The sequence below is a fragment of the Phalacrocorax carbo genome, chromosome 25 (assembly GCF_963921805.1).
Source record: "Phalacrocorax carbo chromosome 25, bPhaCar2.1, whole genome shotgun sequence".
NCBI lineage: Eukaryota > Metazoa > Chordata > Aves > Suliformes > Phalacrocoracidae > Phalacrocorax > Phalacrocorax carbo.
Window position 1 is genome coordinate 3,000,327 of NC_087537.1, and position 276,838 is coordinate 3,277,164.

General features: G+C 51.4%; 12 protein-coding genes, 1 long non-coding RNA gene and 1 other non-coding gene across 20 annotated transcripts; 7 read left to right on the top strand and 7 right to left on the bottom strand.

Annotated features, from left to right (window-relative positions):
• Nucleotides 1-24,312: 24,312 nt before the first annotated feature.
• On the bottom strand, nucleotides 24,313-43,393 carry CALCOCO2 (calcium binding and coiled-coil domain 2). Its single transcript, XM_064473593.1, has 14 exons — nucleotides 43,290-43,393; nucleotides 40,210-40,398; nucleotides 39,759-39,861; nucleotides 39,263-39,396; nucleotides 38,423-38,548; nucleotides 37,810-37,937; nucleotides 37,608-37,698; nucleotides 35,443-35,565; nucleotides 28,777-28,904; nucleotides 28,575-28,665; nucleotides 27,679-27,801; nucleotides 26,821-26,962; nucleotides 26,380-26,417; nucleotides 24,313-25,858 (listed from the first exon to the last, which is right to left on the bottom strand). The coding sequence occupies exons 2-14, from the start codon at nucleotides 40,387-40,389 to the stop codon at nucleotides 25,682-25,684; spliced, it is 1,584 nt and encodes a 527-aa protein (XP_064329663.1). The 5' UTR covers nucleotides 40,390-40,398; nucleotides 43,290-43,393; the 3' UTR covers nucleotides 24,313-25,681.
• A 1,360-nt stretch (nucleotides 43,394-44,753) lies between these two features.
• On the top strand, nucleotides 44,754-47,312 carry ATP5MC1 (ATP synthase membrane subunit c locus 1). 3 transcript variants are annotated; one of them, XM_064473594.1, is made up of 5 exons: nucleotides 44,754-44,857; nucleotides 45,323-45,371; nucleotides 45,983-46,060; nucleotides 46,334-46,509; nucleotides 47,088-47,312. In XM_064473594.1, the coding sequence occupies exons 1-5, from the start codon at nucleotides 44,769-44,771 to the stop codon at nucleotides 47,200-47,202; spliced, it is 507 nt and encodes a 168-aa protein (XP_064329664.1). In that variant the 5' UTR covers nucleotides 44,754-44,768; the 3' UTR covers nucleotides 47,203-47,312. The 3 variants fall into 3 exon arrangements, with proteins under 3 accessions (XP_064329664.1, XP_064329665.1, XP_064329666.1); XM_064473595.1 differs by having other exon boundaries at nucleotides 44,837-44,919; XM_064473596.1 differs by lacking the exon at nucleotides 44,754-44,857 and adding an exon at nucleotides 45,020-45,158.
• Nucleotides 47,313-49,459: 2,147 nt separating this feature from the next.
• On the top strand, nucleotides 49,460-61,978 carry UBE2Z (ubiquitin conjugating enzyme E2 Z). Its single transcript, XM_064472980.1, has 7 exons — nucleotides 49,460-49,909; nucleotides 52,301-52,373; nucleotides 54,165-54,352; nucleotides 56,124-56,235; nucleotides 56,850-56,962; nucleotides 57,496-57,586; nucleotides 59,412-61,978. Exons 1-7 carry the CDS (start codon nucleotides 49,569-49,571, stop codon nucleotides 59,580-59,582), a joined length of 1,089 nt encoding a protein of 362 aa, XP_064329050.1. The 5' UTR covers nucleotides 49,460-49,568; the 3' UTR covers nucleotides 59,583-61,978.
• Nucleotides 61,979-62,258: 280 nt separating this feature from the next.
• On the bottom strand, nucleotides 62,259-66,834 carry SNF8 (SNF8 subunit of ESCRT-II). Its single transcript, XM_064472982.1, has 8 exons — nucleotides 66,742-66,834; nucleotides 66,315-66,365; nucleotides 65,121-65,259; nucleotides 64,703-64,807; nucleotides 63,961-64,033; nucleotides 63,168-63,309; nucleotides 62,927-63,001; nucleotides 62,259-62,490 (listed from the first exon to the last, which is right to left on the bottom strand). The coding sequence occupies exons 1-8, from the start codon at nucleotides 66,793-66,795 to the stop codon at nucleotides 62,353-62,355; spliced, it is 777 nt and encodes a 258-aa protein (XP_064329052.1). The 5' UTR covers nucleotides 66,796-66,834; the 3' UTR covers nucleotides 62,259-62,352.
• A 1,411-nt stretch (nucleotides 66,835-68,245) lies between these two features.
• GIP (gastric inhibitory polypeptide) lies at nucleotides 68,246-75,569 on the bottom strand. The gene is made up of 6 exons (XM_009505557.2): nucleotides 75,492-75,569; nucleotides 73,300-73,427; nucleotides 72,084-72,230; nucleotides 71,611-71,742; nucleotides 69,359-69,451; nucleotides 68,246-68,389 (listed from the first exon to the last, which is right to left on the bottom strand). Exons 2-6 carry the CDS (start codon nucleotides 73,371-73,373, stop codon nucleotides 68,380-68,382), a joined length of 456 nt encoding a protein of 151 aa, XP_009503852.2. The 5' UTR covers nucleotides 73,374-73,427; nucleotides 75,492-75,569; the 3' UTR covers nucleotides 68,246-68,379.
• Nucleotides 75,570-85,678: 10,109 nt separating this feature from the next.
• Nucleotides 85,679-119,914, top strand: IGF2BP1 (insulin like growth factor 2 mRNA binding protein 1). The gene is made up of 15 exons (XM_064473146.1): nucleotides 85,679-86,328; nucleotides 87,402-87,462; nucleotides 108,140-108,188; nucleotides 108,681-108,732; nucleotides 109,516-109,579; nucleotides 111,310-111,591; nucleotides 112,278-112,412; nucleotides 112,660-112,782; nucleotides 113,291-113,426; nucleotides 113,527-113,649; nucleotides 113,971-114,087; nucleotides 114,278-114,352; nucleotides 114,656-114,787; nucleotides 114,981-115,094; nucleotides 115,511-119,914. Exons 1-15 carry the CDS (start codon nucleotides 86,154-86,156, stop codon nucleotides 115,601-115,603), a joined length of 1,731 nt encoding a protein of 576 aa, XP_064329216.1. The 5' UTR covers nucleotides 85,679-86,153; the 3' UTR covers nucleotides 115,604-119,914.
• A 5,307-nt stretch (nucleotides 119,915-125,221) lies between these two features.
• Nucleotides 125,222-125,293, top strand: TRNAQ-UUG (transfer RNA glutamine (anticodon UUG)). Its single transcript has one exon. It is a non-coding gene; the product is annotated as a tRNA-Gln (tRNA).
• Nucleotides 125,294-127,571: 2,278 nt separating this feature from the next.
• GNGT2 (G protein subunit gamma transducin 2) lies at nucleotides 127,572-129,898 on the bottom strand. The gene is made up of 3 exons (XM_064473324.1): nucleotides 129,439-129,898; nucleotides 128,239-128,328; nucleotides 127,572-127,865 (listed from the first exon to the last, which is right to left on the bottom strand). The coding sequence occupies exons 2-3, from the start codon at nucleotides 128,320-128,322 to the stop codon at nucleotides 127,740-127,742; spliced, it is 210 nt and encodes a 69-aa protein (XP_064329394.1). The 5' UTR covers nucleotides 128,323-128,328; nucleotides 129,439-129,898; the 3' UTR covers nucleotides 127,572-127,739.
• Nucleotides 129,899-130,734: 836 nt separating this feature from the next.
• On the top strand, nucleotides 130,735-141,361 carry ABI3 (ABI family member 3). Its single transcript, XM_064472986.1, has 8 exons — nucleotides 130,735-131,013; nucleotides 132,095-132,262; nucleotides 133,119-133,295; nucleotides 133,959-134,041; nucleotides 134,228-134,323; nucleotides 134,719-134,873; nucleotides 134,973-135,095; nucleotides 135,316-141,361. The coding sequence occupies exons 1-8, from the start codon at nucleotides 130,897-130,899 to the stop codon at nucleotides 135,474-135,476; spliced, it is 1,080 nt and encodes a 359-aa protein (XP_064329056.1). The 5' UTR covers nucleotides 130,735-130,896; the 3' UTR covers nucleotides 135,477-141,361.
• PHOSPHO1 (phosphoethanolamine/phosphocholine phosphatase 1) lies at nucleotides 136,138-139,287 on the bottom strand. Its single transcript, XM_064472989.1, has 2 exons — nucleotides 139,171-139,287; nucleotides 136,138-138,328 (listed from the first exon to the last, which is right to left on the bottom strand). The coding sequence occupies exons 1-2, from the start codon at nucleotides 139,213-139,215 to the stop codon at nucleotides 137,567-137,569; spliced, it is 807 nt and encodes a 268-aa protein (XP_064329059.1). The 5' UTR covers nucleotides 139,216-139,287; the 3' UTR covers nucleotides 136,138-137,566.
• Nucleotides 141,362-154,728: 13,367 nt separating the features above from the next.
• ZNF652 (zinc finger protein 652) lies at nucleotides 154,729-181,484 on the bottom strand. Of its 2 annotated transcripts, XM_064472985.1 has the most exons (7): nucleotides 181,216-181,484; nucleotides 180,532-180,708; nucleotides 163,550-164,697; nucleotides 159,988-160,135; nucleotides 159,566-159,681; nucleotides 158,166-158,310; nucleotides 154,729-157,704 (listed from the first exon to the last, which is right to left on the bottom strand). In XM_064472985.1, the coding sequence occupies exons 3-7, from the start codon at nucleotides 164,456-164,458 to the stop codon at nucleotides 157,196-157,198; spliced, it is 1,827 nt and encodes a 608-aa protein (XP_064329055.1). In that variant the 5' UTR covers nucleotides 164,459-164,697; nucleotides 180,532-180,708; nucleotides 181,216-181,484; the 3' UTR covers nucleotides 154,729-157,195. The 2 variants fall into 2 exon arrangements, with proteins under 2 accessions (XP_064329055.1, XP_064329054.1); XM_064472984.1 differs by lacking the exon at nucleotides 180,532-180,708.
• Nucleotides 181,485-181,539: 55 nt separating this feature from the next.
• On the top strand, nucleotides 181,540-196,955 carry LOC135317171 (uncharacterized). 4 transcript variants are annotated; one of them, XR_010376261.1, is made up of 4 exons: nucleotides 181,540-181,837; nucleotides 182,213-182,335; nucleotides 190,547-196,462; nucleotides 196,725-196,955. It is a non-coding gene; the product is annotated as an uncharacterized LOC135317171 (long non-coding RNA). The 4 variants fall into 4 exon arrangements; XR_010376259.1 differs by lacking the exon at nucleotides 182,213-182,335; XR_010376260.1 differs by lacking the exon at nucleotides 181,540-181,837 and having other exon boundaries at nucleotides 181,872-182,335.
• Nucleotides 192,823-198,223, bottom strand: PHB1 (prohibitin 1). Its single transcript, XM_064472987.1, has 6 exons — nucleotides 198,098-198,223; nucleotides 197,514-197,675; nucleotides 196,954-197,096; nucleotides 196,203-196,319; nucleotides 194,966-195,061; nucleotides 192,823-194,002 (listed from the first exon to the last, which is right to left on the bottom strand). Exons 1-6 carry the CDS (start codon nucleotides 198,183-198,185, stop codon nucleotides 193,790-193,792), a joined length of 819 nt encoding a protein of 272 aa, XP_064329057.1. The 5' UTR covers nucleotides 198,186-198,223; the 3' UTR covers nucleotides 192,823-193,789.
• A 26,284-nt stretch (nucleotides 198,224-224,507) lies between these two features.
• NGFR (nerve growth factor receptor) lies at nucleotides 224,508-239,441 on the top strand. Its single transcript, XM_064473204.1, has 6 exons — nucleotides 224,508-224,641; nucleotides 228,430-228,571; nucleotides 233,051-233,410; nucleotides 235,193-235,436; nucleotides 236,140-236,300; nucleotides 236,376-239,441. The coding sequence occupies exons 1-6, from the start codon at nucleotides 224,600-224,602 to the stop codon at nucleotides 236,675-236,677; spliced, it is 1,251 nt and encodes a 416-aa protein (XP_064329274.1). The 5' UTR covers nucleotides 224,508-224,599; the 3' UTR covers nucleotides 236,678-239,441.
• The last annotated feature ends 37,397 nt before the right edge of the window (nucleotides 239,442-276,838 follow it).

Sequence of the window (276,838 nt, forward strand, 5' to 3'; positions counted from 1 at the left end):
AGCAACTCCTCAGGCGAGCTGTGTTGCAAACCAGCCGGAATGATTACCACAGCGAGAGCTCCGTAGATTTTAATTTTTTTTTTTTGGACCGAATACGGTTTTTGACCCGGTACCGGCTCGACTCACACCGGCCCAGAGACCCCCCGAGCCCGTTCCCCACCCCGACCCCTCTCCCTGCACTTGCTGCTTTGGCCGGTGCTGGGGACACAGCAAAGCCCGGAGCTTCCCACGGCGGGGAAATCACTGCCTTTCACTCTGGCCCGTGGAGATATAGTCATTAAGACCCTTCAATTAGAATCAAGACCCGATATCCGTTCGAGAGCTGCCCTGAGAGGTTTGAGTAACTGAAGCGCATTTATCAATATGTTATCTTAATAAGTATACAAATAAATATTATCTTCAATCATTAAGTTAGTATTGGTAATATTGACACAGTAATAACTAGATTTAGAGATATTATAATATTAATATATTATATGTATTATAATAATAACAATTAACAAAATACCATCCCGACGATCTTTTATTTTATGCCTGTACCCGCACAGGAGCGCATGCAAAGGAGGTGCGGGAAAACGCCGTCAGGGCAGCGCGTTACTGAAGTCACAAATACATATTTTCTCTCTTGCAGTTCAGACAGGGAAGGTTTCTTTCCATTCCTTCCTTTATTTTATCAGCCCGGACCAAAACGCAACCAATTCCCCCCAAAACAACAAAAAACCCCACCCCAAAACCCCAACAAAGTACTGAGGAAGCACTGCAAAAGAGAGAAATAATTATAAAATCAGTTAAGATTTGTTTTCTAACTTTTTTTTCTCCCCCACTCGGTCCCTGTGTCCCCCGAATTCCCGAAGGAAGAGGAGGTTTTCCCTTCCTCCCTCTCTGAACAGTCCAGCGTTACCTGTTTTTTAGCTGCCCTGGGCAAACGGATGATTTTTCCTCTCCCGTTCTGGTCCCCCTGATTTCGAGGATGCCCCGGGCGCCCGGCAACCCCCCGCTGAGCCTTGGGGGGCTGCACTCGCCCCCCCAAACCCTCCCCCGGGAGGAAGGTGCGCTCGGAGGCGGGGAAGGTGCCAGCTCCTCTCCTCCCCCGTGGGCTGACGAAGGGATCGAGTTCCCACCCGCGAAGGCAACTGCTCTGGTTTACGTTAATTATCCAGGTTATTAAAAATGAGCCAAACCTGAAGGTGCCCCAAAAGGCGCCGATATAGCCATTAATTTAAGAAGAGGTTTGTTTGTGAACGACTCAGCTGGGACCAGCTCCGCGGCTAAATTGGGGTTTATTTCGGTTTCATTTTCTTTTCTTCTTCCCAGCGAATTTATCCTATGGGGTCCGGGGGTCCCTGAGACCCCGGGCATAAAGAGGGGACAGACCCTTGGGTTTGCTTGGAAAAATCCGAAACTTTCCCTGTTGAAGCATTCGTGTCCTCATGAAACATTAATGGCAGTGGAATAACACATCTTTAAGCAACCTTTCCCATCCTGATTTATACCTTTTCACATCTTAATTTCCAGGCGATCTCTTGTCCTCCAGGAGAACCGATTTTCTTTCTTAATTATCAAAGGATAGGGATGTAAAAAATTAAACAGATTACCGCACAATTGTAAATAAATTAAAAAAACCCCACACGTGCATGGTGTTAGGAAAGCTATATGCAAACTAGACATTTTTTCTACCATTTATTTCTATGTGCACCTGAGGTATTTCCCCTTGTTCCCACTGACCGGTACAACTCTCTTTCTCAGAAACAGTTCTCCACGTCTCCGTGCCAGGTGTTTATGCACTTAAGACTTAAGACTTGTCCACAGATCACGATTTCCGCTCAAAAATTCCCTCATTTCAGAGTTGTGATTTTTTTTTTTTTTAGCTTGGACGGTATTCTTAAAAATCTAGGTATTGAAACACCCAGCACCAGCACTTCCAAAGGAGCTGTAGGTTTGATATCCTCAGCTCCAGGCACACACCTGATCTGCTCCCCACCTCCCTGCAGTGACACCTCCCTGCAGTGACACCTCCCAGCCTCCCTGGGGAGCCTGCCTTCAACGTTTTGGTGGGCTCAGACTATGTTCCTCCTCGGTTTAGTCCAATGCTTGCTGCTGATCAATGCAGTCGGGGAATAGCTCTCATTTCCAAAGCATAATATTGGGGGAAAAAAAGGTCCACAATACCCGAGTTATTCACTGCCACACCAGAAAGTCCTTCAAAAAACATTTTTGGTCGTTCCCTTTGACAAAAGACCTTCCAACATCATCCAGACCAGTTTCTTTACAGCAGAAGAGGCAGAGCATTTGCATACACTTGCACACCCACGCAGAAAGAGACCGCACCTGGCCGGTCATTCTCTTCTCATTGCTAAGATAATCTAGACTTCTCAATACCTGTGCCCACGTCATTTTATATTCCCCAGAAGGAGAGGCAGATCAGGGCTCTCCCTCCTTGTGTAGCGTGTACACCACATCAGAGCACTTCCAAAGCACCCGTCTGACAGATGGTTCACAATTAATGTTGCCTTTCCACTGTCATTATGTACAACTTCTCCTGCTGACTAGTCACGTACCGCAAGACATCAGGCAGTGCCGGATCATTTTATGAATGCCAGGACCAATAAATGCTGCTTGCTGGTCCTCAGTGGTTGTGAGCAATGTTACCACCCGTGTGACTTAATGTAATCATGTACTTCTGCGCCCAGGCCCCAACTGTTAAAGGCAGGGTGGGTGACATTGCCGTCAGTGGCTTCATATTTTCCATTTGTTACTGAACATGTGTCGGAAACACTATTGGTTGTTGCTTAAGAAAAGAGATTAAGAAGTAAATATTGTTTCCTCATGGCTGGCTTATTGCAATTGTCTCTTCTCTCGAGCTCCCCCTTTTTTTCTGCTTGTACAGAAGACATTTTCCTCAGTCCATAATGGCTGGTATCCTTTCTCAAGGAACAGGGGTTTTATCTTCGGTATTCTAAACAATCTGGACTGGCTCCCCCTGATCCCTATGCTTCTTGGGTATCATAACCCAGGGATCTCAGACACAATGCCTCTTCTGGCTCTGCAGTGGGGAAGGAAATCTAGAACAGTTTCAGCAGAAAGGAGTCAGAGCACTCCACAAGCTGCATCCCTCCCTGTCTCTGCTAGAATATAAATCTTCAGATATATGTTGTAATGAAAGAAGCCGTCCCATATGCACTGGAACTAATTAAATCCCAATCACATGCTCCCAACAGCGGGGATGTGCCTTGGGAGCAGCACAGCTCCTCTGCGCACACACAAGCAGAGATGTGCACTTTCCTACACTGGCTGGTAGCTGGAATTAGAGGCCCCTGAAAGATGCTGAGCAAATGTTTTGGCTCCTGACCTGTGTTAAGCCTCTGTTCTTCTGTTCCTGCTCCTATTGTTACTTGTACTAAAGCTGGGGTGGGTATGTCTGCTTCTGCTACACTCGCATTTCCATTTGTTACGTGGGTTTGTCCTGAGAGCCCTGCCCTAATCCTGCAGCAGGTTATCCACGTTGCTTGTGCCGGCCCGCAACGGCTTCTGGATATGGTAGGACTGTATTAAAAATTAATTAACTGATGGTCATTTTTAGGATGGAGGAGGACTGACCATCAGCAGCTCAGCCTTAACAGACCAGTTGTCTAAGAAGGGGCTCTCTGAACGCAACCCAGAGGGACACCAAAACGCCCCCAATGTACCGTTTCTCCTGGGGAAGCAGGAAAAATGGAAGCCGAGGCTTGTTGCGCCACTAACTCTCAAAATGAAGCTATCAGAAGGCAAATATTATCTACACCAGCTGAAAAGCAATATGAATGGAAACTGATGCAATTTTCACATGCAGATAAACCCTTTAATCTCATTTTGCATAATTGTATTGTTGCAAAGGGATTATGCACTATTGAAACTACAGATATCCTCTAGCCTAGATCATTTCTCAGAGCCTTCAGTTGACAGTATTGCTGTATATAATAATTATAGCTCATGATCATCTTCCTTTGCCCAGCTGTTATTGATATAACTCATCAGCCAGACGTTGTTCTAAAAACATACCACTAATAAATGCCAGCGAAACCTGCGTGCATACAAAATATGATGGAGTGAAAAATAATAAACCTGCTGCAGTGAATGATCAGAACGAAGCAATAGTCACATACAGTGAGACCTGAAAGCCTTCAAGGCAGAGACGTTTACTGGAATTGCTTCCAAAATTCACAATTCAAAGAGGGCAGAACAAAGGAGGTTTGGTTTATCTCAGCAAGGAGCCAATTTATACCAGAGGAATCAAGGAGGTGGTGTTTGATATTTGTACGCAATGGCATATCTGAGCTGTATCAGCTGTTCACACCTCCTCAGCTCCTGAGCTCAAGCGGCAGCGAAGGAAGGGTGGGAATGTCTCTGGGCTTTATCACAGATTAAGCTGCCAGTCTGTTCTTGTGAGGACTTTCCCCACAGAAATACCCTCTTCCCTAACTTTCTTGTAACTCCTCTTTGCCAGCTCCCATTTAACTCCCATAGGAGTTCAAATGAAAAACCGGCGTCAGCTTCCTTCTTCTGCCAGTTTGACTTTTAAGTGGGAAGCGCTGAGAAGTCAGCACCGTCCTGCCTCCCCCTGGGACGAGCAGCAGGGAAGTGGCACATGTGCAATTGCAGAAGTTGTAAAACATTTCTTCCCAGCCAAATGAAGTGAAGACAACCGAACCTGTACTTGCCCTTAGCTGAAGGGCAGTGTCAAAACTTCATTTTCTTTTTGATTAACCCTCAGATTAAGTAATTTAAAGGGAAGGAAAGTGATTCTGCTGAGTGACACTAATTTCAGTCTGATTCATTTTACAGTGTTGTAAAAACAATTATGTGCCTGGCACCCTCCAGAACATTGAACACTGTTCAATAACCATCAGATCTACTGAGATGAAACTGATACAGCTTGTTAGAGCATAAACTTATTGAAAATGTGCTTTGTGGCCAGACCAAGCGGACAGTGGCGCTTTTTTTTCCCCTTTGTAATATGAGCTTGGCTGGTTTTCCTCAACTTAAATAAAAAGGTGCAGCTGCTATAGTCTCTTTTGATCAGATTTCTAAAGGATTGTAACTCTCACTTGGGCACTTAATTGCATTAATCTGATTTTTCAGAAGAATTAACAGTCTGTGGGATTATGTGTTAGAGGCTTGCAAAGGGCTAAACTTTTGTCACTGCCTGGGACAGGTTTTAAGTATTTAGCAGCTATGTAGAAGCCAGAAATGGCCAGCTCCCATTCAGGCCAACAATAAAAAGTGCATTCCCAGTGCACTTGCTCTCAAGGACATCCCGTCCTGTCTAACTCACTGGTCAGGGCCGCACACAGCACACTGAAGGACTTTCAAGAATCCAGTTCTTCTGAAACTAGCTGCTTTGGTTTGCTGTCCCCTGACTACATTTACAAATCTGGCCATTTTGATACCTAAACTGATATCACTGTTAAACCAAAAAAGGAAAGAATTAGTTCTGTATCCTTTTTCTTTTCCCACAGTGACATAAGAAAATGAACTGTACAGCTCAGAAACCTCCTTCTGCAGACACAGAAAGTCTTACTGAGATTCTGCTATTGAAATAGATGACTTAGAAAAAGAATAGCTCAAGGGAATTCACTTTTCCAGAATTAAGAGGGAAGAGGTGGCCGATGGCCTGAGTGTGTCTGATACCACCATGAAGGTTCACTGTCAGCTCTGAGATGGTCTGAACAAGGCTGTAAAAATGAACGTTACGGGATCTCACGCTTTGTCCAAGAGTCAGTAAGAGCTAAAGCTCCCAAGGGGTATCTTTGCTATCTGGTCCAAGCCTGTGCCATTAACAGCTGGGGCAGGAACCAAAACCAGGTTGAAGCTATCAAAATGATCTACACCACATTGGAGAGAACGAGATTTGATTCTGTTCCTCACTCTGTGGGTCGCAAAGGAAGTTCCAGAGAGATCCAGTGACGCCGGAGATCATCTCTGCCGACTAGCCGCAAGCTCGGTGCCTCAGTTTCCCTATCCGCAATAGCATCATAACCATATTTTCCCAATCCATTAGTGATGCTTTGTACAGACTTTGTGTCTAATACGGCATCCTTCACTTCTGCATGCATGTTTGGTTCCAGAACTGAAGGATAAGTTACTAATTGCCTTGATTGCCATCCCTCAACCTTTAGTTATTACGCTGAACGAGTGCTTCTCCCTTCTCCTTTATGCTCAAATATTCTCCCAGTATTTAGGTCTCTGAAAAATCCTGAAATTTCTCCCTCTGCTTGCAAGCAGATCTCCTTTCAACTCAGAAATCCCTCTACCTTCTACTGTGTGGGTACCCACACGGCAGTGAATCACTGTGGTGAGATTCCAGCTACTAGAAAAAGAGCAAGGAGGCAACTCACGACGCCTTTCCAGGCTCACATAATCCTTCCCGCAGTGAGCTGATTAACTGTGTGTCAAACGTGGCAGTTTCCAGCGACTTCTATCATACTGTATTTTTACATAGGAACAGTCTTGGAGTGAGTAGCTTAATTTCTACCGAACCTTCCATTAAAATATATGAAAAGATTAATATTTTATTGATGCCTTGCACTGGAATTATCTTCCTTAACGCAGACACATCTGTCTCACAAGGCTAAATCGCTTGTATCAGGAGCCGATTCAAAATCAGATTGATGGTATGGACTAAATTCATTCTTGGTGCAACATTGCTGAGGTCAGTGAAACGCGGAGCATCAGCTCAGACTATGTTACAAAATTGGCTACTGTTAAAAAATGAGCTAAAAAAAGTGAGAATGAGTCACTGGTTACCTTTTAATTTTGTTTCATGTTGCTGTTCTGCGGGGGCAGAGGTTTTCGTCCCTTGCTCAGTCAGCTGCTCCTTCCCCACCTTCCCTTGCCTGCTTTGAACCAAAATAATTGAACAGAAAACAATTGAGCAGCCTCTGTAGCTGCCTCTGCAGCAGATCTGGAAAGTGCTGTAAAGTTGTGAAAAATCACAACAAAACAATACCTTTCCCCCTCTCAGCATTTTTTCTAGCATAATTCCGTGGGTGAAGTTCAAAGTATGAGTGCTGAAGACCGAGCTGGCACAATTAACAGCAGTAGGCTCCGGACACAAGGATGAAAATTGGGCAGGATGAAGACACCGGGTTGTATTTGTTCTGTTGCTGGTAGAGGAAACAAGAAACAATAGCCTTAAATCCTTCTTTTACCAAGGCAGATATTGTGCTTTGGACAGGGACAGTGCCTCCTTAGCTATAGTTTTGTTAATAGGTAGTAAATAAACGTACATTTTCTGAAACTGAGCTTGAAAAAGAAAGCGCTGTATCCAGTGAAGCAATTTGTCAAATACATGAGGTCTTCTTGCCTCCAATCAGACAAAAACTAGGCCAAGGAAGGGCATATCTGTGAGTAGTTGAGTGCTCTCTTAACAGGGTTAAGTGCAAAATGAATGACTCTCAATGGAGCAATATAAACAACGAGCCCTGCCAAACCCCCAGACTTACAAGATCACAGTTGGTGTTCCTCATTTCGGCCTCTTCCACCCTTTACTCTTCATCAGCCTGAGAAGTGAGACTCTGCTATACCACATGAATGTATTTATTTTTGTGCTCTTTACAGTCTTATGAAGAGCCATAAACGTACAGGTTTGTTTTAAAGATATCTTGCCCTGTAAAGAGAAAATTTTCAAGGTGCAGTGCAAGCACTCAGCTGTTCAGCCGAAGTTCAGTACAGAGAACTTTTTTTCCTCGCTAACTGTATTCTACTAAGTAGGTCAGACACACACTGGCATTCTTAGCAAAGGATTTTTCACTGAGTAAAACAAGAGCTGGCAGCACTCAGATACCATCATAGCAAGCATATATACATCACGTTCCAGCACAACAGTTTCACGCCAGGACACTCACAAGCTCCTGACATTCCTTTTCTAAAGGCAAATTTCACCGGTCATCCGTTGATGGATGTTACATGCTAGCAAAGCTGTAAAAATGGAAGCAATCGCCAGAGAATATATTAAAAAAAGAGAAAGAAACAACAAAATGGTCCTGTCAGTTCCTGGTGATCAACGTTGTCTACAGAAGAGAGGATCTCTCTGATTTGGGAAGACAAAAATTTTGGGAGCAGAGGTTTGCTGAAGCCCCATAAGGAAGGAAATACAATAATTAGCAGATTTATGGTATGGCCACACTATAGGCTGAAGCTTTAAACAACCTAGCTCAGATTCTGGAAGTGGTACAGCTACGGCAGCGACGTACGTGCATTGTCAGTTCTCAGTGAAGCGAATGAACGATAGCTCAGACATTGCTTCACGAGGGGGTTCCCAAATCCGCTTGCTCCTCCGTGCTACAAACCTGCATGCTGAGAAGCGTTCCATTATTTTGGTGGTACTCGCGTATCATTTTAAGCAACCTGCGTGCCATTGCTCACAAAGACATCACGGTCTGAGAGCAGCTACTCCATACTATCACTGTAAGACTGCAGAACAGACACATGCTCTGGAAACAGACTGAAATCACACAGTGAAAGAAAGCACACCCTTCTCCTCCAGCCTGTGCTGCTCCTCCCACAGATTCTATTAAACTGGGACTGCTGAAGAACTTGCAAGGCAGATCCCCAAAATCTTCTTCCTGGAAGTATATTTGTCCTGTATCATCTCCAGCAACGACAATGACATGATGGTCAAAGTGAAGGCAGTAGAAGCTAGTACCTTCAAGGTTTTCCGTTCTAACTATAGCTTCGACCAAGTCAATACATCATTTCCAAGACAGTTATCATACGCTGAATATTGCTGATTAATCATCTAGCACACAAAGCAAATTGGTTCCCCTCTTAGCAGTGTTCAATCCTTCATTCCTAAATCACTTTAAAATGAAAATCAGGGATCTTCTGCTCTTTTGAGGCTTTGCCTTAACATCTATAAATAGTGTACTGAGGATACAATGCTGAGTCAGAGGAAGAAAGATCACTTGCTGAATAACTCACATCTCTCCTTCCTCCAGTGTGAAGTCAAACCCAGCAAGGGATGGGGCCCACGGAAATGCACCATTTTCCACCGAACACAGTCCTCTCCTGTCTGGCTGGCACCCACTGTTTGCAGAATTCTTCTGGAAGGTGATAGTTCTTGGCCAGATAGATATTACCTCCTAGTTTTTCCTCTTCCTCTTCCTTTGACCTTAAATTTATTTATAGCTTCCACTGTTTGTGACTTAAGACACACTATGCTATTCCTTGCATCAAACAGCACGTTTGCTGCTGCCACAAGCCGTTTAGTATTTTCAGAAGGAGATTAAGGTTTTAGAGGGCTGGAATTAGAAAACAGAAAAATACTGTGAATATAGTCCTCTGAGTGTTTTTACTTGCTAATCTGACTCTCTGATATTTTTCAGGGTGATGACCATGTACTGCACGATCTCTTGGGTCTGGATTGGAGTTGCAGCCATCCAGCGGCTCCAAATCTTACTTGACATTTGCTAAAAATCATACCCCGTCTGGAGCAACAGAGACAATATCGTTTAGCACAGCTGAGCTCACAGATGGGCTGAAGGAATGGGTCTGTACCACATCCTAGGTGTAATCTCAACCACCCACGCTTGCCTAGAGTTGAACTGCATTTGTATTGTGTGACTCCAGGAAATCCTAAAGGAGAAATTGTGAGCCCACTCTATCCCTTTGCATGGAATTTTTTTCTTGCAGGAAGTAGAGCCCACAAACTGGGCTGTGTCTGGTCCCACTGCCTTTATTACCAGGACTGATAAGATACAATAGCTGATGTGAAAGCCTTTCTGGAAAGATCCCTCACCTACTTGCCTCAGAGTGCATATAAACCAAATTCCTATGCAGTCTGATGGCTGCCTAGAACACAGTATGTATGGTGTATTCAGAAGTCACACATATCTTACAGGTGACAGAGGTGTGTGGAGCCAGGTCAGGGGGTGCACTATGCTTAATCCCAGCGGCTAAAACCAGAGGTGACATAGGAAATCTGGAGTTTTGCTGCTGGTTTCAACAAGGATTTGTGAACCAGTCACTTAAGCTGAAAAAACCCCACCTTTTTATCCAGCGTGCGCTTGGTAGAGTGACACCAGCTGTTTTTTATATACATTGCAAAGAGGGAAACAAGTAACACACTCAGTTTGAAATTATAGCCTCAGGTTGAATGCAGACTTGATACCAACCTAGTGTGTGCTGGGAGTAGAAGAGGAGGAACTGGCATTAACTTGCTGTGCTCTGAGAACGGCCGTCTGCCCCTTCCATGCCCAGGGAACTTCCACCGAGGACAACGGATAACTCTGAAACCTTTCTGTATGCAAAGAGCTGAAGCGAAGCTGGCCACAAAGGCGAGGGCTCCTGCAGGCAGGCAGCGCTCCCCGCACCGCTGTTCTCCCACCCATTCGGTGTAGTCTATCCCCCTCTGCCGGCCACCCACCAGCCAGCCGGCTCCGGGAGCCCTGCGAAGAGCCAAACCAACCCCGAACCGGTGCTAGGGAGGAGGCTGATGCTAGCAACCAACAGGCTGAAACCAAAAAGACCAGTTAATACGTGATCACGTTGCAGGATCAAGGAGAGCCTTTTATCGGGGTCAAGCAACTGGGGCTTGGGTTTGCGATTCCAGGTAACATCAAACCCGCGTATTTCGAAGTGAGCGCTACGTGGTGTAACAGGGCAGCAGATCTGATAGTTACGTTGCATAATAGCATGTGCCGTTATCTGTATTTTAATATCATCTTCTGTACGCAGCCACATCTGGCTGGTATCACAGCCGTATTTCTGCGTGCAGTTATCAAAAGTGGACAGTTTCCTAGAAAGTGTGGAATTTTTGAAACTTTGGTGACAAACGCAAAGGTAACTGGTGAATTTCTACCCTAATATTGCAATATCTCAATCACTGTACTGCTTCTTTATATCATTCTTTATATCATTATAACTGCCTAGAAACTTCCATTGCCCAAACTATTACTGAGTTAGAGCAACCCCATTTCCTGGTATAGGAAAGGATTTAGGAAAAGAAACGTGTACTCCTGGATCACCTTATGTGAGTTGTGGAGTTATGCCTTGCACAATCACAGCACTGCAGCTGATTTATTTACAAAGAAAGAATGCAGAAGGCACATTGCAAGAGAAATTCTTGCAACAGGAAAAAATATTATGTCCAGGTAAAATAATATAAAACTGCCTATCACAGCTGACAACGGTAAATACAGTGAAGATGTAGAATTGTTATAGCATGAAGAACTAAGATTACAAGAAAGGTTTGAAAGGGGAGGTAACATTTTACTAGGCAAACCAGTGTACCTAGGAAAAGCAAGCAAGCATTTAATCTCGAGACAAAAATTGAAACAACTCCAACATACGCTGTCAGTCTGGAGTACAAATTCTCCTCTGTGGAGTTTTCTTCCCAGTTTTGGTGTCCAATTCTGTTACTCACCTGGGTTTCTTCACTTGATCTATTCAACAGCAAAAAATGCAATGCGTTGGGGAAACACAAAGAGGTGCTTTGAAGTCTTAAGTCAAGCACATGAGGATGTACAAGAAAAGGTAAACACTACCCCCTCTGGGAGTAGCTCAGAAGTGTTCTCTCCTCTTTACCTCTTACTACCAGTGTCTTTTTCTCTGGCAGAATTAACTCTGTTCTTGTTAATGGAATAATTTGTCAGATGCATGCATACATTATCCTGTAAATGAATGAACAAGATGCAGGGTTAGAAAGGTATTAGCCTCCTCCCTTCTTCTCTACATGATCCTGGTCACACTGCCTAATGTACAAAGCATCTTAATTAAGCACAGAAGATTTAATGGCACTAAATATGATCAGCCCTATACTGATCCCATTACTCTAAAGAACCCAATAAATGAGGCTCAACAGTTTCAATTTCACTTCACCGCAATCTCATCAGCATTCCAATTCCATCACTTCTGAGAAATCAGCAGTTTCAATGGAAGATAACCCTCTTTCTCAGTCAGGCCCCATTCTACAACCACTTATTAGTAGAGCTAATTCTGTGTTGGAATGATCCAGAACTGCACACCAGAACCTTTTCCAGCCATCAGCTAAGCCTTGACTTCTTTTCATAAAGAAGTAAAACAAAATATCTTCGCATTTAGGACCTTTTTTCCTTCCAAGATTTCTTTTTCTTGTATATTTTTTTCTTACAATAATGCTTAATGAAAACAAGCACCGTAATAATACAGAAAGTTAATTAGGTGTGTATTTACAGAAGTACTAACTGTGCCAAAACTTGTACGCAGCACTGATCTGGATAATATAACACATGCTGTATTCTACTATGGAATCTGCTCAAACATTTCATGCGTAATTTTATTTATGGCACTCAGATACGACAAAGATGAATTACTAGTATTTATGAAGTGCTTAGAGATTCTCAAGAGAAAGATGCTTCGGACAGTGGAACCATTATGATTTCTCTGTATCTCTGGTTGCTACGTAGTGAACTGTCATTAACTTCCGCTAATAGGCTTGTTTACTTACCAAGCTATTATACAAAAGGTCAGAGGATGTGAAGTACCAAAGTGTGTAAGGCCCTCATTACAGACAAACATCCTTGGAGGGTCACGGGATGTCACCAGTACATAAATCCTCAGATCAAACCGAAATCTACTAATAATAAAAGGCTGGGAGGGAGAACATGAAGCCGATTTCCTTCTAAACTTGCTTGAAACACATGAACAACACTGGTAACTCATTAATCGCTATACCAAAGGTGACAAGCCTGGCTGACGTCCCTGCTGGACTCTCTTCTATGCTAGATATGCTCCTACCATAGTCTAGCCTGGTGCTGAGCTGGGAGAGATAATCTAAATGTCTTTTCCTGGGGTGTAGGACCCAGCACTGATTAAACTAGAGCTTGGGTCTGCAATACAGCAAGTGTTTGTGGGTTCTCCACTTTACAGCCGTAGCTGGTCTTCGTACCACTCAGCAAGTGTTTGAAGTTCACTTCAAGCATGAATGTTTGAGGGAATGAGACATTAACAACAGAAAAGGAGTCACCCTATCTCTTGCTCAAGAATATCTGATTTCCTACTTTCTTTTTCTCCAAGCCAGAGCCTCCATGTGTCCTCCGTTCCATCTCTTATTATTTTTTTCCAGATGTTCATAGACTTTCATTCTTTCCTTGGAACATTCCCTAAAAAATAACAGTGAGGTCAATGCAAAGTCAAACAATTAGCCCATAAAATCAAGTGTGTCCAAAGGTCAACAATAAACCAAAGTAAATTAAGGTTTTGCTCCTCAAATTATTGGAAGTCCAAATAATTAGAAGCTTACTGAAGTTTTTATATTAGACTTCATTAGGGACATGACTTAAGAGTGTCAATCATAAACACTTTGGCAAGACGCTTGATTGGAATAGGACGATAGGGCTTAATGGGACTAATGAAAAATGAGTGTCTTTTAAGTGCTCATCCACTGATGAGAGAGAAAGTTTTCCCTGTTCAATTCATCCATCCTGAATGCCCTGAATTCTTGTCAAGGTGGTTCTGTCTCAAAATATTAGAAGCAATTTCTGAAAGAGAGTTTACAGAATAACATGTAAAGTAGGCATTTTCCTTTTGACAGCGATGAATTCTTTTGACAGTGATGAATCTGAAGAAAATGACCAGTGAAAGCTATTTATGGCTGACTGACCACATCGAGGCAAGGCTAAACTGGATATTAAAACACCAGCACAGTGACAAAGCAGCAATGTTGAAACACAGAATGGAGGGATTACCCTTGAGACGTAGAGCTGGCACATCATATCCTGTCCAGGTTTCGTGCCCTTCTCAGATCTGGTGACGAAGATGCCTCTGCCCTGACTGCCAGAGCCCAGCTTACAGATACAAGCCTTGTGTTTCCTTGATCAGCTCTTGGGCTACAAATTGTCATAACTGTGAGGAGGGAAATGGAACAGAGGGGCACTACAAAAGTTATGAAATAATTGCATTAAAGCTGCTTTCTAATGTCAATTTTCTAGGCCTAGGTTTTCAAACTGTTGCAAGAATTTTGCAAAAGTGTAACTTTAACTGTAACAGCAAATAGGATTGTCAGTATATTGTAAGATTGAAGAATCAGGACTACTTTCCTTTAGTCCTCTGCACTTAAAAAAGTTTTAAGTGAAAATTGCTTATTTTTCCTGATTTCTTTTCCAGCATTAATTTCAAAAAGAGAAAATTATTTGCTTTCCTCTAGCCCAGCATATTAACCTTTGCCTAGTACTCAGGAAAGGCTCCTAAAATGCTGGAAGTTAGCTCCTCCTGACATGCAAATAACAGAATTTAAATCTGATAGCCAAAAAATAATTGTGCCAAGGAGAAAGTGAGGCTTTAAGAAGGGCTTAGTCTGCAGGAAGACACTGAGAAAGAAGTTGAATTCTTTTGGGAAGAGCTTTACCACCCTGCTCATGTTCCTAGCCAGCAAATACTTCCGACAGATCTCACTCCTTCCAGGCAAGTGGCTAATTTTCTGAGGAAAGAAGTCTGCGAGGGAAAGAGAAAAGCCATAAACAAATATTTTGGACTTCACCTTTTTGATTGCAAAACCAAGCAAAGGGATCATCATATGCATATAGCCTCACCAACTCACACTCATAAACACTTGATTATTTTTCACTTCATTAACCGACCTGTTGAGATGGTATGGTCTGCCCAGCATGCTGTTCAGTCCTTGTTACCTCTTGCTCCCCAAAAGCCATACTCACTGGCAGCTCCACGCACTGCAGAGCAGAGCACAAGCAGTTTCAAGAGAACGAAGATTTGAAATTTCAAACTCTCTGTTTGGACTCAGAGGGAGATGTAGAATCGCTGTTCAATTAGATCCTCGGCAATCAAGGTGGCTTGCTTTTGCTCGCTATGGATTTATTATTTACAAACTGTCTGCTTTGGACGGTAATCTGGGCAATTAGTCATAAACGAGTACCAAATAAACTGACAGTTTCTTACAGTTTCAGAAGCTTCATATTAGCTAGCAATAACTGCTCGAACAAACAGCCCCATTGATATTTCTGATGAGTGGTGAAAAACAAAGATTCCTGAAATACAAGCCTGAATAACGCTTTATTTGAATTGGGAATGGAGCCATGTACAGTGCTTCTTCGTGTTCTTCTCTCAAGGCACAAATCCAGAAAATACTGGCAAGAGCTCAGAGACTTATTAAGTTTTGACTTCTTGCCTAACTTCAGTCATTATGAGAGAAATATGTATAATGATCACAAGCTAGTACTTCAGAAAGATTAAACATTAGGGATAGTACGTACTCGCAAAGACCAAGTGTTAGAACAACAGGGGACACTGGGGCTTATAAAGAAATACTGAATAAAGAATAAATAATGAATAAAGAAGACTGATGACTGGTAGCATGCCTGAAGTCAACTGCATCAACAGGGGAATTCTGAGACAGGCTGCCAAACTTTGTGCAAAACGAGAAGCACAGACGCTAAAGCTTTTCATTTCTAACAATTCAAGTGATACGTTAAAATCATCACAGGCTGGTGGGGGTTGGCAGGGCCCTCGGGAGCTCATCCCGTCCCACCCCTGCTTGAGCAGGCACACCCAGAGCAGGGGCACAGGGCCGCGTCCAGGCGGGGGGTGAATGTCTCCAGGGAAGGGACCCCACAGCCTCCCTGAGCAGCCTGTGCCCCTGCTCTGGCACCCGCACAGGGAAGGGGTTTGTCCTCATGTTCAGGTGGAACTTCCCGTCTTCCAACTTGTGCCCGTGGCCCCTTGGGATGTCATTGGGCACTATTGAAAAGAGTCCAGTCCCATCCTCCTGACACCTGCCCTTCAGATATTTATAAGCATTGATGAGATCCCCCCTCAGTCTCTCTTCTCCAGGCTGAACAGACCCAGGTCTCTCAGCCTTTCCTCACAAGGGAGATGCTCCAGGCCCCTCATTGTCTTGGCAGCTCTAATTCTGTTGTGTCCCCTGTGCAAATGCAAATTTACTACAGGAGAAACCTTACAAGGAGCAGCTAAAGGCACTTGGTTTGTTCAGCCTGGAGGAGGCCGAGGGCAGCCCTCATGGTGCTCTGCAGCCCCCTCCCAAGGGCAGGAGGAGGGGCAGGGCTGGTCTCTGCTCTCTGGTGACCAACGCCAGGGCCCGAGGGAACGGCAGGGAGATGTGCCAGGGGAGGGTTAGGCTGGGTATCAGGGAAAGGTCCTTCCCCCAGCGGGTGGTGGAGCCCTGGCACAGGCTCCCCAGGGAGGCATCACGGCACCAGCCTGGCGATATTCCAGAAGCACTTGGACAAGGCCCTCAGAGACACGGTGTGAATTTGGGGTGTCCTGTGCAGGGACAGGAGCTGGAGTCGATGGTCCTTGTGGGTCCCTTCACACTTGGAACATTCTGTGATTCTATTGGGGCTTTAGGAATGGACACCACCACCACCTGGCTTCCCCATCCAAGAGACGCCAGGAACGCTTTCCCAGCGCTCCACCCTGGTGCCAGGAGCAGACTCTACAACCAAATTGACCCATCTATTTCCCGCCTTCTGATTGGGCAAAACGACCTGCATAACTCCCCCGTTCTCCCCGCCCCCTTATTAACATATTGCCGCTCCATTGGGCCAAGCGCCCAGAAGGGTCTCTGATTGGATAAAAACGGTAAGGGGCGGGAGAGGCGTTGTTACGGCAACAGGGGGACGCGCTGACGTCACAGGCGTGCACCCATGCGCATTCCGGCGTTCCCGCCCTCCTTTCCCGCCCCCGAGCAAACGGCTGGTAACGGCTCCTCCTCGTCGGGGAGGCGTGGCTTCGTTTGAACGGGTACAGCCAATCACAGCTGTAAGGACGGGGGTGATTTGAATATTCAGGAGGGGCTCGAAGGGCGCGCGGGGGGAGTTGGGAGGTGTTGTCTGAGGGAGGGAGGGAGGGGGAGGGCTTGGGCTTTCCTGATAGGGTTTGTCCCCTCTCCTCATGGCCGGGCGGGGTTCTGTGCCACGAAACCGGTCCCCAATGATATCCCGGATAAAACGGAATTTTCCCCTAAGCAATAAAAATGAAACATGTGAGCCTGGGAAAACAGGATTTGGCGGCCAGAGAGGGGAGTTGAGAGGTAGGGAAGTGTTTGTTTTATGACTATATATTGACAAAGAGCTGAGAGACTGATAAAAGTGAACATCCTGCCTCAGAAGGCACCGAAAGCTGTGTGCTGAGGTACATAGTCAAGGAGGACAACTAGCTGGGATGTTGATAAGAACTAAAACTAAGTGTCCTTTAGGTGAACTATCTGCTTTATAATACTAAAATCACGCCCATAGGCCAGAAACCCCCTACTCAAATAAGCCCCTCACTCCGAGCATGGGTGGTAAATTGAAAGGGAGCTGTACCTTTAGGGTGAAATGAGAAAGAAACTGCCCCATTATTAGCTGGGGGGTGTGAATATTAGCTGTGACTGACACACTGAACTGTATAAATACCTGCAGTTTCTCGGAGCGGGGGGGCTGGCTGTGTGGAGTTACCGCCCGGCCCTCGTGGAAATGAAAATTTTTCATGCAAAATGCAATGAGTAAAACACCCCCGCTCTGTGCGTGCTTTGGCGTTTCGCTCACCGGGCGAACGAGCCCGCTTTTCGGGAACACACCACGGCAGAGCCCAGCTCCCCGTCAGTCCGAGGGCTTTGCATGGAGGGCCGGCACCGGCAGGCTCTGCCTTTGGGACGCTGTGGTGTGATTTTGGGGGGCTGAGGGGAGGGAGGCGAGTGGGTGCGAGGCCCCCAGAAGCTTCAGGCGACACAACACAGTCCTTGACGGAGCCAAATCTTGATCCCTAAGTGGCAACGAGCATACACGGTCTTCCCATCAAGAATTTATTTGTGAGGCAGCAAACCTCCCGATGAGACCCTACGCAGCTGGTTGTCTGGGCTCGGTTTTAAACAGCCCAAAATTTGGAGATTGGATTTCATTGTCTCTGTCCGTGCTACCCTAATGCTGGGCTAATGGTAGCGCACAGATCCTAGCGCAATCTTGTCTAAAATCTTTAAAATGGCACAAAAATAATCCTAAATAAATAAGAACGAAACAAAATTACCAGCTTTGGGAAGGTGAAATTAGACTCCGAGGCCTGTTGGTGCTGCTGACACAATGGGCAGCACCATTTACATCCCAGAATTTGCAACAGTTGTATGAATTCAGTTCCTGCTGCCATGGAAACAGACCGAGATGGCTAAAAATGGAGCAGGTTGTTCTAAGCTAATTGTTCGACACACACAAAAAAGCTTGGATTCCATTTTCTTTTTCTTGTGATACTGATTCCTTTAAACTAACCTGTTCCATTTCCATGGCAGCCAGCAGCAGATTTACTAGAATGTCATAAGGTTAAGAGTTTTCCAACATTTTCTATAGAATTAAAGATCCAGTGAGGTCCTCAGATTTATTTGAGTAATCTGTAGCATACTCAATACGATGAAGCCAAGTGATATATAGGTATATATAGCTTCCACATTAAAGCAGGGTATTTTTCTCTTCTGCTGCTTGTAAACACAAGGATTGGAGCCTTTACTGGGACTAAAGAAATTTTCATTCAGGACCCCGCAGTGATGCATCTAGTCTGCCTTCTGTCTCTCACTGGGCTACATGTTTTAGGATGAAGTGCAAGAATTTCACATTTAGGGGCTGTCTTAGAAAAGTTCCCTGAGAAATGTGATTTAATATAGCTTTCAAAGTTAATGTCTCTTCCAAAATATGTGTTAGGGTTGTAGCTCTGAGTATTCTTGTAAGATTTCTTCCTTTAAGAGCAGAGGGGCTTTCTAGTAGGTAGCTTGCAAGAAAGCTTGGGTGTCCCCATTTTGCCTGATTTGTTAAAAATCCCACCAAAGTAAAGCAACAGTAACACCTCGGGCCACGCTTTCTAGGTATAGTTCTGAAAGGACAGAATACAGGTTGTTAAGATTCTCTTATACTAACAGAGAAGGAACTTCCTGAATATGTAAAAACCACTGAACTGCCTAAAAAAAAAATACTGTCGTTCTGTGTTTCGTGTGATGAAGAGCTCCTTTTCCAGACCTCTCCTAGGTTTTGGATGAGATCTAGCCTAACAATAGCCCTCTTTAAGGAAGGATTGTCAAGTCTAATGACTCCATTAACGCAAGCGTGGGTTCATGTATACTGCTAGAACCAAGTAATAACTCTCAGGAATTAAAAATCCATATGGCTCTCTCAGCTGTACTACACAACATGTGCAGCAGCTGCTCTCAAAAATATTATAACTGTTATTAAAAAAGGAATTAACGACACTGTATGGCTTATGAAACTGCAACTTATTATTAAATAGAAACAAATTTAGTGTAAAACATGTTCGAAATCTTCAGGCTGACCGTCTTTTTTGTCTTTTTCATTGTCACTATTTGTTTCTGGTTGCATTTAGATGCCGTAATCATGACCCAGGCCCCACAGGAATACACATTATACAAGCGCATGCAATATTCTAGTCTCATCCTGTTACTGGGGAAGGGAAGCAGGCAGGGGACGAGACATACAGATGTAAGTGCCTCAGGGCTCGAGTTATCAACTCACTCTCGAAGCAGCTGCTCCCACTGGCAAATCTCTTATGGATCAGTAGAGGAGAAGTACAGCCTGATGAACCCCACCAGGTTTTTCAGGCTGGGAAAACCATTGGGAAGGGTTAAAAACTCCCTGGAGTCTGAAAGGCATCAATCCCTTTTGGCAGCCATCCATTTTTTCTCCATCCCGGCTCACTTCTTGTGCTGTTCAGCCTTTCTCAAAATGGATGTTAAATCTGGCGAGGGAGAAAGGGGATTATGCCACAAATTTTCTGAGTGACTTTGGCCAAATTCCTTCATGTCTGCATAACCATTTCCCTGTCTGTAACACGGGGGTGAGATTTAATTATGTTATGTAGAGCATAAGTCTCGTAAGGCCTGCTTCTTCCGTGCTTGTCATGTGAGGTTGCAATGAGAAAGCAGCTATATTTAAAGTAATTAATTTAAGATCTGCGTGGCTGATGGCTTTGCTGTATTTTAGACTCTCAGTGCCAGACTAGTAATTATATAAGACCATAAGCCCTGGGCACTCTGAAGCTAGCAGAAGCTTTGTCACCAATGTCATTTTTTATTTATATTACATGGTAAGCCAGGGTGCAAGCCTCCATTTAAGCCTAAACTGACCTTGCATACAAATTTTAATGAGCACTGGCGCCTCGGAGGACAGAGAGTCCACACGATCTCTTAAATAGGGCCCCGTGCAGTCTCGTCTCCTTTGGGAGTGGGGTGGGCACAAGCGTGGCTGTGCTGATCGTAATATATACCATAATATCGTATAGCCAATGGAGAATGGACGAGTGAGCTCACGTTCCTTCCTAGAAGGCTTTAGCGTTGTATAACAGCAGGGTGCTGTGATCTGAGCAGGCAGGAGAGCTACAGATACTTGGGGGATGACTAAGTGCAGGTCAAAGGGCTTGTAGTAACCCAGTTTCTGGCCAGATCCAGTGAACTACAGAAACGTTGCTATTTGGATCAGGACGTGGTGTCAGATTTTCCCCGGAGGTAGGTTAGACTGGCTTGGAAGGTTAAAATATATTCATCTTGGAAAGGAAAGTCCTCTTTGACTAACAGTAAGAGACAGTCTATGCAGTGCCGCTGCACTAGCTCTACCACTTAAATCGTGATCAAAACCTAACAAAACCCTCTACTTGCTGAGATTTACTGCTTCACAGACCAACGGAGCGAAATGTAAACTGCAATACATCCGTCTTTATTCCACAAGCATCCCTGGTTCTGTTATTCCCCTCTCCAGTCCCCCTGGATGAATAGCCCCTTTCCCCTTGCCGCCCTGAATAGGCCAGGTGACTCCAAAACCGGCCACCCAGCAGATGCTTCCGCAGTACCAACTGTTCTGAGTCCCCCACCCCATCTCCAGCTTTTTTCCCCCCTTCCTTCCCCCCGTGTCCTACCAATCTAGGCTGCCTGGCACATGCTGCAAGCTGCAGTCCCACTGGAGTGATATTGTGATGGAAATGAGGGAGGGGATGCAGGCAGAACTGCACAGATTTACAGCACTCTAAGGGTTTCCATTAAAATCCTTGACAACTTGTTATTTATGAGTAGACCAACAGCTCTTCTAATATCCAGGGCCTAGACCCCATTCACTTCAATAATGCTGGTTTGGAATAAATGAGCCAGAGGATGGAAACCAGTTCTGTTAGTATAATGGAGGAGGCTAATAGCTGTTTAGAGAAAAACAACTGATGTAATTCTGGGACCCAATCCTTTCACCAACAAAACAATAAAGGTTCGATTCTTCAGTGCATTTCACGTAGTGATTTAATTCAGTACAAAGAGGGTGATAAATGGCAGCGTTTGGATTTCGTGCCGTTATATACCCACTAAACACTCTCTATTTGTACTAGTGCACTAGAGAGAAAGGGACTCATTGACTCCTGGGCGAGCAGGAATAGGTCAGTCTGGATCTCCACAGCAGAACAAAGATGACCAATGTGTCCTCAGAAAATAATACAAGCGTAAGCGTAATATCTTCGTTTTCAGTCTCACAGGGGCCTGTGAGCATTTCTTTCCCCAGATTTTTCTGAGCTGCCCCACCTCAACCAGGGCAGCAGCCTGTGCCATTTTAGAACGTTTTTTTCCACCATTCCCTTCCCTGCTCTCTTCCCCTACCATCCTTGACGTGCCAAACACAGAAGCACCTCCGCTTACGAAGTAAGCACAGGACTGATCCCTGAAATAGGGACTTTGACGATCAAAGCACTTCAAACCCTAGATGTGCATTACGCTGCTGTAAAGAATTATCGATCTCTTCTGCTGTGTCTTAAAATCAAACTGTCAAGTTGATTACGGAGTAGAACCACTCAATCTCCAGCTTGTACACAGCTTTCCTTTTCCTCCTTTGTTCACCTGCCTCTTGTCTATTTACATTCCTTTTGTCAGAAACCTTTTTATTTCCTTTCAGCTTCCTCTGCTCTCCGTGGGAGCCTCATTAAGGTGAAGTGAAGAGAAGCAGCAGCAGCGCTCCAGGACTTGCCAGATGGGCCATGCACCGTGCCTCTGCCTCCCCCTCGTCCACACCCTGAACCACAGCACTGTGTTTTTGGAGGAGACTGACAACGCTGAAGATCCAAACTGTTCTGCGGGAGGAAGAAAGAAGACATGGGTAGATGAAGACGAACCAGGAGGAGATCGGGTGGAGGAAAGAGGCTGTTCAAGTGAGGAAGGGGACTGTTATCTGTTATCTCAGCAGCCTTCCAGATACTCTGACTTTCAGGGCTGAAGTAGTTTGGGAATCTGGAATCTGTAACCATCTCCCTTGTGGCCAGTCTCTTTTTTTTCTGCACCAAAAAGAACTTTTCCCAGGCAAACCCATGTTCTTTCCTATGAAACGACCTCACATCAGTGAGCACGTGATGCCCTCTGTGACCACAGTTAGCAGTGTGTCTTTGCAGCAGAGAGATGTTATCGTCTGGTTTGCTTTTTACATGTACACAAACCTGTTAATTGGAAAATGATGTGCCGTGGACAGGGACAGATATATTCAAAATATACTCAGTGGGAATGGGAGAGAAAGCCTAAGGGAAGAGCCAGCTTCTTGGAAAAGGAAGGTAAAGGCTCTGACAAAAATGAGGGAGAAGCAAAACAACCAAGGAAAGGGAGGAGCTCTGTGAGGCTGAGCGGTGTTTCTCGGATGAGGGAACAGAAAATGCTATGCCAGACAGAGCAGTGACTGCTCACGGAAATCAAGCTGGGCCAGTTCCTAAGGGGGACCAAGATGATGAGCCCTGTAAAGGTTTGAAAAGAGCTATATTCACAGAGATTTGGCCCACAAAGTAGGACTTCTTCCTTTTAGATGCATTTCTAATAAATGTCCATTCAGATGCTACATGGGTTCGGGTACAAAGCGTGCCAAACCCTTACAGTCCCTTTTGAAAATTTATTTCAAGGTCCGTATCCAATACATATCAATGTAATATTGGATCTCGTCCAAAGTATAACTATATCTAATTATCAGCCATTTGAGCTACTTCTGTATTAAACCATAAAATTGAGATAGGATTGAAACCTCTTACGATTCCAAAGGCTAAATGCAGCGGTAACATAAATAATGCTGTAAATTACAAGCAAAATGAAAACTTGGTCAGAAAATATATGATGTAATTTGTGCTTCAGGGTAAGTTGGTCCCTGGCTGCCCAGGATAGGGAAGGTATGACCTGCGTCAGGCCGAAGTATGTGGCTGGGAATCTGAATCTGTGTCATTATTACAGGAAAAAAACAATGACATACCTTAAAATACTTCAAAAAGCCAGCATCCTCATGAGATTTATTGCAGTCTGACCCCCTCTGCCGGTCACCCGCTTGCTGCCTGTGTCCCAGGGCCGGCACCTCGGCATGGCCACCGAGGTTTGGAGAAATGATAGGAGCAGGCAAGTGGAAAATGATAGGTACCAGCGTGAAAGGGATGGAGGGGCAATTTAGGGGCACTGACACTCAGCACCAGCAGCTCAAGGACATAGGTATGTTGTGACATAAGTCTAGCCCCAGGTGTCCGGGTTTGGGTTTAGGATACGAGCTGCTAAAGCCAGTACTAGAACCAGTGGAGAAAGGAAAGAGGTCTGATAACCGGCATTTGGGGGAACTAGCAGGGTTTTACTAAAAATTGCTTTTGTCCCTCTCCACGCAGTAGAAGAAGAAAAATGTTATTTAGAATGAGGATGTATGGGAAAAGGTCGGGAGGAGAAAAGCATTTTCTTGAAAAGCAATGGACTTTTCCTGAGGAAACAAGTATTCAGTTAAAAATGAGCCTCATTTTGATGCAACGTTTGATTGTCAAAATTGGGATAAAGCTTTGCCAGGCATGTAGAGATATACTACAGTAATCAATAATGTCAAAGCATGGACAATACCAAGAACTTATTAAGTAATATTTTATCATCCTGAGTGAGGAGGTTTTCAGCTTTTTCTCCTAGCCTAGGGAAAAAAGGTGTTGATACGCTGGATGTTCCTATGACACAGAAGGAATTCAGCCAGCTCTAGATTTTTAGACCAGCACTACTGCCAACAGATATAAACAAATAGATCCCACACAGCTCATTTTACTTTCCTGCTTCGTTATCCCATGCTACCCTTTGGCCTTCCTGACATATTCCCGTGCTGTGAGGAGCCACTGAGGATCAACCAGTTAAATATGTGCTCTTTGTTAAACAGAAACAGTCTCACTACCCGTAGGGACACCACGGTGCGTGCTAAAAGTTATTCAGAGATGTGCTTAAGTACTTTGTTAGACAGAAGCTTCAGCAAGTAATTGAGAGCCTGCAAATAGCTCCCTTAAGACCCCGTCAGTTCCTCCCAGTTACTTCTTTAAGAATGAACAGACATAGAGACATTTTTCAAAGATTTTCTCCGTATAGCTTTTATTTTTGTTTGCCATTAGTTTCTTTTACAGGTTTTTAAATAACGCTTACCAGTATAGTACATCTCAAGACAGAAATATTCTGTTTAAACCTAGATTGATAAAAGGTTTGTGTAGAATCAAAACAGTAAAACATTTTGAAGTCCTTGTTACTCTAAATATTCTTAAAACTCTATGTAAATGTCTTAGGATTTGCTATTGCTTCAGATATTCAGTAGGAAACACAGTCTAAGACAGCCGGATAATAAACCTTTCCCCATTTCTGTTTGCATGGAAAAAAGAGCTGTTAATTGTAAACTGAAAATCCGGAAGCAGAAATAATAGTAGTAACTGGATAATCTGCACACAAAGCATTGTAATATCCCAAGGCACTTAGTTTTGAATCACAATGTTTTGGTTTGAGATCAGGCTCTTCTTGTTAAATCAAGAAGTTTTAGAAACATAAAAGGGAAATAATCTAAATTAATAATTTCCTTTAAATGAGGATGCCCAGTTTCTGTCTGAAAGACTGTTTATCCTCTGTGCTGCCAAGACAACTCAGCTACCGCTCCCCTGTGGGCTCCACGCCACGCCAACCTTCCCTGTTTCAGAAATGTCAGGTTTTCCCCATCACGAGAGGGTTGGAGAAACGGTGCATGTGCCTCACCCTAGAATAAACCATGCTGCCTGCTCTGCTGGAAGGAGGCCTTCAGATCTGCAAGCAGATATTCGGTCTCTTTATATACAGGTCTCTCTCACTTGCTTTATGACTGACGGTGACAGAAGAGATATATTTTTATTTAGACTTTTTTACTATTAATAATTAATTCTGCATTCCAGAAGCTGAGCAGGACTGAAGGTGCGATCCTAAAAGATTACAACATGTTTCCGGTCTTTGGTTAGCAATCACAGTGCTATATTAAAGAAAAAAGCCATTATAATAGAGATGTGTCAGCCAAGTGCAGAAAACTGCTGTACAACATCCCATCCCCTGGATCCCTACCTGGATGAGCAGTTCTGTGGCTAACCCTCTTCTAAAGAGCTGGTACCACATTCAACTAAATTACTAATGACAGGATTTGTCATTACAAATGACAGGATTTTAACAAGCATTTATACTTGATCCAAGACAGAGGACTTAAGTTTGATGACGGTGATTCAGTTTCGGGATGTGGACGTCTGACCGAGTTCTGTGTTGGTTGTGTACTGCATGGAACAGAAAGCTCCAAAAGATGCTACTAGTGGCATGGTCAGTCTTGTCTGGGCAATCTTCTTAGCGTGAATCAAGCCTATACAGTGATTTTGGTCTATTCTAAACTGCGGCCTCTGCCACCTATTCTACAGAGCAGATATGAATTCAGAACTATTCCAGGCCATGACAAAGAATATGGTCATCAAACACCTGCTTTTTGGACTTTTCAAAGGCCTCACTGCAGAGTGGGCACTCCAGAAGATGGCTACGCACATGGGCCTCATACTGACTTGTTTCAATATCTTCGGGAAATACTTCATCGCACATGGGGCATTTCCTTATAGAAGCCTGAAGTACAAAGCAAAGGCAAATAAAGTCAGTTTAAAAATTACATTCAAAGAGAAGAAACAGAAAAGCTTAGTAGTCAGATATTATCACTTTTGGATGAGTCTTTCTGACTTCTAATACTCTCAAGTGTTCAGAAGACTCCAGGCTTCTCTAAATAGCATTTAGAAGTCAAGAGCTTCTGAGAGGTACTCTAACTTGCCATCCTATGTAGTATATGTCCACATCTCCAATCTGAAATAAGGTATTTGGCAGCTGCATGCTGCTCATTCTGACCTTAGGTGCAGCCAAGAGCTGGTCCTTAAAGATTAAGGTCAACAGAGTTTCCTTTCCCCTCCTTAACACCAACAACTGTTATTAATTCTACACATTAAGCATATGTGGCTCCATGTTGTTGTCCGCTATCTTACCAGGACTAAAACAGACAAGTGGCTACAGAGCTGAACTTGGAGCTTTTTATTTCAAACCACTAACTTGTGCCCATAAACCACCAATTCATGTCCAGTCGTGTCCGCTTTACTTACTACGTCTGCAGCTCCTGCCCCCAGGTTTGCTCCTGCAACTGGAAAAAGAAGTCATTTTAGCCGCAACAAAATGATTAACAATGTAATGTGCTGATAACTAGTAATTCCTGAAACATGAGGATGTGGCTCTGGATCTAAACCTCTATATTTAGGACTATGGAAACTGGACATAAGCCACAGAACTAGCTGTCTCACAGCTGAATAAACTAGCTAATAGTTGTCTCTCTTGGCAGAAAATGAACAGACAGCTGATCACTAAGTCAACTCTTAACACCTGGCAGCACTTTGCAGCTGCCAAGTCGCCTGCACACATGCAAAACTGCACAGAGGTGCTGCTAATAATGTCTTTTCTACAGCATTCGATTCGAGGGGGAGGATAATTTGCTGAGACTCTAACTGCCATGTATTTGCGGTTTCAGACAGAATGCCAAGTAATCTCACCACAATATGGATTTCCAAACAGAAGGCCTTCTACTTCAGGAGCTGGAATTGGAGCTTGAGCTTCTGAAGCAACAGAGAAGGCAGAAACTTCTCTAGTCTGCGAGAGGTGCCTCAGGAGTTCGTCGTTCTCTTCCCTTAGTTTCTGCGAAAGGACAGAAGGGCAGAATGAATTTCCAGAAGCTCAGGAAACCATTTCAGAGAAAAGTCACGCTTTGCACTAACACAGATCCTCTTATATCGGAACCAAAATAGCTCAGCGTTAGTCCCACTTGACCGAATGGGAAAGTGAGATAAGGAAGGGCAAGGATTTATTCTGTGGCCTGCTCAGAAAGGCAGATGAGATGATCACAACAGAGTAATACACTTTAAAAGACAGAAGACTATCCTGAAGTCATGCAGAGTAAGGAACAAAACTGAGCAGTCATTGCTTAGACTGGACAAAAAGGCTGTGCCCCTTTAAACAAGTAAGTCCATTCATTTCAGTGGTGTCAGAATTAAGCTAACATTAGGAGTTTTTGAAAATCCCTTGGGCTGACTCATAAGAGATCAAGACAGCGACAGCAGAATTTCCCTACTACAGAGAATCGGAACGACAATGCCTAGTTATACAGGCGTTTCTTCCAAAACTAGAACATATGGGTATATGATAAGAATAAGCATATGCTGTAAGAATCTGTCAGGTGGTGTGTTCACAGAACTGCCTATGTGGGCACCCACGCCACCACGGACATTTTCTGTCATGGAATCCCCTCGATTCTCGTAAGACTGAGCAATATTTGTACCTGCTCGCTGCCGAGGCTGCCTCATCCTCTCCGCCCCGGCTCCCCCAAGCACCGTGATACCCAGGGAAGGCTTTACCTGTTGAGTTCTACTCATGCGTAACTGGCGGTTCTCTTCCTTTAAATTTTCAAGCTGCTCTGTCTTTTCACAGTCCGTACGAGACAGGCTTTCCACTTCCTTCTGATAAATCAACACTTGAACCTAGGAAGAAAGAAGGGTGCACAGAAAGTGAAACTCAAACAGCTCTGAGTGAGGAGCGCCGGCACCTTTTGCTGCAGAAGGCAAAGCTCCAGATCCTCTGGCTGCTTAATTTTTTTCTTCCGCAAACATTTTTCTATTAAAACCTTTGTAGAAACTGAGAATAGTTACATGGGGATATACAGGAGCTGATGTCTTCATCAGAACAGAGTATTTATTACTATGTTCTCTGAGATGCTTTCTAAGTTTCAACATGATGCTCCTAGTCTGGGAAGTCAGAGAACAGAGAAGAGCAGAGGCGCTGTAGCCGGATGGTTAGCCCATCGCCCTGGATCTCCCTGTCCCAGACCTAACAACCAAGCTATTTTCAGTCCATCCTCTCCCCTCACAGACCTCCCAGACAGAAGTCCTGTTTTCACCCAAGTACTGAACATAATTTTAGAATGTTTTTCACAACAGAAGTGTTTTCTGCCGGGACCCTTAGCTAGCGGGACGTAAGCAAGTCTGACTTTGGTCAACTTAATGAGCACGCAAAAGGCATGCTTTCAGGGAATTAAGCGTTTGCAGTTTCTGTTAGCACACCCCCCTCTACCCTTCCTTCCAGAACACCGGCTTCTTGACGTTTCCTGGAGGTCAAAGCATATCCAAGGTGGGCATTTTCCCAAAGAACCCACGTAATCCAAAAAGAAAGTCACACCCCGCGTATTTGCTCAAGGTGGCTCAGTTCTCTGTCAGAGGCAAAGCACAGCAAAAGAGGGCAGCTGTATGTTAGTTACCTGCAGCTGATCCAAGTGATCCAGGGCTGTTTTCAGTCTGGTTTCCAGGCTCTCCTTGTCAACGGTCACATTCTTAATTTGCTCTTTGAGTCTACTCAGAACAGACCAAAACACACCACACTTTCATGGACGGAAATCTAATCCATAAAGGCAAGGTGCTTGCATGAAATCCTGTGTTGAGATATACTCTAAATGCACTTACCGTTGCAGTTCTGCCCCTCTGCAGTCATCCAGCTCCTTGAGACGTTTGTTCTCCTTTTTGAGGGAATTCAGCTCCAGCTCCAGCTTCTCTGTGTTGCTCCTCAGAGTCTCTAAGCTGTTCTGCAGCTCCTGAAAATCAGAGTCAGGTCGACAGGAGGTAAGTGGGACCCAAGCACAGTCCTGCTCTCCACTGGAACTGCAAAATCCCTCAAAGCAGCATTTGCAGGCAGCCCACCTGAAGGAGGGAAATCTCTCCTTTGCATCCTGACTCTTCCTTCAGGCCCCGTTTAACTGATATTAAGCCCTGAGCAAAACTGAAGGAGGAAAAGGTAACGATAATACCGTTTTGGGACAGCCTACAAACATTTGTGAGCACTCCCCTTCCCTTCCCATACCTTCCTGACTTCTGGGGCTGCTGATGTCTCTTGGGGGGCAGCTATTGATTAGTTATTGTGAAGAAGAGACAATCGTGGTTGTTAAGGAATTTAAAGGAATGTGTTGTTTTAATCTCTCAGATAATTCACAGCTACTAGAAAGTAAAAGACAACAATTGAGAAAATTAGCCCTGGAGATTATGAAAGGGATGGATTGGATCTGTCTTGGTTAACCACGTGGCTTCCCAATTTAGGACGGCTAAAGCAACTGTTTGTAATTATCTTATTAATTATACTTATAATCATAACCACTTGTTGTCTTATTCAGTACACCCTGAGGAGATAGAAAGGAATGGTTTGAGACTTGGAGGTGATAAGACACCTCAAGCCTCAAAAAGGGGGGAGATGATTGTAAGAGAACAACCCCCTTCCTTGGAAAGAAGGGGTATCGTATATGTTTAGTTAATGCGAATCTAGAGTCCTTCCTTTTTGATCGAGCATTGTTTCATGTTTTAATACTTAACCTAAGCTTAGGGATGGGATGTCTTGGCCATCAGCTCACCCATTTAATCAATGACATACATTCCTTTTAGAAGAAAGATTAAGGAGAGTTGGCAAGAAAAATAGCTCTAAGTTGTTCTTGTGTAACATGCGAACATATATATGGATAATAAGGGTTAGGGTACTTCATCTGTAAAGACCATCAAAGACCCCCAGAGAGAGGAAGGCATGTGTGGAAGAACCTGAAGTGGAGCCAAGAATAATGACTTAATGCCATTACACAGCCTATGTAGAATAGAATTAATATGTATTATCTAGGTGGAATATGTATGGACTTACTGTATAAATATAATGAGGTAGCCAGCTTTGGTGTGCTTGATTTGTGGAAAACCACGGAGCACCCAGGCTTGCACAACCCTAAAATAAATTAGCAGTGTCCCTCCTGAGTGTGTGATTACTGACTCATGGCACACCGGGTGACGGATCTGCTTTTTGGTCAAGTTTTTGGTGACCCAGGTGAGACCGCCGTGAAGCCTTGCCCAGATCATCTTGCCAGCGCCCGGTGGGGAGAAGTTGCTCTTCAGACTCCAAGCACGCACCGACTTGTTGTTCAGAGGGCTCCGTGAGTGATCTCCCCATCTGGAGCAGGCAGGTGACTCAAAGGTGCAACGCATGATAAAGAGACATTGCGTGGGGCAAGAATTGGTAAAGGCAAAGGTTCTAAAGGTGTTTTGTAAGTCTTGTGCACAATTGGACAGTGATGACTGGAGTGCATGAAAGCGTGGTTGGTAAAAATGTTCTCTGGATAACATTACGGGAGCAGGACGATCTGCAGAGGTTTCCCCTTGCTCCCATTAGGGTGCATCTTGAAACATCGGAATAAGTTTGGTGGGGATCCTCTAACAAAAAGGACATGAAAAGAATATTGTACTCAGTGGTGGCCAAAGTATAAATTGGAAGATGAGGAAAAATGGCCAGAAATGGGGTCTCTGAATTATAATACAATCCTGCAACTTATGTTGTTTTGTAAAAGGCAAGATAAACGGGATGAGATTCCATATGTAGATTTGTTCTTTAAGAAATGATCATGAAACGAGGAAGAAATGTAAGTTGTTGATATCTGATTTGAATGTATTAATGATGATGAATGACATGAAAAAGCCTTTGCGTTGTTGTTCTGCTTGTAGCTTAGGAAAAATATGTTTAAAACTGGAAGATGAGGCAAATGAAATGACTTCTACCACCTTATTTGTAGGACAGTCGGCACCTGATATTAGGAGGGAATTGCAGAAAGTAGATGGAATGACCCTATCTCAGTTAACTGAAATTGCGTATGAAGTCTACAGTAATAGGGAGGAAGTTGCAAAGAAAGAAAGTGAAAAAGAAGAATTAAAAGCTAGGAGGCAGAATGCAGCAATATTAGCAGCTGCCTTTGCTGAGGCACAGGCTCTGTACTGAATAGTTGCAAGGGACCCAGGAGTAAATATTCTGTGGCTGGGGTTGGTGCCAGAGGAAAGCAGGAGGTTAGACCCTTTTTCCAACCGATTAAATGTAAAATTGGCAACAAGATGTTTGAACATGAATTTTAATACGTGCCAGAATGCCCGATACCTCTAACGGGAAGGGACTTGTTAAATGAATTAGGGGCACAGATAACCTTTAAAAATGAAAATCAAAGTCCGTATCCTGCAAAATAATGCCTGGGAAGCACAAATACATGTATTATAGGAATTGCTTGAGACAGCAGCAGACAAGGAGAAGGAGGGACCAAGTAACACCTTTTCAGAGATAGAAGACGCTGCAATCGCTTTGTCTGGGCAACCAAGAGTCCTAGAAGAGCAAAATCAGCCGAACTGGTAAAAATAGAATTAAAGCAGGAAGCAAAACCGCTAAGAGGAAAACAATAACCCATAAAAATGGAGGCCTGTATTGGATCAGAGCCTATAATTAATAACTTTCTAAAATATGGACTGTTACGACAATGTCAGTTGGAATATAATACCCTGATTTTGCCTGTTAAACAGCCACATTCACAGGACTACTGTTTAGTACAAGATCTAAATGCTGTTAATCAAACAGTGAGTGATGATCACCCGGTGGTAGCTGATCCTTATACTCTGTTAACAGCGATAGTTGATTCAAATGTTTATTTTACAGTACTGGGCTTAAAGGATGCCTTTTTTTGCGTTCCGTTGGAAGAACAAAGAAGCTGTTTGCCTTTGAATGGGAAAGCCCTAGAGACATTGAGGGGCTGGAGCGTGTCCAGAGAAGGGCAGCGGGGCTGGGGCAGGGTCTGGAGCACAAGTGTGCTGGGGGGCGGCTGAGGGGGCTGGGGGGGTTTAGCCTGGAGAAGGGGGGGCTGAGGGGAGCCCTTCTCGCTCTCTGCAGCTGCCTGAGAGGGGCTGGAGTGAGGGGGGGGTTGGCCTCTGCTCCCAAGTCACTAGAGATAGAATGAGAGGAAATGGCCTCAAGCTGCATCAGGAGAGGTTTAGATTGGATATTAGGAAGAATTTCTTTACTGCAAGAGTGGTCAGGCCCTGGCACAGGCTGCTCAGAGCGGTGGGGGAGTCACCATCCCTGGGGGGGTTCAAAAACATGTAGACGTGGCCCTTGGGGACATGATTTAGGAGGCCGTTGGGTTGACAGTTGGACTTGATGATCCAGAGGTCTTTTCCAACCTTAATGATTCTGTGATTCTATGATTCTAAGATGCAGCTGTGCTGGACAATGCTCCCCAAGGATTCAAGAGCAGCCCCACAATTTTCGGTAGCATACTTGCAAAAGAGCTGGAAGAATGACAAGGTAAAGGAACTAACGTTACCTTGTTACAGCGCGTGGATTTACTGCTGGGGCGGACAGAGCTGACAGGCTACTGGGCAGGTGCGATCCAGCCATGCCGACCCGAGAGACATCCCCTTACGTGACCCTGGTTGGGAATCGTTCACTGATGGGAGCAGCTTTGTCACCAAAAGGGAATGGAAAGCTGGGTATGCTGTTGTCACTTTGGAAAAGGACATAGAGGCAGCACCACTGCCAGGGAACGCTTCTGCACAAAAAGCTGAATTAATGCATTGACTCGAGCCTTGGAAATATTGGAAGGAAAGCGAGCTAACATCTACACGGACTCAAAATACGCGTTTGGGGTAATACATGCATATTTACAAGGAGAGTGGCCTTTTCCCCTGAAAGAACTTTTGATATTAATGTTCCTGAATGATCTTAAGGGTCTTTTCCAACCTTAACGATTCTATGATTCTATGAATCTACAGAGAAGGAAAATAAATTGGCTGAGTTTCTAAGTTGTATTAAGACCTCTGATGGATGGTGGAAAACTCCAGATGGACAATGTGTAGTTACTCCTCAAATAATGAGAGAAATTATGAAAAAACCACACATGATGCCACTCATATGGGAGATGAGCATTAGTTGAAACGACAAAAAACATATGCAGTAGGCATTAATAGGCTAAAAATTGCCAAAGGTATTGCAAAAGGATGTGAGATGTGTTTAAGAAATAATCCAAAACTTCAAAAGAGACCCTTACCAGGAGAGGGGAGAAGAGGCTCTGCACCTGGGAGTTATCGGCAAATTGATTGTTCAGAATTACCAAAGTGTAAAGGACGTAAGTCCTTTTTGGTAACTGTCAGTACCTTTTCAGGCTGGCCAGAGGCTTTCCTGTGTTGCACCAACAAAGTCAGAGAGGTAGTAAAAGTGCTTTTAAAATAAATAATACATAGATTTGGAGTCCCTGAGGGATTTTCATCAGACAGAGGACCCCACTTTGTAGCAGAAATTATCCGAGAAGTTTCAAAATATTTTGCAGATTAAATGGGATTTACACACTCCGTGGAGACCACAATCTAGTGGGAATGTGGCAAGGATGAATCAAACAATTAAACAACAAATTAGAAAATTACATCAAGAAACCCAGATGAAACGGACCAAGGTTTTGTCCTTGGCATTACTTAGAATCAGAAGGGCACCGCGAATGCAAGAAGTTAGCCCAATGGAGCACCTCCGCAGACTTCCACTCCAAAGGGACCCTTGAAATTAAAGCTAAATTGTATCCAGTATTGAATTATTTAAGATTGTATCCAGGGAAACAGGTTTATATGATATTGGATAATTATTTGTGAAACTAATAATGAAATGGTTCATTGTTGTAGGTTTTCCCATCCAGATTATCAGAACAAGTGCTTCACAGATTATGCTACCATGATGGGACAGGAATCAAAATCTGTGGGAATTACTGGCCCGAGAGGTAACCAACAGATCCTCCATCTGTATTGGATCTGGGAATTCGGTAGGAGAGATGTATAGTTCATGCGTGATAGGAGTTCCCACTCCACTAGAACTATTAAAGAATTATACCATGCTCAAAGCATTTGAAATAAATGTAACCTACAGCAGCCTCTACAGCCTGGCAAGAACTATTAGAAGTAAAGAAAGAGGAATGCTAAAAGTTAGGGTACAAGGGATGCTCCCTGCTAAGAACTGTGTTACTTTTGTAAATTACACTGCAAAATGTGACAATCTGGCATGATTACGACCCCCGCTGACTTGTAAAAGAAGAGGGACCACAAGTTACGCCTGGGCCCATACTCGATTACCTTTGGGATGGTTCTTACTTAGTGGAAGATTGGCTTATACTTATGTTCCAGGGAATATAACTGGAGGCCCTTGTTCTATCGGAAGATTGGCTCCCTTGCTTGTAAATAAAAAAGATTTGCAACATGAATTGCGAAAAAGAAGAATTATTCATCAGCTACCTAATAACTGGGATTCACAAAGCATTTTATATAGCCCAAGTGAAATCACAGCAGCTGCCATTCTCACCCCTGGAGCCGGGGTAACTATGAATTACTACATTCTAAAACTAATTATTTGTGCACTGGTAAAAGATATGCATTTTACTTCACAGGCCTTGGCAGCCATTGTTACTGAAATGACCCAAATCCAAGAAGCCACCTTAGAAAACCGCGCAGCTATTGACCAATTATTGTTAAGACACAATCATGGTTGTGAGGAATTTAAAGGAATGTGTTGTTTCACCAGGTTTCCTGGTGCTGTGAGACCTGCATTGACCGCGGAGAGCCAGCACATCCTTAGGAATTAATCTTGCAGCTGACTCTTAAATTAAACCAGTAAATCAGATAAGCTAGAGTACTATGGGATTCTGCAGCCATTCTCAAAGTATCACACTCTCAGAATCTGGAACATTTGGCATCACAGTGGAGGTGATCACATCACCTATTTTAGGCATCTCATTTTCAATGCTGAAGTCCGAGCAGAGCCTCCAAAAGCTTCCTGAGTAGCACACACAGAGAGAGAAGCACCTTTAGAAGGTCACGCAGTGCAAAGGGCTAGAGGTGATGTGACGGCCTCAGGCACTGCCAGTGATGGTTTCTTCAGCAGAGAGAAATGCCACAGCATGCTGCGCTTTTCTTTCATATCCTTTACTTTATCCCTTGAGCTGACTCATAAGAGATCAAGACAGCGACAGCAGAATTTCCCTACTACAGAGAATCGGAACGACAATGCCTAGTTATACAGGCGTTTCTTCCAAAACTAGAACATACGACAAGAATAAGCATATGCTGTAAGAATCTGTCAGGTGGTGTGTTCACAGAACCGCCTATGTGGGCACCCACGCCACCACGGACATTTTCTGTCATGGAATCCCCTCGATTCTCGTAAGACTGAGCAATATTTGTACCTGCTCGCTGCCGAGGCTGCCTCATCCTCTCCGCCCCGGCTCCCCCAAGCACCGTGATACCCAGGGAAGGCTTTACCTGTTGAGTTCTACTCATGCGTAACTGGCGGTTCTCTTCCTTTAAATTTTCAAGCTGCTCTGTCTTTTCACAGTCCGTACGAGACAGGCTTTCCACTTCCTTCTGATGAATCAACACTTGAACCTAGGAAGAAAGAAGGGTGCACAGAAAGTGAAACTCAAACAGCTCTGAGTGAGGAGCGCCGGCGCCTTTTGCTGCAGAAGGCAAAGCTCCAGATCCTCTGGCTGCTTAATTTTTTTCTTCCGCAAACATTCTTCTATTAAAACCTTTGTAGAAACTGAGAATAGTTACATGGGGATATGCAGGAGCTGATGTCTTCATCAGAACAGAGTATTCATTACTATGTTCTCTGAGGAGCTTTCTAAGTTTCTAAGGCACATGGAGGACAGGGGGGTGATCCAAGACAGCCAGCACAGCTTCACCAAGGGCAAGTCCTACCTGACCAACCTAGTGGCCTTCTATGATGGAGTGACTGCATCAATGGACAAGGGAAGAGCTGCAGATGTCATCTGTCTGGACTTCTGTAAGGCCTTTGACATGGTCCCCCACAGCATCCTTCTACTAAACTGGCGATATACAGATTTGATGGGTGGACGGTTTGGTGGATGAGGAATTGGTTGGATGGTGGCATCCAGACAGTCGTGGTCAATGGCTCAATGCCCAGATGGAGACTGGTGATGAGTGGTGTCCCTCAGGGATCCGTACTGGGACCAGTACTATTTAATATCTTTATCAATGACACAGACAGTGGGATCGAGCACACCCTCAGCAAGTTTGCAGAGGACACCAAGCTGAGTGGTGCAGTTGACACACCAGAAGGACGGGATGTCATCCAGAGAGACCTGGGCAAGCTGGAGAGGAGGGCCTGGGAGAACCTCATGAGGTTCAACAAGTACAAGGTCCTGCACCTGGGTCAGGACCCGGTATCAACACAGGCTGGGGGATGAAGAGACTGAGAGCAGCCCTGTGGAGAAGGACTCGTTGGTACTGGTGAATGAAGAGGTGGACATGAGCCAACAATGTGCACTCACAGCCCGGAAGCCATCCATCCCCTGGGCTGCATCCCCAGCAGCGCGGGCAGCAGGGCGAGGGAGGGGGTCCTGCCCCTCTGCTCCGCTCTGTGAGACCCCCCTGCAGCGCTGCCTCCAGCTCCGGGCTCCTCAGCACAAGGACATGGACCTGTTGGAGTGGGTCCAGAGGGGGCCACAAAAATGACCTGAGGGCTGGAGCCCCTCAGCTGTGAGGCCAGGCTGGGAGGGTTGGGGTTGTTCAGCACAGAGAAGAAGAGGCTGCAGGTAGACCTTATTGTGGCCTTCCAGTACTTAAGGAAGGATAGGGGCAACCTCTTTAGCAAGGCCTGTTGTGACAGGACAAGGGGTGATAGTTTTAAACTAAAGGAGGTTAGATTTAGACTGGATATAAGGAAAAAAATTTTTACTATGACAGTGGTGAAACACTGGAATGGGTTGCCCAGAGAGGCGGTCGATGCCCGGTCCCTAGAGACATCCAAGGTCAGATTGACCAGGCTCTGAGCAACCTGGTCTCGTTGAAGATGTCCCTGCTCACTGCAGGGGGTTGGACTAGATGGCCTTTAGAGGTCCCTTCCAACCAAAACCATTCTGTGATTCTATGAAGTTTCAACATGATGCTCCTAGTCTGGGAAGTCAGAGAACAGAGAAGAGCAGAGGCGCTGTAGCCGGATGGTTAGCCCATCGCCCTGGGTCTCCCTGTCCCAGACCTAACAACCAAGCTATTTTCAGTCCATCCTCTCCCCTCACAGACCTCCCAGACAGAAGTCCTGTTTTCACCCAAGTACTGAACATAATTTTAGAATGTTTTTCACAACAGAAGTGTTTTCTGCCGGGACCCTTAGCTAGCGGGACGTAAGCAAGTCTGACTTTGGTCAACTTAATGAGCACGCAAAAGGCATGCTTTCAGGGAATTAAGCGTTTGCAGTTTCTGTTAGCACACCCCCCTCTACCCTTCCTTCCAGAACACCGGCTTCTTGACGTTTCCTGGAGGTCAAAGCATATCCAAGGTGGGCATTTTCCCAAAGAACCCACGTAATCCAAAAAGAAAGTCACACCCCACGTATTTGCTCAAGGTGGCTCAGTTCTCTGTCAGAGGCAAAGCACAGCAAAAGAGGGCAGCTGTATGTTAGTTACCTGCAGCTGATCCAAGTGATCCAGGGCTGTTTTCAGTCTGGTTTCCAGGCTCTCCTTGTCAACGGTCACATTCTTAATTTGCTCTTTGAGTCTACTCAGAACAGACCAAAACACACCACACTTTCACGGACGGAAATCTAATCCATAAAGGCAAGGTGCTTGCATGAAATCCTGTGTTGAGATATACTCTAAATACACTTACCGTTGCAGTTCTGCCCCTCTGCAGTCATCCAGCTCCTTGAGACGTTTGTTCTCCTTTTTGAGGGAATTCAGCTCCAGCTCCAGCTTCTCTGTGTTGCTCCTCAGAGTCTCTAAGCTGTTCTGCAGCTCCTGAAAATCAGAGTCAGGTCGACAGGAGGTAAGTGGGACCCAAGCACAGTCCTGCTCTCCACTGGAACTGCAAAATCCCTCAAAGCAGCATTTGCAGGCAGCCCACCTGAAGGAGGGAAATCTCTCCTTTGCATCCTGACTCTTCCTTCAGGCCCCGTTTAACTGATATTAAGCCCTGAGCAAAACTGAAGGAGGAAAAGGTAACGATAATACCGTTTTGGGACAGCCTACAAACATTTGTGAGCACTCCCCTTCCCTTCCCATACCTTCCTGACTTCTGGGGCTGCTGATGCCTCTTGTTCATTGTTATTGTTCTTCTTACAGTAGAAGCATTGTATGATTTGTAAAGAATTAAACAGATAATATGGGGAGAAACCTCTTTAATTTTCTCCTGGAAGCATACAGTGGAACAAGACCTGACTCAGTCCCTCTTCACCTTGCAGACTTAAAGCTTCTGACTTAGTAGATGAACTTTTTTTGTTTACCTGTGTCTTGCTGAGCTCTTCCTGCAGATCGGTGTTTTGTTTCTGGAGACTCGCACAGCTTGCTTTCAGCTCCTCGTTTTCTTTACACAAATTTTTGTTTCGTAGTTCAATCTCCTCCACTTCTCCCTGGCAGGCAACAAAGTTGTTCTGTCGTAACAGCAGCACTGAAAAGCTACTCTCCAAATAGCACAGTGCAAAGAGCCAAGAAAGAGGAGCTCTGCAGAGGGGCACACTTTGTCCCTCCCCGTGCCTTCACTACTAGCACAGCCCAGGCTGCTGCTTCCCTGTCCCGTCTGTCCAAAGCCCACCATCAGCCCAATTCTTGAATACTGAGCACATACTGCCCCTGGTCCCTAGAGATGCTCAATGCCTTCTGTGCCCACAGAAGTCAGCAGAGGCAGAGGTTTGGGGCTTCTTGCATTTTGTTAGATTAGGACCATGTGTGCAGCGTAGTCATTACTGAAAGACACTGCAAAGTAAGAGCACTTGGCACCTCAATTATTGTCCATGTGCACGCTCTTACTCCCATCTAACGCGAGACTGTTTCCATGAAAACGAGAGTTTCATTTAAAAATATTCAAAAGGCCCTGAAAATTTAAGTTGCGCCCCACCCCCCGTACAAAGAGCTCACAATCTAAGTAAACTGGTCTGATAAATGGCAGGTAGAGAAACAAAGGCTGCCCAAATTTGTGTGACAGACCAGCAGCAAAGCCAAGAATAGAAACCAAGTCCACCAAGTTCTAGCTTGGCATCCGATTTACCAGGTCCCTCCACGTCAGCAATGAGCACATGCCACTAAAGGCAGAGGCAGGAAAAAGCAGGGGAAGAGAGGACACCTACCTCTGTGGTAACCACCAGGATATCATCCTCAGTGTCTGCTCTGAACTGGAAAGGCACACTGGCTCCCCGGATCATGCCATCCTGGTCGATGTAGCAGAACTGGTAGTATTCATCATCTTTCGGTAGGTAGTAAGCTTCAGACAGACACAACAACCCCGTCATACGCAGCTTCTAATTATTCAAGTCTCTTAACTACATAGCACAGAAAGTGAGAACCTCAGAAAACTGAGACATCCTAGGCCAATATTGAACCTGCACCATCTTGGCGCCAGTGGTAAGAACACAAACAATATCACTCAGTCAGGATGGTGGAATTTAGCAGATTGGAAATTTTGTGATTTATTACAGGTTTTGAAATAACTCTCCCAAAACGTGGTCCTACAGATATTCCGCAATTCCTAATTCGGTGTTTATTGGTGGCAGGAAAGCGGGAGCCTGCGTGCCCGTGTGGGCACGTGCACACACAGTCCCTGAGTGCCCCAAGCTCTCGACTCACCTTTGAACTGGATCTGTTGCTGCACGGCTGTATTGCTGGGAGTGCCGCTGGGCAGAGGAGCCCACATGAATGTGTAATAATCCCGGGTTGTTTTCCATCCCACCTGCAACAGCACAATTGTTACATGGCATCACAGAGTTCATGGTTATCCTATGGTGAAGGGACAATATTTCCTCAGTTACTGGGAGGACTTTTGCATTGATATCCTGACTTCTAAGAGTTGTGGTCTATATGCACGAATGGATAATCAGAGTGTTTGATTAGCCTTGAAGCTGTTCTGGTCACAACAGGTCTGGCACTTTGTCCCTAGGCACAATAACGATGTTCCATTACACAAGGTTATGACTGAAAAAAATTCCCCAAGCCTGTTCTATCAAAGCCCAAGCTATTTGTTTGTGCCGGCTGCCGCCTTCTCATACTCGACACATCTGGTTTCAGGGTATTCACTTACCCGGAAGATGCCCACCCAGTCCTTCCCACGAGGAACGATGTTCTGGGTAAGGGTATAATGACAGTTTACATCTCCTCCGGGAACATAAAACTTCTCCACATTGTTAAAGATGACCTGGGAGAAGTGGCAGTTGTCTAAGATGACAGCGGAAGTGGGAGGCTCGTCTGGGGTCTCATCCATCGTGGAAGTCTACAAGAGAAAAGAATAAGGGGATTATCTCATCTGCAGATGCTGCCGACGTAGTTGTGTCCATGAAGGGTATGAAGAGGCACAGCTTGAGAATGACACAGCTGTGAGGTTCAAAACCCCCTACACACCCCCCGAGGTTTCTCAGCAAGGCACACGAGCTCACTGCAGTCCCTGCCGCTGCAGCCAGGCTGCTCCTGACATCCACAGCAGCTTGCAGATCCTCTTGAGCAGTCGCATGTAAGACACTCATCTGCCTGCTGCTTTGTGCCTGGTGCTCTGAGGCTGCCAGTGTGGCACAGCAGCCTCTCTCCTGCATGGGACCCCAAGAACCAGACCCGCCGACTATCCTACAGATCTGCCACATGGGAGAGGCAGCGGTGTCTTGCGGCAGCAGGAGCGCGTACGCCTGCTGGTGGGATCCCATGCCTGAAGACCCTCCTGGAACGCTGGCTGTCCCCACATGCAGCCTCGCATCGTGTTTTTCATGTGATTTGACACCCCAGGGACAACCCCACCATATGTAGTTAACATGGGGGTTCATCAGCTCTTCTGAAATCTGGAGACTTGAACATTGCTTGAGAAGAATAGAGGTTTTGCTGCATCAGTGAAACGCTCCGACAGTAGTACTAGACAAAAATAGCAGCTTACAACGCTAGGAGCTCCAAGCCTTGTGCAGTCCCAGCCCTAACACACTCCACCTTCACTGGCTGACCGCGGTGAGACACACCAGACACACTCATGCAGGTGATAAGCAAATCAACAGCCTTCCTGGCTTCCGCATTCAAATCCAACGCAACAACTTGACCTCCAAACACAGTATCCTCCACCTTCAGCTTCCCGGCTCTGAGGGAAGAGAGGTACCTTGCTAAGGTCAGCTCCCATGAAGAGCACCAACGGAGCAGATCCTGGTTAGGCAGGCTGTCAGAGTTCTGTCTCACAAGCCCGTGTCATGAGGCTGTTATAGCCTTGCTACTCGTGACTGTTACGCTGGAACTGCAAGATGATTCTCAGTATCGAAATTAATACGTTGCATGACAGCAGGGTCAACACACAGCATTAAAGCTTTTGCATGACTTATCTACACAGAAAACTTTGCGGCACGTTGTGCCGCTACAAATCACACCACATAAATCTGTAGTGGGTGTATCGATCAAAAGAGTATCCAAACTGCCAGGAGCCTAGGCGGGACTGGAAACAGAACACTAAATCACCCTCTTTGTCACTAGGTCTTGCAGGCAGCCGGGCTTTAGCCCTGGCAATCTGTCAAGGGGCAGATCGCTGCTGACAAAACCCTGCTGCCAATCCTGGACAATTCAATTCCAGGAATCCAAAGCAGAACCTTCTCAGCTGATCTTAGCGGTGGCAGCAAGCAAGGATTGACCTCGGAATGGAGGGAAAGTTCATCGTGAACAACCGTCCCACTGGAGCATTTCAGGTCATCACCAATCCAGCAGTTTCACATGGAAATGAACTCCCTGGAACCCTGCTTTTTTAATTCGGCATCACCCAGGACACCGTCTGTATTCTGTGCCAAAGAACAGCCTGAAAATGAGGCACAAGTTTAGATGAGGATTGCAGGGCTGTGATCGGAAAGGAAGAGGTACCCACAGCTGGAAGGAGCAACAATAACTGCACCGACATAGCCTGCCTCGGGAGGATGGAGAATTCCTCCTGCTGGGAGCGGGAGGCAGGGCAGACCCTAGACAAGGATGAGGCGCAGCCCTCCAGGACATCCAGGGCTGCAGTTTCAGGTTTAGTTATCGCAGTAAAGCATAGAAAATGGTATACGAGCCACCTAAGCCTCAGAATTTATCTGGCTGATGTTGATCTTTCCTGCCCTGATGAATGACTTGCAGTTCTTGAATACCAGGGCCCTCTTGACAGCCACCAGACAGAAGAAATAAGGAAAATAAATCTAAGGACAGCACCTGAATCATGTTATTGCATCGCTTCAGGGCAGGACACGAGCCCTTGCTGCCACAGAGGTTAAAAGTAACTTGCAAAGCCAGTGCCTGGACGCAGCAAACTGACGCTTTCCGTTGCAAAGAAAAGATGTTGGTTTTGGTGAAAGTAATTGTGATCTTAAAAGGAAACAAACCCAGAGGAAGTGCAGAGTGCGCTGACGGCAGAGTCCGCGGTTCACTTCCAGTAAAAGCTGACAGGAAGTGTGTGTGTGTGTGTGTGTGGGGAGGACATTTTATTACCGTTCACATTTTAGTTATGCGACCTGCTGGTAAGTCCCCGGCGAAGGGAGCGGCGGAGGGAGGCCCCGCTGCCTCCCGGGGGGACGGGGACGGCCGCACCTCCGGGTGTTCGTGAGTAACGGGCAGCCCCGGCCCGGGGACGAGGCCGTTACGGCTCCCACAGAGCAGAGCGGAATAAATAACATTAAATAACGCTTCCTCCGGTGTTCACGGCCCAGCCTCTCTCTGGGGACTTTCTGGGATTTTCCCCTTTTCTTTCGTTGTTGCTGTTTTCTCCTTTCATTAACCTGCAGCGCCCCGAAGATGGAGAAAAACACCGGTTCTACCGTCCCAAGTGAAAGCAACTTCCAGCCGCGGTCGGACAGCGGGACACCGCGGTCCGGATGCACCGGGCAGCTCCCCTCCACCCCCCGCCCCCCGCCGCCGGCAGCGCGTGCCCCGGGGGCCCCCGTTAAGCTCCCGGTAGGTGCCGGTGGATGGCGGGGAGCGGGCCGGGCTGTTCGCACCCCCCCCCACCCCACCCTGGGCGGGACCGGACACCCCCGGCTCCACCACCGGGAAACGAAAGTGTCGCCGCCGCTTCGCAGCGGGGCAGCCTCCGCCTCCCACCCCCGTAGGACCCCCGGGATGGAGGGCACAGGCTCCGGGATGGGTGTGCGGGACCCCGCCGCCCCCCACCGCACTCACCGAAAGGCACGGCTGGAAACCTGCGGGGAGCCGGCGGAGGACCGGGAAAAGGCGGAGTCCCGTCCCGTCCGTCCGTCCCCCGCCCCGGGACACCTCCCCATGGGCGGCCCCGGCCGCGCTGCTGGGACTTGTAGTTCGGTGGGGGCAGCCCCCAGCCCCGGTCCAGCCCTCCGGTTGAGGGGTCAGACCGGGGACACCGATGCCGGTTTGTTATCCCGAAAAGCGGGCTCGTTCGCCCGGTGAGCGAAACGCCAAAGCACGCACAGAGCGGGGGTGTTTTATTCGTTGCATTTTGCATGAAAAATTTTCATTTCCACGAGGGCCGGGCGGTATCTCCACACAGCCAGCCCCCCCGCTCCGAGAAACTGCAGGTATTTATACAGTTCAGTGTGTCAGTCACAGCTAATATTCACACCCCCCAGCTAATAATGGGGCAGTTTCTTTCTCATTTCACCCTAAAGGTACAGCTCCCTTTCAATTTACCACCCATGCTCGGAGTCAGGGGCTTATTTGAGTAGGGGGTTTCTGGCCTATGGGCGTGATTTTAGGATTATAAAGAGGATAATTCACCTAAAGGACACTTAGTTTTAGTTCTTATCAACATCCCAACTACATATATATATATAACTAACTATATATATTCTCCTTGATTATACACTTTATCACCCAGTTCTCAGCATCTCCTGAGGCAGGATGTTCCCTTCTGTCAGTCTCTCAGTTCTCCTCAAGGATATAGCCGGAAAACAAATGCTCCCCTATCTCTCAGCTCCCTTCCCCGGCCGCCAAATCCTGTTTCCCCAGCCTCGCACGGTTCACTGTTATTACTTAGAAAATAATTCTATTTTCTTCGGGATCTCAGGTTGTCCTGGGCTGCCCTGCTCGGCGGGGGGGGGGCGGGGGCGGCGAAGGAGAGCTCAGAGTTCGGCACAGCGTGAACTTCGGAGTCCCGGTAAGGAGTTACGGCGCTGGGAGGCAGCTCCACCCCCGGGGCACCCCGCCGAGCGGGACACCGGCGGCCTCAGGGGGGCCCGCCGCCCCCCGGCTCACCCCAACGGCGGGCCGCAGCGCGGAGGGGCTGCCGGTAACGGCGCACGGGGCCCCTCCGCGGGGCAGCGGCGACGCTAAACCTCGGCTCCAGCGACGGGGTTCGACCACGGCTGAACCGGGCGCTTTAATAAACCAAAGAAAAACGTTTAAACGTTCAAAGCGGTTTTTTAGGAGAGACTGGGAAGCGGGGGGAAGAGAAGTGCGGGTGACCGCTCCCTCTCCCGCCCGCCCCCCATCACCACACCGTCTCTATGGTACAAGGAACAGCCCAGCGCGCCTCCTGGTCCGCTTAAAGTCCTCCAGTCCGCCAGCCAGTCAGCAACCACGCAGCGGAATTAACCAACCAATGGAGACCAGCTTGGCGACACCACCCCCCGCCCCCGTTACGCTTGTCCCGGATGCTGGTGGGAGGTACCCGGTCGGTCGTATCCAATGGGAGGCGCGGATGTTTTCCCAGGATGCCGCGCGTCGTGGGCGGTGGTAGCCAATGAGCGCGGAGGACGTGGGGGGGACACGGCAAGGTGAGCGGGGCGGGGGTGCCGCCATCCTCTACCAGCCGCAGCCCCGAGCGGACCCCGGGCAGGTGGGCCCCGCTCTTGGCCCAGCCGCGCCGCTCCGCCCCGGCCCCGCCGCGGGGCTGAGCTGGGCCCGGGGCGGCCGGTCGCGCCGTGCCCTTCGTTGGGAGGCGGCGGCCGTGGAGGACGCGAGAAGCGTCGGTCCCTCCGTCGTCTCCGTCCGCCCGAACGGGGCTCGGACGGGCTCTGTGGGCCCGTGGTGGGGGGCTGCGGCCGGGTCCGGCGAGGGAGAAACGTGCAGCTCCGGGTCTGCTCCCGGGAAGGCCTCAAACGGGGGTTAACGGGGGGCGGTGGGGAAGAGCCTCGGGCACAGCTCGGGATGGACGCGTGTCAGTCCCGAGGGGCGGGGGGGTTGGCTGGTGGCAGTAGCGTTGGGATTCCCATTTCCTTTTTTTCCTTTATTTGCCTTAGGTTAAGCAAAATGCAGGCTCCTTTGGCTCTCCTCAGCTCTCCAGCTCTGGTAAGTCACCTTTTTTTCCAGCAAATTTGTATTATACTAACGGGGGTATATGATTGTGGAGGATTTCTCTGTGGTGCTTGGTTCAAAACGCTGTCCTGGACGCCCTCGGCTAGGGTGGGATCGTGTGGGTTTGTTTTACCGTGGGTTTAACAAGGAAGGGAAACAAGGTGACCTCTGGTGCCTGGAGGGTGATACTTACCATCTTAGGTGTTCATTGAACTGCAGGCCCAAGGGCTTCTCTAAAGACAAGTTAACCGATTGTCACAGAGGTACTTGGTTACCCCTTTCTTTCAAGGTATGAATTAGGAAGGAAATTCTGGGGCTGTAATAATGCCTGAGCTGACGTAGCAGATCGGACTCTCGCTGTGTTGCAGTGTGTGGTCTGTGGCACTGTTGCTCATGGGTTTAATCCAGTTGGTTAAAATAGAAGTATCCTATGTTTGTATATGCCTTTTGCTTTTTAGTCTTGTTCATTCTTGAGATGTTTTAAAGCATTCTAAGACTGTTTTCCATAAAACAACTGCTCTTTTCTGAGTTATAATATAGTTATTAGCAGATATTAGCATGGGTGTCTCTAACTACAGGAGTTAATTGTCTGTGTTTCACTTCAGTTCCGGTGCTGTTCCAGGGCTCTGGCCAGACCAGTTTCAGTGTCTGTTTTCAGCAGGCCTGAGGTTCAAACTGTACAGGTGAGACTTCTGTGTGGTAAACTGGGTCCTGTATTTCTGTGCTCGCTGCCTGTGACATGTGATGGCTTCTCCTGAGATGGAGAAATAAGTTTGTGTATCCAGAGGACAGCTAGTATGGAGGCAGAGCTTCTAGCCCAGGTTGGTGATGGCTTAGCAAGCTTGGCTGATCTTGCTCTGCCTCGAGTAGAGGATGAACGGTGATTGTATTTTATTCAACTTTTCTCTTTACGATTAAAAGCGTCATTAGCACGTTTCTTCTCTTGTATCCTGCAGCCAGCTGGCGTTTCCCATCCACAGCTGACAAGCCGCGAGTTCCAAACCAGTGCTGTTTCCAGGGATATCGACACTGCTGCTAAGTTCATTGGTGCCGGTGCTGCCACGGTCGGGGTGGCTGGTTCAGGAGCGGGCATTGGGACGGTGTTTGGCAGCTTGATCATTGGCTATGCCAGGTAAGGAATGTGCCAGGCTGGCTTGAATGTATTCCCCTCTCCCAGCACTAAATTGAACAGATAGTAGAGCTTTCATGGGAATACATGTCCAGCTCTACATGTGTAGTGTATATAAGCACATACTGTGTTTAACTGAAGCAGCCCTCCTTGGAATATAAAACGGTTGATATAATCCATTATTCTAGTAAAATAAATGAGAAAGCACCTGGATTGTTTGAATCCACCCTAAACTTAATTCCGAATGATGCAGCCGCTCTGTGGAGCTCTGCCTGCCTCCAGAAGAAATGAAACGCTGGTTGTAAGCAGGAACTGTTGCTTGGCACCACCAGGGCAGGTGAAACTAGCTGTCAGGGTTCAACAGGTCTGCGTCACTGAAAACAGGGAAAAATCATGGCTTGCTTCTTGCAGCCTGTGGCTGCCTGCCGTAAAACTGGTTTGTGCTCCAAAATCCGCTGCCTATGTGACATAATCCTGGTTTTCTGTGATACAGACTCTGGTTTGGGTGTTTTTTCTCACTGTGGATCCATTTATCACACCCACACACCCCTCGGTTTGTTGTTTCCCTCCCCCCTGTACAGGAATCCATCTCTCAAGCAGCAGCTTTTCTCCTATGCCATCCTGGGCTTCGCCTTGTCCGAGGCCATGGGTCTCTTCTGTTTGATGGTGGCATTCCTTATCCTCTTTGCGATGTGACAACTTCAGGTCCTGGCTGCGGCTTCCATCACTCTGTCCTCTGCGGTTTGAGTCTGCTTCCATCAAAGCGTACCAGACTGACAATTAAAGAAAAGATTTCTCTAAATAAACTGGTGGCTTTATTTTTTTCTTTATTTTTTTGTTCTGGCCCAGTGGTGGGGAAATCTTTGGATGAGTTGATATATTGATTGAAAAGGGTAATATCCCAGGTATGGGGGTAGCTGCTGGTAAAGCAGAAGGGGAATATGAAATGGTGGTGGGAGAGGCGGAAAAGTAACGTGAAGTCAGCTAGGTAAGAGAGGTTGTCCTTGAACAGCTCAAATCTATGCAAAAATTCCAACAAACATTGCCCTAGTAAAGCAAATTCTTCTAGATGAGCTGGCAAAGTGTTGATTTTTTTCCAAACGCTCTTGTTGAAAATGCTACGAGTCTTGTTTTCATCTGAAAGTGCGTTAATGGTGTTTGCATAACTAAATTATCAGTAAGTACACAAGGGTACACAGGGCCATATCGTCTGAATTCTCTTCTTTCACAAAGAAGAGCTGGTTTCAAGGTCGCACTATTCATGTGTCTCCTCAAAACATGGGTTTAAACAAAGGCCCACAGCTGAGTTCTATTTCTTCCCTCTCCCACAACAGTTACATGCTTGAGATGTTTTTAGAGATTGGCGTGTACTAGAGAGGAGCGATTCTAAAGTCTAATCTGCATCTTGGACCTTGTAAGACAGCTCTGCCTTTAAGGGAGGTGAGCTCTAGGGGAGCCTGCCTGGTTATCTGCTTTAGGTAATTAATTAATGCAGCTACTCTCGGGCTTAAAGCCTCTGAAGTGTGGTGTGACCTCCCTGGGGCTACGAATGTGGTGCAGGAACCGCTCTGTCTCTTCATTGGTACAGACTTCGTACACCCTGTGAGGGGAAGGGGTGCTGGGAAGGATTTGACTCTTAGAAAACTGTTCTTGAGACTTTGTGGAGAAATGTGAGTTCTTTTTGGTTTCAGAGCCAAAGGAGACTCACTGGCTGAACTAGAGAGGAAAAAGTGCTGCTCCTGCAGCCAGGCTGGCTCCTGGGGACAAACGTAACCCTGCAACAGTAATGCTGCGCTTTGGGGATCTTCTCTGGGTGTTGACTGCAGGTTGTAGCTGCCGGCGTGTCAGGCACTCAGCACTTGCTGCCTCAGGAAAACACTGCTGCTTGTGTCTAAGCTTGTCACATTTATTCTCCCTTACACATCTGAAACTGTGCATAAATAACTCATCAAATTGTATCCGTGGTAAAACAAAAGTAACCTTGGAACTAAAACCACTCGCTCAGGGTTGCACACTGCTACCGTAATAACCGAGTGTTCTGGGCAGCTCTGGCAGGTGCAGTAGGGGTGAGCTGGTCCCTGGGGGGCAGGAGCGGAGCTGCTGGTTTCCTGCAAGCCGGAGTAACAGCTTCCCCCCTCACACCGCTCTGGGCAGGCTATTTTGCTTCCTGACCATTCCCTGAGGCTGGTGGGGTGAGGGTGTGCACCCCGTAAGGGCTTTGGGTGCTGCCTCGGTCCAGGCTGGGGGGCTGCCCTGCCGAGTCTCTGCAGGCGGAGGCGTGCTGGTAGCGAGTGTGCTGCAGCAGCTGCTTCCCAACGGAGCTTTTTCATAGACTCATTAAGGTTGGAAAAGACCTCTTGGATCATCCACCAACCCCCAACCCAACCCCCCCAGGCCTCCTAAACCATGTCCCCAAGTGCCACAGCTACACATTTTCTGAACCCCCCCAGGGACGGTGACTCCCCCACCTCTCTGGGCAGCCTGTGCCAGGGCCTGACCGCTCTGGCAGGGAAGGCATTTTCCCTCATCTCCAACCTAAACCTCCCCTGGCCCAGAGTGGGGCTGTTTCCCTCGTCCCGTCACTGGTGACTTGGGAGCAGAGACCAGCCCCCCCCTCACTCCAGCCCCTCTCAGGCAGCTGCAGAGAGCGAGAAGGTCTCCCCTCAGCCTCCTCTTCTCCAGGCTAAACCCCCCCAGCTCCCTCAGCCGCTCCCAATCAGACTTGTTCTCTCTTCTCTTGTTTTCCACCCAAAAAGCCCCAAACTGGTTATTTCGGCTGCCTCCAGCCCGGGAGACCCTCGCCGCAGCAGGGGGCGCGCTGCTCCCAGCGTTACGCTCTAGCCTACGACGAGGCATCTCTGTGGAAGGGACGCTCTGCCGCCGGGGGCGGGGGGAGACTCTATGGTGGCTGAGGGGAGTTTGCGCCGGTAGTGGGAGGGAGCGGGGGAGGTGTCGCTCTGGCCGGTGGATCGGTGGTGGAGGCGAGGGGCGGGGGCCGCTCTGGCCGGCGGACTCGCTGGTGCGGAGTCCCGGAAGCGGCGTTCCCCGAGGCCGGGCGCGGAATGGCGGAGAGTCCGGCCGCCGAGGAGGCGGCCCCGGCCGCGGTGCTGGCGGCGGCGGCGGCGGCGGCGGCGGGCGGCGGAGCGGCGGCCGGCCCAGGCGGAGCCGCAGGGAGCCCTGGCGTCTTCATCCCCGCCGAGTTATGGGCGGCGGCGGGTTTCGGTGCTGCGCCTCCGGGCACCGGCGTCGCCCCGGGGAGCGGCGGCGGGGCCCCTATCGCGGCGGCGGCAGCGGCGGCGGCGGGGGCCGCGCTCCTCACGCACTCCGCCTTCTGGGACCCCACGGTTAGCGGCGACTGGGACAGCGAGCGGCCCAGCCCGGCCTGCCTCCTGCGGATCAAACGGTGAGAGAAGGCTCCCCGCCCCGGGCCCGGTGGGTGAGCGGCGCTGCCGGGGTCCGGCTACCGGGCCGACCTGGCCGGGGCGTGGGGGTGGGGGTGGCTCCGGTAGTCGCCTCCGCGGAGCTCCTGCGGGCCGGGGAACCCCCGCCGCCCTGCCCCGGCCTCTGCTGCGGGGGCTGACCGGGGGAGAGCGGGCACGGAGCTGGGGCGGAGGCGCTTGGTCCCGGCGCCCTCGGGGCGGTGACTGTCCCCTGGGCCTCGCCGTCTCATGAGCCGCCGCCGTGCCCTTGTGGCCAAGGCTGCCAGCCGTGTCCTGGGGTGCATGGAAAGGAGTGTGGCCAGCAGTGCGAGGGAGGTTCTCCTCCCCCTCTGCTCTGCCCTAGCGAGGCCACATCTGCAGGGCTGCGTCCAGTTCTGGGCCCCCCAGTTCAGGAAGGACAGGGAACTGCTGGAGAGAGTCCAGCGCAGAGCTGCCGAGATGATGAGGGGCCTGGAGCATCTCCCTTGTGAGGAAAGGCTGAGAGACCTGCGTTTGTTCAGCCTGGAGAGAGAGACTGAGGGGGGATCTCACCAATGCTTATAAATATCTGAAGGGCGGGTGTCAGGGGGATGGGGCCGGGCTCTTTTCAGCAGTGCCCAACGCCAGGCCAAGGGGCCACGGGCACAAGCTGGAACACGGGAAGCTCCCCCTGAACATGAGGCAAACCCCCTTCCCTGTGCGGGTGCCAGAGCAGGGGCACAGGCTGCCCAGAGAGGCTGTGGGGTCCCTTCCCTGGAGACATTCACCCCCCGCCTGGACGCGGCCCTGTGCCCCTGCTCTGGGGGTGCCTGCTCCAGCAGGGGTGGGACGGGGTGAGCTCCAGGGGTCCCTCCCAACCCCTGCCAGCCTGTGATCCCCTCACCAGCCGACCTGGGGACAAGGCCCGGTCCCTCCCTGCCCCCAGGGCTTTCCTGGGGACAGACCCCGGCCCCCACCACATCCCAGTACTCTCCTTGCCCAGGTGCTTTGGCAAGGATGGAGTCTCACACCTCGCCTGCCCTGGAGCCCTGGACTCCCGTACTGCCGCCTGGGGTTTCCTTCTCCGTGTGCTGTTGCTGGGTCATTTGGCAGCAGATCTCCTTGGTGCGTAGCTCTAATCCTGTCCTCGGGATTGTGGGCTGCTCCTCGGAGGCACTGTCAAACGGGGAGGGGAGCAGGCTTCTCCGTGCCATCAATGGTCGAGCTGAGATGTTTATCCTAAACCTACCCGTAGCGATCTTCCTTCCTGCTGGTGCCCACCCGTTTGACTGCTCTGACTCTTAAAAGGATCATCTGGTTAAACCCGGCCTGTCAATGGCCTTTGATATAATGAGCAATATGGTCTTGTATTGTTAGATGTGCTGGCACTGTTTCAACAAGTTCTTCCTCTTCCTTCGGAGCAAGTATCGCTGCTTGCCAGGCTCTTGCTCATCCTTGTTCTAGAGGTTGTATAATGCCTTCCAAAGATGGCACCAGATATCTGGGCACTTTCCAATCCAAATGCCAAAAGCACTGACTTCTTAATGGTAGGCAGGAAGGCGAGGCTCTCCTGTTGCTTTCGTGCTTGTTCTCACCCTGAAACCTCTCTGAACTTCGGTTGCTTCCCAAATGGGAAGGTCGAGTGGAAGCTTGTCCCAGAGCTCAACACAGCTCCGATTATGGGAGGGAGGTTTTTTGGCCATGAAAAGTAATGGGTGCAGTTCGGTTTATTTATAAACTGCAGGGAGTTGTAGGTGATTTGTTACTTTTCAGTTTGTTTAGTCCATGTTCCTAAGGAAACAAGGCCATTGTGATCAAACCGTGTATGTGCATCCTAACTATTCTTGAACCCGCTGTCTGATTAAACCCAAATTTGTCAGAGCAGTGACGTCCTCAAAGGCGGTTGAGTCACAGTGTATTTGGGGAAAACAAATGACTGGGTGTATGAGAGGGATCCTGTAAACAGTCTGAGTGTGAAGAAGGAAAACATGGGGTGGGAAAATCATCCTTTAAACAACAAAGTTCACCTAAGAGAACTTTTAAATGACTACCTTAGGGGAAGTTTATTATTGAAGTTTTAAGCATTGGAGCTGATCTATGGTAAAATACAAGGCAGCGGGTAGTCAAGGTACACTTGGTCTGATGTCTTGCCTATTGATTCATTGAATGCTGCTTGTGCTCTTGAAATGCCTCAACTATTTTGGGGGATAAGTTGAAACAGCTCAGCCAGAAGACAATCAGAAGCAAAAGAAAAAAAGTCTTGCTCTTTAGGAGTTGCAAGGTTGCATCTTAGAGGTCTCTCCCTTTGCACAGATTTGTCGTCTAGAACGTTCTGTGCCTCAAGGGCTGATGAACGCCAAGGGAGACCTTGACTAATTCCTGTTTCCTTTGTTCAGGGATATCATGTCCATTTACAAGGAACCGCCCCCGGGAATGTTTGTTGTGCCTGATCCCCACGACATGACCAAGGTAAGAGATGATTTGGAGCTGGTTCAGCTTTCAGCTTTTCTGTGTGTTGCTGTTGGTGGCTGCTCTGAGGGTTTGCCCAGATGGAGTGTTCCCTTAATGTTTTGAGAGAAGCCAGGGTGAGTCCTGCAAGAGCATGATGAGGCTCCAGTTTTCCTGGTGATGTTGAGATGGGCCACATTTAAAAAATGAGGGGGCTGTCAAGGAAACTGGCTCTGTGGAGAGGTACCATCACAGGGGTCTGAGGAGCTTCCCCAGATAAAGCCAGCTCTGCCTTAGTGTCCCTGTGAACCAGCAGGGTGCTGATCCGGCTTGTTTCATCCTACTGATGCTTGAAAACAATCAATAGAGCAGCTCAAAGAAGAGAGGGCTCCCTGGAAAGCTGTTGGCCATGGGAGGTCCCTCAGAGAGGCTGGAAATGAGAAACATTCATTAGCCACCGGCACTGCTGGAGTATCTGTAATCCACCTGTGGGACTTGGAGATGTTTAACTGTTGCGAGGTGGTTAGAGAGATGTGTCCCTGCACCCAGGCCCTGTCCTGCTGCGGAGCTGCCCGCCAGGTTCTCGCAGGTACCAGGGTCGCGTCCGGGTCTGACCCACGCTCCCACCACATCGCCTCCAGCAGACCTACTCTCTAGGCACACAGGCATGGCTACGGCCTCCCTCTCCTGCCCCGGTTCTTCCCCTCCTGGCTCTCGGGGTTTTCCAGGACTGGGAATTTCCGATTATGTCAGAGAGAATGCAGTGGGCTGGGAGGCAGAGGTTGCTCAAACGGTGTTCTTGATCCAGTGTGTTTTTTGGCCGGTGCTGCCCTTTCTCCAGCCAGCGTCACCTGGTCCAGCTGCGCTGGTTTCTGAGAGTGTGTGTGTGAGGTGGCTTTGGTTTCTCCTCTGCTGCACACTTCTCCCACCCCCTGGCAAATGTGGCATCCCCCAGACTCCCCCAAATTCCCCCCATGTAAGCGCCTGCCTGACTTAGGGCCCCTGGGTTTTTGGAGGTGGCGCAAAGGGAGTGTCTCTGCACAGCAGTTCCCACCTGAGGCGCTTGGCTGCAGCTCTGGCTTCCCTCAGCGTCGGTAGCTGAAAGTGCCAAAATGCCCTTCAACGGAAATGCGGGTTTGTGGAACGCCAGCCTTGGGGCTTTTAACTGAAATCCTGGGGAGGTAAGAGGATCATAAAGGAGGCTGCTTGGATCACTTGGGGAGTAAGCTTCCTTAATAGCCCAAAGGGAGTAGATTTCCTGGTAGACAATTGGGATCTTTGAGGGTAATTAGCATGGAGAGAATAGGGTCTTAATTCCAGAGCCTGGCATAGGAGAGTGAGTGATTGGTTTTAATAAGACCAAATCAGCACGAGACCATAAAATTGAGGAATGCTCTAGTTTTGGCAGAAATTCTGAATTTTTTTCTTTCTAAAATTAGATAATTTTTTTTCATATTTGAATTTTTTTTTTAATAAAGCAGAACTTACCAGCTGAACTGTGATTCAGTCTGGTTTGGACTGTATAGAGATGTATGGGAGGCAGCTGTTGTGGACTCTGGCCAAACCTTGCATTGGAAACCTGCTTTGCACATTGAGCGTGGCGGAGGGGAGAGAAGTGCGCAGCAGTGGCTCTGGCTAACGAGGGAAGGAGGGAGGGTTAAGTATGGCCTGCACATGGCGTGTACTTGTGGAAGATGCTGCCTCCGTGCTGCTGCCTGGGTGGAGATTTCTTGCCTTTGGTTGGCTTTGTTGAGGATTTGATGGTGCTGCACAATTTTGAAGTGGTGCGCAAGACGGGCTTTTGTTTTCCAGATTCATGCATTGATCACAGGCCCATTTGACACGCCTTATGAAGGGGGTTTCTTCTTGTTCCTGTTTCGCTGTCCTCCAGATTATCCCATCCACCCACCAAGGGTCAAACTGATGACAACGGGAAATAACACAGTGAGGTTTAACCCCAACTTCTACCGCAATGGGAAAGTCTGCCTGAGTATTCTAGGGTAAGAGGAGACTTTGGTTGTTTTGATGGGAAATCAGGAGGTGGCTGCAGGCTGTATCCTGCCTCACGCATCCTTCTCAGTGCGTTGTGCCCTGATCTTGCCCCAGACGTGTGCTTGGATGCACCTTTATGCTTCTGTGAAGTCATGTACAGAATCAGAGTCATAAACCAGCACAAATTCCTCTACTGCAATAAGAGTCTAACTTGTCTATAAAAGCACCTGAGAGCAGAGCAGGGGAAGCATGAAGTTCAGTGGATGCTGCCGCTTTTCTCCTGCTTCCCCTTGCAAAGCCTCGGCCCGGGCACTGTGTTTCTTCTGCTTTTGCGCTTTGCAGCCTGATCCTTAATGTTGTTTGAATGTAGGTTTTTGTGGTTTTAATTTCCTCTCTCTGTGTGGGTTTAAAAATAAATAAATAAAATTAAAAGCCACTAAGAACTTCCTTGAGAGCCATTTGACTGCTCTGGGCTTCCACCTACACATAGTATGTGGGGCTGAGCGGTGGGTGTAATGATTTACAAGCGCTGCTCCCATGCTGCCTGTTCAAACAGGCTCCACCTGCTTGATTTTTCAAACATGTGAAAGTCCTGGTTGATTGAATGGCTCTTAGGGAACCCTGGCCGTGGTGTGATATTCCCAACCGCAGCTGTGACGGTTTCAGTTGCCACTAAAGAAAGGCCTTTGCTGAGACTCTGGACTGGTGCAGCTGGGGTGTTGGTACGCAGTTCCTTCTGCTGCAGAGAGGTAGTAACGGCATCCAGGTGAGGCGGTGACGGCTTGAATTGCTGTTGGGATTTATTTCATCAGCCAACAGGAGCCTGTGGTGTTCCCGTTGGGCTGGGAAACACCTTCCTCAGTACAGGAGTCATCCTGATGCAGTGAGCTGGATGCCAACACCTGCAAAGCACCGAGATGCGTAGGGCTTGTCCGTACCTTGGGGGTCTCAATGCCCCGCAGCTCCCACGCAAGCTGCCATATTGCTCGTGCAATTGTAGCCCTGGCTTGGAAGCTAAATTACTGAAGAGTGAACAAAAAGCCGTAGCAGAAATGGGAAGCGCGGAGGGAGCTGCAAATGAAAGGATTTAGGAAGAGCATATGTGGGTCAGCACATCCTTGTTCGGCTCACAGGGAGACAGGTCTGTGTCTGGAACTGGGATATTAAGGGCAAGTAGCAGAACAGCTTTTTCTGCTTATGCTGTTCTGTGCAAAGGTTTTTGCTACCCTGTGTGTATGAAACAGGCACCTTATTCCTATGGCAGAGCATCTGTTAGTGTTTGTGACGGCAGTTCTCGTGCTGAGCGTCTGCATTGCAGGCTGCCCAAGCGACGGTCTTGTTTGAGTCTTGAAAATCTGACTTCAGTTCTTGAGTTGTGTTTGCCTTACGGTAGGGCTGGTAGCTCGTGTTGCTCCAGGCTGCTGTGCGAGATGATAGCCGTAGCTTTAAAGTGCCCTGTAAAATGCTTGGAAGTGTTACTTTTCCTAAACTCATGTATGATGCCCTGGGTGTGTTAGCAGTGGAGTGAAGTTTACCAGCCTTTCTCATCTTGCTCAAGCTAAAGTACTCATTTGGTTGGGAGGCTAAACTACTTTGACCCTGGAAAGTTCTGCGGTGTTCAGTGCTTTCTATATCTAGCAGCTGTTTCTTTTCCTATCGCATTTCTGTAAGGTATAGATGTGTTTTCCCAAGCCCTCTGACCGTCGGTAGTTGGAGGGATGGTGCTCACTGGGCCACTCCTGCGTTGTTAACTGATGCTTTTCTGTTTTGATGCCTCAGCACTTGGACCGGGCCTGCATGGAGCCCAGCACAGAGTATCTCTTCAGTCCTCATCTCCATCCAGTCTCTGATGACTGAGAACCCCTATCACAATGAACCCGGCTTTGAACAGGTGAGAGTTTGAGGTGGACCATCTCTGGTTCTGCACCTATTTATCTCTTCCCTCCACACCTTGCTCGCGGTGGCAAATCCCGTTGTGGAAACGGGGACAAAAGTAGGTTACGTCACCTGGCTCTTTTCCAGCTTGCTCTGCCTCTGCCACTCAGAGCTTGAGGGGAAGCTGCGAGGCAGCTCTGAACTGAAGGCTGCTTAGCTCACGTATGTGTAAGGTAACAGAAGAACAAGAGGCATTTGAGAAGTTGCCGGGGAGATGGGATGGCTCTTCGTTTCTCTGCTACACGACTCCTGAAATGGCTTCCTTGGGACATATTGTCACCCAGGAACCAAACTGCTCAGGTTTTCATGGTCTTCAGCATCTCAGAGTGGGGCACGTTTCTGTGCTGACTTTATCAGTTCACCTGTCTCCACAGCTGTGTGAGTCCGAGGCTCTGGAGACATGTAAACTCCTGCTAGGTTTTCATTTGCAGTATAAATTAGACCAGCATACGCAGAACAGACAAAGCTGTAGTGGGTTTGTGCACCGGTGAAATTCATCAGGCCCAGGAGGGAGAGAGATGAAGAGCCATTGCAGTCGTGTGGACTCAGTGGCCCAAATTCTATTTCCAGGAGAGGCACCCCGGGGACAGCAAGAACTATAACGAGTGCATTCGGCATGAGACCATCCGGGTAGCAGTGTGCGACATGCTGGAAGGAAAGTGTCCCTGTCCTGAGCCTTTACGGTATGGAAAGGAGGCGTGGAGGGAGCCTACAAAGTGGGTGTGGGGAAGCACAATAAATATCTCTGGCTGCCCTTCCTGGAATCCTGAGAGTTGCTCCAGGGAAGAGCAAGTCTTTAACTCTCCCTGGTCCAGCGAAGAGTTGCTTTGTTTCCCCTGAAGTGAATGGCTGCATCTGTCTGGAGCCCAGGAGCTGTGGGTTGATGGAGGCTGTGTTAATGTGCACAATAGCTGCACCCTCTGACTTGCATTTGAGTATAAACGTGCCTTGTCTTGTGGGGAAAAAAAATATCTCAGAGGGAGGGGAGCACAGCTGTGGTGGAAACACGTGCAGAATCTCTTCAGCTGCAGTGATGCTGCAGTTCGTTTTGCTGTGTCCTGCCTTGCTGTACCCTGTTAGTTGTCTGGGACACCCTGTATGGGTGTCCACACTGATTACATGAACCGGAGCTCAGTGGGATGGGGTGACCCTGGGTGATGGGACCGTTGTAATGCTGCTGTTTTGTGTTGACCATTTGCTCTCTCGTTGCATTCAGGGGCGTAATGGAGAAATCCTTCATGGAATACTACGACTTCTATGAAGGGGTGTGTAAAGAGAGGCTTTATCTCCAAGGACAGACAATGCAGGTGGGTGGCAGACAATTTTCTTGTTCATAACACACTGCCTTAGGTAAGGGGGTGTGGTTAGTGACAAATAACAATGTGCAGCACCTAGAGGTAGGTGCATTTCTATGAAATTTCTATGAAATGTGTGTTCCAACTTTGAATGAACCATGAAACTGAGACCTGAGGTGTTCCTGTGGGGAAAAAACCACTACCTTCCCCAAGTTCAGAGTATGCACACAGTGTTTTCAAGGCTGTTAGGCTTCTCAGAGCGCTGGACCTGAGCCACTCTCCAGGCAAGCAGGTACTTCTTTGAGCAGTGGACCAGTACAGTTTGCTTTCGTGTGGATTTGGTGTTAAGCAGGGAGGGCACATGCAGGCTGTTCAATGCTGGTGGCAACTGCTCCTCATTTTCCTGTTGGGTCGCTGGTAGAGTTTCTCTTTTTCTGAGGTTCCTTTGCTCATACAGCAGGTAGGAACTTTCCTCTGATACTCCTTGCTCTGTCAGATGAGATTGAAAGTGGCTGACTGAGTCAAAAGCTACTGGAGGAGGAGGAAGGGGTGGGGGAAGAGTGATAATATGGCAGACACATCTAGACAGGTTGAATACAGGAGCTTGTTTCTGCAGGAAAGTAGACTTTAAAGAATAGCTTGCCAGGCTATTTGCATATGAACAGATGTGTCTTCCTCCCTCATCAGCCACCTCTTGTCTGACTCATTGAGAAATTCCACTGCAAAGAAAAGATGGAGGTGGCTGATTTAATGATCTTGTGTCTCTGAGCCCTTTTTTCCTGTCAGTGCCTTCACTGGCTGTGTAATTCACAAATCAAAACCACTCCCAAAGCAGGAGAGTTGATGTTTGGAGTGAGAAATTCCCATAAGGAAGGTCTGTGTTTGCAGAGAGTGCTGAACTGAAGGCTGGGCAGTCAAATTTGGTGACATTAGAGGATTGTCCTGTGCGGCCTGCTCATGTTTATTCCACAAGGACCCAGGGCTCAGTTGCTTCTCCATGGGTTTATGGGCTGTGTTATGTTCCGTTCCCAGAGGCAGCGACTGCTGTGGTTTGTTTTCTGCTCACTTGTAAATAAATAGTGCAGGAAGCGTGAACACAGCGTGCTGGAGAGATGGCATTGTTGTCTTCATTACCCTGTATTTAAAATGAAGTCACTCCGGGCTCAGTATCAGTTGAGTGCTTGCCAGATGTGTTGTCTTGCTAACTCTGGGGCCACGTGTTGCCTTGTACCAAAGATTCCCGTCAGACAGGGCAGCGTAAACTCCACCATGACCTTGTATAGCCCTGGCAATGCGTCTTTGACCTGGGATGGAGATAAAAGCAGCAAATGTTAAATAATCTCCAAAGACATTCTGCCTCTGACTGTGCTGCGTCTCAGCTGGGGGCCTTGATTTAAGATGAGAATACTGGTGCTTTCATTTGGAAGGGGTCTGTAGCACTAACACAAAGTGCGGTCGGGTCTTTGGCCTCTGATTTCAGGGGCTTTCATTTGTAATGTTTTCCCTGCCTCCTTGGGGTGGGCTTGAGACCAAATCTTTGAAACAGTTTACTTCCTCAAAGCTGCTGGTAGAAATCCAACCTGTGTCTGCCTGGCCTTTCATCTGTTTAAGTTTGCTTGTGTTTGTAAGGTTTCCCAAGAGAGGCTCCAAACAGAAATTATCTTCAACCTCTGCCATGACAGTGGAAGGTTCAGGGGCCTCTCTGCCATAAGATGGGATTTAACCCTTAAGTCTTTGACCATTTGGTGCCCAATTACTACACAGCATTTTTTCTTTCTGCCTCTTGCCAGAAGGATAACGGTCTGTATTAATAGGCTTATCTGTGGTTTTTTTCCAGGATCCTTTTGGTGAAAAACGAGGCCACTTTGACTATCAGTCCCTATTAGTGCGTTTGCAAGGAATTCGGCAGAAGGTGCAAGAGAAACACCAGCAGGAGAATACAGAAATAGACTCTGAGAGCAGCTCCTCCGAGACAGAGACAGACACTCAAGGTTGCTCTAAAGCTTAGAGCTGCACTAACAGTGGAGAGGCCAAGCCGTGGGGATGTTCCGTCTTCACACTCTAGAGTACCCCTGACAGACTCGACAACCAAACCAGTGCCAGAGCGGAGAAAACTGCAGGATAGCTTCTGTCTCCTTTTACTGCTCTGGTGGATAACGCTGAACGAGAAGACTTCACGCTAGACAAAGCCAAGCTTGTGACAGGCTACTCTTAAAAGGTACTTACTATGCTAGAAAGCTGGAGCATGCGGCATCAGGTTATTTTTTGGAAACACCTACACTGGTTGTTTTTGGTAATTTTTTTTTTTTCTCCATTTGATTAAAGAATGAGATCTAGACTGCAAATCCTCTTTACAGCTGTTCTGTTCCTAGACAGTGAGCCCTTCCCCGGGGCCATGCTGAACGTGGAGCTGTAGCTGTGGGAGCGCTTTGAGGAGTCCAGGGTATGACAGGGCCCACGCGCCCTGTGCCGGGGCGAAACCTTTTTGTGCGGGTTGGGAGAGATGGAGCCTCTCTGCTCTGTGGAGCCCATCTACCTGATGTCTTTCTTCTAGACACTGTTCTAGACAGACCAAAGATAAAGAGCAGTGGTGGAATCTGGGCTCCTTTCTGAAAGCTTTACTCAAGCCCTGGGTGACTTCGTCCGCTGAGACTTCAGGCGCAAAGGGGCGGATGAAAAGTGGAAACGGCAAGAATCCATGAATCAAGTGCAGGTGTGTTCATCCTGGCGTTTTGGGGAAGGGAAGGTGAGAAAACCATTGGTCAGAGATGGGGGGAGCACTTAAAAATAAAGTCTAGTTTGTGTATTTGTTTTTTTTAAGGTGTTGATTTGAATTTAGCATTCTAGAAATATTTTCTTCTGGCTGCTCTGAACGTAGCTGTTCTGTTTCCTTAACTGAAGTACTCTCTGCTTTCCACCTCTCTACCCAGTGTAATATTTTACTTTCCTCCCTCCTTCCTCCTGCCACCTCACTCCCCTCTGCACCCTTGATTGAAATGCTAGAATAAGGGGCAATTCTAGCTAAGGAAGCCACTGTTTCTGGGCGGAGCTCTTCGGAGGTGTACGCCTTGTTACTGACAAACTCCTTTGCCAAACTTGGCCCAGCGCAAGCTAGCCGAGTGTCATAACGTTTAACACTTCAGTGCTTTGAATGTTTTAACGAGCAGCTCTTTTACTGTGAGCGAAGGCTGGCCCCTTGGAGAGGTGTCTGCTGGCTGCCAGTGCCATTCCATCAAAGATGCGTTCAGTGTAACGTGGGTGGAGGTGAAATACCCAGTTTCTCCAGGTAAACAAGCCTGGTGATGGTTGATTGGAGCAGTATGTTTTGTTGATAAAGAGCTTAATCTACCTTTTTTCTTTTTTTTTTTTTTTTTAATATTTACGGGAGCTTTGATGGAAAGCTAAAAGCAAAGTTGCACATTGTCCTGGGCCCTCTCCCACTTTCCTTAAACACCTTCCCACCAGCTCGGCCCTGTTTCAGGCTCCTGGTGGCGGTGGGAGAACGTCCAACGCAGTCATCTTTGTTCTAATTTAAAAAAAAAGTGCAGAATAGAGGGGCCAAGGCCCCCTGCAGTGTGCTGTACAGAAAGGCAATGCCCCATGCGTCACTGCATTACCTTCAGCCTCTGTGATTTACACCAACTGCTGCAGAAGTCGGAAGCCTGGGTGCTGCTGCCCAAGCAGCCCTGAAAAGCTGAAAGGTGGAAACATTTATGAATTTTTAAGGTGCCATTTAACAACTTGGGAACCCTTTTTCCCTTTAGCAAGCAAAGTCCCCTGGGTCTGTCATTGGCTTGATTTAGACTTAAACCCTGTCTTCCCTCGAGGGAAAGCTGAACCTACGTAGGACTCACTCAACACATACACCAGATGAGAGTAAATAAAGCGGCGGTCACCTCGAAATGAGGTCTCAGGGAGGCAGAGGGGTCTCCCGAGAAGTCACAAGCTGCGTGCTACTCTACCGCCTCTTTAATCCCATTGTAAATGTCACGTTGTTTTTCACCGTTCAGTAGCATTGTGGGTAGAGCTGTGACTCTGCTGCCTTCCCAAGGCAGAGCTGGTTCTGAAATCTGTTTGTGATGCATGTGGCGTTACCATCCACCGATACAACGAAACGAGAAAATGCCTTATTGTGGACACTATTCACATAACTAGCATGTGGCTGTAAGAGAGAAGTATTAGTTTTATAGTTCTAATGTTGTCTGTCCTACCATTTCTGAATGTTTCCATTTCAAAGTGACAATCCTCAAATGACTGCTCTAGGCAGAGATGTTTTAGCAACAGATTTTTAGACCTAATTGAGTTGAAAATATATGCACAAGAGTCACTCTAAGATACCTTGTTTATATACTATTGTACATAAGAATTTTTTTTGTGCAATAAAGTTTGTTTTGGCAGAATCTAGACTGTGGTACTCCTTAGTGGAACAACAACTCATTCACAGAGCAGAGAGGACTTCAGAACGCTCCCAGCATCACTGCTGGCTCCAGGATTCTTTAGCCAGGGTCACATTTGCCTGCAGTTGCAATAGCAGCTTAGATAATTTTTCCTCTTGCGGTGACGAGGTCATTAGTTGTCTGTAATGGTAAGCGGCATTTCCACCCACAACAGGGAGAAAATTCAGAGGTAAGCAAGTGGGAGGGAATTAGTCCTATTAAACTTTTCAAGCTAGACACTTTTTATAAAAACTTTTATTTCAAGTCCACTGTCCCTGTGTTTCAGGTGATACGCAAATAACCTCACAAGAAGAATTGTGCACAGGCACAGACACGTAGCAGTCAAGGTATTGCCTCCTTGGCTTCCTCTGGAGTGATTTCCTGAGAGTACAGCTCTGTAAAGAGAGCAGGCAGCCAGTACTGAGGTTCTCCTGCTGCCTGCGTATCCAGCCAGGCCATTCCCTCCTTCAGCAAGTGTTCCTGTACAAACAGAGCAGAAACCGCAAGTGAAACTTAACTAAGTGGCTGAGAAGCCATTCACAACAGAAGCCTGACCCCACATTTATTCGAGGGGAAGGGAGGGTGTAGAACTTGGGCTATAATGCTTCTCCGGGTCAAGTAAAAATTATAGTTCAGACCTCCAGCCATGCCCAGCATGTGTGTTTATGTAGGACCTGAGCTAAGAAGATTCAAGTTTTAATGGAGATTAGTGAAGCCACAGGAATAGCTGCAGCTTCTGAGACTGCTTTCCTCTGCCTATGGCTACACAGAGCGTACTCTGCCTTTGGTTCACCAGCTAGCTTAGGATCCCCCGTGCAGGCTGCAGTAACGCAGCCCCAGCAAAGCTTCAGCTGCGGGAGCCGTCACTCCACCCTGTCACTGAACCCCAGTGCGCACAAGAGACCCTTGTACATACCAGCACTTGCTTTGCACGTTCCATCTCCCACTTCAGGCTGGACCTGAGCTCGCTGACTGTTACATAGCCCTTTTTCTGAAATGAGAGGAAAAATACTGTGTGCTTTTCATCAGCTTAAGTCCATAGCTTAGAAATGCATGGACAGTTCTGCCCATAGGCCTGGTCTAATCACAGTTCCATGTCACGGAAGCAATAAAGTTCTTTCAAGGTGGTTGTATTTTAAAGTCTCCTGGCTCAATACCTCTGCTAGCTGCAAGACGACAGTGTGATCCATGTTGAGTTCAGCTGGTACAGACTGGATCAGATATGTTCCACCAACAGGGATGATCCCAAAGCCATTCCCCAAGACCTTCAGTTTCTTGATTGCACGAAGGAGATCATCCCTGAGAAGCAGAGGTCGATGCAAGGCTTTAAAGCGAGAGCCTCTCTCAAACCGCCCACTACACTTAAATGAGGAAGACTTGACGTGCAGAAGCTATGAGCAATAGCAGCTCCTTGCAGCTTGCTGCAGTTTCAGGTAATCAACAGCTGAAAAAAGTTTTATAAAGCAATTTAAAATGAGTTTGCATACATGTGCCCCCTGCAGAAGGGCAGACTTGCATTAGAGACACACTTGTAGCACCTGAGCTGCAAGTGCTAAACTTTTAAGGTTCAGCCCCAATTAGTGATCGTGGTGAGTTGTGTCCTAAAATCTGCCTCTGCAGCGACCCATATCAGTCCCTTCCTCAAGCTCAGGAGACCACAGCAGCTTCAGCAGACTGTGGCAGCAAGAGGGCTGGATTTGCAGGGGACTAATTGTCTCCAGCTCAAGGCAACAGTCCTTTATGCCTATGGGCTCCCAGAGGAAGCACACTGCTGCTTTCTGAAATGGTGAAGTCATCAGTTGTGGGTCAGGTGTAAGTGGCTCCATTGCTAGAAGTCAAATTTGGAGTCCAATTAACAGCAGCACCTTCAAGTGCTGCTGAGATCAGTCACCCCCTTTTCTTCCCCGAATGCTACTCGATTCCCCTTTCCTGCCGTACGCAGACACTCACTGGCTGACATCCTGAGCAAACTTCCCCCTTCCCTTCAGCACTTGCTGATGAAGTTCCTCCAGTGTTATCAGACCTAGGAGTCAACCAAAGGGGACAGGAAAGCATTACTGCACAGCAACAAAATTACTGCAGCAAGAGTAGCCAAGGGTCCTTTGTGCGTTTGCCACTGGCTCACCCCGGCCTTCCCTTTTACCAGCGGCTGTTCATTGCTCCCAGCATCGAGCCTTGGGTGAGACGGCATCGAGTCACTTCTGTTCCCAGAGCTAACATGCAGCAGTCAGCTGTTGCCTTCTCCCACAAATGTGCTGGACTCAAGTTTTAACTGGCACTGCTGTAGCCCAATTCCTGGTCTCAGGTTGCCCTTTTGGAGTGAAGAATATCTACTCTCTCTTCACCAGGCACTTATCACAGGTATTCTAACTCTTCTGGATATTTAGAAACCATCCTACTGCCAGGCTCAAAGTAGTGACTTACCAGTTTCCTACTCTTTCAATGCTGTCATTGATCCCTGCTCCTTCCCCGTGATATTGTAAGTTATAGTTTTGTTAACTAAACGGGGCAGAGTGGGTTGATGAAGGTGGGTGATAAACAGCAGTGCAGTTGTAACATGTAGAGATAAAACAAAGCTTTTGGGGGACAATAAAGACAAAACTGCGATCTCGGTGAAGAACACTACGCTGAGCCATGCCACTCCTCCTGTTTGCTGTATCTCCTAGAAACCAGACACGTGGGGGATCCTCACCTCCATTCCGGTGTTTCAGAGCCAGGCAAACCTCAATGATCTGCACACCCAGTTCATAGTAAAAGTCTCCAACTCCCAGCATCTCCGACCAGAATCCTTTACCGGCTGTGAAGCAAGAAAGGGGAAAGCGATTGGACCATTGGCAAAAACAGTCTTCCTTAACAGCCACTGGTGCCAAGCAGGCTGCTCGCAAACCTTGCTGTGAGGAGTCTCAGATCTATCAATGAAAAGTCTCCATCTGGGTTATCTCCACCTGTTTTCCCCCACCCTTTAAGTAAATAACACCAGTTCACAAACCCCGAGAATCAAAACAGCATCAGCTTTCCCTCGCAGAAACTTCAGCCTCACTGCGAGCTGTTTACAGTACGAGAACAGTGAGGTGAATCGTTAGTCATTAACCCCGGCGCCCGCTCCTCACATGCCAAAGGATCCACTCCAATTGTAGCACACATATCCTGGAACTGGACCCGGAACTCGGGGTTTTTACGGATCTCTTGCTTGTGTTTGCTGGCAAACTCTTCTAAGTTGGTCTTAAACATGTCCAGCTGCTTAGACATCTGGAAGAGAATTGCAGGGAAGCATTTCTGTCTTAACACTTATTTAATGCAGTTTTTTCATAAGCAAAGACCTCAACAGGCACTGAGAAGAGTCATCGGGAAACACTCAGGTCTGATGTGCTGCCTACCCAGTGCAATGGCCCGGTGGTATTAAATGAAGGAAACAAGATAAAAATCGCTTGATGGAATCAGAATTCTCCACATGTACAGTTTTAACACCGAATACAAACCAATATCAGTGGAGATAAGGCAAGGCAAAGGGCTGTTCTGAACCAGGAGGAAGGCTCAGAAGGGGGCAGCAGTTATTCTGTGATGTACACGGGGGAGAAACAATTCTACAGAATTGAGATGTTGCTGGTATCTCAAGAAGGGAGGCAGAGTGAGATTGTAGCAAACATCACAGCTCTTTGATGGAAAGGCAGCCTAATGTGTACTTGCAGTTCTGGGCCCCCCAGTTTAAGGGCAGGGAACTGCTGGAGCGAGTCCAGCGGAGAGCTACCGAGATGATGAGGGGCCTGGAGCATCTCCCTTCTGAGGAAAGGCTGAGAGACCTGCGTTTGTTCAGCCTGGAGAAGAGAGACTGAGGGGGGATCTCATCAGTGCTTATAAATATCTGAAGGGTGGGTGTCAGGAGGATGGGGCCAGACTCTTTTCAGCAGTGCCCAACGCCAGGCCAAGGGGCCACGGGCACAAGCTGGAACACGGGAAGTTCCCCCTGAACATGAGGACAAACCCCTTCCCTGTGCGGGTGCCAGAGCAGGGGCACAGGCTGCCCAGAGAGGCTGTGGGGTCCCTTCCCTGGAGACATTCACCCCCCGCCTGGACGCGGCCCTGTGCCCCTGCTCTGGGTGTGCCTGCTCCAGCAGGGGGTGGGACGGGGTGAGCTCCAGGGGGCCCTTCCAACCCCCACCAGCCTGTGATGGGTGCCACTATTAGCCACTAGCAGTGCGGGCAACGCTCTGGGCACCGAAGCAGGGGGGAAATGAAGCCCGGGTTTGTGGCTGGGCTCACGACCACCGTTATTCCCGCTGCCGGGGCAGCGCCGGATCTCCCACCTGGGCCAGCTGGTCTTCGGCCAGCACCGTCCCTCGCTCCTTGTACTTCGCCTGCAGGAGGAAAACAGGATGGTGGAGACGGTGCGGGAGGGCGGGCGGAGCAGAAACCAAAACTGGAGGAGGGGGATGCTCCTTAAGGGGGGGATGAGCCCCCGGACAGGCGGCCCTGGGCGAGCAGGGGGGCTCCATGGGCTCGAGCGGGGCTGGGGCGGCCCGACAGCGACCCTGGCCCCCCTCACGCGGGGCCCACGGAGCTTAGCAGCCCCCCCCACCCGAGACTGGTGGGCTCGGGCACCCCTCCGGGGCCTGGCCACCTCCCCCGCGGGGCCGTGGGGCGCTGACACCCCCCGCACGGGCCGGGCCGGGTGGGTCACGGTGTCCCCCAGCCCCCCCACGCCGTCCCCAGCGGCGTCCCCCAGCCCCTCACCTCCGCCAACTTCTTCTTGGCGATGGCGCCCGCGCCCACCCCCCGCCGGTGCATCCCGGCCCCGCCGCGCGCCGCGCGCTGTCTGACGTCATCTCTCCGCGACGGGCGGGGTGACGCAGGGCAGGGGCGGGGTCCCGCCGCCGGGCACCGGCGGGTCCGTGTGTCCCCCCGCCGTCACCCCCTCGAGGGCCGGGGGGGCTGCGTGTGGGGGTCGAGCCCCTGCTGGGGGTCGGGTCTCCCCGGGGGGGGCTTTTGGAGGAGGGGGGCTTTTTCCCCTCCGTGGGAGGGAGAGTGTGTGTGTCCCCTGCTGGGGCGGGGGGTGGCCGTCGCTGAAGGGGGTTCAGTGTCCCCCGGGGTGGGGGGAGCCCCACTTTGGGTAAGGGCGACACCCCACCCCTCCCCCGAAGGACGTAGGTCCCCGTTCGTGGGGTTGGGTCCCCGCTGCGGGAGGGTGCCCTCCGCGGGGCGCAGGGGAGCCCTGGTTTGGGGAAGGGGGGTCAGGAGGGAGGGCGAGTCCTCAGGAGTCAGATTTTGGGGGTTCTGGCCGGCGGCAGGTGGAACACGAGCCACCAGCGAGCCCCGGGGGGCACCGAGCCCTGCATCGCAGCCGGGCGAGGGGGGGGATTGTCCCGCTCTGCCCCGCGCTGGGGCGGCCTCACCCCGAGTGCTGTGGGCAGCGCTGGGCGCCGCAGGACATGGAGGGTATAAAGCTACTGGAGAGTGGCCAGGGGAGGGCACGGAGCTGGGGAAGGGTTTAGAGGGGAAACCGTACGAGGAGCGGCTGGAGTCCCTGGGTGTGTTCAGCTGGAGCAGGGGAGGCCGAGGGCAGCCTCATGGCCTCTGCAGCCCCCTTTCAAGGGCAGGAGGAGGGGCAGGGCTGGTCTCTGCTCTCTGGTGACCAACGCCAGGGCCCGAGGGAACGGCAGGGAGATGTGCCAGGGGAGGGTTAGGCTGGGCATTAGGAGAAGGTCCTTCCCCCAGAGGGTGGTGGAGCCCTGGCACAGGCTCCCCAGGGAGGCATCATGGCACCAGCCTGGCGGTATTCCAGAAGCGCTTGGACAAGGCCCTCAGAGACACGGTGTGAATTTGGGGTGTCCTGGGGGGGGACAGGAGTTGGACTCGATGGTCCTTGTGGGTCCCTTCACACTCGAGACATTCTACGATTCTATGACTCCTTTGGAGGGGCCGGCTGGCTCCTGGCCGGGTTTCAGCAGGGCCAGCCCTCAGCCTCAGAGTTTGTTTCTCTGCAGCCCGAGCTGAACTTCACCCACAGCCAATGCCAACGTCATTTTTTAAGAGTTCGCCCAGTGACACGTTCTAAACTCCTGAAAACCTGCGCTCGGGATCAGTCTGTGTTACAGTTCAGTCAGCCGCAGGCCAATTCATTGAGATGAGGTGTGTTGTGACTCTTATGAGCCTTGTTTGAAAGGACACTTACTTTTTCTAGCAATTAAGTAATATTTCATAGTCCATCCCCAAATCAAGTCTTATCTGAATCTTATTTCAGCTTCAGACTATACTCTTTATTGCATTAACAAAATAGACAATATGCACAGAACAGAGCGAATAGAAGATATCTTCCTCCTTCTTATGTGTCTTGATAGGATGAAGAGGGAGTTCCTCGGGAAGGTCCTGGAGTTACACAGTCCTAACAAAACAGAAGTGGGAGAGAGAAAACACATAAATTCCTGGGGTACTGTACTTCTTCCCATTTTCATTCGGTTCCTATAGGAAATGAGGCATAAGTTATTGCCTTCTCTACCCTCCAGCCCCTTGTGATGCCTTGCAAAGCCATTTTGATCACAAGACATGCAGCCAAGTTAGTATCTAATAGCAAGTACCTACAAGTTTTGAGAAAAATGAGCAACTGGTTAGAGGAGAGAGATGCAAATAAGTGTTTCTGCGCAGGAAAGGCTGCAGTACGAGCTCAAGTCATTTGTTTTCTCTGGCCTGCTGGCTGGCCACTCGGTTCGCATTGTCTGACCAAGCTGCGTGGAATTGTCTGTAGCTCAGAGCTGCCTCTTATTTCCAACCTACATTTATTCACGGCCAGTTCATCCCTTTTTGTTCTTGCGCCAACTTTTTCCATTAGCATAAACAGCTCTTTTCTCGCTCGGTTTTTTTTTCTAGATGGTGACTTTGTCTTTCTCAGCCTTCATTTTCCTCAACTAAGTGTAGGACGGGCTCACCCTGCCCTTGAGCCCTCCCCTGCGCCATTTGCATCCCTGTTTCTCTCTGAATGCCTTTCACAGCAGTGTACAACGCACAGAAAAAGTATTTCCTGTAAGTGGTCTGATGAACACCTTTTCTCATTAAAAAGGGCAAAAGGATTTACTAAACTCCCTTCTCCAGACAGTAATTTTTTGAAATTTGTCTTCCCCTGGATCTTTGTTGTATCAACAGTCTGAAGATACTTTTGCAGAACCAGACTCTGGCCGGAGCTCTTAGTCCTCCAGTCAAATCCAGCTGAGCTGTGCCATGTAAGCACTCGGTGCCTACCTCAAGAAATCCTAAATTCATGGATTGAGCACTGCAGTGAGTACCTCTGGGGACAAGGGCTGGGAAAGGATGTGTAGGGAGGCTTGTAACAACAGGAATAGGCAGAACCACCACTCACGTTGGTTTGCAGAGATCAGTCGACATCAGCCATGTCAGAAACTCCTGGTTCAAAACATCCTTCAAACCTTCGGAACCTTCCGGAGAGGTAAAACTGCAAGAAATATGCCATGCCCTGTGCCACGCCATGCAGACGGAGGAGAAGCAACAATCCGGATGCAGCGTACGGCAACCTCGATTCCCAACCCCCTCAAGTTCACAGGGGTATTTTATTTTCCTCGTCTTCTAGTATCTTTGACTCAGATAAACCCGCAAGAAGCTTTAACCCCTTTCTGACGCGGTGAGCTCTTTGCACACAACGGTGCCTTGGTCTTGGCATGTTTGGGCTGCCCAGCAGCGCACAAGGAACAGCCCGGTGACCCCCCCTTGCACCCCACCTCCTCACAGACCCAGCAGGCATCAAAACAAAGGCAGAGCGTGGGTGAAGCAGCATCTACGCTCCGAACTCACAAAGGAAGGTCTTTGTTTCCAAAAAGGACTTTCCCCTCCAAGTCGCATTTTTTATTTGCAATTAAGGAGATTAAGGGAGACACTAGAAAACAATTTTTGTTTAAAATGAAGCTAGTCGAGCTGATTAATCTCTAGCATCAAAGGTTTCCCTTCCCCCCTCTGCCCCCCCCAACAGGTTAGACAAACATCTGTCAGGAACAGTTTAGGGCGCGTTGATCCTGCCTTGGAGCAGAGGTCAGACTAAATGACCTCCTGAGATCCCTCAAAGCCCTCGTTTCTTTGATTTTGTATTTTCCGTATGACTAGCAATTCTCGGTGTCTGATTTTCTGAGTGCTTGGCCTGAGACACCTCTGTGAACCATAACTCTGCTCGTTTCCCCCACCCTGGGTCATCCCCTGCACCCTGGTTTCTAAAGCAGTTTTCATTCAAAGCCTGTTAAAAGACAACAGATGCCCCCAGATTCTTGTCCTGGGTGACTGTCCCATGACTCCCTGTAGTTAGAAATTCCTTTTTTTTTTCGCCAGAAGACACCAGGATTGTGCCTGAAGGATGTGGGCTGTGTGCGGTAAGTGCCTTTTTTTCCCCGCTTGCCACCATTTTAGGACTAAGCAGCAGCAACCTGTTAAGTTTTATAAAAGCCCCATCATGTTAAAGAAAGGAAATGCATCCCTCATTCATTTGGTGGTGGTTGGTTAGTGGGTTTTTTTAAATATAGAAAGTGCCTGAGAACAGATTGTTTTTTTCCTTTGGATTCGTGTCTAATTTGCTTTTCGAACATTTGTGACATAAGCTAAGGCTGGGGGAGGTGAAACAGGCTATTGACAGGCTGTGGATATGCTGACACAGCACAAAGCCGCGCAGCGCTGATACACACAAGTGTGCTCTCAGCCAGATGGCTTGGGAGAGGAAGGCACGAGCTGCAGCAACAGCGCGCTCCATATGGGCTCGGTTACCTTGCCCGGAGGTACCTGTTCCGAGCGAGCTCGTATTGCCATCGTTACCGTGCTCACGATGATCTCAAGTTGATTACATCTTAAAAAAAAAACACCCCAAAAAATAAGCCTGTCTGAGCGTCCCCGGTAACAGGCACAGATCAGAAACAAACCGGGAAATTCCTCCTGGGTCAGGCAGGCGTCTCCCCTGCATGGTTTCGTGTTTAGATGACAGGCTTTTCAGAAGAAGACCTTGGAGCAGTGACAGGGAGAGAGAACTATTGCATTTCTTATTTTAAAAATCAACTGGTCAACATGCTGAGAGTGTGAACGAGGGGGTGGTTGGGGTTTATTTTTCCTCCCTGTGGGTTGATTTGATCAAATCAAAATGTTTTGCAGAAATGTATCAATTTCATCTGGGGTTTCGCTGGAGAGTTTTCTTTTGAGAGGGCTTTGTTTTGATTAGGTCAAAGCACTTCATTTTGACTTCTCCCTTTCGGTGATGTCGGGATGTTGGAGGAGCGGATGCGCTTCAGCCCTGTCTAAAGTCCGTGCTTTGACCTTATCAAAGCTCTGGGTTTTGACGGGGCTGTGCTGACATTTGCAAAACCACAAAAAGACCCCAATCGTCTGTATTTTTGAAATCGGTGAGAAATTTCAAAATTAGGGCTTTTTTGCCTTTGTTCTTTTCCTCACGCACGAGACAGAATTGCAAAATGTGAAAGTTTGCAACCAAAATCCTCTCATTTTCCTATGTGACACCGTTACCGTCGATACCTGCCCCCAAGCACCCCACAAACTTGTTCAAAAGTTAAACACTTGGGGACCTCATCCCTCCCTGTGACCAGACTTTGTCTTCCCCCATCTCACCTCTGATTTTTCTTGGCTTTCAGCAGCCAGGTGAAGAAGTCTTTGGCTTCCTGAGCGCCCAGGTCCAATCTCTGGCCAGTCGCAGCTGATACTTGGGGCTCAGCTTCCCTCTTGTACGGCTCGATGATATTGCTGGGAAGGGAAAATGGGAAGATACCAGCCCGAGGTGCCACAAGAGGGTGCCAAAATGCTGCTTTTCCACAAAACCCAGCTCCCTCCCACTCCATCTACCAGCAGCCAGAGAAGGCGGCGGTCTTGGGCAGGGAGAGAGATAGTTGTGCTGTCTGCCGACAGACCAGAAACATTTCTAGGACTTAGAAAAATAAAAGAAAAAAAAGAAAACCAACTCCCTAGGGAATCACTGCTGCAGTCCAAGAAAAATATCCTCAGCTCTACATTCTTCTGTAGCCATCAGTTGGCTGACGACAGCTCTAAATTTGGATCGTAGGAGCATCGAAAGTCTACACACTTACTCGCTTTTCTTCTCCCGTCTGGCTAGCAACCATTCCACGAAGTTCTTCTTCAGCATGTTATCCATCGTGCGGCTGTAGTCGCTCGCCAGCGTGGCCTCGGAGTAGCGTCTTTGCACTGGTCTGGCACTGGGAGTCTTTATACTTAGGCTGGGATAAGAGCACAGGGACGGAGTGAGTCGCGCACAGAGCGGGAGCACGTGCTGTGCGGCGTTTCCCTTGGGTTACGTGTGGTGGCCCATGTGGTCCCTACAGTCAGCAAGGATTTGTGATCACTTTTAATCCCTCTTGGTCCAGGTGACTGTTCCTGCGTTGTAACACGAGGGGACGGCCAGAGAAGGGGCCAGCATGCTCCCCATCCGTTTTGCTGGCTGCAGACACAATTGCAGCTCGGATTTGAGAACTCGGGAGGAGATGAGGTCAGGGTATTTGCTGATAGTCTGGAGTCAGTGCAGCTTTCCCTGCCGGAGCCTGATTTGCAAGGACTTTGGTTCCCAGCTAAGGCATCAAGTGCCTTAGCTCCCTCCTCAGGCTCCCTCCTCCAGCGAGCTGCACACCTAGGGCCAAGGAAACCTTGTCCTGTGTCCTCGAGAGCCTCAGGGGTGGATGGCGGGAGGCAAGGGCTGACCTTGAGACCAGTGCTGGTCTGACAGTGTAGGCATAGCTGGTGGCTAAGTTAGCTAAGGATGTCAAGGTCGATCTGTTTTTAGTACTATTAGCTGGGATTTCAGCAGCTCCTACTGCTCTAATAAGGATTCTGTTCAATATTCTCAGGTAGTAGTTGGAAATTTTGTAGCAGGAGTTGGGGAAAGAGAGGGAAAGTCTTTACTATATACCTGCTTTATGTAAGTGGTCATATTTTCAGAAGCTTCCAAGTACTGGATGCCCCCTAGCCTCATTCACGGGAGATGATTACATCTTGTTTCTAATTCTCAGCCAACCTTCTCTTCCAGCTGGTTCCTCCTAATCCAGAGCCATTAAATTTGTAGGGAAAACTTGGGAGTTCCTGGCTCTGGCTCAAAGGCTGAGGGCTTTAGTTTGATCTCTCTCTTATCATTTGCTCATCTCTGTACACTTGGCTGTCTCTATTATCTGAGATCTACCTCAGGACTCATGTTCTCACCTACTTACCAAGATGCCAATGGGAAAAAGTCCATTTGCCTCCAGTGGGGAGCTGGAAAAGGCTCAAAATACACCACGAGCTTTCCAAAACACTTACCCCGAGACATTTTCTTCCATCAAAACAAAACCCAGAGAAGCGAGGAGCAGAGAGAGAACTTTGAGAGACATCATTTTCTTGGCGGGTTTCTCTGTTCAAAAGCAGAGGGCAATGCAGATGTCCGGCCCCTATAACACACGGGACACATAAGTGACAGGACGGTGAACCCAGAGGGATGTGCAGTGCTTGGGCACGTGCCTGCGCTTGTAAAGGTGTTTCTCGGGTCCCTGTGCTTTGAGCAGCCTCCTCCATCCTACAAAGCCCTCTTCTGCCGTTCCCAGTTAAATGACTTTCTCAATGCCAATGCTCTTTCCCACCATGGTGTCTTTTAATGTTGGCTCCCCATACTTTTTATTGTAACCATCAAATTCACTGTGGGTCGCACATTCCTGGAGGGAAGGGCTTTGTCTCCCTCCACGTTTACAAGCCGACCCTGTGGGTACCTCTTTCTGCTTTAAGGGTCGATTCAGTCTTGAGCACGTGACCGGGAAGGTACGTTGGATCGGGCAGTTCAGTAGCAGCGGCACCCTGCTTATCCCACCCCATGGTTTGGCAGGACTTAGGAGCCTTATCTAATTTCTGGGAGATTTTCTGTTGGGATGGCTAATGCCCTATGTAGGGACTGGAGCCAGAGTCAGTGAATATCTGTTATGAAAAATATCCCATGGACAAGTGACAGGATCGGATTCCAAGATTTATTAGTTTCAAGCTGTTCCTAGTCCTCACGTCCACAGTTTGGCTCAATAGTCCTTGGACATTTGAGCTCTTTTAATTACTATTCCAGCTCTGCAAACTCCATACAAAAATGGTTTTGATCACGGCTCACAGATATATTTTGTTGTCCCTCACCTCGCTCTTTGTTACAGCTATTTCTGGAAACGGCATCGCAACGGAGAGCTGCTGTTCACAGGAATAATAGAGCAATGAAAAGAAGAGGTCTAGATCAGGACTCAAGTACCCCACCCTTCAAAAATTTATTCACACTTTGATAGAATTTTACTCCTCTAAGTAATTTGTACTCTTACAACAGCCCAGTTACGGTTTTGGAGAGAACGAGGATTTGCAAGTTTGGATCTTGTTTGTAATTGTGGCATTTTTTTATTTCTGGAAAATTGTGACATCTTTTACAAATGTTTTCAGCCCTTCCTATGAAGTAAGAAAATCACTAAATGCGTTACATGATCTCAGATACATCAAATTCTGAGGAATGCTCTTAAAAACAAAGGTGTAATATTCTGAACGTTGGCAAAATCCCTGAAACACTTAGCGCTAAAGCATAAAAGACAGAGTTACAGAGCGTGTGAACAGCAGAAGTAAGTTCCACTACACAAAAAGCTGAGGAGTATTTTAAATGAAACAGAAAAAGACCCATCATGATTAAATAACTGAGGTTCTCCCTCTTGTTTGCTTTTCACTTCATATATTGGTGATATAGCTGTAGGTGCTATGATGGGTCTGAAAAGAGGTAAGTTGTGCCAGAATATTGTTCTGCTTAGGGTAGTTATTTGTGACGCTAGGAGAGGAAACGCATTGTAGCCTTAACTTTAAGATAGGGCAGTGCTCCTTCACTGCAGAATTTACCCAAGCGGGCAGGAAGAGCAGTGTGCATTTTCAGAGACTGTTGAAAAACCAATTTTTAATTAAACCAACACCCCTTTACCTGTGTGACGCTGAACTGGAGCAGGGGAGCTCTGCTAGCCCTGTCTGGCACGAGTTTGCTGTGGCACCTACACCGTTTTCATCCTACGATTTGACTTTTTCACAAGAGGAGGAGCAACGGCTGGGATCTTTGCAACACGAAAGCCTTCCAGCCCTCTGTGCGATACCACCTGCTTTGGAAGAAGCATCGTCCCTGTTTCATCCCTAGCTGGGAGGTCCCAAAAAACAACTAAGAACCAATTTCTCCTCATTTCCCTGTGTAGGTGCAGATCCCAACCTGATATTTGCCGTGTACTGAACCCTCCCGAGAGCGCGTTCTCTCCCCTTACAGCCCAACGCGTACACCGATTTTCTGCCAAAGCCCCCGAGAGAACGGCCAGTCTTGTACCCCTCTGGGAGGAACTCAGCCAAAGGTACGTAGCTCTGCTGCGGCTGCTGCCTGACACTCAAACACTGATCGCTCCCACTGTTATCTCGGGAAAAAAAAGAGTAAAAAAAGTTAAAGAGAGAGACTGACGTATAGAGCTTCTTACCTTTCTGCTTCTCTGAAGCTGCCCAGAGGATTTCAGCTACTTCTGGTGCTGAGGGGACCCTTCGGGGCTTTTATATACATTAGCTGAGCAGGACCAAACCCACTCCCATGAGGTAAACAGGAAATCAAGCACCTAATCAGAGCAATTCAAACCCACTTAGAGCTGCTTCATTAGGTCCATTGACCTACAAAGCAGGAAAATAACCTTTTAAAATATGTTTACATTAATGGCAATTAAACATTATTATATGACAAAATCAAGAATGAACATGGATTGTGGGCATAATACATACGGTATTGGTCTAAACCTTAATTCCACACAGCACCTCCTTCTATGAAATAAGTTTCCTTCATTTCCATCTTTTCTTTTCCCAAGCGTAAGTGCTGTCTTAGAGAGATCCAACCTGCTCCTCTTCTTTATTACAGGAAGAATAACTTTACTAAAATCAATAGCTCCCATCAGTTCTTATTTTTGTCAGCATCAAGTCTGGGCATCCCAACTGTGGTCGGCAACACCCTGTGCAAACCCTGAACTCTGCAAACAGCATCCGGCCCCCAAAATGTGCCTTCTGAGAGGAGAAAAATCAGGATGGAGAGTGGCAGACAGGGAACTAGTAGAGGATGGTGAGGCAGCATTGGTTAACGAGGTGGAGGGTGGTGGCACAGCAGCCCCTACGTGGGGTGAGGGAGAGCAGCTGGACCTGAGCACCCATTTGGGCTGCTTCTCTTCCGAGTGAGTGATGGAGTGTTTCCCTGTGGCTCTGAGCTGCTGGGGACGTGGGTCAGCAAGGCCACCACCTCACCCCGCCCTTGCGCAGCTGGATCCAGGAGAGCAGATGTTCTGCAGATGTTAACTGTGCTATCAGAGTACAAGAGGTAAATCCACTTCCCACCAGCTCTGCTGTGTCTACGTGCCTGGTAAGATATTCTCCCCGGTGTCTGACCTGCCCTGCTTCCCCTGAGTCTCTCTGGGAGGACCGGACCCATTACATTTTAACACGTGCCGCTACCAGGTGCGTACCCGCGGCTCTAGGACCCCCGTCACACCCAGCTTCAGCCTGGTGAAGGAGCAGAGCAGGGTTAGGTCTGCGCCAGCCTAACCCACAAGCTGAGCTCCGCTCGCACCGTTACTGACGCGAAGCTGTGCCCGTGGCTGACCGTGTGCGCTTGCAGAGCCCGGTCCCGCCCGCAGCTCGGTTTCCTGAGCAGCCTGAGCTTTTGCAGGAGTTTATCCAAGTTACAGCTTTCTCCTCAGGTCTGCCACCCTTTTGTTTTTGGGTTGTTTTTTTTCTTGTGGAGCTCAGCAGAGCTGCTCGGAGCAGTAACCCCGCACACCTGGCTGTAGGAGGGATGCGTGTATATACGCGTGCCCTCCCAGGTTTGTGCTGGCTCAGCTGCGTCAGGGGTTTGTGTGGGAAAGAAGTAGGATTTCTGGTTGACAGGGCTGAGCAAGGAGCAGCCCTTGGTGCAACTGCACTAATAATGGCAAAATTGAAGTGTCGGTGGCTTCGGCGTGGGAGGGGGTTTCCCTGTGCTGGCACGGTGCCCCCGGTGTATCCTGTCCCAAACACATGCAGAAATCCAGCGTGATGAGGTCCGCCTCTCTATGTAAAGGCTATCCATTTTCCAGTTCTTTTCTAAAAAGTGTATTTTAACTCCTTTTCTGAGAAGTGCTGCTGGGAGATGCTGTCAGACACAGGCTGGTTTCAACCACTACCTCTATCCCCGCCCCAGATCACGGAGCGGAGAGTGAACGGCATCCAGCTTACCCTGGTGCTGGCAGAGGCGAGCTCTTGCTGCTCTGCAGTTATACAAGTCCCCGGCACAACCAGCCTCCCCAGCAAAAAGTGTCGCATCTATATGGCGTTAAGATAAAGGCACAGAAGGACATTGTTAGGGTAGATTGAGAGTTCAGTGCTATTAGGCAGTAATTACTGCTTGCACAGGAACTACTTAACATGTGGCTTAGTCCTTTAGCTAGCAGCACACAAGCATGCCAGGGTCTCCGAAAGCTTTCCACCCATGCAGAAGCGTCACCCCTGCTGTAATAAATGATGCGCTATAATAGTTACAAGTAACCAATTTACACTCCTAGCACAGTTGCTAATCAATAAAATGCAATAGTTTATCCTAGTGCCTTTATTATATGTATTCTGGGTACTTCACTCCCAGCCAACTTGGATATCTTGTTTCTCCAAAGTGCAACCTATTTGTTTTCCTCTCATTAAGTGCCTCTGTAGGATATAAAGTTAATAGAGTGAAATAAATATCCAGCAACATTAAATGTTGACCCAGGGTTCACGGTTACGGTGATTTCAGGGCATCTGCTCGTGATGCAGGTGGGACAGCAGCATCGCTCTGAGATTTCTCACAACCTTTCAAATAAAAAACCCCCAGATACGCAGGAGTTACCCGCAGAGATAGGTGGGCGCTGTCTGATTTCATCCTGGCTGTGTGATATCCACTGAGCGATGCCTAAACCGCTGAACCTCCGCGTGCCGGTTCAGGTCTGGGAGGCGCAGAGGCGGCGAGTGAGGTGCTGCCCTAGAGAAGGTCCATGTGCCCACATCTGCTTTTTCCAGGGTAACGGAGGGTCTAATTAACGATGCAAACCTTGCTCTTCTCTAGCCTCAGCCCACCACAGCCACGGCAGCGCTACCCTCGTAGCGTTATCTGGGGTGTGCTGCCTTCGCTGATAACACAAGCCATTTCACAAGCTTCAGCTGGGTCCCGCCTTGGGACAGAGGACTCTCTAGCTTAGGTTTCACCCAGCCGCGGCATTTGTCTCCCTGCAAATTAAACAGGAGAGCCAGGGCTGCCCTGCTTCGCCCTACCCTGCCACACAGAGCTTAGTGAGCCATTCTCCTCTGCTCTGCAGCAGACCTGACTCGAGGAGTTGGTGTTTCAGGAATTCGGGAATGCGTTGGGAAGATCACAGCTGCGTTACTGAAACGGTCCTTGTGCTCTGCTTTGAGACACCGAAACATCTCAAGGGCAACTTTGATTGCAAAGCATTTCAAGTATTAGATGTCCCTGTAATCATGGAAAATAGGGCTTGAAGTGACCTTAAGAGGTCATCCATTCCCTCCCCTGCTCCCAGACAGCCTCAGCTCCACTTTAATCACTTGGAATGGACCAGTCTGATCCATTCCCAAAAGTTTTCAGAAATGAAAATGCTGCAAACTTCCCAGGAAATGTCTTAGTGTTTAGCTCTAACAGCTCCCCTTCAATGGCACAATTTACACCTCCCTCCTGCTCCCGGTGGATGCGGTGAGTAAGATTTTCCCTCTCCCTCTGGAGCAGCACTCTTCGGCTGCGGTTTTGCGTGGCACTGCTCAGGGCACCTCAGCTCTGCCAGAGACAGGTTTCAGGTGTTGCACGTCCCAGGTGAAAATAAGGTTTTCTGCTCCATTTTGTGGGCAAGCGTTAGGCTGATCTGAGGTTCCTAATTGTATCGGGCTATGATCGATCAGTATTAGCATGTGTCCTGCTCCTCAATCACAGGGGGAGAGGAAGGAGGGAGTTTTAAGTTTTTCACACCCATCCTCTCCCTGAAATCACAGGGATTGGAGTATTATTCAAACTCTGGTCCTGATTCAGGACTGATTCCGTTCTCTCAAAGGCACAGAGGTGCAAAGCTTGTCTTGGGAGCTCATTTCTCTCCCTAAAATAGCAGCAACGTCTCGCAGAGGAGGTAACTCTTACGTGCTTTATTCTCACTCATCCTCTTACACCTTTGCAGAGCGCGAGTCCTAAATATGAGCTTCTTTCCCCCAAGCCCTGACCGCACAGCCCGTGCCCAGCTTTTCCCTCCCTTCCTGGGGTTGCTCGGGGTCCCGCTGCCTGCTCGCAGCCGCGGCCACCGTACGGCATCTTCTGTATCTCGGTATCTCGCGCAGCAAAGGCTGGTGCTGTCGGGAGGAGAAACCGCACAGCCGATCGCCGGTGCCAGGACCCTGCCAGGAGGCTCAGACTTACCAAAAAGCGACGAAAGCAGCTTTGCCTCCAGCTGAAGGCAGCGAGGGTTTGCCTGGCTCCTTGTTGCATCCCTTGTGCGTCGCCCTGCCCAGCGTTCACACTGAGCTGCGCTGGGGACACGAGTGCCGGGCTGGATGGATTTACAGGGCATCTTTGGAGCGACGAACACTGCTTCATCCTCTCTCCTGGGTTCAGACCTGCCGCCCGCTCCGGTGCTTGTGGGAACGGAACAGGTTTTTTCACAATGGTGAAATACCAGATATGTTTTTAAATGCCAATCCTCCCATTTAACTGCCAACAAACCCTAGGGCCTTTTAAGGCTCCAGCGGTTGTTCTTGACTAACTCAACTCACTGGGATGGCTGTCTCAGAGCCTTCCTCATTGCCAGTTCTTTTTTTTGGGGGGGAAAAAAACCCCACGACAACTAAAGATGGGAACCATGGAACATGGAGAGTATGGACTTCTTGTTGCGTGCTCTGCTTATTTCTCTTTTCTTAAAAGCTTGTTGTACCCCCTCAGGAGCAGGGACCTACAGGGCAGTAACTGCCGTAACAAAAAGCCCGTGGCAGCACCTGTAACCTCCGTGCGGGGAAGATTTATTTGGACCACCGAGCTACATATTAAAAAATCTCCCAACTGCAGTTTTTACCTCTGGGTAGTGAGCAATGCCACCGCTTCCAGAGGCTGGAGAGATGATCCGGACTTGCTGTAGCATTAAAGCTACCTGTGTTTTACCCTGTTAGCGCTTTACCTTGCGACAGTGATCTTAATGTGAAAACCATCCTTTATTCCCCCTTTGAGCAAAGATAGAGCCAGAACTAACCAGCTGGGGAGATTAGAGTGGTGGAGCTGCAGGAAAGGAGAGGAAATAATCAGTCCTGCTAAATCCCAAGTACGTACCAGCAGGACGAGAAACTAGACAACCCGGTCCACGGCAAGGAGCCTGCCCAAGTGGCCGGTTCAGTAACGTGAAATTATTTCCATCTCGTGCCCTCGCTGCTCTCCTAACATCACCTTTCCAGCAGCCCAGCGGTGCTGGTGCCCCGGCACAGGCGGTGGGGTATGGGTCAAGGTTTCGATTGTGAAATGACCTATATTTTTTAAAGTGACCCACAACAGAAAATGTTGCCGTGCAGCTTCCAACCTCCCGGGTTACACTTGTTTTGGATATAAAGAATTAGGCAAAAATGCAGTGGTATTAGTGGCTGAGCCTTTCGTTGCCTCCTGCTACAAGGAGTTTAAAAAGTGGAGGGATGAAAAGCAGTGAGTACTGGAGAGCCCGCTCTTCTTTGGGGGATTTAAACAGTGACTCGAAATTATGGGGCCCCCAAATTTGTACTCGCGGTGCATAAATCTGATATTAATGCATTTATTTCAGACTGGAGGAAATCTGATACAAACACCTACAGTTACTGAAAGGAAAACATTTAATCTGTGCTTTATAAGTGCTGCAAATGTTTGGAGGGGGGTTCAAAAGAGCAGCTCCTACTTGGAATAAGGTCAGGGGGAGTTCAGCAACGGCAGGATTCATCCCCCACGATGCTTTCTCAACTACGTTAGTTTAGTTTATCATTGTACCAAGACCCAAACTTTCCCCCACCGCTCCACCATCCGCAGGAGAAATGGCTGCTCCCGCTATCTGCCCAGCGGCTCACGGTGATTTTGGAGGACGAAAAATTAAATTGCCAGGTTAGAAAGGTCTGCTGTAAAGAAGCGGTGGCATATTCATTTGGGGGAAAATTGAAAATTAAAGGGACTGCCTGAACCACAGCATTTCAGGGCTCGTTCTGATGAGCGTTTTCCTTTCCTCACATTTAGAGTTTACCGCTTACCCAAAGAAAATGACTGCAAAACCAAAAATTAACCATTTCCATTGGGGGAGGAAAAAAAAAAATCCCTATGCAAAGCAGCTTTGTTTGGTTGCAATTTGAACATTTCTCTGTGTGTTGGCAAACGCCAACGGAGGATTCGGGTTGTTGCTCCAGGAGACCTGGGAAGCGCACCCAGCCCCAGCCCCGCGTGGAGCTCAGCACCCTGCCCTGGTGGGAGCCCAGAAACTGGGAAGCAGCAGATGCAGAGGAGAAGCAAATAGTTGTTTGGTTGTGGTTTTCTGTTGGGTTTTTTTTTGAGAGACTCCAGCTTTTTAGTACCAGAACTAAAGGATTTTTCAGGATGTGAGTTGATTTTGAAGGCAGAGTTTATTGCAGTATTTGCTTTGTTTTTAACTGAAGCACTAAAATGTTTAGGGAATAGGCAGATCTTTGAGCAAGTTGCAGGTTTAACCATTTCCATCTTCAGCCCTGCTGCTGCTGAACCTCCCACCCTTCAGGCAGCAGAGGGGCATTTCCCATCGCTCAGCCCCTTCCTTGGGGCTGGGGATGCTCCTCCGCTCCTCAGCTCAAACAAAACATCATTTAAATGCCAAGAGGCTGTTTCAAATGCAGAGAGAACCAGGGGATTATTAATAATCTACTTCAAGCCTTAATTTTGTTTTAAAGCAAACTGTTAATTTCACAGCAAGTTTGATTCTTAACAAATTTATCAACACGAGCTTTAATCAACTGGATCTTCTTAGATATGAGCTGCTTTTTCCAGTCATGAATATTTTCCACATAATAAAAACTGAACAAAAGGTGGTTTAAACTGGGATTCCACTTAAGTAAAAGGAAATCTTTCCCAACTGTAACCCTCGCTCTCCTTATTCTGTTGAATTCTCACCTGTGTTTTAAGGACAGGCTTGTTCCATGTTCAGATTATTTCTGCTAGTTGAGATTTGATTGAAACAGATTCTATGAAAACAAAATTCTTGGTTTTTTTTTTTTCCCTTTATGACCTCTGCATTTTCCTGAAAACTTTCAGCCCATATTTATTAGCTAGTAATTAATCCAGATTTTCAAACTTTTGAAAAATGTAGGTTTTTTTCAAAGTTTCTGGGGTTTCTAAATGCATCTTTAATATTGTCCAAATGAAAAACTAGTGAGATCACTGGAGATTAAAAAAAACCAACACAAAAAAAAAAAACCCAACAAATTAAAGAAAGTTTCAGATGATACCTGGCAGAAAAATAACAGAATATAATCTGTTCTTGTTTACTGCTAATCTGGTATAAAGTTTATCTCTATTTTAGCTATTTTCTGCCTCAGATCAACACCAACACTTCAGCAGACTGCAGTAATTACACCCTTTCGTATGAAACCCCCATTTCAGTGAAATCTTAGCTGCATTATTTACCACCCAGCTTCAACCTTCTCCCTTCAGAAAGTTCCCCAAACTCCAAAGTGGCAACAATAATTATCTGAATTTGCAGATAAATTGTAAAAACTCATTAAGACCATTTCTGCCTGAGTCAAAGATTTAAATCTTTAAAAAAGCCCAACTTTTGCCCAAATCAGGTTTTAGGTATAAAACTCAGAAGCTGCTTTACATTGGTAGGAGAGTGGGGCAGTAAAATTTGAAAATGTGAAGTTACACAAAGAAATCAACTTCTCAGTGTGATTTTTTTTTTTTTTTAAAAAAAACTCCCACCCAATTTTGAAAATCCTGGGGGGAGGAAAAAGGCCACAGAGGGTTTTACAAGTGACAGTGCCCGGCTACAAACTGTTGCTCAGCCCTTCCCTGGCTCCAGAAATCCCACTGGATTTCTGTTGCAGTTGCTGGTAACATTTAAATCAGCGAGGGGAGAACTGTTTCCCTGGGTGGGGGGGGGATTCTGCAGAGCTGGTTTTGCCCTGGCTCAGCCGGGGCACTTTGGGTTTGGGGGCTGCCCTCTCGCCCCAGCTCCTGCACAGGGGCGAGAGCAGCTCCGTTACCCCCCAGCAGATCAATGATTTAGTCTCTGCTGTTTGCATTCTCTAAATACCTTGCATCTGGAATGCTCCAGCGAGGGGAAGGAGGTTGACTGATAGCCTTTCTTGTTTCAGGTCTAAATTGAAGACTTCCCTCTTTGTTTGGATTTTTTTCTTGTTTTCTTTCTTTATTTTTCCTTTTTTCTTTTTTCCTTTTTTTTTTTTCTTTTTCCTTTTTTTTTTTTTTAGGTTGGTTTCCTTCATTTCATTATTGCAGAGGATTATGTTACATGGGGAAGGTACTGGGTAAACCAAGAAAAGCAACAACAAAAGTATTCTGCTCAAGATTGGCAATAGATCTGAAGCAGATAGTGGATCATTTATTTTAGCTGTGTTTGTGGGGGGGACGTATCGATGGAGGAAGGTGCACGCTCAGGTTTTCAGCCAGGGAAGGCTTGAAATGCACTTTCTGAGCAGCAGGAAATTTATTTCCCAATTTCATTGCTCTCTTCTTTTCACCTGTGAATTCTGAGCTTGGATTACACCCTGGAAACCTCAGAAACACGCACATGGACGCAGCAGTGCTCCTCCAAAGACTCCTCTGGCTAATTTGGTTTGGTGCTTTCAGGAGAGCCAAGTAATGCAGCTGGAAGGATGGGAACCAAACTTTCCCTGGTGAGCAGCATCTACATGTTTTTAAGGCAAAGATCCCGGGATGAAGGAAAGGATTGGATAAAGGAGGGAAAGCTAAAGGGTTTTTGCTTTAAATGACTATTTCCCAGGATTTTTATAATTCAGTTTAATGAGTTTCCTCGGAGGCTGTAGCAAAGAGCACATGCAAATGTCCTCGGGCATGTGCCTCTATTCCTTAAGGTTTATGCAACTTTTGATTCCTGAGAAATATCAGGTTTATTTACCAACAAATTCCCCGCGTGGCTCTTCCTCAGCTGGGAGAAAAATAATAATAAAAAAATATTTAGCTAATTAAAAAAATACTTCGCGATAGAGCCCAGCCCAGCCCGTCCGTGTAGCACCGAGGGAATGACCAAATGTGCCCGCCGTGCCGGGGGTCCCGGCCGCCCCCCCCCCAGCCCCGGGGCTCGGCCCCGCACCGCCGTCACCCCCAAAGGCGGCCGGGGGAGGGGGGCGCGGTGGCGGCTGCGCGCCCGCGCAGGGAGCGCGGAGCTGCCCGGGAGAGCCGCGCCCGGAAAACCCTCAGCAAAAAAACCTCTGTTCGGGATTTTTGAAAAAAATATTTTTTTTTTTAATTTTTTTTACAATTTTTCCCAGGGAAGGGGGGGGTGGGGGGGCAGAGCGGAGCCCCCCACCCGGCGGGCGGGGCGGGCGGGAGCGAGTTTTCCCGGGGAGCAGCGTTACATTTACATTTAATTGCAGGCGCGGAGGGGCCGGACCGTGCCTCTACTTGCAGCGCGGCGGGGGTGGGGGGGGACCCGCGGCCGCCCCCGCCCCTCCCCGCCCGGCAGCATCCCGGGCCGAGCCCCCCGCGCACCGGGGCTCCCCCGCCCGCCCCGTCGGGGAGGCAGGAAGGCGGGGGGTGAATGGAGCCGGGGCGGGGGGGGGGGGAGGGGGGCGGACCGGGGGGGCTCGTTGCTATTTTCAACCCATCTTGAGCCTAAAAATAAAAGTCTCCAGAAAAGGCAGGCGGGGAGGGAAAGGGAAGGGGGGGGAGGATCCGCACACGCTGCTTTGCCGACGGGGCGCTACCCGCCCCCAGCCCCCAGCCGAGATCAGGCCCCGTCGGGGAACGGCCCTCCCCCACCGTGGGGCCCTTTTGTGCGGGGAGGAGCCCCCCAACCCCCCCCCCCACCTTCCCCGAAGGCTTCCGCGGGGCTGCACATGAAGGGCTTAAAACAATGCCGGGGACAATAACCCCCCCCGGGGGGCTCCCCCAGCCGCCCCGCCGGGCCGGGCCAGCCCCGGGGGGGGCCGGGCGGGCCGTTCCCCCCCCCCCCATCCCCTATCCCCTGGCGCCAGGGGACCTCCCGGCCCCTTTGATGCCGAAGTTTTTTACACCCAGAAAAAAATCCCATTGAGGCAGCGGGGGAAAGGGGTGGGGGAGGGGCGCGGTGGGGGGAGGGGCGCGGTGGGGGCGGGGGGCTGCAGCAGATGGGAAAGTGCCTCCGACGGGACGGGGTTGGGCGGAGGAGGGGAGGGGGGTGGTGGTGGTGGTGGACACCCACACACGGACGGACACACGGACACCCACACGGGACAGGGGGTGGACGCGCCCCCCGCTCGGAAAGGGGGGGGGGGGATGTGCGTGGAGGTAAATAACGTAGTATTTAAATTAAAATAAATAAATAAGTGGCGGCCGCCCCCTCCCCCCCGGCCCCTCCCCCCGGGGGCCGGGCCCTCCCGCATCACCACGTGGCTTCCTCCAGCAAACATTTTCACTCATTTTTCCAGGTCGGTTTTATTTAGAGGCGGTGCCCGGCTGCCGAGAGGCGTCCGGTGACACTCCAGTGCCACTCCGCCGACTTGGGGGCCCCCGCAGCCGGCGCCACCGCCCTGCCCGCCGCCGCCACCCGCCGGAGCCGCCCCCTCCCCTAGGACCCCCCCCACCCCCTTCCTCCTCCTCCTCTAACAGCCGCCGCCCCCCTCCCCAAAAGGAAAAAAAAAAAAAAAAAAAAGATTTAAAAAAAGGGGGAAAAATAGGAAAAAGCAAAAAAAAAAAAGAGGGAAAAAAAGGGGGTTAGAAAAGAAAAAAAAAAAAAAAAAAAAGAGAGAAGCCCTCCAGGCGAGCCCCCGGCCCGGCTGCGGGGCGGCAGAGCGCGGCCGGAGCCCGACGGCGCGGGCGCACGGTGGAGCCCCCCCGGGAGCCGCGCTCCGAGCCCCGGCGCGCCGCCGCCCGCCCGCCGCCCCCCGCCGCCGCCGCCACCATGAACAAGCTGTACATCGGGAACCTAAACGAGAACGTGACTCCGGCCGACTTGGAGAAAGTCTTCAACGACCACAAGATCTCCTTCAGCGGGCAGTTCCTGGTCAAGTCCGGCTATGCCTTTGTGGACTGCCCCGACGAGCAGTGGGCCATGAAAGCCATCGAAACTTTTTCGGGTAAGCGGCGTTATCTCGCCTTCCCTCCCCGCCCGCTTCCTCCTCTCCCCCTCCCCGGATCGCTGCGGACCCCCCCTCCCCACCGCTCAGCTCCCCCCCGCCCCCCAAAACCCACAGGGGCCCCCCGCTCCGTCGCGCCCCGTCGGGGCTTGCGTTAGGGCGGCGGGGTGGGGACCCCCTCCCCCCAACTCCCCCCCCCCTTCCCCAAACCAGCGCGTGGGGGGGGGTGGAAGAGCGGGGGGTCCCCCCCCCACGCCGCCCCCCGCCCCGCGTGGCCCCCCTCACCCCCGCCCCCCCCGTCCGTGCAGGCTGCGGGGCGGCGGGGCTCGGCGCGGGGGTCCCGTCGCGGCACGGGCGGGTGGGCTGGGACTTTGGCCATTTTGATTTGAAACTGGGTTTCCTGGGGCATGTGATGTGTGGAGTAGCGCGAAGGTCGCCATGCTGCTCGCAGGGAGAGAAAAAGCTCCCCGGGAAGCAGATAATTTTTAAAATATTTGAATTTTTTTTTTCTTTTTCATTATTTTTCCCACCCCCCTCTCCTCGGCCCGGGCTCCCCCCGCCTCCCGCCGGGCTCTTCCCCTCTTCTCCCCCTCCCAAAAAAAAAAAAAAAAAAATCATCATAATAACCCAGCAGCAAAGAAACCCACTCCATTTTCAAAGAGAAATCCATTTCTGCCATGGAGTTACAATTTTTGAGCCTTTTAATGGGGGGGAAGAAATCTGCCCGGAGGACTTCTTGCAGGGATGAAACGAGGCGGAATTAAATAAAGGCAAAGAATTGGTCTCAAAATATTATTCCTCATTTTCTTTCACTCAGAGCGGGATGAACTAAGGAATTAAATATTCCTAAGGAACATTGTCCAGACACTAACTCACCACTCCCTCCCACCGCTTCCCATTTGAAGCCAGTCTTAGATTTAATAAAATGCACTTGTAAAGGAATCGGAAAATGTATTTGTGCGTAGTTGGTCGTAATTTGAATTAAATTGCGAGGTTTCACGTGATAGTATGTTATCCAAAGCTTTCTGACCACTCCACCCAGATTTTAAAAAACAGACACATTTTGTTTTTAGGGAAAGTGGAGCTTCATGGAAAACAGCTAGAGATTGAACATTCAGTACCTAAAAAGCAAAGGTAATCCAGTGTTTTAATTTCTATTTTTAAAATTTAATTTTTTAAAAAAATTTCTGTTGGGGGAAAAAAAAATGAACGTAAGATAAAGGAGGCAAAAAAAATTATACCCAAATATGTGCATGTGAAATTAGAGATGTTGGTGATTTGGCTGTAGATGCGTCCCCAGCGAGGTGAGAGGCAGTTTTGAGGATCAACGTTTAAATATTTTTTGGGTTTTTTTTTGTTTGTTGGTGTTTGGATTTTTGTTTTTGTTTTTTTTTTGAAGAAAACTTCCTGTGTGAGCAAGTATTGTTTTTGGTTTTGTTGTTTTTTAAAATAAATGGTTAAACAATTATCCAGCAGCTCGCCCAAGGTGATGGATGGCTGAGGCGTTTTGGGTTGGGGTTTTCAAACTTGTGGCACTGGAAGAATTTCCCAGCCTCGCTCGGTTCCTCCGCTGCGAAATGGGCGAAATCTTTTGTTTTCCAAGAGAACTGTAAAATAATAAAAAAAATAATCAAAAAAATGTTTACAAAAAGTGAAATTTGCTGGGATTCGATGGTGAGGACTTAGAGAAAAGGGAAAAAAAAAAAAACCAACATGGGGCTGGTCTCACCGTGCCATGTCGGGGAGGGATTTAAAACCCGGTGAGCACGGGGCGCTGGCCTAGCTCCTGCCCACCGGCAACTTTTATTTTGGGGCAAGAACTACGTTTTTGGCGGTTTCCATCTACCTGCCAAGCGACTTCGCCCGCCGCCGGCCTTGCCCAGCCCGGCCCTCTCCATCTTCTTGGCCCTTTGTTGTTGCGCGCCGGGCTGGCGTGCAGGACGCCGGAGCAAGCCCCGGGCACCGCTCGCCCCAGCCCCGCTGGGGGTTATTTATGAAATCTAAAGAGTATTTTATTTTATTTTATTTTATTTTTTTCTTTTTTTCAGAGAAACCCCCCCCTACCCCCAGCTCAAGGAGAGGCCGCCCGGGCTGAGGGCGAGTTAGTCCCCAACCCCAAATAGTCCACGTTGGATCGCGAAACCCGCGTCGGCCACGTGACGAGGCGGTTACTTCAACGCCCGGGCGCGGAGGGAGGAGGCGAAGCCAACTCTTCCTCCCCAAACTCTCCCAATTTCTTCGTCTCTTGACGAAACCCCCTCCCCTCCTTTTGGCTGGGCGGTGGGAGCTCATTTTGGGGTTCAACCCCTTGACCCCGCTTTGGGAGGTTGGAGGGGGGGGCTGCCAAACTTTGCAGCCTTGGCCGTGGCAGAGCGGGCTCCCCCCAGCAGGGGCTGATCCCAAAGGCCCCCAAAAAAAGAGAGAACAAAAAATATACATCCATTTCATAATTTCCTAGCTGAGATTTTATTATTATTAGTTCTTTTTAGCACCTCGGGGCGGGCTGATCGATAGCGCTCGTTACAGCGCTGGGGGACTCGCTGTGGCTTAATTATCAATGAGCAAAGGGGTGTTATTGGAAAGGCAATTACCCAGTGAAGGGTAACATAATAACACTCCAAAAAAAAAATCCCAACCCCCAAACCCCTCTTTTTTTCCTTACTGCTGCTGGATAATCGATAGGTTGGGGGGGGAGCAGATCTCATCCCCCCCAAGAGAGCGTGGGGGGAAAAATTCACTGAAAATGGGAATATTTCTTTGGCTTCTGTAATTCAAAGAAATGGGGGGGGGGGAAACTTGACAATAGGTGGAAGGAAGGTTGGTCTGCATTTCTCCTGGATCTCTTTAAACCGGGTTATGCCTTGTGTTGAGCTGCGAAACCCCTTTTTTGGGGGCTGGGGGGGGTTTAAAATGAGCCCCCCCCCTTCCCGAGTGCTGCTTTTAAAGCGACAGGAGCCCCTTTTGCTGTCGATCGTTCCGGGGGTCCCGGAGGGTGGGGGGGTTGGGGGGGGGGGGTGTCCCCGCCGCCCTCCGCTGTGGTCGTGGTTACTTTGTCTCACTTTGGGGAAGTAGTTTGTGTTTCTGGGTCGGGAAAAAAAAAAAGCAACTTTTTGGCAGCTGCTTGTAAACTTGGCAGGTTGGTTGCCCCAACCGAGCTTTTGGGGGTAATTGGGTGTATTTTGCTCCCCCGCCCTGGATAAGGGCTGAGATGGGGGGTGGGGGGGGTGGGGTGTTGCCTCAAATGCGCCTTTCCCTCTCCCCCCCCACCCCCCCGCCTTCTTTTTTTCCTTTCTGCTTGTTTTTAAGACTGGATTTTCCAGTTTAAAGGCACAGAGAACAGGAAATGGTTAATTAAGTGTGAGCAGTGAGGACAAAATCAGATGGGTTTGGTGGGATCTAAACCAAACAACCTCCCCCTCCCCCCAAACCTGATATTAATTTTTTTTTTTCCCCTTTAGAAATGTGGGAAAACAAGTCATGAGCATTGGTGCGCTTCCCAGCTAATTCAGAAAATAAAAAGAAGTTGTCTTTTTGGTTGTGTTTTCTTCTCGTTGAAAGCGCAGATAGGAATGCTCAGGAAAAACCGATTTGGGTGTTTTTCGAAATGAACGTGTCCGGTGAAATTGCCTGTTGTAAATAAATCTTTCCTCCTGGTGTTATTTCCTTCTTTAAAATCTCTCCTGTCCCTAAAGCCAATCGTAGAAATGAATTTAAAAAACACTGAATGTGTTACTGTGGCACAAGAAGGAGCGAGGGGGGTGTGTAGCTGCTGCACCAAAACACCCAAGAAGGATAAAATGATTTAGAGTTGTTTAATTACAGTGATTCTTCAACTAACACTTAAAGCTGCAAATTATGTTAATGATCATGGGGAACCATTTTAACGAAATACTTTAGAAGTATTAGACTGTAAAGAAATGTCAGTGCTGATGTCGTTTCATTAAAAAACCTGAGTTTTAAAGTTAGTTTAGATTTGTTTAAAGTATCTCATTGTGGTTTGGGAGTTAATTTTTGTTTAACTTTGCTGATAGAAAAACGTGGAGAAACTTAAGAGGGGTTTTAAAAAAAAAACCCTTAAAAATTATGGTATGCTTTATTCTTTGGAAGGTTAAAAAAGAAAAGGGTCTTTAAGGAAAAAAGAATTCAGTTTTTCCTACTTAAGATTAAGGATTGGGTGGGGGGGGTTGGAACTGGGAAGCTGAAAAGCCCGAAGTCGATGGGGTCGAGAGAATGAATGAATGAAGAGAGGAGGAGGGGTGAGGGGGGAAAAAAGTGAATCCATCAAGCAGACATTCCAAATATGAGGAATGTGGAAGTGAGTCGACCGGAGAGAATGAAACCCAGTAATTGGGGGGGAAGAGGGAGCTGGGTTGATAACAGCCCATGGACTTACAACTAAAAGGGTATTTTTAAGTCGAGGTCATTCACAAGCCAGTTGTAGGTTTAGGGGGTCCCTGTGCTCCCGAGCAGAGGTGGGAATTATTAAATGTTGTTAATGACGTGAGGATTTAGCGTATAGAAATTCCTAGTGCATGGAAATGGACGGAGAAATCTTAAAATTGGCTCTTTTTTTTCAGTCTTTGTTTCGAATCACTGTTTTCACACGGGAGAAACGGTCCCTTCGCGTGTCCATAGTCGTGCAATTAATTGTTCGTAACGAAATATTTTAAAGATTTTGCTAACAGCGAGTGTGATCTCTTTGTTTGTCAGCGTTAATCAAAAAATGCGCCTTTCTCCCTCCTGATGTTCGGATTCTCTGAAAATTGAGCTGAAAAAAGTTTGCTAGTTCTTTTCTGTTAAAATAAAGACACTCTCTTGAATGCTGAGGCAAAATACGCTTTTAATCCAGCCCAGGGATCATTCTCTTCCCCTTAAACCAGGTCTGGATACAAGTTCTAGTATCATTTAAAAAAATTACCACCACCCTTGTTTACAGCAGTGCTTGGAAATGGAAAGGCGGGATGAATGCTCCTTTCTGAGGATGCTGGGTTTAGTGGGATTTGGTTTGTTACTACTTTTTTTTGATTACCAAAAAGGGTAATAATCTGGAGTTCTCCTTCGCTTTACTTTTGTGAGCCCCCAGCTCTGAGCTGAGAGCTCTCTGCTGCTGGTTTTACACCTCTGAGAACTGCAGTAATTTGGAAATTAATAGGTTTTGATGATTTCCAGCTAGAAAAAATTGAAATAATTTGTCACTAAATTAGTTATTAGTAATTTGTCAGGAAATTTCATCCATGTGGTTTAAAACTGAGATAATTTAATCAATTTTAACATACCTGAGAGAAAGAATATATTTACCAATTTACAGCCTGAAGTGAGAGAAATGCCTTTATTTCCCCCTTTCCACGTAGGAGCCATAACTGGCAAATATGTCCAAGAAATTGCAATTTAACCGTAAACTTCATAGCCTCAAGTTTTGAACCTGTAGAAGACGGAGCCTGTCCCATGTAGATGCCCTTTGTTAAGAGTTTGATGATTTTTAAATTCCAAAGAAAGGAATAAATTGAATTCCCTAGAGAACCTCGGTGGCGATCGCTAGGACTCAATCTGCTTCTCCAGTTGAATTCATTTCTATCTTTGCCTTTTAGGTTAAAAAACCCGAGCAAACAGAGATATGGCCAAGGGAGGTTGGGGTTAAAGTACTCGCTTTGAAAATTGAGACCTTTCAGAATTAAAAAAAAAAGAAAGAAAAAAACCCGATTTTTGTGTCCCCCCCAGCCCAAGCCCCCAGCAATGTTAATGTTTTCCAGAGTTACTGGGAGGGTTTGGGAGAGTTCAGGCTGCTCGGGATGGCCCAAGGTTGGCCCAGGGCTTTGCAGCTCCATGCTGGAGCAGGAGGAAACCTCTCCAGCCCCTTTCCCTGCCGGGGTTACTGGCCCCAGTACCCGCCTTTCCGCCCCCTTCCAGATTTGCTGGATTTAGGAATGGAAGGTGCCTCCATCGATGCAGGTGGAAGGTGTGGGGTTTTTTCTGCTTCTTTTAATGATGCCACTGGTTTTCTAGAACAGTTTCGATGGGGAGAAGTGGGAGCCTAAAGCAAATGCATAGGGAAGCCCCCAGGGGATGCTGGTGTCTCCCCCTTCCCAAAAATGAAGGAAGGGAGTAGGAGGAAACTGAAAAACTGAGGGGAAAAAAATGCATTTTAAAGCAATCACAGAGACTTTTCTGGGGGTTTTTCTTGGTTTTTATTTTGTGGGTTTTTTTTCAGCAGAGGAACTTTTCAAAAGTTTTTTGGTGAAAACTCTCATTTTCATTGTGACCGGAGGCATTTAAAAGCTTAAGCAAGGATATGCACCCCTAAATCACCCACTTATGACCAGCACTGCCAGCTGCCTCTTTGGGTCTGTGGGTGAGAGGAGCTCCCAGCCACCGGCCGGCTCCTGATAAACTGGGGCATAGCGGGGAGGATCCAGCAGAAGTAGTTTTGCAAGGTCTGCCCGTCCTCTTCGCTGCCAGGCTCTGTGCTTGGCCGATGGGTTTGAGCCTTTGGGCACCTTTAAATTCTTATTCTGCCCAGTTTGAAGTGTGGAAACGGTCTGGGAGGGCCCTGCGCTGAGTACCTGGGCGGGTAAGAAATGCACTTGCCCAGGAAAGCTTAAAAAATTTAAGAAAACAAGTGGCACAGGAAAAAAATGGGTCAGAGATGGGGCTGATGTCCTACGCCGTCCTGCATCTGCTTGGGATGGCTTTTAGCTGCTGCAGGGAGAGGCACGGGGAGTGTTGCAGAGGCAGTTATGGACTAGTCCACCCACCAGGAAGGTTTTTCTTAACCTATATTTTATGAAACGAGAAGCCCAGCCCCACGGGGCTGTTTGTCCACTCCAGACACGTGTGGTGTTTTATCCCAGTGGCTTTCCCAGGTCGTCTGCCCGTTTCCAGTAAATGTGTGAACGCGGTGGGGAAATTCAGCTCAGAAATCTTTGCTGGAGTTTACCTGACAATTGCAAGTTTATCCTGGAGGTCGTGGAGCCGGGGGGATAGCAGGGGTCTCGGCTGGAAGGTGTTCTGTCTTTCTGCAGGAGGTGCTAGGAGGGTGTCCGTGTATCTCCATCCGTCTGTCTGCCCTTGTCCTTGCGTGTTTTCTGGTGAACCATGAGATGTTCTACCCAGGCAGCGGCGAGACCCGCATCCCTGCGGAGGGGGCGGGCTGGGGGGACGTTGGGGTTGGCCAAGGTGACCTCGGGAGGTCCCTCCCCACCTGAGTCCTGCCTTGAGCCGAGGGCAGGTGTCTTGGACCAAAGCAGGCTGGAGGTTTTGCACCACTCGGGTGTTGGTAGTGCCCCTGGGAAGCTGTGGGAAAGTTAATGTAAGGTGTTGTTTTAAGCTGGTTTTCTTAAAACCAGTGTGTGTTTTCTGCTTCTGATGGGCTAACCCGCTGAAGGGGAGTGGAAACCAGTTCCCTCCTGGTTTTTGTTCAGTGTCCATAGCCTGCTCTTGAAGATGCTGGAGCGGTTTTCATGGTTTTAAGTATATAGATTTAAAAGGGGGGGGGAAAAAATCATGCTTTAATTGAAACCTGCTCAGTTTTCTCCTCTGGACAGAGTTAGCAATGGGTGGGGCTTTCTGGAAAGGGTCTCGCGAGGGTTGGGGTCCTGCAGCCCGTTTCTGGCTCCTGCCAGCCCTTCCCGTAGGGGACACTGCCCGACCCTTGTCCCCTTCCCTGGGGTTCGGCTTCATTTTAAGAGCGTCTGAAGTGAAGCCAGCTGCTTTTTGGTACCGCTGAGGCTTTGGATGTGCCAGTACCTGTTCGGACGGGAGGCTTTGGGGTACCCGGGTGGTCTGTGTGTGCTGGGAAGTGCTTTTGGGAAACCGTTCGTTGTCCCCATGCCGATGCCTCGAGTCGAGCCCGCTCCAGCTGCCGTTACAGCCCCTGCATGGGAGTTTCCCCAAGGAGGCTAATAAAACCCGAAGAGCAGGGGGACAGTTTATTGAGATTCTGGCTGGAGGCGAGGGGCCAGGAGCTGGCAGAGCTCGGTGGGAGGGAGCGGGGACGTCGGTGGGGACGATGCCCAGCATGGGATGGGAGCAGCCAGGAGGGCACCGCCAGGGCAATGGCACAGGGGCAAGAGCATCCCTACCCCGCTCCCAGCTCCTGATGCGAAAGAGCAGGGGAGTGCAGCCTTCCCGTCAGGGGGAAAAAAAAAAAGAAAAGAAAATAAACAAACATAAAAAATCTGTCCGTCTGTCTCAGAAGAGCCCTCACGATCCGTCAGGAAATGGGTCATTTATTTTATTGTAACTGACACTTGGGAGCCCTGACATGGTCAGAGCTGAAATTTCACACTTTTCTGGCTACTGTAATTGTCTGGTCCGCGTGGAGCAAACCGGTTTAAGAAAATAAAACCCTAACCCACGGGCATCTCCGGCAGAACTAGGTCCGCGCTTTAGTTTTAAGAGTAACGCACCAGGTTGAGTTTAAGATGCTACGAACGCGGTCCGCCTATAATAAAAGCAGCAGCAGCCCCGAGCACCAGGAACCGCTGGGAGCTGGCAGGGCTCCATGCAGCGCGCGGCGAGATGCAAATCCCGCACGGTCCGGGGGTATTGCAATGTGTAAACAGCACTTGAGATTACAGGGAAATTGATTTGCACAAAAAGGAGAAAGTTTTGACTCCGATGAAGGTCCCGCTGCAGTTTCCTTTTTTACAAAGTTAAAAGCGGAGATCCTAGGGGAGCAGTCTCCGGGTCTGGAGTGTAAAAGAGACAGGAGAATTGTGATCTAGAGCCAAATAAAAGGGAAGAGAATTTAAAAAAGAAAAAAAAAAGGCTCTCAGGGCCAGATTTTCACCCACAATTGGAGCCAGATTTTTCCAACTTGCATTTAAGCGTCTAAATAAAAGCTCCGTTTTCAGAAGCGATTAGCGCCCGATGTGCTGAGCACTCTTGAAAAAATCTGACTGTCGGGATTCCTTCTTATTTCTTGAGATTTGGATCAGCCAGCTCGCACCCGGGAGGTTTCAGCCGTTACTGGCTCCCCCTGGCTTCTGCCCCTTCGCCCCCCGATGCTGCGGAGGCGGCTGCTGCCCCAAAGCCCCGAGGGGCACAAGGTGGCGGGTCCGGAGGAGTTACTTGTCCCCTACGTTTTAGCTCTTAGTTGCGTGGCGAGCTCTTGCGTTTAGTGCTTGTGGCGAAAGGCTTGTCAAACTATTTGGGAATTTCGGGAGCGCGCCTGGACCAAGGGGTCGGGAGCTGCGGATGAGGTGCAGAATAAGGGGCGCAGAGCTGCTGCGTGGCGAGGTGGGGACGGAGCGATGCCGGAGATGCTCCGTTCTCCCTTCTAGCTCTCCATTTTCTCCAGCGTTTATCACCTGCAAAACACTGGCTTTGCTTAAACGCCTGCGCGAAGGCCGTGGGATCAGCCCTGCTGGTTGCGTTGCGCGCAGAGCGCGACCTGCCATTAAACGGTATCTGTATTAAGGTGTCACGAGCAATGGCAGCGTTTACCTGCGAGGTGTCGGGAAATGCTGCGTCCTCAACGGCGACGCGGCCGGGGTGGGGAGAGCTCTGCGGTTCTGCCTTCTAACCAGGGCTGTCAGCCTCACCCACATTATTCCTCGCTTAATACTGGGCACGTCCAAGCAGACCTGACCACCAGAGTGGGTAGTTGTGTATGTATATGGATACACACACCTGTCTATGTGAGTATATATGTTTTCTTTGCTGTGAAGACGTTCTCGTGTGTTTTGTGATCTCCTGTGGTTCAAGCCTCCGGCATAAAAGCATTTACAAACAAATTGATCAAATGAGCAAAGACTAAAAGAAAATTGTGATCCCTCTAAGGAGGAAGAGCTTGTGGCTGCTGTAGGCTTTATGGAGTTGTTTGTTGGGGTGTAATTTCGTGGGAAGCCAAGACCCTTGTATAAATGTTGTACTTTTAGGCTCGGATTCACAAGGCTCCTAAGGACGTGCTTTTAAACAAGGAAGCCATCCTTTTGAAGTTAATGGGGCTGCTTCGATGGTAAAATGAGGCATGTGCTGAATTTGAGCCTAAACATACAACTTTATATGAACTTTATATAGTCATTGTTTAGCGTTCACTTACAGCTGAACTAATAATGCAACAAATTTCTCTGACATCCGTAGCCTCTTCTTGCTTACAGCAGGGATGCAAAGTGGCTGTGACTTTTACATGCGATACGTATCAGGGGCAGAGAATATTAGTGACTCTTTAAAAGCTATGGCTTGAATGAAGAGCTTTCCCCGGTGAGCCTTTATCCACCCCGTGATATTGTTCCTGTGCCTTACTGGCTGCACACCCCATCATGCCTGGCATGAATATTTGCACAGCGCAAATTTTATATTTAGTTTCCCCAAATACTTGTTCATGCAACTTTGAAAGCTACTTTCTGCCGCTATTTGTGCCAGTAAAACTTGGCGATGGGAATGTTTATGGAAGGCAGACAGGAGAGAGGGCATGAACATGACTGAGGGGAATTCACTTAGGAAAAAGTCCAGATCAGATATTCAGACAGCTTTGTGCTGGATTTCCCTAATGGTGCATTGAATTTACTTGGTGTGTGTTTGTCGGGCTGGCTTTTCATGTTGCCTGTGCCAAAGTAGTGGTGGGCTTTAAATGGCTTTGCTTCGGCACCGCTATTTACTCGGTAACGAGGTGAACGGCAGTGGAGTAGAAAAGCCCTACCCTTGCTGCTTTCCAGCTCCTGCCCTCTCCTACCCCAGCCTCAATCTTTTCCTTTTCTTCTCATATTCATGACCCCCTTGCTAAAAAAAGCCAACCCCAAACTAACAAACATAGGATGTCTTCCCCAATCTGGAAATTTTACATCTCCTCTGCTGCTGGTCCAGCTCGGGTGGGACGAAGGAAGCAGTGTGGGGGGGGGTTTAACCCTCTCCCAAACCCAAGTAGATGCCCAAGGACGAGCACGGCCACATCTGCGTGGGCACCGCTGGCTTCCCTGGCCGGGCCGTCCAAGGTGGATTCGTTGGCATCGTTCTTCCTGCCCCTGAAGAGTGATTTTTGTGGGCTCTGTTTGAGAAGCCTTGATTTCTCATTTTGCAATGAAAATGCTAGGTCGCATTTTCTTAGAAGAGTTTTGCTTTGCCCTCACCTCCTTTCTGAAGAGGAAATGCAAGAGAAAGCGAGTCTGCCTTCAACCAGATTTGGTGAACTCGGTTCTTCGCTTTAAAACTTATGCTGGAAGTGAAGAAGAAGAAAAAAAGCCTCACTTGTGCTTTTTCATCTCTTAGTTTCTTCTCTTCACCTTCACCTCCTTCTCTTCTCTTCACCTTCCTTTAGACAGAAGAAGGAAGCATTTTGATTTCATTTGCAGTTTTCAGTGGAAAAAACCATCGCGCTTTACCCCAGCTGGGCTCAGCCGCAGCCCCGGCTGCGACACCAAACCTGCCGCAGGTCTCTGTGTCATCCTCGCCAGGACCCGCCAGTGCTGGTGCCAGGGCTAGAAGGGGCTTTGGCAGCTCCCGTGTGGCGTCTGGGCTGGGACGTGTGCCCGATGCGGTGGGGACAAGCGTGCTGTTCGCTGCCTGGGCTGCTGGAGGTCCGAGCCCCACCCCCCGCCACCTTCCCACCCGAACTGGGAGGACCGGCAGGTCTGAGTACGTCATCACGGGTTTTAACTTGAGTTTTGGCAAAGGGGTCTCCACCCTTGAATTAAGTTCATAAGATAGTGTAATCCATGTTGTAACTTCTGGATTCTACCTTTACGAGTCCGCTTTGATCTCGGAGGGCTTGTCTGCATGCAATTGCTGCACTGGTTCAACCTGATTTGGCTTAAAACAGGCTTGATGCCACTGGCACGGAGCCCTGCACGGAGATGCTCTTATATTGATTTTTGATCCAGTCTTATCTGACACATCTGTACCTGCCAGGCACGCGGGGCTGTGGCACCGTGCTGCTCTCCGGCGCGGCAGTGTCGTAGCAGAGCAGCCCTTAAAGCCGCCGGTCCCCACGCTGCCGCCGCCTCCTCCTCCCGACAGACCTCAGTCGGAAAAACCCTCAGAAGTCACACACAGTTTTGTTTCCTCTTCCTTTCTCGTGCCGGTGCTGACACGTGCTTGTGCACCTGGAGTTGTCGGGGCCCTGAATCCTTGCAACTCCCCTCGGCTTTAACGAATCCCTCCTTATTTCCCTGGCTCGAAGTACTTCGAGCCTGTGGGGTTGTAAGATCTCCAGTAAGAGGCCAATACCCCACTGTCCTGGGGGGCAGGAAATACAGACTAAAAAGATGGCCCTGGCCGCTTTCTGTAGGCAAAATTATGTGAAACATATCTGACTGACACCTGTCAATCACCCTGGTAATGAAATTAGAGTGCACCCGCGAGCACGTGCTGATGGGGTTTGAGGTGCTGACGCCGACTGTGCGGGAGGTGCCCAAAGCTCCGCTCGGCTGCTTTGCGAAGCCTGAAGTTATCTCAAAGCTTCCCTGAGCCCGTAGCACCATCAGAGCCACTGGAAACCATTTAGAAATACATCCCGGGCACTGGAGGAGGGTAGAGGTGCCCTCTCGTGGCGAGGAGAAGTGGGTGAGAGGTTCATGGGTGGCCCCCAGCTGCCTGCTGAAACCCCATCCCAGCACCCTAGCGAAGGCAGTAACGACGAGCGGGAGTTGGTGGGATGGTGCTGTGTGTTTCACACCATCTGAGCTCTTTATTTTATGCCTTGTTGGATTTGGGGGAGGGTGGCAGGAGACCTGGTGGGCTGAGACATCTCCCGGCTCGGTGGCTGATGTTGTAGCTCGTGGAGGCAGGTGGCTGAGCGAGAATCCACGCTTAGGATGTTTTCTATTCAAAGTCAGCCCTGGTGGGTGAAAGAAGATGCTCTGAAACGTGCAGAATGTGCCAAAATGCAGAATATACTTTACCTTTGTGTGCTTTTATTCAGGTTTTTATATCAGTGTCAGGGGCGGCGGGAAGGTACCAGCCGTGCGGGTTGGCAGCGCTCCCTTCGACGCTTTGAGGACATGCAGAGGACACGGTGTGCTCCCTTGCCCCGCTGCCTCAGAGTTTGTGCTGTGCTCTGAAGCGATGGTCTCGAAGAGCTTCAAGGCCCTTCCACGAGTAAGAGATGGGGCAAAGAACAAGTCCTACTTCTGCCACCCCTCCATGTGTAATGGTCTGCAAGAAAATTTGCCTTTCAACTTCACATTTGTTGGTGTGTTCGTAGTCCAGCCGGTGCCGGGGTCATCTTTGATTACGGTCAGTTTGAGAATTGAAATTTTAGATTGCTCTTAAGGGGTGAAAATGCCTCAGCGTGTCTCGCTGGCTGCTGGGTCGCAGTGGGACCGAGCTGCCCCGCGGCTGGAGGTGGCTGGGAGGGAACTGGTGTCTTGTCTGCCACCCCTTTGTCAGAGGCAGCGTGTCCTGGTGAGGTTTGGGGTTGGGTTGCCGGTTGTGGGAGTCCACCTAGTTTAGCTGGGCTTGGCTTTGGGGCATGTTCAGAGCATCAGAAAGAGCCTTTCAATACGTGGCAACCCGCCAGCAAATTAGAATGGAAAGATAATGCAAAATGGATGCATTGTATAAAACTCATCCATCTTTCCTCTCTATTACTTACTGTTAAACTTGTCCTGTCTGCAGATACTTGATGTATTGACTTTGGCAAGGACTGACTGCAGAAGCCTGGGGAATGATTAGAGTCTTCCTCCGGGCAAGTTGAGGATAAGGGCTTTTGAGATTTCTTTGAGATTTCTTGCATCTTTTGAAGCACCGAGGTATTGACTCCTCTAAGAGGTTGGCACTTCCCTGGGTGGATGTGGCGTGTGCTCCATGCCAGCACCACCTACCTGGGATCAGTGGGGAAAATGAGGAGTGGAAAGGTAGCACGGCAGTTTAATGGAGGGAATATAAGACAAGAGCATTTTTCTCAGCTCTGGGCATCAACCAGCCCCTTCCTTCTGCACCCGAGATCCAGGAGCTCTTCTAAAAACCGGAGTGAGTCCTCCAGGGCTTTCTAAGGGATGCTCATGGACAACTTCTCATTCTCAGCAGCTCCCTGAAAAAATCTCATCAATTATTAGGCGTGATTCTCCATGTACAAAGCGGTTCCAAAAAAGAGCTAATGGGGAGAAACCAATTAGACAGATTTATTAGCCCAGGATCAAATTCTGTTTGCTGAGATGATTGATGGAAAGGATTAATCATGTCATGCTTGCTTGCCGGAGATAACTGCTAACCAAGGCGAGTGGGTCTGTATGAGATCCTTCCGTGGGGCATATGTCCGCTTTTCTCCGAAATCCCATGGCCGGCTCACATCTGGGTCCTTCCAACTGCAAGAAGCCAAATGTCTTTGTTGGCTTGGCCTGATCTTCTCAGGAGGGGCCTCTTGGATTGTTTCTCTTCAAAGGATGAGCCTGGTTTTGTCTCTGCGTTTCTTTTTGCTGCTGCTGCTTTAATCTTGTCATTATACATATTTGCATATTTCTTTCTCAACCTTCTCTTCCTTTCATTCCACCCCCAAATCTCTTTCCCGTCAGCCACCCTGCAGGTCTGGCTTTGCTGTCGCACATGCGCAGCCGGGACTCTCCTCTCTCGCCTTGGCCAGGTCGCCCAGCGAACAGCAACCACTGTGGCCACGGAGGCTTTTCACTGGTGTGTGGTTTATAGAGAGGTTGTTTCTTCATGAAGATTTAGGATATGACAGCGAGCAGGTCACTGGGGTTGGAAGGAAGGAAGAGCGCAGCTCGAAGTAACACAAGAGGCTTTTAGAAGAAAGGGTGTTCGAGATTAAGAGTCAAGTTAGTTTGTTGCTCTGTTGACATTAAGTTAAGGTCTGGTGGGAGAAGGTATTTTGGAGGCGGGGGGATGGTTCTCTGGGAGACCTTTGCTTTTTATTCATGGGAGGTACAGAAAAGCCATTGTTTAAATCAATGTTTCCTGAGCAGGCTGCAAGCTGGGTCGCTCTTCAGGACAAGGGATGCTCTCCTTTCCCATTCCATCCCTCCTCGGTCCTGCTCAGTTGTAGCACATCTGGGGGCTTTTCGATAGGGCTCTATCACTTTTTTTTCTTGCTCTGTGGGACTATTCCTGGCCTGAGCTGCCCCATATCACAGCCCAGGTCATAGTGCAGACCCACCTCAATCAGCAGCTTCAGCAGTGAAGCCAGGCTTTAAAGCAAGGGGTACAGGGGGGCTGGGCAGTGCTGCAGTGGGGGACCAGTGGTGGGGAGTGGCATGGCCAGGAGAGGGCAGTGATGACCTTAGCGCTGGCAGAAAACTTCAGTGCTGTAAAAAATGCCTTTAATACAGGGCTCACCCCCCAACTTTTAGGAAATGCTGGCCCAGATCTGCATTTTTTTTAAACTTTTATGCTCATATTAAATATTAACATGGCAGTGTTAATGCTCAAAACAAGTGCAATGACTCCAAATCTCAGCGCTCTGGTGGTTTTAGGCTCTTTGCAAACTCAGGGGAAAACTTTTCCGTGGTTCCTCCCCATTCCCACACTGAGGTTTTTCCTCCAAGCCACGAAGGCTCTGAAAGCTCAACCTGGACCTGCTGCACCCACGTGAGGAGCTGGGTCAGGAGGTCTGGATTCAGAAAAAGATTCAAATATCTGCATCTGCTTAAGTATGACTCAAACCTTAGCAATGCTGCATTTGAGGGAATAAGGATCGTTGGCCTTGCTCGAGCATCATCTGGTGAATCTGGTATGTGGTTTTTTCCCTGCCTTGCCAGCGTGTGAGTGCTTCCAGCGAGACCCTCGCATGCCTGGCCCTGCTGGGAAAGTCCATGGGACGGTGGGTTTAACAGTACAATGACCAACCGGCACGTGGGGAAGCAAAGAGATGTATTGGCTTGGAGGGCCATGCAAAAGATGGCAAATCACAGGCGAAGTGGCTAAAACCTGGAGGCTGATCCCACCCGAGCGGGTGGGCAGCGCTGGGCTGTGCTCAGCGGTGTGGTGGGGATCTGCTGTGGGCTCCCAGCAGGTGCCTCCTTTTTTGTGCTTTTCCTTGTCAATGAAGGGAGCATAGGGATAATATTCCTGCTTTGCGGAGATGCCGGCAAATGGGAAGCCTATCAATTTATAAGGAAAAAGCAAGTAATTCCAGCTACAACTTTTCTCTGAGTCCCCCTGGCAACGTTTGTGTCTTAGCAACCACATTTTCCTATTTAAAAATGTTTAAAACATTAAAAAACAACAACAACAACACATTAAGCACAGGATTAAGTGCTTTCCTGAATCAAAGCCTAACTAGATAAATGAAATGCTGTTAATTGAATCAGGGATGCACTGTGTTTTCAGCCCCCAAATTTGCATAACATTTGCATTTGATTGAAAAGCCATCATTAATGTTGTTCAGTTCTAGTAGGTCCCCCCATGTCTCTGGTTTTGGCCGTCCTCCTCCTGCCCCGAGGAGCTGCACAAACGGTTTCGGTAGGGGATGGCCAGGACGGGGTCGGTGCTTGGGGTCAAGGAGAGCCCAGAGCTTGGCCATACTCTGCCATCAGCGCTCGGTCCTTCAGTGTCTTGGTGCCGTTAGTCACCTCTGCTTTGAGAAATACATGGTGGGGGACGGAGAAGGTCCAGGGGGTGTTGGATATAAGAGACATGCTGTAGCCAACAGAAAGCGTGTCTGGCATACGTGTGACTGCAGAGCCCCATCCGCTGCTGCTGGCACCCTAACGCAGAGAGGTGGGGGGCAGAGGACCGGCAGCTCCTGCCGGGATGCTCGGGGTTGGCCATTTCTCTAGCAGGTGTTCACTAAATTAGCCCCTTGCTTTGGGGCTAAAGAGAAATCGAGTTGTCAGGACAAAACCTGGACCAGTGGGAGAAAAGGAAGGAAATCCGTGGGGCTGGTTGTGCTGGAAATGGCCACGCTGTGGGGCTGTTTCCTTCGTGGGGTAACCCCTGTGCAGGGGTGGTTGTAGCCACCTAAAGATGAGCCTGGTAGAGCATCGCGCTCCGGTAATGCAGGTGGATGTGCGTGTCCGTTACAGGCAGATCAAAGGGAACATTGTTTGGGGCTAAATGCTCAGAAGACGATAGTTGGGGTGACCAGAGCATCCTGCACCCTCTGGCCTCCTCTCCCTCCCTCACCGATCCCTCCAGCTGCCTCCGTGATGCCGGGGATGCTTAGGGCTGAATCCTGTTGCTAAAATAACCCCAATCCTTCGGCGAGCTCCTGCCGGCACCGCAAGGCTCCGTGTGCTGCGGGACGGGGGAAGGAGGCACATCCGCGGGGTGCGATGGGGAGATGTGGTTTTTTTCCCAGCCTCTGCTGATGACCTCAGTGGCTGAGGGTGCGGCGATGCTCCTCTCCAAAAGCTTTTTCCTGCTGGGAAAGAGCAGCTCCGGTGGGCCCTGTGGCCAAAACTTCATTAGGAGGAGGGGAGAGCAAGCCTTGCTGGAGCTCCTCGCCGGAGGCAGGGATGTGCCTGTGCTGGTGGCGGGGTGAGGAGTGGCTCTGCCCTCCCCCAAAATCAGCTTGGAAACACCAAGCGGGGCTCGTGCAAAAGGGAGGGGAACCCTCGAGCGAGGCCAGGCTGCGCTGGTGCTGCTTTGCCGTCAGCTCCGGCTCGCAGCGGCCAGCGCCAGCCTCCCACTGGCCACTGGCCAGGCTGCCTGCTCCTAACTAGCTAGTGCCCCTTTCTTGGGTCCCTGCCACCACCGCCACCGTGCCAGTCCACTCCGGGGAATTACCAGCAGATTCTTAATTAAGCGGGAGGCTCTGGCCACCCTCTCAAAGGCAATCGCTGGGGACGCATCCAGGGGTGAGAGAAGAGTGAGCCTGATGGCTGAATCTGTGCTTGGATGTTTCTCAATGAGATTTAAAAATTAAAAACCAAAACAACAACAACAACAAAAATACCCCAAACCTAATTTGGGATTCTTAGCGATGATCCTGCCTGCCTGGGTGATCAGGGTTTTCTGCGAAGGTTGCAGCGGGTACCAGTCGATTTGTGCTGCCAATGTGGCGTGGGCACCTGAGGCTGCACGGCTCCGAGGATGCGGCCGCCGATGCAGCACCGAGGACCAGCAATGCCGCGCGGGCTGGGAGGGCTCTGGGTGCATTAGGGACGCAGAGAGGTTTCCAGCTGGTTCCAGGGCTGTTGGAGACCAGCACTGGGTGTTTTCTGAACAAACAGGGCTTTCCTTTGCTGCCACTTTTTCCTTGTTTCATTTGAGTTTCTCCCTTCTGGAGGAAAATTCCCTCCTGGTGCACTTTGGGTTTGACCCACATGGTATCGACGGGCACAGGGCGATAGGGTGAGAAAATTGCATGGTACCTGGAAGTTGCAGGATCCTCCATGGCACTTTGCTCCGTCTCTTTGCTTTTCCCCTCGCAGAGTTTAATCCGTTGGTGTGTTGAGCTCTTTAAAGAGGTGGATGAAGGAAAACCCGAGGAAAGCCTTTGATGGAGCAGATCTTGATGCTCCCACTTGCATGGGGCTAATGAGGGACTGACCCAAGATGCTCATCTGTGGCGTGGCTTCGTGATGCAGGTCCCATCGCAGCCTCCTGTTACAGCCCGGTTGCATCAGGGTGGGTGGGTTTTTTTTCCCAGTGAGCCCAACCCATGGCTGGGGAGGGTTTACTGAGAGCGTCAAGAGATTTCAGAGCTCTCCCTTTGCCTCCCGGTTCGGCAGGAGAGCCAGCAGATCTGTACAGGGCTGCCGGCTACATTGGCAGGTTTTCGAGGGCTGAAGGATGGATGTGGTGGGATGCTAAAATCCCGTTATCACAAGTAGCACCGTCGACGTGGAGCAGGAGGGCGATGCTGGGATCCATCCCTGGGACCTGTGGTTTCTCTTCCCTCGCAGCCCTGCGGCTGTTTGCCCTCCACTCTCCACCCCCACTTTCTTTTCTTTTTGCTTTTTAAATTAAAAAAAGAGCCACCAACACATGGGAAGAAACCATCCAGATCTGCAAATAGATACTTCTTTTTACCAGGTCGATCAGCCCTCTCCGGTTCAGCCCAAGGACCTGGGAGGCTCCTGCCTTCAGCAGAAGGAGAGCAGCGCCCGCCAGAGCTGTTGCCTTCTCCCACAGGCTGGAGGTGCCGGGGCCGGTCCGTGGCTCCTGCTCGCCCAAGGGGCACGAGCACCAGTCCCGGCTGGCAGCCAAGGCTGGGCGAGCGGAGGTTGCGAGAGCCCTTCGGCAGCACGGGAGGGAGGAGCTCCTGCCTTTGGCACATCATGAATAAAAAGCCGGGCAATCGCAGCCTCGCGGAGTTATTTATTTGGAGCGGAGCTCTGCTCGGCACGGAGGTGGGAGCGAGCAGAACCGGGCTGTCGCGTTCGGTGGCGTGAAGAGTGGCATTTCGCGACGAGGATTTAAATACGGCGGGACCTGCTTCTAGCAAAGCAAATAGCGGGGTTTATTTATTCATGACTTCCTCTGTAATTCTAACCACAGCCGCTGCCGAGCGCTCGGACGGAGCCGGAGTCGAGCAGGGGCCGCTTGTTGGAGGGGGAGGTTTCCACCCGCCGTGGGGCAACTCCATGTCGAGCCAGACCTCACTGGAGGGTTGATGGATGCAGCCCCGATTCCACACCCCCCCCGGGGCAGGATGGGCACCGATGGAGATGGGCCAGGAGTCAAGTATTCGGAGTGCTGGGTCATCCCGGGATTTCGTGGGATCCCGCTCCGCTTTGTGCAGCTTACCCCGTTGGGCTGATAAAAGACCCGTCTCTCCCTCCAAGTGTGGCCTCGTGGGGATTTAATATCTGTCAGCGATGGAGGCCGTTAGGAGCGTCAAATAATCCCGGTGGCATGGTCGCGATGGGAGGAATTACCGGTTAATTAACATATTAATAAAAGTGCGGCGGCCCCGGTGAGACACAGAGCAGCCCCCTCGCCTTGCCTGGCTGGCGCGGATGCGGGCGATGCTCTGCCCGGGCAGCCGTTCCAGCAAGCTCGGCAAGGGAGACCCGATTCTTTTTTTGTTATTTCATTTTTTGGTTTTTTTTTTTTTTTTTGGTTAGGGGGAGAAAATTAGATGCCACCAGCAGAATTACGGTGTGAGGACATAAATGGCTCTTTTCTCTCCATAGCACATTTGATTCTGGTCACGTATGTGCAGAACACATGCTCTGCCCGTGCAGATGCTTGTAGCTATCTGGAGAAGTTTCCGTGGCAGGGGTGGGCAGTGGGAGACCTACGGGGTTTCCTCTATCACTTTAAATCCTTTTGACCCTCCCTGGACTGTGACATTCTTTGCATTCTGAATTTCTTAATCTCTCTCTCCCATTCATTTTGGGATGCGGATTAGCATGTAAACAGGAGGTCTGGTTTCAGAGCATACCCCCCCCTCCTTTGCTTCCTGCAGCCCCCCGCAACACGCTGCAGTTTTAAGGGTTGGTCTCTTTTTCCCCGTCTACCCAGTTTGCATCCGTAGTAGCGACAAAATTTAGTGTTTTGGAGCCTTCCCAGTGGCTGAGCTGATGGGAGCACTGAAAACCTTATTTTTTTGTGCTTTATTTTGACTTTTTTCATCTTTTTTTTTTTTCATTTTGTCTGGGGCGGCCCCAAATCTGGCCATCCCATCCCTCTGGTCTGAATCTTTGGGGAATCTTTGGTGACTTTGGGAAACATCAGTTCTCGTTTTGTTTGAAACCCAGCTGACCCAGCCAGCCCTTTCGGGGATTTTGATGTGTGTGGGTCTGCATTGGCAGCACGGATCGGAGGGGACGCTGGGGGCAGCTGCTTTTACCTTGCAAGGATGAAGGGGCTGAGGAGGAATCCTTACCTGTGTGGCTAAAACCTACCGACTGCTTTGGGCTGGTTCATGCTGAGACGATTTCTTCTCACTGACAAATGAGCTGAGCCACCTTCTGAAGTTGTGTAATTAGAAGATAAGGCTCTGGGATCTCATTTTCTCTCCTTTTTTGGATTATTTCACATGTTCATAAATACTTCCAATTCGAAGCCCGGGTCTGTGATGAGCAGGTCTGAGGGTGTTTACTCGATATAGTGCTGTGAGCGCTGAGCTGCCTGCCGTGGTCGTGGCATTTATCTTCCCTTTCTTTAGCCATCTTAAAAAATCGCTGGTTTTGGTTATTCCTGAGAAACAGAGGCCATCAGGGGGGACCAGCCATCCGTGGGGGGTTGGCACTGTTCACATATGGGTCGCACCCGAAAGCCGCATCTTTCGAAGCACTGGGCACCTGAAGGTGTCATTGCCTGTAGGTGGGGGATCTTGGGGTGTCCAGCAGCACATCGGGGTGCCGGCAGCCGTAACGGCGTGGCTGTGCACCAGTGCTGGAGCCGCTGGACGAGCCCGCGGCTGCTCTCAGCTGTCTGCAGCAGCTGCAGGGCGAGGGGTGGGCGGGCGGGGGGGGACACAGCGCCCCCGGGGTAAATTTGGCATCGGAATTAAAAAAAGAGTTTCTATTTTGGGAAAAGTGAGGTTAGGAAGAGCCAAAAATGCGAGCAGAGAAGCAACCTGAGACCCTCTTGGGCAGTGGAGCTGGGATGCCCGCGCCTTGATCTCCCCGGTTAAAATTCAGCCAGGTCCCACCAGCGGTTGGTGGCATCCCGAGGGTCGTCCCTTGGTGCAGGAGGGCAGGTTACGTGAACGCAGAGTTCCCTTTTTGCTTTCTAATCATTCTATTTAACCTGGCAAAGGTCTCTGCCTTTTCAGCCGTGCCCACGTTAGGGCTTCAGCCAGTGCCAAAGGGTTGGGGGGCGGATTTTGGCATCGCATTCTCGGTAAAGCTCTCGGCATAAATCCAGCACCAACTGGGTGTAATTAGCCAAAAGCCGTCAGGAACCCCGGTAGCGTACGAAAAGGCAAAACCTGATTAGATACATCAACATGCAACAGTTCAACGCAAGACGGACACATTTCGGACACCAAATCTGCTTTTTAATTGTTTTCCATTCATTTCAGGAGCCGGAAAATTCAAATCCGAAACATCCCACCCCAGCTGCGATGGGAGGTAAGAGAAGCAAGCTGAGAAGTATAGATCAGATTTAAGGACTAATTCCCCCCCCAGGTTTCTGTACTTGGGATTAAAGTTGATTTATCCTTTTCTTTGTTATTATTTGGGTCTAATTATACTAGATCTTTGTGTCCACGTAGCTTATTCCTCTTCCCTTACAGGAGTAAATTCAACTGGTAGAAGCATCGTAAGCTACACCAACAAAATCCCCATTAATAACAGGGTTATATGATTTATCTATTGTATAAGGAACAAAATGGATCCTTTCTTCCCGCTGTCTGCTGGGACCTTTCCCTGACTCTTCCCCCCCGGCCCCAGCTGGCTCCGAGGCCCCTCGGTCCAGCATCCTGGGGCAGGCAGGAGCTTCCCTCGTCTAATTGCTTGTGAAATCTTAATGACTAGAAAGCTGCCTTTATTGATTGATTGCATTTCCGTGGTCTGTCCTGACATTCCCAGTGTAAAGTACTTTTTTTCCCCTCCCTTTTCCAGGTTCTGGATGGTTTGCTAGCCCAGTATGGCACCGTAGAAAACTGCGAGCAAGGTAGGACTGAAAAAAGAAGCTGTATTTAAGATATTTTCTCCCCCAGCTATTTTTGGGGGGGAGGAGGGCGAGGGCGGACACGTGGTTTTCCTTTGTCAGCAGAAGCCATGGCTAAGGATGTCAAGAGGTCTCGGCCTGGGTGCTGGGGCTATTTTTTGTTCCCTATTGCTACAAGATGAGTCCCGTGCGATGGCTTTGGGGAGTGCACGTGGGCGTCCCCGCATCGGGTGCCGGGTCGGCATCGTTCCCACCGCGCCCGTGGGTACCCACCACCAGCCGCATCGGGGGAAGGTGCAGGATGCTCTCCTGAGGCTGGCCAGGGACTGTCTGTCTCCGCTCGGCAGGTTTTATCTCAGCCTCTAATGGCGATCAGTTGAGACAGGAGGTCTAATATTGCCCCCGGGAGGTTTGATGAGAGTAGAGTTACCATAACCCTCCTAGAAATGGAACGGAGGGCTTGGAGGAGCTCCCGGGACCGTCCCTGGGCTCTGGCAAGGGGTGGCAGGATGGAATTGGCTTTGGTGGCTTTGCTGCAGAGTGCAATGGCATACGGGGATCCTTTAAATAAGGCAGGAGGGTCTGTGCTGCCCAGGTTGAGTCCCAGCATAGCCTGAGCCCTTGGACACTCTTCTCCCTTGCAAGAGAAGAATGTTTGCAAATTCCTGGGGAGCCCCAGCAGAGGACTCGTCCAAGGGGGAACTTGTCTGAGCGGGGACTCTCTGCATTTCAGGGGGGCCTTGGTGTTCACGCTGCCTCTCTAATTTCTGCCTCTTTTGCTCACAGTAAACACGGACAGCGAGACTGCCGTTGTCAACGTCACCTATGCCAACCGGGAGCAGACCAGGCAGTAAGTGCCCCACGTCCCCTGGGAGCTCGGGCTGCCCTCCCTGCTGGGGCTCCGGCCCCAGCCCCTTCCCTGCTTGCAGAAAACAGGATTTCCAGTGCTGGGAGTCCGTTACCCCAGAATTCCTAAATTGTGGCTAAAAATGCGGCAAATCTTTGAGGAAACCCCCCAGAACTCTGATGTCTTTTCCTTCACCTTCAGATGAAAGTCCTTCAGAGGACATCGGCATCTTTAAGCTTTTCTCTGCAGTTCAATGTAAAACCATAACTTTTTGCTCAAGGAAAGGTAGAGGTTTTCTTGTACTTACAAGATTTCAGAAGTTATGTCTCCAGAAAAAGTAATAATGAGACCAAATATCACTAGTAGGCGTCAGGCAACATGTGTCCTCTCTGGCTGGTGGCCGTGTCGCTGAGGGACTTGCAGCTCCGTTCCCCAACCTGCCTGGGGAAGATCAGGCTTTGCACTAAACGCATATGGAAAATTAATTGGGGTTTTCAGTGCTGTTTATTTTGCTTTCCTTTCGCCCAAACGAAGGGCTGTGGGAAGCTGGAAGAGGGACGGGATCAGCACTTTCCTTGGAGGGAAGCCTGGAGGAGTGCGGGGATTGATTGATAGTTTTTTATCCAGGAAGGTTTCTGTCACCGAGGCAGGCAAGTCTCACATGTGGCCACCGTGGCTACACCACCATCCCTGGGGACGTCGCCTGTGGTCACTCCACCAAAGTGCCAGCTTCCAAATGGCCGCCTGGCTGACAATACTTCAGCTGTCAAACCCGCGGCCACCGTGAATTTGCTGTGGTTGCGTGCATGGCCGCGGCAAACCTTCACGGGGGAGCCGTGGTCTTGTTTCACTTTCTGTAAGGAAGGCAGGGTCTGGCCGCGGAGCCCAGAGAGGGGAATGCTCCCTGTTTGTCCTCCTCCTCCTTGTCCATCCACACCAGCCCTGCGCTTTGCACCCCGTAAGGTGAAATATTTTGGGTTTCTTTCACTGGGAAGGAAGCACCCACCAAAAGAGTTTCGTGCAAGTAGGTTTGTTCTCACATCTGCAGCCTTTCTCCCCTGCTTTTTCCTCCTCTGGGGATGCATGTGCTTCATGAAGCATCTTTCTCTGGTCCCTTTGCATCGTGCAGAGACAGGGCTGCTGGCAGTGAAAGTCTTTGTTCAACCAGTTTTAGGGGGTTTTGGTTTTGTTCTTTTTTTCTTTGTTTGTTTTGCGTTTTTTTTTCCCAAGAGGTGAGTCACCGACCACTTTCTGGAGAGCTGCAGTTTTGGTTTTCTCTGTAGAAAGCCAGGAAGGAGCTGTGGAGAGCGGTGGCCAAAGCCGTTGCTTTGCTCTTGCTGCCAGCCCCATCTATCGACAGCTTTCAGCTCTTGCAGTCCCTGAAGTCCCACCAAGAGAGGGATTCGAAATATCAGCCAAAAATTAGAAGGCAGAGGAGACGTGGGAATCGCTCCCTGCACAACCCTGTCCTGCACCCATCGCTCCCATCCCCTCCTCCGGGTGCTTGGATTGCTTCCCTTTAAAATACTTTGGCTCATCCAGGTTGGGTGGAAAGTCCTGCCAGGTCCCCACGGCACCGGTGACATCTCCTTCCCCCCTCCCGGTGCTTCCTCGCTGGGCGTTACGCCAAGGAGGGCTTGGCCTGTTTTGGCTTGAGCTGATGCTGATGCGTTACTGCTCAGCGTGGAAGTGTGCCGGGAGAGACCCCCCCGCAACCCCTTCTTCCCTTCCAGAGCCATCATGAAGCTGAACGGGCACCAGCTGGAGAACCACGCGCTGAAAGTCTCCTACATCCCTGACGAGCAGTCCATGCAAGGGCCGGAGAACGGGCGGCGGGGCGGCTTCGGGGCGCGCGGTGCTCCCAGGCAGGGCTCCCCCGTCACTGCTGGGGCACCAGTCAAGCAGCAGCCGGTGGATATTCCCCTCCGCCTCCTGGTGCCCACCCAATATGTGGGCGCCATCATCGGCAAGGAAGGGGCCACCATCAGGAACATCACCAAGCAGACGCAGTCCAAGTGAGTCCGTTCTCCCATGAGCTGGTTTGCACCTTGTTGAGCCGAGTGGTCTGCAGTGATACACGAGGCTGGAATTAGTTTTGGAGAATCGGCCATCCGAGGCCCCTCCGGCTCTCCCACCGTGCAGGGCAGTGTGTCCAATAGCCACCCTCTCATGCCCTTCCCCAGCCAGGCTTTCTGGCTGCGCTTCCCCACATCTCCCTTTGCTGGGGCCGCCCTGCCGGGGACGGGACCCGGGCAGGCATGCAGAGAGATCACTGCTTCAGCTGGTCTCGTTTAGCACGAGCTTGTTGAGCTTCACCCGCCTGCTCTTGGATTTGGCCCCCGAGCTTATGTTGGCTACAGCTCTTGTCCCCCAAGGAGGGCTTTATCTAAGATGGGAAGTGATGGACAGCCCATCCCGTCCCCCAGGCACGTGCTTGTTCCACCACTTAATCACTCCTGTTGCTTAAAATAAATAGATGCTGATGCCTTATTTGGATTTCTGTGATTTGAGCTTCTAGCCGCTGCGTCCATGTCGAGTCTCAAGCCCAGAATTAACTCCTCTTGCCTTCCCTGGGTGCATATAACCTTACAGTCGAGTGTGAGCTCCAAGCGGTTCATGGGGAGCGGAGCAGCCGGCGCTCATGCCGCTGGGAAGCTGCAGAGCCGCTTTCCCCGTCCCAGCGCCCATCCCGTGCTTGCAGGATCGATGTGCACCGGAAAGAAAACGCGGGAGCCGCAGAAAAAGCCATCAGCATCCATTCCACTCCCGAGGGCTGCTCCGCCGCCTGTAAGATGATTTTGGAGATCATGCAGAAGGAGGCAAAGGACACCAAGACGTAAGGTTTCCCCCTGCCTTTCTGTGTATGCGTATGCGGTCCGTGGCTCTTCGCTGGGCTACGATACCATCCTAATGCCCCGAGCGGTAGGATGGTGATGTTCCCATGCGTGCAGGAGCTTTGGTTTGGGGGACCCAGGGACTCCAAGCAAGGGGACTTGAGCTTCCCCCATCCCTCTGTACCAAATCCTTCCTCTGCTGGCTGCAGTAATCCTTCATGTTGGTTTTTTCCCCATTCCTCTCCCAAGAGCTGATGAAGTGCCTCTGAAAATCTTGGCCCATAACAACTTTGTGGGGCGCCTGATCGGCAAAGAAGGGCGAAACTTGAAGAAAGTGGAGCAGGACACAGAGACAAAAATCACCATCTCGTCGTAAGGCTCCTCGCTCCCTTTGGGGAAACCAGGGCAGACTTTCCTCAGGCTGGGGCGGACGGGGAGGATGAGGAGGAGGCGGGTGATAAGATGAGTGGGCAGAGATGCCTGCCCGTCAGCTGGGAAACCAGCCTGTGGGGTGGGTTCTTTACTCTCCAAAGTTCTCTTGAAAAAACTTGGCTTTATTTTCTGTATTTCCCTCCCCGTCCCTTCGGCGTCCCCTCCCCATCCCTTCGGGGCTGCAGAGCTCAGGACCAGCTGGTTTGATGGCCAAGACTAGGGTTTTACTCTAAAGCCATGTTTTTGGGTGAAAGCAGAGTGGGTTTCCCAGAGCTAGCCGTGATGCTGGTCACTGCTCTGACTGCGACCAGGCAGTCCCAGTACATGGTGGCGGTGGCACCCCGTGTCCCTGGCACCCCAATAGCACCCATCAGAAGGACCGGAGGACCCAGCATAGCCCTGGTCAGGCAGGGCAGGGTCTTGGCGCTGACGCTGGCTTTCCCATCAGCTTGCAGGACCTGACTCTGTACAACCCCGAAAGGACTATCACGGTGAAGGGCTCCATCGAGAACTGCTGCAAAGCGGAGCAGGAGATCATGAAGAAAGTGAGGGAAGCCTATGAGAACGACGTGGCCGCCATGAGCGTGAGTGGGGTTTGGTCCTGCCCTGTGTCTCGGCTGATGGAAGCTCTCTAGGAGGATGCCCCGATAAAAGCAACGAGCATTTCTCTCCTCTCGCCCTCAGTTGCAATCTCACCTCATCCCTGGCCTTAACCTGGCGGCGGTTGGCCTTTTCCCTGCCTCCTCCAACGCAGTACCTCCTCCGCCGAGCAGCGTCTCCGGGGCTGCACCGTACAGCTCCTTCATGGTAAGTGAACACTCAGCAACTCAAACTGCTCCAACTTCCAGCTCGGGGATCTCCTCTGCGTGGAGAAGACCCTTGTGATGATCACGGTTATACCTTCAGCATCCTGTGCTGTCAGCAGCCAGGTCAGGTCCAGCGTGGGTGCAGGATCTGGGGTTTTAAACTATTGCAAATGCGATGGAGAAGGTGCTCAGACTCCACAGGGTCTGGTGCTGGCTCAGCCCTTCACCCTTGGGAGAGGTGTGGGCATCACCTGGGGGGGGAGCTTGGAGCCCTGATCCCCATGGTGACACTGTATCCTGAACGGTGACACCGTACCTGCAGCCTCCGGAGCAGGAGACCGTGCACGTCTTCATCCCCGCGCAGGCGGTCGGTGCCATCATCGGCAAGAAGGGCCAGCACATCAAACAGCTTTCCCGGTTCGCAAGTGCCTCTATCAAGGTAGGGTTGCCCCATGGAGACCCCCCGCCTCTGCCAGCACCTGCTGAATGGGTGCTGTCTGGCTGGGAAAACCACCTGAAAAGCCCAGGGGGGTTGGGCTGAGGGCCCAATCCTGTGGGGAGGGAGGGTACGGCCGCCACCCCGCCTGTGCTGCTCCCCGCCGCAGCCGTGGTCTCTCTCCCCCTTCCAGATTGCCCCTCCGGAGACGCCGGACTCCAAAGTGCGCATGGTCGTCATCACGGGCCCTCCAGAGGCTCAGTTCAAGGTTCCCCCTGCACTGCCGTCACCGTGGGGAATTTGGGGTGTCCCTCCCCGCCGCCTCGTGGAACCGGGAAGGGAGGAGCAGGGCGGTGACCCCAATTTTGAGCCCCCGCAGTCTGTGGCTGGGTAAAACCCAGCATCAGCTCTTCCAGGGGCTGAGCTGGTTTGAAACCCCAAGGAACTGGGATTTCATGGGATGCTGGCCCATCCCAGGTCCCGGGGATGGAGACCCACTGAGCCGGTGGGGACGTGGGCGGGGTAGGGCATCTCGGACGGCGCCCGAGTCCGTGTTCCCTCCTCTCCGCAGGCGCAAGGCAGGATTTACGGGAAGCTGAAGGAGGAAAACTTCTTTGGACCGAAGGAAGAAGTGAAGCTGGAGACGCACATCCGGGTGCCCGCCTCGGCCGCGGGCAGGGTCATCGGCAAAGGGGGCAAAACCGTAAGCAGAAGCGGTGCTTGGATGGGGAGGGGAGCACCCTGGGCGGGCGACGTCCCTGGGAGGGCGGCTGCTTCATGACAGTGCCTGGGGACACCCCGGGGGACAGATTTCCCCGTGGCCTGGCTGGGATCTCCCGGAGGGGCTCGTCCTTCCCGCGTGGCGCGACGGGGTGGTCTGTGCCCCTTCCCTGCAGGTCAACGAGCTGCAGAACCTGACAGCGGCGGAGGTGGTGGTGCCGCGGGATCAGACCCCCGACGAGAACGAACAGGTCATCGTGAAGATCATCGGGCACTTCTATGCCAGCCAGGTACAGCCCCGGCAGCTCCCACAGCAGCACTGGTGGATTCTCTGATGGCTCGTATGGGGTTGTGTCCACACGTGTATCCTCCTGTGGAAGATTTTTCCATGCCTGGCTGGTGGTGTTTGCGGAACTGGGTGATGGCGAGCTGTGCCCTTTGCCACGGGTGATTGTGTGGGACGGTGGGGAAAGGAGGGAGAGCTGTGGGAGCGTGCAAACACACAGAGCGTGACTTCCCAAACCCAACTTCTGGAGGAAACCACGCTAAAAATAGGGCAGGAAGGGATCTCCAGCAGCAACTTCACCCAGCCCTGCTGAACACTGTAGCATCTTTCACAACATGCAAACCCGTTTCCCTCGCCCCTGGGGTCTTGCTGGCTCCGGGGGTCCCCCCCAGCTCCCCCCTTTGCTCTTCTCGTCCGTAGATGGCTCAGCGCAAGATCCGAGACATCCTGGCCCAGGTGAAGCAGCAGCACCAGAAGGGACAGAGCGGCCAAACGCAAGCGCGGAGGAAATAAGAGCAGCACCGACACCAACGTGAAAAGCAGAACAAGCCAATGCCGGGCTTAAGAGTGGCTGGGAATCAGTTACCGTAGACAGATGCTAATTGTTTCATTAACTGATCGAGATTAAAAGGCAGTTTGATTGGCTTCCAAGGTAGATGGCTAGGGTAAAAAAAAAAAAAAAAAAAAAAAAAAAGAAAAGAAAAGAAAAGAAAAGAAAAGAAAAATCAGGTCTGTTTGTAGCTCCACGTGCCAGGACAGCTACTTAAATGAAGCGAGAGGTGCTGCAACGTGCCAGGCCAACCGGCTGCTCGGCCGAGGCCGGCGTGGCGCCGGGTGCCCGGGGACGACGGTGAGGTGAAGCCGTGGCCACCGCGGCACTGGGTCCCCTCTCGCGGGTGCAGCATTTGCCCTCTCATTTAAGTAGCCCTTGGAGGTCCCGTCCCAGCCGGGCCGCCCGGCGGCTGCATCCCCCTGACCCCTCCCTCCCTCCCTCCCTCCCCGCGGCTGGTGGATATTCCCAGAGCGACGTTAAGCCTTTTGGAGCATTTAAATTGGTTTGGGGTTTTTTTTTTTTTCCTATTTTAATTCTTTTATTTTTTTTTTAAGAGAAATTCCAGTGGATTCTTACCAACCCCTGTTGGTAATGAGATCCATTGCAGGGGTGGGGCGGAAAAAAAGGAAAGATAACCCCCCCCCACCTTAGCACCAAATGGATTTGGGTCCCTTGGGAGCTCTGCACCGCTCCAGTCTCAGAACCACCGGCGGGTGGGCAGGAGGGCAGGATTCCTCTTGCCTGTGCTGCCTGCAGTGCAGTGCCTTGTAAAGCCTTAGAAGCCAGGAGAGCACCTCTATTTTCCAGGATAATTTTTGTTTTCTTTCAGTTGTTTGAATGTTTCTTTTCTTTTTAGGCTAGTTTAAAGACAGAAGGGTTTTTTTTTTTTTTGATTTATATTTTTTTTTTTAAGCCTATGAAATAACGGCCGAAGTGGGACACGCGACCGTTTTGCTCAGTGATCTCTGCTGTGGAGGTGACGACCCGTCCTAGAGACGAGGCAAACTGTCCGGGGAAGGGAAGGGGCGAGGGAAGGGCTTTTGCTTTTCCCGCCTCCCTCCAAGCAACAGCAATAAACCACCACCACCAAAAAAAAAAAAAAAAAAAAAAAAAGGCAAAGAACCCCCCTGCTTGGTAGGAATCATTGAATTAATCTTCATCTCTTTAGTAATCAGATTATGGGAACTCAATGCATGCAGACTGGTCTGGGGGGTCGGGAGGGAGCCGGAGGGGTTGAGGGCTGCAGCGGAGCGATGCCCGGCCGCAGAGGACTCGGCTTCGCCCCTCAACCGGGGCCGGTTTTGTTCCCGACTCCTTTGCCGCGTCCTCTGCCAGCTGCCCTCGGCCTGGAGCGGGAGGTTTGTGCCCCGAAATCCCGTCGGAGCCCCCGGGGGCTCGGTCGTGGGGGAACACAGGGCTTTTCTCAGAAAACACCCAGGGAATATTTTTATTAGCGAAGCGGGGAGGTGCCAGCTCACGTGAACTCCCCTGGGGCTATACGTGTCTTATTCTCCCCCCTCCAAATCTCTTTAGGTGGGGGGGAAAAAAAAATCTTCTCAAAATTTGGCACATTTTTATTAGTTTATAAAGGTATGTTTCATTATTTAAAAAAAAGAAACCAACCCACCAACCACCACCCTCCTTTCTGCAGTAAGAATAACTGTTCTCATGAGACGATACCAAATATATACGTCAAACGAATGTAATATGGTTACTGATTCCCGTCACTCTTATGTGGATTTTATATTTTAGATATATTTTAATGATTTGTTTTTAATATTGAGTATTTGGAAGGGACAGTAACTGCTGCCATTGCCCCTTCCAGGCAGGGGAAGGTCTCGTCTCCACGACGGGGCTGGGGCAGTCCCAGGCTGAGCCCCCGCGCCGTCTTTATTTTTTTTTTTTTTTGCTGCAAATTCAGCCAAAATGTGGATTTATGCTGGTTTTCCTGCAAATTGGGGCAGGAGGGTGGAAAAGCAAAAATTGGGATTAATTCTGGGGGAGCGGGATGATGCTGGATGCACCCGCCGGGTGGGAGGAGACCCGGGAGCAACACCCCACCCCCAGCCCCCCCCCCCGGGTGAGCCAATTTGAGGCTAAAAGCAGGGAATTTGGAACAAACCTGACACTGATGCTTTTAACCGTTTATTTTCTGAAGTGGAGACCAGCCCCTCCCGCTCGAGCAGGCCCTGGGCTCATCCTCCAATGCCAAACCCAGCTTGAAATTCAGCTCGTGCAGCTTCGGGAAGGCGGGTGGTTCGTCGATGCGGGAGCACGGCAGCAGTTACTGTCCTTTAGACCGTTGCAACAACAGGGAGATGTGGGGGAAGGCCAGGTATTGCTGTGTGTTTGAGCAATGAGAGAAAAAAAAAAAAGAAAAAAAAGAAAAAAACAAAAAAAAGAAGAGAAAAGAAAAAAAAAAGCTACCTCAAGGTATGAAGTTACCTCAGCAATTGATTTTTTTTTTTTTTTGGGCTTGCTGATATTTTATATAAAAGCTGATAGTCTTGAATATTTTATTTTTTTAATGAAAAGAGAAGTTAAGTTTCATAATTTCTTATGAGCCAGGAGTTATGTGCAGGTAACCAAGTGTTATGAGCTCTCTATGGAGAACGACAGGAATTTCAGACATAGTGGAAAAGATGGCAGCAGCTTCTTTTTAGTCTTTTTATTTTTTTTTTTTGGCCTTTTCAAGCCAGTGAATGAATTTCACCACAACACAAGAGCTGTCAGATGCCGCGACTCTTTGAGACCTTGGACAATTTGGAGCCCACCAACTTTTTCAATTGGAAAACCTTAATTTCTTTCTTTTTTTTTCTTTTTTTCTTTTTTTTTTTCTTTAATTAAATTAAAAACCCAACCAAAACCCGCCACTGGCTGAAAGGCCTTTCTCAATCCAACTCCATCGAGAAATCAACTTATTAAAGAGCTTTGGGATCAGAAATCTTCCACTCCCGGGGATGCGAGGACGGACTCCTAGGCAGCGTTGACTATGCAAAGTGGGGTACACGGGGTTTGCTGGTATTTAAACCGCACCAGCTCAGGCGAATTTTTTTGTTTTCAAACACTTGGAAGCCATATATATATATATTTATATATATATATATTTATATATATCCCAGAACCCAAACAAATCGGCCTCCTGTGTTGCCACGGAGGCAGCGTAAAACCATCTTCTCCACTATGATGCTGTTAAATATTTTACAGAGATTTGCCTCCGTTTTACCGAGGATAAGCAATTAAAAAAAAAAAAAAAAAAAGTGAGAAGGAGAGAGAGAGAAATTAATGGGAGCCAATTTTTTTTATATATAAACGCACATTGAGGAGAGAGAGGATGAATCCGACCCTGAGGACCGATGGGCCTGAACCTCTCTGCCTGCTGTAAAAGGTTCACGGGGGTTTGTTGTATTTTTTTTAAAGTCCCGTCTTGCTATTTTTCACCAGACCTGCAGGAAAAAAGACCCTTTTTTGAATGTTAGTTTAAAAAAAGAATTAAAAATTCGGTGGGGGTAAAGTAAATTTGGGAGCGGGGGGGGGGCACTGCTGTCCCCATCCCGCCACCCTGTGCCTCCCCCCCACACACCCCAAAAAATCTTGGGGGGGGGGGGGGAGTGCGGGACCCGGCCCGCCACTGGCGGTAGGGAAGCGCTGACCCTTTTTCTCCCATAAATTTGGGGTTCAAAGGAGCAAAAATGAGGCTGGCAGCACCCGGCCAGCAGTTCCTGCCCCTCGGGGTGGTGGGAGAAGGGCTTCCGCGGGGTTTTCCTCATTTTTTAATTTTTATTTTTTTTTTAAGGAAGACTGGCATTTGTCCTAGGAAAAATGGTTTCTTATTACTTGAAATCTCTGGCTCTCTACTTTTTTTTTTCCCAGCCTTGCACAGAACAGTGTATTCAGACATCGGTGATTATAATTGTCTCTTCCGACAGCAAGCGTTTTTGATAACTGGTTCAAACTGTATCATTGAGGGATAAAAAAACAAAAAACAAAAAAAAAAACACTTAAAAAAAAAAAAAAACAAAAACAAAAACAAGAACAAAACCCCAAATCCCACCCCAAGCACCCCCAGTCCTGTTGATCTGGTTGTTGCAGTGAGAAGATCTTGACCTAAAATCTGATGATTCAGGGAAACCTTTGACGCTTCCCCCCCTCCAGCTGGTCCCGCTGCTGTAACGTAGGAGCAGTCGGTGCTTTTTTTTGGGGGGGAAGGGGGCGAATCTCTTTGTTTTCCCAAGGGAAATGATTTATATAAAGTGATTTGCAGTAAGGAAGACGCCTCCAAGCATCTCCCATCTTTCTCCGGAGCCAAGCTGAGCTGGAAAGAGTGAAAGCGGGATAAAGTGGGACCCCCGGCGCGGCTGGCCTGGGTGGCAGGAGACGCGAGCGAGCCCTAGATCAGGCCTGGAACGAATAAGCAGGAAAAAAAAGCTCTAGTGAACCCCGAAAGCAAGCGGGAAGGATCCCCGGCCCCGCGGTAGCTCCTCTAGCTGCTCTCTTTGCACCAGAATAAAAGGTAATTTAGGGGAAACCTCCGCACGGAGGGGTGAGCGGTGCCATCGGCTCTACTCTGCCTTATTTTTATCCTAGCAGAAATAATTTGGGTTTTTTTTTTTTCATTTTAATTTCTTTATTTTTCCCCTCCATAAGCAAGGAGCAGCCCCAGCCTTTGCCCCGTCCTGGGGCGTGCGGGGGGGGGTCGGCTGCTGGCCGGAGACGTCCGTGGGGTGAGGAGGGACGGGGAGTTTTTGGGGCAGGGGGACACAGGGAGCCTCCGGGCAGGAGAGGGGAATGGGGTATAACGGGTTTCTGCTCAGCGGGTCGTGCCGGGGAGGAGCTGCAGGCAGGCGGGCAGCGAGCAGGCAGGGCTTGTGCCTCCTGCCAGGGGGCAAAAAGGAGAGCGAGTGAGCAAAGCGCTGCTCCGTGCCTCAGTTTCCCCCTCCCCCGGCGGGGTGATGCTGCTCTCCTACCCCACAGGGCTGCCGTGAGGACGAACGGGTTGGCGTCGCGGCAGCACTCGGTGCTCCTCGGTGCCGCATCCCCTGCAAAGCATCGCTGGAACGAGCTGCCGCTGCGCTACGGAGAGACTTGGATTTGGGGGTTCGCCTCATTTTAATGCTATCAGAGTCTTCTTTTGCCATTCAGCTGGAGAAAAAGAGGGGCAAAGGAAAGAAAATAATCCACAAATCCCAGCTAACGTTTCTTCTCTTCCAAGCTCTGAACGCTTTTTTGGCTGCCAAGAGCATCCGTGGGCTCGGCAGCGATGCTGGGGCCGCGCTCCCTCCCTGCAGCCTGACCCGGCTGACGAGCGTGGCAGGGTTTTACGGAGTCAAACTAGAGGAAAAACCATTGTAAATATTGAAAAGAAACTGCCTCTAAGCTACATTTTATGTTTCCTGGGCATTAGGTTTTGGGTTTGTTTTTATTTTTTTAGTACATTTAAAAAAAAAAAACAGTAAAAGTTAGTCATTAGTTAATCAGTGCCAGAAGAAAAAAAATCTCTTTAAATTTCTAGCTCCAACTATTCTGAGTGTTTTCTAGACTCTGGAAAAAAAAAAAGATCAGAAACGCCGACTTGCTATAAGACAGTTGAAGACATTTCTTTAATTTAATTTCTTTTTATTGTATAGGTCTTCCCTCCCTGTCCCCTGCTGGTCCGCACAACATAGGCTTTTGATATTTTTGGAACTTTTCTTGTTTTCGGAGAATTTAGTAACAGAGTTGGGGGTTTTCTGGGTTTTTTTGGGGGAGGGTGTGTCTGATTTTTTTTCCCCCAGTCATTTTTAATTTCTTTATTCCGTTGTAGCTTTTGTTTTGTTTGGATGAAATCGGTGCGATCCTGTGAAACGCCCATTCTCCTGAGAGGGCACGGGCATGTTTCCGCATCCTCGTAGCGCGCGGCCGCTTGGGTTGTGCCGTGCCGAGGCCGGCCGTGGGCTTTCCCGGCCCGAGGGTGAAGGATTTGGCTTCGGGTTTGCTTTGGGAGCCGGGAGCGGCGACGGGAGAGAGCGGTGCTCGAGCTCGGGAGGCTTCGGGGTGCCGGTCGGGGGTGGGTGGCCACGCGCCGCGTAGCCGGTGCTCGGGGAGCAGCCTCGGAGCGGGTGCGCGGCAATAACTGTTCAAGGCTAGAATTAATTTGGGGTGTCGGGCAGCGGCTCCGCATCAGCGGCGCGCAGGGAGGAGAGAGATGCGTCCCCGTTCGGTTAAAACAGCTTTTTTTTTTTTTTTTTACTGAATTTTACTTCTTTTTTTAACTCATTTGTGATTGTGGATGAGATCCAGAGCAGGGCGAAACCAGCCAGCGGCTCTTAAATCATGACTTTATTTTCTTTTTTCGGAGACGGTGCAGGTGCTGCGAGCTGGAAACGTACACGTACAAACTACCTCAGAGGGGACAGGGAGCCCCGAGGGACGGGCGGGGGGGTCCCTCACCGCCCCCTGCAGCAGGATCCGGCCGCCGGCACCCCCGAGCTCAGCAGAGACCCTCCTGGCTGGTGGGGAGGCAGTTTTGGCACCCCGGCTTTCCGCCCTACGGTTAGGGGGAGCTGCGTGGTGGAGGAGGAAGAGGAGAGCCGACGAGGAAGGCTCCCAGGGGTGCCGGGAGGGCGGCGGGATGGGATAGTGGCCAAGTCGGACCCCTTAAAAAGTCAGCCCTGGGCTGACTCGGGTGTGCGTTTGATCCCTGCTGCTTTACTGTACGTTACAGAATTATTTAGGGTTTTTTTGTGTTGTTGAAGCCGAATACCTCTCTGAGCGGCGGCAGGGCGCGGTGGCGGCGGGATGCTCTGCCGGACCGTGGTAGCGGGATGCTCTGCCGGGCCACGGCAGCAGCGCGTCCCCGCCGGCACGGCGGAGCGGTGGGTTATGAACTGTGGAAAGTATTTGGGTGCTGCAGATCAGCACAAACTAACACCGAAAGAGATTTTTTTTTTGTTGTTTTTTTTTTTTTTTTTTCTTAAAAAAGATTTAAATTAATAATTTAAGCCCCAGGAATCGGGATGTAGGACAGAACTGAAGCCATTATTTTGGACCAGTATGGGAAATGGTCTCTGCAAAGCAACACTAAGTCCGGCGGGAGGGCGTTTGCTGATGTTTCGGGGCAGGGAAGGGCTGATCCGGAGCGCGGCCCCGGCAGAGCTGCCCGCGGCAGGGTCGGGAGGCAGGGAACGGTGCTGGGCTCACCGGGTTCTCCCATCGCTGTTGTGAATCATCCCGGGAAATCGATGGGATTGACCGGAATCAGGGCAGAAAGTAATCCTTAAAATGGCCGTAATTGGTGTGAACGTTCATTACCCAGCGGTTAATTGCGTCGGTGCGTTCGAAGCGCATCTGGATTCGTCTCGGGATCAAATTCCTTGACTTCAGGAGGAAATCTGGCCTTAAACTGCGCTCGCCCCCCCCGGCCCCGTGCCACTGCCGCCTCCCTCGGCTCCTGCGGCCGAAGGTGACCCAGCAAATTTTAGGGTGCCTCTGGAGGAGGCGAAACCCACCCCCCCCGTGAAACTCACGATTTTCCTGAGAGCCCCGAGCGGCCGGCGCCCGTGGAGTCCCTCCGCTTCGCCGCACGTCAGACCCGGGGGCGCGACCTTATGTATAACCAATTCATTTTTGTTTATCTACCTCTTAGCGACAATAGATGAAAAACTAGGTAGTGGCAACTCCACATGCTGTAGTTTAGGGGAAAAAATAAAAATTACTCTCTTTTTCCAAAGAAAAATGTTCTTTAAGAATAGATTTTATGGGCTTTCTTTTCACTTTAAAGTGGTCATTAGTTGTAAAAGCTCCAGACCTCAGCAGTCCGAAACGTTTGGTTGTGACTGATTATTTTTTTTTTAATGCTCAAACTTCCATTTTATTTGTTTTCCCTTTAAACTTTGCTATTTACTTCTTCCATCAGCAGTACACCTCCATCCTCCTCGCTTCCCCGGCGGGGCTGAACCCCGTGGGTTTTTGCTGGGGGAATCGCAGTCCATGTTTTTGGTTTTGGTTTTTTTTTCCCCCTCCTTTTTTCCCCCACCCCCAGCGGCTTTTTTTGGGGCAGGACGGTGGCAGCAGGTTGATGGCAGCACGAGGGGGGCGACTGAGCTGAATTTGGGGTGCCGCATCGCTGCACCCCCCGCGCCGGGAGCACCCAGCGCCTCCTCGCCCACAGGACGGGTGCACCCGAGGGTGCTGCTCCTCCCAGCAGCCGCCCCTATAAAATTTCAGGCTATTCAGAAAAAATAAAAATAAAAATTGTACTTTCCTTTAACGATATTGTTTTTCTTCTTTTCAGCTGATTTGTTTCTTTTCGCCTTTTCCCCCTCCCTCTCCTTCTTGCCTCTTCTAATCCGTGTTCTTCCCTTGTCCCCTCGCGTGAGGCAGTTTGTTGGCTTGGATGTGGAGTTGGGATTACGGATGGACGTGGGCTCCATTTCTCTTCCAGCGAGGTTGTTTTTTGTTTTGTTTTGTTTTGGGATTTTTTTTTTTTTTTGCCACAAACCGCTTTACTCCACTGTTTCATTTTTAAAAATAAAGAGAAAAAAAAAACCGAGAAAAAAAAAAAAAAGCGTTTGTGTGTTTTTCTGGAGTTTGGGGGCGAAAGAGAGAAATAAAGGGGGGGAACTGAGGAAAAAAATAGAGAAAGGGGAAAAATTGAGGAAAAATAGAGAAAGGGGAAAAATTGAGAAAAAATAGAGAAAGGGGAAACAGAAAGAATAGAGAAGGGGAAATAGAAAAAATAAAGAAGGGGGAATAGAGGAAAAAATAGATAAAGGGGGGAGTAGAGAAAAAAGATAAAGGGGGGAATAGATAAAAATAGATAAAGGGGGGAGTAGAGAAAAAATAGATAAAGGGGAATAAGGGAAAAAACTGAGAAATAAAGGGCGAAATAAGGAAAAACTGAGAAATAAAGGGGAAAATAAGGAAAAACTGAGAAATAAAGGGGAAAATAAGGAAAAATAGAGAAACAAAGGGGGGGAAATGGGTGTTGAGGGTTGGGGAGGAGGAGCGGGGCTGGCAGCGGTGAAGCTCGGGGACATCCCAGAGGATGCTACGGCCTGTCCTCGGTACCGGTAGCACCCAAACGGGGCCGGTACCGTGATTTAATAGGGTTTGTAGGAATAATTAATACAATTTTCTTGCCCGGGGGCTCTGGGAACGGGGGATGGACCCTCTGCAAAGGCACCCCCCCCCCCGCCTCCTTTCCCGGGGATGCAGCTCTGTCCCGGCCGTGCAGCACCGGGGCTGCTCCCCAACCTCTCCGCAGCCTCCGGACCCCACCGGGGGGGCTCAAGGGCACCGAGAGCGACCGACCGGTCGCTCTCGGTGCCCTTGAGCCCCCCCGGGTGGGGTCCGGAGGCTGCCCGCGGCCCCCCCAAAGGCCGGGTATGGAGCGGAGCGGGTCGCTCCCCGGCGGACGCACCGCACCCGCGGTACCGCGGGGGGGCGGGTGGGGAAGCAGAGCCCCGCTATCACGGGACGGGGTGGGGGATCAACCGGCCCGGGACGCGGGGGGGCGGCGGGGGGCGGCGGGGGCCCGTGTTCACCCGCGGGCGGCGGCGGCGCAGACTGAGGGCGCGGCGGCGGGCTGTGCACCCGGCGGTCCCATGGTGTAATGGTTAGCACTCTGGACTTTGAATCCAGCGATCCGAGTTCAAATCTCGGTGGGACCTCGTGTGCTTTCTTTTTAGTTGTGTTTTGTTTTTTTTTTTTTAATTTCCCCCTTCGCCGTCGCCGCTCCGGTAACGCGCCGGGAGGCGGTTGCGAACCGGGACGGGGCGGGTTGGGGGGGGAACACCGGGTGCGTTCCGCCCCCCGCCGCGGCCCATCCCTGCCCCCCCCGGGCTCCATTTTGTGCGGGGGCGCCTCCTCTTCACTACACATGCGCGGGAGCGACGAGGTGGACCAGAGCTGATTGGGCCCTCGGGCTGACACTCTCGCCTATCCGCACTGCTATTGGCTAGAACCGCGCTCCGCTCCGCCTCCCAGCGCGTTATAGTGTAGCGACGCCGCCTCATACCGGCGTTACATCGTCGCGGAGGCGGCGGCTGAGGCGAGGGGGGGCTTCGCGATCGTAAGTGGGCGGTTTGAGAGGCCTCGGGAAAACGGCCCCGAAGGCCCAGCCCTGGCTTAAGCCTCCGTCGGGCCAAGAAGCGTCCCGAATCCCTTCAGCAGCGGCTTAGCCAGCTTTGACGCAGCTTTCCAGCCGTTTAACGTCGATTAACGGCTCAATCCCCTCCGAGCACATCCGCGTTATCGCGCCGGATTAGGGGCAGCCCGGGCTCCGGTGCTCGGCTTTGGCCCAGGCGGAGGCCACCGGCTGCCGCAAGAAAGACAGAGGCCGCGGTCGAGCTGTTGGGTTTATTTAGCGTCTGCGAGAAAGAACAAAACTACCTTTATTTTCGACTGATTTTGTCTAGGGAGGTATGAGGAGTGGAGGTACTGGCTGCAGGGGGGTGTCAGGGAACCCCTGCCTGAGGAAGAGCCTTTTCCTTGTGTCCATCCTCAGCTGGGGAACCCCCATCTTGGCGTGTCTGGGGACCCCCTCTGCCCCCCAGACTCAGTGCTGAGCAGGGCCGGCCCATCCATAAGACCTGCCTGGAAGGTGGGAAAATGCTGCTCCAAAAGCAATTTCCTACAAACACAGCATTTAAAACTACTCCCAGGCCCTCCTCCGCGCGCTCCCTGAGCAGCAGCCGCCGGCATCGTGGTAGACCCACACCCTTCCTGACATGCAGCCACCTGCTGCGCCATCACCTCTTCCCGAAAGCCCTGTCCCGTGGGGCAGAAGAGGTTTGTTGTGCCCCAAGTTTGAAGCCGTTGGTTTTGCTGTGTCTAAATCTGCCACGGGATGTGTGTAACCTCCGAGCAGAGGCTGTCTGGGCCTTGGGGAGGAGTTTGCTGAAAGTACGGGGATGTAATGGACTTAAACCAATGAAACAAAACCCCCAAACATTGTAAGTCCCCTGTTCCCCCCCCCCCCCAACAAAGCCCACAAATCTTCCCCAAGGTATCACCCTACTGAACTCAGAAACACGCTACGCCCCAGCTGCTCTGCTTTTTCTAACAATCTGGGGATTAAGTTTGTCCCAGAAAAAAAGCTGCCGTTGGGAGCAGGAGGATCATGGCCTGGCATTGGTAGCTTAGGGCTTGGCGAGTCGTGTCTTGCTCCAAGGAGCTGCTGCCCCTAAAACTGCCTGGTCCAAGACATCCCTGTCACTGATGGGCCATGGTGGACCAACACTTTGCAGCCCCTCTGCCCATACGGGGCCCGGCTGCCCCTCCCTGCCTGCAGCAGCAGAGGGGAGCTGACGGTGGAGGCAGCGCTCAGAGCCACCACGGTCATAGGCAGGACCTGGCAGCCCCAGGCTTGCTTTCACACAGCTGCCAGGGGGTTTCCAGGGGAGGAAGCGAGACTGAGAGGCAGAGCGAGGGCTTGAACAAGCTGTCTGGGACCTTGCTACTTCCCATGCTCTACCCCGTGTAGGGTGGAGCCCACCCAGCCCTGCTCCAGCCATCCCCTGGCTCTCGACGCAAGGTGGGTGCGAGCCATGGGCTGTAGGAGTGGTGGGCAGCGGTGCTCACTGCCTGGGGGGGTGCTGAGGAATAGCAAATAAAGCTTCAGAGCCCTGGAAGCCTCAAAGGAGCAGGGTGGGTGTTGCCTTTCTGTGCCAGCTGGGGAAACTGAGGCACCGAGAGGAACTGACTTGAGCGAGGTCTTGCTGGGAAGCTTCTTCTGTAGCAAGCGGGGGCTCGGCTCCGGGTTGGATTGCTTGGAGAAGTTTGAGACTAGACACAGCTCTGCAGTTTCATTGAAGCCCAGTTTGCTGCTGGCTGCTAAAAATACAGAAGTTTTGCTTGCAGGAAACCAAATGTAAATCAGCCATGAGAGCAAAAAAGCGCAGACTACGCTGGCTGCTGAACCTCATCTCCGGTGGCAGTGGAGTAATGTTTTTCTTTTCCTATTTTTTTTTTTTCTTTTGCCGTCCTTTAGATGCGCTACGCTGTGGTTCTGGACTCCCCAGTGCTGAGGTCAGACTACAGGGAAAGCAGGTTTCTGACAGTCTTGGCTTGCACAGGGGGACATCCCTGTGCCCAGCAGTGACAGCAGCGGTGGGGTCAGCTTATTGTACAGCCACCCTTCTCCTTAAAAGGGTTCTTGTCCTCGGGGACTCCTTTCAGCAGCGGGTCCTCGCCCGCCATGGACTCGATGTACTCCTTGATCTCTTTGCCGGTCTTGGAGACCTGCCAAGGAAGGAGATGCTCCGTGTGGGTTATGGGAACGAGCCCTTGCAGCAGAGCTGCGCTCCCGCTTGTCAGAGGGGAACCACGGCCATGAACATCCCACCCAGCGCGGGCTGTCCCCGAGAGCATCCCTGGGGTGCTCTGGGCACCTCGCTGCGTGCGGGGCTGAGGTTCCCAGGCTCTGGGATGTGGGGCTAAGCCCAAGGGGCACGTTCGCCTCGAGGGGAGTGGTGTGAAAGCACATGCTTCTGCCTGTATTTGAGGTTTAATTTCAGAGGTTGTGTTTGTTTGAGTTTTTTTAACTTTGCAACACAATCATTTCAGGAAGGTACCCTGGGGAATGGCCCCTTTGCATTTTGGGTGAAAAACTCACCATTTGCCTCTCGTTCTTCACCTCCTTCTTCAGCTGATCCAGCTCCATCTTCAGCAGCTCTTTCTCTGTCATGTCCTGAGCCATTTTGCCCTGTAAGCACAGGGAAATGGTGCATTATTAATATAAAAATGGGCTTCTCCTAAGGCACAGTAGGACTATTGCTTTGGCCCCAAGGGTATTGCAAGCATTGCTAATGTCTCAGCTACCCCCATGGCGAGACATGGGCTGATGCTAAAAAAAAAAGCCTGAGGCAGGAGGCACCTTTCGGGCCCCTTTCAGAACCCTTCTTGTAACACCTGCTGTAACTAGATTTTCGTTTGCTTGTTTTCCGCAGGCTCATCAAGTGCCCGATGCAGTTTGGGGGCAGCGGAGGTGGATCCAGCCGGGGTTTTAAAGAGGACGTTGCTACCACAGAGGCATGAGGTGGCCTTTCCTCAAGGCACGAGGTGGCCACTTCAGCGGTGCTGGCTGAGCCTGGAGAAAAGCTGCTGCCTCGGGGCTGTCAGAGCCGCAGCCTTGTAGGAGAACCTGGACGCCCAGGTGTACAAACTAGACCTTCCTGATCTGTGTCCTGTGCTTGGGTAAGGGCATCTTTACAGGTTTTCTAAGGAACTACATGTTTTGGTTTTTTTTTCCTTCTTTCCCCTCCTTATGCCCACCCCCCAGGTAAGTGTTAACATGGACTGAGGCCCCTTCAGTGCTGTGAACTCGGCGATTTGCACGCAGAGGCATCGCTTGCTGCGACAGAAGGACTTTGGGACTGTGTGGGTTGGAAAAGCCCAGCTCTTTTTTCATGAAAGCCCATCCTAGGGTTATGTGAGATTCCAGCACAGCTGGCCTGTGCTGCTGAGATCTGTTCCCATGTTTAAATTAGGGTTTGAAAGCCTGACCACAACCTTCTAAATAAAATTTAAAAAAGAAGTAAATATGATTAAGCTGAAACATGCCTTGGCCCTGCTTTGGAAGGCGTCAAGCTTGTGTGCCCGGGACCCCGCTGGTTTTCTGCAGCTCCTCTTGTGGCGTGAGCGCTTCTCTCCCCATCGATGCCCTCAGTGCGTGGCCGGCCCCGGGAGATGCTTGTGGCAGAGCACAAGGAGCTGAAAGCCACAGCACAGCCGTGCTACCGACCCGCAGAGGAGGTGGCTTCCAAACCATACGGACCCGATGCCATTTGTACCTGGAGGGAGTGAAGCCACTTACCTCCGGGGATGAGGGGCTGGCCCTCTCAGCGGTGGAGATGTTCAGAGACCCATCCGGGAGGAGATGCCGTCAGCTGGACCCTTGCTCTTCTGATCCAGGCTTGAAGACTCCTTCAGCTCTCAGGGAGGGTAGCAGGGAGCAGATGTCTTTGGTCCTTAAGCTGATAATAGACTCAAGAGAATAAGCTGGTCAGGTGTTGAGCATTAGCCTCAAAGCCCGGGCGTAATTGGGGGTGGGGCCGTGGGGAGGGTGAGGATGGGGGTGGAAGGGTGGGCTGGAGAAGCTTTCTGGGGTGGGTGACTGGGGCAACTGGGGAGCCCTTGACCCCCTGACTCCCTGGCATGGGTGCCTGGGTCCTGTCTGGCTGGGACAGAGGGCCTGTCCCCTGTGGGAGTCACAGCAGCTTTCACAGAGTTTAGGAGGGGATGGAGAGGAAGGGAGCTGGGGCGAGGGGATCGCTGGGGGCAGCTCAGGTGGCTCTTGGTCCTTCAGGGTGTGGGGAGCTGGGCCGGTGCTGGAGGAAATTCATCATTTCCCTTGTCCTTGTGCTGGTGGGGCTGCGGGCTCAGGAAGGGCCAACCCTTACCGCAGGTTTTGCTCCTGTCTGGCCAGTGCAAAGCTGCTGGGGCTGAGGACAGAGCCTGGGAGGCCCCGAGGAAGCGCCTGCAGGAGGAGAAGGAGAGGGTGGAGGGGAATTTCCAAGCACTGGAGAAGTGGGAATTTCCTGCTCTCGGCACAGCCTCACCCGTGGGCACGTGAAATGTTGTTAGCAAAGCACAGAGAAGGACGCGCTGCCCTGGGCGAGGGAAGGACGGGCACCTCTGTGGGGTCGCTTTCGCACCCCTCTGTGCCCTGAGCTGAGCGAGGTCTGGGTGACCGGGGTGATGCCACGCGGGGTGCACGGGCTTTTCCAGGGAGGAGGACCTGGTAGTCAAAGCACTGCCCTTGGCTGTGTCTTTTGTCTGGCTGATAAAGGCGAGGGGAAGGGAATCGCCCTCCCTGGATGCCGCCAAGCCAGGCTTAGCCCCGTATGTGCTGGGAGGGTGGCAGCAGCTTGTGGAGGATGGGTGCAGGCGGCAGACGTGGGGGTTGGGATCTTTTTTGGTTGTTCACCCAGACCCCACACCACCGGTTCCTCTGTGACTCGCATCCTTCACCACAGTGGCCTCTCTCATCTCCTGCCCCAGTGGGGTGACTTCCAGCTGCAGACGGGGGCTGCCCCCCAACACATCCCCTGTGGGGTTGGGGCCACGCTGGCTTCCTCCCCGCTGGCCCTGCACCTTTTCTTGCTGCCCCCTAGCTCTCCTGAGGGCCACGGGGTGGGCTCCGCGCCTTCGGGGCGTCCCTCAGGGGGATGGGGACGCTGTGGCGCCCACGGGCCCTGCGTCAGCACCGCCGCGAGCTTCAAAACCCGGCGCCGAGGCGGCCGGGGAGGAAGTGGGAGCCGAGCCCGGCACCATGTCAGAGCTGGAGCAGCTGCAGCAGCATGACATCCCGGCGGGCCGGCAGGTCCTGCGCGATCACCACTGCAACCTCCACAGGGTCGCCGACTACTGCGAGAGCAACTACCTGCAGGTGAGGGGCACGGGTACGGCTTGGGGGTGTCGTGGGATGAGCTGTGGCTTTGGGGCTGGGTGTGATGCCGGAGACAGCCGGGAGCCCTGGTGAGACGGTGGTGCTGGTGGGGTGGCTGGTGGGTGACGGCGAAGGCTCTGCCCTTGGAGACAGGAGCCTGAGCATCCCTCTTAGCTTCCTCCCAACCGTTGCATGCTGCTGTTGGTATTTCTTTTCCCATGCCTCTGTTTCCCCACTGCTCCACAGCAGCTTTTCTGCTCAGCTCTCAGGGTGAGGTTTGGGATGAAGGGAAAGTCCTCCAGGGGTTTGGTGCCTCCGCGGAAGCCCTGGGAGGCGACCAGGGACACTAGCCTGGCTTGGGCTGTCCCCGGGCTGTCCCCAGGGTTTCAGAGGTGCCTCCTGGCAGGGCAGAGGTGAGCTGGGTGCCTGCACATGCAGAGCAAGCAGGAAGCTCTGCAGCCATCGGTGTCCCTCCTCCTCCTCCTCTCTGCCTGCCCCCACCCCCACCCGTGACCTGCTGAGGGAAAAAGGGGGCAGGAGTTTTTTGGATGAAATAGGAGAAAAAGAGTTCTGGCCCTGTCTGCTGGGGAGGATGTCTTGGCTGGGGTCCCTGGGTGCTTTGCAGAGCCCATCTCAGTGGCCTCGTCTGCCCGTGCCAGACGCCGAGGCTGCTCCCAAGGGGCTGGCTGTGACCGACCCACTGGAGTGGAGCTGAAGGGAAAACGTGCTAAACTATTCAGAGAACTGAGACGCAATCCCCGGCATGGCTGGTGGCATGGCTGGTGGCATGGCCGGCTGTCCCCAAGGGTGGCAGGAGCCTGAGCCAGGCCCTCAGCTCCGGCACCTGCTGGAACGGCAGCACTCCGAGGAGGAATCATGGTGAATCCCCAGTGCCAGAAAAGCTGAACACTGTTGCCTGATGGGTGTCCGTGTGTCCTGCCGGTGAAGCCAAGGGGAAGTCTGATGCATTTGGAAAGCAGAAGGAAGCATCTTTGCTACCGTGTGACCCCAGTATGAAGATGGAGGGCAGGGGTGGCTGCACGGGGTGGGCTCGTCCCACCGGCTGGGTTTCCCCCTCCAGGCGAGCGACAAGCGGAAGGCGCTGGAGGAGACGATGGCGCTGAGCACGCAGTCCCTGGCCAGTGTGACGTACCAGGTCAGCAGCCTGGCCACCGCCTTCCTCCGGCTGCTGGACCTGCAGGCGGCCGAGCTGCGGAAGGTGGAGGCCAATGTCAGCTGTGTGGCCCAGGTGGGATCGTCCTCCAACGGGTGCTGGTGCATTTTTGGGGTTTGGGTCCTGAGAAGGGGGTAGGCTCTGGGAAAGGGGGTTTGGATAGCTTGAAGGGGCTGAAGACCCTCCTTCCCCACGGCTTGAAGAGCCCATCAGCCCCTGTAGCATCACCTTGCAGTGGAAATGCAAGACCATCTCCCTGGGGGGGGGGTTGGTGGCGTCACCCAACATGTCACGGGGGGATGAGTCCACCTGGGGCTGGGAAACTGGTCTCCAGGATGTTCTGCCAGTCTGGGCACTTGCAAATCCCAGTGGAGGGGCCACAGGAACTGCCCGGGAAATCGCAGAGAAGCCGAAGTGAAGTGATGGGGCTCAGAGTGTTGGCTTGGCTGCAATGTTCTCTCCTTGCTGGTCCTGGCCTCGTCCTCCCAGAGTTTCGGGACACTGATACAGAGTCCCGTGGCCACCTGCCCTCTTGATGGCACTTGGAAGCCACCTGGAGCCTTCCCAGCCATGGGATGAGACGGGACCCTGTGGTCACACTGGAAGCAGCAGAATAACAACTTATGGGCAGCTGAGACTCATGCATCCCCCTCCCACCACCCTGTGCCCTCGGCCCCTGCTTTAGGAAGGGCTATATCTGCTGCGGTGGCACGAAGGGCATCACTCACCATGCTGTGATGGAGCAGAGCAGGACCTGCCCCTGTGACTTTGCCCAGGCTGGGGTTGTTCAGGCTCAACCCTTACCCTTCCCTGCAACCCCTTCCCGTACAGGCAGGGAGACGGGGCTGAGAAGGGTGGTGGGACTTGGAGGTGGCAGCAGGAGGTGAGGAGAACCTGGGATGGGACAGTGGGGACAGTGCTATCTCTGCAGAAGGTTGACATGCACAAGGAGAAGGTGTCTCGCCGGGAGATTGGCTTGTTGACCGTCAGCAAGAGGTTCCCATCCTACCAGAAGATCATGCCCCCCGCCAACCCCCCCTGCCTGGAGCCCTACTACAGGAAACCCCTCAACTTCAGCATCCTGGATGACATTGGCCACGGCATAAAGGTCAGCCCCGGGCTAGGAGGATGTCCCACAGGGGTGAGGGGGCTTGGATGGGTGTTGTCAGGCCTCCAAGGCCCTGGTGTTGCACTGATGGGTGCCCAGGTGGGCCCAAACCCCTCCTTGATGGAGAAGTGGGGTTCGTCTGTGCCCCACAGCCCACTCTGGGACTCATCCCGCTGGGGCTTGGTGGTCCCAGCTTGGGGAGGGGACGCCTGGTCCAAAACAGCAAAAGGGAAACTGAGGCACACAACGCTCAGCAAAGGCCATGAGCGCTGCTGGGGTGGGTGCTGAGCCGTGATGCTCTCATCCCCTTGGTGCCTTTCCCAGCACCAAAACCACCCGCACAGGAAGGCGCCCGCCGGGGGAGGGGTTCGGCGGCCTCACAGGAGCGAGCCCCCAGCGAACCCGCCGCAGGGCTGGAGGGGAAGTGGTGGTGCTGGGGCTGTGGTTCCCACGGTGGCGGGCGCCTCTCGTCCGCCTCCGCACCGCAGCGCCAGTGGCTCCTTCCGCTCGGCTGCTCCTGTCAAGGGGGGGCCAGTGGAGAGCTTGGGGTGCTGCTGCCCACCGGCGGGAGGGGGGGTGTCACAGCCCCTTGGGGTGCAATGAGTTTGAGGGGCAGCTGCAGCTGCCCTTACCCATCGCGTCTCCGTCCCCCTGTGCCCTCAGGACCACAGCACCCAGCTGTCCCGCACGGGCACCCTGGCTCGGAAGGGGATCAAGTCGGTGGCGCAGGCTGGAGGCACCCTGGGGTGAGGCTGCGCGTGGGGATGGGTGCGGGGTCGGGGGCTTTGCCTTTCTGTGTCAGGTGGGTGACGGTGGCAGGGACAGAGCCACGAGGTGCACCATGGGCTCGCCCGATGCTGCTGCCGTTGCGATCCCATCCCCATACTGAGCTGCTGGCCAGGCTGGCGGCTCAGTGGCTACTTTACCTGCAGAAGAAGCACTCGTGTCCCCGAGCCCATTCAGCCGCCCGTGGTTCCCGAGGGAAAGCTCTCCGCGGCCTCCTCCACCTCCTCGCTGATATCCGCCAGGTACCAGTGCTGCCTGGGGCGTTGGGAGGGCCTGGGGGCGTCGGGAGAGCCCGGGGCAGCCACTGCTGCCCCGCTGCTTGGGGGAGGTTCTGCTGCAAAGGGGTTTTGGTGAAAAATACACGTTTTGGGAGTGGGAGATTTGCTGCCCTGGACGTGCTTATTTCTAGAGCAAAACCCTGTTACAGAGAAAGTCCCCTGATGGGGAAACTGAGGCACAGTGCGGGAAAAGGGCTTGTAGGGGTATGCACAGATGCTGGGGTATCCTGCCCATGGTGACTGCAGCAAGTGGCACCCCATCCTGGTGCGGGGAAAGTGTCTGTGTGCAAAGGTGTGGGGGGAGGCAGCGCCATCTCCCCAGCCTGCGCCCCCCAACACCATCACTCCCCCACCCTCAGCTCGAGCGGAGCCCCGGCAGCACCCAGTGAAGGCACCCCTGTGTCGCCACCGCCGCCGCCACCCTCCATCCCACCGCCCCCGCCTCTCCCCGGGGACCTGCCACCGCCACTGCCGGCGGAGCTGGCCGTGCCCCCGCTGGACCTTGTGCCCCCAGGTGAGTGTTCGGTGGCCCAGGGGTGCTCAGGATGGGGGGGGTTAGTGTGGCCTCACGGAGCCCTTCATCACCCATCAATTTTTGTGGGGGGTTTTGCAGTCCCCAGTGACCTCGAGCCACTGCCGCCACCGCCAGCTTTGCCTGACTTTGAGGATTTAGCCCCGCCGCCGCCGCCCGCTGCAGAGGACCCTCCCTGGGCCCCGGAGAGCTACCTGGAAAAGGGTATGGTGGATCCCCAGATCCCCCCCGATCTCTTTGCTGCAGTGCTTTTGGTTGAGCCCCTGCCCACAACCGCAGCACTGAAGGCCCAGCTTTGCCCTGGAATTGGCCAGGGCTGGGATGGTGAGTCTGCTCGCATCCACCCCTCCCGACCTTCCCTGCGGTGGCCTGTCCCCTGCGGTGGCCTTGCTGGGCTCCATAGCTCCTTTCCCTCCTCTTGCAGTGGTGACCATCTACCCCTACACACAGCAGAAGGACAACGAGCTCTCCTTCCAGCCCGGCACCCTCCTCTTCATCACGCGGCGGTACTCGGATGGCTGGTGCGAGGGCGTCATGGGCGAAGAAGCGGGTTTCTTCCCTGGCAATTACGTGGAACCCTTCTGAGCACCCAGGGCGTGCAGCCCCCTGCATCCCCCCCACCCTGGGTCACGCACCTGGATCGGCCGCGTCCTGCTCCTGCTCGGGCAAGGGCGGCGCTTCGCCTGTGAATTTTGGCTTTGCACAGCTTGGCCCTTGCGTGGGCAGACAGGCTGGGTGCTGCTGCCGGCACCGCTGCACCCTGGCAGCACCCAGAGCATCCCCCCGCCTGGCCCTTCTCCCACCTTCCTTTCCTTCGTATTTTTAACGGCAGCAGCACTGGCAGCTGCTGGCGCAGGGAAGGTTTAGCATCTGACACCGCAGCGCGCTCGGCTGATGGAAACACGGTGGGCAGCATGTTGGGCCCGTGGGCTGATCCTGGCGATGCTCCCGGCCCCGTGGGAGGAGCGAGGGCAGCGCCGGCCCAAAGCGCAGGCAAAGGCGATGGGGCCAAACGCCCGTAGGGACAAGGAGGAGAGCAGCACCCGGCTCATGGCCCAGGGAACCTGCCTGCTGTCCCCATCAACTTGAGATGCAGAGGGGGATGAGCCAAGGACCCAATCCTCCACCAAAGGGGTCCCCATAGTGTCCTCTGCAGAGCATCGCTTGTAGCCTGGCCTCGCTCCCCCTCCAACGCTGTCACCCGCTTCTCCAGGCCAAGGAAGAGAAACAACATGTAACACAGAGAGCCATTTCACACCCAGGTTTATGTCCTGGATACAAGCAACTTGTGTACCTGCAATATATAGATATACATCTATATACATCTATATGTCGGGTTTTTTTAATTCCATGGCTTTAAGTTCCACACAGTTGAACAGGCTCCGGAGGAGGAAGAAGGAAGAACAAAGAGAGGGGAAATGAAATAGAGGAGGAACAACTTGGGGCTGCTTTGGTTATTTCCTTACTGCTCAGGTTTGCTGCCAGCGTTCCTACGCTTTGGAGGAGTTACGAGCCACCCTCAGGGGCCGGTAAGGCTGTGGATAAATCCAGGAGAAGCCAACACCAGAGAGCAGCAAATACTGTAGCCCCCCCTGCAGAGTGCAATTAGACGGGGCAATTAATACTGCAGTGGGGCAAGGGGGCTTGGGGGGGTGGTTTGGCCTCCAGGACCCGATGCCAGGAGAAGTGCTGCAGCACCACACCTCCCCGGGGGGAGGTTCAGCACCTCTTGACCACATAGGAGGGAAATTCCCCCCCCCAGGCTAAGAGCGGAGTCAATAACATCCAGCTAACACGAGGAGATGACTGGTAATGGCTTGGGGCAAGGAGGAACCTGTCTGCCCCAGGGACAAGGGACATTTTCTCCTGGAAGCAGAAGCAGAGGATGGACATGGAAGGCAAGGGCAGGTCCTCCTCCCCGCAGCAGGATGCAATCGCCATGCCTGGGGCGAGTGGGTGGGGATGGGCTTGAGGAGGTTTTTTTCCCCGAAGTACCACCTTTCCAAAAAGCGTCCTGTTCCTCATGTCATGTTTTTTCAGAGAAGAAAGTCTCAAGGGCCAAGTAAGTCCGTTGCAAGGCTCCGCAGCTGAGCCAGGGGCTGCCCTGCCCAGGCATGGTGCAGAGGGCAAGCCCGGGAACCTGGGCAGCACAAGTTCCCCCGATTAAATTTCCAGTGGCCTGACGAAGAGGCAAGGAGCCCTCGAGCATCGCGTTCAAGGCAGCAAACACGCGGCTCCCAGCGTGGCCAGCGGCGGTCAGACAGGCGAGGGGGATGAAGGCAGGAGGAAGCATGTGCAGGGCCCAGCCTGCAGGGAGCCGGCTTCTGGTCCTTTAGGAATTGTTCGTGTGAGATCAAAAGGGAAAGGAAAAGAAGGAAAAAAAACAACAACAAAAAAAATCACCGTTAGTGTTGGCAAACACCCACGCTGGGTAGATGTCCGAGCTGCATAGAGAAGGCTTCGTCGCAACATGGCGGGGGAAGGAGAAGGGGGGACGTAGAGAAAGTGCTTTAATCACCGGGGAGAAAGGAGCTCGGAGAGAAAAGGCAGGAAAGCAACCCAGGAGCGGGGGCTGAGCGAGCAGTGCTGATGAGCGTGGGGTACAGAGCATGCCCCCCCCCCCGGCTTCTCCCTTCCCAGCCGCTTAGAGTATGCAAGTCTCTTCTGAGCCATCCTCAACACTTCTTCTTGAGGACGTCCTGGAGATAGCGGGCGACCTCTGTAGCCGACTCCCAGGGGACCACAGTGGCCTGGAAGGCTCCAGGCTGCTGCTTCTCCATCTCTTGGGTCATCCGGTGCATGGGGTAGCCCTTCCGTGGGAAAGCCACATCAGCTGAAGTCAAAGTCACGGAAGGGCAGAAGTCATTGGCACCATCTCCCACGTAGAAGACCCTCTCGAACTCCACCTCCTCCTGGGCTCTCTCCGCCAGGTATTCCGTTAGGATTTTGCGTTTGCACATGTTGGCCGGGCAGTCAAGGCACTTGTGGCTGTGGTAGGGCCCCAAGGTGAAGTACCCCTTCTTGTCAAAGCCGGACGGGTTGCTGAAGATCTTGCGGAAGAGGGAGTAGAAACCGGCTGCCCTCAGATTGCATTCTATGCCGAACATGTTGGCATCGGAAATGAGGATGATCTCGAAGAGCTCGTGGTTCTTGGAGAGGAACTGGAAGAGGTCCGGCATGCCAGGGGACAGGGGGATGTTCTCATAGACAGTCTTGAAGTCCCCCATCTTGACCCCCTGGTCCCCCATGTATGCCAGGACGCGCTGCATGTACTCGTTGTAGAAGCCCTCGCGGAAGGTCTGTCGGATGTGCTCCGGAAGCGTCTGCCCCGGCGCCGCCCGGACGATGGAGTCATCGCTGTTCTCATTGATGATGGTCTCGTCAAAATCGAAGACAAGGAGGTATTTGGGAGGCCGGGGGCTGGCCATACCAACACCCTGCGAGGTGGAAGGATAACACCCAGCTGTTAATTCAAGGCACTTTCCTTGGGGCCTGGCACAGTGTTGGTGGCAACCACAGCAGCCAGAGGCTGCCAGCCCTGCAGGGCAATGCTCCTTGGCTGCCTTACCCCCAGCAGCTTATTAGCCCAGCTGGGCTTGGGGAGGGAGGCTAATCTGCCGCTGACATACCTCAGCCCCGGCCCTAAGGCGTTTACCCTGCCTATAAAGAGATCATTTTGTCACTGCTAATCCTGTTCCTGCAGTCAAGACGGTCACTGTGCCGAGCTACCGCCACACACGTCCTCCCAAGCGACGCGGGGACAGCACGCACCCTGGGGTGTTTCGTGCAGGGAGGGTCATCGGGGTGGGGGGTTTACTCCCCAGCCTGCTCCTGTCCCACCTCTGAGAAGGGGTTTGTGTCCCTGCAGACCCCCCTTGCTGCCAAAACAAGTCTGGCTGTTCCCAACAGAGGAAAACATTTCGCAAGTTGATTTTTGCTCCATCACCTGGATGCAGTTTCCGCCTGGGCCAGGCTCCGCAGGCTCCTGAGAAGCCTGGGATAACTCAGAACTGCCTCCTGCCCTGCTCCAAAACCAATGTAAACCCGCTTGGCCAACAGTGCAAAGCTGGTGAGCCCCAGCCCAGGCTCCCAGTGCCCACCTGCTCCCCTCAGCTAAAGCCACGATGGCCCCAGCAGCACCCACTCACCTCCCTGCTGCTCCTGTGCTGCCAGAGGCCAGAGGGTTGCAGGATGGGGACCTAATTCCTGCTCCCTGACCCTGAGAAGAGAGGGGACAGCCCTGCCCAGAGAGGGTAAGACGGGTGAGAATGGCACTGACCTTAAACAGGCATGGCAGCCTGACGCCCTCACAGCACCTTTTCATTTTAAGACCATCACTCTGCAGGCAGCACGTTGCTGAAGACGGCGCTTAGGGCTTGCCGGGCTGCTCTCCTGGCTGCAAACCACAAAGAAGGGGGAGTTTGGTTAATGGCTTGGGTGTCCCCCGGCTGCCACCTTCGGGCAGGGCACCAAATGTCACTGCACGGCCAGGGGCTACGTCCTGCAGCGAGCTCCCAAGCTTGGGACCTTTTGTACCAGGAACAGGGGAATTAAAGGAGTCTCCGGAGAGCAGGGTGAGTGGGCAGAGCCTATTTAATAATGCTTCTGATCCCTCTTAATTCTCCCGAGCGCCCAGGCTTTGCTGCACATGAAAGCAGCCAGCAGAACATCTCGGCAATAAACCCCAGCAACACATACCCTGTTCCAAAATTGCCCTGATTTTCTTCCAGTATAATTAGTTTGGGGTATTTCTTTTAATGGAGTAATTCTCCTGGAATGAAGCTGGGTGCCCACATGGCTCTGGTGAGGACGTGCGAGTCTGCTGCCCCGGAGCGAAGGCAGAGCCCAGGTTACGTCTCCTGAATTCTGCCAACCTCTTGTGGTCCACAGTGATCAAAGCAGAGCGATGGGAAACCTCAGAAAAACCCACCTTGCAGCCAAACCCCGCTGGAAACTCAGCTGGATGGTTAGCGGGAGGAATAACACGCTGGGCCGGGGTAGATTTTAACTGGGCACCAGTAGCTTGGCTTAGCTGGGGCTAGGAGGATTTCAATGATTTTTTTTTTTTTTTTGTCATCAGCATGACAACAGGAAGGGTTTTTCAGCTGAAGGTGATTTGTGGGAGATTTGTCTGGTTTGAAGCCCAGTATCAAACTATTTTGGGCACAAACGCGATTCATGACTCTGCTAAAATAACAAACCACAACTGCAGCTCAAAGGTGGCCTACTGCAAAAGGAAGCGGGCACTTGAAATTAAACCCTGGGGTTGAAATCTTGTAATATTGACTTTTTGTGAAGCCTTCAAACCAAACACGCGTCATTTCTTTGCAGAAGCATCTGTCAAAAGCTGATGTTTATTTATAGCCACCATTTGAAGCCAAATAATGCTGCAGCCAGCCCAGGAGCGGGATTAACCACTGCGATTTTCAGGTCCAAACCAAAAGAAACAGAAAAAAAAAAGATTAAACATGAAAGAGAAATTGTAATTTTTGTCATTACATTCTAAAGAGCTGCCGGCGGTGAGGAAATAATCTGGGGCTAAGCCTTAAGGAGAAGTTGCAGTACTGATGCAGCGGCACAGGGAAAGAGCCCTTGGCCGGCTGGTTAACCCTGTGGATACCGTTAGGGTAGCTACAGGGGATGACATGGACACAGGGCGCTAACCCGCTCCTCAGAAGGCTCTTCTGGGCCCAATATCTTTGCATTTTGCAGAACAAGAAAGGCTAACAGCGCACGTCTTGCATTTTGGGCAGATTAGGGCAAACACAGACCTGAGTGGCAACCCTCACACAATCTATAGTTCCTTTAGCTGAGGTTCCATCTAGTCACCCCTCCTGAGTTAGCGTTGTTACGCACAGAAAAAACTGACCTATGAGCTAGTGAAAAGCCACTTTGTGCTTTTTTTGGGCTTATTTTAGCTCTGACTCCTTCAAGAGCTGACCAGCATGAGGTCGGAAGCAGCATCAGCCACCCTGATCTCACATTAACTTGTCCTCAGCGGAGCTCCCTGTGAGCTCTTGCCTCCCCTCCCCACCTCCCAGGCATCACTTTGCTCTCCCTGAAGCCCTGCGGACACCGATAGCCCCAGCAGGGGTAAATCCAGCCACTCCCGAGAGCTGGAAAGCAAAACCGGTTGCTCCACCAGGCTTGTCGCCCCGGCACTGCCACCGGGGCTGCACAGAACCGCTCCCAGTCCAGGGCTCCGGGCCAAGCGCCCTGACAGCAGCTTCCCCGTCGTGGGGGAGAAGAGAGCCCACCGGATGGTTTTCTATGGGATTTCTAAGAAAAAAATAATCTGTGAAGTCAGCTCGGACAACTGCTGCCCCCGTCTATCCGCAGGAGATCGGAGCACCCCTGCCACACTTCTGCAAGACCCACCTTCTGCCCTCAGCCGTCCTCAACACCGCTATTAATTTTTATCAAAATGTGCATTGCTTTTATGCAAAGGAGGAATTAAAATCTAAGCCAGCTTTATTTTGTGAATTAAAGGTCTGGGATGGGACTTCTCACCACTAGCCTCTGGGGGCTGTTGGACAAATCACGTCCTTCCCCCCACGTGCTGTTTTTCCCTTACGATACAGAAAAGGGAGATACCAGCATTGGGAGCGACTCTTAATAAACCAGCGCTCATCCTCGCCAGCTAAAGACAAGCAGGCTGAGCTGTGGAGTCTGGCAGCAGCTACCTCAAACCCTCACTCTGCCTGGCGCCGGAAGGGAGCGGAGATGAGAAAAAAAATACTTAGCAAATCTCCCAGCCCTGAATTGCCCTGTTAAATCCAGCCAGGAGCCGGCAGCGCCCGTGGGCACACAGCTAGCGGCGTGGGATGGAGCAGTCGGCTCCATCCGGGGTAGGGAGAAATGAAATCCCTGCAGGACCGTGTCACTGCTCCCAGCAGAGCTATTTCTGCACGGAGATGACTCACCCGGCGGCTGCTTCCCGGGAGCGCGTCCGTCCACCTTCTGCAAAAAAGGGACTCCCTCCAGAATAAAAGGAACGCGGCCGCGCTTCCTAACATTATGCAAAGCCTGAATGATGAAACAGAAAATAAAACAGTTATTTGGTTATTAATCACATCAAACATAAAGGCTTAAACAAATTGAATTTGGGATGAGGGTCAAAAATAAGCCTCGTGAAAGCGATGAGCTGCTGGGCTCATCCCGAGAATCATTTTCCAGGGTTGTTTATCCCCAAAATCTCAATGTTTTTTTCCCCTCTGGCAATACCTCCAGCCATCCTCAGGATCTTTCTGCCCCAAAGAGGCCCACGGAGGAAAAGCTGCAGCCCAGCAATATTTGCTGCGCTCCTTATCTCTGCAGCTCTTGCTGCTCATCCCAGGGGACCTCTGCGCTGACTTTGGGCTTCATCCTGCATTGGGTTCAGCGCGGGACAAGCTGCACGGAGAGGAGCAGCACTGCGCTACGCACCCGCCCTCCGCTGCGGGATCAGGCCCTACATGAGCCCCCAGCACATCCAAGCGAGTGTGGGTGGGGATCAGCACCTGATTTCGGAGCTTGGAACTGCTGAGCCTTGAATGCAAGGGGGCGCGGGGGCATTTCCCAATTGCATGCACAGTCCCTGGGCTGGTTTTAACCCCCTGGCATACTCTGCCCTTGCCTGCTTTTAACGTTTTTAATCTTAAAAAAACATGTGATGTTTCTGGTACATACACTGTGTTAGGGTGTTTTTTTTTTAAATTTAACTCAAAACCCAACCACTCACCTTTGGCAAAGGGGTTTGCCCACCCCTTCGGTTGGCGGTAAGGGCAAAACAAGAGGACAGAGTCCTGCCACCCCAAAAAGGAAGGGAAAACCTTCCTCTCCGGCACAGACATCGGCACCAGCAGCCATGTCATCGGGATCATGAGACAATTTCACCGCTCCTGGAACAAAACCCGACCCACTCCCATCCCTGGCCAGCTACACAGCTCCCGAAGCAGAAGCAAATGAGCAAATTAATAACAAATCACCGGTGAGCAGAGCTCGGGGAGGGGCGTCTCAGCCAGCCCCGACCCCCTCCACGCGCCGAGGTGCCACCTCACCCCCTTCTTCTGCCCCACGGCTCCCGCTGCACCCCAAATCCCTTGGGCAGGGGGGGAATGGGAGCGGGAACACCCTCCCCGGGGCTGGCCCCCTCCACCCGCACGGCTGCGACGCCGTGGCCGGTCACCTCGGGTTATGGGGATGTTCCATTTTTTTTTTTTTTTTTAATGGTGTTTATTTTCCCTGCCGCCTGCCAAGAAGCCGCGGCGTTACCGCAGCCAAGGGCTCCCGCTGCGGCTGTCAGGGCCGGAGCTCTCTGCTCTGCAACAAAATAATAATAATAAAAAAATCCTGAAACAGGTGGTTTTGGCCCCAAAACGCCGCGGCTGGCTGGCAGGCGCTGGGTGCCAGATTGGCGGCTGGTTTGCGGGAGTCCAAACCCGGATCCCAGATCCCGGATCCCCCGCTGCGGTGCCGGACCCGCTGCTGAGCGCAGGCACCCCCGCGGCCTCTCGCCCTCCGGGGCACCGGTGCCAGCCCGGTGTCAGCTCCCTGCGGCCGGTGGTGCCGGGACCCACAGCGGCTGCTCCGGTACTGGTACCGGTACGCTCCAGCCCACCACCCGGGGAGCGGGACCGGTGCCGACTCACGCACGGCCGCTCCTCCGGTCCTCCCGGTACCGGTGACAGCCGCAACGGGGCTGACTCATGCACCGCCGGTGCTTGGTGGCTCCTGCCCGCTCGGCACCTCCCGGTACCGGCCGCACCGGTTCTCCGAGAGTCCAACCGGGCGGAGACCGTCCGGTACCGGCACCAGCCGCCCCGGTCCCCGCAGGGTCCTACCGGATCGGCACCTCCCGGTACCGGCACCGACCGCCCCGGTGCAGACTCAAGCCTGATCAGTCCCCGGAGCCTCCTTACCGGGTCGGAGCCTCCCGGGAGCGCCCGGCTCGCCCCGGTGCCGGCGGGTGGGCAGGCAGCCCGGCGTCTCGGCCCGAGCACCGGCGGCTCGGGAGCGCGGTCCGGTGCGGCGGGGCCGGCGCCGCTGCCGGGGCTGCCCCGAGCGCGGCCCCTTTAAAGCGACGCAAACGAAGCGGCGGGGCGGCTCCGCGCAACAACCGCAGTCCCCCCGCGTCACCGCCCGCGCAGCCAATGGCAGCAGCGCCGGCGTGCACCGAAGGGGCGGGGCCTCGCGGGAGCCCCCCCCTCACGCGGCGGGGAGGGGGGCGCTGGGAGCGCGCGGCTGCCCGCTAACACCGCCGCAGCTGCTGTCCCAAAGTTGCAAAATCGGAGATAAGCAACCAAAAAACCTCCTAGAAACAGCCAATTTAGCAATTCTGTAATTTAGCCATTTTCGGGGGAGGGGGAAGGAAATTTTGCCCCCAAAAAGGGGCGAGCAAACCGCCCCCCCTCCTCCCCAAGACCAAAAATTGCACAAATTCTCCCCAAAACCAAGCTCCGGGAAAGCCGCCTGTTACCGGCGCCCCCCCGGAGGCCCAAAGCCACCGGCCCCGGGCCGAGCTCCTGCCCGCAGGCGGGGGGGAGAAGGGGGAGCCGAGGCTAATTTTAGGTGCTGGCGCTGCCTGGGGACACCCAATTGCAGGGTGCCCGGGTGCAGACACAAGCAGGGCAGCCCCAGCAAATGTATCCACACCCCAAAATACTCTCCTCGGCTGAAGGGTGGTGTTTAAGTGGTTTCTTTGGTTTTGCAGAAAGGCTAATTTGTACTGGAGGTGCCTGTGATAAAAAAAAACCAAAATAAGGCCAGCTTGTTCAAAGGCTGGAGGCAGAGGGTGTGGGCAGGGAGGGGATGCAGCAGCACCGCCTTAAAAACAAGCAGTTAAGAGACCACCAGAGGTTGGGTTTTGTCTTGCCTTTTAATTAAATATGTCTAAGAATGGAAGGATGCAAACAAAATTCTAAAGGTCTGCAAAACCCCACAGTTTTCTGCTCCCTACGTGGGCTGGACACGGGCCGGCCGTCCTGTGCCGGCTACTCTGGGGAAGGCCACGTTGTCCGAGTGCTCAAGCCATAGCCCCGACGCTCTAAAACTTCCCTGTTTTAGGCAAAATTCAGTTCCAGCTCCAGGCAGGAGCAGAGCTCGGCCCATTTCTGCAGCCAAACCGTTGCTATTCTGGGACATTTCTCAACAGCCCATGCTCCCAGTTGCTAAAGGACACTGACGTTTACATACGGATAGCCGCCTGCGGTCACCGCCTTCTCCTGAGAAACCCTGGTTATCAAGGAAAGATTTTATTGTCTATTTAGTCTGAGAGAATCTGGCTTTTTGATGCGGAGCACACCCCGTTTCCTGCGCACAGTGTGGGTTTTGCTGTTTCCCCTTTCGCGGTAACACCCCCCCCCCTTGGAGTTACACCAGCTCCTGTTAGCGCAGGGGACGGCGTTCAAGCGATTTGTCAGTGGGTATAAGGCAAGTGGGAAACTCAAAAGGGCAAATTCTCCGCTGCCTTCTGTCTCCTTCCCACTGAAAGGCAGGGGGGGCAAAGATCATTCCAGAAACATCACAGACGGAGGAGTTTGGCAAGGGTGATCCTGTATCCCAGTGATTTTCCACTGTTAAGAACCCCGGAGAGCAAGTGAGGACAGCGCGCTCTGCATTGGGCTGACCTGGCTCCTGGCAACCTCTGAATAGACAGGCAACCCTCTTATGAACACACGGATTCCCCACAATGGGTGTAACATCCCCGCGCTACGAGAAATACACCGATGCACGCTTCTCTCCAAGTTTGTCTTCCTGTTTTTTCAACAAGCGAATCGCATCAGCCCGTAAGCAATCCTAAACCCACAATGCCTACCTAGCCGTCTGTCTGTCCGTCCTGTCCCCCTCTGCTTTATTTCCATCTTGCAGCGCGCAACAGAAGCTGGGTTAAGACTAGTTCAGTGGCCCCCATGAAATCAATCTGGCTGCCTACGTCAGACCTCCTCGCGCTGGCGCCCATGGTCTGCAGTACATATTCTGGGGAAGCTCAGGGTAAAACCGAAGCTTTCCTTTGCTCACAAGGGGACCTAATCCCTACAGCTCGGTCTTTAAGGCACACGGATGAGGACACTTCAATTACAGCTCGTCCCCTCATGCCATCTCACCACAGTATTCTCTGACAGACAGTGTTTCTTTTATAGGAATACATTTTTGGTGCCTGAATAATATTTATATGGTCAATCTCACGAAAAACCTCCAGCACAAACAAGCAACAAGAGAGCCAACTCCATTCATTTCACCCCGTGGGGTGACCTTCCCGTCCATGTCCGAGTCCTGCTCCGCGCAGCAGTCGGGACACTTGACAAAGAAAGCGGCCAACTTTGCTCGGTGTGGGCTACACCAGTCCGGGCTGAGGTTTCCCTAAGCCTCTCCTGTTGACATGGGCTTTAGTTTTGCATTTAATGCTACAAGTCACCAAGGAAGAAACGAGGACTCGCTAGAGGAGTGGTTAGGTCACCACCCATCAGGAGCCAAAGTGTTTTGTATGTTCTGTTCCATGTAACACGTAGAAATTAGGAAACATAGGCAACAAGAATGGCTTTTTCCCAGGTGGGATAAGCTTCTGCTGAAGCGGCACAAGAGATGCACAGATAATGCCGACGATCTCCACGCGCTGCAGGTCAGCGGTGTCGGCCGCTCCGGCGGCTCTCACACCCCCCCATGCTGGTGAGCAGAGCAAGATGATGCTCCCAGTAACTGCAGCCCACTTTGCAAAACACACTGCACGCGTCCAGCTGGAAATCCTATTCCTTCACACGGAAGCAAGTTCAATCGCTATCTGCTTTGACATAAACCAAGCCTAAAAGTCCTCCTACTCTTTGCCAGTCATCCAGGATAACAACTGACACCAGTCATCACCACGGTTTCTAGAGAGGCTGACAGAGGTGACAAATCTCTCACTGCAGCCTCAAGTTGCTGAGCATATTTAGAAAATACTCGAGAATGCAACTCCGGGCTCTGTCTCAGTGCAATTCATAAACGAGCTCAGACAATTCTGCTGGCAAGAGCTAAAACGAAGAGTCACTGCAACTGCAACGCAGACGTACAGTGTTCAGCGGCTCTAGGGAAATACAACCTAAGCAATGTGAAAATTTGAGAGATCAGGGATGTTAGCGCTTAATTAGAAACAAGCTGCAAATTGGAAACGTTTTCTAATTCAGTAAGTTACTTCGTGCACAGATTCCAACATCGATACCGTCAGAGGAGCAAGCTGCCTTCCTTCATCCACTTCATGTGCTTCTTCGAGAAGCAGGCAGCGATCGGCTCCACTGCCACCTCCTGGCTAATCCTCCACAGTGTGTTCCTCCGGCAGATCTGTCTCCTCCTCAACAGAAAGGACATAGATTAAATCGCAACCCTCTGGAGAATGATTTCCCTGTGGGATGGGAAAAGCCAAGAGCCATGACAACAACATAATGTATCACAAGTTACATTAGTGTAAATTAATTTAAACCACTGAAGTTACCTTCTGTGACAGTCGAACATTATTTCTGTCATTTTTTAAACGGCAGGCAGAGAGGATGGATTGCTGTAGTCAATGGAGATATATGTCTAAAATGAATAAATTAAAATCCACGAGACACTGTATAATAAAATCTAGTTGTTTTCTGGTAGTAACAAAAAGCTTAAATTATCACGGAACACAAGACATTTCAGGCCACTTAGGACTTCTATGAATTAACAACCCTAAATTACTAAATATAGGATTTCTAAAAGAAAGGGCCACAAACTCAAAACTCTAGGTAAAGTAGCATATTCTGACACACTCCCTGGTTTCCTTGGTGACGGCTGATGAATCCTTTTCCATTACAAACCTGCAACTAGATGGGGCAATTAGATAACGCTTCCTTGACGCTCCCGCTTCTCAATGCACTGGTTCTCCTTCTGGGCCCTGGGAACCAGGTCATCGTGCAGCTAACACCAAATTCAACCTCTCTGTTGACATCCGATGCAATTTCTTTTAGCACCCTCCAGAAACTGTTCTGTGAAAGGGAGGTGCAGGATCCCTTCACCTGCTGAAATCACAGGGGTTACCTAAGAACCAGAGCAGAGTTACCAAACCAGAGTTTGAACAGGACACAGGCTTTCATTTTAAGTGTCATAAGACCTTTGGACTATTAAATGATATCTAAGGCTTAGCAGAAAGCCGATACCTTCGTGCCTGGGCTTTCTTGGAAGGAATCATTTTTCAGTCTGAACTAATTTTATATATCATTATTCTGAGACATCTCCAGCTGAAACACTGGCTACGTTCTGCTCCCTGCTTCGCTCAAACCATCAGAAACACACCGTGAGATGAGTAAGATTTCCCAATTGCTACTTTTTACATTCATGGCTTTTTGCCTGTATGTAGTAACTTGAATATAACCCCAGAGTAAGAGGCGACAGATTATCTCCTTTATTATAATGTAAGCTATTCCACTGTCTGAAAAGCCATAGAGAGGAAATTATGTAGAAAATCTAAAAAGAACTGAAAAGGGAAATGGTGATCCTGTGGTCAGGGCAGTAGTCTGGATCAGAAATAACTCCGAGCTCTGACCCCAGCCGGCACTCGCTGACATCACGTCAGACAGGTCTCTCAGTTCCACATCTGCAGAACAGAGATATTTACTCATCTGACAGTAATACACTAAATTTCATCACATGGGCTGCTCAAGTAGACACACAAGTAACCACCGCTGGAAACCCTTAAATAGTAAGTTCTCTTTTACAACAGTTCTTTTCTAATAAACCTCCTAGTTTTATCAAAGCTTATTGAGAAAGTTGTCCTCCTGGCAAAGGTATTAAGTAATTCTCACAGGATGCAGGAGGGAGGCTGAGAGCTTGAAGCATGGAGATGAAAGCATACCAATATTTTATAGGGAAAGTACGCAAACAACACTTCAATTCATTGCCCTCATCGAGTTACCCTGGGAAGAAGGCAGGCTGAAGTCCGCTTTGAAAAGCAAAACTGGAAACTATTTTGTAACACGCCGTCTCAGACTTTCATTTTGCAAGCTCTCAGATGTGCCAATGCACGGTTGCAGAATTACTTTGCAGCTCACAATTCAGAGACGCGAACGCAGCATCCCATAGTTTTTAATTTACACATCCCCCTCGAACGTGCAGCGCACGGTACGAGCACATGTGAATGACCGAGGAGGACAAAGTTATGTTCTGCTATCAGTTGCCCCTTGATTAATATTCTGAGACTGCAGGCAAAACAGAGTTGAGGCAATCTGAAGATGAAATTGCAAAATTAAGACTGTAAACAGAAAGAGCGCTTAGCCATAACACACTCGCTTTCGTTCAGGTCAAATAAGCAAGAAGTCTGAGACAAGCAACAATTACAGATCCTCGCTATTTTTCTCAGTTCATCGTTACTGGTGGCGGGGGGCCGTCAGCCACTTGGCTACTTGAGGTCTGTGCTGCAGCTTTCTCCTGACTTCGCTTTAATTCCTGTTACTTCTGCTAGTATCAGCAATCATTAGAAATCTGAACACGTTCACTCCAACAGGGGTTTGGCAGAAAGTGGAAAGTTTAAAAATCTTCGCTCTCTACATGCCCATCCTTCCTCCCTTCTTTTAACGTGCAGCTTGTCACACAGGGAAGGATCATCACTATGCACGTCTGAGAAACATGCTAGGTTATGACTTCAGAATGGAGCAACGATGCATTTTCGCAACCTTCCCACACCACTCAACAAATTTTACTTATTAGTTATTGTGGCATTAAAAAAAGAGACTAACAAAACCAAAAGACCCCCCAAACAACACACAGAGCAAATTTCCAAAATCTTTCCACAACTGATTTTGGAATTCCAGGTTGAAGAATGAAAGGTGCAACATCAGCAAACCTCTCCTGGCATGAGGGCTGTAACCTCAACATCAGCAGTAAGTCAGCTGGAGTGAAGCTGCGCTCCTTAACTTTCATTTTAACAAATTAAGTTTGTTTTTCAAATTGCAGCTGTGTTAGGGGGAACAACCCTGAGACAGCCTGCATTTGTCCCGAAGTGCCCAAGTGGCTTTCTGAACCCTGCCTGCTAGCCATTTTTTCCAGCTGGAGCGTGGTAAGCAGCAAGGAGAGACAAAATCTCTGCTCTTCGACGGTTTCACTCCTATACCTTCCACTCTAAACCAAGAAGAAAATGTCATTCTCTTGCAGCTCACCTGAAGAACCTCCTGCTTTCTTACAAACATGAATTAACATCACATCTTTATGTTTCTTCTATGTGCCTATAAGTGGTGCAACAACAAAAGAATCCCCCACAAGCAGCAACTTTCTGCATTACTCCATGACACACCATGATTTATTCCTGTACTTCTAAAGAACTCTGTGTACCTGTCCAGCAGGATCAATAACTGGCTTCTCTTCAGGGGTAATCATTTTAACAGCATTAACTCTGAACAGACTATGTGTGTGCGTATCTTTAAACTGCTCATTGGATTTTCATTCTTGCCCTCAATGCTGCTTAACCTAGGAAAGCGCATTACTTCAGCGGCGTATCAGAAAAATCAATCAATCTTACCGTCCTTTTCAGGGTAGGAGTATTTCCCTACTAACCTTTAAGCCAAGCCTCTGTAGCTGGTCAGTTCAGCTTAACAGGCTTCGGTGACCCTTTTTGGAAACAGAGACCTAGTTCAGAAAAAGTTAGATGTGTAGTTTCTTAGAGAGACACCCTCGACTGATCAGTGTCAGCATCACCACAGATTTCTCCGTTGTGCAGAAACAAGATTAAAAATGTCTACGGGAACTATGCTACGGCTCTATAGGTTCATTAAAATAAACAGTAGTGACCCTGTTCAGAGTTCTCCAAGTGAAAGATAATAATTAATAGATCATTTCAACAGGGGACTTTTAGTCTGCTTCCGCACTCTGCTCAGGAGTTTGGCAGGTTTTTCAGGAAAGGAAATTTGCACAAAAGCTGCGTTTCCTTTTTGGTGGAAAATGGTATAAGATTTCTTACTTTCAAAGGTGTTTAAACCATGCATTATAAGGCTCTTATGCTGCAGTACATGGTAAAGAGCCTTAGACCGTGGAAAACAGCCTAGGAATTATAAATGCAAGCACATACCACAGGTACCCATTTTTGTGCTAAATCAGTAAGACATGGGTGGAAGAAATATTTAGCAATATGATGAAATAGAAGACAGACTGCAAACATCTAGACCAACTGCTGTTCTCAGGGAGCCTCCTTTGACTACAGCGCGTGTGTACGTAGGTTCTCGGTACACAGAGGTGATGGCCTACATTGCAAAATACATCCAGCCTGTACATATATGTAGGCCGTGACTCACTACAAAGGCAGCTATTCCCAATATTCAAAGACGTTTCATCAGAAGATATTTGCTAATTCCAATCTGTAAAAGCAGCAACAGATAAAGAAAGCACGAGGATTTATATAAAAAAAACAAAACCCAAAAACAAAACCCAAAACAGGGACAGGCCAATTTTAAAGATGAATAAAAAAATAATACCAAAACCCCAAACCACTAACTCCCTCTCAAATCTTTATCCTCATTTAAAAAGGCACAGCTAACAAGACAGAAGGACATGGCATTGTCCAAAAAACCCCACTATTTCCGAGATCAGAGGGCGCCCCCTGCGATCCACGACAAACTTTCTTAGGCTTTACACTAAATTTCAACAGGTCAACTCAGGCAGAAATTATCTTGGTAGGCTGGAAAGCAGTAATTAAAGGATTCTCATTTCTTATTCCAAATTATATGGGAAGCTTAAAACTTGCAAAATTATATTGTTGATGCCAGGATAAAAATCTTTATTAAGGACATCTGTGAACCCTAAGGTAGACTTTTTTCCTACTGTCTATAGGAAATGCAAATGCTTGCCTTTCTTTTGAACTTCTTTTTAAGGGTGGGTTTTAATTCTTCTGCCATGTCTCCAATATATGTACAATATATTATGCAATTTATTTTTAGCATGATCAATGTGGCTAAAATAAAAATATAAGAATTCATTCATACCTTTCAAGGCCAGCAAGACAATGCCACTTACTAGTGCCGGATTACTTCAAAACCTGCCTTCTGTCTGCTAAAACAGTGAAAGTTGCTAACTGGAGTTTAATTCCTGATTTCATTCCCTTAAATCGCCACAAAAAATTACCAAGTTTCATTCACACGCACAGGAGCCCTGGGAAAACGAGTGTTCCTTCTTCCCCTTGGAAGCTGGCAAGTGTTGTGCTATGAAAGACTGTTTAAATCTTAATGCCCACATCAAAACTTGCACAGTGACACTTCTGCTTTCAAATTTAAACTGTAACAGAGTGAAACCATCTTACAGTCATTAATTTTCAATGTACCTTTCTTCTACTTTTGAAATACTTGAAGATTTACTATATAGTCTAGAGAGGTACGGTACCTCTCAGTTCCAAACTGACAAGGTTGTTGCTAATGACGTTCATTTCTGAAAAGTCAAATGGCAATTCCAAATTGTTAAAGTAGCGCGTGATAAGGTTATCTATAATTACCCAGTAGAATATGTAGTGCCAGTCTCACTGTCTTTAACCTAAAAATATCTTCCTTCAAAGACATGGGGCTACTGGATCTAACAAGTACACATACCTCCACTAACCGGGATGCAGAAGATCACATCTGAGCTCAAGCTCTACAGGAGTCTTCTGCTCAGCAGTACATATTATGACAACCCCCCCCAAAAAAAAACCACAGAAAAAAAAGCCCATTAAAAAATAACATATTCAGACTGTAAGGACTGAGATCTGGAGAAGTTTTATAGTCGCTAAAACAGTAGAGCTCAAAGTTCAGAAGGAGATAAGATGTAAGAATAGAGTAGTAGTTTTCCATTAAGAATCACTTACATCACTGAGAGGGTGGTCGGGCGCTGGGCCAGGCTTCCCAGGGAAGTAAGTGGTCAGGGCACCAAGCCTGTCAGAGCTCCAGGAGCATCCGGACAACGCTCTTAGTCATATGGTTTAGTTTTAGGTAGTCCTGTGAGCAGCAGGGAGTTGGGCTTGATATTCCTTATGGGTCCCTTCCAACTTGAGATATTCTGTGATTCTATAATGTCTTCATCATAGTGTAGTACGTAATAGGCTGGATAAACTGCCAGTTCATTTTGTCATGAAAATGGGCAAACGTTTATGTAATTCACCTCTCATCCCTTGGGTAGCCACATCTCAGGTTTAAAGACCAAAACCAACACTAAAACCAGAACCTTGATCCATCTTCTATTTAGAAGTGAGATGTTCCTTTCTAGCAGGTAGAAAAAGTCTTGTTGAGCTACACGTTGTTTGTTTAAATACTGTTAGTCAATAGAAATATGAAACTATAAACTAAGCATTTAAACATTTTACGGCCCTGAGCTCAAGTTCCAAGAGTAAAAAAAAGTTTGACATTATTAGCAGCAAGTGCCTCTCTGCAAGTAGCATATTGTTTTATCGTATTCTCAAAGGCACTCTACCCATGTACTTTGCAAGTAATAACCAAACCAAAAAGTGCCAACAACATAAGCCCTGCACAAATAGAAGCAGCTCTGCGCAACAGCGTCTCTCTCAAACTCCTAAAAAAATGGTACTTGACCCCACTGACCGTCACACCATTGGTCATTATAATGCAAAGAAATAGGTAGCAAATTAAATATAATACCAAAATGCTAATCTTTTCAGCTCAGAGGTGAACTTGGTCTGTCACCTACATGGCTAAAACTAACTAAAACTGTCAAAGGGAAGCACTATCTTCTAAGCTGGATACCCTGAGCTCCACCTCCTCCTCTCTTCGATAAACTGAAAATAGCTATTACATGCTCAAGAGACAACGGGGCAGACACAAAAACATCCAGAAGGACCGCATTGTTGAGATATGAACTAATTTCACAGTGATAAAAGCCTAAATTCAGTTTAACGGACTCCTTTGGAAGTCCATAATTTAAGATTTGCTTGGGAATACGAGATGGGTGACAGTAACTTTTGATGTGCTCAGCAATACAAATTCGGCCACCTAAGAAGTCTCTGAGTTTTGTAAATAGGCGAGTCAATAATTCAGGCAGGCATGACAATACAAACCCAATAATCACGACACCTTTGTCCAGAAAGATAAATTAGTCTGAGATAATACAGTGAACAAACAAGCTCACACAGCTAATGCCTTTCATAAGGATAAGGCCCTGTCCGGTGGACTAGCAGTTTAAACTCCAGAAGAGATGCTGTCCTTTAAACTGCTGTCTTAGGATGCTGATCTCCTGGGTGTATGTTATTTCTGTTGCATTTTTAAGGGGGGAAATGCAATGTTAAACATTCAGTAAAACCTTGCCTTAGGCCACAGGATATTGGGGAGGTGGGGAAGAAAGGACAATTTAGGCCCACTTTCTAGGAGCTTTCAAATCAAGCCCAAGGCTTGTGTAATTTGTCTTTGCTCTTCTTGAAGGAAGCATTTTAGCAACAGAAACCAACCCCTTATCTACTAAGTACAGTAAAGCTGATACAAAAAATTAGGCTTAGTTTGTCAACAGAAGCAGAAAGTAATAAACACACTTGAATACATTCCTTAGGGTTGCGTAAACTCTGAGGAAGGTGTGCATGCCAACGCAAATTTAAGCAGAAGTCACAGCAAATCTCAACCTTGAATTTCCTGCTTTTTATAACACCCATTTTCCTTTTCTTGCTGAAATATGTACTTTATAAGATATCACACTGCAACACTTTAGACCAGCATGTCAGCTTTCAATATGTTTGTCCCAGGTAATGAGGAGAAACTGTTGACATCGTGTCACATTATGACAGACTGTTAAACTGGTTAGATAGTTTAATCTTCTTCCACAGAAAGGAAGTTCATAAATCTCAGAAGGGAAAAAATACAAGGTGTATCATCGCTATGAACTAAATAATAGAAAAAACTGTCCCAGATTTTAGAATTCTGAATAGCAGCCTAATACTGTAAATTTATTGAGAAGAAAATCATTTTGCAAAACTGGAATACAATTGATTTACCAAGATTTTTTTAGCATTTAAAAATCATTTAATAACAGGCCTGACCATAAAATAGTGGCACAACAGAAACGTAGGTTGCAAATGTGATGTGGAATGCATAGAACCTCCGGGGCGGACCAGCCACAGTAAATACAACAGTCATAATCATGAGTGTAAATTCACTTTCATAACTGGCTTTTTCTTCTAGAAGGTAAGAGGGTGTATATAAATATTATAGAGAAAACATTTTAAAAACATGGTTTTATTTTTCAGAAATGCCGGAAGGGGTTTCAGCTCAGTCAAAAACGAGTAGGTTTGTTGGGCCAAAACTGCCCATCCTGGTTCCTAAAGTTTCCTATGCTTGTTATGAAAAAAAACCCAACATTAATGATTAGGTGGTAGAAAATGGTGAAAAACATCAACTAAGGAGCTAATTCTCAACAGACAGAGGACATGGTGTTTCAAAACACAGTGCTTAACAGCATTAACCTTGAGGAAGTAATGCTAGGACAAATTTCCACCATTTCTACTATCTTGAAAAAAAGAAAAATCAATCCTATTAGCCACAAAACCCCAGTTCATTACCAAGCAGAATAGCAAGTTCGACATCTGCCTATGAGGATCTCTGGATGTATAGTTTGGTGGGATTTAATTTAAAAAGCAGCACAGAAGAGTAGGAATTTTAAGGAAAAGAGGACTTACAGTACATTGCCTTGGGCCTCTGTCCTCACTGAAGGTGGCAACAAGTTCCTAGGTTGCATAATGCTGCTATATTTAGTTTTAGTTGAAGAGAAATACAAACCTGAAAAAATAATAGCTACTCACTGGTTAAAACAGATACATTTGGCATTCCAGCCCACCATCCCTGCACTAACTTGTCATTTCCCCCTCATTGCCTCCCAGGATTATGAAACAGTGACATGCCTACAATTCAAAGTTTCCTATCCTACAGCTGTAAAACTTAGATTTGCCAAAAGCATGACTACGACCCCTAGAAATCATCCCATAATTTTATGCACATTACATTTATGGGATAGAGCTTCACATGGTACATACAGTGCTATCAGCATTTTCTTAACAATGCAACTGAAACACCATTGTCTCATTCAAACTTCTCTTCTCACTCTTACATTAACCAGTCAGAAACACCACATTTATGATCTCACTTAATTCCCCTCTCCTAACAACTCCAGGAATTCCAAAAAGCAATCTGAAGAGCAGCATTTGATACGATCCCCAACTGAAAATCATACCACAAAAAGCCATTAAAACCGGCTCTCCTACATAAAAAGTCGCCTGGCTGACTTGAGATACTTGATTTCCTCTCTGCTGTCACATCTCTCATTCTCTTGTGACTCCCTGTTCCCTAACTAGCGGGTCCCTATGTGTAACAGGCTCCCTTCCTAACCCATCTCATACCTCACTCCAACTGAACTAAAGAAAACCTGTGGAGCAGGAACATGGTATCCCAACGTCTGTGTCCAAAAAGCTTAAGAGAAACTGTGAAAAGGGAAATATAAGGTTAAAAAAAAAAAAAAAAAAAAGGCCCTACTGCAATAAATTACGTAAAGTTCTGAAATCAACATCACTTTTGAGGCAACCTTTCCAGAGACCTCTTGGGTTCCTTTCTTCTCTGAAGCACCTTTTAAGTTGTATGGTTGTAAGAATAACTTTAACTATAGAAGCTATATGCATCTTTTAAGAATCACATTTTGATGATTATAAAAATTTATCTATTATACAACATAGGTCCAGCTACACTGAAAAAATTACACCGCTTATTGAAATACATTTCATTTTAGAAACAGACTACTAAATAGGTCTATACAAAAAACTCTAAAATAATTTCTGTAGTAAAATAAAGAGTGTGTTAGGAGAGCTACACAAACAAGAAATTTTTTTGTCTTTCTTTATAATGCTCAAATATACTGTGATACGTGGCTGGCTCACTCCATAGCCGGCACCAAAAGCTGAAAAGAATCCATTACGATACACAGTGATACAATTAATGCTCTGTATTAATCTCACAGCCTTTCCGATTAGTACAAAGAAAACCAGGCCTATCTCCTCTTTGAGGAGAAGTCCAGGATATAAAAGCAAGCATACCTCATCAGCTGATATGAAATTATAAAATTCCACAAGTCTCAGTATCTGAAATTTATAAAAGTCACCAGTAAAACGCAAGCAAATAGGGTTTAAGTCCTGCTGGTTCCCAGGTTCAAACGAGCACTGCTGATCCAAAACAGGATTTCCTTGTTTGTTAACTGATTCAAGGGAAAATTTAGGACCATCTGCTGGGGCTAAGAGAAAGACAAAGATCCTCACCAACTAACCCTCTGTACTTCCACGAGGGCATGTTTCCATGTGCATAAAATGGGAAAATAGCTGGCAGGAAGCAAAGATGTTAGTGGTGCTGTGCTGAACTGTTTTTTTCTGCCAGGTGTCGCAGAAAGCTGTCCTCACTCTGGCCTCTGTGATTTAAAGGCTCACTCTTAAAAAGAGCTGGAGGAGGGGGTAAATGAGGAACCGGGGAGACCGGGAGGTGATGTGGATGGTGAGGGTGAGGATGTAGGTGAAGATGTGAATAGGGGTGGGGAATGGGACGTGGAGGAAGTGCGCTCACTGGGTTCAGGTTGATAGGTGGAGTTGGGGTGGTGGGTGTGTTCACTACAGCAGGGACCGTGGTGGCAGTCGTGGACAGTGGGATCTGGACTGCAGCTGACACATTGACGGGGCTGGTAACACGGAAGCACTTCTCCTTGTGTGCCTTGAGCATGTTGGAGAAGCGAAATCGCTGGCCACACACGTCACATGGGTAGGGCTTCTCCCCTGTGTGAGTTCTGCGATGTCTCTTCATGTTTGGGCGGCTGGTGAAGCTCTTCCCACAGATTTCACAGATAAAGGGCTTCTCTCCTGCAGAACACAGATACAGCAATCAGTCAGGCACAGAACATCTGCGAGTACTTACTTCAGCATACTTACGCAAACAACTGCATCCTAGAAAAGCTACTGCGGCTGCTACCTTCAGCAAATACAGAGACAGCTGTTTCACAGAACAGCTTTTCAGTCTTTATGAAATCCTCTCTCACCTCTGGATTTTGATGCATAAGACAATCTTTTATAAGGCTTTGGCAAGGGGTTCCTTCAGAACAAAGTAACAGGGAAGTAAGCCTAACCTCCCATTTCCCCCCACAGTGAATCACAGAACTACAGACAGTTAGATTTAACAGTAAGTTAATGTATTAACCTTTCCTGACTGATTTTCTAGGCTGGATAACAGTTTTGATCCCAAATTCCAAGGAAGGGAATACAGCTGGAAGTACAGGCAAGTTTTGTCCCAGAGGTATCCGTGTTTTTCTTTGATAAGTTCTTACCAGTGTGTGTTTTCATGTGCTCATCAAAGTACTGTTTCATATTGAAGTCTTTGCCACACCACTGGCACATGAACTGTTTGTGCCCAATGTGGATGCTCATGTGGGAACGCAGCTGGTACTTGTACTGAAACCTCTCATCACAGTTCTGCAACAGAAAAACAACAACCCATGATATTCAGGCATCACACATCAGGAAGCAAGGCAGTCATGGGACAGCACTTGAATGTTTGATGTGAGAGAGCGAAGAATACCTGAACTGGTACACACACAGACCCTCACACAAATGCAGAATTTAAATTGTTTAGCAAGAGTAGAATTTGTTTTGTACTAAAAGGTCCGCTGGCACGAGAGCCTTGGCAAGGAGCGTGGAACATTCGCAACCTTTAGTTGACACAGCTGTTGGCAAAAACCCGGCAGAGACACGGTTATGCCAACAAAAATGTGCTTCTGTTGGCTTATGGTATCATTTGGAGGTTTTGCAGCTTTGCCAGCGATCTCTGCTGGACTACGGCATGCCTCCACTAGAGGACTCTCCTCACACAGCAAAACCAAAAGCGGCTCTACGGCAGGCTCGTTTTTCAGCAAGACAGGCTGTTTTGCAGCTATTATTTATTGGCATGAGGTAATTTCTTACCCCACGAATCTTACCCCCCAAGACTACTCTGGCTGTATTACCGCCATTACCACTACTTGTCTGACTGGAGTTGTGCCCCACTTCGTGGAGAGGGTGAGCCACCATACCTGCCCTGGAAAACAGGAAGGGCTCTGCACCCCCTCCACCTCCATCATGTGATACCCACAAGAATCCCCATCAGATGACTGAGGCATTATCTGCCCCAGACATACCACCGGTTCAGTCTGTCCCATACCGTCTCCTTCCTGAGGGCAGGCATAAAATTTCAATCATAAATGCACGTGAATGCATCAGGGAGGTACTGCCCCCCAGCAAATTCAGAGCAGTGTCTTAGATGTCAAGGAGGTAATAGTTTGCAGTGAGGACAATCGTTTTTCCCACAAGTGAAAATCAAGCAGTCATTTTTTTATTTTCACTGTCACCACTTCTATCTGTTTCAATTACTAGGCAGGACAGGGAGGATTAATGTAATTTGCATCAGACTATGAACACCGAGGGAAAACTGGGATTAAAATCCTTCTGTAGTGTGTACTCGGAGAAAAAAAAAAAAGACAGTAAAAGCAAGCCAAATACATCTCAGTTTGAACTGCTGCTAGATGCACTCCTGCTGCGCTCACCACAGGGAGCATTTTCCCCAAATTTTGATGAAACTGCACCTCATTTACAAGTCAGTCAATTCGGTTTCCACGTACATGTCCTACCACAGCGTTACTAATCGTACGCCTTATGCTACCGTATCTAAACATGTTAACAGTTGCTGCCTCACCTCACATCTGAAAGGTTTCTCTCCAGAATGCTGAAGGGAATGTACTTTGAGAGACATACTGCGTTTGAATGATTTTCCACAGGTTTCACATGTAAATGGCATGTCCTTTGTGTGTGCTGCAACACAACAGTACATTAGAAAGGGTCATTCAAATGCAAACAGTTCTTGAACCAATTTTTTTCTCCCAACACTGAGCAGGAAAATGGTTAGTACTGAACAGGTTAGAAGTATATACACATATGTACACACATACATATTCTGCTTGCTGCCCAGTACTCCAGACTTGAACTTTTTGCTAAGGATAAAGCTCAGACAGCTGAATTTGCCTTATTATTTTTCTCCTCAAAACAGCGATTACGAGTTAAGAACCACAAAGACACATTATGAGGCAGAACCAACAGAAGCACCGATCAATAACTCACCAACCATATGTTTCCGCACGTGGGCCATGGTGTAGAACTTTTTTTCGCAAATCTCACAAGAGAATTTCTTTTCTGCGTATCCGTGGACAATCTTGATATGTTCATGGAGGGACCAGAGCTTCTTGAATGATTTATTACAGGAAACGCACTGAATGAATGGGATAAATAGAAGGAAGTTTAAATTAGAAAGATTCAGTGATTCAGGTTTGTGGAGTTAAGCCACATATCTTCCTCTTGCATGACAAAAAGAAGCCCAAAACAACTCAAAATGCTGTATATCGTCTCAGACTGTACTTCAGCTTACATTTACTGTTTCACACTTGAAACAATTACACTAAGAAAAGCCAGATCAAGGATTAGAGAGGACGTTAACACACTGCATTTTGGTGCCACCTGAAGAGCCCTTCACTGCACTGATTTATTTCCAAAACACAACAGCATATAGAGCTGGATGCAGCCCTCAAGGAGCTAACACAAAGACAACTTCACAGGCACTGATGCTGCTGGTGTGGGAAGAATCCAAACCCCTGGGGTGGGAAGAAGCCAACAGAGGCGGAGGCCGCCAACACCACCTAATTGCCTTAAACCCATCTGCGTGTCCAGCCCTGTCTTTCACAGGAGCACCGTGACCCCCTCAAACTCCAGATCTAACAGCCCATGAACTAGTCAAAATCTCTCATCCTTTTAGCTTTTTTACACAGAAGACAACTTCCATCTTGCAGCTCTTGACCATGTGGAGAGTCTGGTACACAGTTCATAGAGCAAAGCAAGTTGCCACCTCTGCCTTTCATCTTCTGACTCTTCATTTATATGTATCAGTAGCACTATAGGTCTCCAACGACCATATGGAAACATTGGTTTAATCTCTTCTCACAACTACTGTGAAGTGTCCAGAGAGTCAGTGATGAGCAGGATCCAAAGGCTTTCATGTATCTCTTTTTCCCAACGGAGTTAGCTCTTGCTAAAGACTTGATGAAAAATATCTTTGTACAATTTTGAAAATTCCAGAATAATCTTAGTTGTGAAACTTGAGAGCAGACACATGCGAAGGTATCAAGTAATTTTCATCTTTGAAGTGAAGGAGGAATTGTGGCTTGTTATTTTTTGTTAGTTGTCAGGGTGTTTGGGGTTTTTGGTACGTCTCCATTTTTCTGCCCATCAGTTACCCTCCTTCCCTCAAAGTAAGAAGGGCTGTATGCTGTTCACTGCAGAACTAGCAAATCCTACGCCTTCTGTCAGCTTAAGTTGTTTCTTCTCTGCATAGAAAAGTTGTGCTGCTTCCATAGTGCTTGAATCTCTGCAGGCCTGGACACTGTGGTACACCGCTCCCCATGCTGACTCCAAGGAGAGCCTCTGCCTCTCAGAGCACCTGCTTGGAGGCATGTCAGGAACAGACTGTAGTCTTTGGGAGGAAAAAAACCCTAGAGAATAAAGCAATGCTAAATGATCAAAAATCCTTTGATTTAAGGTTAAGCAAGCCCTTGAAGCAGTCAGTCTACAGTTTAATTGACCATCGGCAGCAAGTAATTGAGATCACTAACACTGAGAGCTACTACACAGAGTGTAAGATGACAACAGAAATTCTGTGAAAGTGCTAATTTTGAAAGGACGAAAACCAGAAATTACCTGGAAAAACAGATATATTCCATCATTTAGATGAAAATTATAGAGAGGAGCCAGCCGTGAGTATCAGTTCAATTACCACTTACATAATCAAACCACTTTTTCTCCTAGACAAAGCTCCATATCCCTCTTGACATATTAAACTCTATGTTAATGTAAAACTTTTGTATCCCTTTACTCCTTTTGCCAAGCGTAATAAAAGCAAAGTAGCAGGCAGCTGTGAAACACATTCCAAATGTCAGGACAGGCAAAAATAATTGTTGGATATACGCTTATACTGCGAACTTGAAGGTGATCAGCAGTGCTTCTGGCGCTAGAAGTATTTGGGAAAGTTTCTGGACCCGATTCTTCTGGTACTGGATATAAAGCACAGTTTCTACAATGTCTTCTTTTCCTATCACTTTTGTACACAGGAATGTAACCCCTCAGAAGCATGCGGGTGTGTGGATTACAGGATGCTTCTCCATTCCATACCACAAACTACTCATGAATTCCTGTTTAAAGTCAAAAGATTTTATGCTGTGAATGAGCCACCTGGATGATAGGGCATTCCTTAAATTTACATTTAAATGTTCTCTGCAACACTAAATTTTTGAAGTACATATTTCAAAAACTGCAAGGACACATTGAAATGTTTATGCATTTTACTAACTATGCTCAAGGCTCATTATATTATATTCCTTCCTTCAGTCTTCCTCCTATGAGCTGCAACATAAGGAAAAACAGCATAGCGTTATATAGAGCTGCATTTGAGTCTTACAGCAAAGAGAAATTGCAATAAATATTTCAACTGTCTCCCACACCGTGGGAATTGAATAGCAATTCAATTTAGCATTTAAGCAAGCAAACAAACAAACAAAAAAATCTTAAGTCTTTCTGGTAAAACTCATCGGACAAAAAACTCGTTGCCCTGTGAACTCTCAGTGTTTCAACTCTGCAGAAATAGAACTCGGGCTGCTTCATGCTGGCAGTGGGATTATTTCAGAAGTAGGTGGCAACACTGTGCCTAGTTCAGCAAGGCAAAAAAAGCATGTTTGAATCGCCACATAAAACAGTGCCCCCAGTTACATGAGAACATAGATGCCTATGAGCAAAGTACACCACAGATGAATCAGAAACCCTGAAACTCTTTCCACAACTTAAACTTTAAAATGGTTCTATTACAACACAGGCTTCTATTGTTGTATAAAATTAAAAGCTGCAAATCTTCTGGTGAGAAAGACCAGAGATCTTTATATTATCAGTGAGACTTACTGAGCTTTTTGCACTGGAAAAAGGGCAGGCTCGTGAACAGATTTACTTGCTGAATTCATGCACTTCCATATGCATATATGAACACTGCTGTAAATTACTTGTATATAGTTATCTCAGTAGGATTTTAAGAAGTTACATTTTAACACAAGTTCAAATCCTGACTTCACTAGTTTCTTTCTCACCTGCTTGCCTCTCCAGTATTTTACAAATTTCTGATTCTAATACCAGCGAAGTGCCATAATTCCATTCTCCCTTGAAACCTTACCTGGACATACTCTGTGACTGCATTTCAGGACACTGAAACACTCTGAACTTTAAAGCTAGCCACAGCTGCAGGTGCTCAGCACCTGAAGAAGGAGGATTTATCCTGTCAAAAGGACTTCACTGCAAATGCACTTGTTCTCAGGCCAGTTACTCTTGAGTCTGACATTTCTTAAAGTAGCTTTGCGTTTTCCCCAACTCGTAGTTAAATACTAGGGTAACTCTGCTAGAGCAGATGTCGGTTGTACACTCTGCTCCCTGCAATTTACTTCTTTTGGAAGACACCAAAGTGTTGATACGTAGAGACAAGGTCTTGGTCAGAACCTGGTCTGCGCAAAAGATTTCCCCCTCTGAAGTGTCCACTAGCTGTATCCAGGGCACGACAGAAGGTATGGAAATCTGGCAAGCAGGTGAGCAAACCTACCTGGATATTTTTTTCACAGTCTGTTTGCTGGTGAAGGGACAGCTCACTTTCTAGAACAAATTTCTTCCCACATTTGTCGCAGATCTGCATGCGCCTGTGAGTGACGTTCATGTGCTTCTCCAGGTACCAGCGTGTGTTAAACACCCTGGGGCACTTCTCACAGGTTAAAGTCTCCTTCTCTTCACACTTTGATTTCTGCACAGGTGCCTTGGGCTCCTTTGCAGCTTTCTTCTTACGCTTGGGGGGCTCCACACTCTTTCTACGACCCCTTGTAGTTCTGGGTGATGGGGAAGTTGTGGCTGCTGCAGCAGATGCAGCTCTCCTTGTTCTCCTTTGTGCAACACTAACTTTTTCCACTCTTTTCTCTTTTTTCTTCTGCCTCTCATTTTCCTCATAATCATTACTGTCTTCAGTGGCCTCTTCCCCACTGTCACCCTCCTCTTCCTCACTGCTGGTCTTAAAAACAGCAATCTCTTTGGACTGGGAGGGGGCACCCTTCTCCCCTTTTGATACATTTAATGTTTGGTTGTTAAGGTTTACCTCTACTATAATCTGCTCCCTTTTGTAAGTCACTTCATCTTCCTCCTCTTCTTCCTCCTCAGAGTCGTCAGAGTTTTCTCTGTCTTCTTTCACAGCCCGGACCTCTCCTACCGATCTGTTCTCCCTGAAATACGGCTGCTCCTCTCTTTCATGAAGATGTGGTTTACTCATTTTGCTGTCCACCAACACAGAGTAGGGACTTCCTGACTCTCTCTTGTATACTTTGGTGGACAGGTCAAGTTCCTGGTTGGCACCATGATAAAACGTGGGTGGCACCTGACCACGGCGACTGTCCTCTTGCGCCATCCCTGCTACATGCGCGGCACAGTTTTCAACCAACTGTTGGCAAGAATTGGCTGTTTGACTCATTTGGGGGGCCCTGATTCATTGAGCACCTTTAATCCCAGAAAACCAAGTAAGCAGCTTTAGCTCAGGATGGACTCTCAAGACCGATGCCCGTTCCATCTACACAGAATGAACAAAATATGATTCTCTGCTGGTGTTTAGCACTGATGTGTAGGTCACAGAATTCTGGTATTATGGCAAGAGCAGAGCAGTAGTAATTATTCTTCTGAAGAAAGTTGCCCATGAACCGTTGAACATTTTATCTATAAAAGACAACAGAGAAAAAGTAAATTAAAAAAAAAAATCACTAAAATCTTCAGCAAATTCCTTTGTTTCGAGTTTGTACAACTGGGGTACAGCACAGGTTATATTACCTATGAGCTGTATCTGCTGGGGGTGGACTGTCCCATAGCACTGTCTCAAGCAAAACCAGCATGTAACCTTTTGTGGGGACCAAAACTGATACTAGACTCCTGAGACATGGAAATCAAGGCATGCTACTCACTTCAGAATTAATATCCTTCACCCAAAGATCACCGCTACCTGGCTCAATGCTGGGCCAAGATGCTGATCTGCATTTTTCCTGTACTCTCAGGAGCACTGATGGCCCCAAGACTCTGCTCTATCACCATACGTCTCTCCATCAAACAAGGTGCATACCTACACAGAAACAGCTCTTCTCCTTCTCTGTCTCCCAAAGGGAGCCCATCCTTACCCAGAAAGAGGACATATTACACCAAACAACATTCCATTAACATAGATATGCATGAAGAATTTCAATGGAGACGTTTTCAACTTGCAGCACTAAATCAGATTAAGAACACCGTGTCCCCTGCTTGTTTCCACCTCAGAGATCCCTCAATACAGCCTCTTGATTTAAGGCACTTATTCTTTTGTCTCATTCTCCCTTCCCCCAGCTACTTATTCCTCAATGCAGTAGCCAAACAATATTAGATTTGCCCATCTAAATTTCACTTGCAGTTATCCAAGTTGGAATTTGACCAGGACACTGTTACTTCCTCTTGCAAAAAATGCCACGTGATCCCCAGTGAATAGAAGTAATCAAGCTCTCGCATCTATTTTTCACCAGGACAATTACATTTTGGTAGCACAGTATTGCAACGTTGAGCCAAGATTTTTGCCTGTGCCGATCAAGTCAGAAATACACTGGAGCTCCTGACCAAACAGCATACTCAGAACTAAACCTGCAACTAGAGGGTGCAGAGGAAGAGAATTAAGGACAGAGACTGAGAGACATCCCATGACTAGTGGATGGAGAAGGGCCCTAACAGAAAATGGACGGATAGAGCAGCTAAGTATGAAGAAAACCGGATCCCCCCTACCAGAGTCTGAAAATTTCCCTGAGGCTATAAGCCTGGGCTAAGTCCAGCAGACAGGTATAAACTACTTGGATCTCACAGAATCATATGGCCATTTTTATTAGTAGTATTCTTGAAGCAATAATAAAAAGCAACCAACCTAAAGCGCTATTACAGACGTGGATTTTATGATCGATTTCCTTCCACAAAGTACCGAGTTAAAATATTCTCCACACTACAAATGCAGTAACTTCCATCCAAACATGTTTTGATATAATTTAAATATCATAATTTCTATTTTACTCTTCCACCAGAAATTTCCCCTTTTGAACAGGAGATGAACCTACCGATGCTCTCGATGGTTTGAATAATAGAAAAGACTGAACCTTTTCCTACAATCTTTGTGAAGTGACACGCTGGGGAAAGTGACTGACCAATAAAGAGTCGCCTGATTACCAGCTTAAAGTTAAACAGATCCTTCAACAGTTCTCCAATATTTCCAAATGCACCCTGAAGATGCCTGGAAGAGTGACCTGCAGACAGACTCACAGCACCACAACAGCGGGGTCTATTCCCGCTGCTGCATACTCGCTCCATCCTCAGCAGGGTCTTGGGTCCCAGCTTCTCAGCTCCAGAGGTGAGGCAGGAAGACAAGAGCCAAAACCCAGCTGAGCCAGGAAATATGTGGAGATGGCTGTTAACATTGGCTTGTGATCACAAGTAATATTCAGATGGAAAAACTAGTAAATAATGAAATAAACTGGTTGTGATTGCATGCCAAAAATTAACCCTGTACCCAGGAAGGCCCTTAGAAAGCAGTGGGCATGATGAAATCCACTGTTCAGCTTTTCCTTTAACAAAATTCAATGAATTATTCAGAAGCTCAGAAAATCACTATTGTCATGTAGAAAATGATACCCAATTATTTCCTCAGCATATTGCGCATCTCTCAAGTTGCATGAGTAAATCAGGAAGGCTATCAGAATGCGGCTGCTAGATAGACAGAAAAAGTAAAAATACTTGTCATGAAAAGGAAGCTTTACCTCCACCCTCCCTCTCTCTACTCAGTGTCGAAATTTTCTCTTTCCGTATCCTGCCATCACTTCACCTCTGCTCATTTAAGGAATATTCTGTATAATAAACCACTTTGTTTGAACACAGTACCACTTCAAATAAAAACAACAAAGGGGCGTATTCTGAGTTATCAAAGCTATTTGGTCTCAAAACCACTTCAACTCTGCAGAATCAGTAACCCACTTTCACTTTGAATACACCGCCTGCTACCCTCAAGGGACCCGCAACTTTCGAACAACATTATCTAACAGTCAAACAGCTGGTAAAGCAAAGCCCTCCTTACACATTTAATACCATCAACGCACTCCTAGACTACTTGACTGTTCGGAGATACAGTAGTTTAAATACTGCCCGAAATATTTTAATAGAAGATTTTTTCCCTTAAGTTTCTAATCCTAATTGTAAGAAAGCAGCATTTGGGTATTTTTATTTTTTTGTGGGTCCTCCCCCCATTTTTTTTTTTTAAAAGGTGAATCCACTTTTTTCAAAGCTGCTAAACAGCTTGGGCTCACAGAATGAATTTCAACCATACCACAAAAGAGAGCGATACAGGTTCTGATGAAAATGTAAAAAAGGATACACAGCTTCAAAGCAATTTTTGAAGCAGCCTATCTGGACATAAAACTGAGGAATAATTGTATTACGAGCATAGACTGAATCCATGAGGTGCACGCAACACTTAGCAGTCAAAGATCATACAAGCAAGGTTTGCGAGCCTACGAACATTAAAGGCTTAAACCCAGGAAAAAAGTACAAGCAACTTGCAGACAAACGTGTAGGTGGAGGAAGCATGTGTATGTGGGAGCAACGCTTCATACAATGCTTTCGCTACTTCTAAAGAAAAACCGCATCTCTTCATATTATCTGTACTAAAAATAGAACAATTTATAGCAAGAGTGCTAGCACAATTACCTGCCCCAACTCTGGCTCAACAGATGCCTTGAAATCAGCACAGACCAAGTGGAATATACGCAGAGGTTAACGACTTTAAATTACACGTCCTTAGTTTGCCCTCAGAGAGGGACCAGCTTGACAGTCTGGCTCTCTCATATTTTCATCTAACCTGTGCCAAGGACATACGGTTTGACTTCTGGCGAGCATCCACCAGAAGCAGGCACTGATGTAAAGAAAAACACTGCTTCTTCCAGCTTTTGTAGTGAGTGAAGTGGTTGCACAGTCATTTCTGCGTATCAAGGCTCCCTGCGAGCTACTGACCCCTGCATGGCCTACAGCTGTTTGCCTGCCATCACGAACAGGCTGCCAGCTCCACAGATGTACACTTAACTGCTCATTCTTTCTGCCTGGATGTTTCTGGTGGCTCCCATAAAAGCACAGAAGAGGCACTTTGGGACACTCCACAACCAGCAATGACCCTGCCAATCCTGGTCAATATGACAGGCCTATTTTCTTTTTTTTATTATTTTTAATCAGTTTAACTGCTGCCCATAGAAAAGTTATCAATATTGGCTCTGAAAATTGACAGACGCTGGTCTAATTCACTTTGCTGTAGGTTGGCAAGTCTAGGAGGACTGCAAACACAAGGGCGATTTGTCTACTGACACAAAGACGGCACTGTATTGATTTATTACTTAGTTAACATCTGGAAGTTCCCCCCAACTCTTCCCAGATAGCCATAAGGACCAGAAAATTCCTTTAAAAAAAGACCCATGCCTCAATTCACAAATCAGTGGCATTTGCCACAGAAGGTTTGCACACACCATACGGAAAAAGAGGAGGAAGGGTAAGAGCTTGGGGCTTTTCTGCAGCTCACCTCCTTCTCGCATGAAAAGTAAATACTATGGAAAAAAAGAGATTGCAATATTCAGTGTCCAACATTAAAAATGCTTTGATTTATTAGCCATCCATTATTTTTTTTCTTTGTTATAACACAGCCTTTCCAAGACAGGCACGGAAAATAATTTTTTTGTTTCTCTTTACAAGCCACTTGTACTAGATTTCACTTCCAGCTTGGTAGAGTAAGCAGTCCCTGCAGCCTTAATATAGCTCACAAGACACCAAGACAAAATGATTTCTCCAAAAGTGTGCAGCACCTAATACATGGGAGAATCTGAGCCACAGCTAACACTGCAGCACCAAAATACCACACACCTCAGACAAGCATCACAAATAATTTGCACGCTTCCTTTACAACGCAAGACTGATAACTTCACAAAACAACCCCCAAAACTTCTTTCTTTTCCCCTCTTCAGTTTAAGACCAGACAGATCTCAGTTTAACAGCAGCTTTTTAATGGATACAATCAGGAGGCATTGCAGGCATGAACAGGTCTTCCACTTTGCCATGTAGGTATATAAACCACTTTATGTAAATCCAAGTTCATTGAGAAAGTTTGAGTATCTTGACATTTGAATTTTTCTTTTCCATAAAACAAGAGTTCTCTCAAACTACAGTTAGATAAACTAAAAGTCAAGAAAAAAATTAACTGTGTTTTAATTAAAGGCAATTCCATTTTGCATGTGCATTAACTATCTGAAGTTGTTAAGGATCTTGAATGTCTTTTGGTTGAAAGTACAATCCAGCTGCTCCATTAAGTCCTGGGGCAACCAGATTCACACACAGTTTACAAGCAGTGAAACAACCCTATGCATAAATAAATAGTTTACATTATTTAAGACACTGTGCCAATTTCAAATTAGTCAAGTAGTTGTTGAAGCACCTACACTCCAAACAGGACTAAGGCAGTGGCTGCAGGTGGGGGGCGTTGATGAAATATAGCTCCAATGTTGTGCCAAACCTGGGACACGTTACAGTCTGGACACCACTCAAATCTCTAACCAGAACTGGAGCACCAGCTCCCCTGCTTCCTGAAGCTGGGTCAGAGCTAACTACCTCATCAGGTGGAAGTTTCTGGTACAGCTGCGTGAATTCAGAACGCAACAGTGTAGCCCAACTCTTTCAAAAGAGCAGCATCACCACAAGTTCACAATTGTTAGTCACATTATTTGGATACAGAAGTAGTAAGAACTATGGTAAACTGACACATATTTATTTTGAAAGGCTGATAATCAAATGCATCATTCTGGCAAGTACCTATAAATGTAGAGGTAAACAAAAGTGTGATTTTTCACTTAGCTTCTGTTAATATTAATCAGTGTTATCCATTAATCAATTTCAAGTCAGCAGACAGGACAGAAATACAAGAAAATTTTCGCTTTTTTTGTAGCTACAAGGAAGATGGAGACTCCCTTTTTACAAGGAATCCCACAGAGAGGACGAGGGGGGACAGACACAAGTTGCTCTTGGGGAGATTCCATCTGGACACAAGGAAAATTCTTCACAGTGAGGGCAGTCACCACTGGAATAATCTCCCCAGGGAAGGGGTTGACTCGGCCACATTGGACACCTTCAAGATTTGGCTGGACAGGGCGCTGGGCCATCTTGTCTAGACTGTGTTCTGCCTAGAAAGGTTGGACTAGATGATCCCTGAGGTCCCTTCCAACCTGGGATTCTGTGAAAATGCATCAGAAAAATATAATTCTCATTGCACAGATACAACTTAGCTTTAATATTCTGCCCAGCACAAAGTTAGGTAGTATATTTCCTAAAAAAACCAAAACATTAATGCTTTCTCATTACAACTCTGCTCTACAAAATCCTTAGGTAATGTGAATTCTGAATAGCATATTAGAAAGAAATGCCTAGAGATTGCAGTGAGAAAATACAAAGCGTTTGACTGAAATGGTCCGGTCACCTACAGTTCAATACATGAGCAATATTTCAGAGCACATGAAAACAACAAAAAAAACCCAGTTTCAATATACTTGCACAGTTTGAAGAACAGGTGCATGAAACAGAATAGTGCACAGGCACAGCAATTCCCAGTTAGTGGGAAAACACATCTGGTACAAGTTACATCATGTCAGCGGATAGTAATCAGGACTATAACACAAGAGGGAATTATTTATATCATCGTACAATCACTCCTTTCTTGTGCATCTCCGCTGCTTTATATGCAAAAAACTGAAAATGTGTTCTTAAGTGGTAAGTTTTATCTCAAGACTGAGCCACAGTCAGCACATCCTCACAATTTTTGCATTTCTATGGGTAAGTACTCAAGCCTGCCTTTGCCCATGTAAATGCAAAATAAAGAGACTCACTGCGACTAGCGATCTATTCTGTCATCTGCCAGGCGTCAGGGCACAGCTTGTAACACCCACCTAAGAGATGGTATCTGCAATACGTTCACACTTAGTAGAGCTACAAAGGAAAGGACAGAAGAGTAATCCTGTCTACTGTATCAGAAGGACGACTTTGTGCAGCTGACACAGACTTTGCATATACGGTGTAACATGGCAAGAGGATACTTGCAAACAGCATCCACGACAATTCCTGGGACTGTTCTGGGAAAAAACAGAAAAAACATAACTCTCTCCTTTTCACTGCGAGCTCAAAATTCACTTGAAACAGATTTTCTCATCAACTCACATAAAAGTTCAGAGATAAAATGGTGTGTGGCTCTGCGGCTTGTATTTTGGTGAAATAAAAGCTATGCCACATATTTGGGCATCTCTGTCTCGAATGGATTAGTCTTGGTACAGCTAAGCAAACTGACACGCACATCATAAAAAAACCAACAACGTTGGCAATAACTGAAAGTATTGCAGGGAGTCTTGGCAGGGAAACAAAAGACTGGAGAGTGAATAAATACTGTCCAATTCTCAAAGTGAAGGTCCAGGCAGAAGTATGTTCGACGGGGTGGCATATGAAAGCCTGACGATGCATTACAGCATCTAGACTGTCCCATCTTCCAGGGTTGGGCTTTTTTTTTTTTACCATTCCTAAAATAATCTATGACACGTATCTTGCTAACTCAGCAGGCAACATATTTTCACTGTATGGAGCTGGCTATTTGCCTGTAAGTATTTAACAGTCTAATGGAAAATGAAGCAGACCATATTTCCAATTCCAGAAAAATGCCTTATATAATATCCTGCAGCTAAAACATTAAAACTGCGATAAAAAAAACCTTCAGGCCTTTTCCATTTCTTAAAATGAATTATTTGGCTGTATCTAGAAATCTGGTTTGAGGGACAAAGGCTTTCAAACCAGTGATTTCCAGAACTGTGAATCTGGAATTTTTTCAAGCATTATCTCCACAGAAAATAGTTTAAGAGGTTGCCATTTCAGAATTCAGCAGCATTATAATCCCTCAGCTTTTGCAGTAAGCTGGAGGCTTTCTATTGGCTATGAACTAGTTTTAGATATGACAGCCACAAACCTCAACATTTTTCTTTCACTATGCAAAACCATCTCAAAAGAAGTTTAGTACACTACGATACACACTCACATTGAAAGTCTAAGCCCTTCCTACTACCTTAAATATATAAAAACCTACCACCTTAAATATATAAAATTAAACACCTGTGAGTGAATTAGGAACTTCCTTGTACTCAAATCTATTGCTGTCTCTCATCTGTATCTTTCAATGCAAAAAAATCAAAAGCAAGATTAAACCAAAACCAGGTAGTTACCACTCGGCAGTAGTCATTCACACTTACACACCTAGCTTTCACAGCTATTACTTTTCTGTAGTTGTTTGATAACTTGAAAACGCATACATGAAACAAAAAAGCTTTATATGACCACATTAACAGCTTATCCATCCCTTCAAATTTGTATACTCTTCAAAATGTGCCAGAAGTTCAAAACTACCCACTGCTATGATACTGAAGGGCAACTGTTTCACCCATCAGCCTCTGTTCCAAACCACTTTTTATTGCATAGTGGTGGTGTTCAGTGCCAAGGTTCCTTTTTGCTTTAAAAGCTCTTACTTTCATCATTATCTGCTCACATATCTTGAAGACTAGTAAAAACTGCACTGAGATTTTAAACTGCCCATTTATAGATGCCATCGATGACACTTGTTACTAACCATCACTAACTTATTCTAAGATTGCAAATGATTGCACTAACAATATAGGCCACAGACAAAGCCATATGAAAACAAAAAGGAAATCTGTCATCAAGATCTGTACTTCTGTTTGCCAAAGTTAGCATTTTTCCTCCCAGAGAGGAGTAGAGAAAGAGGCACTAGATGTATATCTGTGTCTTTGAACATGCAGATGGAGATCAGTTGAGAGCGCTCTCAAAAAATGTAAATGGTCTGTCCACAAAGCTGACAGGTGTAGCTTCCACCTGGACGTTTATTCTGGAGGAAAGGTGTTCTTCTGTGGTTTAAGCTGACAGCACTAACTTGGCAAGAAATAATAAACTTTTACATTCACAATACTCACGTCCTCTCCTAGCAAGCCCTAAAGGAGAACTTTGCAATGTGCAGAATGGAGGTAACAATCAAGATTTGTATGTTTTACAGAAGGTTCAGTGTAAGAAAACTCAGACAGGTTCACTTATTTGCTTACTGCTTTTGGCTGACCAGCCTGTACTACACATCACAGCATGTAATGTGCTCCTCTTTCATTTATCTTTTACTCTGTAATAACAGAACGTTTAAAATAATCCTGTCTGAGCTGAGAGCATGATGTTACACACACACTTTAAAGAGCCCCTCAGCCACAGTTTAACGAATTGTTTAAAAAACATCGATTCATTTCCAGTCTACCATTTTATCTTAAAAAAAATCTGCTAAGTATTTTGGAACTTTGCTGAGAATGGTATGTAGTACAAAAAAGAAGACTTAAATAAAAAATCTTCTTTGGCTTCATAAAGTGTGAATTTTATCTCTCTCAAATAAAGTTTGTTCTTCTCACGTCATTGGAATGTGCTTACGGTTAGGTTTAAAATCCTCTCCATTTTTCATTTAGAGTTCTTTACACACGAGATAATTTTGACTTTGAAACCAGCAACAAGTTTGTGAAACCCTCCATAGCAACAAAACAGCTTGCAGCATGTGCACAACTGTCCTCTGCACAGCAGCAGCAGATGCACTATAGCTAGGAGCATGACTCACCACCACTCTTGGACTGGTAAATGCTGTGCTGATGGAGAATTAGCACTAGGAGCTTTCTCTTCTGTTCCTTACCTGGGGTTTTCTTACTTGCTCCTCCTTTCAAACTTCCCACAAAAACACACCTGCATCTCCCTGCAGAGACTCAGTTTTATAACTCCTAGCAGCATTTCAACTACTGAATCACCAAAGAGTACTCGGATCAAGCCCAGCTAACCTTGTGGTTAATACAAAGATGATGTGTGTTCACGCAACTACAAATCACCAGAAAAACTGCTGATTGTTGAGAAGTTTTAAGTAATCTAGTGTTGACAAAGTTGAAACGTGCCAATTCCAAAACTATACTACTGTAAATGTTCCTCCTTACACAATGTCACAATGCTCCTGTAAACCCTGAACAACCATTCCATATGCTTATCTTCCGCTACCACTGTCTTGTTTTGACCTACTGAATCTTCTGAAGCATTACAAACAGAGTTTTAGATGCACAATGTAAACTTTTAAAAAGACAGACCACCTTGCTTTAATATTTACATAATTTAACAGCACACAAATTTATCAGCTTCCAAGAAATGCTAACCAAGTAACATTACTTCAGCAGAGCTCCTATTAGCACACATTCTACCTTTGCAAGTCACCAGAGTCAGACGTGGAAATACGAAGCTGTTCGGCAAGTCTATGCGTGATCAAAACAGACACTGTACCACGGCGGGAGTTCATTTCAACCTTCACGTGTTTTACAGCTGCAGTTCTCTAGCATAAATACTCTTCCCACTGATACAGTGGATTCTATTCCCAGTTTTTCACTGAATTCATTCTGCGGCTATGGACATCTTATCTCCACTTGGTATTTAAAATTCCTTCTGGGCAAAGTGAGGACAATTATCAGCTAAGGCCAAAGTTACTTGTTCATTTTAATCTGATCTAAGTCTGTGCGGCTGCCAAAGGAGGCAGTTCGCTCTTTCCCTATTTATATGCCAACACTGGCATTCTTATGGTTGCAATGCGAGATGCCTTGGGAAATCAGTCTGCCTGGAAAATAACCATACCTTGGGATAAGTATCCAGCTGAATCAGTTCTCTGAACTAGCTCACTGTGCAACTTCATGAATGCTACCATCCATTAAAAGATTTTGCTTCCTGAAACAATCAATTTTTTCTACAGGTGCAATCTGGCTTTCACCTTCCATGAAATACCAAGGTAAGAAAACCAGATGCACAATAACAAATTTGTGGAAAACATCTGAGGATTATGCTAAAAAACTGAAGTTGAAAAAATAGTCTATTTTCAAGAACCTATAGCAAACAGGAATTTTTCTCAAATGACTTCAGTTTTTGCGTAGCTCATGCTTTCTTTTAAAAATAAGTTCCTAATGATTATGAAAATATTCTTAGATGAGAGTTCTCTCATCTTACTGACATGCTATAATCTAGACCCACAGATTTATCTTTAAGAACAGTAGGATCAGAGCAATAAGCTTCAAGTCAAATCCACACCTTGGCAAAGGTATGAATGAACTGTCGCAGAAACCACCTCAGGACCTATCCAGTGGCCCACGAATTCCAAATCTCAGCAGTGAGATGCTGTCTTCACAGCAGCTAACAAGTTTCAGGGTGAGAGAGAATACTTGAAAGAAACCCCAAAACTTTTCCCTCTTGGCAAAAAGGAACAACAGTTACTTAGCTTCCTGAGCAAGACAGGGAATAGCATCTCAGTAAGAATCTCCATAAGATTGGGGTTATTTGTGGGAAGGGAGGGTGAGAAGGGAAGAAGAGTGTCCACTGACAGCAGGGATAATTAACTTCATCTTATTGTCTGAACCTGAAGTGCTTGGAGTGTGGGATAATAGAAGTCCGTTGTGCACAGGAGAGATTATGTTAAATGATTTTATAGCACCTTAAGTGGGCTAGGTAATTTATCACAGATAACTAGAAGGCAGGATCCTTCATCAAGAAATCTGCAGGTTAGAGGAAAAGCTATGAAGATCTAAAAGAGTGAAAAGAAAACAGACTGTTTTAGGAAAAAAGTTTTTAAAAAGGCAGTGGAAAAGAAAGAGTAAGGTGAGGGGACACCAACAGGAAAACACAAGAATTGGAATGTATTGGGAAAGGTACAAGTGGAAGAAGCACAGTACAACAAGGTATGTGTTGAAACAAAACTGCCTGGAAAATAATTGCAATTAAATTTAGGGCATAATATTTCTCAGACCTTTAAACTGCTGTCAGCATGGCATTTCACTCTGACTAACAGATTTTGTCCTGCAGCTAGTAAGTGTGAATGATTCAAGACATGTACATTACAATAAAGCAAACTAGAGATTCTCAGCAGCCATTTTTACTACTGCATGACATGGGCAAAGAAGATCTATTAGGATATGTTTCTGTCCCTGCTAAAAACTTCTGAAGTCACATCTATACACCACACTTGTATTTTCATCATGTCAAGCCTACTGGTGTCACAGTGCATTAAACACCTATCCCAAAGGTCCCTCATAAAACGACACGCAGTTAGAACAAGGGAAATCCAAGCACAGTGCATGTCACTTAACAGGCAACTTAGAGAATTTACTACAGTGAGAAAGCATACAAATTATACTGAGGAATGGCAATGCATCTGTATCATTTGAGGTGTTTCTCACATAAATTTGCTAGCCTGAAAAAGAAAGGGGAAAAAAAAAACCCAAACCAGGGAAGGTTACTGGAATTAAGGATAGAGCTCCCATCATTGTACAGAACAGTGTAATTTGTTAGGAAGGACAGAACCAGAAAAAGTACAGAAGTATGAGCAGGGAGGATAATTTGTTCTTTAAAACATATACGGCGAAAAATGTCTGCGTCAATCAAAAAAACATAAATACTCCTGTTCAGCAAATGTCCAAAAATATTACAGTGACATAGCTAGGTGACAGCACTTGTGATGTCTTAGGATACTGGACCCTAACAGCAATCAGCATTTTCGTTAGAAATAATCTGCCTTCTACCATTAAAATTCACAGTTGTCACCAAATGTAATTTGTCTCAGACAGCACTATTAAGACACATTCCATAATTCCCTTTTCCTCACATAAGTACTAAAAAGGCTTAAATAAGCATGACCTGCAAGCAACTGGAGTTCAGAACAGATTTTTACTGTCTTCTACAAGACAAGTCAGCCACAGGAAAAGCAAAGTTCTAGTAAGCTTTCTGCACCTGCAAGATTCAACTATGCTCCAACTCAAATATTTGCAACTTTTTGTGTACAACGTTCCCATAAAAGAAGGTATGTGGATCAATGGATGCTTGTCTGTAAATCTGCAACTATAAAACTTTCTGCTTGTAAAAAAGAAAAGCTCTACTACCTTATCCTACCGGCCCATCTGTCTTCGCAGTGGTACCACAAATATTCCTCCAAAATTCCAGCTGAAAAACTTTCTGCTCACTCATATTTAGCACCTGGGACAGAATGAAATTGGCTTAACATGTTTTGTCTCAAATGTTAATATGGTTCCTAATTCCAGTAACCTATCTTCAAGCAGGCCCACTTTCCTTTCGTACTACATTCCTAAAATCACTTTTCCACTGAAAGAATCAAGTTTCAAAACTGAAAAATGCACAAGCAAGAGAGCAATACCCAGCATAAAGTGCTGGTAGTTGCTTAGCATAGCTAAATGTTTCTCTTGAGTGAAAACTACCAGTCTGAAATCTCCTCAGGGAAGGGTGTCTGAAAGTGTCAAGGAAACTAATGCAAGCTGCTTGTGTTAATGAGTTTAAGCTGCTGGCACCACAGCTACCGCCAGAGTTTCGCTCCCAATGCAATTGTTTTTCAGGAGGGAGGAGCAACCTAAAAATCACCAATTTAAGATCACTTGGAAAACGAAGCATTTCCAAAGGTAATTTGGAAATTGTTTACTAGAAGATTAGGTTATAACGAATGTTTCAACTGTCTGTTATGCTCTTACTAGTTGAGAGGTAGATGGATTCTACTTAAGAGCTATAAACAAACCCCACCCATTTCCCAAAATACTGAAAATTAAGATCCTGCAAAGACCCAAGATGGTATATAATTTTACTCACACTTATTCCTTTATAAGGGTATGTGTTTAAACAGAGTTTGCACTTCAAGGACAAATCATATATTTATAAAAATGTTCTTAAAGGCATAAAATTTGTCACTTCTGGACAAAACATCCTTTTATGTTAACAGAGATTATTTAGACTTTTGATATGATGAAGGAGTTATTGCAAAGTTTTAAAAATATGTAATCCTAGTATTTACAGTGGCAACAGTTGGAAGTTAGGCATTTAGATCCACAGAAGAACAGGTTAAGAACTACACATTCTTTTTGGAAAACACTGTCTGAAATAACTCAACCATGCTTCCTCACCTCGAGGAAGCTCAAGACATTATAGGGTGATGTCAACTCTATACAGTATCTGCTCAGACTGCATTAATATTTAAAGCATATAACTTCATGATAATAAAATGACCTCCACATAAGAATTCACATTTTTTTCCTAACTATTGTGGGGGAGAAACCCCCAAACGTTGGCACCATAAGATTCTGAAAAGACAATTACATAAGTTTAGCAAAATGTAAACTAATAAGTTTTCAAAAAACTGAATTATGTTCTTTAAAATTTGCTTCATCTTCCATTTAGAAACCAAGATCTGGATCTTGTAGGGAGAGAGCTGTTTCACAGCAGAATACATTAAGAGATCAGCCGTTCTGTGCTGTAGGAATTCAGCCAAGTAAGAGAATGGTTATAAAATATTTTAATACAATAATAATCCTCCAAATCAGGTTGCTAGAGAACATATCAATCTTCTGAATTGGTTGATACTTGCTTCCAATTATGCCTCTCTTTTTTGTGGGGTTGGAAAGAAATTTATTCTTTGATAGGTATATTACAGTGTGCCACAGAGAAATAGGTCACTGATGACATGTAGTTTTGTAATCACCTTAAATATACCTGCGCCCATCCCAAATACGCTGTTGGTACACCACTCTTCCATTAGGCACTGATAGGGCACATGATACCAAGACTGGAAGATGGGATCTTGTTTACTGAAAATATCTATTTAATGGAGTTGTATGAACTCAGAGGACTCTTCCCAAGCCGTTCTTACATGGATATCTCATGCTCTAGGTGGGACGACACCAGACAAAGTATGTTCAATCTATGAGCAATTTCTTGTACATATAAAGATTTTCCATCTTTAGATGAAATTGCACCTCTCGGTCTGAAATTTACACGTTCTGTGATTCTGGCAATGAGAATAAAACCAGAACATCCCAATATCTTACACTTGCAACAGAACGTGACAAACTGCTTTTATAATTTAGCTCCTATAGATACCTAACCATTCCTATAAAACTGCTCAGAATTCACCCTCCAGAAAACATCAGTTAAAGGCTTCCTCTACTAGTATTAGATGAGAAAACATAATAATATAATCAAGTCCTTTAAAACAAATGAACAATAACCTAGAATGCCGAAGTGTCTTTTGATCATGCAAACATTTGAGAGGTTTTTTTACAAATATTACAAACACTAAGCCACAAAACATTTACTGATCTTCCCAAATACAACCGATCTCAAACACTGCAAATAAATGCTAAAGTAGCTATAAATACTGGTCACCAAATACTAGATAAAATTATAAGTAAAAGCTCAAGTCCCTGATGTCCTATTACATGGAATTGCTTAGCTAGAAAAATAAAAATCCTTCATGATTTTGCACTTCTAAACACATACTCTCTGAAAAAGCTTTCAAAATTTCTTTCCCTCAACTACATGTTTACACTATGAGTTTACTCTATATCTCAACACCTAAATTTAAGTGTTGGCTGCCTGGGGCTCTTCATCCATTCAGCACAACAAGCATATTGCAAGTGTTCGATTAATCTCTAAAAATCAGAAAAAATGCATCTTACATGCAGGTAGAGAGACAGATAAAGGGGTTTCAAATTGGTACCGACGAGAACGCTAGACCCACGTGGAGGATGTAAATTACCCATTACCATAAAATATTAAGTCCTTTTTTAATGAGATTTTCCTACTCCGCAGCCTTCTTAACCACACCAGCATCCACAGTCCTGCATCTCCAATATGCATTTTGTTAATACACGCCAGATACCTCAAGAGAAAGATCGCCCGACTTCCACACGTGAACAATCAAGCTGCAGTCAATCAGCACGGTGGCAAATCAAGGTGCACCAGACCATCCTTCACAAATCAATGCTCACACATTACATCTCCTTTATTCAGCGCGCACACACATACCCCACCATCATTCTCTTGATTCACCGCGCATACACCACTGTCAACAAAGCATGTGCCAGTTGCCATTCCCAGAACAATACAGCTCAGGTCATCCCCTGAAAAGATAAAAATGCACATTCCTCACATCCTTTATGTCTACAGTACTTCCCTCGCTTCCACTTAAATCACTTCTACTACACAAGATGCCACAACTCAGTTGTGATTAAAGGTACTTACATAATACTACTAAGAGCCAAGAGATACATTATCTTGAAGCGTATCTTTTAATTCCAACGACACCAAGATATCCACAGGACCAAAAGTTGCACAGAAGGCAGTTAAAAATCGAAACAAAAACCAAAACCCTAGGACGCACATACCACAACACCTGTCCTGAGAGCAAAGAGAAGGGGAAGATACCTAAGCAAAAAGCTGAGGAAGAGAGAAAAGACCAGATTTTCCCCCCCCCCTCCCTTCACGCACCTAGAGACCCAGAACCAGCTAGTCGAGAAGGTAAAATTTCATTCCCTCACCTACCCAATGACAACTCCGGTCCCAGAAGCGAGTACATTTAAGAACCGCGCTCCCTCCTAACAATCGCGGACCGTGCACCGTCGTGGCCGCACAATTAGCAAGTGACAAGGAGGAAGGAGAAGGGCCACCGGTGGTCCCCGCACCTCCATGCCACCACTGCGGGGGGTGCGGGTGGGGGGGCTGGAAAGCAGAGGCAGAAAGCGAAGAGGGGTGTGGAAAGGCAGTCCGGCTCAGCCAAATACAGCAAGATTATTTCCACACCCCCACACCTCCCCCCCAACATTTGCTTCGTGCAACTCACCTTCCTCCCCTCCCCCCCCGCAGGTGGCTCAGCCCCCTCCCAGCGGGGTGCAGCAGCCGGGGCAGCTCCCCCGGCCCTCCGGCAACGTCCGTCCCCCACCTCCCCCCCGCCCGCTCCCCTCCTCCCGCGGGGGGCTCCCCCGGCTGCACCCCCTCCGCCCGCGGGGTGCCCTGCCCGCACCCTGCTCCCCCGGGGGGGGGGGAGGCTGCGGGCCGGGCACGGCGCCCCCCACCCCCTCCCCGCTCCCTTCCAGGCCGGGAGGCGGCTCTACTCCGCTCCCTCCGTCACCCACCCCCGGGCTGGGCCTAGCGTTGCTCGGCGGCTGCCGCCAGGCCCGAGGAGAAGGGGGAAGGGGATCCCCAGCCGAGCGGGCGGCCCACACTCACCCAGGCCGATCCCCTCAGGGCCGCCCCCGCCGCCTTCCATGCCGGGCGGCGAGGGGAGGGGGGCACAGGCGAGGCGGCGGAGGGCGGGTGGAGGAGGCGAGGCGGGAGGGCGGAGGGCAGGGCGGCCGGGGCCCTCCCTCTCTCCCTCCGCTCGGCCCCCTCAGCAGCCGCCGCCGAGTAGCCGCTGCCTCGGGCCGGGGCTCAGGCCCAGGCCCCGCCGCCGCCGGCGGACGCGGCTCCCGCTCCCCTCAGCCGCCGCCGCCGCCGCAGCGCTACGTGGCCGCCGCAGCCAGTCTCGCGACTCCGCCGCGCGCACGCGCGCGGGCGCGTGCCTGCCGGTGCGGGCGGGCGCGCGCGCCGGGGAGGTGGTTACCGCGTGCGCGCGGCGGGCGGGGGGGGTGCGCGCGCGGGTGCGCGCGGGTGCGCGAGCGGTGGGAGCGCGCGCGGGGCGAGGAGGAGGGGGGTACACGGCATACACGGGACACCCATAGGCTGAGGGGAGCGGGGCCGGCGCGCGGCGCCCAGGGGCGCATGCGCCTTCGGGCCTTGCCTCGCTTCCCCCCCACCCTCCCCGCCGCTCCCGCCCTCCGCCGTTCACCTCAGGCTGCGGCGGGGCGCGCAGGTGAGGCGGGTGGGGCGCATGCGCGGGAAGGGGGGGGGGGGACAGCGCCCCGCGGGGCTCAGGTGAGGTGGCGCGCGCGGCGCGAAGGTGGGGGAGGGCGGCGGCTCCTCTCGGCGGGGCCGACCGTTACTCCGCTGAGGTAATTAGCGAGGCCGCCCTAATTGCAGTCAGCTGAGCCGGGCATGCCGTGGCGAGCGCTCCGCCGCGCTGCGGCTAACCCTGACCCACGCCTTGCCTCGCTCCGCGGGTACCTCCGTCTCTCCGGTGAAGGGCCCCGGTTGCAGCCCGGCAGCCGGGGGAATAACGGCCGTAACGGGAGCCGTTATTCCCCACCGGGAATGGGAGGGCCGGGCCTCAGGACCCCGCTCTTCACAGATGAACGGGGATAGTGCTTCACACGGCGGCTGCTGTGAGGGAGCGGCTGCAGCCTCAGGATGGGAGGCGCTTTGAAAGGGCCGTGTTCCGTGTGGGGTGACAGAGCTGCCCCTCGGGAGCCAGGTAAGACCTTAAAACCGGCCTCGTCAGTGAGACCCTGTCCGATTTTCAGTAGCCAGAGGAGTCAGACGCTTCTGTTATTATGCCAAACCCCAGCTCCCACTTGTTCAAGCCTTCCTCACCCCTTAAAATACAAATAACTACTTAACTCTGGCCTGTGGTTTCTCGATTACACCCACCTGCAGGGCCCAGACCTGATGGGTGAGGGAGATGTGACAAGAAGTGAAAATATACTTTTTGCTGGTAGATCTCCCTGTTAGTGGCAGGTATGGGGCTCATGAAAGGACGTGGGGAGCATTAGGGCTGCTGCTTTCCAGGCTGGCACAGTGGTTTGCAGCAGTACCACCTCTCCCAGGAAGCTGTGAAGCCTATTCCATAGCCCTGAAAACCACTGCTGAGCACTGTGTAGGAGGAAAGAGCACTGCTGTGGTTTAGGTTTGGCGGTGGTAAAAGAATTAGCAAAGGAGCAGAAACAGGAAAAGGGGGAAGGGCAGCAGGCCTTTTGGTAGTGTGAGCTGCTTCCCAGGGACTTCAGGAATCTGTGGTGCCGTGTAGCTTTGGCTCCCTCTTGCCTGCTCTCTCGCTTGTGTTCCTGCTGTAGTCCCCTTTTTAACATCCTTTTGTCTGCGATCCCTTCTCTAACTGTGGTTTGTTTCCTCATCCGCTTTCTTTGCTGCAGATGCCCACCCTGACAGCACAGGGCACTTGATTCGATGTTCTGCAAAAATAAATAGAATCTATACACACTCCTGAAATGTAATGTTACATGCCAGCGTATTTGACCTGCTCTTGATGATTGAACATACACTCCAGATCTGAGCTCCCTGCACAGTGTAGGGATTTGGGCTTTCAGAGTCAAAGTTCAGGGTCGTGGGGGAGCCCAGCGGTGGGATCAGAACAATGTTGCCAGTTTTCTTCCTTGCCCCAGCAACCCCTGCTGTGGGGGGGCATGGGAAAGGAGCGGAACGAGGCGTGCTTTGCTCTGACCAGCCCCGTGGGAGCTGTTACTAGCTGGCCCAGTGCAGAACAGGCTCCAGGCTGTTCTAATCTCTGCCGGGACTGGAGGGCGAAGGGGGATGATAGCCAGGGGGACCCTGGGCTTTGTGAGCATGGGCACTGCTCCATCTCAGCCCAATACCCTTGTGCAATGCAGCTTCTTGAGAAAAAGAGATGTCAGGGGATGTGGTGCTGCTCTTGGTTAACTGTGTGCATGTGAAGGATGCCATGTAGTTAGAATTTCCTATCTTGAAAAGGGCAGGAAGAAAAATGGAGGACCTTTTTCTTGGAAGGTGAATGAACAAGACAGCAGTGACAGAGCCCCACTTCCAAACATGGGCTTTCAGCAGAGGGACAACTGAGGGCTGCTGGAAAACAGTGGGTGCTCTTGTCCAAAGGCGTACAGATGAAGAGTAAAACCATCAACCATTTCAGCATCCACAAAAGTGAAGTCACTGCTGATGTCTATCCATGGGACAAGAGTAGGCCAGGGCCTTGATGGTCTCTCTCTCCAGCATGCAAGGAAAGCATTTGGTCTCCCAGGCTGTTTTCCTGTTCCCTCTTCTGATGCAGTCTGTGGTTTTCTAACCTGGCTTCCGTACCCTGAGCCTGCAGCGTGAGGTTCCCTCATTTTGAAATGGCTACTGGAGGATTGCAAGGGCCCTTCCTGACAAAGGTGCTCTGCATCCTCAACTTATCAGGTGATGTCAGTGAGGGTTATTTCACCCCCCCCAAATAACAGCTATGCAGAGATGAAAAGGAAGTGTTAAGTCCCTCTTTCTCAGTGGACACCATGACTCTGCAGAGGGAGAGTTTAAAAAAAAAATCAGGGACTAAGTGCAAATATCCTTGGACTCTGAAGGGCTTCTGACATGATGGAATCAAAGCACTTGTCCTCATGGCCCTGCTTGTGTCCCATCAGTGTCAGTGGTGGCCTAGGGAAGAGACAGCTGCAGAGGAGAATGACTCTTCCTAGCCTTGCTGCATGGTTTGGCTCCCAAATGCCCAGGACACCCAGTAGTCGCACACTTTCTTCCCTGGGTGTTTAGCTAATGGAGGGTGACAGCTCCTCATGCTGCTTCCAGGGAGGGATCCGGCCAAGAGGCTGGCTGTGGCACTCAGCCCTGTTCCCACAAGGAAGCCTCTTTCAGCTATTTACATCCCTCCCTTTGATCTAGCTTTTGACATGAAAAGACATGTCAGCCAGGTAAAGGGAAACAAACAAAAATGCAGCAACAGCTCCACATCTCTTCTTGCATATGATCTGCTCCCTAGTGCACACCTGCCTCACAGCCACAGATCCTTATCAGCCCACTGATTTCTGTGCTGTCATCTCTGCTTTGCCTTCATGCTGGTGTATAACTTCTAGGGGCAACTTTCTGCCTCTTGTTCCCTGCTCAGTAAGATGCTGTGGGTCCCTTGCCCCCTTTCTGTGGCATTTCCCTTATTTCTAGAGTACAACTGTGTGGGAAATGCCCTCACATGTCCTCCTCTGTGCATGCTGTGCCAGGGACAGGTGATACAGATCTTAATTTCCTCCCTAAACTACTGCAGTGTTTCAGCAAGCAGCTGTCTGCAGCTCACCCCAGAAGTAGCAGCAATACAGCACTAGGTGACATTATCCCTCCCTGGAAACCAGATCTTTTTTCTGCTAAGCAGCTTAGGACCTTTCAGGGTGAAAAGAACAATAGAAGTATAAGAATTTACGGAGCCAGGGGCTGCAGACACAGCAGAACAGTGTTACCCACCTGTGTTTTCTTCTAGAGGACTAGATGTTCTAGACTTGCTGAGAAAGCAAACTTAAGGAGTAAGAGTATTGTTGAGATGCAGCTAGCTCTATGGTGGGGATAACCACTAGCACCAGCTGCAGAATAGTGTGGGAAGGAGAAAATCAAACAGAGGTAAACTACTTTTATCAGTGGATAATTCTCATGTGGTGTGGGCAGGCTTCTTGGGTTTGCAAAGCTGGGTGTTCCTGGGCAATCCCTGAGCCATCTGCTCTGGTTATTTTATATGGCATTCAGGCAGCAAACCAGGGCTGAAATCCTCTAGTAAGGGAGATTTCTGCCCAGTCTGGGGCCTGCAGTCCCACGTGAGCTGTGCTGCTGTGAGATGGGGCCCAGTTTACAAGAGTTATTGGCTTTAACCAGGCAGCAGTGGCTCTCTGCTTCATCTGGACTCCTGCTGTGATGATTTCTTGGGAAACTCTGCAGCCAGTGAACCAGCTCTTCCAGGCCTCTTTCTTCCCATGGCCAACAGGGAGATGGGCTGCCTTCCTGCTGCCCTACCTGCCTCCTTCCACGGCAAGAGGTGACTCTGGGTAGCTTGTTGATGCTGGTAACAGGGCTGGCACTAAGCAGGGCCACGTGGAACAACACTAGCCCTTCTCCACGTGCTTAGTGTTTTGTGGCAGCCTCCACATCACAACAGTTCTGTTTTGGGAACAGCCTGAACTGGGCATGACTTGACACTTGTGAGAGTACAGTTGCAATGGGGGCTCTTTCTCCTTCCCCAAGGGAGAAAGGCCCTTGGAGTTAGGTGCTACTCAAGGACCCTGCAAAGAACAGGCCCTTCCCCACTAGCAAAACAAACAAAGGGCGAGAAGAGAAACTGAGGCATGGACAGGGCACTGACACCCTGCTGACCCGGTCTGCAACCCAACCAGTTGACTCACAGAATAATGCTTTATCTTTTAGGTATCCTGCTATGTCCTGCAGGATCCAGGATCCTCTCAAGCAATGGGAAAGGAAGCAAAAGGAAAACAAAGGGGTTTTCCTGCTAGCTCTTGTCACAGGAAGCCCTGCACTGTCTGAGGGAACCACCACCACTGAGTACAGAGGCGCTGGGCTTTGAGACTATACAGAGCAAAGTAGAAGTTCAAGCAGAGGAAATTCCGGTTCCCGTTCTCCCTTCTTTACTAGTTCAGTGTAAGGCCACGATTAAAGATTAACTGTCTCCAAATAATATAGCAGAGCTAACACCCACCAGCATCTCCTTGTGCTGGAGATTAGACCTTCAGAGCAGCAGGGTACAGGCAAGAGTTGAGACACAATAAACACCTGAGAAGCAGAACTCCAGAGTGAGGTGCCTACTGGTGATACCAGTAGCTTTAACTCTGCCCTTCTGAGAAGGCACACTCAGCCTTCCCTGACAAGTATTTTAATGCTGCAAGCACCTGGGTGCTGAGCAGCAGCTCCCCAGGGACCCAGCACAGCCAGCTGTTTTCAGCATGGTTTTACAGGACCTTGTGCATTAAGGGTTTGAACTCAGCCTGGGCAGGGCAGCAGTAACAGCCTTGTAAAATACAGAAAAGCTTGGCAGATCCATCTGTGGTTTATTAACTTTCTTTGGGGTACTGGGGGCAGGGTGGTATTATCAGAGCCATCAGCCTCTGCATAAGAAACATGCCACCAAAAAAAAAAAAAAAAGTTCTCTTTGGGGAGCCTTGTTTTTGTGCTTTTTTTTTAATACCATAAAATACAAATTCTGGGATATGGCAATTAGACAAGAGCAGGGTGGAATAGGGAAACTCACATAAATGGGCTTTTACTCTTTGTTTGATTAATCAGCTTTGGTGTTGTGCTGTAATCTCAGGTGGTCTCCCCGACAGGTTGCCTGCGTAAGGGAAGTTCTAATGTTTGTGCTGGGGTAAGTTTTAAATGGAAAAGTCACCATAGCACGCTGTTGGAGACATTTCTGTTCGCATGCTAAAGAGCACCTCTGCTTAGATCAGCATCGACCCCTACCAAAGCAGTGCAAGTAGGGTCCATGTACCTTGGCTGGTGGGGAACAAACTGGTTTAGCTAGAGTCCTTTCCATTCACACCCAATCTTCCAGCCTAGCCTTTTGTGTAGAAAGTTCTGAGTTTGAAAAGCATCCATGAAAAGCTGCGCTTGGGAGGAAGATGCTGTAAGTGACAGAGGAAAGAGCTGTATTTACCAGCTTTGCAGAAGGGGCAATGCAAGACTTCTACCCATCAAAGTCATGTTTGAATTAATGTCTCTGGGATAGACTCACCTTGTTCAGGCTTAACCCCTGCTTCCTTCCTGTTCTTGCCTCTTGAATATTTTTAACCTAGTGCTCAGAGGCACCTTGCATGTGCTCTTTCCCAGCCTCCTCCTGCCCTTCCTGCTGTGCTGCCCCTACCAGCATGGGGGATGCGAACACGTCTTGCAACTGGCATCTTCCACTGACTCCCATCTTCTGCACTACCGTCTTGCAGCTCCGTCTGGGACACAATTTCCAAATTCTCAATCTGGGACAAGCTTTGGCTTGTCAGAGATCAAGGATAACTCACTGCAGGTTTCTGACTCTGTCCAGATCAGCATCAGTGCAGGCCCAGCATGGGGAACCCCAAACGCTGTTTTTACAGCAGCAGTCGAGCTCAGCCTCCCATGGGAGCTTCCCAGCCTCTCTAGTTCCTCTCTGTTGTGGGGATGTGTTCAGCAAGAACTAGATGTCTGCTCCACCAGGCTCTTATCCCATAGATATGTTTTTTTATTGCTTTCTATGGGTGGGGAGAATGAACCCAGCATGGCTGTGTATGGTTAAAAGAAGTGTCCACCATGTTTTTCTAAAGGTATCAGGTGCTTCACTTTCTCTGGAAGTTTGTTCTGCATCCCCTAGCTAAAGCACACTATGTCACCCATCACTTACCCTGATACTTCTCTACCTATGACAGTCCTCTCCTGCTTTACCAAGTAGAAAACCAAAGCACAAAGCATCAAGTCATCCTTAAGTAAGCCTGACCTACCTCTGAGAATTACACTAGTGTTAAGTTAGGACTTGCTGGACTGAAGTCAGCTCAGTTCTGCTGATGGAAAACAGGCATATGAGGAACGTCTCAGCCCCTAGCGCTGCCTAGTGCCAGGCAAGGAATAATTAAACCAAATTTGGCCCTAAGAATTGCACCCCATCTCCCAGCCAAGCTGAGCTCCAGCCTGGCTTAGGATGTTATTTCCTACCCACTTCCACAAGTGCTTTCTCCCCCCCATACACACCACCACTTCCTCAGTGTTTCAGGACAGAGGTATTTTCTGCTAGATCCACTTGGATATAAACAGCACAAAGGAAGCAATAAGGAAACTCCTCCCTGTCCCTTGCTCTAACCACTTCAGACATGCTGCCAGCTTGCTGCAGGGTACAAATTATCACAAACTCAGGGAGCTCCCTTACCTGGAGAGGCTTCAGCTCTGGTGCATCAGCAACTGTCAGGGAGCAGATGCCCATTTCAATGCAACAGCCATGCTGCAAATCACAACTGCTTCAGAGTGCCTGTCCGTGTGGTTGCTTTCGGTATCCTCTTCACAAGTCAGGTAGGCTGGTTATCTATTAAATGGGGAGAGAGAGCGCGCAAGAGAGAGAGGGTGAACACGCAGAGGAAATCAGGCAGTTTCCTGTTTGTTTATCATGAACAAAAGCTTGTTTGGCTGGTCTGAATGTTGCTAGCAGGCTGGCCCAGCTGCTGCGGGTGGCACAGAGCTGAGCTTTTCCGCTAGCATGAAAGGAAGGAGAAGTAAGGCAAATTCTCCTAGAAAAAACCCAAACTAAACCTCTCTGGAGGTTTGCAGCCAGGGCAGAGCAGTGGGCAGGGAGATTTCACCTTGGCATGTCAGGCTCTGATGTGTGAAGGTGGCAACCAACTGCTGCTCTATGGTCTCAAGTACAAGATGCATTTTGGCAGCAGAGAGGGCTGCAGTTTCCTCCCATAGAGGGCCCTTCAGTAGCCCCAGCAGGTCTTATGTTGCCCATTACCAGCAGACTTTGCCCAAAATCTGGTACCTGGAGGTTAGTTTTTGGGCTGTATTCAGAGAAATACAAGTTATGAGTCTGTGCTGCCATTACTCTAGGGCCACAAAACTGCAGGGCTTCAGATCAAAAAACTGCCGAGCTTTTACCAACACCAGGCCCTCCAGTTTGAATTCATCATACTGACATTCTAGACCCAAAGACTCAATGCTGTTTTCTTATGTCAAGCCAAAACAACTTGCACCTCTGAAGTCATGCCTAGACTTTTCTGTTGTTCCTGTCCACCCTGAATTAGTAAAAAAAAAAGCTAGGGGCAGCCTTTGGCAGGTGGGAAAGGGGCAGAGGAGGAATGCTCGAAGGGCTGTGAAGAGACAGGCTGCAAAGCCAAGCCACCCTGGCACCAAAGTTAGAAAGGGAGACAGGTGTTTGCACCTTTCAGTGTGCTGCCTTAGGCTAGAGGGGTTAAAACCTGGAGCTGAAGATGCTCAGCAGAGTGAAATGGGTGTCACAGGTTTACCAGGACAGCCTGGCACAGGGACTAAACCTGCCTGCCCGAGAGGTACTGCCCATCAAACAGCTCTTGTGCCAGCTCATGCTTTTCCTTCCTTGCCCGGAGACAGTGCTATTGTGCTTGCCCTTGTCCACGTCGGCTCCTTGCATCCTCTGACCAGGGCAGGGTGACCTCCCCACTCACCTGTCCCCACGGGAGGCTGAGGGACACCCCTTGGTCCCCGCTAGCCTCCCCATGCAGAGAGTAGAAACGCTGCTGCCATCTGGTGGGAGAGCAGCCTGGCTGCCAGCCTCTGCTGCTCCTCGCTTTGTATTCCTCCTGCCTCTGAAAAAGGTGACCTCTTCGCAAGCGTCCTTCCTGGCTAACGTGGTCTGTCACGGTTAGCAGCAAAGCTACAGCCTCCATCACTCACCCACAGAACACTGCCGAGCCCAAGGCTTTGGTGCCAAGTGTAAGAATTTATTGGAAAATGGAGAGATCCAAGAGTACCTGCTGTGAGTCAGCTCTGGGGAGGGAGAGCCTGACAGAAGGGCATCTATTTCTGACTAGCGAGCACTCAGGCAGGGGTCTGGGGCAGAGCCTGTCTCAAAGTAAGTTTTTGCACCTTTCCAGCTGGGTTGCTTAAGGAAGCACATGCTTTCTCCAGCCCAGTAACATCCAACCGTGCTAGGGAAGCACTGGGTTTATGCAGTCATGCTGTCTTTCCTCTGGAAAAAACCAATGTCTAATTTGGTGGGGGATTAAGAGTAGTCAAATATAAATTCAAAATATTTTGTGCAAATAAGTGGCAAAAATGAAGGAAAAATCTGACCACAGAAAGCATTCCCCTCCCCAAAGCAAAAGTTTTGGCATGGTTGCAATCCCTAAGAAGGAGCAGAAAACCCACACAAGAGAGAGCTGGTATAACTGCCCAGTGCAGGAAACTCTTCAATCAATCGGACTTGTGCTATTCATTTCAGACAGCGGGAATCCAGGCGTGACAGCCAGCCCACAGGCCCTCTGGCGTTTCTGTTCACAGAAACAAACCTGAGGCTTCTTCATCTCCCTTCAAGTGTCATCATCCAGCTGCCTCTCGCCCATGATCACACCTCACCTTGGGCTGATGTGTCTTACCCAAAGGCCGTGGCACACGGTGGTTATGGAGCACTATGTCACAGACAGCGGTTGGTCCTCCAGGCACAGTCACAAAAACGTCCCTCTCTTGCTCTCTCTAAGGATGAGGTGAAGGGGGAAGATGTGTTGTTTCTGGAGCATCTCCAGCACCTCGGCGCACACAAGCTGCAGAGCAGGCCGCCCATGCAATAGCTGTGCCCTGCAGCTGGGAGCCAGCCCGCCTCCAGCAGAGCAGCAGGTGACAGTTGCAGGACACCGATCTGATTGAGTGGTTTAGACAGGCTCTGAGAGGGCAGACCAGGACTTGGCCAGCAAAACTCTCTCTCTGCCCCCAGTACATAGCCTCACGCCTTGACCCTCTCTCATTTCCCCACCCCAGCTTGCGCTCCACTTTCATGAGCAAGTTAGAAATGCCAGAGGGTGGGGACACCTTGTTTGTTCAAGCAGCGAGGGCGGCCTGCCTTCATGTTACCCAAACCCAAAGCTCTATTGCCCTGACAAGCAGAGCATTGAAAGTGAGTGCTCACACCCTGCTAACACCTCCCGAACGCTGCGAGGGAAGGGCCAGCATCTTGGGAAGAGGAGTCCAGCCTTCAACTCTCTGCAGTCCAGCCTTGGCCAGGAACGTTGGGCAGGCCAGTCCTTCGCTACACAATCTCAACTTTTTGTTTTGTTTTTACATCAAGGAGTCCACCAGCACCTGAGAAGTTTGGCAGAGGATGCCAGGCAGCGCTCACTGCTGCACAGCTCTCAGAGCAGCATCCATCCAGCATGCAGAAGGCCGTTTCCTCACCCAGTATCCCTGTGTAGTGCACACAAAACCACATGCTCATTTTAGGGTCACCATTTCCATCTGGAGCCAGACCACTTGATGGTCCACATGGTCTACAAGGCTGAAGAGCAGCTATAAACACAATATAAACAAGGGGTTCAGCAAGCACACACCAAGACAGCTACAAGTTCAAGAGCAGCTTTGAAGTCTGATGAGTTCATGGCAGCTTCAGGCATTACATGAGGCAAAGTGAGGGTAAAGGAGCAGTTAACAGCCAGGGAACATTTGTAAAAAGAATTACACCCAAAAGCAAAGGAAATGGTGATTAATCAGACCCAGGGGCCACCATTACAGCCTCAGACACCTCCTCCTGAGCGGCTAACAGCAAAAGCAGCAGGAAACACTCCACACTCCACTGAAAATGCAGAACCGGAGGGAGAGGTAATGCAGAGCCACAGAAGCCGAGAAGGGATTTCAGACACACTGTTTTGAGCCCAACACCTGGTGCATGAAACTAACAGAGAGAACAGAGGAAACGCTACGGAGGCTTTAAAAGGAACCTTGGGAGAAAAGTGGAAGCTTCCTTAGAAATGTCTGAAGCGGTGAACAGAAGAATAAAGAATGAGCTCTGGAGGGGGAACAGGTCTGGAAGTTATTTGGGAGTTATGGACCTGACTGCTCAGCTGCTTAAAATATTTTGCAAGCTCAGGCACCTCATCACTGCAAGAGCGTACCTGGCCCAGCAGAAAAAGCAGGCAAGTCTTTCCATTTTGCCAGAGGCGAGGGCAACAACCCAAAGTGGCTGTGGGAGGACAAAACAAGCCCATCATTCACAGCAGCTTTCCAGAGGGCTCAACACCCCCAGGGCAGCGATGACACCCACCTAAGACTTCACCGCTCAGGGATAACAGACATTGTACATGCATCCTGTTTGCAGGATGGGGGTAATGGTGTGCCAGGCTAGTATCATGCCTTCTGACAGCCACCTACAGGTTTGAAGTTCACCGCAGGCTGTATCTGGTACAATACACCCCCGTTTTCCTTCCAACAGCACAGTGTTGCGTCAAAAGAGCACCCTGGAAAATGTATGTACATTCAGTAAACAACAGCCTGAACTGTGCACAGAAAGCAATTAAAAACCCTCACAATAACCTCAAGATACTCTCAGCCTTACCTTCTTGCAGGAATTCAGCCTAAGAATCATGTTTAAATATTTAAGTTGTCAGGAGCAAGGCCTGTTTGCCTGTGCTAAGTGACTTTTATCCAAATAATCTAGCACAAGCATGAAGTGCCTTGCTTCACTGACCCAACCTTCATTCTTCAGAGATATCAAAAGAAAACCCACACTACTGCACTTGGGACTGTGACATTTATTGAAGGCTGGTTATACAATCTCATCCATCACATCCTCCTCATAATTCAGTTTCCCTAAATAAAAAGAGCATTGATGTAACAGAGAATTCCGCCCACCTCCGACTGCCTGAGCCACGGAGCACTGACTCTTCCCCTCCTCGTCCCAGGTGCCATCAGGAATAGGTCAACTGCCGCTTTTACTGACCTTGGTGAAAGAACCAACGCTGCACAACTGGGCAAGCGGCAGCCAACAGATCAGTGTGCGGCGGTGGGGGAGAAGCGGAGATGTCCCATTTCCAGCATGTACATGAGAAGTATTTCCTGCAGAGGAAGTATCTTCTCCTCCATGCCTGAAATCCACCTACTACACAAAGTGAATCTCTGCTATTCTCACCCCCAGCCACAATCCACTCGATCTGCGCCTCCAGCTATCAGTGCTATGGTTCACACAGGCACAGCAGAGCCACTGTCCTGACAGCTGAGGCGTCCCCTTTCTCTCAGCTGACACCTGAAAAAAAGACTGGCTTGACTGAAGAGCGAGCCCTGCGCATCCCTGTTCCATAGTCCAGGACCTGCAAGTCTGTAACGACCCTGGCTCAGCCAGCCTAAAGGCACTGAAGCATCGCTGTGAAACCGGATTGATGCAGCACTCTTGTGGTCAGGGAGTCACCTGGGCTACCTGTTCGTCCCAGGAGTGAACAGATGAAAACGCTGCTCCTGTTGCTCAAACTGCCTGGAAAGGGGCAATTCTCAAACCTAGCTTAATGGTCAGTGGAGCCACTGCTCTGACCGGACATGGGAGGAATGCAGGTTTGTTGTCAAGAGTGTTCACTTTTATTTGATTAAGAATTCAAAATGGGTTGAATTTTAATTTCCTCTGCTTTTACCAATGAGGAAATTGCAAATATTCTTTTGGAAAGGGATGATCTGGTAGGTAGGGGTGACTATGGCTGCAAAGCCAGGTTCACTGTGGCAGCTGGAGGAGCACAGACTGTCCAGAGGGCAGATAAGTGATGTTGCGGGACCGTGAGAGCTGGTACGCGATGTCTTCGGCTGCCTCCAGCTTGCGAAGCTCAATCAAGCCATCACCTGCAGTGGCCAGCGAGTTGGCAATCAGCTCGGCTGCTTTCGAGTCTCCCTCAGCAGAGATGACAGCTGCTTTCTTCTGCTGTTCAGCCTGAAAGCAAACAGATGAGAAGGGGAATAACCAACAGAGAAAATAAGAGCAAAAGAGGAGGAAGATGCTATTGTCATTTAAAATATAAATTCCCACTTCACCACCCTACTGTTCTTTTCCCCAGTAGGAGAGCCAAGGTAGAAGGTGATTTTATTTTAAAGCTGCGTTCTGTTAGACTGTTTTTCTGCCTACTGTGGAAAAAAGGTTGAAAAGTCATCTTCAAATTGCCTTATCAGTCTTAACCTCATGAAACATTAACCCACCTAAGGGAACTCCTGGTGGAAAACTGTCTGTGAAAGATTAGAGAACTTCAGTGGAGTTAAAACCAGGTCAGATAAACCCTTCTGATCATCCTGGCTGATTACATGCATCTTGTGGCATCCACTGGGTTAATTTTGGGTGTAGCTGCAGGGTCTTGCAATCTCAGCAGGCATGCGTTCTCAGCTGGGCTGGGGTACTTTATCACAAAACTGTTTCTGCAAATGCAGAAACTGACATTCTGGGCTGATCCTAGATTGCACAGCCTTGCACACAGTCAGTAACACTCCTAGGACACAGGCCACCCACGTCCATTACATCAAACACCATGGAAAGCTCCAACGACCCTCTCAAAATTCACAAACAGCAGGATCACCTGGGCTGCAAATCTCAACCCCAAACCCCACCTCTTACTGACACCGAACACTGTTTCCTCCCTCCTCCTCCAAGCAGGCATTTCTGTTCAGTGCTCCAATAAGACTGTGACATGGTATTGAAAGGAAAAGACCCAGAAAACCAACCTTAGGCTTTATCTATCCAACAGTCACATGCCAAAGCCGAGAACCATGTCAGCGTTACGACCCTAAGTAATTTCATCATTCAACCTGCCCAGTCTCCTGGACAGGTGAGTGAGATGCTCACTGCAAGCTAGAGTGGAAAGAAATACTGTCAAGCTTTTCCAAGTTTCTCAGAAGGACGAGATACCTTTTCCACAATGAATCTGGCTCTCTCGGCTTCTTGCTGGGCCACTTGCTTCATTTCGACCGCCTCTGTGAACTCCTTGCCAAAGGTCAGATGGGTCTGCAGGGCAGAAATCAAACAAAGTCCACAACACTGACAGTTTACAGCAGCGCTGCTGTGACCCACGCAGCTCCAGCGGGGAGGCAGCCAGCCTCTATCAGTGAGGCTGGAGCGGAGACAGAAAGCCAGTATCCCTAAAAGAACAGGACTGGGACAAGCAGGCCTCCCCATCTGGTTCTGAAGTCTCAACAGAGACGCCACAAGCACAGCTCCAGTCCAGCAGACCAGTAACACCAGTACCTTCAGAGACACACCACGCTTTCCTGCCACCACCGCTTGCTCAAGCGCCCGGCAGAGGTGGCCCACTCACCCAGCACTCCCCTCCCAAGGCAGGGAAGCCGCTGTCTGCCAAGGCATCCTACACCTTTCACGCTCTGTGTGCACTGGTGAGCTCAGCCCAGGCTGTTTGGACAGCTGCAGGCTCCCAGGAAGGGGCAGGGGCAAGGTGACCTCCCTCCAGCAGCGCGCTTAGTGGAAAGCACCAGAAACAGAGTGTCAAAAATTCACATTTTGCAGAAGGAAAGTCACCTTCCTGCAACGACTTTCTGTGTGTTCAAAGCCAAATGAAAGAGCTTGTTTCCCTTTCCTCTGAGCGGGCTTTTGAGGGAAGTCCCAAGAGAGAGATGGAGAGGTGCATATACAAGCCAGATTATGATTTAATTTACAAAGCTTGTAGGGAGGTAAAAGGGAAGAGCTCCCTCCTTGAGAATAACTAATGCTTCATAGAAAAAAAAGACGCTACAAAAAGCATGCATCTGCAGTACCTCCTGGCACACTCTCCCTGTGTCTCAGGGTGCTTGTGGAACAGCCGCCTTCTCTAAAGCAATGTGCAGCCTGATCCATCACCCGCAGGAGCATTTGCTCTTCATTTTAACTACAAAAGCCCAGCAACAGTGAAGTCTGTTGATACGCTGGCACAGCGGAGCCTCCAAGGGCTTGTCCAAGGTCACTGAAGGCCAGCGACAAAAGCAGAGGTGCTGACTTGAGTGGTAACCACTACGTCTGCAACTGCAGATGGACAAAGAGTCCACATGTCCAAACTTCCAGCCCACCCATCCCTGGCCATCCACTGATTCTCTTCTCCACTGCTCTTATTTGGGCACACTCCAAAGAGAGTAAGTGAAAAAGGGAGAACTCTTACCAAGGACACATCATCCAGAATGAGCCCGAAGGTTGCTGCTCTCTCCGTGAGGTCTTCGCTCACTTGCCTTGAAACCAGCTCTCTCTGAGTGATCAATTCTCCAGCATCAAAGCGAGCCTGAAACGAGGATGGGAACAGTGAGAGGAACACTCCAAGAAGCGATAGGTTCTGCATACCCTGCCCGTCTTTGCACCCATGAGCCCCAGAGTTGATCCCATTCTCCCAAAGCTAACAAACACCGAGCTGCCCAGGCGTCGGAGGTAAGAGAAAGGCTGGGAACTTAAGCGTAAGCTGGAGGGGAGGTTGTCTAGTTGAGCACTTAACATAAAAGCTAGATTAAAGCTGGTTAGTGATTATTTGGCAGTTCCCTGGGAATGCTTTCAAAATCAGAGATCTTGAGTAAGCTGAAATCTAGGAATGCAGGAGAAGTGAAAAAATCCCAGTCTCCTGACTGCGAGTCCCTGCCTGAAGAGCGGGGCCCACAGCTGAGAGCAGGTAACAATGAAACCTCTTTCCCTCCAGAGAGCATCCGACACGAATCGAGTCAGGCCCGGCAGTCACAATGACCAGGACACAAACGATCAGCACAGCTACAATCCACTTTTCTGGATGGCCCGTGAGAGCCTGGGGTGCGGAAAGGGAAGCTGTATCCTGGAGCATGACATATTCCACGCTCCAGCAGGTCCCTCACTGCTATAAAGAAGAAAGTCAGACGACCGGCAGAGCCCAGCAGATCTCACGCCGCCCTTACCACAACAGACTTGAGGATTTCGGTTGTGATCGAGGGCAGGACGCGCTCATCGTAGTCCTCTCCAATACTGGTGAAAATGCGTGGTAACTGGGCGGTCACTGGTCTAAACAGGATACGCAACGTGATGTTCACGTTCTGTAGATCTGTAGGAAGAGTCAGGAGTTTAGTGGCAAACTACAGGGACAGGAAATATCCTGAAGTTGTCCTCTCCAGGGTAATTAGATGAGAAAGAACAAACATTCAGACTTCTTTTTGTCAGCAAAATGGAGTTAATTTCACTACCCCTTTCACCTTGGGATCCAAATCCTCCTCACAGGTAAGATTTAAGCCTCAGTTTGTTTTCGATGCAGGGAGTTACTTGCCCTACCGTAAAGGCAGGGACTTTATGTTTAAACGGACAAGTTACAGGACTGAAGGAAGGATCCCTTAATCTGTTCTGGCTCTCTAAATCTCAAAATAAAAAAGATCTAGAGATTTAAAGTCTCTAAAGAGACAGCATCAGCAAAAGCACAGCATGTCACCACCCAGCTCTCTTATGGCTGCTGGGTCCAAGCACTCACCTTTGCTGCCGGTGATCACAGGAATGTTACGGGGGCGAGAGCGGCAGTCAAAAATTATGGGTTTCTGTACCCAGGGGATGAGGAAGTGGGTACCTTCTCCTACCACCGTGTCCTGGACCCCGCGGAATCGATCAAAGATGACAGCTCTGTGGCCCGCATCAACTAGAGGAGAAAAGAGGACATCAAGGGCGGTTGTCACTTGCTGACGGCTGTACCCACACGCCACCAAAACCTCCACGGAAACGGTCTATCGGGGGCCGTTAAAGCCTTTTGCTACAGGAAACCAGTGAAATTAGATTGTTGGGAACAAGGTGGCAAAGAGAAGATGCAGCCGTGACTCCTGCCCCCCAGTCTGCTCTTGACTGACTGACGGCTTTCTGAAGGACCCTGCAGTCCCCTTGCTTGTGCAACGCAGCGTGATTATATCTTGCATTTTATAAGCTGCATTTATAAGAAAACAGCCCAGCAGGGCTCCATGCCTGTTCTCCCTGATGCCTTTAGCAATAAATGCACAGAGTGGCCAAGATACTGATAAAGGATCAAAACATGAAGTGAACTGGAAGTGCTGAGCTTCTCCCACTCACCGTTGTAAAGAGCAGAATTGACAACTCCACCTGCGACAGCCAACCCCAGGCCCAGCTTCCCCAGGCTTTCAAACACCTTCGCGGCCATTTCACACGTCCAGTTCCAGCCCCTTCAAAAAGCCCCTCCTGCAAAAACCCACCAGCTCGTTAATGCCGTGTGAAGCAAGACAGGCGCGAGGGTCCCATGTGCAGGTGCCTACGGGGCCGAGGATTAACCCCGCCGCCCCCCAAAGCCCACCCTGCAGCGGCGGCATCGCCCCCAGCGCCTCACCCTCAGCCCGCGGGCCGCCCCCACCCACACACCTCCCGCGTCCCCCCAGGCTCAGAGCCTGGGGCCCCGCAGCCCCAGAGGGGCCTTCCCCGACGCGCCCCCGCAGCACGGCTCCCCCGACCCCTCCGAGCTCCCCCGGCTCCCCGCCGCAGGCCCGCCCTACCCCGAACCTGGCCCGGCCGCCTCCCGCACACGGCGTTCCCGCCCGCCGTCAGGCCTCCGGATCCCCGCTCCCTCCTAGGCCTCTCGCCCCCAGGGCAGGCGACCCGGCAGCCAAGGCCCCGCTCCCCCAGGCGAAGGCCCCGGCCCCGGCCCCGGCCCCGGCCCCGGCCCCGGCCCCGGCCCCGGCCCCGGCCCCGGCCCCGGCCCCGGCACGTACCGCGCGCTCCCGCCCCGCTCCCCTCCCGCGGCGTCCCTGACCTCCACATGAATCCGCGGCCACCCTTTCCCAGCGCGCCTGCGCGTCGCGCCAAGACGCCCGCTCCTCATTGGTCCGCTCCTCTTTCCGCGGCATTCTGGGACTTGTAGTTCTACCTAGCACAACCCGCCGGTGCGTGTCTTACATCTCCCGGCGCGCCCAGCGGCGGCCACGCTCGCTGAGCAAGGCCGCTTGCCATTGGCTGCGGCTTCCCGCAAGGCCTCTTGGGAGCTGTAGTTCCGGAGGGGGGAAGCCGGCGGGGGCTGCAGGGGGGCGCGGCAGAAGCCCGCGGGGGGTCGGGGGCGTGCCGGAGCCCCGTCCTCGCCTGCCACGGGAGAAAACGGGCTTGGAACTGGTCTTTCCCAGTACCGCCCGGGGCAGAGGGACGGTGGGTCTTGGGAGGGCGGGGGGGGAAGGGGCGTGGGGACAGCGGCAGGTAAATGGGTTTTGGAGAATCACATAACCGTTAGGGTTGGAAAAGACCTCTCGGGTCATCAAGTCCAACCACCAACTCAACCCCCCAGGGCTCCAACCCATGTCCCCAAGTGCCTCAGCTACACGTTTTCTGAACCCCCCCAGGGACGGTGACTCCCCCACCTCTCTGGGCAGCCTGTGCCAGGGCCTGACCGCTCTGGCAGGGAATGAGGCATTTTCCCTCACACCCAACCTAAACCTCCCCTGGTGCAACTTGAGGCCGTTCCCTCTCATCCCGTCGCTGGTGACTTGGGAGCAGAGACCGACCCCCCCTCACTCCAGCCCCTCTCAGGCAGCTCCCTTCAGCCTCCCCTTCTCCAGGCTAAACCCCCCCAGCCCCCTCAGCCGCCCCCCAGCACACTTGTGCTCCAGACCCTGCCCCAGCCCCGCTGCCCTTCTCTGGACACGCTCCAGCCCCTCCAGGCCCTTCTTGTCCCGAGGGGCCCAAACCTGAGCCCAGCACTCGAGGTGGGGCCTCCCCAGGGCCGAGCACAGGGGCCCCATCCCTGCCCGGCCCCTGCTGGCCACCCCAGTGCTGACACAAGCCCGGGGGCTGGTGGCCTCCTTGGCCACCCGGGCACTGCTGGCTCATGCCCAGCCGGCTGTCAGCCAGCACCCCCAGGGCCTTCTCCGCCGGGCACTTCCCAGCCCCTCTGCCCCAGGCCTGGGGCGCTGCCTGGGGTTGGTGTGACCCAAGGGCAGGACCCGGCACTGGGCCTTGTTAAACCTCACACAACTGACCTCAGCCCACGGATCCAGCCTGTCCAGATCCATCTGCAGAGCCTTCCTGCCCTCCAGCAGATCGACACTCCCGCCAGCTTGGTGTCACCCTCAAACTGACTGAGGGTGCCCTTGATCCCCTTGTCCAGATCATGGATAAAGACATTAAACAAGACCGGCCCCAACACTGAGCCCTGGGGAGCCCCGCTCATGACCGGCCGCCAGCTGGCTTTAGCTCTGTTCCCCACAGCACTCTGGGCTCGGCCAGCCAGCCACTTTTTTACCCAGCAAAGCGTCCACCCATCCAAGCCATGAGCCACCAGCTTCTCTAGGAGGATGCTGTGGGAGATAGTGTCAAAGGCTTTGCTAAAGCTCAGGTAGACACATCCACAGCCTTTCCCTCATCTGCTAGGCAGGTCCCCTGGTCATAGGAGGAGATCAGGCTAGTCAGGCAGGATCTGCCTTTCATGAAGCCATGCTGGCTGGGCCTGATCCCCTGGTTTTCCTGCAAGAAGAAGCAGTGGCAATGCCAAGAGGGGACCCCAGACGTCCGGCTGCATCCCCTGCCTGCCTGCGACACTGTCGCCGGAGCGGGCAGACACCCGCGATGTGCTTTGTCCCCTTCGGCGTGAGAAGCCAGACAGCCCCCCGGGGCAGCCCCAGTCCTGCTGCGGGGCAGGGGAGCTGGCAGGGGACAAAGGCCCCTTATTCCCTCGCCATGAGCATCCCTCTGCCCCAGCAACCCCGCAAGTGGGAGGGCCGATGCCGCTAGAGGGAAGCAGCACTCTCCTGTCAGTTCCAGGAATCCTGATTAAAAGGGAAAAAAGAGAGAGGAGGAAAAAAATGAAACCCCAGGGTTTAATTAAAGCCCAGGGAGACCCCAGAGGAGCTGCCTTCCCCCAGGGCAGCCCCATCCTGTCCCCAACATCCAGCCTCCGCGGTGGGTTTTCCCTCTGATGTGACACTGCTGGGCACCGACCACTTTGTAACCTGCAGGCCATGCCCTCCCCGACGGCATCTCAGGATGACAATGGTGCTGAACCCCCTCTTTTGGGGTCCAACAGATCCCAGGAGCAATCAGGGACCATCGCATCCCCTCCGCAAGCTCGGAGGGTCCCCTTCTGCTCTGTCCCAGATGGGGAAACTGAGGCACAGAGCTGCTCAGCAGCCCAGCGATGGAGGCTCCTGTGCTGCAACCTCACAACTGCCTGTGCTGCCCTTTGAGTGGGGTGATGGACGGGGACCCTAAAAGTGAGGGCAGGTCCCAGCCTGCGTGCACCTCCATCCCCAGGGCCCCACAGCCCGGGGGAGCCCCGCTGGAGCAGCTCCTGCCTGGGAAGGTCACCCCCTCCCAGGTCCCCTGTAGCATCCCGGGGTCCCCTGGGTCCCTGGCACAGCTGTGTGTGAACAGATGTGCTGTGGAAGCTCCATCTTGTGTCTGGCAATGCTCCTTCTGAGGCCACAAAAGCTCTTTTGTGCCTTGACAGTGCAGGGAAGCGGATGCTGATGAGGACCAGCACAAGGTGAAGGTGTTCAGTAGTGGCCGGACCTGCCAGGGACCCCGTAAAGCCCAGATGAAATGGGGTTGGCCCCAGGGAGCCACAGCCAATCCCTAAAAGCCGCCCTGAGCAGGACCTGTCTCTCCTGGTGATCATTGCTCCCAAAACCCTGAGTCACCACAAACTGATTTGGAGGCCAGATCCTGGCAACCCCCAGCTACAGCAAGCGGGAAGTGTAAAGCTGAATATTGGGTGCTCTGGTGCCCACCCTCGGCCACGTGCCTCCCTCCAGGGATAAACCCCAGGAGCCTCCGCCTCCAGCCCATCTGACAGGATCAGCCCCCACGGCCCAACACCGTCCCGATGCATCCCCCACCAGCCGCTGGGCTTTCCCCCAAGGACGACTTTGTCCCGGGAGACTTCTATCTACTTGCATCTAATCCAATAACAACATCCTAATTGGTGACAAAGCCGCGGCTATAAACACCAGGAGATTTATTCCCTTTTGATGTGAGATTCACACAGGGCAAAATTCAATCATTAAACTCGGGATTTATGGAGCTGGGGGCTGGAGCTTTGCACCCCCCTGCCCGGGATCGCCCCGTGCTTTGCATTTCACAGCAGCCGTTGCAGGCGTGTTTTCTGTTGGGTTTGTGCAGCCCCCTTCCTTTTTCCTTGCTGTGTAAAATGAGTGTTTTGCATTCATGCAAAAAAGGGAAAAAGGCTTGTGGCAATGGGGATTTTTGGTCCAGGGCCCAGGTTTTAGGGTGGGAGCCCCAGGAGCCGCCGGGTTGGAGCCAGCGACAGCCGCACGGCAAAACCAGAGGAAAATGGGTCCTTTGTGCGGGGAATATCTGGTGGGTGATTCAGCCGGGGCTGACACCGGCGGTATGGGCTGACACGCTGCTTGGTGGCAGCTTGGCATGGGGGGGACCCGACGTGTCTCCTCGTGACCCACCAAGACTGTCCCCAGCTTCGTGGGCTGGGGGAAGCGGCACAAAGCCTCAGTGGCTGGTGACTCGCGGGGTTTGGGATGGAGGCGAGGGGCTGAGCAGCCCTGAAGCAGCCAGGAGCATCCTGTGCCTCGGGGATCGAGGTGAAGGTGGCCGTGGAGGTGCAACCCTGAAACAGCACTGGGCTGAGACCCTGCTGTTGGGTGATGGCAACGAGCTGCGCCCTTTGCTTGAGTCTTTTTATTGAGGCTGCCACTATCCACCACGTTTTGGGGGGACATTCCTCCACGGGGCAAAGAAATGGTGGCTTCAAGAAGCAGCTCATTGTCCTCGGGCGGCGCAGCCTGGCCCAACTCCGGCCATCGCAGCACGGGAACAAAAAGCCTCCTCTTCTCCAGCCCTCCACAACTGGGCGTCCCCGGCCGGGACTGTCCCCGAAAAATTTATGGCATGAAGTTTGCAAACTGCGGAGAATCCGAGCACTTGGCGGCTGGTGACCCCGGGGACGCAGGGCTGTGAAGGCAGGCGTTGATCCGCAGGGATGCGGCAGCAGAGACACCCGAGAGGGGAATGTCTTTTGGCAGAAATGAGGTTTTCCAACACAAACCGTGGGTTTGGTTCACATGCGGCAGGATGGGGCTGAGGCTGCCGCCCCGTTCCCACCCGCCTGGCCCTGGATGGGGGTCTCAGCCTGAGCCCCGGCAGCTCCAGCCCCGCGCCCGGCACATAACCCAGTTAGTCTCAATAAGCGTTTAAATTAAATTAGTTAAACTACATTAAATCCCTACGAGGACACGGTTCAGAGTGGAAACGGCCTTAATGTGATTTCAGTTGACTTCCCTGCCACGATTTGCAAGTCAGAGAAATCGAATTAAGGCTGTTTTCGTTCTGAACTCTGTCCACACAGGCCCGTAATGCAGCTTAATTAATCTGCTTTAAAATTGAGCCTGTCTTTCATTTGGACAACTTCACCTCACTCACCCCGGAGCAGCAAAAATAAACCCGGAGCGGGTGGTGGGGCTGGGCTGGGACCCCCCGGGCAGGCACGGGGCTTGGCCATGGGTTTGAAGGTGGAAAGTCCTGGAGGGTTTACAGAAAACTGGGATTATTCCTAATCCCATCAGGGAATAATCTGGGGTTAAGCTCCATGCAGCAGCGAGCTGCAGCCACCCATGCTCGGCTCCCCAACACCTGGGGAGCCGGAGCATCCCGGCTCTCTGCTGCCCAGGGAGGGTCCCAGCAGCGCCGTGGGCGCTGGGACCAGGGTTTCTCAGCTCGCCTCGATGCTTATCGCCGCTTAACAAAGTTTCCTCCTCAGTGGAAGCGAGCAGCCAGCTGAAACCGGCTGCATTAAGCACCACGCCGCTCCTGGGTAGGCTGTAATGGCTGGTAATTGCCGACCAGCAGCTCTGAGGAGGCTGGGGCTGGGCCAGGGAAGACCTCGGCCCCCCAAAACCCACAGCCCCTTTATCTTGCCTGCATCCTCCAGCTGCTCCCCATCCCTTTCCTCTGGCTGCCACCAAATTTGCAAAGTAAATGGGCTGCTCAGGTCTCTGGCACCAGAACACAATTCCGGGAGGGTCTGGCGGCTACCCCAGCGTGCAGGGGTCCCTCGCATGCTGCGAAGCGGGTCTCTCCCATCCTCCCTTCACGCCCGACTCCCATTTTCTCTGCAAAGGTAAAATGGCATCTCCATAAAGGAGCTCCAATTAAAAGGGAGTTAATGACTTAATGAATCATAACAAAATCTGCTTGCATTAGCACATGAACCACTGACCCTCTCTGGTTGTGGCTACCAGCTTTTTAATTGCATACCTTTTTATTTCCTTCCCAGCAAATTGGCTGCTCGCTAAGCGTGTTGGGGGAGGGCGAGCGGGGCTCTGGAGGGTGGGGGGCAGGTAAAGGCCAGCCTGGAAGGGGTGAGTGAGCCCCCCTGCACCCCATCCCGTACCAGCACTGACCTGAAGCCTGTGCCCCAGCACGCCGAGGAGCTGTGCTGTCAGTCCCTTCTCCTTTCCCCTGATGATGAGCATTTGCAGTGCTGCAGAAAATTAAGACTTAAATTAAGATTTTTGGGGTGCTAGAAGCTGTACAAACCCCCAAACGATGTTTACGGGCTGCTGCAGCCTCCCACCCACCCACCTTAGAGACCCCCAGAGCAGCCAGGGGGGCTAATGGGGCTGGACTCTCCTCCTCATTAACCACTCGCTAATCCCCATCACACGATGTGGTGCAGCTCCAGGATGGGCTTTCCCCTCCCCACAGCACGGCTGTGCCCACCCAGGGATGCGCACGGCGGCTCATACCCTGAGCCACGAGAGCATCATCTAACGGGCGCCTTCTCACCCCCTGGCTTTGGGGGGAACGATGACGGGGGGTTGTTCTGCAGACACCAGAATAACACCTAGCCCACCCTGGGCTCTGTCTGACATTCCCCCCTCTTCCCTTTTTGGCATGGGCCGCACTTCCCTTGCTCGTTCAGGGCTCCGCCAACACCAACCTGCTGCACCCACACAAAAGGCAGCACCAGCCGTGGGTGCTCCGTGGGGGCGGCTGAGCCCACCCGCGTGGGGCTGGGCGATCGATGGCTCTGCACTGCCGTTGGATTTATGGCCGGCTGCGCCCAGCCCCGCTCCCCTCTGCCCAGGGGCTCTGAAAGCATTTTCATCTGAGCTGGTGCGTTACAGGAAGCACTGGAAGGAGCTGGCCCCGCACTGGCATGGCAGCACGGGAGGGCAAAGCCGTGGTGTGGCCCTGAGACAGGGGGTTCACCCTTGGCTGGTGGAGGCTGGGGGCCTGGGGAACCCTGGGACTGCTTTGTGGGAGCTGCTTTGCCAGGGGGATGCTGCGTTTCTGAGCTGCTGCCTGAGTCTGCTGGAAGGGCAGGAACAGTCCCCAGCTTATTTGCAGAAAAAAAGACAAACCAAACCTGACAGTTTGGGGGTGATGTGGCCAGGATTTGGTGGGGGTCTCTGCTTCCAGGGTGCCCAGAGGGAGGAAAAACCCTCCTGGTGGGTTTTGCATGGCTTGGAGCAAGGTGGGGTTCAGGTCCGGGGGGGATGATGCTGTTGGTGCATCCCGGTGGTCCTGGACTGAGACCACCATGTCGCACCAGCGCCATCGCTGTCCCTGACTCGAGGGTCCCCAGCCCTGAGCCGAAATCCTCCCAGGGGGACAGGCGGGGTTTGGCGCACGTGCATCCTGCGCTGGGACAAATCCTGCCCTCTCCCGCTGCAGCCCATCCGCCCCTGGGACAATAGCATCTCAGTCTCGCCTCGCCGCCAGCAGCTGCCCGCACGGCCGTGCCCCACGGCCCCGAGCCCCTTCTGCTCCCCGGGGGGGGAGGTGCGATGCCCCCCACCCTGCTGGGAACAGCCGGGCTGAGCATCCCAGACCTGCTGGCTGGGCGGTTGTTTCTAGGGGAACTACGAGGGGGTCAGGGGGAGGTCTGAGATGTTTTAGTCTTCCTGTAATGTCCTTAATTGCTCATTTATTTAGTGCAATTAGTCCCAGGTGCTTGCTCTTGTCTGCGTGACCCTGGTGGATGCCTCTCCAGCCTGGCCCGGCTGTTCCGAGCTGCCAGATCGATCGGCTCCCTGTGAAGGTTGACGAACCCCCTCTCACCGCCGAGCCAGGCTGCGGTCACGTGCGTGCACGTGCGCATCCCTCGCCCATGACCTTGTCCCTGACATGGCCCCCCTAGTCCCTGCCAAGGTCAGCTCATCCCCAGCATCCCACTGTGCCCGTGCAGGAGGGATTTGGGGGTGGGGGGGGATGCTGCACTGCAGCCCCCCCGGGGAAGCAGCACCAGCCAGAGCATCCTCACCCCAGCCAAAACTGCGCAGAGCACCGGAGCTGTGCCGTGCCGGGTCAGCGTGGCGAGCCGGCAGCCAGACGGGCAATGCTGGGTGCAGGAGCCATCTCTGGAGCAGCTCCCTGGAAAAAAAAAAAAGCCTCCCCCCCACTGCCCCCATCTCAGAGGAGGCAGGAACGCTGCCGGAGCTGGCGGCTGCCGGCGGAGAAACAATCCGGCGCTTTGTGGAAGCTGCCGTGAAAAGAAATCACCCCGAAACGGCGGCGAGGTCAGGCAGCCCCAGGCTGCCTTTGTCCCGCAGGCAGGGCGCTGGAGGGGGGCACAAACCGCAGGGCCCCTTCGCTGTGAGTCAGGGCAGGAATCACCAGCGCTGGCAGCGAGTGCCGAGCAGGGGGCTTGCAGGCACTGGGGGGGTTCGCAGGCACTGGGGGGTTCACAGGCATTGGAGGAGTTCCCCAGACCCTGCTCTTTGCCTGCCAGCTCAACCTGCCCCACCACCGGCTTTAGCAGCCTGGCTGGGCAGCTGGTGGGGGGGTTTAGCAGCCGCCCCCCTCGGCTGAGCTCCCCGTCACCTCCAGCCCTTCCCTTTAACTTCTCCAGCTTCTAAAAGGCCGGGGGCTTTCTCTGCCAAATGCATCTCCATCGCTCCCCAGGTATTACTTCCCCCATGGCTCTCTCCCAGCATTTTCATTGCCTGGCACCGTTAACAACCGGGAGCTCTCCGAGATTAAACCTTTTTGCTGCCTATTTCTCCATACACCCAAATTTCAATGCACTTTAACCGTCTACCAATTGATTCCCTAAATTCCCCACTGACACACATAATGTTTAATTCGCAGATACTGGGAAAGAGGCAGCTCAGGGGCCGTACGAATCCATCCTTAACTCAGCTGCGCTCAGCCAGATCACAGAGCATCAGGAAAAAGATGCTGAGAAAGCCGGTTCTTTGTGAGCCAGGTGCTGGGGGCTGGCTGGGGCAGGGAGGGGGGCTCCGCTGGGGCAGCCCACGGGGCTCAGCCCTGCACCTGGGCTCCCAGACCTGGCAGCAAAGTTCACGTTGACCAAAAGCTGCTACTGAAACATCCCCAAAGCCAGGAGGGCAAAGGCACAGCCTGATCTCGCCCCATAGGGAATCTGCTGAGCTCGGACGGGCCTGGGAGGTTCTGGGGAAGGCGTATCCCCCCCACCCCTCCGGTTCCCGCCTCCCCCCAATGCTTTCATCCAGGGGATAACTCCTTGCTGTCTTCAAATCTGGCCATGCATGACGAGGCCATATCCTGCCCCGTCCCCCCTTTGCTTTGCAACAGGCAGAGCTGTGAAGCTGCCCCGGGCAAGGCGGGGGTGCCCCCAGCCCCCCCGGCATCCCTGCCCCGCTCAATCTGGGGAAGCCTCGACAGCAGCAACCAGAAATAATGAATCCGACTGCGAAACGGAGATGAAAAAACACTTCAGCTAATGGCTGCCCATGGAGACGGCTTTGAAGTTTATTGAAGCCAGACCTTTGGGGGCTGCACGGGTCCCCGGGAGGGAGCGGGGGGGTTCAGCCCCAGGGAAAGCCTGGATTCATCCCCTCCTCCAGAAACACCAGCTGGACATCTTGTCCCAGCTGGGGTCAGCCCTCAACAGCACGGCACGGGGAAGTTGTGGCAGCAGGGACATGCTGGGGACGTGCTGCCTGCATGCAGCAGGGAGGGATGGGAGTGGGGTCCCCAGGGCTCAGGGGGCTCAGCCCAGAGCTGGGGAAAAGCCCCCCCAGGATAGCCACCACAGGCTCCAAGCCAGCCGCATCCTGGAGGAGACCTTCCCCCACCAGAGAGGTGACATATGCCCCCCATCGCTGCTGAGGAGGGGTCCCTGCAGCACCAGAGCAGGGTGGGTGCTCCGGGGGGGAGGGAACCCCAGCTTGGGGCACAACTATGCAACCTCCAGCAGAGGCATTTTGGGGGGCAGCTTCCCCAGACCCCTGCCAGGGGAGGGTGTGGGAGCAGATCACACTCACCCACAGACAAAACCACTCAGGCACAAAGGAGAGCAGGAGCTGGGGGCACTGGTCCCAGCTGGGCTTTATTGCTGGGCTTTGCTCTGGCTCTGCATTAGGGCCGGAGCTCGGTTTTCAAACTGCTGCTAATTGAGCAATCAGGCAGGCTGGTGGCAGAGCTAATGAGAGGGGCTGGGGGTGGCTCGGGCGGTGCAGAGCCCTCACCTTGCAAAGCCAAATCCATGGGACCAGGCAGCTGCTCCCAGTGCTGGTCATTGCTTTGCAGGGGAGGAAGCAAAAGAGAAGGTCTCTTTTTACTGCTGGGATGGAGGATGAGTGGTCCGTGAAGGTGATGCAGCATGGGGGGAGCAGAAAGCCCTGTCCCAGGGAGTTTGCATGAAGCTGGGACATGGATGCAGCCCACCGGCTCTTCCCCACCTCCCCTGCAGCAAAGGGGAAATCCTTAAATCATTTAATTCAATGAAGCCTTGTGGTTGCTGCCAGTTAAATAGATGGATCGCAAGGACCTCTCTGCTCTCCCCTCTCCCAAAGCTGATCCTTCATTTAAATCATTTTCCCAGGTCTGGCAGGAGGAGGCTGAGGCTGCAGAAGAGGGGCTGGGGGGGATGTTAAACACCCAAAAAGGTGGGTCCTGGGGGGCTGGAGCCTGTCAAGGGGTTGAATGCTGGGCAGTGCTAGGGGGTTATTAGTGTCCCAGCATGACTTGGGACCTGTAGCATGATGGACCTGACCCAGGTGTGAGCAGCCCCCGGGGGGACCTTCACCCATCTTGATCCCTCCTCGCTCTTCCCCATCCCGCAGGGACGTGGCTTGGGAGCAGCAGGGTTTCATGGATGCTACCGGGTCTGGGACCTCCACCCTCCATGTGTGGGGTTTTGGGCAAGGAGAGACTGAGGCTGAGCCCTCCCTGCTTAAACCGCCTTCGCACCTCTGGGAGCAGCTGCTCTGGGAGCTGATCCGCTGGGGAACGCCGATGGCCATCAAAGCAGAGCGATGCTCCCAACCTCTTTATACAGACAGTAAAAAGCTTTAAACAAAAGCTGCTAAGTAAATAGTAAAAGCCAAAAAAGACTGGAGGGAATTTTTGCCCTGATAGGAACTGCTCCCCCTCCCCCCCAGCTTTGCCCAAACCTCCCTGCCGGGCAGTTATTTCCCCGGGCGATGTCTCGGAAGTCTGCACTGCACCAGATTTGCTCCCCGGGGCCTTTGAATGGAGATTTTATGAGAGCTAATAAATATCGAGAGTGTAACTGTTCAAAACGCCACTTGCCAGCGTCTCACAGTGGGAGCAGGGCTGTGGGGGGCTTTGGGGGTTCTCACTGCGAGGGGTTGGCAGCATCTCCCTGGCCACATCGTGGGTCCAGCTTGGCCACGGGGCGTTACAGAGGTTTATGCCTCCACAGATACATGTAACCCCTCTGGACACGAGCCTCCTTGCTGCTGCCAGCTCTGCCTTCGCCCAGGCGTGAGGGTGGGATCACCTTCCTCCCTCCTGCATGCTCCCCCATCCTTCCCCACTGCCCTTCTGCTGCTGTGACGGTGACCCCAGAGCTTGGTGACATGAATACAGCCAGCAGCAGCTCCTTTCCAACCCACCTTGCCATCAGCTGGAGGGCATGGGGATGAACCAGAGCCTCCTGAGGCCAGTGATGCTCTGCCCCCCTACCCCAGCAGCTGGCCGAGGTTGGGGGAGACATCCGTCATCCAAGCTGTCACACTTTCCTGGCCCTGGATGGGACCCCGCACCCTCCTTTTTATAGTTCTTCCTGGGGAAAGCATCCCTGCTGCAGGCAGCTATTGGCAGGGGGGGAGATGCTCTTTCCAGAGGAGCCAGGAGCAAAGCTGCTGCTTTTCCCCAAATCCCCTCCATGCTTTAAAATCTTTGGGAACTTGCAGCAGACTGGCCAAGCCCCCCAGCTCCACGCGGCTCCCTGGGGAGCACAGGTTAACTTCCCGTGATGGAGATGCCCTTCCCCAGCGCGTGCGTGGCCAAGCCCTCTGGGGTTCCCCCTCCTCCAGTCTGGGGACAAGTTCATGGAAGTGTTTCCCAAGTTTTCATGTTTTACTGCAACCCCCCGCCACCTCCCCTGGCCCCTGATGGCTACAGAGAAAGCTGGACCTTGCAAACCTGGGAGGGGGTGAAGGTGGGTCCCCACATGGCATCGCAGGAGGGAAGGGGCGATCGTGTCCTTGGAGGAGCCCCGGCAAGGACAGCAGCTGGAGAAGACGCCTGGGGAAGGTTTCCCTCGAGGGGAACGTGCCTGAGCTGGTCTCTGCCCTACAGACGTGGTTAGAGCAGGAGCAATCCTCTGCTTGAAGCACTTTGGGCTCAAGGGTTTCCGTGCAGAGCGAGCAAAGCTTTCACCAAAGCTCCATACAGACGGAAGTATTGCACTGATTGCTTGCTTTTTTTTTTAATTAAATACAGTTGTGGGGGTGAAAAGCACGCAGGATGGTTTATTTTAATTTTACTATCCTTTGGAAGTGCTGGAAGTGGGATTTCCAGTAGAGCGTAGCAAGGCTGGGTGCTGAGCCAGGCGGTGTGGCTCTTGCCCCCAGCACCTTGCCCTGCTCGCTGCGGTCTGTCCGTCCAAACTGGGAGCGGGTCCCGCTCTCGAGGGGTCACAGCTCCTTTGCAGCAGTCACCGGGGTGAGCAGAGCCAGACAACGTGGCAGCAAGGGCTGCATGGGCGCAGGCACCATGGGCAGGGGGCAACCTGTGGTGCAGAGCCCCAGCGATGAAGCAGCATGGGAGCAGACAAATAGCTGTGCCACCAGCTCCCCCACCTGCACCCTCAGGCCTCGGCACCTTTCCCTACCCTGGGGGTCCCAAGGAAGCCTCCCATGAGCAGCCGACACGGGAGAGCCACCCACTGCCCAGCAGCTGCCTTGGACCCAGGTTAACCTGCAGAAAGCATCGTTACAAGCTTTCCGAGAGTTGGCTGGCTAAACCACAGTGGCAGACAGAAAACCAGCTATGGGGGATATCAGAAAAACCAGAGCAGGGGACTGGGGCCACGTTTTGGGTGAGTTGATTCTGCAGAATAATCAAGCCAAGCACTTGAGCTGCAGAGACAGGACCTGACACAGTGGGTCACGTTCCCACCCCCAGCAAAGACCTCCAGCTGAAACCAACGGAAAGCTCTGAATTTGTGGGTTCAGGTAGAGGGCAACGGTTCTTTTTCTTTTTAAACACATCTCTTAGAAAGAGAAAGGGTGCCACGGGAAAAGCTCTTTTCCGACAGAATCCCCCATTACCCCACCTGTGCATCCTCAGGGACCTGGCTTGGACGAGGGATGCCACGATCCCGGAGGAGCCCGTCCCCACGCAAGGACGGGGCTGGGTTCGCTTCTGCCCACGGTACGCCAGCCACCCCAACAGCACGAGGCTGCAGCCTGCACCCCATCGCCGAGGGTACAGCGGGGCCAGTGCCAGAGGCCCCTCTGCCCAGGTCTCCTGCTCCCCGGGAGCCTTTGGGGCTGCAACGCGAGGCCGCACATGAGTGGGTAGGAGGAAGGGAGCAGGATGCTCCGTAATTAGATCCCTGGGATGCTGATGTTTCAAATGCACCATCCATCTATATTTTATTCTGCCCGTTGTGAACAAAGCCGGCAGGCACCCTGCTTGCCCTGTTCCCGAGAGGGCTCATCTGAAGAAGCCCATTAGTGCTCTGTGGTTTCTTCTCAAGCTCAGTGACAGCAGCCAGGGACCTCCAGAGCAAAACCACCTCCAAGGCCTGAACTAGAGAGCTGATCTCCCTGGGACCACAACAGCCTGCAGCCCCCAAGGGCCGGGAACACCCCGCACCATCACCAGAGATGTTCTGGCAGGACGCACAAGCACCTTCCTGGTGAAAACAAGTATGGAAGGAGCGACTCTTCCCCAGGAGCCTCCCAGGCACCCTTTGCCCCAGGGAAACCACTTTTGGAGAGGTTTTAGTCCAGGGCTCAAGCGCCCTGAGCTGTCCAGTGGCTTTTCCAGGGGCTTTCCAGTTGGCTCTGCAGCAAGTGCAGGCTTTTGGCATCCTACGTGCCCTAGAAAATCCTGTCTCAGGGATGCAAGTGAAGTTGTGTGCGTGCAGAAAGACAAATCCCCCTCCCAAGCCGCCCCGAGCAGCTGGTTGCCTTAAGATCCCTCCGCAAGGGATGGACATGCTTCTTTCTTCCCAGGCATGATTCAGCTCAGCTAAGATGTAAATTGTCCCCGGCAGATTGCTGTCCCTCTACATTGACTGGAAGGAGAGCAGAGCAGCTACATTATTCATAGAAGCATCTCAGTCTGATGCCTGAGGTAAAGATGCAGCTTCCAGAGCACACGCTGAGCACTCAGCGACCTTGCTGTATAGAGTATCTCAACTTGGAAGGGACCCATAAGGATCATCGAGTCCAACTCCCTGCTCCTCGTAGGACTACCTAAAACTAAATCATGTGACTAAGATCATTATCGAGATGCTCCTTTGCAGGTTCAAGGCTTGAAAGATTGGTCAGAGAGACCAAACCCAGGTTCATCTCAGCCCTCCTGGAGCCCTGCCTCCATCAGTGGGTGCTCAGGGAAGGCATCCGGCAGCATCTCTGCTGCTAACAGGGACCCGGTCACCCAACAAGCACCCCTGAGATTGCAAGGAGGGGAAGCAGGCTGCAGCCCGAGGAGCTCATCACCTATATATGGATTTAACAGGGCAAAGCCTTCAGCAGCTGGGCTGTGAGTTGCTGCAAGGGAAGCTCCAGCCCAGATTTCCTGGAAGGCTGCAGCGTTCTTCCAAGCATCCCTTTGCAGCAAACCTGCGATGGATGAATGAGCAAACGGGTGAATGAGGCTCCCTGCGAGGAAAGCTGCTCCGCTTCCCCAGATCTGGGTCATCTGGCCGAGACGAGGTCTGAGAGATGGTTGAATTACTCTGGTGCATCTTCCACCGTGGGGAAAGATAACGGCGATCCCACCCTGCTTGTTGGCTTGCTCTGGAGCAGGTTGCATATGGGGAGAGAAGGGAGACAGCCAGCGCTGCTTGAGGCCATAAATTAACCTCAGGGTTTCCTAATGGGACCCTGATTTATCTCCTGCCTCTGTCTGAACTAATTGAGTTCATTCCACTCAGTGATTCATGCCATGGAAATGGGTTCCAGAGAAAATGGGACCACAAGCGGCTTCAGCAAATCCCTCGCTTTATTAGCCAGGGAGCCGTAATGCTTTTAAAACAAGGAGATTTTCAAAAGCAGCAGCCAGCCCCCAGCCGATCAGTCACTGCCAGTGGCCGCAGCTCAGGTTTCAGCCGGGGCTGCCACGGCCATCCCTTTCCCAGCCAGGGCTGCCAGCAGGACCCAGAGGGCAAAATAAGGGTGTTTGTGGCCTCCCAGCCCTGCTGGGGGTGGGCAGGAGGTGGTCTGGGGGCTCAGCCAGCTGCCAGCACCCCCAGAGTGGTGGCAAAGGGGTCCCCTGCCCGTTCCCATGCCAGGGGATGGGGAAGGAGGTGGGTGAAGGAAAAGCCACCCTGAGCTGCTCTTAACACCCTTTCATCCGCACAAGAGGTGAAACAGGGGCTTGGTTTAATTCCTTGCATCTACACACGAGGATGCTCATCCCAGCTCAGCCGAAAACCCAGCCCCCAAGCCCACCCCCTGCCCTGCACATTGAGCATCACACCCTCCTCCTCTTCCTCTCCATCCTGCCAGCTATGAGAGCGTTTCCCCAAACCTCCTGGCTTTCCCGTGCTCCGCTCAGCTCATTCCAGCAGAAATTCAGCCAAAATCCCAAACCAAGGCAGTCCCGGGGACGGCGGCTCCCTCAGCCCTTAGCTCCCTCCCTGCACACACGTGCTTGTTTGTTGTGCTCTTTGTGCACAGCTGAGCGGACACAGGGGAAGGCTTTTGGCGACAGGAATGGCAGATAATGGTTTGTTTGCTTTCAGCACGTCTCGTGTGTCCCTGGGGAGTCTGAAGGCTCAGCCTGGCAGCCCAGGCATCCCGCCCCTGCTCCTCCAAAGCAGCGAGGGTGGGGCTGTGCAGCTCTTGGAGACCTTGGAGCAAACCACCTGTGGTTTATAGACATTAAAGCCTCCTGCACCCGCGTTTCCCCATCCCATGGTGCTGGCGGAGCCCCTGCCAGCCCAGCACGGGACCTCTCCAGGTCACCAAACCTGCGTGCAGACCTCAATGGGTTGGAGGGATCCACCTCCACATGCATCCCAAGATGCAGCTCCATTTAAAGCATCCCGGGGCTGGTTCCCTTGGCCTCGCCACACCCACCAAGCACACCCAGGGGATGCTCGCCCCAAAACAGGCACCGCTTCTCCCAGGTGGATTTTCTGCTCCCCCCGCTTGCCCGGATCGCTGTTGCAAGCGCCAGCTGCATTTCTGTATCACTGTCATGTTATCGACCTCATTAAAATCCTTCTAGAAGCCAGAATAAAATTGCCTTAACCAATTTCCTCTCCTTGTCCTCAGCATTGTTTACTTACTTGGAGAATTCCAGCAGGTCTGAAAGGCCTGCTTCCCCGCGGAGACAGCGCTGCTCATCCCAATCAGATTACCTTTATCCAATTGATCTTCATTTATCTGACCTTTATAAAGCTCTCACCTGATTTCCAGAGCACAAGACGTTTGCAACGTATGCTTTCCTTCCTTTCCCTCCTTGGCTCTGCTCTATACATGTAGCCGGCTCCCCAGCAAACAGCCACTAAACCTGCCATCACCCACTGGGAAACAGTTCGTTTCAAAAAACCAAACACTATAATTGAGTTGATGGAGCTGAAGGGGCAGGAGCTGGGCTGGGTACGGGCAGGGCAAGGCGCTGGGGGGGCCAGAGCTGCAGGCACCGTGCACACAAAGCACACAGGGATGCTAGGCGTGCAGCAGTGCTGGCTTAGCAGAGTCAGTGCATGAAGCCCAGTGGCTCCCACCCGAAATGGGGGAGCCGGGCAGCTCCCAGCCCCGCTTTCAGCCTGCTCCTGCAGATGCTCTGTGCTTTGTTGCAAGGGCCAGCGGCTGGCTGATTTGCATAGGGAATGAAGGCAGCAATTAGTTTATCTCATCATCTCAGCAGACTGGGAAATTAGCTCCCTTCTGATTCAATCACAGTTGCTGGGAAAAGGCTCCGGGGACACGGGGGGGGGAGCAGCCGCCGCGCTGAGCACCCGCTCCGGAGCCGTGCCAGGCTCAGCCTAATGGGGATGAGAGCCACCGTCCCAGTCAGCCCAGTCTCACACCAGCACGCTGCGCTCACCCGCTGCAGCTCAGCCTTCGGGACGTGCCCTCCTCATCTCTGGGCTCATTTCTGCCAGATCTCATACGGATGAAATACCAGAAACATCAAGCACCCGCTTTGCTTGTGGAAGAGGTCAGACCTGGTCCCCATTCAGCGTTTCCCCAGGGATGATGGCTCCTGCCTCACCCTCTGCCCCGGGGGGCCGATTGCCCAGGGGAGAGCAGATGCGTTTGCCCATGTCTTTCACCCCCAGCCCACTCCCTCCCTCAGCATGGAGCAGTAATTCTCCTTGAAGATTTATTCCCCACAGGAATATTAATGAGCCTGGAAGGCGCAGAGAAGCCCCTCTCCCCATTACGCTCCCAGGAGCTTCACCTTGATGAGCACTTCACTGCCAGGCGCTGATCGGAGCCACTTTCCTGCAGGGAGATGGATGGAAATGCATTTCTCCCAACCACATCGCTGCTAGTTAATGCATCCAGCCAAGCCCCGGGAAGGACCCACCGCACCTCTGAGGCTCCAACCTTCAACACTTTCTAAAGGGTAGAGCAAGGATATTGTAGGTTTCTTGGAACAACATCCCACTAACAGTATAAAAACTTTTGCTTTTATATCATGTACAATGCCTTTGCCATCCCAGCATCATCTCCTGTCTCCCTTCTGCCTTAAAATCCTTAATTCAATCCAGCTGGGCTCAAACCCTGCAAGGCTTCCCATCTGCAGGCTTGTCTGACCAGGGTTATCAGCTCAGGCTGTGAAGGTCCCCAGCATCCTCCAAAACGGGAGATTTTGAAGAAATGGGAAATTTGGGGAAAAAGTAAGGGGAAGGGTCTCTATTTGGTGATGCAAAGGCTTAAACCCCAGGGTGTCCCCAAACCAGCCTCCTCAGGATGACAGAGGAGAGGTGGAAAGGAGGGTTTGGGGTCTGGCCAGCCGGTATCTCCTGGAGCAGCACGTGGGGCTGCAGTGGGGGGTCACGGCTCTGCTGGCCCCCCAAACTGGCTGCCCCACAGCTCTCAGGGCAGAAACCCCTTAGTTTCCCACCTCTCCTTGCAGCCCTGTGATGACACCTGATCTTCAGCCCCGTGCCAGCCCCTTCCAGCCTCCCCGGGAGGCTTTCTGCCCCAGTTCTGTGCACAGATGCGCAGAGGAGGAGATGAAAAGGAGGGGATGCTGCAGCCGGGGCGCTGGAAGCAGTTGCCATAGGGACAGTATCTCTGAGCGGCAGCTCCGGCTTCATTTGCAATCCTGGCCTCCTCTCCTTCCCTTTTCTCCCTTTTGGTATCTCTGCGAGGAGCCCGATTTGGCAGCTCTGCCAGGGCCAAACCCCCTGCACCAGGGGAGCATTGGGTGGGTGCAGGAGGAAAGTGCTGGGTGCTGGAGGGCATCAGGCCTGCCATGTCAGATGGATGGATGGATGGATGGGGTCTGCCGAGGCGAGCATGGACTGGAGCACTGAGGAGGCAGCAAAGGGAAATGTGGCCAGACAGCTCCCAGAAAGCCGTATCCCTTGCTGAAAGAGAAGGTTTGGGCTACAGAGACCCAGCAGTCAGAGCCATGCTGACCCCTCCTCGCCCCACAGGGTGGAAGAGCGTCGTCCGACCCAGCCTGGGCAGGGAAAGCTCGAAGTCACCCCAAATCCCAGGGGGAGATGCAGGCAGCACCTTTTGCCCTTGCTAAAGGCGATGGGAAAGGGCCATCCATCAGGCAGACGGGGCTGGAGGAACCACATGGCGATCTGAGGAACGGGGCCGTCAGGGGTCACTCGAGACCCCCCGTTAGCTGACATCATCGACGACATCATTATCCCAGGAAAACTAAGGCAGCTGCCTGGATCACTTTTATTCCACCTAAGTGCTCCAAAATGTTTTGCATTTTAATCAAAAGCAGAGGAGACATCAGCCCTCAGACACGGCAGCACCCTGCTCTCATGGGCTGTCTGATTTGGGTGTATAAAAGGAGAAAATGGGATAACATTTGAGCCCCCTCTGCTCAGGTTTGCCCTGCGTCCGCGAGAGCAGGGCACCATCCAGTGCCGAAGGGCTTTAGCTGCTGGGATGGAGAGTCACTGCGAGGAGAGGGCCGAGTTCATCAGGAAGCTGTAATCTGGTTGAGTTTATTACCCTGTTTATTACTTTGCTTTGAGGAAATCTCGAGAAAGGGCTTCATTGAGCCCTGGGAGGAGGGATTCACCATTTCTCTCCTCTGAGCAGGGAAGGGGTGCTGGGTCAGGCTGGGCTGGATGTTGTTGGGGCGGCACCGGGGTCTTTGTGGGGATGGGATGGAGCATTTCATCCCCTCCAGCCCCACTCAGCAGCTGATGAAGATTTCACCAGTCACTTCACTGAGAGCAAAACCAAACAGGGGACTCAGGGGACCCCCAAGGAGGAAGAGAATAAATGGGGCTGGAGTGTTGCAGCTGTTCTGCACACCCCCAGCAGATTACAACCATCAGGCTAGCTCAGCCCCTCACCCCGACCCTGCCAGAGTTTCCCCAGGCCAGCCTTGTGGAAACCTCGTCACGCTCCAGGAAGGGGTTCGGACCCCCCTCGTCAGCCCCTACCCCTTTCTTCCTGCCCGAAACCAGCCGCCTCTCCTTTTCTTGCTGCCAGAAATGCCTGGAGGGAGAAGGAAATGAAGGTGATTTAAAGACCCGCAACCTTTAGAGCCGGAGTCCCGGGGAGGCAGGATGAGCGATGGGCAGCGGGGCAGCCGAAGCGATGGATCTTGCTGTCGGAAGAGAGCCGGCACAGGGCCGAGAAGCGGCCGGTGCAAACACGCAGGTGGCCACGGCAGGACGGCAGCCAATGCATTCATGACACTGGAGGCAAAGGTTTTGGGGAGCAAAGAGGGGAATCTCATCCCCAAATAAGAGCCTTGCCTGTTTCCTGACAGCCAGAAGCAGCGGCAAAGTTTGGTGCTTGGGTGCTCTCTGGGTTTTCTGAAGATTAGCTGGGGAGGAGAGCGGGTGCTCTGCAGATGGTTGTCCAGCTCCAGCAAAGCTGGGTGGCCCCCGGGGCTGCGTTGGTGGGCCGGGACGGCTGGATGTCCCCGTCCTCACGGCAACCTGCCAGTGCACCCATATGGAACCTGAAAACAGCCCTGGAGACACAAGTCCCCAAATCCTGCGGCTGGCAGAGCAGAAAACACCTTGATCTGCACAGCGACATTGCCAGGTTCACCAATTAATAAATAGAGCCTCAGTATCTCAGAGCACTTAGCAAATAAACAGCTTATCTTTCCAGATATCGGTGAGAGAAGCAGGGATCAGCTTCCCTGCTTTACCCATGGGGAAACTGAGTCACAGCAGAGTTAGCAGGTGATATTTCTAGCGCAACCACTCATATCATCCCTGCTTGGTGCGGGCCGGATGCTGGCAGAGGGAAGAAGGAGGCAAAAAATCCTACTGGATCTTGTCTGGGCTACGAGCACTCTGAAAAGCAGTTTTAAAAGCATCCCACAGTTAGACTAGATGATCAGTGCAGGTCCCTTCCAACTTAGATTATTCTATTCTATTCTATTCTATTCTATTCTATTCTATTCTATTCTATTCTATTCTATTCTATTCTATTCTATTCTATTCTATTCTATTCTATTCTATTCTATTCTATTCTATTCCATTCTAAACTGACTAAGCATTGAAGCAATTAAAATAAATGCCCACTCCCAAAATAATAATAAAACCAGCAAAAAGCCCAGCTATGAGTCAAGGAAAAAAATACACACACACACCCCCCCCCCCCGTGCTGCTTCAGCCTGCACCGCCTGCCTTGCTCCGTCCTTATCAATGCCACGAAGATTTGACGTTCATTTCCTCCTAACAGCAGAATTCTTGATCCATCAGCAACAAAACTGAATCAATCAGTTCCCAAAAGCTGGGCTGGTGAGAAGAAAGCCAGCCCTGCCCCTGGCATGTGGAATCAATCAATACCTTAAGCAGAAAAATATTGATAATGTTGCTGCCGCGGACATATTTATGTCCTTTATTATATGTGCCACGAGGAGCGATTTCCTCCCCCCCTGCTTGGCCCTGCCAGTGTTATTTTAAATTGTACAGAACCTTGCTTCTTTCTCAGGGAGGGAAACCACGGTCTATTTTTACTGTCTCACGATTTTGCCATGGCTCCATCCCGAGGAGGGATTGAGTTTCCTGGACATCGTGGTCTCCGCTCGCCGGAGATTCCTTCGGTCGGTCCTTATAAGGAACCAAAGATTCATCTCAGCCACTACCATGAATCCCCCCTGCTGCAGTCAGGGTGATGGATCACGCTGGAAAGACAGTTAAAGAAAGAAAAAAAGGAAGGGGGGGAGGCTGGGAGCCGTCAGGCTGGGGATTAGCAAGTGAAAAAGGGCTGGGGAGGTGGGGGGAGGATGGAGAGAGGCATTAGGAGAAATTACAGGCATGGAAATCAAGGGGTGTAATCGAAACCAGATTGGGACGCTTTGATAGTAATGGAAATCAGGTCTTTTTTTGTGAGTTTGGGGAATGCTGGATCCCTCCTACCCCAGAGCTGTGCTTTTGGGGTGCTTTGAGTTTTCCCTCAGGTACGTGCCCAGCGATTTTGGGCCACACCCACACCTCGAGGGTATCTGGAGGCCAAACCCCAAACGAAATCTCTGTTCAGGAGCCCCCAAAGAGCACCGGGGTGGCTCCGCAGCCCCAATCCATGTAGTGCCCGGCCACGTGCCCACAAGCCCTTCAGTCACCCCACTGCCCTGCACAGCCCCAGCGCTGGTGATTCACCCTTCCCTGATCCACCTGCATCGCTGACACCAGTGGGCTGCGTCCGTCCCGGTACCTACAAAGGGCCGGGGCTGCAGTTTGATCCATCTCCCACCCCGAGCCAGGAGGGCAACATCCAAACCTCCTAGTTTGGATGCCGTGGTCCGGCTGAGCCCCGTCCCCACGGGAATCGCTCCCTGCGGAGCAGGGACACTGATTTTGCAGAGCACTTCCCGTGTTTTGCAGGCTGCATCCAAAGCACGGCACAGACAGGATGAGCAGGCACAAGGCTCCAGTAAGGGAAAAGGGGAAGGGATTAACGGCCATCCCTCCCCCGCTGTCTGAATCAAGAGAGCAGATTTTCCCTGAATGGTAAAACTGCCATGGGCATCCGAGCCCTTAGCCACCCGGCATTTACTATCCTTCAGCCAGCAAAGATGCTCGGCAGTTTTTAAACTGCATTTTGAGATGGAGCTGATCTTCCCATCTGTCCATCATGGAGAACAAATGGGTGGTTCTGGAGCTGGCAGAGGCGCCGAGCAGGGGGTGGGAGCGAAGAGCAAGCCCGTGTGCCTGCTGCACGAGAGCCGACCTTGGCCTCCATCCTTAAAAGCTTTTAAGTGCCTAAATCCCATCGATTGCAAGGAGAACCAGAGGCCCAAGGACCGTGGGAGCCCTCAGCTTCCTGCTCTCTAGACGTGGGTTTGGCTCTCGCCAAGTGGCCCAAGGTACAAATTTCTCAGAAAAGCTGGCCTAGATAGTTCAAATGAAATGATTTTTTCCTCCTCTTTTTTCCTTTTTCCATTGAAAAAAAATATAATGAATTTTCTAAAAGGTGCCTTATTGACACAAATTCCTTTCCGCCCCACAGAGACTGTCCATCGAGGAAAGCTCTGATGGCTTCTGGCAAAGTGAAGCCCATCACTGAAGTCAGCAGCAATAACGCCAGAGCCTGACTTCCACCCCAAATTTCCTCCCTTTCCCACTCAAAAGGCACTTTTCCCAGTACAACATGGGCAGTGCAGGGTCCCCGTCACCTTCCACCGGAGCAGCTGGGCTCTGCGACGCACCAGGACCCATCCCCTGCTCTGAAAGTGGTCCCAGACCACAGTCGCAGGGGCCCTTTCGCTCCCCCTGGACTTTTCCTTGCAGCCCTTTATTTATGCTCTCAGCCCTGGCTGTGAACAGCCGGGATGATATTTTCCCAATGTGTATTATTTATTCATTGTTATTTATAACTTACCATTACTGTGTTACTGACTTTGTCGGGAAAGTAATTACCTATGCTTTTTAGTAAAATCAATAAAAAGTTTGAAGGCAAGAGCTTGCACCGAGTGTTTAACTTGTGCCGTTTCTGGGGGTTCTGATGAGTCCTTGCGGGTGGTAGGAGAGGGGAAAAGCATTGCCCGTGTTTGCCTGGACACCTCTGGCCTCTGGAAGTGGTTGGGGGAAGAGCTGGACAAACCTAAAAAACCCAAAGAGAACGAGGGGGAGAGACGGTTGCTCCAAGGATGCTGCATGCTCTGTCCTTAATGCAATATTTCACCAAGCTGTAATTGGGCTTTTGCTAATTAAACCTTCCCTTTCCGGGGGGTGGGGTGGGGAGGCAGGCTGGTGCACAGCTCGCTCTCTCCCAGGCAGCGATGCCGCCCGTGTGCTGGTGGCCAAGCAGCTGGGAGCTCCCCGCTGCCCCTCCGGTGGGGAAACCCCCCCCGTGCATGAACCCCCCAACCTGAAGGGGGGTCAGGAGCCAACAAAACCCCCAAAGCTCTTTTTCTTATTACAAACTGGCAGCTTGCAGCCAAACCACTCCCCAACCTGCTCTCAGCAAGGCAAACCCAGCTCTGCCGGTGGCCAGCGCCGTGCCGGCCCCTGCGGCACCCTCCTGCTGGGGTGGAGTGGGACCAGCAGCATCGCCCAGACACAATTTTGGGGCCCTTTGGTGGCCGTGAGCCACCCCAGGAGCGTGACCGGCCGCACTCTGGCACACGGAGCCGGCTGTGGGAGGATGCAGCTTTCGGCTGACCTTAGGGGTTGCAATACGGCAGAGAGTGTCGTCTTCCCCTGGCAGCCTAAAGGATGGTCCCCCAGCAAACAAACCCCTAGAGCCTTTGGTTTTAATTCCAAGAGGTGACAGCAGACTTTTAAGAGGCTCTTTGTCATCTCATAGAGCCAGGAAAGGGCCGCAACCTTTTTGGGACAGGAAAAAACCGAGCGTGTGGGGAATTTAATGAAAAGCGCTAGCGAGTCCTTTCACAAAGGAGCCGCGGAGGGTTAGGATGGGAGCAGTTGTTTTCGCTTACCTTCGCTGGCCGCCGGCCCAGCCGTGTGCAGATGCAGCCCAGCTGAGCGGCTGTCTCTGTTCACTGGGCTCGGCTTTACATCCCCAGTACTGTTTTTGTCCCAGGGTGGCTCCCACAGTGGCACGAGGCCGTTGTGCAGCACCCATGCTTGGGGTGGTGGCGGGGAGGGGGGGGCTCGGGGACCGCTTGCCCCAAGCCTTGTGTCCCCAGCAAGTGCATCCCGCGGTGGGAGGCCACGGCCCAAAACCCTGCGGGGTGGGAGGATTTATCAGAGAAGCCAAGGAAAGCAGCTGTGTTTGCCACTTGCTGTGGCGGAGCAACAAAAGCAAATTAATTGTGGGAGACCCGGGCTGCTGCCCCCACTGCGCTCAGCCCCACCATATGTCTGCAGTCAGCTTTGTCCCGGTTCCATTTATCTGTGCGTGAATGAAAAAAAGAGAGCGGGATGCTTGGCTTATCGCTTCCTTCCCTGCCCATCTGACCTGCGGGTGGGCATCCTGCTCCCCGCAGCCCCGGGCGCATCCTGCCCTGTCCCTACCTGGCCCCAGCACAGCTTTCTGGCCGGCAAACCCATCGCCATGTGGCTCGCACATGTGTTCCCACGTCTCCGTGCCGGAGAACAAACGGCAGCTTTGGCTTCAGTTTAATCTTATTGAAACGCAAGGCTGCGAACAAGGGACTTTCCTTAAAGCCCTTCCCGGCTGCCCGTCGGAGCAGCGCGAGCCGGCTGGGAGCAGCCGACCTCCTGCACCTCGGGAGGTCGATAATTTGCTTTTCAAGAGGAAATCCAGCTGAGCTACGCTCAGCCCCGGGCACTTTGCTGCCCAGAGGGCATGATGTGACCCAAGAGAGGAGCCCGCGGGGCCGTCAGGAGGTGGGGGGGGGCGCGAATGGCTGTGGTGGTGGGAAAGGCTGGACCAAGCATTGCTATGAGGAACCCCAAAAGCACCTGCAGAGCCTGGAGGGGCAAGGAAATGCCTGGCATCAGCAGGACACGAGGTCAAATCCACTGTGTGGTGGACAAAGTTGGAGAGGGAAGGCGTCTCTCCTCCGTCCTGGCTGCAGGAGCCACCCCGGGGGCCAGTGACAGTGTTTCTGGGCCATTTCCAGCTACCCTCCCTTACCAAAACCACCTCAAAAAAAAAACCACCACACTTCATTTTTCCAGTGAGCCCCACAAGAAAGATTTCTGTCACTGACACACCAGGGCAGGGCCCTCGCTGGGATGAGGGACGGGCTGTGACATTTCCAGCTTCCATCACCCTGGGGTCTGGGCTGGGTAGGATGCCAGGCAGAGGCATCGGTGAGGAGTTGGAAGCATGTGGGCAGCAAGGAGATTTTTAGGGGCCAAAGGATGTAAATATGGGAGTTCATTTTACTGCCAAGGGTGGATTTACTAAGAGGAGGAGGCAGCCACTGCTATGGATATCACAGCATTGCCTGCCTGCTCCCCGCTGGGGGCTTCTCCGTGGTCACCTGGATGGCTGTGACAGACCTTGGGGTCTGGGGGTGTCACCAGTCCAGGCACCCATGGGATGTTGTCTGTTGTCCCACGCAGCCGGGAGACGCTTCGTCACCCCATCCCAGCCACAGCCGCTGACCTGCCCGGAGCCTCTTGATGGGGCTGCGATATCATTAACGGACCCGGCATGCAGGCAGTGGCCGGTGGAGGGCTGGAATGACGTGCGCAAGGACGCACAGACAGACAGGTGGTCGTGGGCGTTTGAGGAGATGGAGAGAGATGGATGGACAGACAGCAGAGGAGGGTGCATGGAGATGGCTGGATGGGTGGGTGAGAGTAATTGAGGGGCTGGATGGTGCTGGCTGGACAGAGACCGAGCGCACCCCAAAAGGGCTTCGTGGGAGGGCAGTGGGGACCGGGGGAGGCCCCGGGGGGGCCGGGGGGGGGGGTCTGGGCTTTGTGTGCCGGCGGAGGAGGGTGCTGGCTCGGCCGCTCGCCGTGATGCTCCGTGGGCGGAGAGGAGGAGGAGGAGGAGGAGGAGGGACTTGCAGCCTTTTTCTGGCTGCCGCCGAGGCGGTGGGCGGCAGAGGGAGGGCAGCCCGGCCGCGCACCGGCTCTCGGGGTGGGGTGGGGGGGGGTGACCGGCCCCGCCGCCCCCGCGCACCATGGCCGGGCTCCTGCCGCTGCTCCTGCTCCTGCTCCCGGCGGTGAGTGCGGGGCCGGCCGGGGGGAGCGGGGCGGCAGCATCCCGGGGGGGGCGCAGAGGGTCCCCGGGGCACCAGGCAGGGGTGGGATGGAGGGTCCCGGGATGGAGAGTCCCGGAGGCACCACACAGGGGTATTTGGAGGGTCCCGGGGGTACCAGGCTGGCAGACACGGAGGGTCCCGCATGTACCGGGATGGAGAGCCCTGAGGATAAAGGGCGGGAGGTGCCGGGGGTACGAAGCAGGCAGATGCGGGGCTCGCCGCCGTGCGGGGCTGGGGCGTCCCGGAGGCACCGGGCAGCAGGGCTGGGGGGGGGGGGGAGCCGGGCGGGGGGCCCAGGGGTGCCCCGCAAGCACTTCTGGGGACAGAGGGAGGGGGCTCGGGGGCGTGGGTGGTGATGGGGGACCCACAGGGGTGGCTTGCGAAGCCCTTCTGATCCCTCTGCACGGAGCTCTGTCATCCCAGATAAAAAGGATGACAGCCCTCACCGAATAAGCGGTGTGGGGGGGGAGAAGCCGCCAAGACCCCCAGTGCCCTCATCTCCTGCCATCCCACATCCCCAGGTTTTCCCTTAGAGCTTCCCAGCTCCAAACTCGCTGCCCGTGAAGGGTGATATCCTCCCCCCTCCCCGGACAGGCACAGCCTCTGCGTGTGCCAGAGACAAAACTTCAGGGCGTGGGGGGTGAAAGAAGAGAGAAATGCCTGGAGCAGGGCACCTGGGTGGGCACAGGGGGATGGACCCACCTACCTGGAAGAGAGCTTTTGGTGGGGGAGTTATTTTCGTTGACGGGGGTCCCAGAGGTTTCATTAGGCAGCCCGACACCTCTCAGGCAGGATAGTAAAGCTGGTGCTTCAGCAGTTTCGTGCAGAGACCAAGGAGGAGAGCCGTGTTTGCGGCTCCGTGCCGGAGGGTCTCCTTCCCCTGTACATCTGCGGTGCCAGGCATGGGATCAGGCTGGCCAAGCTCCCTGGGAATGCTCGTGGCGGTGGGCAGGAAAGGCAAGAGCTGTCCCAGCCGTATGGGTTCAGATGATTTCAGCGCAGGGAATTACCCACCTCAGGCAGCCCCCCACCTGCTGCAGCGGGGCCAGGATTTGGCGACCCGCGAATCTCCGCAGCAGCCTCCCCAGGTCAGGGCTGAGTCCAGCCGTCGCCAGCCAGGGCACCCACTGCCACGGGGCTGGATCTGCCCCCCACGATTACGCCTGCTGAGCCAGGGGGGCTGCGGCTGTGCACGGGGGGACCCCGGCTGCTCCGCCAAGCACTCACTCGGGGCAGGTCCAGATGTGCGCCCACAGCTGTGGTGACAGCCCAGGGGCCACCCCAAACCCTGGGCACCCTGTGTTTGTTGCTCTTTACCTGTGCTGCTTGGCTGGTAGCTCCACGTGGGAAGAGGCAGAGCCCTCCCGGTCCTGCCGCGCGGAGGGTTGGCTGGACCCGCAGACCTCAGACGTGGCTTTCTCTGCTGCCCAAAGTTTGGGGATTGCTCAGAGCCAGGGGGTTGGCCTTTCCTAGACAGGATGCTCCACCAAGAAAGGCAGAGCCATCTGTCAGGCTTGCGGGTGGTTCAGATCCAGGCTTGCCGCTGGGCCCATCTCCAGCTGTTACATCCCCTCCCTTCCCTATGCTGGTGAGAAGTGATTTTCTGTGCCAGGGCTCCGGAGCTAATGGTGCCACGCAGAACTCCCGCTCCGTGTAGCTCCCTCCAAGGCCATCTCAGCTGGCGACATCTGCTAGGACACAAAAAACCCACCGACACAACCCCGAAAGCAATTAAAAGCTTACAGAGGTGTCGCTTGCACCCTCCATCCATGCCCCCCTCCTTGGTCCAGCTGTCAAAATGCTTTATGGTGTTAATACCTGTGGCTTTGTCAACAGGAGTTGCGTTAATAACATGCACATTTCGGCGAGCTAATGCAGACCATGTGCTCCTCTTATAAGTGTGTTAATCTTTATGGGGGTTTTGGTGCTTGAGACAGAGAACTGAAAGGGAAATGCAGGCAGAGCAGGGGGGGTGCAGCACCTGGGACTGGAACTTGTATTTTCTACAGCGTTTGGGAGCGTGAAGGAGGAGACCTGGCGGGGGGAGGCATCGTCTGCTCCTGGCAATCCTACGGGGAGGGGACACGGGGTCCAAAGGGGCTCCCTGGGGTCAGCTGCTGGGGGTCCAGGTTTCACACGGAGGAAGCAGCATTGCCGGGTCCCATCCCCGCGGGTGCGCGGAGCTGCTCGCAGCTGCCTGCAGCGTGGGAGAGCTGGCCTCTGCCGGCCCCAGCTGCGCTACCCCAGCCTTCCCAGCACTATTTATAGCCAGTCTCATTCGGCTGCTCCCCCAGCCCCGCTCTTGGCTGCTGCTGCCACAGCCACGGGGAGGCGAGACGGGGGCAAACCCCTGCCCAAGCAGGGAAGGTGCACTGCAAGTCAGGGCTGCAAGGGATGGGGCGGTGGGATGAGCTCCAACGAGGTTTGCTGCAAAGCATGATCTGGAGATCCACGAGCTGGATCTGTCCCTCAGGAGAGGCAAAAGCAAGCCCCTTCCTCACCCCCAAACCCATTTCTCAGCTGTCATATGGGGGTTCTGGGAAGCCCTCCCCCCACGCCAAGCCCTCCTGCCTGCGATTTGGGGCCCAGTGCCAAAGCGGGCTGCCAGCCTGGGATGGCGAAGCAGCGCCAGGGAGGAGAGCACATGCTTTCAAGCGCAGGGTAATTGGAGCACTTTGTCATTCAGATGCCTATAATTGGCGCTCCATTGTCTCAGCCGGGCCGGATGCTGCCGGATGCCGCACAGCAAGTCCATAACGCCGCATTGTGCAAGGAGGTGGCCAAGCGGCTGACGAGGCACCCAGATGTACAGGGAGGGGGAGTTCCTCCAAGCATTAGCTGAGTTTCTTCCCCCAAAATCAGGCTTAGCTGGATGGCAAAAGGATGGTTCCAGCCCTGGAACTCACCTGCCTGTGAGCAGAGGGGGCAAAAGGAGCCCTGGCAGAGCTCAGATCACTGTGAGCATCTCAGCAGCCCTGCACCCAGGCAGAGATACTTCCTGCGCTGCCCGGCCCTGGCCAAGGGGTGTTTTGGGGAGCAGCCATCCTGCAAATGCACCCCGCTCCCCAGGCTGCAAAGTGCTTGTACAGGGTGGCTCTGAGCCCACCGCTCACGGCACGTTTATTGCTTCCATATGTGATGACAGGTTTTATAAGCAGATACACTTACTTCCATTAGACAGTAGTGTTGCTGAAGCGCTCGGTGCTCCCTTCAAAGCCTTCATTTCGATCGTGGGGTCTGATTTCTGATCCCACATGCAGCAGAAGCGCTGTGCAGAGCTGCCACCCAAGCTCTCCAAACCCTCCATTGGGGCAGGCAGGTCTCCCCACTGCCAGCCTGTAGGCAATGGCCTCTCTTCCCCCAGCGTGGGAAGGCCTGAGCCTTTCAGGATGGCAAAACATCCTTAGAAGAGACAACTCAGATGTCAGACAAGGGCGAACGGTGCTGTAACCCCGCAGAAAAGCCCACATTCCCCCCAAAATACCCACCAGCCTGGGCTGTGGAGACACAGGTCTTCCTAACCTCCCTCCAGCAGCAGCACATGGCAGGAGCTTTCTTGATGAGCAAGTTGTGCATAGGAAATTAATTTCTCCCAAGACCTGTATTTAATATGCGAGCCCCCTTTAGCCCTGACATGCAACGTCCTCCCCAGAGCGGGACCCTACCTGTATGTCACGTACTTCTCTGCCTGCCCTTGCAGGGAGGGTCTCATAACAAGGGTCACCTCCCAGCTCTGTTTTCTCTCCCAGGGACCCGCCTGGGGCGCCAAGGACAAGTGCCCCACCAAGATGTACACGACGAGCGGGGAGTGCTGCAAAGCCTGCAACCTGGGAGAGGGGGTGGTGCAGCCCTGCGGGGTCAACCAGACGGTCTGCGAGCCCTGCCTGGACAGTAAGTACCCGCTCTCCTCCGTGAGGCACCACAAAGGGGCTGGCACGGGGTGTGGGGGGCGCTTTGGGGACCATAAGCATTAGCAGGCACTTGGGTCTCCCCATGTGCATCCTCTTTCCCTCCTCAGGTGTTGCCTGGGCACAATTTGTGCTGTTTGCTTCCACCTTTCCAAGCACAGCCCGAGGGTCCCGGGCACAGCCCGAGGGTCCCGGGCGCAGCCCTCGCACAGATCACCGCCACCATGCTCGCAGCTTTCCCCGGCCACCCATCTCTGCACTTCCAGTGTTTCCCCAAAGCATCTGTCCTGCAAATCCCAGCCACGGCTGCAGCATTTCCCCCTGTTTTGGGACCCATTGGTGCCAGTCACCTTTGCGGATCCCCCTTCCAGCACTGTTCCCCTCCCAATGGCTCCCCAGCTACTGGCTCGTAGCCAGCATTTGCCCCTGAAACATTCCCCTCCCCAGGCTGACTGTGCATTGCTCTGAGGTTCAGCCACAGGGATGTCTCCCAATGAGCCACCTGTATTTTTTGTTTTTTAAAACCTTGTCAAGATTGCAAAATAAAAGCAAGTTTGAGAGCAGAGAAGCAAATCACATCGGTCCCTGAGAGAGAGGGGAACAGTTTTCTCCTGGCCAGCTCCAGGCACATTGCCTATGTCAAATGCTTCATAAATGTCGGTCAGAGATGTGTGCTGGAGTCCTGCTTAAATGCTTACAGATGAAGTGGTCCAACTTTTACTGTTTAAACAATGCCATGATAGGCATAAGCAATCTGCCCTTCAAATTTACTGCTGCAAATGCTTTGAAGGCCTAAGGACAAGTATTTGTAGAAAAAGCTGTGCCAGCCAAGCCCAGATTCTCCAGGGACGTGATTTGAGGAGAGGGGGAAGGGACAGAGCAGGGCTGTGGGGGAGCAGAGAGGAGGCAAAGTCCGGGAGGGGGGCAGGCAGGCTGGAGAAGCAGTCTAAGCAAAGCAGCGCCAGCACGGAGCAGGGGACGGAACAGCATCAGGGCAGCGCTAAAAATACCTCTGCTTTCCTGCAAAATCGATGAGCAGTGCTCGCCCTCGCAGCGCCTGGCTGCAGGGGCTGAATCCCACCGGCTGCAACCTCGGGGCTGCGGTGCAGGATAACCCTGCTGGGCACGGCTCGCTCCCCCCTGGGCTGCAACGGGCTCAAGCCCGTCTTGCTGCCAGGTGCCAGGGCATCCACTGCGCTGCCCATCCCCACGAGCCCTTCCTGCAGGGAACTTGGCCGACGTGCCGGGCTCCAGCTCCTGGGTGTGCGGGGCTGTAAATCTAGAGGGCTGCTTTGCATTCCTGGGGATACTCAGATCAGCCGGTTTCCTGTAACCCCGGCACTTCCAGGCTGGCAGATGGTTCGTCTCCCTGATTTCTTTCTGGGAACTGAGGAGATAAAGGGAATTTCCACCCTCCCTGGAGAAACTAGGACTGTGACCTGGGCTCAGTGCTGGAAGCCCATGCAACAGCTGGGATGTGGGTGCAAGTGCCACTGCTCTGGTTTGCATCCCAGCTCCTCCTGCCCAGCCCGAATTGCCCCATTTGCACTTTTGCAGGGGGGTTAGCATCAGGCAGCAGCTCTGTTGGGTCAGGCTGCTGAGCTGGAAAGTACCAGGACAAAAGGGTCTGGCCCTTTCCTCCATCCCTGCGGGGATGAGAGCAACCAGGAGCAAACGCTGCAGCCCCAAGGCCTCCCAGCATCACACGCAGGCTGAGAGCAAAGCCCCAGGGCTGCACTTTGTGCCTTGCTTGGCTTTGCTGTTGATGAGCCAGCACAGCTGAGTGCTCCTGACCTCCAGGCAGCTGCTCTGGGACTGCCAGCCCCCTCTCTCCATGGCCCAGTTTCTCCCACAGCCCTTGACCTGCCTCCCAGTCCAGCAGTTCACAGCCTGGCCACCCCTTGCTTGGGAGCACCGACTATGTGAGACCCCACTCACCCAGCTACACAGCAGTGTGGCGTGTGCCCCAGGGCAGGATCAGGCAACTCTCACAAGAAGCAGCACCAAGGGGGCAACCCACTGCCCTCCCTGCCTCAAAGAGGAAGGCAGCAGATGACCTGGAAAACCACAACAAGGGCAAAAACCCTCTAAACCCTCCTGTTTTATACCCCACGCCCTGCTCCAGCTGTAGCCTTTCATTCATTGATTGATGGCAGCATGGACTAATCCCCAGAAGCTCATCAGCTGGAGCTGTGGGGTGGGGGTGACCATGGGGTGACTCCTGGGTGCAGGTGCTGCAAGGGGGCAAATGCTCCCCCAGCTCTTTGAGCCCAGAGCAGAATTTCAGGCTGCGGAAAGGGACCTGCAAACCCCATCATCAGCTCTTGCCGGGATGGGGAGAGGGTCCTTTTGGACCTGGGCTCAGGCTGGATCCCGCTGCCGCAGGCGCTGGGCAGGTGCAGGCAGGCCTGCCTGCCAAGCGTGAGCTGGCGGGGAGGAATGCGGGCACGGCCCTGGGCTGCTGAGATCCCCACCTCCACCCCAGGCTGCCTCCGAGCTCTTGCCTTGGATGTCTTCCCAATTCACCAGCCAAATTTTGCAAAAATTTGCTACAACCAAAGCACCACCCTGCCAAAACCTGTGGGGGCCGGAGGAGACGGACCCTTCATGAGCCCAAATGGCCACTTGTTTGGTTTTTTTTAATATAATTTTCCTTCTCCCCCCTCTTGCCAGCCACCCCGATTGCTGCCTCATGATTTATTTATCCCCCTCACCAGCCTCCATCGCTGCGGGTGGGAGGGATGGGGAGGGGACCCTGTTTGAATCTCAGCTGTAATTGCTCAGCTCAGATACCTTGCTGCCACTGAAAATGTGCCCACTCAGCCGTATGCCTTTCCTGGCCACTTCCCTGCTCTAATGGTGCCTATCAATAATTCAGAATAATGCAAAGGATGAGCCCAGGTTAATGGGAGCTGCGCACGCCGGCGGCCGACCCGGTGCTGCTGTGGCTCTGCTCGCTCGGCCGGGCAGCGGGGCAAGGGTGGCTCGCCCACCCCGGGGCAGAGCCGAGGCGGCAGCTTGGGGTGGGCAGCGGCAGAGCAGGTACATCCCCAGGGTCCTGCAGTTCCAGGGAGGGCACAGGGCCATCCCCGAGAGAGGAGCTGGACACCCAGACACAGGCACGGGGCAGGGGGAGATGTTGGGGGGTGGAGATGTCATGGCTGTCAGTGCTCAGGATTCATCCTGAGCCATGGTAGGAAACCAGCTGCCGAGGCTGGCATGGCACCTCCACCCCTCTAACCCTGCCCATCACCAGTGTCTCAGGGCTCTTCATTCCCCTCGATCTTGAAAGCAGCCAAAAGTTAAGCACCAAAACAGCTCAGCCCTGAGCCTGCCCATGCCTTGGTCTCCCCTTGGCCACCCAGGGAAGCTGGAGGCCACTGAGGGTGGGAATTACCATCTCCCACGATCATCCTTGGGAGTCAGGCAAGTAATTAAAGATTAGCAGGTGGCTAGATTGACTTCCCGAGGAGCAGGGCTAGCAGAGGCATTGCGCTTGATCTCCCTGACACCTTCTCCATCAAGGAGGCTGGACTTTCCCCTGGTGTTTTGTACGAGGGAAGATGAGGCATTGCGGCAGCGCAGCCTCCGGTGAGATCGATGGAAAGCAGCCGATGCAGGGACAGCAGCTGTGCCCTCCAGTACGGGAGTTGACCCATCTTCCTGAGCTAAAAATATCTTCAAACACCTTTGGGAGTGGGTAGGGGGAAGGAGGGGGCATGGGGCAGCTTGCTGGCCTGCAGGAGGAAGATTGATTTCCCCAGCAGAGTCAGTCCTGCAGGATGAAACCAGAGAGCAAGGAGCCCCGGGGTCAGAGGAGAGTCAGCAATTAGTGTTGTAACCTCCTGTTCACATCACGCCTCGCATCTCCCGGCCTCCCCGAGCCTGGCAGGGACACGCGACCGAGGAGGGGGGCACAGGGCGGCGATGCCCCGAGGGACACCCTGGGCAGGATGCAGAGGAGAAAGCGTTTGGGATGCTGGGGAGCAGCCATGGCTGTAGGATGCCTGTGGGGACCAACTGGAGGTCAAAAATGGGGATGATGCTCTGGCTGGGGACAAGGATGCTTGCATGGGGACACAAGCACCAAGCGCTGGGAAGGGCATGTGGAGGACAGCATCCAGACCTGCCCAGGCTGCAGGAGCTCGAAGGCTGGGTCCCTGCTGAGCTGGGGAATTGCTGCAGAAAAGGTATAGCTGTTAATGGGAAGGAGAGCCTGTGGGCTGGGGGATGCTCGTGGTGTTGGGGGGCTGCAGGGGACACACACGCCTCTCCCTCTGGCCTAGAGGAGGGGCAAAATGGTGAAAGGGGAGACGGTCCCAACCAGCAGCTGCTACACAAGCCCGTCTCCCCAGCACAGCACCGTTTGGTGATGGGATGAAGCCAGTGCCAGGGAGCAAAGCCGCCACGGGGAAGGGGCCGCAACGCTGGGACCCCGCTCACCTCACCCTCTGTCCTCCAGGTGTCACCTACTCGGACACGGTGAGCGCCACGGAGCCATGCAAGCCCTGCACGCAGTGCGTGGGGTTGCAGAGCATGTCTGCGCCCTGCGTGGAGTCAGACGATGCCGTGTGCCGCTGTGCCTATGGCTACTACCAGGACGAGTCGAGCGGGACCTGCAAGGAGTGCCGGGTGTGCGAGGTGGGCTTCGGCCTCATGTTCCCCTGCCAGGACTCGCAGGACACGGTCTGTGAGGAGTGTCCTGAGGGCACCTTCTCCAGTGAAGCCAACTTTGTGGACCCGTGCCTGCCCTGCACCACCTGCGAGGAGAACGAGGTGCTGGTGAAGGAGTGCACGGCCATCTCGGATGCCGAATGCAGAGGTAACGCCACCTTTTCCAGGAGGGCCGTTGTGGAGAGGAGAGCTGTGTTCGCTGGGGGACCTGTAGCACTCCTTGCCTCAGTTTCCCTTTGCACCACAGCAATGGGGAGGCAGGAGCATGTCCCTGGGCTCGGAGGGGAGGAGAGAACCCCAGTGTCCAGGTGGGACCCCCAGCCCTTGGGCATTGCAGCACTCAGCTTCCTACCGAGGCAGTGCTTGCTGTGAGCCCTCCTCTCCCTTGCAAACACCCAGCCCCAGGGTGTGCCCAGCCCTTTCCAGGGACTTCCTTGGTCGAGCTCCTGGCAGGACGCTGCCACGGGTGCAGGCACTCTGCCGGGTGCCTTTTGGTGTCCGGGAACGGCAGGCAGAGCTGAGATGCTCACTAGTCTTGGATGCCGTGCTCACTGTTGCCCAAGCCTTCATCAGGAGGGAACTTGGCAGCTGGTCGGTTTCTGATAGGAATTAACTACCCTGAAGAGCTGAGGAATAGCCGGGTCCCACAGCCCAGGAGGATTCAGTGCCCAGGAGAAGGGGGAGAGCATCATTCACCGGCACTAGCCCCCAGCCATGCCAGCCCGCACCCCACTGTCGTGCACGGCTCCCCAAGGAGCAGCAGGGCTGCTTCGGCTGGGGACACCCTGGTTGCTCCTTGGCAGCAGCAGCGCGATTCCCTGCCCCGAGCCCGGCCGGGGAGAAAAGAGCTTTGTGCTGGCCGCCGCTGATTCACAGCGCGGGGGCAGCCAGCGCAGCTCCCTTGAAAGGGTCGAGTAAATGGAGCCATAAGTCAAGGAGCACAGGGCCAGCTTTGTTAGCTGCCAGCGGGGCCCCGCCGGAAACGGCCCTGCCGGCCACCGAAGCGCCACTCCGAAAGGGCAGCAGGGTCCGGCGGGGGGCTGTGGCCGGGAGGGCTGGCAGGGCAAGATGCCAGCTCCCCGCCGTGGCACCCGCTCCGTCCTCGCTGGGCCGGCAGACGTGGCACGGCTCCGCGGGGCTTGCTGCTGCCAGCGGGCGCAGGGCAAGCCCCTGGAGAGGGGTTGGGGGGCGGGTTTGGGATGGAGCCAGCACCCCTGGGAGGGGATGTGGCAGCCGCAGGTGAGCGAGTTTTCCCGGGGCAAGACAAGACGTATCCACTCGCTCCATGGGACACGCCTGGGTGCGGCGGGAATGGGGTCACTCCCAAATGGGGCTGGGCTGGTGGGGTGCTCGGCTGCAGGCAGGGGCCGGGAAAGGGGAAAATCCAAGCTCTGGGTGCTGCTGGTGGCAGATGAGCCCAGCTCCGTGCAAGCCTGCAGAGGCAGCTGGGTTGCCTTACCCAGGTCCTGGTGCAGATGTGTGGTGGATGGGAGGCAGACAGGGCCACATCCCTGGGCTTCGGTACCAGCAGTGTGAGCCTGGGGCTCAGTCTGCAGCTTGCACGCTGGGGGAAGAGCTGCAGGGCTCAAGCAAACCCAGTTCTGGGAAAGAAGAGCTTACAAAGCCATGTCCATGTCCAGCCATAACCAGGCAGCATCAGCTGTTTCGGGGCAGGAGATGGCTTCAGCTTGTCCCGGGGACCAGGGAGGCTGGTGCTGTCTGGGGTCAGGGGGCAAGGTGGTTTGCAAGGGCAAGTGTGGGGACAAGGGGATGGGGCAGGCCTGGCACCTCCGCAAGCCCCCCAGCCTTTGGAGGAAGATCCCTGCAGAGAACGCTGTCCCTTCACCAGTTTACCCATCACAGCCCACTATAAAGCATGTCTGGCTGCGTGACTAATTATTCTCATTTGCTTTCCCCTCCCTCATGGCAGACCTCCATCCTCGCTGGACGACACACACACCTTCTCTTCTGGGCTCCGACAGCCCCGAGCCCATCACCAGGGACCCCTTCAACACCGAAGTGATGCCCAGCACCCTGGCAGACACTGTCACCACCATCATGGGCAGCTCGCAGCCCGTTGTGAGCCGTGGCACCACCGACAACCTCATCCCCGTCTACTGCTCCATCCTGGCAGCCGTGGTGGTGGGGCTGGTGGCCTACATTGCTTTCAAAAGGTGGGGCACCAAGGCAGCGCCATGGGGTCTTGGCAGAGGATTTGAGTAGTGGGTAACAGGCTGTGTCCTGCCTTGGAGGACCTGCAGCCAGAGCTGTCACCAGCAAGGGAGGGAAGAAGACGAGGCTGGGTGGGTAGGAGCTGCATTTCCAAAAATGCATGGAAAAATCAGGTGGTTAAGGGTGAAAGAAGGAGATGGTAGCAGGGTGGGGGAGCCCTCATTGCAAACCCTGCCCCAGCACAGCCCCTGCTCATTCCAGCACACCGTGGGCAGCCGTCGCAGCTGATCATGCTCAGCGGCTCATCCCCAGCATGCTGGGTTTGCACCTGGCCCTGGGCAGGCCAGGGCTGGCTCAGTGGCTCCCTGCGTACCCTGAGCTAGAGGCACCCCGTGGGTGGAGGGGATGACCCGCAAGCAGCCACAGGACCCCTGTGAGCTCTGGCAGCGCAGACGCATTTTTGCAGTGGATCCATGCAGAAGGGAGCCCTGCCCTGGTCCCTCGCAAAGCTCAGGAGCTTGGTACCCTCGACAGCTGCAAACACCGACTTAAACCAATCCAACTGCCCTCCTGGAGAGGCTGAGGCTGCAGGAGAAACATTTCTCCCTGGGAAAAGTGGTCCCAAGAAAGGGGGTTAAAGCAACAGAGCTCCCAGCCTGGGGCTCGTCACCATCGGCTGTCACCTCCCCACTCCTCTCCCTACAGGTGGAACAACTGCAAGCAGAACAAGCAAGGTGCCAACAACCGCCCGGTGAACCAGACGCCTTCGCCGGAGGGGGAGAAGCTGCACAGCGACAGCGGCATCTCGGTGGACAGCCAGAGCCTGCATGACCAGCAGCCGCCCAGCCAGAGCACCCAGGGACCAGGTAGGGCAAACCGGGTGCTGCAGGGTGGGCAAGGGCACCCTGGGGATGGGCTTAACGCTGCTTCATCCTTCCCAGCGCCCAAGGGAGATGGGAACCTTTATGCCAACCTGCCACCCAGCAAGCAGGAGGAGGTGGAGAAGCTGCTGGGCAGCTCCGCAGAGGAGACGTGGCGGCAGCTGGCCGGGGAGCTGGGCTACAAAGAGGACCTCATAGACTCCTTCACCCGGGAAGAATCACCCGCCCGGGCTCTCCTGGCCGACTGGTCCTCCAAGGAGACGGCCACCCTCGCCGCCCTGCTCGCCGCCCTGCGCAAGATCCAGCGCGGGGACATCGCCGAGAGCTTGTACAGCGAGTCCACCGCCACCTCTCCCGTCTGAAGGGTGGCCCGGGGCGGCCCCGCGGGGTCCCCTTCCCCCTTCGCCCCCTCACCTCTCCCCTCCCTGGCACCGAAAGCCCAGGAGGGGAGGGTGGGAAGGAAGCAGGGGCTCCCCAATTTACAGTCCTGTATGCACTGAGCTCCTGTTTTCGGTATCACCCCCTCCCAATGCCACCTTCCCCCGGCAGCCCGTAAGCAGGTCGGGTGTGGGGCTCAGTCCTGCTCAACACCCAAAGCCCATCTGCTGCCCTGTGAGGCTGGACAGACAGACTCAGGAATGACCACCGTGCTCTCAGCCCTCTCCCCTCTCCCCTTCCAACAAGCTCCTTGGGGCTCCAGTTCTCCTCTTCCTCCTGCCCTTCCTCCTCTGCCCACCCTGCCAGTATCTCCCGCGCCCCTCCAACACCTTGAAATCCAGCTGCTTTCCCCAAACCGCAGGCAAAGGGCAGGGCTGGGATGGGCACGGAGAGAACTGGAGCTGCCCTACCAGGATTTGGGGAGGGATCTGGTCCTATGGCCGGGCTGCGCCACGGGGGGTGGGCTGGGGGAAAGGACTTGGCTTCCAGCAGCCCAACCTACACTGTGAAATTTGGGGGGTGGGGGCACAGCCCCCACACACGCTCTGCAGGGCTGTCAACACTTAGCCTTGGTGAGGAGTGGCCGGGACCACCCCAACGTTGCAGACCAGGCGTCCGGGTGCCACCACCTCCCTGGTGCTGGAGCACCGTGAGGGGACACACTGAAGGTCCAAAGGGCTGAAAAAGTGCCTGCCTGTGGTGGGGACACGATGAAAGGGCTCTGCTCGTCCTTCCCCTGGCACCAGCTCTGACATCCCTCTGCTGCACCGACCCAGGAGCAAAGCCACCCTGCCGCGATTGCACTGTCCCTTCTCACCTGCAGACCCAGCCGTGCTGGTGGTCCCAACCCCCTGCTTGTAAGGGCTCCGTCTCCTCCGTCTCCATGAAGGGGGGCTCAGAAATATCCCTGCCCGCTCCCCTGCAGGCCCTTTGCCTCCGTCTGGGCGTGCAGCGGGTGCTGCCTACCCTTGGCGCACCAAGTGCTTCCCTGGGGCACCCTCGGGTGGCCCCAGCACCTCCCCTCTGCCGGGACCCCACCACAGCCCCGAGGAGGAGACATCACTCACCACCTGCACATCTCCAGAGCTATAAGTGCATTTTCTTGGCATATCAGCTCCCCACCCAGCACCCAGCTCACTCGTCGGTGATGCTGGAGAGCAGCCGCCGGGTGGGCGAGCACCCCTTTCCCGCTGCAAGCCGCCACCAAGCAGCCAGCGCAGTCCTGGGGGATGTCCCCAACACAGCTATGGCTTTGACATCTCGCTTGCCTGGAGCATCACGGGCTCTTTGCAGAGGAAGGACTGCAAGGCAAGCAGGCGCACAGCGCCGGTGCCAGGTACATCTGCACCTGCGGACTCCCCTTTCACCTCTGGATTCAGCCAGAAACTCTTTCGTGAAAGCAGAAGGTGATTTTCCTCCCCTCTTTAAGGAGATAAGCAAGACTTGTAAATAATATTGTGTCGTTTTACTAACTGCTCGATGTTTCTACGTGTGACACGGGGTGGTGGTGCCCGCCCCAGCCCCTCTGCTCTTCCTCACAGCCTTTCTGCCTGCAGGGCGAGCTTTCGTTTTGCAGTCCAAGCCTTCGGTCCCACCTCATTTCTGGCCTTAAAGACTCAACGGGGAGGCAGGGAAACACGCACACCACAAAAATCGCTGCAGCAGGTCCATGAGAAACTTGGGAGTGTGGAGGGGTTTGGCTGTTCTCTGTGGAGCTGCCGGGCATCAGGAGAGAGAGCTCAGCATTTTCCAAGGGATATTGGAGCCTGTGTCAATAGGATTCGAGCACCCAGGTCCTTCAAAAGCTTTTGGGAGTTTTGTCCCCTGTGCTTTGGATGATAAAGCAGCACAGGCTGAATCTGGATCTCCAGGATGGGATATTTGATGCTTCCTGCCCTCGTGCAATGAAACAGCAAAGATCCCTTCGGATGAACGACTTCGGCCATTGGCTGCCCAAGCCAAACCTTGAAACACTTGGCCTCGACAGGGTTGTAAGTCCCATGTCTGAGTCCCAGCCCTCTCCCTTCACTAAAACCCAAGGAAACTGCCCCAGATTTGCAACTCCACTTTTAGTGGGCGACTCTGGCTTGCGAGCCCCCGGCTGGGGCGCCGGCTCCTTGCTGACCAAGCCATCCACAGGGATGCTTTTGGATGAATTTAAATGTTGGTTATCGTCAGGTTGTTTCCATCGATCCCTTTTTTTTGGTGAAGCGACTCAAATATGAACTAAGGGTGACTGGAATAAAGTGCCCAGATCAAAAGCAAAACAAACTGCCCGATTCAGTCTGACAAGCCAACTCGGCCATACCTTGCCAGCTGGAAATTGCTTTTCTTCAGGACAATATTGCCACGGTCTCAGGTTTCAATTGCCATAGTAAAGGGATTTCCTCAGGGCTGAGGAAATGGAGACAAACTCAGCATCCAAAGAGAAGCCGGGGGATGCCTCAAATCCCTGGTTGCAGGAAATAAATAAAAATAAAAGTAAAAAAAAAAAAAAAAAGGAGGGAAAACCAAGCCAAAGTTAGTGCTCGTTGGTATGTTTTGTGTCTTTTTCTAATGTTTCTGTTGTACAAGGAATGTGTGTTTCTCCACTCACCCCTGTGTAATACCAGTGCTGATTTATTAGGAAGTTTTACGGTGAAGAAATAGCCGTCGTAGAAGGAGTTTGCGGCTGTAGAAGGGGGGGTTTGCGGGTGGGGCGTGAGCAGCATGAGGTGGGGGGGCGATGCACGGGGGGTGGCGGGCCGCCGCGCCGGCTGGGTGGGTAGCTGTCCTTGTGTATCCATCGGATGCCAATAAAGAGCATCACCACGTTGGCGTGCCGCTTGGTTTTTTCCCTCCTCCCCAAGAACTGTGGTTTGTGAATCCGTGATAGGAAAGACAGCCTCAAAGCCTTCAAGGGTGGGGTTTTATTTTCTTCTGCCCCATCTTCCTATTTTAACCTTGTAAATGGCAGGATTGTAAAGTCTGGTCTTATCTGGTAGAGGAGGATTTCTTGGGAGCGTGCAGCAGAGACTCGGACCTCAGCCAGGAACGTGGCACTGGGAGCTTTCACGACTTATCCAGCTTTGTACAGTAATTACACGAGCGGCTGCGGTGCCGGGCAGCATCCCGAGCATCCCCCCAGCACTGCCCACCACGCTCCCGCTCTGCTCCCCAGGATGGCACAGCCGGTGCACCCCAGGAGCGGCCTTCAATGCTGGGGAAAAAAAAAAACAGAAAGAGAGGGTAGCTTCCTCCTCCTGCCCCTCCGAGGTACTTCAGCTGCTGTAAAAGAGCATTAAAAGGCTCAAGTCCATTTATTTTGAAGCATTTGCTACTTTGGGCACAAAAGCACCCGTTTCTGTGCCCTGGTGCTGTTAGCAATACTGCCCTTGGCACCCCAAGGTGCAGGATCAGCCACCTGGGATCCGACACAAAACCCCCCAGACCCAGGGCAGGTTTTTTTAGGTGGGGGAAAGTTTTTTACAATAAGTCCAGAAAGGGTTTGGAGGGCTCAGCTGCCGGGTAGGTAAAGGGATACAGGGCACATTTCTGATGCTAAATACTCACACAGCCCTTGGGCAGCCACACATTATGGGGAGGAAACTTTGCCCAGGATTGCGTGTGGGTTTGCACACAGAAGCATTTACACTTCACAGTTTATAAGATATATATATATATCTCTCCTTGAAATAGGATGCTCAAATGTAGCTGGTTTTATTTTTGGCTGGCCTGGGTCGCTCGCTAGCAGGAAACGTAATGAGGACCAGAACTGCACAAACTTGAAGAGCATTCCCTTTCCTTTTTTCAGGCTCCCATACAGTACTGCAAATAAACAAGGGAAAATAATTGCAATCAATCCATTAGGTTTAATCTGCTTCCTCTTAACCCCCTGGGAAAGAGGCTGGAACAGAGAAGAGGAGCGGACCTGGGCTGGGAGCATGGGCTGAGGGGTTTCTGCGTGCAGCACCCAGGTAGGGAGCCTGGAGCCGGCAGGCGGGACCTGGGGCAGGGGCCACAATAAGCATCCTCTCCCCCCACCACTCTCCCTGCATCCCAGGCTGAAGCTGTGCTGCGGGGAGAGGGAGGGAAGGAGCTTTGTGAGGTGGCCTTCATGGGTGCGATCAGCTGCATTAGATGGTCCCTGGGGAGAGCAACCTGATTTATGGTTAGGGCCAGGGGGGAAGAGCAATAAGATCGGGAAAGGAGCCTGATGTTTGCATCGGCTGGTGAGCAGGGCTGGGGAAAGGGCCCTGGAAAACTTCCTTCCCCTTCTTTATGGGTGCCTGGGGAGGGAAAGAGCGGCCCCCTGCTTAATCTCTCATCTGCTCTGGAGGGGCTCCCCCAGGCTGGGGGCTGCCTCGGGGGTGGAGGAGGAGGTGGAGGATGACAGCCACCAGCGTGGGAGCACAGGGACAGACCCGTGCTGGACCCACACGCCCACTCTGGCCACCGTCACCCCCAGCAAAGAACTACTGCTTTGCTAAACCACTCGCCACCCCCAGCACGAGCTCTTGGATAACCTCATCAGTCACTGAGAAAAAGAAAAAAAAAAAACATATTAAAACCCCAGGATGCATGGAGATGCTTTTCATTCATCTCCTGGCTCCTATGGGGAGCCAGAACCTTCCTTTTGCAGAGGGACAAAGATGGGAAAAGAAAGCTGAGCTTCCAGAATAGCAGCAGGGCTTTGCAAGTGAAACAACAGCTCACAGCACCCAGCTGCAGCTGACAAACGCTAATCTCACCTATATTTCTTCCCCGTCCATCTGTCTGCCTCCAGAATGGAGCTGAGCAAATGTGCTTGCAGGTTCCCCCGGGCAATTCAGCCTGGATTTCAGGGTGCAGCCGAGCCACAGGGAGGGTGTATTTGGAGATGCTTCATTTCCAGACCCCACAGACAATCCCGACCTGCAACCAGCCCCGTGGTACCTGCCCCGAGCCCAGCGCAAGGGTCAGCGCCGACATCAGCAGCTCCATCTCTCCCCTTTGCAGCCCCAGGCAAAATCTGCCTCCCATATGCCGGCAAGAGCCACATTCCCAAATAATGGGAAGCAGGTCGGCGGCAAAGCCGGGAGCGCCGGAGCGATGGCCGCGCGCCAGCACCGGGCACAGCCCGTCCTTGGGGCTGCCTCGCGCCGTGTGCGTGCAGGCGCCGCTCGGAGGCCGGCGGGATCGAGGTGGGACATAACAGCCCCCAGGAGAGCTGCGTGGCAGCTTTTCTCTTTTAACCTGCTCTTAGCTCCTCACCCGAGGATTTTCCAGCCCTGCAGCCCAGCATCACAAGGTACAGGTTTAATCCACCGCCTCTCTATCCACCAGGCACGGGGAAACACGTGCATGGTCCAAGCCTTCAGTAATTGCTGATATTGCAGCACCCAGAAGCTCCAGCAGAAACTGGGGCTGTGTCTGGAGCAGGGTAAACCTGGCCCAGGATAGACTTGGCCCAAAAGGCAAGGGGATAAGCCAGTAGGTAAGGAAAGGGCAAAAGCCACGCAGCCAGGTGCCTGGCAGGGCAGAGGTGAGGACAGTCCCTGTGTCTCAGGGTGGCCCCACAACCTCATATGGGATGGGATGCAAGGGAGTAGGACACAGGTGTCCTGGCACAGGTTATCAGAGGACAAGGATATCTGAGCAGCAGCAGAGCCAAGACCAACCCCTGCAGCCACCTTGCTGGAAGCCACCCCTAATTCAATGCATCTAAGAGATATTGCATCTCACTCACCTGGGAAGGAGGCACAGCACTGCCAGCACCGGTGGGGACAGACAGCAGAGGGGAAGGAGAAAGAAGCAAAAGCCCTGCCCTGTCCTTCTTCTTCCCCAAATTTCCCCCAGGTGATTCTGCTTTGCTGCAGCTGGGTGCAAACCAAGAGAGGTGGTGATGGGGCTTTCCTTTAATGGATGTGGCTTTCCTAGAGGGAGCAGAGAGAGGTTAAACAGCCCCATATGGATGTGTACGTGGGGAGTTAGCAAGGGAAACACTGTGAGAGGGGCTGCAGCTGCCAGGGCAAGGCAGTGGTTCCCCCCAGGCATGTGCAATTCCTGCTGTTGAATTATCTCAGCAAGGCATAGCACAGAGGGTGTGAGTTGTTGCCCAAAATACGCTGAGAAAACCCATCTCCAGCTCAGCAACACAAGAGTGAGGGTGCAATGGAGCTGCTCAGGGAACCCCTAAGTAACCCCCCAGCCAGGAGAGCAGCAGCATAAATGGGGGGAAACACTCTGATTTCCCTCAAAGCATCCCTCCAAGATGCAAATTGCTGCTGGCTGGTAACTCCACTGACATTGCAGGCTCCTGTGCAAAGGCTGGCTTCATCTGAAGCTGAAAAGAAGACACCTGGGTATTAAGCAGTGCTTTTGTTCTGGCAGAGAGACAGCAAACTGCCATCTCAGAATGCAGGGAAGGGAGCAGAGAACCACAGAAGTGGCCAAATCCCTCTGATGGGGATGTCACAGCAGCTCCCTGAATATCTAACCTGCTCCTGCAAAGGGCTTCAAGCTCTGCACAGCACTGTAGCACTGAGCAATTTTGTAGGAAACTTGCCAAGAGCTCATTTTCCCGGTCTTTTAATTATTTCCTTTATTTGAGTATGAGAGGGGAAGGGGTAGGGGAATGATTTATAGAGACTGGGAGAAAGTAGTCAGGTTGGTTTCCTTCCAAACACGGCTGAAGACAAAATCACCGAGAGCAGGAAAAAGCCTCCGAGGGGTCTGGAAGAATTGACTTTCTCCTGTTTCCAAGGGAGGATGGGGCAGATGAAGGCAATTTTAATTCCCAGGCAAACGGAAGATGAGCTTCAGCCAGGACATTGCTGCTTCAGAGGAGGCTTCCAGGGTCCCTTGATTCCCAGGGCAAGAATGCAAGCTCTTTCCTTGGAAAATTGTACCACTTGGGTGCAAAACCAGGCTGAGACCCAGACTGGAAGGATGGCAAAGAGGTTTTAATTCCCTTGAAAGGTGAAAAACCCCATGCAATTCATTCCAGTTCATCAGCTCCCTTTGGCCATTAGTTGGTGACTCATTTTCCCCATGTGAAAAACAGAGTGAATATATAATCCTGCTCAGATACAAGTTCCCAGGTTAGTTTATTACTCATTTTAAAATAAATATTTTAGTCTTTTGTTTTTATCTCCAGCTGCTGGTGTTGGAAATGTCTCTTTGTTTTAGAAACAAAACAAAAATAAATTGGAATAAAATTTTCATTAGATGCAAAATGAGACTCTTTCAAACAAAGCGAGTGGAGTGCGATGCAAAACTCCAGCGACTGTCAGCCGGGACCGGAGGCTGCACTCCGCTTTGCAAAACTGCCAGATTAAATACTTAGAAATATAGATTTCTGGTTTTCCAACTAGGGAGGCCGGGCTAGGCGCCAGGCGAGCCGTGGGAAGGCAGCAAACAGCAGCCAGCTCCAGTGCACCGGCACTGACCCTCGTGCATGACCTCCCTTCCCAACCCTGGGTTCATCCTTGCCCCCCCCCTTGGTGGACAGATGCTGGGGCAGGACTTGTTTTTTGCAGCCCGTCCTCCAAAACTAAGCCAAATCTTGGTGCAGCCACATCTTTCCGGCTCTCTGCATCACTTCATGTCCCTGTGCTGCCAGGGATGGGTCACCACCAAGGGAGCATCACGACAAAGCACACTAATATTCATCAACCTTGAAGAGTGAAAAGAAATTACTGATATGAGGCCAGCAAGGATTTTGCTCGGCTCCTGCGCCGGTAGGAAAATTTCCCTCCCTGAAGGTCCAGCCTGTCTTTAAGCTCAAATCCATCCCACACACAAATTCTCCCCCCTGTTTCCCTTGCGTGGCTCCATAGCTGGAAGGGTTTTGTTCCATCTCTAATTGCTTCAGACCTGCTTTTCAGCCTGGAATAATCAGGGCTTTCTGGAGAGATGCTTCAGCTCAACCCTGGAAAATACCCAAGGCAATGCACACGCAACTTCAAGGTCAAAAAACCAGAGGCATAAAGCAGTTGCAGATCTGTGGGCAGATAACCACCACCACCAGCACAAGCTGAAGCCCAAGCCAGGGTTTTCTAAAATAGCCTGAGGAAAGCAGCATCCTGCCCACACACGTGGACCATGGAGGGCATGTGCATCTCCGCTGCCCCTCACCCATTCTGGTAATCTGAGGCCAGAGGCACCAAAAATGGCATTTTTGGGCTAAAACCTGGTGCAACCTAAAGTACCCGCACGCTTGGGGCAGGTGCTGGATGCAGAGGGATGTGGGTCCCTGGTGCGGTGGGAGACAGCCTGGGCTGGGGGGTTTAAGCGGGATCAGTGGAATAAGAATGTGGGAAAATTAGTGAGGAGGGGAACAAAGTCACTGGGCCTGGCAATGCTCCTCTGAGCTGGGCACGGGACCCCGGCACCCACAGCCCCCTCTGAGAGAGGGGCTACCCCCACGGCCAGGCTCTGGGCTCAGGGGTCCTTCCAGACGTTGCCTTACCTTCCTTCCCCCAGTTTGCTGCTCCTGCAAGGTGCTCCCAGGCACCCAGTGCTGCTGGAAGGGAAACGAAAAGCAAGGTGATGTTGATGGGCCTGTACTATGCCCGGGATGGGGGGGCTGATGTGCTGCCACCCCCCAGCCCCACTCCCCAAAGGGAGCCCAGGGTAAGGGCACTCCGGGACACAGGCTGGGCACGCAGCACAAGCCGGCTCTCCAGGGCTGGGTGAGAAACATATTTGGCCCCTGCAGATGCTGCCCGGGGGGGTGTCGATCACAGCCACACGCCACCGGGACCTCCCCAGGCAGGGCTGCCTGCACAGCCCCAGGAAAGAGCCGCCAACCAACCCATTTCCTTCCAAAGAGCTTCAATTTTACACTTGAACTGAAAGGATTGAAACATTTATGATGGAGCCCAGGCTAAAAGTTCCTGGGAATTGCCTATGCAACCATATGGATTTGTTCCCCGGCTTAAAAAACACAAACACAAAACCCCAAAGACCCCAGCCTCAGATACCCACCCCCTTCCTTCCTCCCCTCTGCTCAGAGAAAGCCGCTTGCTCCCCAGCCACGGCCGCTGGTTTCAATTATCTCCGTGATTAACTTTCTTCATTTTACAGGCGGTTCCTGCCAGGCGCCCCATTTCCACCCCACTGTGGTGGGGGGAGCGGCATGGCCGGGGGTGGGGCGGGGGCAGAGCTGCAGAGCACCCCATGGTGCTGGTGTGGGGGTACGGTGATGCTCCAGCCCCGCTCGGTGATGGGGAGGACAAGCCTCTGGGCAGGCTGGTGGGATGCTAAGCTGAGAGGTTGCAGAGAGGAAAAACAAAAGGGAAGGGGAGGGGGAGGAGGAAGAGGACGGAGGCTGAGAGACGTGATGACTGGGATTAGGAAAGGTTTGGAAATGCAGGATTTGGGGAGGGAGCAGGGAAGAGGAGAGACCTGTTGCTGGGCTTCCAAACACAGCTGCCTGCCTGGAAAGAAGGAAGGCGTGAATATCAGAGAAGAGACAAGAAGGGAGCGGCAGGTGATGTGTTTTATCTCGTTGCTCCCACCCACGCTCAGCCCCTGGGATTCAGGTCTGAGCCCCCACCAGCCATGCCCATGGCACCCCTGTCTCCCCTACAACAGCCAAACCCAGCGCCTGTGGGAACCTGGCTCCTACAGGACATGGTGGGCTGTGGATGGCTGTATCCAGCACAGCTCAGCACTGATGCTCTTCTTCATCCCTCCCTCACCACGTCCTGCCCCTTCCACCAGCTCCAGGCACTGCCAAGGCTATATTGGTCCAGAGATTGCAGGGAGCCCATCAGTCCCCATACAGGGGGGTCACCTCCAGCACAGGTCCTTCCTTGGGTCCCCCACCCTCCACAGCGGTGGGGGAGGAGCAAGGAGGGACTATGACCCCCTTTATCACCCGCCAGGACCCTCAAGGGAAGCTGTGGGATGCCCCAACCCAACCGACCCCAGCCATAAATCCTGCCCTGATTTCCAGCAGGCGCTAGAAGCTGATTTGATTCTAATTTCCTTCTCTTGACTCAAGACTGAGCCTTTAATCCCCTCCAGCAAGCAGTCCCCAACCATACCACCTCCTCCCTCTCCCTTTTGCTTCCCGGTCCCCCACTGGCCTCCTGCGCAGGCTGGGTGGCAAGTGGGGCCAGCCGGGCTCCATCGCCAGCCCTGAGGGGCTCCCCCACCAGCCCTGTGGTTATATGACCCTTCCCTTGCTGCTCAGCCATAGGCAAAGCGATTGCAGCTCAGTCTGCTGCAAAACCTGAGATGGGTCCTGCGTCCCCCCCTTGTGCTGGAGGAAGGCAGGATGGAGAAACCAAGGGGCAAATCTCCACCTTTAAGGGAGGACAGAAGGTCTCAGGGTTGCTTAATCCAGGGGAGAGCGGTGTATGGAGCTGGGGAGTACCCTGCAACATGGAAATCTGCTGCAGGATCATCACCTCCATGTCTTTTGGGCCAAAACAAGGAGCAGAAGGTTAAATCACAGCCGGGGGAATTCCCGCTGGATGAGGAGACACACTGGGAGAAAGCAGCTGCTGTACGGCCATCGCCATGGCTTTGCTAAGCCCAGCCTGGCTGTCAGAGAGGTCAATGGTGCAGATGCCCATGGTCTCCCCATGCAGGGTTTGCTTTGCTTGGCAGCCCCCTTTCTCCCTGGTGAACATGACGTGAGGATGTGGTGGAACCCCCCGGCCGTTCCCACACCCGTCTGTGTCTGGGCAAGTGAAGCACAAGCTGGAAGCTGGCGCTCAGCTGGGGTTGCATGCAGACAATTAGCAGATTTGAGTATTGTTAAAGGTGCCAGAAGCCCTTAATGATGGTTCATGGGCTTCTGCCAAGATTTCCTACCCATCTCCATCTCCCCACCAAGCCCCCCATTCCCGGAGGGCCCATCACCCCTGGGCTGCTGCGCTCAGTCCCTGCTGTACAGTGAATACAAAGCCCTAGCGCTGGGTGGAGAGGGAAGATGCTGATGTGGGAGAAAAATGGATGTTAGGAAAAATGTGGGGTGTTTGGCTCTGAAATGTGGGGGTAGAGACCAAACTCTGCAGGTGGGGGAGCAGTGATGATTTAATCCAGAGAGTTTTGGCTTAGAGGAACTGGCTGGTCGAAGCTGCAGAGCATCAGCACAAAACCAGGGGGGTCTATGTTTCATTTACCTCCCGCCATACGCAGGGGTTACAGGTCTTGCTGGACTCTTGGGGGGAGCAGAGATATTTTGGACCCAAGGAGGGGAATGCAAGGGGATGGGGAGGCAAGGTGGGTCACCTTTCTGCACCTGCCCCCTGTAATCCCAGCCTGGGCGATGGCAATCACCCCTTTGTCTGGATGAAAAGCAGGGGGGTTGGGTTACCAAATTACACCCATCTCGCCCTCTCCTTCCCGCTTCATCCCTCGCTGGCTGCTCCCCTGCCAGCTACGGTTACCCCACGGACAAAGGTGCTGGCGGCAAGGGGCTGGGGGTCCCCAAACAGGGACACAGCCTGGCCCACACTGCTTTCATCTCCTCCCCACCAGCCTGGGGAGCAGAGATAACCCCTGCCCTGAGCAGACTGCCCGGTGAGATAAGATCAGAGCCAGCAGGTAGACAAGGCTCGGCCCTTTGGCACGTGAAACCAGAGCATTTCTCCGGTGCCTTCTGCCTCTTTGCAACTCAACCCGCTCCCTCCCGTCGCTGTACGGGGTAGTGCAGTCCCAAGCGGCTCCAGCAAAACCACAGCCGTTCCCCTCTGCCTTGCCCTTGCACAGCTTTCCCCGTGCTTTCCCAAGCCGTGCTGCCCCTTTGGGTGCAGGGGGCGAAAGGGGAACTCCTTTGGCATGTTGCGTCCCACAATGGGCTCGGTGGCTTTGCCAAGCAGCTCAAAGCTGAGCAATCCCAGCCATGGGAGCACCCTGGGGCACCAGGCTGCATCCTGGAGCGCTTGCTGCCGTGGTTAAATACAGGTTAATTAATCCACTGCCATCTTGTTCCCTACCCGATGCTCTTGAGCCCCGAGCTCAGCCTGCCCCTCATGGTCCCCACAGCGCTTGGGAAACAACTTCTGATTGCAAGAAACAAGCCCAAAAGCGAGGCTCAGCCCTTGCACAAGCAGCCCAGGGCCGGTGCTCTGCCAGGGCGGTATGAAAAGCATCCCTCGGCCACAACAGCATTTCTTGGCTTTTGGGAAACGTTATTTCTTAACACAGTTGGAGGCTCAGAACAGGGGCTGGGGAGTTAAAAAAAGCATTGATTCAGCTGAGCACTGCTCACTCTGACATCCCGAGCCTTGGCCAAACTCAGCTCCGGTAACGCTGCCTTTTCCTCAGAAGGAGAAGAAATATTTGTCTGGGACAAGGGAGCTGGAAAGTCAGGTGCTTCTGTGCTTTCCCCAGCGGCCCCTTCCACGGCAGAGGACTAGGATACGCGGCAGAGCCCTGGGTGGCTGTGGGCATCTCCATTGCTCCATGCAAGGTGGGTATGGGCGTCCCTGGTCTCAGCCTGGTTGGGGACGGGCTCCTGCAGCGTGGCATTACTGCACGGAAAGGATCTTCCTCCTGGGACGTGTGCTTTGAACAAAACCAGGGGTACGGGGCCAGGGCAGAGGTCCAGCGCCCGGCAGCAAGCATTAGATGGTGCTTTTCATCAGAGACCTGACAACACGCTGAAACGATGACTTTGTTCCCAAGAGAAACCTGCCCCTTCTTTGAAGTCACTGGAAGTCCCCTAAAATAAGGAGGCTTTTATGGAAAGGATAATTGCTCGTCATTGCACCAAGAAGCAGCAGGGAGAAGGAATCAAAGGCAAACAGCCTCCAGAGCATCTCCCCTGCGGGTAGGAGCAATATTGTATCTGGCTGCCCCTGCCGCTCCTGCCCGCCTTGCTGATGCTTCGGTCACTTCTTGGGTTTCATTCATGAGGTTCCCAAAATAACTTTTCCTTTCTCCTCAGGACAGGAAGCCGTAAGAAACAAATCAAAGTCCGTGGCTGCTCCAACCACCGATTCCTCCTGTGTACCGGGCCAGCTGAGGCTGCGAGCGTTTGGATAAGCAAGAACAGGAAAAAGCACTTTTTAATTTCCTTGAAGCACAGCGAGTCACCTGAATTTTGGCATCGATGTTCGCTCTGCGCTGCGTTCACACGCCGCCTCCAGCTCCCAGCAGTTTCGATGTCAGTGAATTTGACCCCTTGTTTGAAGTTTTGAGTCACAGGGAGAGCTTCAGCAGCCGTCACTCAAGGTGCTGCCGTGACCCCTGGACCTCCCTTGCTCCCAGCCATGTCCCTGGAACTTTAATACGTGTATTTGCATCACCCCAACATATGGGACTGGCTACTACACATTCTGGTGGAGCAAGAACTCAAGGTAGGGCTTCCAAATCCTTCCCCAACCCCTGGCCGCTGGCTCTGTCCTGGCAAAGCCACTGACGCAGGAACCGCAGACAAACCACTGAGTTTTGGCCCCAAAACGCTGGCTGGGAGTATGATGCAGCCGAGGACCCAACGTTCCCGAGGAACCCCGCCAACCACCCTGGGGCTCAGCCATCCCCACTCACAGCCGCGGCTCTGCCAGGGCTCTCCCTGGCTTGCAGTGACCGCTGGGACGGCAGCCGGGGCTGAGCGAGGCCGGCTCTCGCTGGCCAAGCACGGCTGCTGCTGGCGGGGATGGCTGGAGAGATGCTCAACCTGCTCCCGTGCTCTGCTCTGGCTGCCAAGGAGGATTTTGGCCACGTTATAACTATACGATGCTGCAGTTGGAGCAGTCTGGGGGCTGACGGCAGCTGTAGGTGCATCCTTACACCAAGGCATGGGGCAAACCCTCATCCTCAGCTGCTGCCTGGCTCCGGGGCACTGGCAACTGTGGAAAAAACAACAAAAAAGGGGAAACTACCCCATTTCTGCTGCCAGGAGCTGGCACGGGCTTGGACCACTCCTGCCTGAGGAAGGGACCACGGCAGAGCGGTCCCGTTTCACCAGAGAGCTGACAGACAACTGAAAGGATGACTTTGTTCCCGAGATGTTCCCGAGAGATGCTCCAGCAAAGCCCTGGAGCTGGGGGCGGGGGGAAGGCGAGAGCTTCGTGCAGCACATCTGGATCTGGATGAGGACATCTGCCCACAGCCCGCCAGCTGCAAAACGCTGAGCGTGCACCGAGGGAGCCGCAAGCTCCCCAGCTCATGGGACAACGTCTGATCTGGTGCAGAATTAAAAACAAATATTTTCGCAAGATTCCCAGGAAGCACGAGTCGGGGGGAGGAGGGGATCCCCTCATAGCCACCGGCGTGTTGGAAACATTCACTTTTCCCCTTCCCTTTTTACATCTCTTTTATATGCTTGTTAGTCAGTGGTTTTAATAAACTTCTGACCCACCCTGTCATATTATAAGGCTTAATACTTGGTGCTGCGGGAGTTGTTTAGTGCATTCAGTCGGGCCAGGGCATCGGGAGAGCCTGAACCCCATCTGCATGCGTGGAAAAGCACCGTTGCTGTAAAAACACATGGGAGCATTTTGCTCCTTCATTGGATGACAAAAGTGCATTAAAGGATTATTATTATTAAGCTGGGGAATGACAAATAATCCACCTCTGAAGAATGCCCTAGTGAGAAACAGCTGTGAAACATTTAGTTATAGCAAATATTTCCGTGAGGACCAGCAGCTGGCCAGGAGAGACTGGTCTTGGGAGCCTTGGGGAGCAAAACAAGGGGAAAGAAGTGTCTTATCAAGAAAATATTTCATCCGTCAGGTGACTCAGTTTGCTATTTGGCTAAATGAAAGGCACCGAAAATAGAAGGCATTCAAAGAGTTTGCAGTGAATAAATAGAGAAGGGGGAAAATCAGGTCTAATTCTGGCTTCCAGGCTGCGGGGAGGATGGCAAGCACAGCAACAGCAACAGAAATCTGGTCCGAGTTTCGTGCTCATAACAAAGCTGAAACCTCAACAAGTTTCACATGGTTTTGTGTTTCTCCCACAGCATTTTCCATAACCACAAACGCAGGGACTTGAAAAACAACCTCAGAATTTTTATCTGAATTAAGAAATCTCTCCCTGGCCCCTCTGACTCACCCCGGCTATGAATGGCCGGGGTATAAAGCAGGAGAGAGGTTAGCACATGTGCGCTGGAAGTGCACAACACAACCCGCCTCTCGATGTAAATCCTCTCCAGCCAGGGCCAGAGCTTTGCTCCGATTTCCCAATGCCCACTGCCACGCTTCTCTTTCCTTAAGAAATGGCTCAAACAATACAACCCGCCCCCTTCCCAGACCCTCTTTGACCGCCCACGGAACCACGGCAGCGTGATGCTGCTGGGAAGCACCGTGGGATGCGATGGGGAGCATGATCCAGACCTGCTCATTCATTCCTAGGGCCAGCGGGGAAGCGACGGCTTGTTCCCAGCTCTGCCGCTTCCCTTCGGTGCCGAGAGGCAGTGCTGTGATTTTGGTTGCCCGCCGGTTAATTAAAACACCTCTGGCTGCTTGATGTACGCAGGGATGCGATGGCACCGTGTCCCCACGGGGTCCTGCCGTCGTGTGCAGAAAAAGGGGCAATGCTGGGGCTGGGGAGGCATCGGCACTGTGTGCACTGCGTGACAAAGAGTCTTGAAAGAGCTTAACGCCGGCTGCCTCCAGGACCCGCGGGCATCTGCAGTTCAGGCTGTCACTCCAGCTCTTAGTCCCCGCACGGCCGGTGCCTCGAGGGAGCTGGCGGGACACGTGCTGCCGGCAGCATCGTCCCGTCTGCAGCAGGATCAGCCCCGCATTTGCAAGGGGAGGAAGCAGATGGGAATGATTGAGCCCCAGATGTGGGGCTGCTCCAGGGCACAGGGGACGGAGCGGCCAGGAAGCGACTCGCGACGCTCCGCGGCTGCGGGAAAATGTCGGCTGGAGGTTTGTCTGTCCCTGACAGGCTTTCGGCGCTGATCAAACACCACATCGCCCCATGTGCTTTCCCCACCAGGCTGGCTTTGCAGCTGAGCAAAAGCCACCTTTTGCCAAGTCCTGCTTTTTCTCTGCAGCAGGGAAGAGCCTGGGAACGTCCCCTCCCCAACATCTTCGTAGCACCCCCAAAACACACCTCTCCCCCAGCTCCCTTCGCTTTCCTGGCAGAGCCGCTGCCTGCAGACCCTCAGGGGACAGGCCTTGGCACCCCCAACCTCCCCCAAAACAGCATCTCCAAGAGCCTTAGCAGGTTCCATGGCAAATGCGTCCCCATCCCCAGCAGCGGGATCTTATCCCAGGAAAATCCAATGGTGGGACCTTGTCCCAAAGACATCGCTGCACTCGCAGAGCTCGTGGAAGACTTTGCACAGGGTTTTTTTTTAGTTTCCTCCCCTCTTTGCTAACAGAAGCACCATGGGACCCAGATAAGGAGCACCCTGTTGCTTTGCACCGTGCCTGCCTGCACCTCCAGGGGTTTCCCCAGGTCCTGCTCCTGCTGCTGCTGCCGCCACTGACCACAAGCTCTCTTCAGGTACTTAGGACAGGAGAAGGTTCACCTGAACAAGCAGCAGGTTAAACCCATTACTGTCTGAATGCCACACTTCCCTAGGACCGAGGGGAAAGGAAAACAGCTTTATTACCCCTAATTGAAGTGAACTCGCAGACCTCTCCCTCCCCCCCGGATGCAGTGAGAGCTTCCCAAAGAAACTAAGGTCATTTTTCCCAGAAAATATTCCCTTCACCTTCCAGCCTCCCCCACACCTCCCACATTAATTTAAAACAAATTAAACTCTGGCTACACCTGGGCTCCCTCCCGGCAGCTCCGGCGGGACGGAGGGCTGAGGGGGAGTCCCAGGGGTGCGCAGGTGAGCGGGGCCGGGGCGGGAGGGCGGATGCAGCTCCGTTAACCATCACCTGGGCGTTGCGAGGAGGGTGCCAGGCCACCCGATCCCCGCATGGGATCCCCAGCCACCTGCTGATGGGCGCTGGGTTTTGGCAATGTGACCCTGGCTGCATCTGTGCAGGGTGTCAGATGGTGGGAAGCGGGGTTCAGGGTGGTATTTTGAGGGGAAAATGAGGCTGTAAGTAGCTGGGAGGGCTTTTCCGCTTGGTTGGGAGTTTTACCGGAAGGAAGATAACGTCTATGAGCTTTTCTGGGGAAAAAAACCCAAAGAAAACCCAACCAATGACGAAGAAAAGAGCGTTCAGTTTTACTGCTCCATAAATCAGCCCTTGGGCCCCTGGCCTGGGGATCAGCCCGGGGATCACCCCGGGTAAATCATCACCTCTTCTCAAACAAAGTCCAGCAGCGGCACAAGTGGGAATGGGAGGAAACATTATCCCATTTTCCATCCCCGCTCCCCTCCCCTTCCCCTTGGGAGGAGGTTTTAGGTTTTCAGTGAAAGTCACTGCATATACTTGTAATTCTAGTTTTTAGCAGCTGACACTTCCCCTGTTTTCCGTCAGCTGCAAACTCTCTGGTTCCCAACGAAAGGAAGAAACAAATAAATAAAAGCTGCTATAAAAACAGCCACATTCTGTGAAGATTTGGGGTGAAATGAAAACCCAGCTTCCTGTTTACCAAAAAAATAAATGAGAGGGGGGAACGTGTTTGACGACCTTTAAGCCAGTCCGCCCTCCAACCCTGGCTTTGCACTGATGACCTCGGGGTTTAGCTTTCTACCTCCTCTCCTTCCCAGAGAGAGGAAATCGCGAGCAAGGAGGGGGAAAAACTGAGCTGGGGGCAAATGATGCTGCCCATTCAGGGCTTGGTGCAGGCAATCCTGCGGGAGCTTTGGGCTCGTTTCACGGATGCTTTCCTGCATGGATGCTCTTTGGAGGAGGTCGTGCTCCTACCAGCCCCCTCCCTCTGCTCCCTGGAGGGCTGGCAGGGATGTGGCAAGGCTGCCACGACCCCCTTCCTGCCTCAGCCCCCCAGCAAACAGCCTCGTAGACACCCACGGGGTGGCTGCTTGTCCTGTCTCTGCTGGAGCATCACTTCACTTTCCTGACACCGCCCAGCACTGCTGGGTTTCTGCACCCTATTTATTTTAAGTTGATTATCATACAGTTTTTGGATACACAGCCCGCTCCCTCGCTGCATTCCGTGCCGGCTCCCTGCAGCAAGGATGCTTGATCGGCGCTGAGGCCGTGGGAGCCTCGGAAAGGGGCTGAAGCAGCTCAGAAAAGGAGCCAGGAGGTTTCCCTGGCCCCAACAAGTTGTGGGAAGGGCTGTGGGGACTGCAGCCCAGCGGTGCTGTCTGGACAGACATGGGGGAGGGCTGGAGAGGACCTAGAGGCAAAAATCGGCTGGGAAGAGCCTGTCCCTGTCCCCTCCACTTGCCCTGTGGACAGCAAGGAGCCCAGACGTAAAATCACTCCCGCGACCCTAAAGAAATGCCTTTTCCACATGGCATTAGCGAGGCATGGCAGGCAACAGCTGGGACATCTCAGCTTTTACCTCTTACCTCCCGTTGCTCCCAATTTCAGGTCCGAGATTAGCACAGCCCGTTTCCCTAGGCTGGGGTTTATGGTTGCACGTGTTTCATGCTTGGCAGCAATAGCAGCGCGTGCACCGGTGCCTCGCTGGATCTGTTGCCTTCACCGTGCATCAGCATTTCTGCCCAAAAATCACCTATAAATGCTGCCCAAGGAATAAAGAAAAATACTGCAGCAGCTCCTCCAGGCACAGTGAGACATTGGCCCTGGTTCCAGGAAAACCTTGGAGGAACCAGCTCCATGGGTGCATTTTCCCAAGCATTTATGCCTGGGAAATGAGGGGCTGATGCAGCATCCCACGTGCAGACAGGTCCATGGGATGCAGTTGGACTAACAGAGCAATCCTGAAGGACTTGCTTGCACCAGGCACCAGCTCTGGGCTGCCACAAGACCAAAAGCTATTCTGTGGTTAAATGCTCCTGCCGTGCCCCACCGGCCACTGCAGAGCCACGATGGACACCAAGCATCCAGCTCCTCTCCCAAATTTCTGCCACCAGCACCACCCCCAATAGCAACACCGCCATTATCTGTATTTTCAGGCTTGCAAACCCATTTCCTAGCATGGATAGGGGTGTAGGAACTGGTTGTCTTCTCCGCGCTGAGCCCTGCCATGGGCTCGTTCCCAGCTGCCACTGTCCCCTTTCCCCAGCCCAGGGCGGCTGCAGCTCCCCATCCCCTTTGCAGCCTTTCCTGGGGATCTATATTGGATCAATGTGCGTCTAGTCAGGAGGTGAAAGGTGAATACATTAAAATACACTTAGTAAACACCATCCGTAGAGCTGGTGAGAAGGTGAAGGCAAGAAATCATTGTAAAATAGCCCCTGGAAGGCACATAACAGGAGAGAGCTGCATCCACGAGCCGATAAATCTCCAGCTGTGGGTCTGAGCTCTGGAGGGAGCAGCTTTGGACTGAGCAGGGCAGGGACTGAAGGCAGCAAATTTAATGGGATTCCTTTGCTTTCCAGGAGGGATATTTCCTCAGATCCTCTCTCTGCCCCAGTTAATTTGGAAAAGGCTTGTGTTTCACAGCAGCCGGGGACAGGAATGGAACAGCAGGGATGTGCTTGGGAGCCCTGGGAGTGTTTTTGCACCCAAAGCATCTCTGGTTTCTAAGTGATTTAATCTGGGACCTTGGAGGTGGCAGGAAAAGTCCCTGGGAAACCTCAGTGATGGTTTGCAGCCCTTCAGACCCTGGGACCATGGTCGGGGGAGCAAATGCCCCAAACCTGCCCATGGGACTGTGCAAAAAAGCACCAAGCAAAGCCAAATGGAGAGCAGATCTTGGGGGGAGGTTTGGGAGGTGTTTTGGGGTGTATGGTAGGACACATGGCAATGCCTCAAAGGTACCAAAAAAGTGCTTCATTGCACTCAGAGCTGGATCTGGCTCAACAGATGCTTTGCATAAAGGAGATTTTGCTGGATTTTACCTTCAGCTGGAGTCAGAAGGCAGGATGGACGAGCTCCTCGTGTGCAGATGGGATGTCACCCCTTCTGTCTGCCCAAAAAACATCCCCTTTTTGCCACCAGCCACCATGTGATGGGGATGGAGAGGCTACGGCAGCACCTGCACCCAGCGGATACCAAATCTTGGTTTAGTCCTACTCATCAGATAACGGGGATCCATGCCCAGAGCATCAGCCCCAGGAAAACTGGGGACCCTTGTTTAAATCAGGATTAAGTGGGACAAGTGGGAGGCATTGCAGATTCAATAAAACCCTCCTCTGAGCCCTGCTTAGGGCAGCAGGATTTCCAGCCACTGCTAGTGGCATCCATTGATCTGGGAAATTTATTCTCTAGAGACTTACAGGAAATGGTTGAATCAATTTAGACCCAATTATCACACCAGTCACCTAAGAGCAGGGTGAAGAGAAAGATTTCCTCACTCCACCGCAGCAGAAGGAGAAACCCAGTAAAAATGAGTGTATTACCCCAGGCAGGACTCGTGGGGATCTTTAAAGATGCCCTGATATTTCCAGCAAAGATTGTAAGTCTTCAAAACCAATAAAACACCATCACTGGGGAGCAGCCCAGGCTTTCTGTGTGAAAACTTTGGCTCTGTTAGCAGGCAGACTAGCTTACCAAGCCCACGGAAAGACCTTCGTGCCTGCACAAGAAGTAATATCAAATATAACCCATCTAACCGAGAGCTCCCAGAGGAGATGCTGACATGGCTTTTGGTCCGAGCAGCTACATCAGCTTCTGGAGAGCAAACTGGAGCTCATCTGCTCCATCCATCCGTGCTCTTCTAGCAGCGACCATGGCTTGCTAACACGAATCTCTCCTTTCCTCTTGGCAGGGATCCCAGCCTGGGGGCGGCAGGTAAATACAGGGACAGGACGGATGGGACAACAACGCGGGGAAGTCTGGTACATACAGCACAACATATGTGCGCTGTACAGCCTTGGAGGAGGAGCACATCTCTCCTGTCCGGTGACACGGACATCCCATCCAGCCTTGCAATATGGCAAAACACTCAGCGCCGTCACCTGCTCGCCTCCGAGCTCCGTCCAGGAGCGTTTGCCCAGGCTGAATCTCCGCAGACGCGGCGCGGGGCCAGCCACGCTGCTCCTGATGGCCGAGGGAAGAGTTAACACAGATGTTAGGAGGCAAAAACGGAATAGAGCATCGGCAATAAATCCTGCCTGTCCCCAGCGGGGAGCAGAGCAATAAGAAAGATGAAAGGAAGCAACCCAGACCTCTGCTTCCATCGATAAACAAGAAAACAACAGCAAAACAACTCCGGGATGAACCCGGCTAAAGGAAAGCTGCCCGCACGGCTGCCGGGGGCGTGAGGCCACCGAGCCACGCTCACACTCGTGTTTGGGACGTGCCCTTTCGCTTCAGCCTTCTGGAGCGATGCAACAACCAGAAGCGACTGTGGATCCCACGCAGCAATGGCAACCTCCGGAAAAATGAGAGTCCCTTCGGGATCGTTTGCTACCACTGACCAGCCGAAGGTCCTTAGAAGATGCGAGAAAGAAATCTATATTCTCCCGGCGCAGCCTCCTCCCCATCCCTTCCCTCTTTGCCCTCGGGGCTTTGGTTTCCTCCATTATTTTGTTTGTTTGTTTTACAGCATCTGATAAGGGCCCCTGTGTGGGGAAGGGGGTGCCTGGGGTGTGGGAACACAACCCCTCCATGCATCCAGCCTCTGCTCCTGCTCCAGCACCCGGAACGTGTGAAGTTTATTCTAATGGGGAATAAAAGGGGATGTAAAAAGGAGAAAAGAAGACTGAGAATAGTTGAATGAGTGATAAGTTCATAACAACAACAAAAAAAAAAAGATAACCATGACTTGTGTCAGGGTGGGATCTTTCACATCGTATCCTGGAAAAATGTAATGATGTTAAAGGTTTTTGGCACCGAGATGCCAAAAGCTTGCGCTTTAGAAAGCATTAAACAAGCCGGTGGTTGCACACCAGCAGGGTCGCGTTTATACTTGGATTACAAGCACTTAACACCTTTTGGTTGTCTTTGCAAAGCAAATCAAAGGGCAGAGCTCTGCTCCGGATCCCTGCTCCGGACCCCATGAAACGAAGGGTAACTTGCAAGGAGAAAGCAGCTCACGGGAGCTGTTTTCCCCCTGTCCTAATTCCACAGGGGAAAGTAGCCCTGGGCCAGAGCTTGCCATGGAGAGGCCAAGGAGATGCTGCTCTCTCAGAGCTGCCAGCCTCGCACCGAGAAGGCGTTGAGCCGAATTGATTCTGTCCCATATCACGTTTGCAGCCCCCCTCTCCCATCACTGGGACAGCTGGAGGGGCTTTGATGCCCGAGCGAGGGCCGGTGGGCTCCTCTGCCCGCGAGCTGCTCCCACCTGCCCGTGTGGCATCGCAATTAGCTGCGGCAGTCACGGCTGTGATGTCAGAGAGGGAGGATTATGACTTCAAAAGGAGGAATAAGCAGGAGGAACAAATGACATCCTTCTCGAGCACGGGGGATGCCCAAATGTGTGGGTAATGCTGCTAATTAAGGAACAGAGAAGGTGCTGGCAGCGCTCCCGGCCACCGATGCTGCAGTCTGCTGGGGGCTGAGGTCGCCCCACCAACAGCCCCAGCTTTGGGCAAGGACCACCCAGCACCAGGACCTCCAGGCACCCCTCGGGATGGCCGGCCAGTCTCCAGGCACAGCTTCGCACAGGATCCAACCATCAGCAGCTCTCACAGGGTCTCTGGAAGCAGAGCACACCCAGAGACACCCAATTAACGGGGCAAAGTCATCAGCCGAGCAGCCCCCCAGCCCGTCCTGTCCCGAGTCTGCTCTCTGACAGCAACCAGCCTCACGTGTATCAAAGGGAGACATCGCAGCCCCGCAGCCAAGGGCAGAGCCAGGTCTCCCAAAGGACAGCCTACTCTTAATTAGCTCGAGCTCAGCCTCAGCCTCTCCTCCAGGACCCTTTCTGCCAGTGTGAAGCACAGCCAAGCCTCCAAGCACTCATGTAAACACTCTGTTCCTCCAGAAAAAGCTAGTAACTCATGTGACCCACACTATTTATTTTTGTAAGACCATTTCTTCTACCCTGGCACTGCAGATTCTGCTTTTGACACCGACTTTTTCTTGGAGACCAAAAGGCACGAACGCTTGGTGTTTAACCTCGCCGTTCCCTGGGTCCCTGACTGGGGACAGTCTGCTTGTGCGGGTGAGATGCTGAACACGTAGGGATGGGAACCCTATAAATAGCCTTGGTTATTCCCTACACCCTTGCTGCCTCTTTCCAGCAGCCCTACCTCCTGCGTGCCTTCCCCAGCGCTGTTAGATTTGATTCTCTCTCCCGGTCCCGACCTCCCGAAAGGATTGGGGCTCCCATCCTCCCACAGCCCATCACAAGTCAGGAGACTCAAGCGGGCTTCAGAGGACACCGGGGCGTTTCGCCGCCAACGTGTATTATTCTTGGCCCCGTTGGTGAAGGCGGGAGGGGAATCTGCCACCCGCGGAGAGCGAGGCTTGGGGGCCAGGCTGATGGCAGGAGCAGATGCTGGGAACCAAACAGACTGGAATTACAGAACATCTGGCTGGGAGCAGCCACAGCCACCCGGGCACGGTGGCCAAACGCCAGCCCAGCTTGCCAAAGCGCTTCTACAACACGTGCCGCTTCAGCGGGGCCAGAGCAGGACCCCCGCTCCTTCCTCTGCTCTGAAACCAAAATCCCTCCTACCTCCCCCATCTCACCCGTTTCCTCCCCTCGTCCCCACCACCCCACGGAGCAGCTCAGCACCGGCTCCGGGGCGCAGGCACGGTGCTCGCCTTCGCTCTCTGTCGTCGTTCTCCAAATGGGCCATGAAACTGAAGCAGTCACTGCCAGGCTGCTGGGAACAAGCTGGGCTCTGTTAGCAGGGCCCGGGGACAAGCGCGCTCTCCATCCACCCTTTTCCTGGCGAACACTCAGCTCCCATCAGGAATCATTCAGCAAAAAGGCAGGGCTGTCCCTGGACAATTTTCTTGTAAAATGATATCAAGAGGAACCTCATGCCTGTTATCCCGGGGTGGTAGCAAGTTTGACCTTGTAAACACCAGCGATCCCATTTTGCAAACCCTCTTTCTCCCAAACCCCCCATCCCCTGGGGGGGTCCACGAAGCTGCAATGGCAGAAGCGAGGGGAGGGATCCGTCCCCACGTACGCAGCATCACCTGGCTGCACCCGAGCGGGCAATGCGGGGGCACTCGCGTTGGGGGGTACTTCCAGACCCACCTCTTCCCAAACGCTCTGGGGAAGGGAACGGTGGAAAGCACCTCTCTATCCCCCTCATTCCCAGAAAGGCTTTTTTTGCTGGGAAGGAAATGGTTGCATGCGTTCAGCCACAGTGGGAGCCAAGCCCTGAGAGTTGGCTCAGTGAGAAGGTCATGAGAGGCGACCCACTCGCCTTCCTCCAGTCAAGGGAGGCTGAAAGCCCAGGCTCCAGCCAGACACACGCAGTGGGAACGAGCCACGCAAGACCCCTACGGCCGAGCCGAGATGCCCACCAAGCCCCACACCACACACGGAGGGGCACACGGGGGTCCGGGGGAGCTGCCGGTGGTGGCCACGATCCTGAGCAACAAGGGGTGGCAGCCCTCGGCTGGCCAAACCACCAGGCATCTGGCTTCACTTCCCGCTGAGGAGCTCCAGACTGAGCAAAGACAGAAAATAAAGGATAAAGCCATCAATTGAGGCGGACAGCTTGCCCCAGCCTTCGCCCCTCAGCACAGGGGCACGGCCAGCCCTTGACTCACATCTCCAAACCCTTCAAAGGGCTCTTTGTCTCCCACCAGCACCAGCCCGCTTGCCCGGGAGGGGGGCAGAGGCGTTAGGCTGCCCGTGGGGATGCTGCGAGCCCCGCAGATGGCGAGGAAGGAGCCACGTGCACCCAGCGATGCTCTGCTGTTCCTTCTGCAATGGGGTGCTGAAGCTTCGAGGCAGCTCCGCTCGCCCACACCAGGCTTAAACTCCTCCGGCTTGAGCCGGGGGCCCGTTGCCTGTGCATGGGAAACACATTCACTCCCCAGCATAAGCTAATATCGCAGTCTTTTCACCCCCCGCGTTTGGGGCGCCGGCTGTGCAGCCCAGATCCCCTGAGCCAGCTCGCTCCAGCCGTGGACTTGGGAGCTGATCCCTCCAAAGGAACTTGCCGGTCTCACAGTCCCAGCCTGTGATTTATTTAATCGATCTTTGGATAAAGTCCTACATATATTTCCAGTTTCCCTGGGAGGTTTGGAGGTTTTTTTCCTTCCCCCCCCCCCTCACTTTGGCATCAGCTGTGCTCTCCCTGCAGGCACAGTGAGGAGGGGGAGTGGGGAACGCAGCCGGAATCGGATTGCAACCTTCACACGTTTCCAGGCTTTTGGAGCCGTGTTTCCCACCAAGAAAGCTGGAAACCTCAATCTGTCAGGCCACCTAAACAGAAACACATGGCTGCAGCTGAGCTTGCCAGCCAGCGACGTAAAGTGAGGAATCAAAGCGAGGGAGAAACAGCAGGGCTGACCCACAGGAGTGGGGCGGCAGAGCCAGCGCGGGGCAGCCAGCCGGGGACATGGCAATTCGGTGGCTCTCACAAAGAAGAGGAGATGAAAGATGTTCCGAGCTGGAAAAGAGAAGAGGAATTTGAAACCTCAGGGCAGAGCGGACAGGGATGCTGGGCAAGCCTGGGAGCTCAGCCTGAGGGGATGGGGAAGAGCACGGCTGAGTTACACCCGCCGCAACTGGGGGGAAGTTGATCGAAATTGCCATCAAAACAGGAGCTCCTACTTGCATGTGGGCTGTGCAGCTAAACACACCATTCCGGGGGAAAAAATATCCCACAGAAGCACTTAAAATATTTGCATTAAATACCCAACAAGCCTATCAGGATTAATAGCATTACAGTAAATTCCAGACAAATTAATAACCACTAGACCATCACGTAAAAGCACTCCTGGAGCTGGCTGGCCTAAGCCTCACTGTAAATCACTTTGCTATCAGTAGCCAATCCTCCCTTCACAAACTGAGTGCTCCTTTTGCCAGCAGTGCCTCACGATACAAATAAAAACCTCCAGACGGCATCATATGTCGGCACCCCAGGTCCCCGCAGCCTGACGGCGGGGTGCGTTTTCACATTACCACAAATAAAAACCACCAAGACCCCTCCAAAAGAACTGCACATGCCTCGGTTTTTTTGACTTACGGTATTGTTTGTGGCCTGAAAGCACCAGGATAAAAGGTGTTTGGGAGCTCCGCTCTTACCTACTTGCTGTTACATATGGGGCAGAGCTTTCAGAAAGGTGCCCAGGGAGGGAGAGGGATGCTTTGGGGTTAATGGAGCACTGGGGAGGATACATCTGATTTCCAGCTGCCATAAATTCGCTGCATGATTTTACCAATTAATCCACCACCCTGGCTCGGTTCCCTCCCCTTTCCCACCCAGAGAAGCAATTTTGCATCCCGGGATTTGCAGCCGAGTTGGCCCGTCGGCTGCGCGCAGCTGGCCCCCGACCCCACCTCACACGCCCGCCCCAGCCCCGCTGGGCATGGAAAGGGAGAGGGAGGGTTTGCCTGCACTGCTGCCATCGCCGGTACAAACCCCTTCAGCCTCAGCTCCTGGAAAGTAGAAGAGATGAGAAAAAAGCTTCCCAAACCCATAAAAGATGAGCAGAAGTGGGGGTGGGGGGTGGATGGGGGGAATTAACAACTCTGAAGTAATTACATCTCCATGGCTCCCAACCAGCTTTGAAAACGTTGACCTCTACCACATTCGAACCCTGAGATGAATTACCCGGGTTAATCGCAGCTGTAATAACTGCCTTAGTCAGCGTTATGACATTCATCCTGCGGGTCTGCTTCTTACCTGGAAAAACGATCCCTGCCTTTTCTCTGCCCTTTCAACAGGGCTGGGGTGGAGGAAGGTCCTGCCTTCCCAGAAGGCTTTTTTTACAGCCAGGATTTCCCTACTTGTTTCACTTAATCGTGGTTTTCACGCTGCCCTCCGGCTGCCATTGGGTGCAAGGAGGCACCTGTGGGGAGCTCATCACCCTTGAAACCTGCCGTTATTCTCCCAAAAGGAGGCACCGCTGTTTCTTTTGGCATAGCTGGTGTTTTGCCCAGCCGTGTAGAGCACAGAAATCACCAAGCCCCAATTTCCCACCTAAGGGCTGGCCAACACTCAGACAGATGTTTTCTATAAATAACAAAATAAGGAGAACACAAGCTGCAGAAATAGGGAAAGCAAATCCAATTAGGTTGGAAAAATTCTTTGCTGGGCTTGCAAAAGGTCTGTGGTTAATTGTCTCGCAGGGTGCATCTCTATTAAAATAATAGAGAGTTTTTGGGACCTAGTTCAGCCTCTCCTTCGGGGTAGAACCTGGCTGTGGGGGCATCCCCATCCCTACTCCTTTGTCCGCTTTAGAAACAAGAATGGGAAAATCTGAGCCAAAAAGAGCGATTTGCCAAGGGAAGAAGGGAAAGAGATCTTTGGAGTTTGCTTGATTTCCTATAATAATGATTGATTTTTCTCCCGCTGCTCTCTCAGATTTTCGCTCGGGATCTGGGGCTCCCCTGGGGACCGGACTGCAGCGTAGGTTTCACTTAAATGAACAATTTGTTGCTTTAACTTGCTAAAAACCTCAAAAGCCACAACAGGGCTCAGTTGTACAAGCTGTTTCTTTCCTGTCTCGGGTCAAGCGACAGCTGGCAGCGTGGACCCTGCCAGGTTAGCCGGGAAGCCACGATGCCGGCGGTGGTTTACGCTTTCAAAGAGCCCCCCTGCGATTTTTGGTGTCTGAGGTGGGCCAGCTCAAGACCTGTTGAAAGCAGCCCCAATTCCCTCGTGCAAAAGCTTTTAAGCTAGCAGCAAAAGCCTAGCTGAGGCGCAGCGGTGGGATGCTCACGTGAAGCAAATTCAGCCTCCAGTTATGGTTTTTGTCCCTAAATCAGAGCAAAAAATTAACCAGCAACTGGTTGGAATGAAATACAGAAGGAAAAAAAAAAAAAAAAAGACAGAGAAATCTTCTCATGAAGTCATTGAACTGAGGCTGGAAATTGTCCTAGAGGGTCGGCTCTGCCGATGAGGACGGCAAAGCTGAGCCGTGGGTTTCTGTCCCCGCTCCAAGGGCTCCTTATGCATTTTGCATTAAGCAGTAATTGGATAAAATGCATAAACAGGCGCTGACAGAGGAAGGAAACCCAGGGCTCCCGCTCCCTGGGGTGTGTGGCTCTGCCGGCCGGAGAGGCACGGCCTCCGACCGCAGATTTCAGTAAGAGGTGGGGACCCGTGCCCTGACCCCAGCAACTCACCTACAGGTGAAGGACACGTGTGAATCCCCCACCAGCAGGGAAGAGGACCGGGACGTGGTCTCCCCCAGCCTGGAGAAGGACCATAAGCCACCCCAAGAGGCACCGATTATCTCTACAACCTTTATACACTCCAGTTTTGGGTGCTTCTCCCAAGGCTAGTCTGGGTTGTCACCCTTAAGCAAGCATCCCCCAACAACCCACCGAGGCTCATCTTTGACTTCAGTTAGTCGGGAGAAAAAAAACCCAGACTTTCATTCTTTCTGATCTAATAAATCCTCCTTCCTCTCTAGGTCCCATGAATCGCTCCCTTTGCTGCTGCTAGAGCTCGAGGCAGTCGGACAGAGGCCACTCGCCGCTTCGTCCCGTGAATTAGAGCATCAATGGACCCAGAGCCTCAGCTGCTTCACGCTGGCCCTGATCCATAAGCTGCTCTGCACTGTCTGGGATCCAGCCATTGGTGTAATTAGGAAAGCCGCATCGTTGTCCCAAGCACGGTTTTCCAAGAGCAAATCCATCTGGGTTATTCCCTGGGGAGTCTGAGCTTGTCAACACAAGCTCGCACAACACGCTGCGCTCTGCCTCCTCCCACGATGGCAAACACCAGGTTTGGCTGTGGGAAAGGGGTTCGGAGAGAGCAAACGGGCCGGTTTGGGGGTAAAATGGGTGATATCGCACCAAAAAAGCAATGCTGAGAACGGTGTTGCAGCCTCCTTGCTTGTTAAAAGCCGCTTTTCCCCCCACTGAGCTTCCAGCCCTCTCAGGCAGAGCAGGAGGGCTTAAAACCCAGTGAACTGAAAAGCGGAGCCTAAAGAAAGGCAGAAATTCCCCCAAAGCCCTTGAATAAGCAAAGCTGCGATGCTGCGGCCCCGGAGGGCCGGGAAGTCACTCATCAGTCACGGCCCCCGCAGACCCCGGGAGCGGGGACCTGCTGCCCGTGCAGCCCGTCCCCTCCTCGGGGACAAGGCTGGGCTGGAAGTGCAGGTGTTGAAAAGGAGATTTGCAGCTTTTTGGCTGGATTTGTTGCTTTTTGGTGGGGATAAGGCAGCTGGAGGGTCAGGGGGTGAGCGGAGCTGGGGGGTGGTGGGGCACACGCGATCGCTGCAGTATTTTCACTTGGGGTTCCAGACAGTGCCTTATTTTAGGGAAGAAGCCAAGCGCAACCCTTGGCTATGTCTCAGCACATGGGTCTGGGCTGAACACGTGCATCCAAAGCCAGCCGGCTGCTCTCAGCCTGCATCTCCCACAAAGACGAGTCTGCAGGACTGAGCCCCCCCAGGAGACCCCGGGGCCGTGTCGCAGCTGAAGGCTCAGCGATGCCAAAGGGGACTGGGTGTGAAAGGCTCAGGTCAGCCTTCCCATCACTGCCGAGGTGGATGGGGGATGAAGATCAGTGCCAGAAAGGAAAGAAGGGGCTGAGAAGGCAAAGCCCCCCCAGGACAGCGCAGGGTCTCAGCTGCACGTCACCCCACGGGGAGCCCCTGAGGGCAGGACCGGGGCTGACGCTGCTCCTGGCCCCACAGCACACAGAGAGCAACGCATAGATCTCGCTTAAATACACACATGTGATGAAATGTGTGGTCACCTCCTTTTTTTAAAGCGCTGAGCACCTGCCTTATTTGCCCCCCTGCTCCTGCACATCCCCCAGCCCCTCTGCTGCTCAGCCCAACGGCCAAATCCCCCCCAAATCCCCCCACTTCTGCCCCAATCAAGCCCAAAACACCTGGCCCAGGCATCTTTCTGTGGGCAATCTGATCCCCGGGACGGAAAGCAGCCCCGGTCCCGAGCCCACCGGGACAGGAGGGCTGCGTTCAGCCAGCGCCGGCCGCCCCCAGCTTGGACCCGACCCAGGCTGCTGATGGAGTGCGAGTGCTGGAAGCGCACCGCCGAATACCTGCCCTCCGCCTCGCCTGCTGGCCCCTCGCCACCCTCCCCTCCGCACGGGCTGCTAAAAAAATACATTTTTAATTATTATGAGGAAATTTTGGGGTAGGGGGAGTTCATTAGCCAAGCCTGTGAAAGTGCCCAGCCACCCCCCGGTTCTGTCAGCTTCTACTGAGCATCACAAAAACGCATTTCCATGAAATTAAGTTAACAAAGTCATTTGAAGTCTCACCGAGCACCCAGACAGAGCCCGATCAATGCCGAACGGCAGCGGGGAGCCCGGGAGGGAGTGGGAAGGGCGGCCCCGCTATGTGCAGCGCCATGCACCCCACCCACTGCTGCCGGCAGGACACGTAGTCCCAGGTGGTGCCTCCCCCCATGGCAGCGATGGGCAAGGTAGGATTTAGAGGCAGGTATTTCTTCCTAGATCAGCCAATGGAGCTGGAAAAAAAATAATCAGATCAGGTTTAGGGCACGAGAGCCCTTTAGAGAGGCTGCCTCTGCCAGTCTCCAAGAAGAAATTACCTCTCCCAAGAAACCCGGCTGCGCTCGGAGTGCTTGGGCAGATGTAAAACGTTAGCAAAAGGGTCCCTCGCCTTGATTTTTTTCCTGCTCTGACATGAAGTGAAGTTGCAGCCCTGGAGCCAGCGGGTGGGCTGGGAGCCCTGTGGTGTCCGCGGCCCCCCGTCCTGCCCCGGCCGCTGGGCTCGTCCCCCAGCCCGAGGGCACGGAGAGCCTCGGCAAGACGGTGGAGACATGTTTTGAGATGAGGCTGGAAAAGTCCTTGGGGCGGGGGGTTTGGCCCAGCCAGCAGGTGAAAAGCTCTGGGAAAAATGATAATGGGGCGGCATGGAAAATGGGGTGAATAGCAGAGTCCTGGTGGCCTGCTGTAGTGCTCAGAGAGAGCAGCTTAAAAATTCCCAGGGGAAAGGAAAGGGGGAAAGGGGAGGAGGGGAGAGGAGAGGAGGGGAGAGGAGAGGAGAGGAGAGGAGAGGAGAGGAGAGGAGAGGAGAGGAGAGGAGAGGAGAGGAGAGGAGAGGAGAGGAGAGGAGAGGAGAGGAGAGGAGAGGAGAGGAGAGGAGAGGCGAGGAGAGGAGAGGAGAGGAGAGGAGAGGAGAGGAGAGGAGAGGCAAGGAGAGGCGAGGAGAGGCGAGGAGAGGAGAGGAGAGGAGAGGAGAGGAGAGGAGAGGAGAGGAGAGGAGAGGAGAGGAGAGGAGAGGAGAGGAGAGGAGAGGAGAGGAGAGGAGAGGCGAGGAGAGGAGAGGAGAGGAGAGGAGAGGCGAGGAGAGGCGAGGAGAGGCGAGGAGAGGAGAGGAGAGGCGAGGAGAGGAGAGGAGAGGAGAGGAGAGGAGAGGAGAGGAGAGGAGAGGAGAGGAGAGGAGAGGAGAGGAGAGGAGAGGAGAGGAGAGGAGAGGAGAGGAGAGGAGAGGAGAGGAGAGGAGAGGAGAGGAGAGGAGAGGAGAGGAGAGGAGAGGAGAGGAGAGGAGAGGAGAGGCGAGGCGAGGAGAGGAGAGGCGAGGAGAGGAGAGGAGAGGCGAGGAGAGGCGAGGAGAGGCGAGGAGAGGCGAGGAGAGGCGAGGAGAGGCGAGGAGAGGCGAGGAGAGGCGAGGAGAGGAGAGGAGAGGAGAGGAGAGGAGAGGAGAGGAGAGGAGAGGAGAGGAGAGGAGAGGAGAGGAGAGGAGAGGAGAGGAGAGGAGAGGAGAGGAGAGGAGAGGAGAGGAGAGGAGAGGAGAGGAGAGGAGAGGAGAGGAGAGGAGAGGAGAGGAGAGGAGAGGAGAGGAGAGGAGAGGAGAGGAGAGGAGAGGAGAGGAGAGGAGAGGAGAGGAGAGGAGAGGAGAGGAGAGGAGAGGAGAGGAGAGGCGAGGCGAGGAGAGGAGAGGCGAGGAGAGGAGAGGAGAGGCGAGGAGAGGCGAGGAGAGGCGAGGAGAGGCGAGGAGAGGCGAGGAGAGGAGAGGAGAGGCGAGGAGAGGCGAGGAGAGGAGAGGAGAGGAGAGGAGAGGAGAGGAGAGGAGAGGAGAGGAGAAAAAATGGAAAAGGAAGGAAAAGGAAAAGAAAAAAAAACCAGAAGAAAGCAGTTTTCCCCTTTTCCCAATTTTTCAGGAAAAAGAAATTGCCCTTTGCAGCCCTTCTCATCCCAATGCACCCTCCCTACTTCCTTATCCCTTTTTTTAAATGACAATAAGGCAAAATTTTCCATAGAGGGAAGAAAAAACCCCACTACTTGTCCAGCCTGCTCTAGCGTTAAGAAATATTAATCACTAGTATTATTACGTGGCTCCTAGAGAGGGCTTATCTCCCCTCCGCAGCCAGCCCAGGGAAGCACAGAGGCACAGACGCCCAACACGGGCACAAGCACGGGAAGACACAGAGGGGGACGGGGCTGATGGGGAAAGGCTTGTCTAAAGCAGCTGTTATCTGGAGATGAGCTGCAGGGGGAAACTGAGTTTTCAGAGGTGAAAGAAATGAGAATCCCTGCCTACACACACTCAGGAGGAGGCATCTGGGAAGTTCAACCATCTTCCCCCAAAATGTGCCTGAGAAATTAAGATTTTTCTAGCAAAGCTGTGTGAGTTCAAGGGGCCTGGTGGGGGCATCTTCTTCCTCTGCTGTTAGATACACACCGGTCATCTTTCCAAACCTCTCCCTGCCAACATCGGGTGGTTACGGCACATTTAAAGCGTGAGGTGAGATCCCAGCTTAAAACCCGACTCCAGCAGCTACGACTTAAAATATCAGCCGACACGCAAGGAGAGGGAAGAGCAACCCACCCTAACGCGGCAGAGCTGCCGACGGTCACTCTTTTGGGGCCAAAGCAGAGCTTTGAGCCTCCGAGATTTGCTGCTAAGAGGTTTTTCGTCTCCTTGCAGCTCGAGCAGCAAACGGCCTCTTCTCTGGCCAGACTAAAATAGCATGGAGGGCATTTTGCATGCAGAGATCTTTTTTCTCCTATCCTTTCAAAGGCAGGCAAACAACTCAGCCCCAGCCAGAGGCATCGCAGCATTTTTCCTGATAATTTTAATTTCATTCAGCGCTGCCCTGCTCTGAGAGCTGGGACAAGAAACCCTGACGGCTGCAAGCCGTGCAGTTTTTTATGCCAATAGATTGTATCGTGTTTATATTGCCTTTTCACAGCGATAGGACCGTGATGTAAATACGGGACATGACCCGGTAAAATGTTACTGGGACGTGAACCCTTTTCATCTCCAATTTATCATTTCGCATCTGCCCTGGAAACCCGGTGGCATTGCTGTTTGCTGAGCCCAGCAGAAATGAGCCGCTAATCTCCATCCCGCTCCAAAGGAAGGAGATGCTGCGTGAGATGTGAACCATCACCTCCGCCAGCGATTCATCCAGCAGAATGCCCTGCATCGCCTGAACGGGCAGGATAAATGACTTTTTTTTTCCCCCTGAGGTTTGTGGTTTCGAGGCACTGGGGTTGTATCAGCCGCCTGCACGTGCCCTGCTGTCCCTTGGGAGGACTTGCAGGTAAAATTAAAGCCTTGCTTTGAGAAAAATCCTGCACTCTACACCCAAAACACAGGGAAGGTCTGCTCATGGCTCCAAACCCCACCTCTGCACAAACACTCCTTTGGCATAGCTTTGTTTTCCCTGGGATTATTTCTTTTCCCACAGAGACTCCAGTTGCCTCGTTGGTTATTTTTATGAAATAATATTCAGCCTCTGAGGGTGGGAAGGGAAAGCGGAGCCGCACATCCTCGGCGGGAGGGAATCCCGCTGGGCCCCTCGGGCTGGAGCCGAGCACCCTTGGGGCAGCAACAGGGACCCTCTTTCCAAATCCCCCAGAGCAGAAACAAGAAGTTTCTTTACTCCCCCATTCGGCCTGAGAAAAGCAAATGAACCAACACAGAGAAACCCAAAGGAGATGGGGATGAAAAATTAAACAACCCGGTCGGTAGCACAGTAAAACAGGGCACGCTCGTCCTTGCCGGGTCCCCGACCTTCCCAGGATAAACATGATTTTTGCTTGCAGAATGGTGGTGTAAAAGTTTCCTACGTTATTCAATTTTCTTGCGTGACCTGGGCCATAAATAACACCTTGATGTGGAAGGTGGGTTTGGGCAGCATCCGCCGCTCCCAGGCCAGCAGGTTTGGGGGTTTGCTGCCCTTGCAGCCCCGGCAGCGGTGGGCGCACCCAGAAACCAGGCGATGCCCAGAGCGGCTCCCTGCTACCCTCTGCAGTCGCACGGCAGAAGGGCTCGCTCGGCTCACAGCCTCCTCTGCCTCCCGCCTGGCCTCTTGCAAAGGCAGGATTTACCCCGAGTCCTTCCCCAGCCCATCCTCCTGCTCCCCACATCACACCACCCCCAGAGGCAGCGGTGCATCCCCAATCGCAGCCGCATCATTAGATACTGGGTCCCAGCTTCACCTAACCCCCCAGGTTTGCTCTACTTCCAGGCAATGCCTTGCCAAAGCATCTCCCCCTGCTCTTTAGGCAAAACCCATTGCCTGCAGCCATCTGCAAGAGAAAAAGGAAGCAGGGAGGAACCTTTTAATTTGTTTTCCCACTTAAAAATCCAAACAGGTTCCTGCAGCCTTAGTCAAGAGGTCTCAGCACTTGGCAAATGCGCTGCGATTAGGTGTCACCTTTTGGAAATTATTATCCTACATTACTGGAAAAGGGAGGGGAAAAACCCATGTGCACGGCTGGGAACAGGGCGGAGAGCTGGGGCAGTGCAAGAAGCGGGATTTAGAGACAATTTTCCCAGGGGCAACATTATTTTATACTTTAGTATCCAACAAAGTAGCCTGATGCATTCCAAAGGCCAAACCGAACTGCTCTTTGGAGGTACCCAGTTTACCAGCCCCAGCAAGATGGATCGTACCTGGCTGGGAGGGTTCAGCTGGATCCGGAGAAGGGCTGAGCGCAGCCAGAGATGGGGCCGTCGCCTCCAAACCTCCCGTCTGGCAGCTGAATTCGGACAAAGGTTTAAGAGAACGTTGCCCAGGACAGCACCGGGGCCCAGAGCACCAACACCCCTTTCATATATATTTATTAAAAAAAAAAATGGAGCTGCATTATGTACCTGAACACCAGCAGGTGCATGCACACAGGTACTTTGGCGGGGGAAAAAATCTTGTCTTGCATATGCAGCAGAGGATGCAGCGAGCTGCAGCTGGCTGGCACCCAGCAACCTGCCTTCTCCCCCCAGCTTTGCTCCTGGGCCCCTAAACTCAAATCAATCTGGAATAACTATATTTACTGGAGAAATCTTTCGCTACCTGCTAATGAAAGGCTCTGTGAAAGCTAGGAATTAACCATGTTTCATATATTTCTGGCTGCCAACAGAATCTACCTGCTCCCTGTGCGTTGGGAGCACGCTGCTCCACATCAGCCCAGCCGAGGAAGGGCAGAGCACATCCAGCAGCTCCTGGAGAGGAGGCAGGAGACAGAGCACTGAACCGTGGCTGGGTGGAGCTGAGCTGAAATCTCACCACTGTGGCCAGATAACCTTGGGGCATTGGGCTGCAAAATAAAAATAAGGATGGCAGCCTCTTTCCCAGAGTAACTGGAAGGGGAAAGGGCTGTACCAGGGGATACACAGCATCTTCCCCTCTTAATCAACTCCTGAATTAATTATCTTCCTCCCCTTACAGCTGTCAGGCATTTGAAGGCTTGGGTTCCCACTCTTGCTATACTCCCTTGCTTCTTTTAAGTCTCTGCATAAGCCAGTCTCCCTGACCTCCCGCTCTCTGCTGTCTCTCCCAGAGCATCTTCACTCTCAGGGCTGGGGTTTTTTTGGTCTTTGGCACTCACATTCTTGACAGCGCTGCTTTACGTGCAGCTGCTCCAGCTTTGCAAGAACAACAGCATGGGTTTATGGGGGCATCGGACCTGCCGGGCAGCTCCATCGTGCCACATCTCTCCTCCATGGCATGAAAGAACCGAGCCCTTTGGTGATGACCCCTCGAGACACCTGCCTGGCACCCTGCAAAAGCCACCAGGACCCCATGGGACGCGTCACCCACATAGCTAAGCTGCCTCTGTGTACGTGGGTGCTTGTGGCACGTTACCGGAGGAAGATGCCCAGAAACACCCTGCCACGGATAACTGCAAATTCCTCTTCCTTGCTGTTACTGCTAGTGATGCTGCCAACAGCCTGCCTCTCCCCCGCCATCACACACCTGCACCTTGGGTCACTGCAACCTTTCTGCTTAAAATATATTCCCCCTTCCCGGCTTCTTTTTTGTCTTTTTAATCTCCTTCTAGCCCTAATTCTGTTGAGGTTGATAATGCGTTGTAAAAAAATGCTTCAAAAAATAAGATCCGTTAATAGAAAGCTCCCTTGGCGAACGGGAGGTGCTTACCAGAGCCTCTCCCCTCCCCATCGCGCTCCCTCCCGGTGCTCGCAATCCTGTGATTCCTCGGCAGAGCTGAGGGCCCCCCCAGCACCCCCAGGCTGAGCCCATCTTCCCAGCACTGGGTCCCACTAGAGGGCAATAGAAACCCAGGAAAGGAAACGCGGAGCTGGGCTGAGCAGCACAGGGGAGAAAGGGCCTGGCAGCACCGCCAAGGCTTCCTTCAGTTCAGCCTGCAGCTAAATCACACCTAAAAATATCTCAGCTGCTCCCCCCTAGCCCGGGTTGCTCCCCAAAGCGGGATGCGCACGGGGCGAGGTGGGAGAGGCTGCATCCCCCACCTCCCCGAAATGAGCCCCTGCTCGCTGCAATGGCAAGAACATCCCTCCTGGAGCCAGATCCCCTGGACCTGGGAAAAAAAAGGTTTCCCAAAGTGTTAGAAACACATGCGTAATGTTTAATTTTGGAAACCTGCACAATCTGAGAACATATTTTTCCAGCAGCCCCTGGCGCCCCAGCTGGGGTGGCCGGACCATCGTGCACAAAGAAATGCAGCTAGAAGAGCCCCGCCACCCCCTGTAATGACACCCCAGGAGCTCATCTCGCCCCCTGGGAGAAGCCCACAGGACAACAAAGAAGGAGCAATTTTGGTCACTGGATCTTCCGTTACTGCAAAACCCAGCAGAATAAGCTTACAAAGCCCACTGTTGGCACCCACCAGCTGGAGCTGCGGCTTCGGAGCAGCCAAGGTGAGCAAAGCCAGAGCCAAAACCTCAGCACCATCTCACCCCATCCTCATCAGCTGCCCAGCGAGAGGCTGGGACGCCCCTTCCAAGCCCCCACCACCATCCCGGCCTGGGACCCTCCTGGGGAAAAAGCCAGCAGGGACAAGAGTTTTCCTTAGATGTACTGAAAGCATCACCCAGCTTTTCCATTACCTCCTCCCACACCAATCCCTTCCTATTTTACAGCACTAGGAATATATTTGCCAGTGTTTAAAAGGAAACCTGTCCCTAAATGCTGGCCCAGGTATTATTTCCATCATTGAGGCCCCATTTCTGCACAGGAGGTGCAGGAGCCTGCTGTTACTGAATAGGCTGGGACACATCCTCAGGCTGGACCAGGGGACACATCCCCACCACCACCCCAGGAAGGGAGAAGCGCCAGCCCCATGCTCACCACGCATGGGCTATTTAAGTAGCTCCGGAGGGAGCCATTGCAGCACCAGACGAGCTAAAGCAGCTCCTAAATCAGTCCTTCTTTATGCCACTCCAGTCCCCAGCTCCCTCCAAACACCAGGAAACCCAGAAAGTCACATTAAATCATTTTTATCCCTTGTTCTTCCTCCTCGTCCTGAGCTGCACTGACCTCAGCTCAGCCTCACTGAATCGCGAGGAGCCAAACCGGAGCTGCAGAGCTGCTCCCCAAAAGCATTTCACCACCCAGAACCAGCGTGGGAATAGGTGGGATGCATCCAACACGGTGCAGGGGTGGGGTGGACCCGAGCCCACATGGCACAGATGGCTCTGGGAGGCTGTGCAGGAGATGTGGTGCTTGGAGTGATTGAAAAGCAGGAGATGGCACAGGCATTTGGAAGTTTTATGAAGATCTTTTATCGAAATCACAGTAGTTAGAGATGTGCAGCCTATTAAAGGTATCCTGCACACCGCTGGGGCCAGGACAGCATCAGTGCCGCCGTATATCCTCCAACGCTGTGTTCCTTCTGGTTTTAGGAGGCCCCAGGGTCCCTCCAGCACCGCTCTTGGATTAATATTCTGGAGCTTAATAGTCCTGACTACCGGGAAGGTTTTTTTGAGGAATTTGTCACTCCTTTGCTCCCTTTTGGCACAAGTTGGCCAGGGGAACTGGGCCCGCAGGGCTCCTCACCCTCTGTCAGCTAGGAGGCGTCTTGTCTCCCCATGCCCCAAAATGCCACCGCTCCGTGGGAGCAAGTGCCATCAACACCGAGCAACCAGCCCGACAGCAAGTAAAAAGCAATTCAACCCCCAAGTAACTCCCGCAGCATCTCTTTGAGATGATATTTCCAACCTGCTTCAGATTTCCAACAAACCCAGGAGGGACAGGCAGCACCTTAGATGCAGGCAGCGGGCAGCAGCCACCGCACAGATTTGTCGCCCACCTTCCTCCTTTCCCCAAAACCGCAAAGAAACCTCCCTGTCCAGATCCCAGCACCGCAATCGCAGTCAAAACCTGGACGAGATTGCTGTGCAGATGGGAGTGCTAGCAGGGCATTCGGCAAGAGCATCTTGCGTCTCACAACGTGCTCTTTCCCCCGTAGTTCGTTCATCTTTAGCGTCGCTGCAAGATCTGGCTTTCCAAAGCAGCTCAGGAAAAGGGGGAATACAAAACGGATACGGGAAGGAAGGTAAAGTGAATGTAAAGAAGAGCAATCGTCGCCTAGGGGTTGAGAAAATACTGGGTTTAATTCTAGTCCTGTCCCAGGCAAGTTACTTCTCGGCACTGCAACTTCCCCTGCCGAAGGATGGGAAACGGACAAGTGCTGCCTTCAGTGGGACAAACCCCGCAATGAGCAGATCTGTCTGTCTGTAACAGCGAACCGGTGGCTTCTGTTTCTTTTTTAAGCACAGTGCTGCCTGCCATCCCTTTACTTCTGTGATAATATAAAAAAAATCAAACTGACTGGCTTGGGGGAACAGGAGCTGCATTTCCTTGTTCCTTTTATGATTTCCCCAGTCGAAGAGGAGCAGTGCCCCGGCACAGCTACGATTCATCACGTCCCCACTCTGCCATGGAAAGGGAAGGGGAGAATGTTATAGCCCAGACTTACACATGTGCATCCATAAACACAAAATCACAAATAAATTCAAAATAAACATCCTACCTGGCCTGGGCCTCTTGCAAAGGAGATGCCAGACCCTCCAGCAGGGAGGGAAAAGCTCCCCATCCAATTCAAGCAGGTAGAAGGGGCCACACACAGACCCAAAATCAAAAGACCCTAGAAATATTATAATTCTCTCTATTTTTAATGATTTTAAGGGTGGGGAGGGAAAGGAGGCTGCACGGCCACACGATGAGGGAGGAAGCATCGCTGCAGCAGCCAGTATTAGAGAAACAAAAATTAAACTTCCCCAATGAATCCAGGCCCAAAGCGTCTCCCCTGGCCTCGTCCATCACCTCCCAAAGGGCACAGCCGCTCTGTCCCATACACACAAGCGGGGGCCTCCCTTTGCCGTACCCCCAGACGGGTCCTGCAGCCTCCCAGGAGGGGGGACTGGTAGGAGAAGCAGCCTTTTGCTTTTTCCTGATGGCCAGACTGGAGGCAACAGGACAGGGAAGAGCTGAGCCCGGGGCAGAGGATAATGCCACAGTCCTGCCTGTTCCCCTGGTGCCAGGTACAGTGGTTTATAAGGACAGAGCCAGTGACCCCGGTGGGTCCCCTCAACTGCCCCCCCCCACCCCAGTTCGCTCCCTTCATCCCAGTTCTCCGCCACCAGCCTGGGATGCTCCTCTCAGGGGACCGATGGGGATTCCTTTGCACGATGGGTCCCCGGCCCTCTCCTTCAGCGCACCCACACATCTCCCCAGAGCCCGCTGCGCCCCCCGTCGGGCCCCCCATCAGCCCCCGGGGGACCCCCCGAGCTGCTTCGCCTGGGTCGCAGGCAGCAAAGGGTTACGCTCGGAGGTGCCGCTCTGCTCCCAGCACCTGGCAGGGGAGGGAGCGAGGAGGGGATGGAGCGGAGTTTCATTGAGTCTCCAACAAGGCAGCGAGGAGCAGGCAGGGGGGAGCGGGCAGGGGGGAGCGGGCAGGGGAGCGG

What these genes read in the sequence shown, in the direction of transcription:
- CALCOCO2 (XM_064473593.1), bottom strand. Translation starts at nt 40,389, where the DNA reads ATGGATGAGACCCCAGACGAGCCTCCCACTTCCGCTGTCATCTTAGAC. An exon ending in ACTGGGTGGGCATCTTCCGG is followed by an intron (nt 39,862 to 40,209) that starts GTAAGTGAATAC and finishes GTGCTGTTGCAG; the next exon opens with GTGGGATGGAAAACAACCCG. An exon ending in GTTTGGAAATCCATATTGTG is followed by an intron (nt 26,418 to 26,820) that starts GTGAGATTACTT and finishes TTCTTTTTCCAG; the next exon opens with TTGCAGGAGCAAACCTGGGG.
- ATP5MC1 (XM_064473594.1), top strand. Translation starts at nt 44,769, where the DNA reads ATGGGAGGCGCGGATGTTTTCCCAGGATGCCGCGCGTCGTGGGCGGTG. An exon ending in CGTGGGGGGGACACGGCAAG is followed by an intron (nt 44,858 to 45,322) that starts GTGAGCGGGGCG and finishes TATTTGCCTTAG; the next exon opens with GTTAAGCAAAATGCAGGCTC. An exon ending in TCCTCAGCTCTCCAGCTCTG is followed by an intron (nt 45,372 to 45,982) that starts GTAAGTCACCTT and finishes GTTTCACTTCAG; the next exon opens with TTCCGGTGCTGTTCCAGGGC.
- UBE2Z (XM_064472980.1), top strand. Translation starts at nt 49,569, where the DNA reads ATGGCGGAGAGTCCGGCCGCCGAGGAGGCGGCCCCGGCCGCGGTGCTG. An exon ending in GTCTGCCTGAGTATTCTAGG is followed by an intron (nt 54,353 to 56,123) that starts GTAAGAGGAGAC and finishes TTGATGCCTCAG; the next exon opens with CACTTGGACCGGGCCTGCAT. An exon ending in TCCAAGGACAGACAATGCAG is followed by an intron (nt 57,587 to 59,411) that starts GTGGGTGGCAGA and finishes GTTTTTTTCCAG; the next exon opens with GATCCTTTTGGTGAAAAACG.
- SNF8 (XM_064472982.1), bottom strand. Translation starts at nt 66,795, where the DNA reads ATGCACCGGCGGGGGGTGGGCGCGGGCGCCATCGCCAAGAAGAAGTTG. An exon ending in TTTGCTCAGGATGTCAGCCA is followed by an intron (nt 63,310 to 63,960) that starts GTGAGTGTCTGC and finishes TCTGCTTCTCAG; the next exon opens with GGATGATCTCCTTCGTGCAA. An exon ending in AACGTGCAAAGCAAGTGCTG is followed by an intron (nt 62,491 to 62,926) that starts GTATGTACAAGG and finishes CTGTTTGTACAG; the next exon opens with GAACACTTGCTGAAGGAGGG.
- GIP (XM_009505557.2), bottom strand. Translation starts at nt 73,373, where the DNA reads ATGATGTCTCTCAAAGTTCTCTCTCTGCTCCTCGCTTCTCTGGGTTTT. An exon ending in ATGGAAGAAAATGTCTCGGG is followed by an intron (nt 72,231 to 73,299) that starts GTAAGTGTTTTG and finishes CTCTTATCCCAG; the next exon opens with CCTAAGTATAAAGACTCCCA. An exon ending in AGACGGGAGAAGAAAAGCGA is followed by an intron (nt 71,743 to 72,083) that starts GTAAGTGTGTAG and finishes TTCCCTTCCCAG; the next exon opens with CAATATCATCGAGCCGTACA.
- IGF2BP1 (XM_064473146.1), top strand. Translation starts at nt 86,154, where the DNA reads ATGAACAAGCTGTACATCGGGAACCTAAACGAGAACGTGACTCCGGCC. An exon ending in CACCCCAGCTGCGATGGGAG is followed by an intron (nt 108,189 to 108,680) that starts GTAAGAGAAGCA and finishes TCCCTTTTCCAG; the next exon opens with GTTCTGGATGGTTTGCTAGC. An exon ending in ACCAAGCAGACGCAGTCCAA is followed by an intron (nt 111,592 to 112,277) that starts GTGAGTCCGTTC and finishes CCGTGCTTGCAG; the next exon opens with GATCGATGTGCACCGGAAAG.
- GNGT2 (XM_064473324.1), bottom strand. Translation starts at nt 128,322, where the DNA reads ATGGCTCAGGACATGACAGAGAAAGAGCTGCTGAAGATGGAGCTGGAT. An exon ending in TGAAGAACGAGAGGCAAATG is followed by an intron (nt 127,866 to 128,238) that starts GTGAGTTTTTCA and finishes CTTCCTTGGCAG; the next exon opens with GTCTCCAAGACCGGCAAAGA.
- ABI3 (XM_064472986.1), top strand. Translation starts at nt 130,897, where the DNA reads ATGTCAGAGCTGGAGCAGCTGCAGCAGCATGACATCCCGGCGGGCCGG. An exon ending in ATGTCAGCTGTGTGGCCCAG is followed by an intron (nt 132,263 to 133,118) that starts GTGGGATCGTCC and finishes CTATCTCTGCAG; the next exon opens with AAGGTTGACATGCACAAGGA. An exon ending in GCTGGACCTTGTGCCCCCAG is followed by an intron (nt 134,874 to 134,972) that starts GTGAGTGTTCGG and finishes GGGGTTTTGCAG; the next exon opens with TCCCCAGTGACCTCGAGCCA.
- PHOSPHO1 (XM_064472989.1), bottom strand. Translation starts at nt 139,215, where the DNA reads ATGAAAAGGTGCTGTGAGGGCGTCAGGCTGCCATGCCTGTTTAAG. An exon ending in GGCTGCCATGCCTGTTTAAG is followed by an intron (nt 138,329 to 139,170) that starts GTCAGTGCCATT and finishes TCCACCTCGCAG; the next exon opens with GGTGTTGGTATGGCCAGCCC.
- ZNF652 (XM_064472984.1), bottom strand. Translation starts at nt 164,458, where the DNA reads ATGAGTCAAACAGCCAATTCTTGCCAACAGTTGGTTGAAAACTGTGCC. An exon ending in ACTGTGAAAAAAATATCCAG is followed by an intron (nt 160,136 to 163,549) that starts GTAGGTTTGCTC and finishes CCATTCATTCAG; the next exon opens with TGCGTTTCCTGTAATAAATC. An exon ending in GCACATGAAAACACACACTG is followed by an intron (nt 157,705 to 158,165) that starts GTAAGAACTTAT and finishes TGTGTTCTGCAG; the next exon opens with GAGAGAAGCCCTTTATCTGT.
- PHB1 (XM_064472987.1), bottom strand. Translation starts at nt 198,185, where the DNA reads ATGGCCGCGAAGGTGTTTGAAAGCCTGGGGAAGCTGGGCCTGGGGTTG. An exon ending in TGTGATCACCGGCAGCAAAG is followed by an intron (nt 197,097 to 197,513) that starts GTGAGTGCTTGG and finishes CTCTTCCTACAG; the next exon opens with ATCTACAGAACGTGAACATC. An exon ending in AAATCCTCAAGTCTGTTGTG is followed by an intron (nt 196,320 to 196,953) that starts GTAAGGGCGGCG and finishes TCCTCGTTTCAG; the next exon opens with GCTCGCTTTGATGCTGGAGA.
- NGFR (XM_064473204.1), top strand. Translation starts at nt 224,600, where the DNA reads ATGGCCGGGCTCCTGCCGCTGCTCCTGCTCCTGCTCCCGGCG. An exon ending in CTGCGAGCCCTGCCTGGACA is followed by an intron (nt 228,572 to 233,050) that starts GTAAGTACCCGC and finishes TCTGTCCTCCAG; the next exon opens with GTGTCACCTACTCGGACACG. An exon ending in CCAGAGCACCCAGGGACCAG is followed by an intron (nt 236,301 to 236,375) that starts GTAGGGCAAACC and finishes CATCCTTCCCAG; the next exon opens with CGCCCAAGGGAGATGGGAAC.